This window comes from Xyrauchen texanus, chromosome 16 (genome assembly GCF_025860055.1).
Source record: "Xyrauchen texanus isolate HMW12.3.18 chromosome 16, RBS_HiC_50CHRs, whole genome shotgun sequence".
Taxonomy (NCBI): domain Eukaryota; kingdom Metazoa; phylum Chordata; class Actinopteri; order Cypriniformes; family Catostomidae; genus Xyrauchen; species Xyrauchen texanus.
The window spans coordinates 41,064,802-41,348,734 of record NC_068291.1 but is presented as its reverse complement, the minus strand read 5'-3'; the positions used below and the strand labels follow the sequence as shown (position 1 = coordinate 41,348,734).

General features: G+C 38.0%; 8 protein-coding genes across 18 annotated transcripts; 4 read left to right on the top strand and 4 right to left on the bottom strand.

Moving 5' to 3' along the window:
• Nucleotides 1–15,696: 15,696 nt before the first annotated feature.
• On the bottom strand, nucleotides 15,697–19,831 carry LOC127657248 (syntaxin-11-like). 2 transcript variants are annotated; one of them, XM_052145964.1, is made up of 2 exons: nucleotides 19,584–19,831; nucleotides 15,697–17,281 (listed from the first exon to the last, which is right to left on the bottom strand). In XM_052145964.1, exon 2 carries the CDS (start codon nucleotides 17,274–17,276, stop codon nucleotides 16,395–16,397), a length of 882 nt encoding a protein of 293 aa, XP_052001924.1. In that variant the 5' UTR covers nucleotides 17,277–17,281; nucleotides 19,584–19,831; the 3' UTR covers nucleotides 15,697–16,394. The 2 variants fall into 2 exon arrangements, with proteins under 2 accessions (XP_052001924.1, XP_052001923.1); XM_052145963.1 differs by having other exon boundaries at nucleotides 19,757–19,831.
• Nucleotides 19,832–38,520: 18,689 nt separating this feature from the next.
• LOC127656781 (sericin 1-like) lies at nucleotides 38,521–42,088 on the bottom strand (the record flags this gene model as incomplete). The annotated part of the gene is made up of 3 exons (XM_052145243.1): nucleotides 38,521–38,967; nucleotides 39,910–39,967; nucleotides 41,588–42,088. Coding segments are annotated over 3 exons (891 nt in total), but the record flags the coding sequence as incomplete, so codon positions are not given.
• A 1,511-nt stretch (nucleotides 42,089–43,599) lies between these two features.
• On the bottom strand, nucleotides 43,600–48,064 carry LOC127657246 (zinc finger and BTB domain-containing protein 2-like). Of its 6 annotated transcripts, none has more exons than XM_052145956.1 (4): nucleotides 47,430–48,064; nucleotides 46,671–46,757; nucleotides 45,188–45,368; nucleotides 43,600–45,034 (listed from the first exon to the last, which is right to left on the bottom strand). In XM_052145956.1, the coding sequence occupies exons 3-4, from the start codon at nucleotides 45,358–45,360 to the stop codon at nucleotides 43,894–43,896; spliced, it is 1,314 nt and encodes a 437-aa protein (XP_052001916.1). In that variant the 5' UTR covers nucleotides 45,361–45,368; nucleotides 46,671–46,757; nucleotides 47,430–48,064; the 3' UTR covers nucleotides 43,600–43,893. The 6 variants fall into 6 exon arrangements, with proteins under 6 accessions (XP_052001916.1, XP_052001918.1, XP_052001914.1 ...); XM_052145958.1 differs by having other exon boundaries at nucleotides 47,891–48,064; XM_052145954.1 differs by lacking the exon at nucleotides 47,430–48,064 and adding an exon at nucleotides 46,982–47,414.
• A 1,913-nt stretch (nucleotides 48,065–49,977) lies between these two features.
• Nucleotides 49,978–62,378, top strand: ccdc170 (coiled-coil domain containing 170). The gene is made up of 10 exons (XM_052145952.1): nucleotides 49,978–50,316; nucleotides 50,393–50,649; nucleotides 50,764–50,908; nucleotides 50,987–51,172; nucleotides 54,870–55,181; nucleotides 56,188–56,367; nucleotides 56,448–56,621; nucleotides 57,832–58,074; nucleotides 58,710–58,925; nucleotides 62,070–62,378. Exons 1-10 carry the CDS (start codon nucleotides 50,206–50,208, stop codon nucleotides 62,349–62,351), a joined length of 2,106 nt encoding a protein of 701 aa, XP_052001912.1. The 5' UTR covers nucleotides 49,978–50,205; the 3' UTR covers nucleotides 62,352–62,378.
• An 810-nt stretch (nucleotides 62,379–63,188) lies between these two features.
• Nucleotides 63,189–236,308, bottom strand: LOC127657239 (nesprin-1-like). Its single transcript, XM_052145940.1, is given in 148 exon segments — nucleotides 63,189–63,452; nucleotides 68,225–68,283; nucleotides 70,274–70,366; nucleotides 71,821–72,033; nucleotides 72,504–72,632; nucleotides 72,808–73,008; nucleotides 73,874–74,085; nucleotides 74,576–74,702; nucleotides 77,616–77,758; nucleotides 79,476–79,544; nucleotides 79,745–80,069; nucleotides 81,507–81,698; nucleotides 81,784–81,921; nucleotides 84,017–84,199; nucleotides 84,895–85,045; nucleotides 85,350–85,537; nucleotides 85,852–86,014; nucleotides 86,303–86,469; nucleotides 87,771–87,929; nucleotides 88,714–88,869; nucleotides 89,217–89,342; nucleotides 90,775–90,969; nucleotides 91,908–92,142; nucleotides 92,308–92,402; nucleotides 95,295–95,442; nucleotides 95,606–95,760; nucleotides 96,038–96,184; nucleotides 96,264–96,446; nucleotides 96,563–96,767; nucleotides 97,918–98,051; nucleotides 98,160–98,330; nucleotides 98,865–99,020; nucleotides 99,130–99,285; nucleotides 100,811–100,987; nucleotides 101,087–101,236; nucleotides 101,514–101,696; nucleotides 103,036–103,168; nucleotides 103,256–103,452; nucleotides 103,568–103,699; nucleotides 103,806–103,979; nucleotides 104,060–104,260; nucleotides 104,445–104,564; nucleotides 104,956–105,057; nucleotides 105,141–105,196; nucleotides 105,199–105,349; nucleotides 105,480–105,629; nucleotides 105,977–106,108; nucleotides 107,139–107,292; nucleotides 107,409–107,509; nucleotides 107,791–107,925; nucleotides 109,091–109,282; nucleotides 110,029–110,190; nucleotides 110,298–110,486; nucleotides 111,736–111,897; nucleotides 111,986–112,105; nucleotides 112,324–112,464; nucleotides 112,732–112,923; nucleotides 114,612–114,755; nucleotides 115,182–115,364; nucleotides 115,570–115,692; nucleotides 115,811–115,996; nucleotides 116,688–116,825; nucleotides 116,985–117,167; nucleotides 117,334–117,486; nucleotides 118,912–119,067; nucleotides 119,391–119,556; nucleotides 119,879–120,147; nucleotides 120,516–120,734; nucleotides 121,026–121,170; nucleotides 121,565–121,902; nucleotides 123,295–125,455; nucleotides 127,170–127,435; nucleotides 127,750–127,926; nucleotides 128,070–128,195; nucleotides 128,448–128,594; nucleotides 128,679–128,855; nucleotides 129,286–129,453; nucleotides 129,538–129,690; nucleotides 132,264–132,590; nucleotides 132,724–132,897; nucleotides 133,345–133,500; nucleotides 135,009–135,326; nucleotides 136,700–136,864; nucleotides 136,959–137,102; nucleotides 137,192–137,345; nucleotides 138,709–138,881; nucleotides 139,618–139,782; nucleotides 142,427–142,582; nucleotides 143,530–143,673; nucleotides 145,080–145,262; nucleotides 145,370–145,547; nucleotides 146,771–146,907; nucleotides 149,082–149,438; nucleotides 149,528–149,692; nucleotides 150,737–151,046; nucleotides 151,298–151,470; nucleotides 153,075–153,366; nucleotides 155,726–155,875; nucleotides 156,072–156,277; nucleotides 158,685–158,797; nucleotides 158,917–159,124; nucleotides 160,321–160,524; nucleotides 160,644–160,745; nucleotides 164,436–164,618; nucleotides 164,719–164,877; nucleotides 165,082–165,232; nucleotides 165,426–165,605; nucleotides 166,509–167,134; nucleotides 167,350–167,503; nucleotides 167,587–167,753; nucleotides 168,082–168,205; nucleotides 168,329–168,516; nucleotides 168,608–168,706; nucleotides 168,905–169,132; nucleotides 169,865–170,015; nucleotides 170,136–170,296; nucleotides 172,275–172,415; nucleotides 172,853–173,029; nucleotides 173,121–173,288; nucleotides 174,971–175,135; nucleotides 175,218–175,326; nucleotides 175,416–175,624; nucleotides 175,713–175,871; nucleotides 179,406–179,540; nucleotides 179,679–179,843; nucleotides 180,040–180,198; nucleotides 183,225–183,392; nucleotides 183,925–184,068; nucleotides 185,097–185,249; nucleotides 186,411–186,575; nucleotides 186,853–187,055; nucleotides 187,300–187,320; nucleotides 189,685–189,785; nucleotides 189,897–190,061; nucleotides 190,285–190,397; nucleotides 190,518–190,682; nucleotides 192,008–192,145; nucleotides 192,552–192,659; nucleotides 192,843–192,875; nucleotides 194,259–194,368; nucleotides 197,399–197,595; nucleotides 197,876–198,051; nucleotides 198,159–198,251; nucleotides 202,497–202,517; nucleotides 202,721–202,804; nucleotides 203,339–203,434; nucleotides 219,537–219,598; nucleotides 236,224–236,308. Coding segments are annotated over 148 exon segments (26,400 nt in total). The 5' UTR covers nucleotides 236,291–236,308; the 3' UTR covers nucleotides 63,189–63,205.
• A 2,271-nt stretch (nucleotides 236,309–238,579) lies between these two features.
• On the top strand, nucleotides 238,580–240,440 carry LOC127657253 (myc target protein 1 homolog). 2 transcript variants are annotated; one of them, XR_007972258.1, is made up of 2 exons: nucleotides 238,580–239,139; nucleotides 239,692–239,828. XR_007972258.1 is itself a non-coding variant. In XM_052145968.1 (2 exons), the coding sequence occupies exons 1-2, from the start codon at nucleotides 238,975–238,977 to the stop codon at nucleotides 240,198–240,200; spliced, it is 591 nt and encodes a 196-aa protein (XP_052001928.1). In that variant the 5' UTR covers nucleotides 238,616–238,974; the 3' UTR covers nucleotides 240,201–240,440. The 2 variants fall into 2 exon arrangements, 1 of the variants encoding a protein (XP_052001928.1); XM_052145968.1 differs by having other exon boundaries at nucleotides 238,616–239,056; nucleotides 239,692–240,440.
• A 2,228-nt stretch (nucleotides 240,441–242,668) lies between these two features.
• tulp4b (TUB like protein 4b) lies at nucleotides 242,669–267,025 on the top strand. Of its 3 annotated transcripts, none has more exons than XM_052144986.1 (16): nucleotides 242,669–242,706; nucleotides 243,511–243,796; nucleotides 254,560–254,829; nucleotides 254,950–255,078; nucleotides 256,692–256,853; nucleotides 257,001–257,181; nucleotides 257,494–257,601; nucleotides 258,779–258,945; nucleotides 260,080–260,304; nucleotides 260,386–260,620; nucleotides 260,837–260,981; nucleotides 261,166–261,307; nucleotides 261,488–261,581; nucleotides 261,701–261,844; nucleotides 261,929–265,293; nucleotides 265,417–267,025. In XM_052144986.1, the coding sequence occupies exons 2-16, from the start codon at nucleotides 243,776–243,778 to the stop codon at nucleotides 265,531–265,533; spliced, it is 5,505 nt and encodes a 1,834-aa protein (XP_052000946.1). In that variant the 5' UTR covers nucleotides 242,669–242,706; nucleotides 243,511–243,775; the 3' UTR covers nucleotides 265,534–267,025. The 3 variants fall into 3 exon arrangements, with proteins under 3 accessions (XP_052000946.1, XP_052000944.1, XP_052000945.1); XM_052144984.1 differs by having other exon boundaries at nucleotides 260,837–260,999; XM_052144985.1 differs by lacking the exon at nucleotides 242,669–242,706 and having other exon boundaries at nucleotides 242,752–243,796; nucleotides 260,837–260,999.
• Nucleotides 267,026–268,923: 1,898 nt separating this feature from the next.
• Nucleotides 268,924–279,728, top strand: slc18b1 (solute carrier family 18 member B1). Of its 2 annotated transcripts, XM_052146031.1 has the most exons (14): nucleotides 268,924–268,994; nucleotides 269,154–269,287; nucleotides 269,458–269,553; nucleotides 269,654–269,727; nucleotides 269,874–270,021; nucleotides 271,882–272,038; nucleotides 272,218–272,354; nucleotides 275,201–275,302; nucleotides 276,443–276,534; nucleotides 276,617–276,712; nucleotides 276,966–277,040; nucleotides 277,147–277,240; nucleotides 277,383–277,432; nucleotides 279,002–279,728. In XM_052146031.1, the coding sequence occupies exons 1-14, from the start codon at nucleotides 268,973–268,975 to the stop codon at nucleotides 279,084–279,086; spliced, it is 1,362 nt and encodes a 453-aa protein (XP_052001991.1). In that variant the 5' UTR covers nucleotides 268,924–268,972; the 3' UTR covers nucleotides 279,087–279,728. The 2 variants fall into 2 exon arrangements, with proteins under 2 accessions (XP_052001991.1, XP_052001992.1); XM_052146032.1 differs by lacking the exon at nucleotides 269,154–269,287 and having other exon boundaries at nucleotides 268,934–268,994.
• The last annotated feature ends 4,205 nt before the right edge of the window (nucleotides 279,729–283,933 follow it).

The window sequence follows — 283,933 nt, the reverse complement described above, 5'->3', positions numbered from 1 at the left end:
GATTGGGTGGATTACTGCGTTGCATTTAGATATAATCCCAGAAAAAAGAAACGGATCTATGCACTGTCAAATAAAGTAAATTGTTAAAACTCAAACTTGAGCTTTTACTGTGGCACAGCAGATTTATACTGGGGCACGTGCCCCAGTAAAAGGGGTCTAGTGACATGCCTGAATGTAATCAACAAAACAAAAATTATTCATTTTAGTGAATCGGTTTGTTTGGACAGTATGGATGTAGTTTGATTCTTATAATTCTCCACTTATAAGTCTCTCCGCATAATTGCAGCTCTTCTTATTTGTTGCTGAATATTTAGTTTAAGGCTTTCTGTTCATTATTTTATTAACTTAAGAGTATATAAATAATGGTGTTTTTCAGGATGTGTAGATAAAGATAGATTTTTGTGTGAATGAGCCTTAATATTAGCCATTTTACTGTAGCCTAATGCTTTGATGTTTATTTTATAATGAGAGCTTATTTGATTTCCTTCCTTTTCACTGTAAGGTCACATGCAGGGCTGGACTGGCAATATGGCATACCGGGCATTTTCCCGGTGGGCCGACACACTTTGTGGCCGATCAGGGGCGGACTGGCCAGCGGGAGAACCGAGCGGGCTGATGGGTCGGCCGCGAAATGTGCCGAATGGACCGCGATAAGCAAAAATGAGCCATCGCGTTATGCAGAACGGACCACAAAACGGCACCGCAATATGCAGAAAAGGACAGCGAACCAAACCCCAGCTCAACAACTTTTGGGCCAGTTGCCATGTAAAATCCAGGGCCGATTTCTCTTCCCAGTCCAGCCCTGGTCACATGGAGTTGGCCCAATGTTTATGTAAATGTATTTGAGATCTTTTGTTTAATAAATGTGAATATTAATGCATTTAAACCTTTATGCGAATAACTTTAAAACATTGAAAACTTTCTACAATACTGCTCGCATAGAATGCAAAACATCTTAAATGTTCCGTTCACTTGTTAATCAGTAAAATGTGAACTGGGTTTTCACAGATTTTAGTTGTTCTTAAGGCTGAGGTACAAAGAACCTCAGTGTTCATATATTATTGTGGCCCAATACTTACCTCTTTACTCAGCTGTTATAAACCAGCTCAGATTTACATCCCTCCAATTCAACACTCTCTCCCTTTTCAATTCGTGTCCTAAAAGGTTTATGTTCTACACTGAGCCATTACTGAGTAACATGAATCAAGCAAAACTGATACTGTAGACTAAAACTTTGACCTCCAGAAATGAAAAGTGTAATAAAAAATGTATGGATTTTCATAACAAAGTTTGGGAGGAGCATATTCTTTTAATCCGACCAATCACATCACCAGAGTAAGCATATATAAACAGGTGCTTACATTCATGCTGCAACGATTCCTCCAGCATTTAGCTCTGCCCACTTACCCACGACAGATCCATGCGACAATTTTGGATGACACACTACTCCGCTCAAAGCATTTGCCCTCATCAGATAAGCTCTTCCATCACAATTGTTACGTTATTCACCAAGCTGCCGCAGCAGCCACTATTCATATTCCATGGCAGCCCTGGCTGCCAATTTAACCATTGTTTTTGCACCGGGTCTTTCTTTTATTCTCATCTTTCCTCACCGAAGCAGACCTGGTGTTGAAGCTGCCTCCACACAGGCCACTGCTTCGCTGTAAACCTGTTGTACAGCCCCCTATGGATGTACACCGGTCCTATTTATCCACCCGAAGCGGTCCATAGCATGAGGATGCCTCCGCGAATGGGCGCTGCTCCAGCTTCATGCCACTTGAGCTCTTTTACAGCTTTAATTTAACATGAGGGAATCAAAAGATTAACAATTTAAATCAAACATTATTCCAACGCACTCCAGCGTTTAAATCCGGTACTCCCGCACAGGTGATTCCTGTCAGCCTGATTACCTCACCGTACAGCTTGTTTAGGGCGTGTTCCGTTCAGTGATCATTCCCATGCCCTGTTCCCTTTGAAGACATTACCATCAACCGGGAGATATTTGGAGGACTAAGAAGTGGGGGGGGGCTCAAAAAATGTGGAACTCACTTTTGTGGGAGGACCCCCAATCGAATGCAGGCTGGGGTTACCCATTCGAATCGCCATGAAAACCTTATGTCAGTAGGATGCAGGATACGCAGTAGAGTAAATCATTTTCGTGAATCTGATCAACAAAAGAGGACATTCAATTTACATTTTCAACCTGCCAAATTCCATCCAGCTCTCCCAAGTTAAATCCCCACAAGGCCTGCTCTTTGCAGATGTGGGGGGACTCGCTCCAAACAGCCTTGTCCCTACACATGGAGGGCCCTCCCGTTTGGATGCAGTGAGGGCACCTAACTCGGCAGGTGGGAGGTTTACCCCCCTTCCTCCAGAGGAGCTTTGGGGGTGGCCTTCCAGCCACGGGCATTGTGGAGTCCTCCAGTTCAACAGTAGCTCCCGTGAGAGCTCATTTCCATGCGGTGGCAACCGCCAGTGTTTCTGCCTATTTTCACTCTACTCATTCTCTACCTATTCTGTAGCTCTCAGTTTCCTATACCCAAAGCAGACCCTAGCGTGAGGCGGTCACCACAAGCATCAATTGCTTGTTCCATCATCTGTGGCACTTCTTCCTTTCTCACACACAGGCTCAGCAGACCCTCCCGCCCCCACCGAAAGCCATCTTGCACTTTTCCCTTTGTGTGCCAGCAAGGAAGGGGTTGTCCCATGCCTTGCATATCTTGCCTGAGATTAGATAAACAAGCAGAAACCGCAGAGTCCTTAAGGCTCTTGGCTGAACCCACACATTCCACACACATACCCTAGATATGTCACAATCCTGCCATTCTGTCAGTCTGACTTTTTGTGTGACAGGGTCGTGACATCATTGTTCTGTATCTATCTTGTGTTTTGTCTTCTGTCTTTTTCTGAGCGCATGGCTTCGGTGTTGGTTTCCCTGCCATGTGGTCTTCGGTCGGTTTGGTGTCTCATGTCTGGAGCATGTTGTCTGGATCCTGACTTCCCTGTCTGGTTCGGTTTTGGTTTCGGGATCTGGACACTCATGTTCCATGTCTTGTCTTGAATTTGCGTGAGTGCATTGCGCTTATGTCACCTTGGCGGGATGCACTCAATAATCTTTATCTATCTCTCATGACCATGGACGCACTTTGCACTGTGCGCCTGGGTCACGAGCTGTTTTCACATGTGTTGAGTTTCGGTCACTTCGTTCTGAGGTGTTGGGTTTGTATGTGGCCGAACTCTCGCACAAGTGTCCTGTCTCATTTTGTTGCCTGTTGCCTGCATCGCGTGGGGTGAGAATGCATGGCATTGCTTTGTTAGCGTTGCCATGCAGTCTCTTGTCTTATCTGTCAGTTGGCATGAGCACATGTTGCCTATTGCCTTGGCAATATGCACTTGTGCCTTTCAGGTGTCTGCGTTTTTCTGAGAGCATGTGGCTTTGTTTTGTTTCTGTTTTGCCTCATGTCTCTGTCTTGTGTCATACCTGCCTCCTTGTTTGCTTATTATTAGTTCATTAGTCACACCTGCTCTGGCCATTAACCTGTTGATTTCTCTCCCTAATTTAGTCTCCTCGTGTGTGCTGTCCAGTGCCAGTTCGGTCTTGTTCTCTGTCCTGTCGGTTCTGTGTGTTTTAACCCTTTTTGCTCCAGCCCAGCCCATATTTGTAATCATCATCTGAATCTTGTTTTTCCCCTTTGGGGTAGTTCATATTATTAAACAAATAAAAACAAATACTTTTTCCTTACATCTTAAACACCGTATACAACAGTAATGTGATTAATGAATGAAAAAATAAAAAAGATGATAAATTGAGCAATCAAATCTCCTGCTTCTCCAATGTTTTATCCTGAAAAAAGGACCTCTATATTCTAACATGAATTTAAGAAGAGTACATTTCAATAAGAACTCAAACGTTTCTCAGAAAATTATTTCTTGTTTCTCAAAAACATTTTAGGGAAACATGTAAAACTCCTGAGCTATGAACAAGCAACCTCCAACCAACCTTAGTAATAAAATCACATACTGTGAGGATTCATACAGACAAAAATAGACAGACATATAGACATCCACACATCTCTCACCTGGAGCTGTCTCTATACTGTTCTGGACCTCAACTGTCATGGGTTGAACAGGCATAGTTGGGCACACCGGATATCGAGTGCTGTCTACATCCAGTTTTCGACCAATCAACTCACTGCGCAAGGCCTGTGTCAAACAAAATATTATACACAGAGAAGTGTGACATTTCTACAAACCTAATAACACAGATACATTTAGAAATTCATTACATCGTATTCCAGACAAATTAGTAGTGTTGAAACTGGAGAGATAATTACTCGAAAAGCAATCAGAAAACACTATATAAATCTTAACATTAGCTGAACTGAGAGTGACAAATTGAGGAACAACACCATTGAACCAGAGTGAAGACCTTATGTGGCCAATATAAGAAGCTAGAACGTCTAATGATGTTCTTGTGTGGTTTTCAGATAAAGCAAAATGGCTGATAATATCGCAAACTTTTGTTACATCTTACCAAATTACTTGTAATAATGTCTTTTAAACTCAATAATCCATTCACCATTAAAATATGTTGTACTACTGTTTCAGTAGTTCACAAGTTAATGTAATTCTGCTCAGAGAATAGTGTAAATGTGTGTTGCTTGCTGTCCTGAGCGAATGGCTTGAGGCTTGACTCGAATACCCCCCTGATAACTAATCTAGTTATTAATAAATAGATAGGAGGAGAAAGGGAGGTGGAGTTTATATACGCTAACTTGCTCCTCCCGAATCTACATTACAAAACTCCATTTCAGTAGTTAATGTAATCCTGCTTAGAAGATAGTGTAAATGTATGCAGCTTGCTGTCCTGGGCAAAGGGCTCAAGGCTTGACCTGACCTTGAATACCCCCCAAAATATGCCAGGGGGGGTTGCTGGTATCACATGCTTATCTTGTGTGATATGGGCAGATGTTACAATTACCCATTCACACACACTCATACTCATACACCAATGGCAGCAGAGCTGCCATGCAAGGTGCTAGCCTGCCATTGGGAGCAACTTGGGGTTCAGTGACTTGCCCAAGGATACAATATGCAGTGTCGTCTGGGCCGGGAATTGAACTGCGATTGGCAGCCGACCTGCTCTACCACCTGAGCCACAGCCACCCCAATTATCAGCTGCAGCATAATCTGCCTCGATGAATAAATATTGGGAAGAAAGACATAGTAAAAATAACACTTAAAGTGGTAGCCGTCAATGCTGTAAAACAAATGAGCTGCTGCAGCAGCTTCAGTTGAAAAACGAGATGATTTAGACAGAGGAGATGTTCTGATGAAGGCAAATGCTTTGCAGCTAAGTTGCATTGGATGATCCGAGTCACTTGCATGGGTCTGATCATGGGCAATGAACGGGACCGACGCCATGTAGAGGTAACCGTCTGTTTACATATGCTTACTCTGGCAATGTGATTGGTCGGATTAAATTACCTTGCTGCTCCCGAACCTAGTTTATAAAACTGCATTATATAAACTGTTGTAATAATTTAAGGTCTGTTAATGATTACAGCATTTCTTATTTAAACAAAATAGTGTTGTCTTTATTGTTTAACATCCTTTGATCTTTAAATAATTCAACAGAGCTAAAGTATAAAAAATAAACAAAGTTATGTCAAAGATTAGAACCACTGTTTTATATTGTTATCTTAATGTTGCAATGATTTGAGGTCTGTTCATGAAAACACAGCCTGCTGTGCATCTTTAGTACATTAATAATTCAGAAGTGTTCTAACAAACAAACAAAATCATATAAAAGTAATCTGCTTAGCAAACTGTAATCAGGGGATTATATTTTGCTGTCTTTTTTAATTAAACTAGCGACTTCAATATTATTTAGGCACTCAAATCATTGTGCAGGCGTAAGAAGGATAATTAAAAATATTACATTATAATGCATAATGAATAAAAACTGTTTCAATATCATCATTCAAAATGCAAAACAACATTTATAGTGTTCAGTTCTCTTTTTCTTGTTTGCGACTTGTATTTAGGTAATATACCCACTTCAGCTTTGCTCATAGAAAGGCCTTTTAACATAGTGAAATCTGTTTCTTAAATGTACCTTGACCTATTAACATATAGTGTGACTAACCGTACAGTAGCCTTGTTGTTGCCGTAAAGTATGAACCTCTTCTCCAGCGGGCCTCTGATGTGTCAGATTCTCATCCTTCAGCTTTATCCAGAAACAAAGCTCCTCAAGGACAGCTATGAGTCTGGTCCATTTTTCAGCTCCGGCCTCCAAACACTCCCTGAGTCAAAGAGAAGTTCAGTACAGACTGTTCTGTGTATATCTGTGTGTCTATATTACTGGCTGTATTGCACTGACAAAATACCTTCTTGAGGCTATATGAATATTGTCCATATCTCCAACCTTATCAAGATCTTGTGCCTTGGCATTCTGTGTCTGACCACCCAGAGCCCTTCTAGAAAGTTCATTTTGGGTGTCAACATCTGTCTGAATGTCCTGAGGAGAGACATTTAAAGTAAATAACTGCATAACCAATTCAATCAAATCTCAATGGTTTCTGATTAAATGATCTTCCCCTGTTATGTGTCGTCTCGAAATAGTATTAAAGTGAAAATACCACTGCTTGAATATGTGTTAATGAAGCTTGCTGGCAGACTAAAAACACAAGGCTGCACTGCAAAATCATTTTCTAACTCTGTATTTTTGTCAATTTCCAGTAAAGATATCTAAGCGAGAGAGAGCAAGAGCAGATCAGGCGGATGGCCAGGAAACCAAGGGGTCAGGAGGTCTGGGAGGCGGCCGCAGGGCCAAGGCAAGGAGGCCAGGGAGTCGTCCGTAGGGTCGAGGCAGGGTCAGGAGGCCTGGGAGGTCGGCCGTAGGGAATATACAGTGTACATATTGAATTTGATTTTTCATACCACTTAAAACATTGCATAAAAATTACAAAATTGTGTTAAATTTATATAATTTGTATTATTATATTAATGTATTATATTATACATTCTCTCAGAACAAGCCTAACCTTTACAATTCTGCTTGTCAAGTCAATGTATCTTGTTTTAAGGATGTTTAGATATTTTTTAACAGAAAAAAGACTAAAGTGCGGTTTAAAAAAATATTTTGATAGTTCATAAAACTACACTATACGAAGACAGACATTTTACAGGCACAATATGACTTGCATGAGGAGATATAGCTCTCACGCTTGGGGCAGAGATTAAGATTCACAATCTTTAGGAACAGTCTTCTGGCTCAAATTAGTTTCTTTAAGAGAGAAACTTGTTTTGACATACAGAGTTCAACAGAGACAGACTAGAGACTCTGCTTATTAAGCAGGAATCCATTAAAGTGCCAATACCATTATCTACTCTAATAAGTGGACAGTGCACTTAAAGCAAGGAAAGACTAATTGAAATAACATCTGGTATCATTATTACAGTTAAAACTGTGAGGGAGAGAGCATGACCATATCTATCCTTTTCCCATCTTAGATCCTTGTTGACCTTCATCATTGTGACGAGGAAGGAGGATCTAAATGCATCTTTATTAAACAGCAATATAAACAAGCCAACTCAGAATATAAAGAAAAATCAAAACACAGGGAACCAAGCACAGAGGATAAACAATACATGCAAAGACTGAGAAACTAACCAAGGGCTTAAATACACAAAGGAAAACAAGGAACACCTGGAAACAATCAGGGAGAACAAATCATGAAATAAAACAAAACAAACAGGAAAGTGAGAACTAAAGAATTAACATTAAAGCACAAAAACAGGAATACACGACAGATCAGGCGGAGTGCCAGGAGACCAAAGCAGGTCACACAGAAGGCAGGAGACCAAGGGGACCAGAGCAGATCCAGGGGACAGCCAGGAGGCCTGGGAGTCATCCATAGGGTCGAGGGCACTGGTAAGTCAGGCAAAATGGAGGAATGGTCTCTGGGGGAGCATTCATTGTGCAGAGTACAGGTACAGAACCAATGCAGTTGTTTTCACATTTCCCAATTAAGCTGGGGTCAGAGCACAGGGTCAGCCACGAAACAGCACCCCTGGAGCAGATAGGGTCAAGGGCCCAACAGTGGTATCTTGGCAGTGCTGGGGCTTGAACCCCCAACCTTTAGGTCAGTTACCCAGAGCCTTAACCGCTGAGCCACCACTGGCCTTTAGTGCACTTCTGATGTGATCCTCAATTGGACGGTCCCCTTGCTCGAGGAGGAGAATTCTGACAGTCGCTAGATCCATCTTAGGTCAGTCTTTCTGTGACGAGGCAGGTGAGGAAGGAGGATCTAAATGCTGTATATATACAGTATATATATATTCACTCTACAAAGGGTACCACAACAGTGCTTTCTGTATTATAGTACTATACCGTAGTTTCTGGTTGCCAAGCTTTGAACGATGCTCATCCAAACCGATTTTAATGCTGGAGCAATGTGTTTTAGAAAATATGGTTTATGATGGCATGGCTCCTACCCAGACAATCATTAACGGTCCAGAGAGTTTGACTGTATTTATTTGCACCCTCACAAAACAGCAAAATAAGGATTTGCACACATGCACAAGAGTTCTGTTTGTTCCACTGCATGGTTTTGCATCTGCCTTCCTGATTAAGATATAAATGTCTCCAGCTTGTTTGTCAATGAATCTACAAGCAGAACAGCTATTTTGTTTTTATCAGAGAAACCCAGAGGAAGATTTTGGAAATGTTTAATGCCTAAAGGGTAATAAGATGATGTTATCGTCAGACATTGTACAGTTTAAAAGTATCTGTAAATGTGCTTATTGACAAAAAACAAATATTTTTCTTAAGGTGGTGCTTATGTACCCTGCTAAGGAGCAAAGGGTGTAAAAAAAAGAGTGACCAGGAAGCCTGAGTGGTTAAAGTGTCGGCCTTGAGATCCAATGGATACATGTCCTCGTGTGTTCGAACCCCACTACTCGTAGATTCACACTAGTTTGTAAATGGATTACAATTACAGTACTTTTCAGTAACAATGGTAAATGTGGTTATTATCAAAACACTAACTGATCTCTTAAAGTGCTACTAAGGAACCCTGTTAAGGTACAAAAGGTCTAACCTACTCTTAAGTGACCAGGACGGCCGAGTGGTTAAGGCATTGGACTTAAGATCTAATAGATGTATGTCCTTGTGGCTTTGACCCCCACTCCTGGTAGAATAACACCAATTTTAAATGGATTGCAATTACACAACTTCTCAGGAAATTAGGTTATCAACAAAAAACAAACAACTCAAATTGGTTCAAAGGTACCCTGTTAAGAAAAAATGGATCTAACATATAAGTGACCAGGATGGCTGAGTGTTTAAGACATGGGACGTAAGATCCAATGGTCAGATGTCATTGTGGGTTCAAATCCCACTCCTGATTGTGTGCCACCAGTTTTAAGTAAGAACATAGAACTGTGGCTGCATTATCAAAGAATTGGGTTCATGAAGTGGTTCTGGGGTACCCTGTTAAAATCAAAGGGGTATGAAGTTGTTGTTTTTTTCCAATGGCTGAGTGGTTAAGGTGTTGTACTTAAGATCCAGTGGACACATGTCCTCCTGGACCTCACTTCTAGTGGTTATAGGTTACCCTGTTAAAGCTTACCAGTAAAATGTACCAGTAAAGGCAACCCAATGATTTTCCTGTAAATGACCTGGTTGCATGTGTGAAAGGAGCTATTGTCAGAGGCAAAGCTAGGTGAATGTACTTTATTTTCTTTTTAGGTACTGAACAAAAAACCCTAAAACAACAATGAAAAACTGTGACCCCACACAGATACTTTGAAAACAGATCTAACCAAAAATGTTTACGTGAAGAAAATCGTTTTTTGTTTTTACCTTGCACAGTTTCTGGTATCGTGATGATGTTACAGCCATTTGTTGGACGTGCTGTAGAAAAAGCATCACTTTCTGTAATGAAGATCTCACCATGGCCATTATCTTCAGACTTCTGGGCTTGTTTAAGATTCCCATCCTAACGAAATGTCACTCCAAGTGTTTGCACAGTTAAAACATTGTCTAGGCTTTGAAAGTGCATTCAAATACTCCTCTACAGTCTATCATTAAAAGGTCATTTGTAAGTGAGAAGAAGAGGACACAGCCATCCAAAGCAGTGAACAAAGCCAGAACAGAGATCCAACTGAAGAGATGTCCTGTTTTCTGGTTTGTTTTTGCTCATTTTAAACAATAAGGAAAGGTATAAATCAGAACCATGCAAATCTCAAAACTTTAGCTGTGGAACAACCGCCTGTTTCCTTGTCAGCAATACTGCCTGTGTGGAGGAGATGAGCGAGAGAAGGAGAGTCTGAATGGGTGACAGAGAGAGAGAGAGAGAGGGAGAAAGAGATTGGGGAGAGTACACAGTGTGCAGACTGCCTTTAAAAATTAAAGAGCGGAGTCTGAAACCAGTAGTGAAAATGCTTATATTTTGCTTTTTAAAATGTAATGATAAAATGTATCATTACAAATTACATCATCAGCATAAAAATGAGTGAAAAGTTGAATTACAAAATGTACAAGCATTTTAGAATGTCATAGTAGTTGGTATGTCCCATGCACTCAAGCTCACCGAGTTTGTGCAGAACCCGATGTGCATGTTATCTAGCATGTTTTGAGAACATTCAGAAGTGCTTCAAAGAAAGCAAGTTAACATGGTTAATTTGAATGGTGACCAATAGAAATGCTAAATCTCAGACTTTTGCAAATGGAATGCAATCAAGCTCAATAACTGGAGAGAACACATCAAACAGTTACATTAAAGGAATGTTCCGTGTTCCATTAAGGAGGAGGTTAAGCTCAATCAAATGCATTTGTGGCATAATGATGATTTGATTTAAAAAGCACTTACAATGGAAGTAAAAGAGGCCAGTCCATAAACTTTCAAATACACAGTTTCAAAAGTATAGCCACAAGACATAAACATTATACGTGTACACATGATTTTAGCTTTACACATAAATGGTTAATAAACAATCTTGTCATACTGAAATCATGTTAAGACATAATATTTAAGTCTTATGCCTGTGTCATTATTAAAATATGGTGATAAACATGTCCCTTCAGTCCCTTTTTTAGTCATGAAAAAGATTTCAAATATTCAAGAAACCCACTTTAAAAGTCACCTTTCTATAACCTAACCTTTTATTAAATAATATGAAATGGATTGACATTATATTGTTATGCATATTTTTTCTTAAATACAGTGAAGAAAATAAGTATTTGAACACCCTGCTATTTTGCAAGTTCTCCCACTTAGAAATCATGGAGGGGTCTGAAATTGTCATCGTAGGTGCATGTCCACTGTGAGAGACATAATCTAAAAAAAAAAATCCAGAAATCACAATGTATGATTTTTTAACTATTTATTTGTATGATACAGCTGCAAATAAGTATTTGAACACCTGAGAAAATCAATGTTAATATTTGGTACAGTAGCCTTTGTTTGCAATTACAGAGGTCAAACGTTTCCTGTAGTTTTTCACCAGGTTTGCACACACTGCAGGAGGGATTTTGGCCCACTCCTCCACACAGATCTTCTCTAGATCAGTCAGGTTTCTGGGCTGTCGCTGAGAAACACGGAGTTTGAGCTCCCTCCAAAGATTCTCTATTGGGTTTAGGTCTGGAGACTGGCTAGGCCACGCCAGAACCTTGATATGCTTCTTACAGAGCCACTCCTTGGTTATGCTGGCTGTGTGCTTCGGGTCATTGTCATGTTGGAAGCCCCAGCCTCGACCCATCTTCAATGCTCTAACTGAGGGAAGGAGGTTGTTCCCCAAAATCTCGCAATACATGGCCCCGGTCATCCTCTCCTTAATGCAGTGCAGTCGCCCTGTCCCATGTGCAGAAAAACACCCCCAAAGCATGATGCTACCACCCCCATGCTTCACAGTAGGGATGGTGTTCTTGGGATGTACTCATCATTCTTCTTCCTCCAAACACGGTTAGTGGAATTATGACCAAAAAGTTCTATTTTGGTCTCATCTGACCACATGACTTTCTCCCATGACTCCTCTGGATCATCCAAATGGTCATTGGCAAACTTAAGACGGGCCTTGACATGTGCTGGTTTAAGCAGGGGAACCTTCCGTGCCATGCATGATTTCAAACCATGACGTCTTAGTGTATTACCAACAGTAACCTTGGAAACGGTGGTCCCAGCTCTTTTCAGGTCATTGACCAGCTCCTCCCGTGTAGTTCTGGGCTGATTTCTCACCTTTCTTAGGATCATTGAGACCCCACGAGGTGAGATCTTGCATGGAGCCCCAGTCCGAGGGAGATTGACAGTCATGTTTAGCTTCTTCCATTTTCTAATGATTGCTCCAACAGTGGACCTTTTTTCACCAAGCTGCTTGGCAATTTCCCGTAGCCCTTTCCAGCCTTGTGGAGATGTACAATTTTGTCTCTAGTGTCTTTGGACAGCTCTTTGGTCTTGGCCATGTTAGTAGTTAGATTCTTACTGATTGTATGGGGTGGACAGGTGTCTTTATGCAGCTAATCGACCTCAAACAGGTGCATCTAATTTAGGATAATAAATGGAGTGGAGGTGGACATTTTAAAGGCAGACTAACAGGTCTTTGAGGGTCAGAATTCTAGCTGATAGACAGGTGTTCAAATACTTATTTGCAGCTGTATCATACAAATAAATAGTTAAAAAATCATACATTGTGATTTCTGGATTTTTTTTTTTAGATTATGTCTCTCACAGTGGACATGCACCTACGATGACAATTTCAGACCCCTCCATGATTTCTAAGTGGGAGAACTAGCAGGGTGTTCAAATACTTATTTTCCTCACTGTATATATTTGAATGTGTCCCCTTCTTCTTGTACACCACTTCTATGACATTTCAAGTTATTTATGGAATCATTTTTTTTTTTTTTAACTTATTTTGTTATCTCAGGTCAAGCATTACTGCACTACAGTTACAATGTGGCTCAGGTGGTAGAGCGGGTCGGCTGCTAATTGCAGTGTTGGTGGTTCGATTTCTGGCCCACATGACTCCACATGCCGAAGTGTCCTTGGGTAAGACTCTGAACCCTGAGTTGCTCCCAATGGCAGCCTAGCGCCTTGAGTGTGAATGGGTGAATGGGACACAGTGTAAAGCGCTTTGGTAACCTCTAAGTTTAAAAAAGGCGCTATATAAGTGCTGACCATTTACTTTGCTTTTTTTTTGGTAATTTGTTTCATTTAATATGTAGGCTATTCAGTATGAAAACACTTATCCATATAGGAGGAGCTTTAGAACAGCAGTGTATCACTGTTTCATTCATATGAGCTTAATAGAGTAGCTAGATCTTTCTACAGCTTATCAAAATACAGTTAGAAACACTTTGACAGATGAAACATAAATCCAATAAATACACGATTACATGCCTCGTCAATGTTTTTAATGCAATTAGGGTATTTGTACAAGAAATGCTAACCAATGTAGCCTTTATTATCATATAGAAATAATATATTAATATACAAATAATATATTTTCTGCCTCATTCTATGAACAGAATCCACATACGATCAGAGAAAGATGTGGTTATGACGTTTGAAGTTAACCTTCTGTAAATTATCATGTGAACATTTAACTTTATGCTAAGCTAAAATGCTATGTCTTGCATTTACATGCATCTGTTATCAGGTGCGATTATATTTTATAATTAATTCTATGATGAAAATGCACATTGGAGCACAACTGTTTTTCTCTAGTAAGACCTTTGATATTACAGAAAAGATTAACTGCAAAAATCATATTGTTTTCTGTAAAAATATACATTTACAAAACAAGATACATTTACTTAAGATATTTAGGCTTTTTCAGAGAATGTATTTTTACAGTGAAAAAAGTTCTCTTACTTTATTTACTTGTAAAATCTGCTGAAGAAGTAATCCAACATATTTAGATTACATTACTGACCTTGAGTAATCCAACGGAATATGTTACAAATTACATTTTACTGCATGTAATCTGTAATCTGTAGCGGAAATGTTTTTAAAAGTAACCTTCCCAACCCTGTGTATGTTTTGTGATGCTATTGACGCCATATTAGGAAATGAATCTTTTAAGAGAATTTGTCACTGTTACAACCTTTGCTTGATGAAACAAATAAAATAATAAAATAAAGAACAACAGACAAATTGTCCTTTATGAATAGAAATAAAGACAAGATGTTAATACATGTTTACCCTTAGGTTCTATGGGCAAAAATGGAACTGAACTGAATTGGAAATTGTAATATTTTGTAAGTCGGAAAGTCCAATGACCCGGCTATATATACTATTGAAAAAGTGCATGTTGATGTTTGAAGTCAGGCCCCATTCACTTCCATTGTAAATACACGATTTTGAAATTATTATTATTATTATTGTTTTGGTGGAAATCAAAGGTTGTATTCATTTACATTAGTTTACTAGTATTAGTTAACATGAACAATACATTTTAAGCAGTTATTAATCTGGGTTAATTTCAACATCCACTAATATGTTTTTAAAATGACAAGTTGTATATGTTAATATTACTTAATGCATTATGATCTAACATGAATTAACAATGAACATTTTTACATTCATAAATGAATGCCAAGTCCACAAGGTAAAGATTAAGCCACAACATGTTTACCTACAAATCCACAAATACCTTATACCATATCTCACACTAAATGTACTTAATTTAATCACATCTGAGCAATGTATAGTTTAATAATTTACTTCAGTTCCCTAACCTTGATGCAACATCCACCTGTCTTATAAAAAGCACAATACTGACATCTACAGGTAAACAATGGCAACACATTTTCAGTGTCAGTTACAAATCCCTCAAACATGACGACAAAAAATACATTTCTCTTATGAAAACTAAATATGAATTTGTATTATACATTATTGAAGCCAGTGCACTTTCCAGGGTGCATTTCGTGTAAACTGTGATATTTTGTATAATTACAACTTTAATGCAATTTACTGCGATTGTCACTCCAACACATCAGACCAAGTGCAAATTCATCAAGTCAAACCAGCTAGAATACAATAATGTAAACATAGCCTTGTGTGTGAGTAATAAATGTACATATCAGAATTTAAGTGTCCCACATTACTGGAGGTCCCTGAAAACCCTAATTCACCACATGCTGTGTCAGATGAAATGAATGGCATTATAGGGCTTTATTTTCCAACCACCACTTCAAGCTAAAGGCTAACTTTTACACAACACCTTGTGCAAGTCACATTGCAGAAGAAACTAACTTTCAGTCTTTTGAAACCTACATTGTTTCATTAGGACGTATTGCATAAACGATCTAATGATAGAATCAGAAGAGGAATGCTTAAACGGACAGTTCACCTAAAAATGAAAATTATGTAAATATATACTCACCCTCATGTTGTTTAAAACCCATATGACTTTCTTTTTCTGTGAAACATAAATGGAGATGTCAGGGAGAGCCTCAGTCACCTTTTACTTTCATTGCATTTTTTTTTTTCAGACAGCGAAAGTGAATGGTGACTGAAAGTCATACAGGTTTAGAAAAAGCACGAGAGCAAGATTATTTTTGAGTATTCACTTAACCCAGAAACAAAATGGATAAAACAAGACCGTAAAATGATCAAACAAGCATAGCAATGCAACACTGTAAGATAAAAATATTTATTAAATTAATACAACAAACCATACATAAGATCCTTCTCAAATCGTAATTTAAATTAGTCAGTAAAACATAATTCTGTATTACTTATGCTTGTGCACTGTACATGAGTGTAAAAACACTTTTCGCTTATGGTTTCCGGTTTAATATCTTTTAATCACATCAAGTAAATGTCCCGTGACACACGCAGTAAAAAAAAAAAACAGTTGCACGATTGCAGTATGACTGACTCATTGGCATTGCAGCTTCTGTGGTTAAGACACAAAACTTTTCAGTGACACCCAATGAGGGCAGGGCACTAGGCCATGGGTTATGAATGACCTCTTAATATTAAATGGGAGTACAGGTTAATATAGGCCACTGTAAAACACATGACGTTTAGTTAAAAGTTACAGTTTGCCCCAAAATTGTAATTCTATCATCATGTTATTCTGAAAAAAAAAAGAGGTGTTCACCATTCACTTGCATTGTACTGCATATGAAGCAATGCAATACAAGTAAGTGGTGACTGAGGCTAACTTTGTGACCAAGATAGCCTGTGGTGCTCCACAGAAGGGGACCATTGTTTGAATGACATGATGGAGTGTAAATGATGACAGAATTTACATTTTGGATGAATTATTCCTTTAACACTAGCATGAGTAGCACATGGACACAAGACTGTTGTTCGTTTAATATGCTACGGCTTATGTAAACGCATGTCAAATGGAAAAGCACGGCATGAACACTGAAATCACTTATTGCAACATGGAAAACAGCAACAGAAGAACCGTCGACAAGGGTTTTTCTTCTGGTATTTCACAGCCTTCACTATCTGAGTTGTCGCTTTGGCCACAAAGTCCTCGGTGGCACACACATTAGCCTCAATGTTGTCCACCATGGGCCCCTGTTCCTCCACCAGCAAGGCCAACTGGAAAAACAGATCATGGATGTCTCTGATGCGACTCTCCAACTCCAGAAGCTCCTTGTGGCGATTCTCGATCTCATTGAGCGCTGAGCGAGTGGTTTGCCCGTCCGTGAGCAAGTCGTCCGAGAAGACATTCCACTTGCCTGTCTCGATCATGTCTTCAACTTGGTCTCCGGTCACCTCTTTACCCATGATTTCCGCTTGCCTTTGGATGCGAGTCTTGCAGTTGTCCCTCTGCGCCATTTCAGCCTTGTTGTATTCGCTCATAGCCTCGTGAAATGAGGCCGTTATTGAGACGAACTGGTGGCGTATCATGCGGACCAAAGCCGATTGGGGTCCATGTTTCTCCTCAAACTCTTTACAATGTGCAGCCATCTGCTGTATGCGAGCATACAGGTTCTCCCCTTTTGTTTTGATGCTCTTTGCAATCGTGTTAGAGTCGCGTTTGATGACGCTGATGCGTCTGACTGAGGTGAGAAAGCGAGTGTTTTGTTTGCCCAGATTCTTTACCTCCATCCTGAGCTGGGCGATTTCTTTCTGGATGGATTGGGCTTCTCTGAAGGTGTGCTCAATGATGTCATCACCCTCAAACACCACTGCTTGCTGTTCAAGTTCACCATTGTCCACGTCTTCGCTGTTATCTACTCGGTCGTCCTCTTGGACGTCTTTGGCGGTAACACCTGCCAGTTCAACCAGCCTGTCCTTCATTTCTCCTGGGGAATGAAGATTAAAAGGTAAATTCACTTAAAAAGAAAGATTCTGTCTTTATTCACTCACTATTTTGATCCATATTTTTTTTAATTAAGAGGGTGTGCAAAAACTACAACTTAACTCACTTATTTGAGTGAATGCAAATATAAAAGCATACTGAATTATTATGGGACCCTGTCAAGTTTATTATAATAAAACACTGAATTATTTTATTTTGAGGATTATTTGTTATACACAAAAGTCATATTTTCTTCAGCTGAAGCCTTTATTTTGGTGAAAAAACTGAACAGTGTGTATTTGACAGTTTACAAAGTTCCACATTTCAAATCTGATCAAACGCTGCCATCTATATTTCTGTTATACGTGTTTTAATAATCACATATTAACATATACTGATCAGCCACAACATTATAACCACTGACAGGTGAAGTGAATAACATTTATTATCTCATTACAATGGCACCTGTCTAGGGGTGGGATATATATTTACGGGCGGCTGTGGCTCAGGTGGTAGAGTGGGTCGGCCACTAATCGCAGGGCTGGCGGTTCGATTGCCAGCACACACGACTCCACATGCCGAAGTGTCCTTGGGCAAGACACTGAACCCGAGTTGCTCCCAATGGCAGGCTAGCGCCTTGCATGTGTGAATAGCATTCACACACCAATGGGTGTGAATGGGTGAATGAGTCACAATGTAAAGCGCTTTGAATACCGTTAAGGTTAAAAAGGTGCTATATATTAGGCTGCAAGTGAACAGTCAGAAGCAGGACAAATAGGCAAGCGTAAGGATCTGAGCGACTTTGACAAGGACCAAATTGTGATGGCTAGACGACAGGGTTAGAGCATCTCCAAAACGGCAGGTCTTGTGGGGTGTTCCCGGTATGGTCCGATCACACAAAAGAGCAACTGTAGCACAAATTGCTGAAAAAACGTAATGCTGGCCATGATAGAAAGGTGTCAGAACACAGAGTGCATCGCAGTTTGCTGTGTAGCCGCAGACCGGTCAGAGTGCTCATGCTGACCCCTGTCCACTGCCGAAAGCGCCTACAATGGGAACATAAGGGACAGAACTGGACCATGGAGCAATGGAAGAAGGTGGCCTGGTATTAGGGGTGGGCAATATGACCAAAACCTTATCTCACGATATGAGTAATTTTATATCACGATAACTATATATATCACAATGTAGTAAAAGTTCTGGAAAATTAATTCTGTATAGTATATACACTATATACATATAATATACTATAATGTTCAGCCCTATTTTGTCTTTCACTTTCATTATTCAAAAAAGAGGGGCACGTACATTATGCAACACTTCAAATTTTGAGTTCCTTGGAAGAAAGTTATACAGGTTTGTGACAACATAACTATGGCAGCATTAAAAAATTTTGGGTAAACGTTCTACCAAAAAAGTTTTATTAGTGAGTTTTGACCATTTAGACCTAACTTGTGGCACAAATAAAAGATTTCTCAACAAATATATTACATGATGAACAATTAAAGGGAAGAAATCTCAAATCAAACATACTCTTCACATTGTAAACATAATTTATTGCATTTTAGGAGTAAATTTGGGCTTCTTGCAGGGGGTTCAGCAGCAAAAGCTATCCATGAAGCAAACCTATATGACAGAGCTGAGGTTTGCTATATAAATTAGTCAATGCAATGGCAACTTTGATGGTGCACATTTCCCATCAGAATCAGATTAAGTCACCATAGAGAATAACAAGGGTGCGGAACTTCCCTTTACTCTACTGTTAAGCACTGTGAGGCACCACTAAGAGCAAATACATGACTTAAATAAGTGCTCATATCTAAAATCCTGGGGTAAACACCATGTTGTATAATTAGGGAAATACAACCCTCAAGCAATGGATACACAATTGAATAGAACAATAGGTCTATGCCGGATGTAATTGTGCACCAAATAAATATTTAAATGTAAACATTAAACTTTATTAGAAAGTACAAGTGACTAAGATTTTAATGCCCTTCTGAAAGTTGATATTATAGTGGTGAATAACCAAACACGTCTTGATTAACTTCCTCAACACATCAATTAGAACCCATAAGCCTAAAACCTTTAAGACTGAGAAGTCTATCAATCACGACCCGATTAAAAGGCAACACTTTAAGAGGCTTTGTAGTCATAAAGTTGAGTCCTTGGTTTTACACCGAGTTTTGATTTCACTTTCCACTAAACGCCAACCGCCTCCACACTTTCCAACACACTTGTAGTAAATCGGGTGTAACAGAATTGTAAAATAAATAATATAAATAGTAAATAAACTGTTAGATTACCTTATTTCATGCCCCTTCGTTCAACTCAATGGCTAAACACACACCATCTCATTTCACCTCTCAGCGTCGTTGCAGGAAATAACGTTGCAAACAAATGACTGGTGGGAGTTTCCGACAAGACATTGCACGAAAGTTAACTAATTAAAAGAAAGAGCTCTCTTTCAATGGTTTACCTCTGTGAACTTCAGCCAAAATCAATATGGGATATTCAGGCTGCAACGCCTTCAGAATCGTTTTTGTCATTACTGTAGTTGGCTATCTACGCAAACGATATTTTCTACGGAAGCCCAGAACCGCAAAGTGGATAAAAAAAATAACGGTAAAATTTTTTATAAAATAGTGTCTCAGTTCCTTCCTGAGTCTGTCTTTTTTTATTTTTATTTTTTTTATCTATTCCTAAAAAATAAAAATAAAATGTCTTCAAAAAACTTTTTTTCCCACTTCAATTTTTTTTCTCTCTTCAAAAAATATTTTCTCAAATTTTGCAAACCCTTAAATAAATAATATATGTATTATTCAATATAAAGCAGCAGAGAAAGCATTAAAAGCATAATATTATAGGTTTACTGATAGTGGTACCTGGTGGCCAAGGTTGGTACCGCATGCATTTTGAAGAGAGAAAAAAAGAAATTTGAAGAGAGAAAACTATTTTTTGAAGAGAGAAAAAATATATATTTTTAAAGAGAGAAAAACAAATGTAGGAAGAGAGAAAAAAAAGACTTAGGCTCAGGAAGGAGCTGAGAGAATATTTATTTTAAATTTTTTCACTGTTATTTTTTTTTCACCTTGCGTTTCAGGGCTTCCGTAATTTTCGACGCTTTATTTTAATACCTTGACTTTTTCCTGATCCTCGAGGTCATCCTTTGCAATGTCTAAAGGTTGAATTTAAGGTAGCTAATTAAGGAAATCCCAGATAGCAATATTATCTTGGATCTGGATGCATTCCGCCAGCGAGTTTGACCAAAAATGGGCCCAAAAGCCACTTACCAAATATAAACTGTATCCAGGGTTGGGAGGATTACTTTAAAATGTAATTTGTAACGTATTCCGTTAGATTACTCAAGGTCAGTAACGTAATCTAAATACTTTGGATTACTTTTTCAGCATTGGTGGATTTTTTTCACTTGTTTTGACTATAAAAACTCTGTCAGTACAGTAAGACAAAATACACATGTTAAAAATACTTTCTCTGAAAAACCTAAATATCTTACACAGTGTTGTTTCTAAAACAAGATAAAGCAAACTGATCATGTTTTCAGGATTCTCATCAAGAATACAAATTTTGTCCTAATGTGAAAGGTCTTACTAGAGAGAAACAATATATAATCTAACGTTTATTTTCTTGATAAAAAAATATGACCGTGCTTGGTAACAAGTGCATGTAAAATGGGTAGAAAGAGCATTTTAGCTTAGCATAAAGATACATGTTCACATGACAATACACACAAGGTTTATTTCTATTTCTTCTGCTCCAAACGTACTTCTCTGTCTGCTCGTATGAATGTAACACATCATAAGAAAGTGTTTTACCCACTGATCTATATATATAACATATATATATATATGTTATATATATATAGATCAGTGGTTTCACCGCTGTTCAAATGCACTTTGGACTAAATACTCCATTAAACAAATTATAATAAAAATGCAAAGTCTCTACAGTATTTATAATACTTTTTGAATATAACTGTATTCTGATTGCCAACTATTTAAATTGTAACTGTAGTGGAATACAGTTACTAATATTTTGTAGTTTAAATATGTAATCCTGTTACATGTATTCCATTACTCCCCAAACCTGGCTGTATCCACCCCAGAGAGAGGCCAAAACTCAGCCACACTTATCTTGTCCCCCAGCATGCAGCAGTAGTTATAACCTATAATATGTGTCAAAATGTCAAATTGATTGATTTATGACATGTGATTTATGACTCCCCTGTTATCTCTGATTGACAGGTATGTGTGACATGTCCTTCCATGCTGATGGGGTAGAAGATAGTCCATGATAGTAGACATGATCTTGCTGGGATGTATTAGTCATCGGATTTCGATGATTGTTTATGGTGTGTTTATGTTAATGATGTCATACATCTCACCATTGTTCCTTCCTGGTATGCTTTTCACTCCTACATCACTACCTAAATCCTAAATTTGTTGTTTAAAAAATGGCTTAACATGCCATATTAAAACACAGAAGACACTCTGCAACTTTCTGTTACAATGGCCGCTCCGAGAAGAGTGATGTGTATTTCACCAACAAGAGGGCCTGTTGAAATGAGAGAGGAACTGACTTTGGCGTCAAAGAAAAAACATAATGTTAGCTTGACAAAGTTTCTTCTTGAAGATGTGGATTTTGTAAAACGTGATTTCTCATCGTCTGGTTATCGTTTGTACAAAGCGGTGTGTCTGCATTCCCATGGGAAAATGTTTCGGCCAAATGCTTTGCTGTGTTTAGGAATTTTGTGTTTTAAAATCTTTGATCTGATCCTCTATGAAGTGACATCCTGGATACTTGAACAACAAAAAACGAAAACAAACGGCATGGTATGGCTGACATAGATGTATGGCTCAAACATAGATTATACTATCAAATCTACCAAAATCGTTTTCAGTTCTAAAAGAGTTTTTAACAAAATATACATCCAATAATTATTTTACTCAATGAATCTTTTGTACCGTATATCGAGGTTAATGTTGTACATTTCATGTCTGTGTTCTTTCTGACTATCGGTTATCACCTTATCACTCTAAGAGTGGAAGTTAACTGTCTTCCTTGGAAATAATTCATAGTGATGTCTGGGGTTATAATTTCTGAACAGGACACACCAACGCTGGATCTAGATGTGAGGACAAGATTTCTAACTGGCATGCTCATGTCCGTGATCACCGGTGATCGGCTCTATGCAGAACTTGCTCCTCTCAGACGAGCCTAATGATATGCATGTTTGTTTTTCAATCATTGGATTGGATCATAAGCAGAGAACATGAAACTTTAGTAGTCTACTGTCGCTCACATGTCGCATATTTTAAAAATGCACTCTTTTAGTATTTTGTATATTTTTCACTGCAATGTTGAAAGAAGATGCACCAAGTATGTGAACATTTATAAAGTCTTTGATATAAAACAAAGCATTTGTTTTTTAGCCACACTCAAACGGCCCACCTGTTGGCCAGTGACAGTTAACAGGTTTAAAATGGGCATGTAAGATGGCCTCTGTGGCACCACCATTTTCCCCTACAGTCACCAAAATTAGTACATACAGTATATAGTTCTCATCAAGCCGGACAACTTTCATAATTATAGTCATTAGGTCCGCCCAACAGGAAGTCTGTCATTTTGGTCATTTTGGATTTTATTTTATATTGCAGTCTCTGAACTTTTAAATACTTCTCCTAGGGGATTCATGAGACTATCACCACATTTATACAACATTATGCCAAGACATTGAAGATGCTAATCTGTGAACAGATTTTTTAAATATCGAACGGTGTTGCCATAGTGAGGCATTCAATTAATGTGAAAATGGGAAACAGGAAGTGTCACATATCTTCTGTGTGCAATGTGTGATTTAGATCAAAATTGAGATGTATGTTTAGTCTTGGGGACTTATCACATGGATGTAACTATTTTGTGACATGGTCATAGTGCCACCACCTGGCAGCAGGAAGTGTGGCTCTTCCAATAGACTTTAAAGTAGTCCTTTTATATTTACCCAAATAGCTTCAAAATTGTTTAGAATAATGTTAAATGCCAAATGCATGTGTCCACCTTGCATTGTTTTCTGAAAGCACCGGGCCCATGGTGTTTTGGCCCAGCATCACTCCTTACAGCTATATTTTCATCTGTTTTTGTGTATCTCAAATTACATTGTTTCAAAAATTCAAACATAATCTACCAAAACAAAGGCAATCTGAGTAAACACAAAAAACTGTTTTTAAATGATAATGTTATTTATTGAAGCAAAAAGGTTATCCAATGCCAACTGGGCATGTGTGAAAAAGTATCTGCCCCTTAGTTACTAAATTCCTAAATCTTTGCAACTTCATTCATAATGGGGTTCCTCTGGACTGGACAAACCCAGGCCTGATTACTGCCAGCACTGTTTAATCAAATCAACACCTAAATAGAAATTTGTCAGCAGCATGAAGTTGGCTAAAAGGTCTCACCCAGTAGCACACTATGCCAAGGTCGAAAGAAATTCCAGAAATGAGGTGATTGAAATACATCAGTCTGCGAAGGGTTACAAAGCTGTTTCAAAGGTGCTGAGTCTCCAAAGAACCACAGTGAGAGTCATTATTTCCAAATGGAGAAAACTTGGCACAGTAGGGAACCTTCCCAGAAGTGGCCTAAACTTCCAAAATTCCTCCAAGAGCACAGCGACGGCTCATCCAGGAAGTCAAAAAAGGCCAAGTATAACACCCAAGGAACTGCAGGCCTCTCTCGCATCAATAATGGTCACTGTTCATGACTCCACTATCAGAAAGACACTGGCCAAAAATGCCATCCATGGAAGAGTGGCGAGGCAAAAACCAGTGCTAACCCAGAAGAACATTTAGGGCTCGTCTGAATTTTGCCAAAACACACCTTGATGATCCTCAAACTTTTGGGAGAATGTTCTGTAGACTGATAAGTCGAAAATGGAACTGTTTGGAAGACCAGGGTCCCGTTACATCTGGTGTAAATCAAACACAGAATTCCACTAAAAGAACATCATACATACGATCAAGCATGGTGGTGGTAGTGTGATGTGTGGGGATACTTTGCTGCTTCAGGGCGACTTGCAATAATTTAGGAAAACATCTGCTCTCTACCAGAAAATCCTAAAGGAGAATGTCCCGTCATCAGTCGTGAGTTGAAGCTCAAGCACAACTGGATTATCCAGCAAGACAATGATCCATAGCATAGGAGTAAGTCCACCTCTGAATGTCTCAAAAGAAGTAAAAATAAAGTTTGGAGTGGCCTAGTCAAAATCCTGACTTGAACTCAATTGAGATACTGTGGTAAGACCTTAAAAGGGCAGTTCATGCTCGAAAACGCTACAATGTGGCTGAACTAAAGCAGATCTGCAAAGAGAGAAATTACACCACAGCGTTGTGAAAGACGGATCTCCACTTATCGGAAGGGTTTGGTTGCAGTTGTTGCTGCTAAAGGTGGCACAACCAGCTATTATGTTTAAGGGGGCAGTTCGTTTTTCACATGGGTGAAATAGGTGTTGGACAACTTTTTTGCTCAATACATTTTTTTTAAATATAAATATATATATATATATAGACTTTACTAATTTAATGGGCCAAAGAGGACAATTATAAGAGGACAAAGACCCCCCAAAATGGTTTGGACCCCCTCAGTGTTCAAGATGTGGTTATGGCCTTATTTAAATTTCCTCTATTTTATTTCATTTTCAACTCCATTCCAGTCTGATTTTATAATGTAGATCAAAGCAACCTTAACATTGCCAAAGCACTTATCAATAACAATAAAGGCTGAGGACAAGGATTACTTTGTTATGTAGCCTGCATCACTGTCAGTCAACCAGTAAGACAAATATAGGCCCACTGTAATATAGGCCCACTGTTGATGTCTAAAGGAGCTAAACTTACCCTTAAAAATGTCTTTTGTTGTTGTAAACGACTATAATGTGGTTGATTTAGCCAAATTAAATAATATTTTTGAATAAAACCAACATTTTGTTTCCACATTAATTTGATTCCCAGCCCAGTTGGAAAATTATTCTATCAAGGTTTATTAGACAAATTAAACTGTAATACCACAAATTATCTTACAAATAAATAAATAAAGTACATAAAGGTACTTCTCATCCTTGTGCTGAATCCAGCGGTCAGCATTACATTACCCCAAATTAGATACCAGAAATTCACTTACCATTATAGGGAAAGACACCACAACACAATTATGTAATCAAACATCCTGCAAGATAGGAACATTCGTTTCATTTCCCAGGTCCCAAGTTAGCTTTAGAAATGCAAAAAGAAGAGACCGGGGCTAGTTGTCATGCAGCTCCTGTATATGTCGGTTACTTTAAAGTCAGAAAGTTTAGAGTCGAATGTACCAATACCCAAATGTGTGTTGTCTCTAGCATTATGTTGGTTCCAGACACCTAGATTGTAATTTGGTGAGTTATATCCTCCAAACACAAATTTCAATATCATCATTTACAGTAAACAATAAAACCAAACAAATATGTATTACATTTAGGCAAGAGTCAGCAATGTAATTAAGATATATTTTAACCAAAAGGACAACGGCATTATTTTAAGTTGGCAAGTTGTCACATGTGTTTAAAATTTGATAAATGTATTAATTAATTAACTACTAGTTTTTGGATTCCATTTGTGATGTTTCATGATTTTGTGTGTGTGTGTGTGTGTGTGTGTGTGTGTGTGTGTATGTGTGTGTGTATGTGTGTATGTGTTTGTGTGTGTGTGTGTGTGTGTATTTATGTGTGTGTTTATGTATGTGTGTGTGTGCGCGTGTGTGTGTGTGTGTGTGTATGTGTGTGTATGTATGTGTATGTGTGTGTGTGTGTATGTCAATGTGTATGTATGTGTGTGTGTGTGTGTATGTATGTGTGTATGTGTGTGTGTGTGTGTGTGTGTGTGTGTGTGTGTGTGTGTGTGTGTGTGTGTGTGTGTGTGTGTGTGTGTGTGTGTGTTCAACAATAGTTTTACTGTTTACCCTTTACTAAAAAGCTTGTAGTAGGCTGTTTAAGACAGATTCAATTGTGAATTACTTCATATCTTGACAACATGCCCCGCTATTTTTCAAAGTTTGTTCAATGAACTGTATCTTTTGTCCTGGGCAATAATGGTGGAAATGTTCAAGCTTTTGTCTTCTTTTTTTTTGTCTTGAACAAATCCTACATCCTGTATGTAACATGTGCAGAATTTTAATCTCAGTCACCATTTACTTTCATTTTGCATCTTTAGTTTTTCCATACAATAAAAGATCATGTTGACTGAGGTTGTCATTTCGTCTAACATCTCCTTTTGTATTCCACGGAAAAAATAAAGTTATATGGGTTTGAACAACATGAGGGTGAGTAAATGATGACAGAATATTAATTTTGGGGTGAATTACTCTTTAAAAAGTAAGTGATTGACAACATAATGATAAATTCAGGGACAAATAGGTCGATAAAAAACACGATTTAAAGGACAGACAGACTCTCACAGTCACATAATTTCTTCCTGATTCCAGGGAATTTAAAACTGTATAATGTCTGAAGAAAACATCAGCTGGTTTTGGTTAGCCAAGGTGTGAGTTGTGACTTAAATTAACTGATCCTATTAACTTAGTATGAATGTCCCCACACCCGCTCCTGTGTTTCAGGGCCTTTTATTGCACTAATGTTCGTGTTAGTCAATTATTTGCAGATCTCTTTTAGCTCAACGATTTACTTTTGATATGACTGTGCTTTTTGCTTGATAAAGGAATAAAAACAAAGATGATTTGTTATTTCACTCCTTAAACCTCATGTAGAAATGTCCCACCAAAAGCAAAGGTTTTTAAAGTTTTTGAAGGAAATGTAAGCGCAGTGTAGTTTTAGCGGGAAGACTAGCAGCTGTACATCATCGCACCATTAGCTGGGTAACTCCTAGCCAATCACATGTAAGCCATTGCTTTATAAGTCTGCTCACAATCTATCACATTGTTGTTTCAGTGTGCTAACACGGCAACCTCCACCACCCCACCACCACCAGTTGAGTCCCGTCCGGCACGGGGGTAGGCTCCTCGCCCCTGCCTCCTATCTCCAGCAGGATATGACGGTTCCTTGTACAACTTCTTCGGACAACCAGACTGGGTCTACGCCAAAGAGAGACATTACATTTCTGTTTTATATTAATCAAATAAATGTCATCTTAAATCTCACTCAAGTCTGCGAGTCTTCCTGATAGAAATGTAATCAGGGCAAAACTTCCTAACCCTAAGAACAGCTTGTAGAAGTGTCACTTTCTGTCATCTGAGAATAAACACATTCCACTCTTCAACATTTTGTGTGTATGTTGGCAGGGGGGATGCACATGTAATGTGGAAAAATATACAAGTTTCCTGTGAGATTTGAGTTCAACAACAGCTCAATTTCTGTCTCAACAAGATGCCTTTTGACCTTGACCCAACATTGATCCATAGCATCAATGCACCAGTAAATGGGTTTGCAGGAACACATCATTCCAGCAATCATGCATTTGTTTCCTGTTTTATGCAATATCCTGGTTCATTCATAGCCATTGTGCTTATGTTTTTTCCACAATATAAAATTGTCAGACTGAACGGTTAAAGCTGAAGAGTATCATTTTCTGACATTATTTGTCAAACAGGTTGTCCCATTCCAAACTCATGCCATTGATTGAGCCAGTGCTATGTCCGGTAAAACCGATAGCGGTTTTGTTTGGTTCTGTTCGTGGTGTAGACATTTATCCTATTTTGTTTCCCATAGGTTTTTTTAGGATGTCCAAGCTTAAAATGACATTGGTTTTTCAAATGTCAAGTGTAAATGAGATTGGAGAGCTACGGTGGAGGGAACGATTTTTTTTGTGAATAAAGTCTTAAATTTCAGTCAAAGCTATCATGTGTAACCTCATAGAATTACGTTACTAAACCTACAGTTTTTATTTTTGAGAATGATGTATTGTGGCAGGTTTCTGGTTAAATGAACACTAGATGCATTAACATTTGCATTACATAACCAGCTGCATTTACAAGCTTGTTCGAGTATGAATCTCAGTTGCTTTTGTGTCTGAGACGTCAGTCCGTGCATCTTATCGCGTGGCTTGTTGAGCGCGTTTTGAGTGTGGGACCTAGCCCATGTGGAGGTTCACGCTATTCTCAGCGGCAACGACGCACAACTCACCTCGTGCCCCACCGAGAGTGAGAATCACACTATAGTGACCACGAGGAGGTTACCCCAACGTGACTCTACCCACCCTAGCAACCGCATAATTGGTTGCTTAGGAAGCCTGACTGGAGTCACTCAGATATTTCAGCACTCCCTGGATTCGAACTTGCGACCCCAGGTGTGGTAGTCAGCGTCTTTGCTTGCTGTTTGGCTGAACATTTAACTCTCTTTTCATGGCATTAAGTGGATATTTCACCCGGGAGCTGCCGCGATACATACATGTCGCCATAGTCATGTAATTTTCATGTAATTGTTTTTTTTTTTTTTTGGCCTTTTCTGGAGCTTAATAACGTTTGGTCACTGTAATTATTTTTACAAAAAAAAAAGAACAGCTTGGGCATTCTGGAAAATATCTCCCTTTGCATACCCCGGAATCGGGTTTGGAGCAACATGAGGCTGAGAAAATAACAGGATTTTCAATTGTGTGTGAACTAGCCCTTTAAAAGTTTTAATATTTCATGCAAATATTTTTGTGCAGAGTTCACATGGCCTCGTTTAATCTAAAATCTCAATAAGAAAAAGGCTGTTCCTCCTCAGAAGAACATTTGACCTGTCAGTTGATTTTAATTAATCCTTTAACCATGCTTTAGTCTTGTCCACCTTGTAAAGTTGCTGGAACATGCCCAAAATTCCAATCTTCATTATTGTCTTATTGCCATTAAATAACCTAAGGCTTTAAATATTCCTCATCACTCCTAAATGTTAGAATGACATTAGCCACTCCCACTGCACCCAAATGAACAGGTTTCTCTCTTATTTTATGTTTATCGCGGCTGTAAAACGTACATTGGGGGGGGAAGGTATGCAATGAAAGTGAATGGTGACTGAGGCTAACATTCTGCCTAATATCTGCCTGTGTGTTCCACAGAAGAAAAAGAGTCATTAGGATTTGAAACAACATTAGGGTGAGTAAATGATAACAGAGTTTTAATTTTTGGGTGAAAAATCCCTTTTGTTATTTATATCACTCTCATTTTTTAATATAATTTTTATCTTCTCTAGGAGAAATAAAAAGAGTAATTTGAGGTCACATGACAATATGAATTCTTTCCAGACCAATGTTAATTTCACAGGTGTAAGAATCACCTGATGCTCAATTTAGCATGTAGGTATTAATAACTTCTGCCTCCACGAAGAGCATTTTGTTTATGACACCGTCGACACAGCTGGGGTCAGAGTGCAGGGTCGGCCATGATACAGTGCCCCTGGAACAGATAGGGTCAAGGGCCTTGCTCAAGGGCACAACAGTGGCATCTTTGGTTGGGCTTGAAACCCAACCTTCTGGTCAGTATCCCAGAGCCTTAACCACTGAGCCACCACTGCCACTACCACTGCAAATGTGATGAGGCCCATTAAAGGGGTGAGAAAATGAATCATTTACTGTCATCCTTTACTCGCCCTCATGTTGTTCCAAACCCACATTACTTTCTTTCATGTATAACAAATGAGGCTATTACACATAATGTTAAGGACTGACAAACTCATTCACCATTCACTTTCATTGCATCATTTTTTTTCTCACTATACTATGAAAGTGAAAAGAGACAAAGGCTTTCTTTTTACATGGAAGAAAGAAAGTCACATGTTTGGAACACAAGGGAGAGTTAATGATGACAGAGTATCCATACAGTATTTTGGTTAGTTGAAGCAGTGCACCACTAATAGACTGAAGGTATGTTGTACTTTGAGGTGTGTGTAGTATCAGATTTGCACCACATATATTTGCAAAAATCCATGTAGGAACTTGGCTGCTTTTTTTACATACAGTATAATACAGACATGCTTTTACATGGTTCTGCTTGAGATCTTTAGAGTTCAGATGGTAGTTTGGACCACCCTCCTCATTATTATGCAGCATTATGCAAATAATTGGTGTACTCATTCAAAGTTACTGTCGCTCATTCAAAGGAAGCTCCTTGGTCTATATGTGACTTCACTTAATAGTTTCAGATCAGATAGAGATGACTATACTTAAGCAATGTCTAGGTGGTTGGAACAGATCCACACTTTTGAATGTTTTTTTTTTATAGTCCAGTTATATAGTATAGTTGTAGTTATGATGATTTACAGTTAGGGGGCAATTGCAAGACTATTTGGTCCTTGTTGGGGCAACTATTAGAGCTTTTGAAACATATATAGTAACATTTTTGCTCAAATTCTACTGTAAAGAGCAACTAAATTTTTTTTTTGTTAAAGATATTGTGTAAAATTAAAAACTTTAGAACTATTCCCATTGAAACCGATGTACTGAAACCTCAGAACTTGCAGATTTAAGTGTACTGTATATCGAACTACATGTGAATTGTATTTTTGGTTTATTGGGATATTTCATCCAAAAATGAAGTCTGTCATCAATTACCCTCATTTTGTTCCAAGCCCGTTTGACTTTCTTCATTCTCTGGAACACAAAAGGAGATGTCAGGCAGAATGACAGTCTCAGTCACCATTCACCTTCATTGTAAATTTAATAAACAAAATGCAATGAAAGTAAATGGCGACTGGGGTTAACATTTTGCATAACAACTCTTTTTGCTTTCAACAGAACAAAGAAAGTCATACGTTTAAATTTTAGGTAAACTAACCTTTTATAATCTTTTTTCGTTTTGGGTCTTTTTTTTAAATAGCAGAAAAATAAATGTCTATGTAAGATTTGTATTGCAGAACAATAAAGTAATTCTCCAGATTAGTCAATTAATTTTCCAATGGTCCCACCATAAGAACATTTGATATGTCTTTCATAACATACATTTCAAATTAATTCAAAATTCTTTAATAAAGCAGTTTAAGTAGTTCCCACATACTTTGAGTTATTTTGAGTTATTATTACTTCTTTAATGAGCCTATAAATTCGTCAGTAATAAACAAGTCCATGATCCCTGTCCTCTCTTCCATTGATCCATCAAGGCGTGCCAGAGTGTTCATGTGAAGCTTAAGGAGGATGTGTCCTAAAAAGAGTTTGCATCGAGCCAACTGCATCACTTGTGAGTCTGTCGGACCACCGCTCGACACTCATCTGTGAAAATACCCTTTCGGGGTTTACATGCATAGAGTGAAAGCGAGGACAGCAGCACGTAAAGAGTGCATGTTTCTGAAATGGGAGCTGCATCTTCATCATCCGCGCAACGGGACAGCAAATGTGAGGGAGACGCAGCAGCGGAGGAGCAGACTGCAGGGGCTTGTGATGCTCGGGACGACGCCAGTGCTGAAGACAAGGTAGAATATATTGACATTGCCTACTGGTACATGTACAAGATGCTTTTCTAAGTTTCAAAGGCGCGATCTCTGAATTGTGAAGCCATTGACTGTGTATTAAACCTGGTTAGCTGCATAGCTACACAGAATTCTCGAATCTTTTTACGCGTTCTGTTTCAGGACGTCATAAATGCTGATTCGGAACTGTCACGGGAGGTAACTCATTAGGTTTTGAGACACATATAACGGAGTCATATGGCCACATTATCGAGCTCTTTGAAAGTTAGAGAAATTGTGTTTATGTGCGGGCAATTAATGAGACATTAATGTTTAGACATTATTCGAAAATAGATAACCAGTAGACTGCTGTTTCTCTGTGGCGATGTGCTGCTGTTTAACTGCAGTAATCATATTTCAAAGACACAAGAGAGTCTGTCCTATATCATAGGCCTAAAATGTCCATTTAGTGAACAATTGAATTTGGTGCAGGTGGTTCAAACAGCCTTTTAGTTTTGTGAGAAAATAAATGATTATTCATCATTGACAGCAATAAAAAAATATATATATATATATATATATATATATAAGTTCTTATCGCTCATCATGTGGCATGAGAACTGTAGGAGTAATACACACACACACACACACACACACACACACACACACACACACACACACACACACACACACGTTGGGTTTCCATGTTTTGTGGGGACTTTCCAGAGACATAATGGTTTTTATACTGTACAAACTATAGATTATATCCCCTAACCCTCACAGAAAACATTCTGCATTTTTACATTTTCAAAAAACATAATTTAGTATGATTTATAAGCTGTTTTCCTCATGGGGACCGACAAAATGTCCCCACAAGGTCAAACATTTTAGGTTTTACTATCCATATGGGGACATTTGGTCCCAAAGTGATAAATACACACACACACACACACACTCACACACAGAGACACACACACACACACACACACATGTTGGTGCAGCTATCATTAAGAGGACTCTCCATAGACATAATTATTTTTATACTGTACGAACTATAGATTATATCCCCTCTCCCTACCCCTAAACCTAACCCTCACAGGAAACTTTCTGCATTTTTACATTTTCAATAAAACATAGTTTATTATGTTTTTTAAGCGATTTAAATTATGGGGATACTAGAAATGTCCTCATAAACCACATTTATAGCATAATACCCTTGTAATTACCAGTTTGTAACCTAAAAACAATTAATCGGAAACCACTTAAACCTGCCCACACACACACTCACTCACTCACTCACTCACTCACTCACTCACTCACTCACTCACTCACTCACTCACACACACACACACACACACACACACACACACACACACAGACACACACACACACACACACACACACACATGTTGGTGCAGCTATCATTAAGAGGACTCTCCATAGACATAATTATTTTTATACATGCACGACACTATAGATTATATCCCTCTCCCACACCCTAAACACTACACCCTCACAGGAAACTTTCTGCACTTTTACATTTTCAATAAAACATAGTTTATTATGTTTTTAAGCGATTCAAATTATGGGGATACTAGAAATGTCCTCATAAACCACATTTATAGCATACATACCCTTGTAATTACCAGTTTGTAACCTAAAAACAATTAATCGGAAACCACTTAAACCTGCCCACACACACACTCACTCACTCACTCACTCACACACACACACACACACACACACACACACACACACACACACACACACACACACACACACACACACACACACACACACACATGTTGTGTTTCCATGTTTTATGGGGACTTTCCATAGACATAATGGTTTTTATACTGTACAAACTTTATATTCTATCCCTAAACCTAACCCTACCCCTAAACCTAACCCTCACAGAAAACTTTCTGCATTTTTACATTTTCAAAAAACATAATTTAGTATGATTTATAAGCTGTTTTCCTCATGGGGACCGACAAAATGTCCCCACAAGGTCAAAAATTTCGGGTTTTACTATCCTTATGGGGACATTTGGTCCCCACAAAGTGATAAATACACGCACACACACACACACACACACACACACACACACACACACACACACAAACATAGATTTGTTCAGACATTTTTTAAAAGTGGGCTTACATTGACTGATCCAATCAGAGAGATTAATTTGTTTATAAAATACTTTTGATGTTTTAAAATGGCAAATGTGTATGAAATTTCCAGGAAATAATGCACCCTTTTCTGAAGTATTATCTTAATTTGTTACTCAAAAAGCATCTGGCTGTCTCAAAATTATTTGCATTTGTTGACAAATTGTGCACTATATCTATTGCCCCTCTATTTACAGGATACACAATATCACAAACAGAATAATTAAATAATGCCTGATAACTGATAAATCTACAATTGTTGCTTTTAATCCGTTATCTTTACTAAACTGGAAAATCAAGCCATCTTGTACCAATTCTCATGATAAGAAACAGTATCTAATTTTCTTTCCCTTACTGCATTCTGGTGCGCATCGATTTTCCATGTAAAACATGATGAGGTCAGCCATGGTTTAACAGGAAGTCTGATTGCTTTTAGTCAAAGGAGAGATAACTGATACTCACATTCCCTAAATGTATTCATTAATTTGGTTTCCTAAGTTATTTCAAGGGCTGTCTTTATAACATTGTGGTTAGAAACTTTTCACTTTACAAAAAGTAGTGAGTCTGATATGACAAATTTTGTTAAATGTTGGAAGAATTACACTTGAACCTCACTCCATTTACATGAATTGTTTGTTAGCTTGAGTGAACAGTGCTATATGTAACCGGAAGTGAAAAATAATTTATTATAATGTTTTCCACATGCAACCATTTTTTCTGCATTTTAACCTTGAGCCTTTGAGTATGTTGTTGTTGTTGTTATCTTTCTATATACTGTAGTATGACATAGATCCCCTATTTTCAATAGACTTTCATTCAAAATATTTAATATAGATTTTGAGCAAAAAATGAATTGCCATAAAACATGATGAGTTTACTAATGCTTAACATATTTATTGGGGACGTAATATAATTATTATATTATTAATATTTTATTATGTTATATTATTAATAAAATAAGCATGAGAAAATACTAGAAGATTCATGAGAAAATGTTTGGGCCTAAAATATCAGCTGTGCCTAGATGGCACAGAGATTGGTGCAAGATTCATGAGCAAACATTTCTTTGTTCAATGCAGGAGTATCCCAGTACAGTATACTGTTTGCAAGAACAGTTTCCCTGGAGCCAAAGTGATGCACTTTTACTGCATAAAGTATTTTTTACTTCTAAAGTGTTTACAATGCAAAATCATTTATTATTTCTAGTTCCTTGATGAGTTATAAGCTGAGTCATAAATACTGATATGTAAATGTATTGTTTACCCTGTATGTCGCTCTCTAATCAAAATTTATTTTGCTCACAGTTGTTACAAAAAAATGGACCATTCTCCAGTTTGAATATAAAGACAAAGAACCATTCAGATGAATTAAATGAACACTTTGAGGAGAGGTTACTTGCAGATGGTGGGTGAAACTATATTGTTACTACTAATGTCATTCTCTCTCATCCGCTCAAAGTTCCTTGTTTGTCATTGTTTCAAATGAGAACTACACATTTACACATTAGTAAATATCTATGTGCAAATATTTAATGTATATAAGTACACAAACTAACCTTGACACCCTTCATTCTTGTTCATTTTTGTCAATTGGTTCAGGGTTTGTTAATATAAAAGAAGATGGCACAGAGACAGCTGAAGACCTTCAGGATGTGGACACCCTTCAACCAAACAATCCGAACGAGGGCCGTGAGATGGTTGATGCAGATGGTATAAATGTGAAGGAGGGAACAGAGGAGGATGGCCAAGAAAATGATATCAATGAAGTTGGCTTCAAAAAAATCTTCAGATTTGTTGGATTTAAGTTCACCCTGAAAAAAGACACATGTGATAAGACTGAAGGAGAAGGGTTACAAGCAAAGGAGCAAGTAGAGAAAGTGGCAAGTATCTCTAAGGACATCAACGAATCCAAAGAGAAGATCACTGAGGCAGCAAATGAAAACAGCTCATATGAGAACACTGAACCATTGAACAGGGCAGTGTCTGCCCAGCCTAAGGCAGCGCATCCCTCTCAAAAAACAGAAAGTGAAGCCAAGGTGGATCGGGATGCAGAAATAGTGGAACATAATGTGGAGTTCACACCTGATAAAAATCAGGCAAAAGCGGTTGATGCAAGTCCTGAGCCAGAGGAGCCAGAGGAGCCAATGTCACCGATCAAACTATTCCTTACACAAGGAATCTTTGCCAGTTTTAAAAAGAAAAAGAAAGAAGAGGAAATACAAAAAGAGAGTAAGGAAGAGGAATTAAAAATAATTGATCAAATATATTCTGCAAAGTCAGAGGAGGCTGAAAAAGAGTATAGTAAATGCATATGCCTTGGTTTCCCTCATCATGTCTGAGGAAGAAAAGGTTTCACTGGAGAAAGGAGACAGCACGTTATTACCTGAAGAACTTCGGAATTCTCCAGAGAAAGATAAAGTACAAGGAAGCACACTCAAAAGACTTTTCGGGAAATTTTCCACAAGAAGGCAGAGAGAATGTAAAGCTGCAGAAAAGGTGATTGAGGCTGAGAAAAACGTCTCTGGACAGCCTGAGACATTATTGGATTTGACAGAGGTCCAGAAAGAGGAGGGACTAGTGGTTGAAGAACCAAAATCAGCTGAAGAGGAGCAGTTGGCTGATGTTAGCCCCCAAGAGTCCAAAAAGAAATCGGAGTCCACCGTTTCCTGGGAGACACTAATTTGTGGTGGTTCTGATAAAAAAAGGGCTAGAAAAATAAATGAGGATGAGACACCAGACAAAAGAGAGGAATATGAGAAAACATCTGAATTTCCCTTTGGAAGTTCCATTGAGGGTGATTATGATCAACTAACATTGTCAGGTGAACAAGCTGGAAGTTCTGGAGAGGGAGAGGCTGGATCCACATGGAAAACATTTAAAAAAATGGTCACCCCAAAGAGGAAGGTCAGAACTGGAGGAAGTAGTTCACCTGAACAGATACCTTCAGACAGTGAGATGAACAAAGATGACTCATTTTCTATGAAGAAACCTATTCCAGAGCATAAAAACATAAATTCTGATGCAAGACAAGAACAGACATCCTCTGATGAGGCTGGAAAGGATGGTGAAACTAGTGATGAAGAAAACGAAACACCTGCTATTATTCCTTTCTATGAGTATGAAATATTTGTGCCTGAAAGTCTTGAAAGACTTGAGATGAATTTTACAATAGATTCTCTTGTTACAATAGAACATGGGATGACAGATGTGACTTCACAAGTGTTAGACCAGGAAAAACTAAATGACTCAGAGCCCAAGCTTGCCGCTAAACTTTCAAATAATGCAAGACCATTAATCATACATGCTCTATCAGAGGACTTTGAAGAACTAACAGATTTCATAAGCAAATATCAACAGCTGAGTGACATACCAGAGGAAGGGATCATTGAGGAAAGTATAGAAACACCAATATCATCTGCTGAGTGGATAACACAGGATGACACCTTATCTGAGGAATTTGTAGAGTTGACGTCTGATGCCGTCACTGCCCCAGAGCCTGCAAGTGAAGATGGGGATGACACAACTGAAATGGTCTCAGCAATGTCCCAGCTAACAGAATCACCCAAGACATCTGGGCATGTTACACCAGTGCTATCTGAATATAGCATTCAAAGGTCAGATGTGATCCTACAAGAAGCTGTTCAATCCATCTGTATGACTCCAAGTCTTCAGTTAGTAACCACAAATGATGAAAGCCAAGCGTCCCTGGCTGTGTCATTTTCACCTTATATTGTACATTCATCCACACCAGAAGAAACAAAAGTTTTAGTTGCACATAAGAAAACAGATGCAACAGCAATATGTACAGGCTTAGTATCTCAGGAAATAGAGTCTTTGGAAGAACCTCTCCCTGCACCCCTAGTGGTTCCTGAAGTAAGTGATGCTGTCCTGACTGTATTAGTCTCTGATAACCTGAAAGATGAACTCGAAATAGCAGGACTTGGGAAAGATGAGGTCTTCGAAGCTGAAATAGTGGAAGTTAAGACAATGTATCAGAAACGAGTTATAACAAATGCCGTTAAAACGGAACTTAATATAGAGCAAGTTAATGAATTGATGGCAGAGCAGAACAAAGAGAAATTTCCAATAGAACCAGTGACGTGTATTGAACCTGTTCATGTGGCAGAGATTGATACAATACAAAGTGAAGCTGTGCTGGATCAGGTAATTACAGAAAACATACATGGTCTTGAGAAAGAACGTCCATTACACTCAGTGTTAGAAAAACCTGTGTATGGACAACCAGTACATTGCACTAATGTAACTGCTGAAGTTGAAAAAGAAATCAAGCTTCCAGATGTTGAACTGTCAGCTGCTGAGTTTGAGCAGTCTTTGACACATTATGTTGTAGCCAATGTTTCTGACACTACTACAAGTGAAGCTTCAGACATCCATGAGGAAGGAATTGAAATTGTTCCCTCTACTGTGGAATGTCTTGAAACCAAAGAGACTATTAGTTTTTTAAGTCCAATTTCAGATTCCAGAAAAGCAGAGGCATTGGAGGTAGAAGACATTATACAAATAGAATTTGTTAAATCAATACATGTTGATGTTCATGAAATGCAAGTGGACATAAAAGATACAGTCTTAAAAACAGGAGGGGCAGAAGTAGAGACAGTTCTTCAAGTTGTCTCCGCAGGTGATTCATCAGGGATTGTGGAGGACATCTGTGAGAAAATACAAGAAACTGAAGAGGGCAAAATGTCACAGAAGGGAATTGAGAACATACAAGCAGAGAAGAGTATTGATGTTGTAGATTCAGAAGCTGTTCAAAATATTGAGGCTGAAAACATTTCAGAAACTGCAGCTGAATTATTTGTCAGAGAAGAGTTGGAGGAAAAACTATTGAACATACCAGCCGAGGAGGTGTCACTTCCAGGAACAGTATTAGTTGAAAAGTCTGAAGAGATGGATGAAGTTACACCAGAGCTTGAAGAAATGCCCAAAGAAATAGATATTCGAATAGATGATAACAAAGTGGAAGAAGGTGCAAGTGACAAAGCAGACAGGATAGGTCTGAATGATGAAATGGAACTTGCAGTAAAGGAAGAGCAAACATTAACAAATGTTAAAGTCGATGAATCAAAGAATCTAGAGGTTTCTGCTCATACACATATTACCGAGGCATCTCCTGAAATTATTGAACAAAATGTTGAAACAGGAAATGCAGAGATAGTTAAAGGATTAAGAGAGGATTTAGATATTTCTGAGATGTCAAAGGAAGTATTGGAACACAAAGAAACAACAGCTGAGCCTGAAGCTAATTCTGAAGAAATGCTAACGCATCTAGAGACTGCTCTTCCCCAAGTTGAAACAAGATCTGTACAGACAGAAATCATGGCCTCTCAAACAGAGTTGAGTCTGGGCACAGAACAATGTCCAGAAACGTCCAAGGAGGATGAACAAACTATAACAACTGAGAATATTAAGACTGGTAATGTTTTAAAGATAGTTGCTATAATTGAGAATGCAAAAAAACAATCAGAGACAGAGAAACCAGTACCAGTAGCACAGGCACTTGCAGAATCTGAGCTACCAGAGGTAACAGAACAAGATCATTATAAATCAGTAATAACTGATTTAAGTGCTGAAGCAACAGTTGGTGACCAAGTAGACCAGGCTCAAGTAATAGTAGCAACAGAAATGACAAAAACAGCAGTTCCAGAAGAAAAGACAAAACCCCTGTTGTCACCGAACCAGAAAGATCAGGACCAGCTTTAATTAAAGGGCCTGTAACAACAGCAAGTGAGTCTTTAGGAGTGGCACAAAATGATACTGCTACACTAAATGAGGTTAATAGTGTGAATAAACTAAATGATGAAACGACAGAAGACACCATGCTAAAATGTGAACCTGCTGAACAGGAGGTAGAGAAACCACTGGCAATCAAGTTGTAGATAGACAACTCAGAATAAAAGATGAAATACCAGCAGTAATGGATTTGAAAGAGGAGCCATCAACTGTTACAAAACCTGAAGTAGCGCTCATGTCACAGACACTACCACTGAGCCCTGAAATAGAAACGGTGATCAATACAAGTTACTGTTCCTGAGATGCAAACACAAGTAGAGTCTGAACTCAGGGCCATTGAAATGACAGAACTAAAAGTAGAAACACAAGTGGTAACAGAATTAAAATTAGAGACAGCAGTTGTAACTAAACTTGAAATGGAGACCCCATTTGTGACATCAGTGGTTACAGAACTTGAAATAGATACACCAGTAGTTACATCTATGACAACATATATTGACACACACAGCTCCGTTGTAACATCAGTGAATCAAAACACAGACACTGTGGAAGTGACATCATCTAAAGCACTAGATGTATTTACAATAGTTGTGACTCTAGGCAACAGATCAAGGTCTGTAGCTCCAGTGAAAGACATACCAGATGTGACTCTACTGGTAGGAATACCAGCTGTTGATCCAGTGGCTGTGGCCCCAGAAGTACAAATGCAAAATGTGACTCAAGTAGTCAAGACATCAGCTTTCATTTCAGGCATAGTAACAGATGCTGCACCTCCTGACGTAGTTAGACCAACAGTGAATGCACTAGCAAAAACCTCAGTTGTGAGTGCAGTAGTTGAAACTCCAGTTGTGACCCCAAAGATAAACACTGTGGCCCTAGCAGTAGAAATCCCAAATGGGACTCCAGTGATAAAGATACCAACGTTAGGACCAGTTGCAGTTACGCTAGCTGTAACCTCTGTGGTGGAGACACCAGCTGTTTTAGTGACAGAGGTTGAACCTCCAATAGTAATGTGACGAGGAGGATGGCGGGGCCGGCCAGTGAGGAAACACACCTGGCCCTGAATCGGGCTAATCAGCCAGGAGGGGAATAAAGATGAGCCGGAGGTACTAGTTCGAGAGAGAGAGAGAAAGAGAGAGAGACACATGCAGCCACTGTTTGTGTGTCTATGTGTTTGTGTTTAAGTTGATTTGAGTTAATTTATGTTATTAAAACTTACATTGACTGTTCAGCTGGCTCCCGCCTCTTCCTTGCCCACACTACCCTGTTACATTGGTGCCGAAACCTGGGGAGGTGGAGGGATTCATTGTCGCAGGGTCCTCGCCACTGCCATCTGCCAGGGGAGAAGCTACGGCCGTCTGCCTGGGGACGGAGGAGTCGTTGCCGGCTGCTGAGAGTCAGAGGAACTGCTGTCATCCGCCGATAAAAAGTCGGAGGAACTGGTGTTATCCGCCAATTATCAGCGGATGACAGCTGTTCCTCTGACTCTCAGTGGCCGGCAGCGACTCCTCTGTCCCCAGGCAGTTCTGTCCACCAGGGGTCGGAGGACTCAATGCAGTCTGCCAGGGGAGGAGCGAGCTGTCGTCCGCCAGAAATCATAGGAGTGGCTGAGGACCAGGAAGCCAGTTTTCTCTCTTCTCTCTCTTTCACTGCGCCTCACTCTTTCCTTCTCCCCTTTCCCTCCCCTCGTCTCTCCCAGGGCTCCAGAAAGGCGGGGAAGACCTGCTGGAAGGGAAACACCCCACCTCCTGGAAGGGAGGGGGATGAAGGGAGTACGTCATGCCAGGGGTTTCCCCGGCCTGAGTCAGGTGATGGAGGAGTGTGACGAGAAGTAGGGCGGGGCTGGGCCGTGAGGACACACGCCTGGCCCTGAATTGGGCTAATCAGCACGCTCTGTGTGTGTCTATGTGTTTGTGTTACAGTTATGTTGACTGTTCAGCCAGTTCTCACCTCCTCCTTACCCACTATACCCAGTTACAAGTAGCTATACCAGCAGTGACCCCAGTAGCAGAAACTTTTGTTGTGAGTCCAGTAGTCGAAACTACAGTTGTTTCCATCACATCAGAAATAGCATCAAAACCAATGTTAGTTGCAGTGGAAGAGACATTAGTTGTGACCCCAGTGAATAAGACACCAGATGTGGTTTCAGTGAAAATAACAGAGGCTGTAGCTCCAGTAATAATTACACCAGCTGTGACCCCAGTAGTGGATACACCAGTTGTGACTCCAGTAGCAGAAACATCAGTTGTGACACCAGTAGTATAAACCACAGCAGTAAAACCAGTTGCAGTGAAAGAGGCACCAGCTGTGACCCCAGTGGTCGATACACCAGTTGTGACTCTAGTAGCTGAAACATTAGTTGTGACCACAGTACTGTAGAAGTAAATCCAGCAGTAAAGCCAGTTGCTGTGAAATAGGCACCAGTCGTGATTCCAGAGGTAATGACACTTGTAGATCAGGTGACTGTGACACCAGTGACATCAACTCTGCTCTCAGTATTAGAGACACCAGTTATAAATGAAGTGGTGGAGACACCTACTGTGACCTCAACAGTAGAAACACCTGCTAAAGGCCCTATGGTGGTGACACCAGCTATTGCTCCAATGCTTGTGACACCAGTGGTAAGCAAAGGCAGACCCTTCAGTTGTGGCTGATGATGTTAAACCACCACTTGTGACTGAGAAAGAGGTGAATACATCTGTTTTAACTGAAGAGGATATTTCAGATGTAGAAAATGCAAATGCCTCCTTGCAGCATGAGCCCATGTCCACTTCAACCGAACTTCAATCAGAGGTGGAAGATGATGTGTGGGAGGATGCTGTATATGTTGGAGATGCCATAATGAAACAATCAGCCGGTGCACAAAATTTTTACATTAACAGAATTAATTTTAAATTGTGATACCCTGGCAATGCAACTATTCTACATAAATTGTTGTCATATGTATAAGTGTATTTGTTTCTGTATGTATTAATCTCATCCTGATTCTTACATCAGATCCAGATCATTCTTATTTCACACTTTATCATGTTTTATTCCATATCATTTCATTTATTTGTTTATTCATGCATTACAGCCTATACATTGATACTTGTGGTATTCTGGAAAACTAACAGTGATTTTCAGTGGTGTAGTCAGGTGAAGTACCTAGTATTTTAATATACTAATTAAATGAGTAAAGAGTTTAATGGCAAGTCTATTTTGAACGGTTATATACCTCCAGATTTACCTTTAGGCAGAATCGTGAAAATGCATAACTAGATTGCTTTTATACTCTAAATATGTTGTACAGTATTCTGGTGCACTTTACCAAAGCTATAATGAGCATAAAACGTTTTAGACACTGGATTACAGGTTAGTCTCTAACAGGTTTTAGGTTAGGTTTAACATTTCAGTAAAAATCCTATGAGAGTTATTTGGTACTATTTTGCATTCATTTTATTTTGTTCAAATAGAATTACTGTGGTCACATGTGACATGTTTAATTGAAAGAAAAACACTTTATGAAAACAATGTGACTATATATTTTTCAGTATAAGAATCTATTGAGCATGCAAACCAATTTGCAATTACTGGGCTGTTAACATGTATTTTTTTTTAAATATCTATATTAAAAAAGCATATACATATATATATTGTTAATGTAATGTTGTACAAGCTGCCTTGCTTGTATTAAAGGGGTTTGAAAAGCATATGTCTTGACAGAATAAGCCATTACAGAATCAAACTTATTCGAATGTATTGCCTTAAAGCTGAAGCATTTGAAACCACCTTACAGACTTGTTTGACTATGCATCTTTAAAGAAGTTGTAATATTAACAATGATCTAAATATATAAGTAGCATCTAGACTTTTGTTAAATTTCAAACTGTATTGTTTAATACAAAGTATATTTCAAGTATTTCAATAAAGTCAAATTTACACATCTTTGAGCTATGATCCGTGTGAAGTGGATGTACAACACACCTGAATAATACCATTAATTTTATTTCAATTATTGTTTGTTAGCTCTGCAATGCATGACACGTTAATGAGGCAAAGGTATGTTTCTGACAGTATAAAGTAAATGTTTTACTATTTTATTAGTTCCAAACAAATAGATGCATGAACTTTGTAAAACTGAGAAAAAATAAATAAAAACAAATGGAGTACACTTAAAATACTTCTCTCAAACCAACTTTACAATACAAAAACTGACTTTAATTAAATAAAATGGAAAAAGAAAAGAGTCAAACATTGGCACTGAAACTGGCTAATGCTGGGTCAGCAAGATATACTAGGAAGTATTGATTACCAGAGGAGTACTAGCTGTCATTAAACCCCCATTTTCATTTCCTACTAATGGTGTACCCTCATCGTTAACCAAACACTGATGTTTGGGAACCTCAGATGGGCTGCCGAAAGGTACTGCACACATGCTGCATTTGTAGGGTCTTTCTGAAGACAGGAAGAGAGCATCCACCTGACTGTTGTCTTCTCCACCACAAAGAACCAAACTTTGCTTGTTCACCATAATGTAGGAGTCCTCGTCCTGACTCAAACAAGCATGTCGAGCAGCTTGGTTAGCTCTGCAGAAGCTTTTCCCACAAGTACTACACTTGTACGGCTTTCCTGTGTGAATATACATGTGTTCACGCCAGTGGCTCCTCTGTAGGAACTTGCGGCCACAGGTCAGACATTCAAATTTTCGCCGCTTCATTTCACGATCCATGTCGGTGCCCTCCAGGTTGTCTATATCAGCAATGTCAGAGGATGGTGGGGTGTCTTCCATCCATGTTTGTTGATCGGTATCACTTATAACATCACTGTCAGCATGCAAATGGTCCTCTTCCATTTCCTGACCTTCAACCTCAAAAGTGTAACCATTTCGTATAGACGACACCATAGGCTCTGTTGCTTGGTTGATGTGGACAAGTAGATGCTCCTTTAATTTGCACCTATGGTTAAAACGGCTTCCACAATAATTGCAGTTGTAATGCTTTCTAGTGGAAGTGTTTCTCCTCATTATGCCATAGGTGAGATGTTGGATCATGGTGGCAGCAACGTTTTGGGTAGGTGACGCTATGCCAACAGGTTGTGGAGATGTATACCCCACATCAGACATCTCTGAAAATTTTTGGCTCCTGATTTCACAGTTGTTAGCATCTTCATTGCAAGTTGTTTTATTGTTGGGTGGGCTGAATGTCTGATCAGATATCTGTATGCCATAAAGGGAGTTTGTCAAAGGTACGTTCTGGGACTCAGGGTTTACAAGGCTTGCCTCTTGTAATAAGGGGTAGGCATGCAGGAATTTTACACCCTGCTCAAGGCAAAGAGGGTCAATGAGCTGTGTGGTAAATTTGCCAGTATACATTAGGTTAAGCAAGTAGCTGAAAATGTCTGGTTGTATATCTGAAGGCTTCAGTCGAACACAGTCACTGCAAAAGAGAAGCAGAATGAATTATATTATTTCAGAGCATTGCTAAAACACCTCTGCTGCAAATGTGAATTAAGAACTTGTCACAAAAACGTCATGTACAAATGCAATATTTTATGGAGAAAAAAATTATTGGCATTCAATTTCACGTTACCTGTCTTGGTGAATAAACAGCATACGGAAGTAGTTTGAGAAAGCTGCAAGAACAGCTTTATGGGCTTTGAAAAGAACGTCCCCAATGGTCACAGTACAGTCACAGAGGAAACCAAACTCCCTCTGAGCATTGAGACTTTTCAGAAGAACAAGACCATGGTGGGCCAAGTCCATTTTTCCACCTAAACAAACATACACAAATGAAAAGAAAACAAACATTAGGTTTTCTAAGCCTCTGATTGGTCAATTCAAAGTTATTCAAAAATACACTAAAAATGTAATTCACACAAAACAATTACTCTACAAATACACCTCTACTGTGATGGACATGCTTTCAATTTCTGAATTCAAAGTCATTTTGATATTTTTTTCTGGGGATTAAAGAGCCACCTCTTTATAGTCAAAAATGTCTAAAAGTGGTATAACGTCTGGAGATAGTAAATAAAAATTCTTACTAGAAGCTGAAATGCTCGAAAAGAAAACAAAATAATAAAAAGCATACGCACTTTGGAAAAATCTTTTTGCATTTCATAAAAAATATGCTGTGAAACTATTTTGTTTATTTGAAAAACCTTAGTCCACCAATTCAAAGTCAGTACAAGTAGCCAGTCTGTTGTCAAGTGACCAAAAAAAGACCACTTTATACCTTCATGACTGTGTGTAAAGTATAGAAAATATCTGATATTTTGGCATTTTTATGAAAAGGCACATTTTATTCAGGTCAAACGAAGTAACCCTAATAAAACATATTGATGTTTGTGACTCAAAAACATTTATTTAAGCTTGAATAAATATGTTTGAAATGGGTTTTTTTTAACTTAATGATTAAGTTGTGTACCTCACATGTGTTCAAGGCGCAAGGAAAATAATACCTTTTACTTGATGGTTACACCATCAAGTAACCTATAAATAAAGTCATTAAATATATGTTTTGGTAAAAAAAATATATTTTTCAAATTGTAGAAAAAACAAACATGGATACAAATAATATATTTCAAACTTGACATGTGTTTTAACTAGATTTTGAAATTATTTCTCATTTTTATTATCTTGGGCATCCTTATTTTACAGTCACCCATATACATGTTTGTATTTTTGTATGTGAACTTCTCTATAAAAGCCACTTTCAAAGACTGCCCTAATTAGTAAAAAGGCCACGCAGAATACAGGGACTAAATGTTTTATTTTACATGTAATAAAAATGGGAAAACTTCACGGGTTGGGTAACTCTATAGTAATCATACAGAGCGTTTAGTAAAGTGTAAGTCGATGAGCGGTAATCGCAAGTAAATTGAAACAAACCTCAGTAAATGTTTGTGTAAAAATTTAAATATTTGAAATATTTGTGTAAATATTAATGTAGGCAGAAGATCACATACAAACAAATGTTTCAAAACATTTCACAACTCACAAAATAATTTTGGGGGTCTGTGTACGAGCGTGCGTGTATACGTAAGAGCGTGCGTGCGTGCGTGTATACGTACGTGCGTGCTGAAACTCCGCCCAATGCTGGTGAACTAATTCCTAATACGAAAGTTTCCGCGAAGGAAATCCGTGGCCAAACGGTAAACCTGACAAAATAACGTTACCCTTATTAATGTGCAAGAAAATGTTACAAAATCAACATGATATTGTAAAATGTACATCCTCTAAAAAATAAGAAGAAAACAACATATTTATCATTATCTTCCAAGATAAGTGAGAAACCGACAGTGCTGTCACGAACACAAAACGACTACCGGTTTGCTACACATTCGTTTTCTATTAGTAAAACGACCCTGAAAACGTCACTTACACTCTTTTCTTTCTCCACAGAGCGCTTATAAATATCTTAAACTGAACTCGTTGTTAGAGAAACCAAGAAAACCTCTCCATCGAGCTGCATGAGTTCAGTCAGTGATCAGCTGCTGTTTTCCGGAGTGTTTGAATCATCACATGACACGAGCGCGCGCCGGACTGCTGTCATTCACTGGAGACTGATCGAACAATCAATCATCTCAACTGTAGCACATGAGCATGGCGTCACAACGGGTTTGTTTGTATGTATATATATTGCAAATATTTAAATATATTATATATCCATTGCAAATATTTAAAATTGCAATGGAATCGGCATTTTAGAAATAAACCTATTTTGTCTTTGTAACTCTCCCCTTTGCAGTCCTGTGGAGCATGTAAATCTAACATGGTGTAAACTAATGTGACAGTTTGTCTGGTCTTTGTGTAAAAGCCCTGCATATGACCTGGTGACACTGTCTAATCCATTCAATGTTCTGTGAGCAAATCCACAGGCTTGTGTCCTCCTCAAGGGTTGGTACAGTCTCTGTAGAGCCTTGAGAGACATACCAATATGAATCACACCGTTTCAGCGTTAAAATAAGTGTTAAATATTGTATATACATTATCAGGCAATCATTCATGTAGCATTATATGAACTGTGTGACTATAGCCTACATGTAGCCACCAACTATGAACAGCATGTCAACACTCACACTCAGTTTGCATAGGTCATATCTTAAATATAATGTCAAATTAATGCAACTGCAAAGAAGCAAATACGTCATTCTGATCACCTTCAATACAGTCAATTGTTTTCTTGATACTGCTATCAATATGAACAGCTCTCTAACTTACCATCGGATTCAAATAATTCACACAAAACAACAAAAACAACTTTAAAACGCTTTCATCTATCTCAGCGTACCTGCTACGTGGCTTCCCGCGAAATATTAGAGCGTCAGCGTTCTCAAACTGCTACATTGTAACAAAAAAAGTTGCAACATTCTCACAGATTCACATAAAGTTTCTTTGACAGTTCAAACCACACTAGTGGTGCTTGTCACTACTCGATCCGTACCGACAGTGCTTCTATACTCTTTGCTAGTGGTTGGTCCGGTGCACTTCCTCTATTTTGAGTTGACGTCATGACTGTAAAATTGCCCCGCCCCCTCATTTGTCTTAAAGCTGCAGTAAGTGGTATTTCTTTTATAGAAAAATATGTGGTTGATACATTCTCCTTTGAAGTTATAAAATATTACGTTTTCTGATTAATAATGTTATCATATTGGAGAAATATGTTATCCATAAATGCAGATATTCAAATCGCCCTACTGTTTGTAGTATTTAAAGGGATAGTTCACCCCAAAATGACAATTCTGTCATTTACTCGCCCTAACGCCATCCCAGATGTGTATGACTTTCTTTCTTCTGATTTTTAGAAGAATATCTCAGCTCTGTAGATCCACACAATGCAAATGAATTGGGTCCAAAACTTTGAAGCTCAAAAAAGCACATAAAGGCAGCATAAAAATAATCCATACAACTTCAGTGGTTAAATCTATATCTTCTGAAGTGAAATAAAAGGTGTGTGTGAGAAACAGAACAATATTGAAATCCTTTTTTACTGTAAATCTCCACTTTCAAACAGCCTTCCTAAGCTCTCTGTCCTCCTAAAGGGCTAAAGCACATGCTTTAGCACGGTGCAATTCCACAGGCAAAGCCGGTTTGGAGCCATGAGCAAAAAAATAACTGCAAAGTTGCCTCTTTTTAATGCTGCACTTTTTACTCTAGAAGAGTAAAGTTAAAAAGAAAAATGCCACTAAAATGTTCCTTGTCCATTGTGAATATATACACTATGTGTAGGTGTGTATGAAGGACCACGCACACAGAGGTCACCCTCAAACCAAGCAACTTCCTATTGGTCAATGCAGCAAAATTTTGGGCAAAGTTCAACAAACTTGAAATCGAGGCGAAATCAGAGCGAGGAAATTCTTCTCCACCGGAAGTCCATCGCGTGAAATTCACATTTGTATGGATTCCCATTGAGATGAATATATTTCATCGTGCAAAGGCACGTGTGATTTTGATTTTGCATTGTATGGACCTACAGAGTTGAAATATCCTTCTAAAAATCTTTGTTTGTGTTCAGCAGAAGAAATAAAGTCATACACATCTGGGATGCATGAGGGTGAGTAAATAATGAGAGACTTTTAATTTTGGGGTGAACTGTCCCTTTAAGAATGAAATCCAGAAGCCTTGATAAGAATGAAAAGTTATGAAGTTATTTAAATTATTTGATTTATTTTTAAAGTATAATTTGTTGTAAAAGCTTGATGCCCTTTGTTATACACTTTATTCATTTATTTATTTTGAATAGAGTTTCTTCAACAGGCAATATGAAAAACAAGACATCTAAACCTACAATGTTAAAGGCCATGCTTAAGAGTTTAATCTAATTACATGTTAGGATCTGGAAGTGTTGTCTTATTTTCTTTCATTAAGCTTTTTAATTAATTAGTAGGCTATATTTTAAACAGTAATCCCTATACATCTTCATGTACCTTAATATGGATCATATGGATGCTCTTTCTTAGAAATAAGTGGCATTAATAAAGTGTAATTCTACTGTATGACATCTTGCGCCCCCTACTGGTGCAAACGTTAAATGTTATTGTGTTGCCTGGATACCCAATAAACTAGCGATACATTGTGACACAGTCATCAGTAAATTATATCACATTCTGTAAATACGTTTTATATTGACTTGCACCAAGGACAGCGACAAAGGTTAAGTAATATGCATGTATTTTGCCATATTTTGGAGTTATACATTTATATGATTGTAATGAAGAAAGAAAAATTACTACTGTATCTCATTTACTTTGTGTTAGGATTTGTAACAATTTTAGATTAACACACTCATATGATCAATTATGTTATTGGTATGATAATTATTATTGTTATTATTATAATTCTATTATTGTATATATTTGTGTATTGTGGATATAGCTTGTCTTCCAAGACCATCCAGTAATAAATATGCTTTAATTGTTTATTCTAAGATCATTTCCCCCTTAGGGGTTATTAAAGTTGTAATGCGTTGCATTGTTTTGTCTTTTGGTATGGTGCTTTCATTGCCATTTTAAAATGTTATGAAGATTCTTTGTGAATGTTTCTATTGCTATGGACACAAAAGTTTCTATCCATTAATACACAGGTTGATTGACAGATTTTTTTGCAATGGAGGACTCTGTAATCCAACAACACCTAGCACACTATAAACAGGCCACAGAGACGGCTCGTGAGGAACTCGCCGCCCTGCAAGCCAAATATCAGAGTCTGCAATCACAGGTTCATATATTATCTTCTCATAACATATAGTAATATGGATTAGTGGCATATCTCACAAATGTTTTTTCATAAACAGTTTTCAGACGCCCAATCAAAGGTTGCGTATCAGGAGGAGACTATAAAGAATTTAAGGGATGCTATTGAGAGACATAAAGAGAAGGAGGCGAGACAGGAGTCTCTCGTGAGCTCTCTCAGGGAACGCAGCTACAACACAGAGCAAGAAATGGTGTCCATCACCTCCTCCAAAAGCATCATGGACATGAGAATACAGACACTCACAAAGGAGAACGAGGAGATGAAGGCGAGAGTCATGGAACTTGACATGAAGTCAAAGTGAGCATTTACTGTTTTTACAATAACACCTTTAGGTCAACAGGTTTTTGAGATCATGAGAAATATACATTCAGTGATGAGTGCAATGTTTTAAACACCTTCACATATTTGCAGACAGCTTTTAGGTGAATGCAACAAGGCAAAACAGGAATTTACTGAGATCCAGAGGAGATCTGATGACTTTATATCAACATTGGCATGCAAAGTCTCTGTAAATTTAGCAGGAAAGACAAATCCTATGGATTGCATTGTGTCCACGGTGAGTGTTTTTACATGTGCTTTTTAAAAATGATGAAAGATTCTCCTGTCTCTAACATATTTCTCTATCATAAATAAGGTGGATTCATGCTGTAAGGACAGAGAACGTCTGAAGAGCTGCATTTGTGTTCTAGAAGAACGTGTGAAATCATATGAAGTGGAGTGTAAAGCCAGTAGAGAAACAGTAAAGCGATTGGCAACTGATGTTGACCATCAGCAAGCAATCTCAATCTCACGAGCAAATGAGCAGAACTCAATCAGAAAGGTATCTTTCTGCCTCAATTAACATTACAACATACAGGTCCTTCTCAAAAAATTAGCATATTGTGATAAAGTTCATTATTTTCCATAATGTAATGATACAAATTAAACTTTCATATATTTTAGATTCATTGCACACCAACTGAAATATTTCAGGTCTTTTATTGTTTTAATACTGATGATTTTGGCATACAGCTCATGAAAACCCAAAATTCCTATATCAAAAAATTAGCATATTTCATCCGACCAATAAAAGAAGTGTTTTTAATACAAAAAAAGTCAACCTTCAAATAATTATGTTCAGTTATGCACTCAATACTTGGTCGGGAATCCTTTTGCAGAAATGACTGCTTCAATGCGGCGTGGCATGGAGGCAATCAGCCTGTGGCACTGCTGAGGTGTTATGGAGGCCCAGGATGATTCGATAGCGGCCTTAAGCTCATCCAGAGTGTTGGGTCTTGCGTCTCTCAACTTGCTCTTCACAATATCCCACAGATTCTCTATGGGGTTCAGGTCAGGAGAGTTGGCAGGCCAATTGAGCACAGTAATACCATGGTCAGTAAACCATTTACCAGTGGTTTTGGCACTGTGAGCAGGTGCCAGGTCGTGCTGAAAAATGAAATCTTCATCTCCATAAAGCTTTTCAGCAGATGGAAGCATGAAGTGCTCCAAAATCTCCTGATAGCTAGCGGCATTGACCCTGCCCTTGATAAAACACAGTGGACCAACACCAGCAGCTGACATGGCACCCCAGACCATCACTGACTGTGGGTACTTGACACTGGACTTAAGGCATTTTGGCATTTCCTTCTCCCCAGTCTTCCTCCAGACTCTGGCACCTTGATTTCCGAATGACATGCAAAATTTGCTTTCATCCGAAAAAGTACTTTGGACCACTGAGCAACAGTCCAGTGCTGCTTCTCTGTAGCCCAGGTCAGGCGCTTCTGCCACTGTTTCTGGTGCCTGTGCACAGTGGCTCTGGATGTTTCTACTCCAGACTCAGTCCACTGCTTCCGCAGGTCCCCCAAGGTCTGGAATCGGTCCTTCTCCACAATCTTCCTCAGGTTCCGGTCACCTCTTCTCGTTGTGCAGCGTTTTTGCCACACTTTTTCCTTCCCACAGACTTCCCACTGAGGTGCCTTGATACAGCACTCTGGGAACAGCCTATTTGTTCAGAAATTTCTTTCTGTGTCTTACCCTCTTGCTTGAGGGTGTCAATGATGGCCTTCTGGACAGCAGTCAGGTCGGCAGTCTTACCCATGATTGCGGTTTTGAGAAATGAAACAGGCTGGGAGTTTTTAAAAGCCTCAGGAATCTTTTGCAGGTGTTTAGAGTTAATTAGTTGATTCAGATGATTAGGTTAATAGCTCGTTTAGAGACCCTTTTCATGATATGCTAATTTTTTGTAGGATTTTGGGTTTTCATGAGCTGTATGCCAAAATCATCAGTATTAAAACAATAAAAGACCTGAAATATTTCAGTTGGTGTGCAATGAATCTAAAATATATGAAAGTTAAATTTTTATCATTACATTATGGAAAATAATGAACTTTATCACAATATGCAAATATTTTGAGAAGGACCTGTATACTGACATTTCAACTAATGGTTTCGATTATATTTTGTAATGATTTGTATAAAGGAATTAAACAATCTTGTCATCTAAACAACTCAAAGTAAATTAAACAACAACAACAAAAATCTCGCTCAAGGGGGACCCAATGGTGATACAAAAGAACGTTTAAGGGAGAATGTCATGAAACATGTCAAGAACACGTTTGGGTCATATTTCACCCCAAAATTGAAAGAACGGAATTATAAATTATATTTTGCTTAAAGAAAATTAAGCCTATTTTTTGGAACATTAATATTTTTTGCATTGTCTCACTGTCAGTAATGTAATGTGAAATAGGCCTATGATTTGCTATTGAATTGTAAACCTGCTAGCAACACACTAAAACATGCTATAAATGTCTAGCTAAATGCTAACAACATGCTAAAACATGCTAGAAACACCTAGCTACATGCTAACAACACATTACACAATGCCACGCTAAATTAGAAACACCTAGCTTCATTCTAGCAGCATGTTAACACTTGCGAGAAATGCCTAGCTACATGTTAACAACCGGTTAAAGCATAACAAAAACACCTGGCTAACTTAGTTACAAGATAGCATCATACTGAAACATGATAGAAAAGCATAGCTACATGCTAGCAAAATGATAAAACATAATAGAAACACCTAGCTACATGCTAGCGAAATGATAAAACATAATAGATACACCTAGCTATATGTTAACAACATGTTAAAACATAATAGAAATTCTTAGCTACATTCTAGCAACATTCTTAAACAAAGCTACTTGGTAGCAAAATGTTAAAACATGTTTAAAACACCTAACTACATGTTAGCAACACAATAAAACATGCAATAAATGCCTAGCTACATGCTAGTAACACACTAAAACACATAATCGCATGCTATCAACAGGCTAAACATGCTAGAAACACCTAGTTAAATGAAAAAAACATGCTTAAACAATGTAATCAATGCCTAGCTTCATGTTAGCAATGCCTAGCTTCATGCTAAAACAATATCAACACCTAACAACATATTAGGAACACCTATAAACATGTTAACAATGCCTATACATGATAAAATATGCTAAAAATTATTAGCAACATGCTAGCAACATCAAGCTACATGTTAAAATTAGCTAACAACATGTTAACAATGTCTAGCAATATGCTAATACATGCTAAAAATGCTCAGAAAATGCTAACATAGGCTAGCAATTCCTAGCTACATGCTAAATAATGCTAGCTTGATGCTAGAGACTTGGAGCTTCGTGCTTAAACATGCTAGCAAAGCCTAGCTACATGCTAGCAATGATTTGCTACATTCTAAATCATGCTAGCTTGATGCTAGCAATGCCTGGCAACATGTCAACATCAAAGTTGGTCTACAAACTTTTCAATCTTGTTTTTAATATAAAGTAGTAATGCAAATGACTGTATTAAAAAAATTAGACTAATCTAATGAGATTCACAATTGAGTTCAAACTAAAACATTTTAAAATAAAAAATTATTGTATTACAGTTTTATAAAGTAATCTAGTAAAAAAATACTGTATTAAGGAGTTTTATCTAATGGTAATCACCACTGAGAATTAATAAAATACGGGTATTTGTTTAGAGTTTAGCTAAAATCATTGTATCACTGTTGTTTTTCCAATCTAATCTCGTAAATAATGACTGTATTGCAGTAATGAGTCTTATCTATCAGAATCACCATTAAGAATAATTATAATTACAAAAATCATGGCAGTATTTGATGTATTGTGTTTAAGGTAAAAAATGCACGCACGCACATTACCGTAATGCAAATTAGGGAGGAAAATGTGCTTAATTGTCATGAAAATGTCACAATGCAGAAAATCTTCATGATCCTAAATCTGTCATGATCCTGTCACTTTGTCAGTCATGTTTATTGTGGTGACAGGATCCTGACACCTTTGTCCTGTGTTGTGAGTGCACATGGCTGTGTTTGATTCATTGCATATGCATTTGTGTCTGTTTGGTCTTGTATGGGTTAAATGTGACCTGGATGTGTTTTCATGATATTCTCCCTCTAGCTGAAAGCTCTGATTTTGAAACTAAGTCACCATCCTAAACTTACAAATCTCATTTCTTGTCAGGATTTGGATATTATCTCTCTGAAGAAACTCAGTTTGGAGAGGGAGAACCAGGCTCTTCAAACCTCCCTGCAGGAGACTGAACTGTCCCTCACATCAGCACAGCAGCGGTGCAGTCACTATGAGAATCTCTGTCAGGATCTTGAAAATAAACTCCACACATACCAGAACGAAGCTCAGGTGTCTCACAGTCACCATGACTCCTTCATGAAAGAGGTGGAAGCTCTGTTTGATGATCTACCTTCTCAACCCACAGAGGAGCACATACTGAAGGCAATCGCTGCCATTTGTAGCCGTGAAAAAAGTATAAGAGAGGTAATTGTTGCATTCTGTACTACTTTATTATGGATAGTAATGGCTCTAAAATGTGATTGGATGAGCTAAGACACATACCTGTGACGGCTTATTAAGTGGAATTCTTCATTGAAGGAGTTGCTTCATTTTCTGTTAACCTTATTTAGACTGTATGGTTGCAAGCAATGTCTTTGCTCAACTTATTATCATTAGTTTATATATATATACAATTTGTTCAAAGATATGTAATCTAATAAAACTAATGTATTTATTTTTTCCCCTAAATTTATGGATTATTATATATTTAAAAATCAAATAACCATTGAATGTATATACTTTTTAAAAATATCTTCAAAATGTAATTTCTATTTAAAAAATATTTTATAAATTATAATAATAAAAATATATAAATATTATTAGTTTATTATTATTAACTAAAATGTTATTTCTAAAAAAATATATTTTAAAATATTATTATTATTATTGTTATTATTATTGTAATAAACAATTATTAAAAATATTTTTCTTGAAAATTTTAGCATATTGTCATTGCTGCTTGTCGTTTTTACATTTATGGTTAATTAAATATTTGTAAATATTACGGCAAAAGTTATTTAATCACGGTTAAGCATTTTCTCATGTTATGCCAACTTACCATATTCAAATCACTGTAAATCACAACCTCAAGAATTAAAAAAATAAATAATTATAAATATAGATAGATAGATGGATAGATAAGATATTGTTGCACTCTAATGTTGCATTGGTTAGTACTTATTCTAATGTAATTGACACTTTGTAACTCAGTACATTTCTTGTTATTGTCTACTTAAGATGAATCGCTTATGATGTATCCTTCAAGTCACTTTGGATAAAATGATCTGCTAAATGAATAAATGTAAATGTAGCTGAACACCAAACTGGCTCTCTTTATGCTTTAAACTAAAATGTCTAAAACCTGCTCACGAATAATCTGTATGTCTACTTCTCTGTGCATTGTGCCAAATGTGCCATCTTTATGCTGTAGTCACAGTTAGAGATGGAAGGCAGGCTGGTAGAGCTGACAGAGACGTTGTCCAGACACAAAGAGCATCAGAGCTGCTCAGAACAGAGAGAACAGAAACTCCTGGAGAGAATACAGAGTCTGGAGAATGAACTGCTCACCGCAGCAGTCTGCAAAGATGGAATGAGTCAGGACAAACAGCAAGTGAGAGTTCTCTTTCTAACCTTAATTACTGCATAAAAATGTTCGGCATTGTCAATACACAATTATCAATTTCTGTGCAGTATATGCGGTTACTAGAGCAGCTCACGGAGAAGTTAAAAGTGGATCACATTGCTGCAGATCTGGGCTTTGATATGAGACTTGAGGCCATTCTTACACGAGCACAGCAGCTGACACGGCAAGAAGGAACTGCTTTACTGGAGACAAAAACTCAAGTTCACAGCCTTCAGAGAAAGGTTTGGATATTCTGAAATGCAATGTCAAAAAGGACAGTCATTGTTAGTGAATCAAATAACTGTTTAAATTACATTTTAAGCGTTGATGTCATAAATATGTACAATAATGGGGGCATGGGCAGCTCAGCGAGTAAATACACTGACTACCACCCCTGGAGTCGCGAGTTCGAATGCAGGACGTGCCGAGTGACTCCAGCCGGGTCTCCTAAGCAACCAAATTAGCCCGGTTGCTAGGGAGGCTAGAGTCACATGGGGTAACCTCCTCGTGGTCGCTATAAAGTGGTTCTTGCTCTCGGTGGGGTGTGTGGTGAGTTGTGCGTGGATGCCGCAGAGAATAGCGTGAAGCCTCCACACACGCTACTTCTCCGTAGTAACGTGGCTCAACAAGCCACGTGATAAGATGCAGAAGCGGAGGCAACTGAGATTCATCCCCCGCCACCCGGATTGAGGCAAGTCACCATGCCACCATGAGGTCACTGGGAACTGGGCATTCCAAATTGGGGAGGAAAAATGTAAATAAATAAATGTGTACAATATATTATATTATAAAAATGCTCATACAACCCCAGAAATACCAGTTATAGCTTTTTTATGCTGAAATATTTTATAAATAAACACTTAAATTATAAATAATTCTAAGTGTTTAATCAACATGCAAGTTTTGAATAAAAATCTAATAATTAAATTGGTATTTTAGCATTATTATATAGGAGAGACAGGGGCTAGCAGTCACAGTTTTTACTCCAGTGAAGATTTCTCAATGGAGGTTAATTTATTGAAGTCAAATACCTCATATACATTTTCACTGTTATTGTTCAGGAAAAAAAGATACAGTTATTTTAACACACGTTAAGCTCTTGGGGCAAGTTGTCACATTTGAAGTTGTAAACATGCATTTAAATGTCTATTAAAGGCTTTTAAGTAAAATACAAAAGTAAAAAAATTGTGAAACAACAAAAATGGAAAAGATATCAATATACCAACAAATATTGTTAGGAATAAATTGCATAAATGTAATTAAAAAAATACATGACAACATGCCCCGACTTGGCTTTAATCAGAAATACCTTTAGGTAAAAATATGCCTTCATAAAATAGTTGACCCTTGCCTTAATGCATGCCTGTGTGACGTGATTATATTATTTGTTATTATAATATGTTGTTATACTGTATGAGCGTGATAAGTGATTCAAACTGTCTGTGGCTTCAGCTTAAAGATCATAAGGAGCGCTCAGAAAGTAAAGAGCTCCACCTGGAGCTACTGAGGAGGAAGGTGGTCCAGCTGGAAGAGGAGAAGAGGAGCCGGTCAGCTCTGGCGATGGAGAAGGACGATGCATCTCTGGCCTGTAAGAAGCTCCAGAAGCGCTTTGATCGGCTGCAGGCCGAGCTCAGCACCTTACGCTTCTCCAACACCGAGCTGAAGGCCCAGCTGTCCCACACCAATGAGCTCAAGGTAGAGGGACGAGGCTTGGCCCACAGACCAGCACGAGCCAGAGTCATTTCAGCATAACAATCCCAAATATAAAGATCCATTTTTATTTTAAAACCAGATAAATATATGAAATATAACTAACTGTAAATATACTATAACAAGATTCTGATGGTGTGACATTTCATGAACAGCTAGGCTGTATATTTCACTCACACTTAAAAATCTGTGTCTCTTTACATTATTGTATTACAAAGTATATGGTTGTGGAGTGCATATTCGAAAGTCTCTGTTTTTGGTAGAGTAAGACACACAGTTCCAGTGTGAATGAGAGGCGTAAACATAGCCAAGTCCTATTGGTTTGGACATGGCCCAAAAAACTAGAGAAGAAAAAGTTATTTTTGGGATTTAAAAAGATTTTACTATGGCATCATGCGGTAAAACCTTCTTTGGATCCAATAGCTCCAGTGATAGAGAGTGGAGTTTGCAACGTCAAGGTACTGGATTCGATTTCCATCCACATAGTGATAATTGCTGAATAATCGTGTCTGGTAAATGCATGAATTCAATAGTTCTAATTGGGAACCTTTATTTTTAAGATTGTTATGCTATGCAAGTCATTATAAATGCTTAGTTTTTGCTGTCTTTGATGCAATAAGATCAAAGTGATGGAACAAAACCAAACCATAGAGGAGCAGTGTAAGAATATGGGCAAATTTGAGAAGAACAAGGCAAAGACTGAGAAGAAACTGACCACCATGAAGTCAGAGCTGCAGAACCAGGAACTCAAGGCCAGAGATGAGATCAATCAAGCACAGAAAGTCCTGGAAACACAGTCAAGTGCCATCGCAGAGCTCGCCCACACTGAGAAACAGGTACAGTTTGTGATTGCATTCCCACTCAATAGTATACAAATACATGCACACAGACTTTACCATTGTTTTACAGTTTGTGCATATTACTTGAAAATACTATTAAATCAATGACATTCAAAAAGTAATATAGTAAAGCAATACAGTTAGTCAAAAAATACATAAAAACATGTACCATGTAAATCTATTATGTACATGCGTACACTCACTGAGCACTTTATTAGGAACACTATGGTCCTAATAAAGTTCCTGACGTGGTCTTCTGCTGTTGTAGTCCATTCGTCTCAAGGTTCGACATGTTGTTCATTCTGAGATGCTGTTCTGCTCACTACAATTGTACAGAGTGGTTATCTGAGTTACCACAGGCTTTCTGTTAGCTCGAACCAGTCTGGCCATTCTCTGAGAACGGCCAGACTGACAGAAAGTCTACAGTAACTCAAATAACCCCTCTGTACAATTGTAGTGAGCAAGGCATTTCCATCTACAGAACTGCCACTCACTGGATGTTTTTTGTTTTTGGCACCTAACATTAACTGGTTAACTTAGAGAGTGCATGAAAATCCAAGGAGATCATCAGTTACAGAAATACTCACACCAGCCCCTCTGGCACCAACAATCATGCCACGGTCCAAATTCTGATGGTTGATGTGAACAGGTCATGTTCTCAATTGGTTTAAATCATATTTGGAGAAAATAACTTTTTCAGTTTGTATTGATGGTTTCTCATCATCTAAATCTACTTCGGCCTGTGGGGTCCCTCAAGGCTGCATTATTGCCCCAATTTAGTTTTTATTATATGTGCTTCCTTTAGGATCAATCCTAAACAAACATGAAGTGTCGTTTCATTGTTATGTAGACGACAATCAAATTTATTTGCCCTTGAAGCAAAATGACAATAATGGCTTAATGTCCTTGGCTGCTTATCTGTCGGGTATTAAATCATGGATGTCCTTAAACTTTTAAAATCTAAATAAGAGTAAAACTGAGGTTGTGTTTGGGCACTTCAGAAATCTTGATTATTGCGATTAGGTTTTGTATTTGACTCTGCACTGAAATTTGATCAACCGAAAAATGCAGTAGTCAAATCCAGATTTTTTCAATTAAGATAGCTTAGCTAAGGTTAAATGTTTTTAATCATTTGTAGAGTTTGAGAGAGATATACATGCTTTTGTTTCATCTCGACTCACAATTAATTTTATATAGGAATAAGCCAATCTTACATAAATCCTTTACATCAGTTCAAAATGCAGCTGCTAGACTTTTGGCCAGTACTCTTAAATATGAACACATTACCCTTGTTGTAATCTCTCTGCATTGGTTGCCAGTCCATTATAGAATTTATTTAAAAATTGTACTTTTTGTTTTTAAGGCTTTAAGTGGACTGGTACCTTATCTTTCTCACCTGTGTATAAATACACTGGCTAAATGTCTAAGGTCATCTTATCAGAGACTATTGATGGTCCCTAGGTCTAAACTGAAGTCGAGGGGCGACCGTGCTTTTGTTATAACCAGCCCAAAACTGTGGAACAGTTTACCTGTGTCCCTCAGAATAATTTCGATAGAAGCGATCTTTTTGATCAGGCTTACAATCAATCTTAGAGTCTCTCATAGGAGGTGAAAGCTTAAATGTGCTTGTGATGTCCTTTCATAGTGGTTGTACAGCACAGTGGTCAACTATGTTTGTTTTTGTGCATTTCAACTTATTGCGGCACATTCGGCCCCATTTTGCTGCCAGCCCACCGGGAAAATTCCCGAACTTCCCAATGGCCAGTCCACGCATGGTGCTCAGTGAGCGCAGATACAAATAAAAGCACTGTTAGTAGTAATATGTACAATTAGTCAGTGAAGACGATGGCTTACAAAAAGATTCATTTTGATAGGACATAGCATTAGGAATGGGTACTGATACAGATTTCTAGAATCAATTTGATTCTGAATCAAAAGCTCTTGATTCGTTTAGATTCTGATTCATATGGGTATTTTTGAGTTCAAATGTCAATTTTGCTTACATATGAAAAATACTTTCTCTCAGCTAATGCAGTTAATTACACAGGGGACCATCTTAGTAGGTACACTGCAAAATATTGATTTCACCAATTTTATATTTTCATCAGCTTTTTATCAATTTGGACACACTTAAGCATTTAAAAAAATGTGTTAATGTATTCCATCAATAAATATAATGTCTTGATATAATGTCATTGCATGTTTATTGTATACATGCATAATTTGTACTATTTACAAGTATTCATATTGATATGTAGAACATGGGCTAAAACGGTACTGTCACTTTAAGACCACTGACAGCAGTTTAACAAACGATTGGAGTCGCATGCGTTTAGTTCTTTTTGATCAATAACTGACTGTAAAGCACAGAAAGGGTGTTGAAAGAGACATTATTTAATGATAAATGGATTGCGTGGATCTTATCTTTGGACACACATTATAAGGATAGTCAAACCATACTTTTATCCTCAACACGCAGTGTAGGATCTCTGTGCTGATCTTCTTCGCCACTATACTACTCAATCATGATGCGTGAAATCTGATAGTTTACCAACCAGTGGCTAATTACAGATGTTTTTAATCAGGTGCAATTTGGTCACATATGCGCGTGATTTCCTGTCATTGTAGACTAGAGGGTTGCCGCATATATTGAGATCGATCTTGGGATCTTGGGAATCCATATCAAGATTGTTTAAATGAATATTGTGATGCATCGGAAAATCTATATTTTTACCCCGCCCTGCAATGTATTGCTGAGATATAGCCTGACTTCCTGTTTTATTTTATGGATGACTTTGTCAAGTCTGTTAACACTTTATTCTGTAACTGTTGTGAAAATCAAAAATTACTTTGGTGTGGCTGTCTTAAGATCATCCAAGACAAATTTGGTGACAATTGGACGCGATTTGTAGGAGATGTGGAAATACGGTTAATGATCAATAACTGAAAATACCAGTTTCGATCACCTTGGTGCAAGGTGTGAACCAACTTTGAGCTGATGGTGGTGCTATAGAGTTTGACTGGGAGACCCCAACTTTGGCCAGATGATGGGTTAGCCCTTAAATATTCCTTTAAGCACCTTCATGATGACAAACCAAATCCAAAACACCCCCTTCCACATTATGAATCTTTCCATTGCAGTTGCTGGACTTCCACGCTGTGGTGTCTCAGATGTTGGGGGTTGATGGCACATCCTGTGTTCCAAACTATGAAGTTCTCAGAAGGCTGGAGGTTCTGATCCATTCACATCGCTGTCACTGTACTGCTTCTCCACACCAACATCACAAACCTAAAATCTGGGGAGCGCCAGTTTCCTTTCTAAATGCCACACATCCTCGCAAGTTCAAACCTGAGGCTCTGCCACGACCTTCCACTGCAAACTCTGAGATCCAGGAAGCCCACTGTGGCAGTAATGCTCTGTGATGCTAGTGTTGGGATGTTGAAGCACTGTTCATTTTAAACATGATGGCAAGACTGCAAGATATGCTTTTGGATGATATATTTAATGTTTAAGCAGTTTGTTCCACGTAGGAAGATAATTATGATTCACATCAAAACATTATAATTATAGTCTTTTGATCTTTAATTGAAATAAAAAATACTAATCAGCAGGTTTTGTGTATATCATATGTGTATTTTTATTGCAAAGGTTTCTTAGGCCTCAGCAAACTGTACATACATAAATATCCTTTTCTTTGATATCAGTAGTTTACATACAATAAAGCATTTTCATCACACAGTTAACTTGATTACAGCAGGTTAGTCAAGATCAAAAATTAAAAATCAACAATGACAATTTCCGATAAAATTAATGATCATTTTAAAACCAAAAAGATGACCACATGCCAAAAATACATATAAAAAATAATTGCAATATTGAGTTCATAAATTGTTCTTTTCTCTTTTTTTTAACAAGTACTTTGTTTGTTACAAGCAATTCTGCATAATTCTCTCCAATAAACGCAAACGTTTCCATGATATAAAAAGGCCCTTAGTCTCTTTTCCTTGTTTTGTTTTATTTATTTTTTTCACATTTGGAAGAACATCTATAGTACTAAAGACTGTCTTACGGCGGAACAAAGTTTTCAGTGCAATTGGCTTTTTTCTAACATACAAATGATGTACAGTAAAATTAGCAGCTGTATTTTGCTATACAAGGACATGATAATTATTCACTTTGGCTGCCAAATCACTCATTATGGCAGCTGTTAATGACCTAGTAACATGTATTGAGGGGAATCTGTTGCCGAAGTGTCGTTTTTACTTCAAAATCAGGCTCATATTGGTGGAGGCCCATTGGTGTAGCTGAGCATGGGGTGAAAGGAGCGGGCAAAGTTGTTGAGTTGGGCACAGCTGTAGTCTTCCTCAGATGTAGGCACGAGGCAGGCCACGACCACCAGCAACAGCAGGAGGAGCTGCAGGGGCAGTGCGGCCCAGAGGACGCGTTTTAAGAATGTTTTGCACCAGGATGATGGTTCTTCCTCTTCAGAATGGGAGGAAACGTATCCAGCGGCGTTGCGAGACCTGCTCACACATACAACATGAGAGGGGCAAGTGTTCAGATGCTAAATTTGGTCAAAAAAAAAAGATTTAGCTATTTTTCTATTTCTAAAACTGTGCCTAAGAAATAGGGTTTTTTGTAGGCCTTGATTCAAATATGTATGTAGGTTTTGAGAATGTAGATTAACAAACTCCACAAGACATCTACAGCTAACTACTAGCTATTTTAACTGTTTTTATAAAACAAATCGTAACACACTGTGTAATGAAAGAAATGTGTAAATGTCATTGCATTAGATAACAACAATATAAAATATAAAAACAAGTGTAATCTGCCAACAAATGATGCTAGAGCTATTCTCAAAACTAAATAAAGTATATTAACTTTCTTTACAATTCCTATGATAGTATGAATGACAGATGTCATTGTCTAGTCAATTTAAAACAATAATAAAAATGGCTATATGCACATCCAAATGCGCGATGCTCCAATCCCATGGGATGAATTTGGAAGGGAAGAACTACTGCGAATAAGGTTAAAAAGGACCCAATTTATATTAGGGGTCTTTAACAACTATGTATATAAGCATTTGCTACAGTGTAGTTGTTATGTACATACATTGCATTGTACTTGCATATAAAGTACCTGCATTTAATTACATCTGTAGTTATCCTGTTAACTTTACCCCTAACTAAACATAACCATTCCTCAACAGCATCAAATATGAATCTTGTGAGAATTTTGAAGAACAATATGTAGTTACACAACAATTACCTGGTATTGTATGTATTTTAATGTTAGAACATGGTAGTTAAAGACACCTAATATAAAGTGGGACCTTTAATAGCACTTATTTTCGCCTCCAGTGAAATTATCTGTTACCGCTCACCATTTTGTTTTGCATAAGAGTATTTTTATTATTATGTAATTTCCACTATTTTTGTACAATATATAATATGTACAAAATGTTTTTTTTATTTTGAGCCAGTATGCACTGGTACGCCATTTTAGCATGTGTTTTTAACAATGCAAAAAAAAACAACAGTCACGACTCTTTGTCCTATGTACTGTAGGTTGCACTAGCCATGCTTAAGTTACAACTTTAATTAGTTACAGCTTACAATTTACACACTACAAATTTGTTTTGAGCAGCACCTTTAAACTTAACCCATAATATAATAAACCAAATATTTTCGGAAGTCTCTTTCAGGAGTAACCGTTGGAATAAAAAAGCAAACTGACTGAATAACATCAATGAGCTCATTCAAACATGTGAAACGGTGCACTTCCTGTCGCCTGGTATCACTGGTATGTAAAGTTACGAAATATACAACACATGCAAAATATATAGGATATTAAAACTATCAAATGTACATTTTTCCAATCTGTAGTAGTAGTATTTATTAATTGCACATTATTAATTTGAGATACAGTTCCTAAAATTATTTTATTATTTAAATTACTATTTACTTGTAATTGTAATGTATTAACACTAAAAGTTACATGAGACAAAAAAGGTTTGAACATTAACCGTAAAAGATAAAACAAAAAATGTGTAGGTTACTTAATGGATCAATAAAGATTAACTTTTGTTTTTAAATTTATTTATTTTTTTATGCTAGAAAGGTGTGCCATCTTTATTTAAAATGAATCCCACTTGGTTTGTTATATTGTTATATAATGCAATGACATTCATACATTTTAAAGTGTGGCTTTTGTGTCCAAATACTTTTTTAGGCCACTGCATGTGTTCATATATTTCTATACTGAATAATTTCTCCATGCACCTGTATCATTATCATCTTGTTGTAAATCTTTATTTCTGTCTAACACTGTTATATAACATCTGGGAACACATTAGCTGTCCAAAGCTTGACACTGATAGAGTTAGTTTAAAAGTCGTCAGCAGCACTGTAAAGCAACACGGCCATTTCAAAAGAGTTTGTCTTATTATATGCAGTTCAATTCTTTTAGTTTAAGAGTTGTTAAATAGAGTGCATGCCAACAGGAAAAAGCATAGCTTGACAAAGTTTTCAGTTTTAAGTGCCGATTGTAGGGTAATTGGTTTTCCTTAACATCTGGGTTTGGCTGGTGTAGCCTAGTGGTTGAAGCTCTCGGCTGGAAACCAAAAGGTTGTAGGTTTGAATCCCAGATTCACAACAGAAAACCTTGAAATCAATATATTGACGTCACAAACATGACCATCCTATGTCGATTCAGTCTTCAGCAACTTGGCGTGGGGTGTTGCAACATTTGGCATATGTAGAAGTAGCCAATTAATACGGTGGTCATTTACATTCAGTATAGAATTCTTAAAGGTACAGTAGCCTGTTTATTATAAGTGTTCAGGGAAAATATAGAATATCACTACTTGAAAAGTATTCTGCGGCCAAAGTCAAGAGTTTCGCATTAGTCATAATGCACATTAAGTTGGTTTATTCGCATGGCAATGATGTGTTTTGGCCATTTATGCACATAAAGCACAATGGCAATCCACTCTTAGGTTGGCATTGGTGTGCGAGAGCCAAACAAAAGCTCCGATATCTGCACACAATTCTTTGAACAGCCCGTGACATTCAGAAGTGTTTAACCCACAACTGTTCCTAACAATCAGCCAGAACAGTTTTGTGCATGGGCGTTACCAAGTACACAGAGGCTGGCGGCGTAACAGCCATTTCAGCCCTCATTATATTAGATATTACACTCATTCCACGGCGTCTCCCGGCAGCATTTAATAAAACAATTTATACTTGCTCCTTTTCCGCATATAATTCTCCCTACATGACAACGCAGACTCCTTTAAAATAATGTGCATGACGTAGTAAATGGAAATGCGCATTTTTAAAAATGTGCTTAAAAATGCAAAACATTTTGTTAATGATGGATGTTCAACACTCATGTTTTACTATGTCATCAAACTGCACGAATGGCAGATTGGAAGGGGGGATGATTGATTAGTCAAAAGAGCAGATGTGACACACGAAAGAGAAGAAGCGAAAGAGACACTGTTGCCAAGATTGTTCATTGCAGACGCTTGCTGGATAAAAGGACAAGAAAAATGAATTGCTCAGCAGCAAGCAGCCTAGCAGAAATATTTCCAGCTGAGAAAGAAAGCATTTTTAAAAAGTGGTGTGAAGCAGCCATTCTGAAACCATACACTTCTGCCTGGTGCATGGGCTTCCGTTTGTAGTGTCTATCTCAGCTCCCTAACCTGAGCAGTGTCTAGAATCACAGAAGATGATGGAAGTCATCAACATGAGCCTTTACATTTTTTCTGTCAGCAGGATTTCATTGGATTTCACATTGTTTCATGCATGTATGGCATGCTGTGCTAATACTGGGCTACTGCAATGGTGGTCTGTCAGGTTTATACATACACTGCAAAAAATTATGTTTTTAATCAGTATTTAGTCTTGTTTTCCAGTGAAAATATGTCAACATCCTTTAAACAAGATACAATTACTTGAGAAACAAAATTGCATAAGATATTAAGACTTGCACTGAGAGAATAGATATTGAATTAAAAAAACATTTTTATTAACCAAGCTTTTTCTTGTTTTAAGCATAAATTAAAAGAAAATGTAGTGAGGTTTATGCTTAAAAAAGAAAAACAAATTCCAATAAGATATTAAAAATGTATTTGAAGGGATAGTTCACCCAAAAAAATTTAATTCTGCAATCATTCACTCATTTTCCGTGGAAAACAAAAGATGTGTGAATGTTGACCATTTACTTTCATTATAAGGAAAAGGATGCAATGAGGCCAACATTCTGGCAAGTCACATGACTGCAATTTTGCTTCTCAAGCAAATGTATCTTGCTGTAACATCCTGAGAACCTGCGTCCACCTGCGTGGACACTACGTTTTGGCTTCGCTATATGCAACGCATAATTTCATTTAATTTAAACCGACTGATCTCAGTTCAGAAGACTCTGGGCTGTCGGTAAAGGGTTAAAGTTTCAACTCACTGAGTCATGTGATCAAACAATATGGCGTCGATCTCAGAGGAGTTTGTATTTGGGAGAAAAACCAACAAAACTACATCTGGTAAGAAACCTAATTAAGTTTTTATATTGAAACCTGTTTGAATCAAAATAGTCATTGAGTCTCTATTTTCATACAATATGTAATTTAAAATTTGAGAGATATATCATGAAACTGCACGCTGTTAAACAGAATGACCACATACGCCCATCTGGCACCAACAATCATGCCACGGTCCAAATCACTGAGATCACATTTTTTTCTCCAATTCTGATGGTTGATGTGAAGATTAACTGAAGCTCCTGACCCGTATCTGCATGATTTTATGCACTGCACTGCTGCCACATGATTGGTTAAATAGATAATCGCATGGATGTTTGTTGGTGCCAGATGGGCTGGTTTGAGTATTTCTGGGAGCTACACAATATTAGGCAGGTGGTTTTAATATTGTGGCTGATCGGTGTATGTGGACATACATTTTTAGGAAAACGATTTGGTCTAAAAACATTTTTTTTTTTTTTGGCATGTTTCTTAGGGGCTACTATTTACAAATCAAAAAGGGGAATGGAAAAAGCACACAGCAGTCACGCAGGGGTCTCAGGAGGTTAATGGAGGTTTAGATATTTTCACTAGAAAACAAAACAAAAACACTGATTAAAACAGTTATTTTTGCAGTGCAAGTCACTCTCCACTTCAACAAGGGCGAAATTTGGGGGTCAACCCAGACTCATGGGTGCTTTGTGCCTGCGGTCAGGTCATGGGCTGAGTTCCATTATCTTCCAAGTGTTCTAGAAACCAGGAGAGAGGTACCTGTGAAGTGGACTGCTCACAGACGCTCCGGGCTGTGACAGACTACTTTTGCCCCGTTTCTGTTTGCAATGAACAGGGGGTAAAAAGAAAGAAAGAATGTTTCAGTCCAGGCAAATAAAGACAAAGCTACTGATGAAAGAAACCCAACAAAATCAAAATGAGGGGGATGAGAGCATCTCTGTGGAGACAAAGAAACTGGTTCTTCATGGCACATTTCCCATAAAAATAACTTCTATTTTGCAGCAGTTAAACAGGTTGTCACTATTCTTTTGAGAGTTCTGTACATGCAGATGAGTTCCTGAAACATTCAGGTAGTAACAACTGAATATACATAAAATCTGCATAGTGTGCAGAACCATAGTCCCATAAAGGGATTTATTAATATTCAAATAATGTTACACTTTTCAATAGTAAAATGGTCTATGCTCATTCCTTGGAAAAATTATGGAGTTTCAATTCAATGTAGTTTCTATGTTTCTACAACCTGTCCAGAACATGTCCGGGTCATTTCTTTTTTACCCCAAAATCAAAATGATATATATACATATATATTAGGGCTGGGGAAATGTAGCCTGTACATTTCTATGATTAATAGTTGACTGTTTAACATGTTAAATAATAATATTATAATAATGTATAGTGTCTAATAATGCAATTGTACACTTAAGTTTCTGTAGCCAATTAAGTTTGGTATAAACTGAATCTGCCCATTTGATCCTATTATTAAAAAAGTCCACTGGAAAATGCCAGAAGATTATGCCCAACTTTTAATTACACCATGTCCACTGATGTTATTGTATGTAAACATATATTTTTACTTTTTAAGTACCTGGAAAAATTTGTCTAATTAAATGTATTGACATAAAACTGAATATTTTAACATGTACTTATTTATCCATTCATCCATCTTCAACCGCTTATCCGAAGTCGGGTCGCAGGGGCAGCTGCTCCAGCAGGGGGCCCCAAACTTCCCTATCCCGAGCCACATTAACCAGCTCTGACTGGGGGACCCCGAGGCGTTCCCAGGCCAGTGTGGAGATGTAATCTCTCCACCTAATCCTGGGTCTACCCCGAGGCCTCCTCCCAGCTGGACGTGCCTGAAACACCTCCCTAGGGAGGCGGCTAGGGGGCATCTTACATTCTTTGAGACAAAATAGATAAAGTAAATAGATTTATGAATATATTTTAATGTTTGTTTTTATGCACCGTAATTTTAAACCGTGTGATTAATTAGTTAAAAAATGTATCGATTCAAATATTTAGACAATGAAGCCTGTTTGTGTACCACACATATATTTTTTGCATTGTGACATTATTTTCATGACAATTAAACAAATGTTAACCCCAATTGTCATTACTGTAATGCAAAATAAATTAAAAACAATAAATTATATACATTGTGAAGTATTTGTACATCATGGTAGTACTTTATCCAGTTAAAAAAAAGTATTGTATTACAGTAATGGGAATCTAAGAAAACATAAATAAAAAATAATACAAATAATGTCAATATGAAAAAAATCTTAATAGGTAAAAAAAACAGGCTTCATTTTCAAAAAGCTAAATATAATCTATTCTCTGATTTTTGGGGTGAAATGTGACCTGGACATGTTTTCATGAGTATTCCTTTCACAGAACCAGTTTTCCTTGAAGACTACATTGTGGGGATCTAGAATAAGTATGAATGGAAGGAGAAATGAGTAGAGGAACCAACCAAGCCAGAATTTAAGGGTGTGATAAAGGTGTAACAAGATTGTTTTTAAAGGATGTAAAAATGAATTTGCATTAATCAATGCAAAAACAGGGATAAATCACATCTCCAGAACTGATTGGACTCCTATGTCTAAGAAGAGCATGCTGGGAAGAGGTCCTGAGTTTTGGAGGAACTCTGGGCAAAAATGCTAAAGGTGTCAAGTGTGTTTTTTTGGGGGGGGGGGGGGCCAAGCTCCAGGGACATTCAGGGCACACGTGTCAAACTATCGCCTCAACGTGACAAGCAAACAATTCCATCTTTGAAGGACCCCACAGAACATGAGTATAACATGTTACCGATCGCTGGCGACTGGGAGTGCTGCGTCCAGACACAGGGCTCAGGGAACCAGATGTATCCAACTCATCAGCAGATGACCAAGATGACAGATCCTGAATAGATTGTGTTGGAGTTGGAGAAAGAGAGAGTATGAGGGAGAGAAACATAAAATGGACAAACCAAGATGTAGGCCAGAAGCATACCTTACAGAAGTACGTGTACGCAGACTCGAGTGCTTGGCCAATGCATAATGCGTTCTTGTATTACTGTGGCAGATACAAACCTCCGTACTCAAGGGGGCGCCCTTTAAGTTATATTTATAAGTTTGTGCCACAAAGGTAGATGCATTATTATTAAGGTCAGTAGCTACAAATACATCAACTTTAATTTTCTTGCTTCAAAATGTTGCTCCGCCATGACAGCAGACGACTTGAAAGAAAAAACGTCCCATACATTTACATTTACATTTATGCATTTGGCAGATGCTTTTAATACAAAGCAACTTACAGTGCACTTATTACAGGGACAATCCCCCCCCGGAGCAACCTGGAGTTAAGTGCCTTGCTCAAGGACACAATGATGGTGACTGTGGGGATCGAACCAGCAACCTTCTGATTAACAGTTTAGTGTTTTAGCCCACTATGCCACCACCACTTCCATAGAAGTGGACAGTTCCGACAATGTTGATGTTGATACCGTCACTTTTGGCAATGTTAAGAGTGCAACGTGTACTTGCGTTGTGCTATGAATTGCAGGCTGACACATTGATGTTGCATAGCTAGAAGTGTCTGCGTTCACGTACTTATGTAGCCCAAGTTTAGGACTACAAAATATTCCTTTAGAAACTTCTGGATGCATTGCATGAATTGCAATGATTTTATTCAGTTTTAATTAGTGTTCTTTTGGGATGTAAATACAGGATGCATTTTTCTTGAATTATTGGTCAATGTACACATGCAACAGACGGACATCATTGGCTTCACATGAACAAATAGTTCAAATTTGTATTTATATTTGTGTCTCAAATTTTTTTTCATTGTTGTGTACACTCACATGCATTCAAGGTGCAAGTAAAGTATTTTAATACTTTTTACTTGATGGTTACACCACTTGACATTTTAAAGCCTTTTGGGGCTATTTATCAATAAATTAATTTTGATTCAATTTTATTTAATAAAAATTGAATCAACATGGACACAAATATTACATTTCTATGAACTTGATACTTATTTTAAACTTGACTTAAAAAATTTGTTTTTATTTTGATCACCAGACAACCTTGTCAATACTGTACGTTTTGAAACAATGCACCAATCAGAACAAGATGTGGGCAGGACAAGCATCTTGACTGTATTAAGGAGGCTCTTATTGTCCTGAATTGTGTGACATTTCAACATTTTAGAGAGAAATATTGCTGTTATTGAGAATCTCAGGTCATTCTGTGCTACATCTGGCTGTTTTTGAACACAACCTTTTCTCAGTTGATCACAGAACTAATAACCCGTTCATGAAGTGAACGTGAACAGTCCAGACTGTTTTGCTGTGTAGTTAGTGGTTAGTAACTAACCTGTTGACTGCTGGTGATGTCCAGGGTCTTCTGCAGCTCTCTAATGTCTCGAGTCACCTCCTTTAGCAACAGCTTGAGACGGTTCCCGATGACATGTACCTTCTCTTTGGCTTCCAGACAGTCACTGCCCTGTGAGTGGACCAGCAGCTGTAGGGACATGTCCTGCAGGGACGCCACCTTCATCTGGGTGTCCAGCAACTCCCGGCGGATTTGCTGTTGAGATGGAATAGACAAACATGAAGAACAAACAGTGTATGAACATTGAAAATTGTCATAATTTACTCACCCTCATGTTGTTTCAAACGCGTATCACTTCCTTTTGTGTTCACACAAGAGCTTGCATTGTTTAGCACCAAAAACAATGAAAGTTCTCACATAAACAGGAATAAACAAGCATTTCTCAAAGTGCTCACGAACAGCAACGGTTGTTAAAATTGTCACTTGTGTTCTCAACAAATCCTACTGTATGTCTTCAGACTTGGAATGTAACACACGCGGCATGGACAACTTTTTTTAACTTTAAGTCAGTCACTATCAATTGCCCTTCTATTGAAATGATAAATAAATTCAATAAAGAAAGAAAGTCTTTGGGATTGGAATGAAATGAGAGTGAGTAAACAAGACATGTACAAAACAAGATATAAAGCAAATGCTGTACAAACAGAATAAAAGAAGTGGTTTACCAAAAGTGTTTTGTGATGCTCCTGTAAGCTATCGCTGTCCTGTGTGTGGTCAATAGGGACAATCTCATTTCTTCTACGGTCAATATTCTCCAGCCACAGAAGGAGACCATGACTCATCTCATGGAAGTCCTGACATTAAAAAGAATGCCCTCAAATGCCAACTTCACAAACACTGTGACATCATAAATAATTAACAGAAAGCCAAAAAGTAGATACAAGAGTTTTTAGGTTTTGTTTACAAGATGTAATCGATTAACTTAACAATTACGACAATTAAGAAAGTAAAATCGAAACACTTCCTTGCCTGGCACTGCATCAGAGCGTCCTGTAGAGCGTTTCTCCACTCATCCAGAGAGCTGCTCAGATGTTCCCAGCGATTGTTCATCTCCTTCAGTCGGCGCTGCAGGTCTCGTGCCTCCTCGCTGTCCGACTGCACAAACTCGCCGCTGCACAGGTTTATGGACAGCACAATGGCCTTACGCTTGTCTAGAGCCTTCTGCAGCTCCTAAACAGAGATCCATGAGCACAGAGAAGAGAGAGTCAATGGCAAAATACAACATTGGGTTCAGTGAACAACTAAACCGCTTAAACAAATGTAAATACAGTTAGTGACGATTAAACTGTGATCTCTGTCCATGCACGGAAAGAAATTTGCATCCTTAATTTACTTGAACCACTCATGCAATGTGTCAATGGAATGAACCATTTCAGGGGTGGCTGAAATTACAACTTAAAATCAAGCAGAGGTGTATAAATATATGAGCACCTATGCTACGGTCATTTGGTGCACGCGCACATATGCAGATGATCAAATTGGACGCAGCATCAAGCCAAGTGCTACTATGAAAATGTTTTCTCTTCTTTATTCAACCTTTGTTGGATTGACAACATATCTAACTATAGCATTTGCTAATATTTTAATGCCAAACCTCGATTTACATTTTTTGTGTGTGTCAAAACGTAAATTAGAATTAATCTGAAAAAAAAAAAAAAATTCTTGAACAAGTCCTTCATAAATCATATATATATGATTTATTTATAGTTATTTAAATACAACTATTTCAAATTATTGAATCATTATATATTGAAATATTGATATTTGAGGGGCTTTCTCAGCAAATATTTATGTATGCAATTAATTGCGATTAATTAATTGGCATCCCATGTAATTAATTTTATTATAATTTTTAATTGATTGACAACCATAATATTTTTTCATAACATATTTTTTGGTTAAATACTGCAGTTTAACAACATTTTTTAGATTAGGCTACACAGATCAAATGTTTTTGTTATTTATACACTCACACCAACAGTTCTCTCAAGCATTTAAAAGAATGATTGGACATCATCCGTTCTCATTTTCTGACCTTGAGCTTCTTGATGCGTAGCTCGATGGTTTGTATGTCGGTGCTGAGGTCCAGTCCTCGCAGCTGCTCCAGTTCTTCTTCAGTCTGATTCAGCCAGCTGCAGATGCTGTTCAGATCTGAGTTAAACTGCTGCCACTGCTGGAGGTTCTGCTTCATGCGCAGCTCTTTACTGAGAGCCTGAGCCTGCAACAGCTCCCAGCGCTCAATCACACCTGCACGACACAAATTACAACATTCACACATTTCATATTTATGCATTTTGACAGATGCATTTATCCAAAGCGACTTACAGTGCATTTATTACAGGGACAATCCCCCCGGAGCAACCTGGAGTTAAGTGCCTTACTCAAGGACACAATGGTGGTGGCTGTGGGGATCGAACCAGTGACCTTCTGATTAACAGTTATGTGCTTTAGCCCACTAAGCCACCACCACTCCATTCAGTGATGCATGATACATGTGCCATCTGCATTTTTCTCTATGGCCCAGTGTTTGAAATGTGGGGGTACTGGAGGGGTCCTGAACCCCCATAAGAGTTAAGGGACCAACACAATTTAACTTGGGGATCCCGCAAAAGCTCTGACTCAATTCGAACTCTGCTTTGGCCGATACACCTCCACTGGTCTCAATGCGAACATTAGAGGTTAGCAAGAAGTATTTATTTGGGTGACACTGTGTAGTTACCGTCATAAGATTTCGTACCTGACGTCTGGAACTCTGAGCTGTTGGGATCAACGAGGCCAGATATCTTGTCGTCTTCGTCCTTCAGCTCAAATCCCACTCGCTTTACTGCGTCTATACTGCCACGACATTCTTCGAGCAGACGCATCTGAGAGAATAAAAATAAATAAATTAAACTAATTAATTAGTATTATTTTTCAGATACTAAAGGCGGATCTGAAGGGACAACCTGAAAATGGTGGAATACACATTATGGGCCTCATTCATGAAACATATTTATCAGATTCATCAAAGGTTTCATATTTTCAAAACGTTAGTTGGTACAAACTTTATTTACACCTGCTCCCGACCACGTGTAAATCATGCATAAGACATCTGAATGCGTTGCGTTCATTCAGGCAAACTGTCATGACTATGTTTTGATAGTAGTGAAAATAAATATGTATTAAAAAAAGAACTAATAATTAAATGAGTGAAATTAACCTTAAAAAGCTTTATACCATAGCCTATATTTATTTAGAAACATGTATTTGCTGCTTTAATTAATTTTATCAAAGTATAATTTTTTTCCCAACTCCGCTTATCGTTTTTCCAGCAGAAGTGCTTGATTTTTCTGGAAGAAATGAACGCTGTCTAACGTGACTGGTTGGACAGTTTTTTTTATTTGATATGAGCTTTATAATTTAGGTTTTATAATTGAGTATAGGCATCGGTAAATCGTGTTCAGTTGATAACGTATGTTCAATGCTAATGCTGTTAAATCTATAAATAAACATCACAGACATGTGTGTTCACAAAACAACAGGGAAAAATAGTAAAAGCATACACATTGATGTATAGCTTGCAAATCTGCAATATCTTACAGCGTTTCAGTCAAAGATCTTCTTCGGGCGTTAAATTATTTTCTCTGAAGATTCTTCCAGTTGTGAGTATTTCACTGTTACATCATGATTTACCCCGAGAAGTTGCACAAGTGATGCTGGCGCTGCGCTGCGAACTGAACCGGAGAAGGTTAATGGTGATGGACATCCTCCTCCCGGCGTGAACTGAACATTATCTACACTCATGTCAAACTATTTTTATTGACTTCTTGAACATTTTGATTCACAAGAGTGTCATATGACAGCAAAAACATGCGATGACAGGAAGTTCTTCACTTTCTTTAATGTGCTATTGTGCTTGCTAAATCTAAATATTAGGATCATATACACATTTTACTAACAAATCTGGGGAGAACAAAGTGTTTGTGAATCCGGCAGAAAGTTTTTGGGAGGGTGAATTTTAGCTGCAAATTACTCCATATGTACGAAAGTTTCATGAATGAGACCCAATGTGTTTTAAAAAGAAATGTGGCAAATTTGGAAACTTCTAAAAGGACAATATAAATTATATACTGTACAGCCGTGTCCAAAAGTATTGGCAGTGACATACATTTTGCTGCTTCAGTATTTGTAGATTATATTTTCACATGTTTCTATGGTATACTGGAAAACAATGACAAGCATTTCACAAGTTTTAAAGGCTTTTATTGGCAAAAACATTCAATATATGCAACGAGTCAATATTTACAGTGTTGACTCTTGTTCTTCATAACCTCTGCAATTCACTATGGCATGCTGGATATCAGCTTCTGGGCCAAATCCTGACTGATGGCGATCCATTCTTGCCTTATTAGTGCTCGGAGTTGATCACAATTTGTGGGCTTCTGCCTGTCCATTCGCCTTTTGAGGATTGACCACAGGTTCTCTATGGGATTAAGATCCGGGGAGTTGCCTGGCCACGGATTCAAAATTTCAATGTAATGATCTCCGAGCCACTTCATTATCACTCTTGCCTTGTGACATGGTGCCCCATCATGCTGGAAAATGCACGGATCATCAGCAAATTGTTCCTGGATCGTTGGGAGAAGTTGCTCTTGCAGGACGTTTAATACCATACTTTATTCATGGCAGTGTTTTTGGGCAGAATTGTGAGAGAGCCCACTCCCTGTGATGAAAAGCAACCCCACACGGATGGTCTCAGGATGCTTCACTTTTGGCACGACACAGGAGTCATGGTATCGTTCACCTTTTCTTCTCCGGACTGTCGATTATCCATATGTCCCAAACAACCGGAAGGATTTTCCAGATGTCCAATCCTTGTACTTCCTGCAGAATTTCAGCCTGTCCTTGAAGTTTTTCATAGAGAGAAGTGGCTTCTTTGCTGCCCTTCTTGACACCAGTCCATTGACCAAAAGTCTTCGCCTCACTGTGCGTGCAGATGCACTCACACCAACCTGCTGCCAATATTGAGCAAGCTCTGCACTGGTGATGGACATGAGTCACAGTGTAAAGTACTTTGAATACAGTTAAGGTTAAAAAGGTGCTATATAAGTGCAGACCATTTACTTGCTGGACATCCTGAAGCCTTCTTCACTGCAGTTGAACCTGTCTGCTTGAAGTTCTTGATGATGCGGTAAATGGTTCTTTCAGGTGCAATATTCTTTGGAGCAATTTCCTTGCATGTGAGGCCATTTTGATGCAAAGCAATGATGGCTGCACGTCTTTCTTTAGAGGTAACCATTGCAAACAAGAACACAATGATTGGAAGCATTTCTTCCCTCCCTTTATAGCAATCAGTCTGCTCTTATCATCCAATCAGAATGATCTAATGATTTCACCTGACTAGCACTCATTCACACTTTCCCAGGTGCTGCTGATATGATTAGTGAAATTATGTTAGCTGGTCATTTGGTGCCAGGGCCAAAAAACTGTGAAATTTGAGTTTTTGTGATGAAGTTAATTTTTTTGGCCAATGAAGCTTTTTGCAATGATTTAAAATGCATCTGATCACTCTGCACAATATTCTAGAAACAATGTGAATCAACACCACAACAACAGAAACAGAAAACTTTGGGAAATACAACATTGATGTCACTGCCAATACTTTTGGCCACGGTTGTATATAGTTTTTAAACACTTCCTTCAAACTTAAAAATGTCTATACTGTATATCGTCATCAGCCATTGAAGTACCCATTTTGGTTGACCACTAATATACAGTACTGAATGATTATCACTCACATATCCCATGTATGTGGCATCCAGTTCAGGGCCGGTGGGGGTTCGGCTGCGTATGATGTTCTCTGTCTGTTGCAGATGGAAGCAGCTGGTGTTCAGAGCTTTATCCAGCTGTCTGATATGAGTCTCCAGTGAGCCAGCATCACCTGTACACAAACACCACAGCAGTTATCAAGGGAAGATGCTCTGATATGCAGCTGTGCATGGAACATCACAGTGGAACCAGTGGCTCTTCCCAGGCCTGATGTCAATATCACTGTGCTGTAACTCATGCAGTGCATGATGAAGAAAGGCTCTTCACAAGAGCATCACTTCACAAACCAACCGTACTAGGTGCTGCTAGTTGAATGTATCATTAGTCGTAGCAGTTCACAATCAGAGTAAACATATGCAATGCTAATGGCATTATTAGATTATTTGGCTTGAAAACGTATATAATGGATATTTGACAGTGTATGTGTAGATATACGTATATCAGCCAGGCCAAAAAATTTGCCATTTCGAGATTAACACCATTGGCCAATAAAAATTCAAGGAATATTCCAGGTTCAATACAAGTTAAGATCAACTGACAGCATTTGTGGCATAATACTGATTACCAAAACAAATCATGTCACTCCTTTTCTTTAAAAAAAGCAACAGTGAGACACTTACAATGGAAGTGAATGGGGGGCATATTTGGAGGGTTTAAAGGCAGAAATGAGAAGCTGATAATTTTATAAAAGCACATCATTTTTTCTGTTAAAACTGATGTATTATTTGAGCTGTAAAGTTGTTTAAATTGACTTTTTTACAGTAATTTTAAGGTTTGGCAACAAAGTTTTAAAATAGGCTTATTGGCTATAAACTTACACAGAAAATGTAAGTAATCAATTGTATCACTAAAATCATGTTAACACACATTTTCGGTCTTGTGGCTATAATTTTGAAACAGTGAGTATTTTAACATTTACAGATTGGCCCCCATTCACTTCCATCGTAAGTGCCTCACTGGAACCCAGATTATTGGAAGAAAAGGTGGAACAAGTCAAAATAAGTTTTGTCCGAAATGTGTTGATCTTGTTAACGGATATAAAGTAATAAGTGATATTTTGTATTATCAAAATGAGGAATTTTTGCAATGTGGCAAAATTAAACGAGGAGCACACTTCCCCACATATTCTCATTACTGTAATGAAAAAAATATATACACAGTATGTTTTCTTTATATTTTGCTGTTATTATTTAATATTGATTTAAATTAAAAAAAATGCATGACTGTATTTTTTCTATTACAATAATAAGAATCTAATGAGAATAATTAATAAGAATAACAGGCATTTTTAAAAATGACAGAAATGACAATTTGGTGATTTAATTGTAATGAAAATAAGTCACAATGCAAAAAAAAATTGCGATAGTCCTAAAAATGCTATATTGTCTTTGTGTATATTCAATTCTCTTTTGATATTGGCACTGGCCATTGAAAAAATATATCAGCCAACCACTAATATTTAATTGATGAAGAACTGGATTTTAATGCAGTGAACTTTTCCAGTAATTGCAGTACAATATTACATATTTACAATTCATTTTGCCCTGATTGTAAAATACTGTGAGTAATTCAATTAAAAAAAAAAAAGAAAAAAGACAAACTCCAGAGTAAACACAGTAATCATCAACCTGTGACACTACATGCAAACACTACTGTAGAAAAGTGATTGTTAAAGTGATTATAGTGTGTGAGGCAACACAAATCAAAAGAGAAGGGTGAGAAAAGACAGACGATGGTCGCGCTGTGCTTTGATTCGGTTTGTAAGTAAAAACTGAAAATATCAGGACACAGACTAGAGAGCTGAGTCTGAGATTTCTGCTGTTGCCTACCAGCGCTGGACTTCAGCGTTTGCTCTGTAAGTTTAAGATACGCTTCAGGACTCTCTGGAATCACTACATCTGCAAAGACACATATACATACATCCACATATTCAGCTGTAAACCTATAATAACGTTGCTGGCTATGGCTTCAGGGTCAAACATTTTTTCTAGCATGATTTGTACAGGTTTAACCTTCAAGTGATGTACAGGTGTCCTCCTTGGTTTGGCTTGTACTGATTCTTTACATAATTCCATGTAACTAAAGAGTACTGACTAACCTGAGAGAGCTGATGCAGTTCCTTGCAGGTATCCATCTTCTCCTGGTTCAGAAGACAGGGCTCTGCTGGCACTCTCCAGACCTCGGCTCAGGTCGTAGTCATGGTCCCACTCCAGAGGGATAGAGTCCACGCTGGCTGGGGTGTCTCGGCCCGAGCGCTCAGTCCGTAGAGGAGCGGCGAGCGATGCAGACCGACTGGAGGAGGGAAGAGGGGACAGCAGACCGTCACCCAGGCGCTCGCTCCATGGAAAATTGGACACGTCAGCGGTTTCATCCAGATCAAACTCACGGTCCGAGTACGAGACATCATTTTCATCATCTGGGAGCTGGAAAAGAGAGTATTCTGTATTTTAGTTCATTCGTAAAGAGACATGTCCACAACAGTCCAGAAGAACTAACCAGTAAAAAATACCTAAATGTTCACTTGAATTGTTCTAACATGCCACTAGGTACCAGTAAACAACTGATAAATGCAGCAGAACTCTACAGTTAGGATGTGCTAACAAAACTTGAAATTGAGGGTTGTCTAAATGACTGTTGACTAATCGCTCTTGGGAGGCCTGAATAATTAGACTGGTAAAGACTCATGTTCACCAGATACAAATCCCACATGCTGTGAGTTTCTTGGTGTTAATTGGATGTTAAGTGCTGCCATTTGATAAAGATGGTTAATTAACAAATAGACAAAATAAAAAAAAATCATTTTACAAAATTATATATTTTTTTATACAACTGCTCACAGCCGCTGATCTGAAGTCTGACAGTATGAATTTCTTATAAAAGTGTGGCTTTGATGGCTGTAGTGTTGGTGCTCAGGGAAGGTTTAATTGTGCTGCAAATGTATGGAGTGGTGGTGGCGTAGTGGCTAAAGCAGAAGGTCGCTGGTTCAAACCCCACAGCCACCACCATTGTGTCCTTGAGCAAGGCACTTAACTCCAGGTTGTTTCGGGGGGATTGTCCCTGTAATAAGGGCTCTGTAAGTCGCTTTGTATAAAAGCGTCTGCCAAATGCATAAATGTAAATGTAAAATGTAAATGTGTTAGTGGCATTGATTTGTTTAGAACTAGTGAGATCTAGTTCAGATTTTTGGTTCCTAACTAATATTTGTAACAGTCTATCGGCATACAAAATGTCTCTAAATTGATCCCCTTTAAAAGCACCAAAAACTAAAAAAACTAAAAAAAAAAAAACTACGAATAAAATCTAGATAATCTAGTTTACCAAAAACCGTCACAAAAAATTATATACATATAAAAACTAATAAAAAATCGAGATTAACTAGTTTAGTTAAAATCATCCCTAAAATAACAAAGCCATTAAAACAAAAACAAACAAAAAAACTAGATAAAAAAATTTACTAAAAAACATCACTGAAATTAATAAAGCTATAAAAAAATCCAGATAAACTAGTTTACAAAAAGCATCATTAAAAATAATAAAATTATTCAAACGAATAAAAAAGCAAGATAAAGTAGTTTACTAAAAAAACCATCATGACAAAAATAAAGAATAACTAAAAAAAATAATCCCAGATAAATTAGTCTACTCTAAACTATCACTAAAAAAGCTATAAAACAAATCTAGATCAACTAGTTTACTGAAATCCAAAAACAAATATAGGTTTTTTTTTTTTTTAAATAAAAACCTATAAACCTAAAACTAAGAAAACAATCTAGAAGACTAGTTCACAAAAAGTCACTAAAAATAATGCACCTAAAAAACAAAAAAAAAGCAGAGAAGGAATGTGATGTCTTTAATTGTACCGGTAATCGGATGAGCTTCTTGTAGTATCGTTCCACCCGTCCGAACACTTCCTGACAGTACCGCTGTAGTTCTTCCAGCTCTTCCTCAATCACAGCTGCATCTATCGGCTCACTCTTCTCTACCAGAGCTTCACCCTGCTGGAAGATGTGGTCAATCTTTGCGGTGTTCAGAGTGATTTCCTGCTGAAATGCCTGCGTGGAGCACAGCAATGTCATTAGAGAATGACACATGAGACATGTAGAACACTTTTAGGTCAGTGAAGGATCAGAGACGCACCCTCAGCTGTTTGATCTTGGCCTGAACGTCACATTCAGAGAAATGCTCGATGTTTGTTAGCTGCAGGTCCATCTCAGTCAACCACACCAGAATACAGTCCCGAGCTGTCTCAAACTCCTCACGCTGACTTATAAAGTGCTGCAGAGGAAATATCAATTATTCCACTAACCAGTGTTGGGTGTAATCCAATTACAAAGTAATTAATTACTGTAATCTAATTACTTTAAAAAAAGGTATTGTAAAGTACATTTAATTACATTTTAAGTACATTATAGGGTTATGCTTTTTTCTAATATATTATTTTATGTAGAATACATGAATTATGTAATGAGTCATTGTGAAGGAAATATAGACATTATTTTGAATTTGTTGAGTGGAAAAGTGTTTTAGAAAGAAACTTAAAAGTAATTTGATGACTTTTTCAATTAACTAATTAATAAAGCAATCTTATTTAAATGTTCAATTCTTGTTGTGGATTAATATTTTTAAGTAACTTAGCAAAACACTGCAACTAACTAATAACTGAATCAAAATAAAAGCTAAAACTGAAAGATTAATTTGCATGATTAAAAAACATTTAATTCAGCTTATATTTATTCAATGTATTAATTATATAAAAATGTACAAAACACTCCATCATTATTATATACATGTTTTAATAAAACAATAAAATATTATATTGTACAAATTATTATATTAATAACAAATAATGTACAGATTTTGCTCTTATGGAAAGAAATTGGTACTTTTATTCACCGAAGTGGCATTTAACGGATCACAATTTATAGTCAGGACATTAATAACATGAAAAATTACTATTACAATTAAACTACTTCAAAGAGTTCTCATCAAAAAATCCTCCACATGCAGCAATGACAGCTTTGCAGATCCTTGACATTCTAGCTGTCAGTTTGTCCAGATACTCCGGTGACCTTTCACCCCACACTTCCTGTAGCACTTATCATAGATGTGTCTGTCTTGTCGAGCACTTCTCACACACCTCACAGTCTAGCTGATCCCACAAAAGCTCAATGGGGTTTAGATCCATAACACTCTTTTCCAATTATCTGTTGTCCAATGTCTGTGTTTCTTTGCCCACTCGGACCCTTTTCTTTTTGTTTTTCTGTTTCAAAAGTGGCTTTTTCTTTGCAGTTCTTCCCATAAGGCTGCACCCCTGAGTCTTCTCTTTACAGTTGTACATGAAACTGGCTTTTAGCAGGTAGAATTCAATGAAGCTGTCAGCGGAGGACATGTGAGGTGTCTATTTCTCAAACTAGAGACTCTGATGTACTTATCCTCTTGTTTAGTTGTACATCTGGTCTTCCACATCTCTTTCTGTCCTTGTTAGAGACAGTTGTCCTCTGTCTTTGAAGACTGTAGTTAAACTTTTGTATGAAATCTTCAGTTTTTTGGCAATTTCAAGCATTGTATCACCTTCATTCCTCAAAACAATGATTGACCGACGAGTTTTTAGAGAAAGTTTCTTTTTTTCCATTTCTGACCTAATATTGACCTTAAGACTTGCCAGTCTATTGCATACTGTGGCAACTCAAAAGCAAACACAATCACAATGTTAAGCTTCGTTTAATGAGCCAAATACCTTTCAACTGTGTTTGATATAATGGCAAGAGATTTTCTAGTGCCAAATTAGCAGTTGGAGTGATGCTGCTATCTAGATTTGATAAAAAAAATAAAAAAATCAAATCGTGATGTTGCTGTTTTTTTACATCAGTAATGTCCCGACTATACTTTGTGATCAGTTGAATGCCACTTTGGTGAATAAAAGCACCAATTTCCTTCTGAAACAGCAAAATCTGTACATTATTCCAAACTTTTGGCTGCCAGTGAAAAACAATATTTAGAAAAGTTTAGCAGTAATCTAGCTTCCATGACCCTTGTTTTAGCTTCCATTCCAGCATGATTTATACATTTTTATTTATAAATATTTATTCATATTATATTTAGTAGATTATATTAACATTTTTATTATTTAAAAGATTAAAATCTCTTTTTTAAAACTTTCAATTTGGTGATTTCTTCATTTTGAGCTAAACAAAATAATATTCTTGTTTCTAGGAATTAGCGTTGGATGCTGTATTGTTGTGCATTTGATAACTTTTCATTTTTATTTTGATGTATAGTTAACAGTCAAAGTCCAAAGTCAAAGAAGTACAGCATAAACAAAAGTGAACTTCTTGTTGTATAATACTTTACACAGATAAATGCTCTGTACCTTGAGTCTGCGGAGAACTGATGCCACTCGTCTCTGTAGATTATCCCAGCGCTGGTTGGCGTTGTGTGCCATCTCTCGCAGACTACAGGCCGCGTCAGTGCGATTCTCACGTGCCAACCGTTGATACTGTTTATTGATCAACTCCAGCTGTGTCAAACTTTCATGCACCTGACGCTGGAAAGTCTATAAATGCACAGTACACTGTGTTAATAACATAAATAGGAACATTCTCTAACAGAAATCCATAAAAGAAGCATTCTTAGTATATGTAAAAATTAACATCCAAGATCAATAAATGCTGTGAAAGTATTGTACATTTTTTACTCTTGCTCATGTTAACTATTACGTTAACTTCTGGTAATGAATGCAACACTATTGTAAAGTGTTACCAAAATCCAATACATATCCTCTCAATAATATCACACACAGGGGGTCTGTGTGGCTCAGCGAGTATTGACGATGACTATCACCCCTGGAGTCACGAGTTCGAATCCAGGGTGTGCTGAGTGACTCCAGCCAGCTCTCCAAAGCAACCAAATATGCCCAGTTGCTAAAGTCACATAGGGTAACGATTAGTGGTTCTCGCTCTCAATGGGGTGCGGGGTAGGTTGTGCATGGATTGCGGAGAGTAGCATGAGCCTCCACATGCTGTGAGTCTCTGCGGTGTCATACACAGTGAGCCATGTGATAAGATGTGCGGACTGGTAGTCTCAGAAGCGGAGGCAACTAAGACTTGTCCTCCGCCACCCGGATTGAGGCAAGTAACCGTGCCACCACGAGGACCTAGTAAGTAGTGGGAATTGCGCATACCAAATTGGGAGAAAAGGGGATAAAATAAAATACAAATTATAAAAAAAATAATATCACACACATCTCACCTCAAATTTCTTGAGTTCCTCTTTGGCGACAGTATAAAGGACACCAGATGAGTTTGGCAGTGCGGCGGTCTTCTCCGACACCATTAGCCAATCCTCAAAGTGTGAGAAATCATCGAGAAACTTCTGCCAAAGCCGCCACGTCTCCTCAATCCTGTTATTTTTGCAAAATTTTAAAAAACAGCCAGTTTGAAAATTTCCTGAAGGCATTTTAAAAACTATTAGAATATAAACTTTTAAAAGAAACTAGATTGCCATTTAACAAAAGCTTTCTTCCAAATCATCTTATTACAGTTCACTTGTTACAAGTTTAGCCCCCCTTAAAAGTCCAGACTGTTAACCATTATACCACCAACCCCAATTGGAGCTAAAGAATTGTGAACACAAATGGCATTCAGCCATACTACTCATTCTACTTTTTGCAGTATGCACAAAAAGTATATATACAAGCATCATACTTGAGTCTCCTCTCCATGGACATGGCACAGATGGTCCTCCAGCGGCGGTCCAGATTTCGTGTGGCCTGCTGGATGGAGTCGCACTCAGCGTCTGTCGCACAGGCGTCGCAGTCATGCAGGAGAACTTCACACAGGTTCAGCACGGACGCCACACCTGTGCTGTGCTTCTCGATGTCTCTCTGCAGCTCCTGAACACAAAGCAAAACTCATCATTTAACTAAATAGACTTGATGTGAATTTTTATGTGTTAAAATTATTTCTCAATATTTATCTGTAGTTGTATTATATTAAATACAAAGTGATAAATGTTAAATAATAATTTAACTTATAATATAATAATAAAACTTATAATTAAGAAAGTTTAGCAACAGCTGCTAGGGTGGAAATTGATATGTATAGCTAACAATCAAAGATGGAATTTTGAGCTATTTTTGAATGCCTGTGTAAGTGTGTGTGTGTGTGTGTGTGTGTGTGTGTGTGTGTGTGTGTGTGTGTTGTGTACCTGCTGCAGGTCCAGCTTTCTCTGGATCTCCTGGAAGTCGCAGGTGTCATAGACGATGGGGCGAGACAGTTCGGTCTCGATGTGTGCGAGCCAAGAGCGCAGACTGCTCATGTTTTTATCCAGCTGCTGCACGGCCACCAGTGTCTCTCGAAGCTTCTTCACCCTGATTTTAGTAGTTAATAAATAGTGATTCATCAGTAGTCATTTAGCAGTACTTAACTTGAATATTTCTTTAAGCATCAATAATCAAGAGCACAATGGTGACCGCTCACGTATCATCCTCTGCAGAGTTTGAACCTACAATCTTATAATTACCAGCCTAGATGTTTAACCATTATGCTACACCACCACAGAATACCAGAACCCTTACTTCAGAGACACTATCCCAACTGCACCCATTGACCAGAGCATTTCTTAACTGAGCCTTGAAGCATACTAAACCCACAGCTACCTGGCTCCTATGAGGTCAAGCAGGTGCTGCCAGCGTTCATTGATCTTGTCCAGTTTGTGTTCTATGTCAGAAGCTTTGCTCTCGTGACTGGCCAGAGCTAAACGCTTCCCCAAATCGTGAAGCTCATGTTTATTCTCCTGCACCATTGTCACCTCCTCCTGATAGTCCTGATAGCAGCCAGACAGAGAGAGAAAGGGCTTTGGTTAAACAGGAACCTAGACTGTTATTTACCATGAGCAAGATTAAAGGGATAAAACACCAAAAATTGTAAATCTCTCATCATTTATTCACCCTCATTCCATCATAGATGTGTATGACTTTATTTCTTCTGCAGAACACAAATGAAGATATCTAGAAGAATATCTCAGCTCTGTAGTTCCATACAACACAAGTGAATGGGTCCAAAACTTTGAAGCTCCAAAAAGCACATAAAGGCAGCAAAAAGTAATCAGTACGACTACAGTGGATTAAAATCCATGTCTACTGAATGAATCCAATCGGTTTTGGGTGAGAACAGACCAAAATATAACTTGTTTTTCACTATTAATCAGCAGTCTCCTTCGTGATCATGGTTTCAAGCTCAATTACACTTCCTAGTGCTTGACGGATTCGCAGATGGTGCTAGGAAGGTAATTAAGCTTGAAATCATGATTGTGCGTAAAGACCGCAATGGCAAGATGTTTCTCACCCAAAACCGATTGGATCACTTCAGAAGACATGGATTAAACCACTGGAGTCGTACTGATTACTTTTTGCTGCCTTTATGTGCTTTTTGGAGCTTCAAAGTTTTGATCGCCATTCACTCATGTTGTTTGGACCTATAGAGCTGAGATATTCTTCTTAAAATCTTAGTTTGTGCTCCTCAGAAGAAAGAAAGCCAGACATGTCAGGGATGCATGAGGGTGAATAAATTATAAGAGAATTTTCATTTTTTTGGGATAAATATTGCTTTAAGCTAAATCCTGAATATAACAAGGTTCCCATTTCTATTGACCAGTGAAATACATGACTTCTCCATTAATGTGTGAGCAATTTCTAGCCAATTAAATATTTTAGAGCTGAGTAAAACTAAAAAAAATTACACTCACAATAAAAAATGTCCATGACTTTATTCAAGATGGGAAACAGTTTCCCAGTTTTCCATGATTGTAGAACCCCTAACAAAAATGACCATGCCAACCATAGTTTCTACCAAACTACCACAGTTTCACAGGTTACTACAATAAAACTATGATAATTAGCCATGAAAAACAGAAATTAGGATTGATGTAAATATTTTATGATTTCACAGCAATAACAATAACTGTAGTAAATGTATATAATTTAATCAAAAACAATAATTATCAAAACAAAAACATGGAGTGTAATATAAAGTCTTAACCAGCAGATGCATTTTGCAGTGCTAAAATCTAAGAAATACAAAATCTACAGTAGATGAAGGTTATTGGCAAAGGATCTGATTTGTTACCTTTCGTAGTTTCTCAATCATCTCTTCAATACTGATGTCTCCATTCTGAGATACTTTGCTTTCCATATGAGTCAACCATTCACAGAGCTCTTTATATTTGTCGTTGAAGATCGCCCATTCATTCAGCTTCTCACTCACCTGCTGCCTGCGCAGACACAACTGCACAAACACACACAAAGACATTGGCATTTAGAGTTTTACAATGTCATTTTGCATAAGAACAACCGCTTAAACTATATCTGAATTACATTTCTAAATATAGAGTGAAAAAATAGGTGCACATACATTTCAATAGCAGAATGTAGAGTTAGCAAATGGCATTTTTCATACTTACAAGTCTATCTTTTGACATACATGCTGTGAGAGAGGAGTTCTCTGATGGCCTGTACCTGCTGTTTAATTTATCTACAGCAAATGAACGCTCACATCCTGTGGCATCTCAGCGCACACACCGGATGCCACAGTCTACTAACCCCTTCCTTTGCATCCAAGTTTCAGTTTTAGCTAAATACATCATGCTATGCAAAACTGTCTACTTGAAAACACCAAAAAGTAATATATTCAACAAAACAGTGTTCATGTTTAAAAGCAGCAATTTAATCAAATTTACACTCAGTTTCCCTATATTTAATTCCCCAAAAATGTATTGCTATATTTAAAAATCCATTGAGCTACTTAGACCACTTTTCTGGCCATTATTTGAAAGCTCAAACACACATATGATGCTCAGAAATGCTGGTTTGGTTTCAAAACACAGCCAATGCCTGCACCAAAAATCCAGGTATATTTGGTAAAACAGCGTCACCTACTGGCAACACGAACTCAACAGATGTCTCCCGAATAAGGACATTTTGGTCTTGTCATATGGGATTTGTGATACAGAACTCTACTAGCTAAATGTCAGTTCTTGTGTCCCATACATGACAGGTGTTTTTCTCTGTACCTGGTGACAGATCTCCTCCCATTGGCGGTGTAGAAGTTCAATGCGCTCTTGTAACACACACAGATCTTCAGGACTGATGTAGCTGGACAGAGATTCTCTCAACACCGTCAGGTGAGTCAGATCCTCCTTCCAGCCATCAAACATGCTCTCCAGATCCTGCATGGAACAGACATTTAGAAGCTTTCTTTTTTTCATAATCCACGATAATGCCAGCAAATGCAATATATATAAGATACATTTAATACACGTCTTATTTTGCCTGATTGATACGTGAACACATGCTGATTTAACTACAGCTTTTCACACTCCATTCAAATCCAGAAAGACAAAACTACACCACATCACTGAATATAAATGCATTGGAAATCCCAGAGAAATGGTTAGTCTGAAACAACAGACAACACACTGAAATGCATTCAAAAGATTTATAGTTTTTCATTTTTAATTTCTGTTCAGTTTCAGGGAAAGCAAACAGTATAATGCATCTATTAATAAACAAATACCTTGCAGCGCATTTGTTCAGACTGCAGCTCCTCGTGACGATCTGGAAGGGGCTGGGAAAGTTGTCGTTTAAACGCTCTCAGTTTCTCCAGAGATCCCCCAATGCCTTTCTCACATCTCTCCCAATCCTGAACACACAGTTTGAATCCATTAATGTATGCTCTGTTTACATACAACATATTCTGGCAATGAACGATGGCAATTTCATGCAAAGTTCTAGTTATTTAGTTGACCTGTAAAGCATTTGTATATCTGGACTGTAAGAGAGGGAGAATTGTATGGCAATAAATATATAAATCGAGTGCTATGTTGAAACCTATATATGCCATGTTATATTTGACATAATATTTTCTTCAAACGGGCCTTTAAAAGAATATTCTGTGTTCAAAAGTTAAGCTCAATCCACATTATTTGTAGCATAATATTGATTACCACAAAAATTTTCTTTAAAAAAGCAAAAGTCTGAGGGTCTGTGTAGCTCAGTGAGTATTGACGCTGACTAACAACACTTCAGTTTGAATCCAGGGCGTGTTGAGGGTCTCCTAAGCAACCAAATTGGCCCGGTTGCTAGGGAGGGTAGAGTCACATGGGGTAACCTGTTCGTGGTAGCTATAATGTGGTTCTCACTCGGCGGGGCACGTGGTGAGTTGTGCGTGGATGCCGCAGAGAATAGCGTGAAGCCTCCACACACGCTATGTCTCCGCGGTAATGCGCTCAACAAGCCACGTGATAAGATGCACGGATTGATGGTCTCAGACGCGGAGGCAACTGAGATTCCTCCTCCGGCACCCGGATTGTGGCGGGTCTCTATGCCACCACGAGGACTTAGTGCGCATTTGGAATTGGGCATTCTAACTTGGGGAGAAAAAAAGTGAGGCAGTTACATTGGAAATCAATGGGGCCAATCCATAAACATGAAAATACTCCCAGTTTCAAAAGTATAATTTGTAAACATGATTTTGATGAGATAAAATAACTTACTAACCTTTTCTGTGTAAAGTTATAGTAAATCTTACAACCTCATTGCCATGAGGTAATGTCACTAAACCCTAAAACGACTGTAAAAAATTATGCACAACTTTACAGCTCAAATAATACATGTTGAGTTTTAACAGAAGAATTAATGTAAGTGCTTTTATAAAATTATCAGCTTCACATTTCTGCCTTTAAACACTCTTAAAATTGGCCCCATTCACTTCTATTGTAAGTGCCTCACTGTAACCTCGATTTTTGCTTTTTTTAAAGAAAAGGAGGGATGAGTCTAAATAATTTTTTGTGTTAATCAACATTATGCCACAAATGCTGTCGATTGAGCTTAACTTGTATTGAACCCAGAATATTTCTTTAAAAAAAAATATATATATTTAAATGGAAGAATCTTTTGTGATCATAATTAGGGTGACAGTATTTAAACTACATACTTCAGCTAAAAACAACCCCATTGATATAAATTAATCTAAATTTCTAACCGCTAAAATGATTCGACCTTCCCAACTCTACGCATGTAATACAGAATACACATGATATCAGCAGGTGGCGCTGTGGAATACAGGACTGTACCCTGAGCAGCACGGCCAGCTCTTTCTTCTGCTCCTCAAGTCGAATATTAGCGTGTCTCCAGCGCTCCTGTATGTTCAGCAGCTCCTCCTGTAGCGCTGATTCAGCTCGTGAGTCTGCAGACAGAAGCAGCTGTCTCCCGGCCTCCACTGTCAGGATGTAACTGCCCTGCTGCCTCTGCAGCACCTTCTCTCGCAGCTGCAGGAACAACAGAGAGTCAGCAGGAGGCGCTAATTACAATCATGAAATATTACCACTAGGCAAAAAATTATTGTCGTCATTAAACCCATCATTTACTCACCCTCATGCCATCCCAGATGTGTAGGACTTTCTTTCTTCAGCTGAACACAAATGAAGATTTTTGAAGAATATTTCAGCTCTGTAGGTCCATACAATGCAAGTGAATGGTGGCCACTTGCATAGTATGGACCTACAGAGCTGAGATATTCTACTAAAAATCTTCATTTGTGTTATGCAGAAGAAAGAATGATGAATGTTAACAATTTGGTAGCTCAGCGGTTAAGGCTCCGAGTTACTGACCAGAAGGTCGGGGGTTCAATATGCCACTGATGTGCCCTTGACCCTACTTGCTCCTGTATCATTGCTGACCCTGTGCTCTGACCCCAGCTTAGCTTTCAAAGAACAGTACAGACAGAAATTTTGCATGCTGCAAAACTAGTAAGAGTAGTATGTTATGACATCATTTTAAATATATGTGTCATTTAAATAAGCATAAACGATTGCCCCCAAGTAACATACATACATGCTTTTGCTACATTTTTGTTTATAGCCTCATGAAACAAACGGCATGACGTTATTTGCAGCAGATGACTAAAACTAGCTCCAAAATAACGTTACAAGGTGCAGCGATGCTAAAATAACCCTCACAGAATGGCATGAGTTTGGCTCTCACTCACACATACACGTTGTGTGTGTGTGCACGCGCACAGTCTATGAGGCTGCCCGAGCCCCTGCCTGAAGAAAAGATGCAGCAGGCAGTCAGAAATTCTAAGCCACAAGTAAATAAACTAACATAATATCTGCAAAAATATCGGCGGTAATTCCATCATCCATTTTCTCAGTTATCAGCCAATAATATATTGGCAGCTAATATATCGTGCATCCCTACTCATTACCTGAACAGCATCCAGCATGGCCCGTGCCTGCTGCAGGGGTACAGGTGCGCCTGCCTGCCGGGTCTCGGCCTGATGGGACACTTCCACCAACCACTTCCGGAGCTTCTCCTCCATCTCCCTGTAGCGCTGCCACTGACGGAGGAGACTGTCGATGATTCCCCTCCGCTGCTGAGCGCGTCTCACCACCCCCTGCCACTGGTTACTGAGAAGAGCCAACTTCAGCTTAAACTCATCTCTGGAATTAGAGAAGAGAATAATGTTTATGGAACAGCACAAGTTTTAAGGCAAGTGTTGGCCATTTCTTCACTTTGAGAGAAAAACTTCTAAATCTGTGCAATAATCATGGTTATGCGTTTTAAATTATGCTAATCACATTCTTCCCGATGGCCATATCACTCACCTGTCGTCCACCTGTCCTTGCTCCAGCATGCGCTGTCCATCACTGATGATAGAGTGAAGAATCTGCTGTCTGCTGAACATCTCTGCCTGAAACAACTACAACAGAGCAGAGCAGACACTTAACTTTAAACTCACAAACTCACACAGCCACACTTTTGACTATCTGGTCCATTTTGCAGCCTATTCTGGCCAGGAACCGCCCACTTAGACAGGAAGCGGATGTGACATGCAAAGTGGCCAATAGAGGTGTGAATCTTTGGGCTTTGGGTTGAAAGCAAATTGATTCGATTCACGATTCATAGGCTAACATTCACACCGCAGTGACTGTGGCTCAAATCAGATTTTTTTTAAGGTTGCTCACACATTTTAAATGTAGTCCACATCAGACACGAATCTGAACAGCCGACGCCCATTAACTGACCCGCATGCGTAAAACACTCCATGAACATGCGCATAACAAACCCAGACATGTTCCTTATTTTAATATGTATAGTAACTTAAATTAATAAAATTGTTTTAGTTTTTTAACCCGAATAGGACACGTAATGACTATCTAATAAAATATCAGCAAGTGATGGAAGACCGGATGGATGAAGTAATTTTATATAAAGTCATTTGCAGTCATATGGTGGAATTTAATTAGCATTGAAGCTCAAGAATGTAAAATCATGAGCGAGACATCATTAAATCGAAGGACAGCAGGAAAAGCGGCATTATATTTCTGTAAGTTTAGTGCTGTTATCTGTAATTATTTCAGATTTCCATTGACTTGCATTCAAGTTTTGATACAGTTTGAGAAATATAGAAACTGTTACGAGCCATGTTAATTCTGCATCTTTTCATGCACATTTTTTACTATGTGAAATTCAAACAAACCACTGAACCTTACTGTTGAAGCCTATCATTTTCTTAGCCATAGGTTTTCAATTCAATTGAAAACTCAGAAATTCAGAACGATTCGATTTGAATCGATACAATTCGATACGATTAACTATTTGTTTGTTTTTTTGGCATTTATAGGATTCTTTAAATACTTCCCCTAATGTGTCTTAGCCAAGAAAAATAAAGACAAACACATTAAATACAGTATATGTTCATACAGGCTACTTGGAAAACAACAAAAAGTGCAATGTGCTGATAAAATATTTTACAGCCAAGCATAACCAGGAAAGTATTCCATATTCCATAAATCGCACTATAGAAATTCCATAATTTTTTAAGATTGTATTAATTTGCATGATTTGTCCTGGCCTGGAAAACACAGTTTTGCATGACCGTGGGAACCCTGAATCGGTAAACTAATCCAAATATTACAACATTAAAGTAACATCATCTGACTACATTCATTTTCCTCAATGCATCATATGCAAATAAAGAAAAGAGCAACATCAACTAGATGACTTCAACTTAAGTACTTTGTGCAGGCCAAGTCCCCAACAAAACAATAATAGCAGTTAAATAGCACCATTTTATCTCATAGAGAATAATGGCTAATTTTCCCTGCAACAAAAGCATTTTAGTTCAGTAGTGGCCACGCAACGGCTGTACAATGTTTTGAGCGCATTTGACTCAAGACAAGAGCACTGAGAGGGTGCATGCTCGCATGTAACTAATTTAATATTTATCCATTTCAAAATATTGTGTACTGTTTAGCCTAATTGCAATCCATTAAATTTTTAGTAATCGATGCTTTTTCAGAATACGCATGCGATTAATTAAAGCTTAACCAGTTAATTTTTCTTAATCGCAATTTATACATTTACCGTTAATACAGCAGCATAAACCAGCATAAACACTTGTTGGAAGAGTGGAATCTTTGTAATGTGTCATTACACTGACGCACACTTCACAACACACACACAACAGCGCTACCATGTCAGGGATAAAATGATGGAGAAAGGATGTCTTAACGCTAATGTACAAAACAAGACCAGATGATACTTGTGATAGAAATCAAGTATTTTTCAGTCTATTTAAGGCGCATTTTAATTACCACAGAAGCACGTCAAGTCTTAACTATCACCAAAACTCAGAATAAGACATTTTTGTCTGCAAGCGCTTTTCATGTGGAGTTCAAAGTGCCGCTTGACTCTGGTGTTGACACATGAGAAATAATGAACATGGCTAATACTAGGAAAGTATTCCATGATGAAGGAGAGTGGATAGCAACTGTCTACTGGCAGATTAATATTGTGGAGGAAGAGAGTTTAAGAGATATAATGCCCATTGCAATGAAAATGCAACCTATGAGGAGACTAGTTCTTTCAATAAGTCAACCTCCCCCTTAGTCTTTGGGAAACGTTTAATGTTACTTGAATTGATGCATTGATCTTTAGATATTGTGCATTTCTATCTCTACATATTGTTTTGTTTTCTTTCCTTAGATGGAAATAAATGCATTTTGACTGGAAAATAAGTATATTTAGTCAAATTTCAACACTTTTCAAACACTTAAGTACGAAAAATTATGCGATTAATCGCTATTAAAAGTTGTATGGATTGACAGCGCTAATTTTTAGTAATCGATGCACCGAGAAAACTAGTGGATCGTTACACCCCTAATAAACAACCACGGTTTGTGACATTTAGGGGTGGTTAATTCTAAGCAAAGTGGATATAGAAGTGTATATATACATGTGCTCAATGATACGCTTCTCAAACTAAATTAATCAAATCTTTTGACTCTTCCATTTTCCAACAAACTCAAATCCTACCTCATAAGTGTTCACTTTAGAAGCCCCATCTACATCACTTTATTTCTCGACAGACTGATTAAATCTATTATCTGATTGGAGTTTGCAATAGATTTTGAGAGGGACAGTTTGTGTGTAATATGCACTGGATGGTCTTTGAACTTTCCATGGGCATGCTGTCTGAAGCTGAGACTATTTACTCACTAATCATATATTGGTTGCTGGACTAATTTCTCAACTCTTGATTGATACCTGTTTCACTCTTGTACGGTACGTCTCAGTACACACAGCTCACCTCATGAGCTCTCTGCTGCTCCATCAAACTCTGAAAGTTTCCGGATATCTCAACGGTCAGTTTCTCCTCCGTCTGCTCCAGGAACTCCATCCACGTCTCACACTTCTCCAGAAATGTCTGCTGCTGGAGTAGAAGGGCCTGGAGTTTACTGAGGAGAGAATTTTCACATTGTTAGGAAGGCAAACTGATACAAAGAACGTCTAATTTCAGATTAAAACAAAGACTGCAAAGAACCAACCAGTGTTGAGAGTAAACCGGATAATTACAATGAAGTATTCAGTGATCGTGTATTCTCTCTTCATTCAGCGTACCTGAATCTCTCTGTGGTTTGAGCTGAGGTGTTGGACCAGCATCTGTTGAGGTTCTGCATACGTTTGATCTCAGAGTCATTAAGAGGAAGTCTGTAACCCAGCTCATTCAGTCTCTCCAGATCAGGAGCCATACTGCTAAACTTCAGCATCTGTTTCTGCAAAAATAAAGAGAAACTAAATTGAAATGCCTTAAATTGGTCTCAAAATATTTGAATCTTTATGAAGATCACAGCAAATGACTTAACATATTTAATATAAAATATGTTATCTTTGTAATTATTTTAATTATTATATACAAAATGATCATATATATATATATATAAAGCAATTGTTTATAGGAATAACAGATATGGTACTTTTAGCTTTAAAATAGTTTATCTGGCAATTTTATGGCAATCTAGCAGGTTTCATGTGTAAAAGTGGCCCGTATACCTTGAGTTCCTCCATACGGTCTTGGATTAGTGACTGGTCAGAGGAACTGTTTGGATCTTGGCTTCTGAGGACCTCCTCAGCTTCCACAATCCAGCGGAACCGAGAGTCCAACTGCTCGTTAAAGGTCTCATAGTCCCGAACGCCAGCCTGGGTGAAGAAAAAACCTCAGTACCTGACACTAAAATGATCTTAAATGGTGCAGAAATGACAGATCATCTTTCCTCACCTGCAGCGCCACCTGCTGTCTGCTCAGGCTCTGCTTGACAGTGCTGAGGCGTTGGGTGAGTGACAGGTGGTCAGATTGGATGGAGGCCACAGCTGATGTGTCAACCTGCTGTTTGAGCTGCTCTCCCAACTCCAGTAAGACCTGTAGAGATGCTTGGACTGGACCCTGAGACCGCAACAACTCCTGATAAAACAAAGGACAAGAATTAATAATTATAAACTATACATTAATATGTTAACACAAACAAACATATTCACACACATGCATTTAAGCAAACAGACTAAATCAGTTTCACTCACAGCACAGTCTTGGATCCATGTGGACACCTCTTCCTCTGTAATGTCTTTGTGACTAGCTGTCTTCAGAAGCTGGTTTGCTCTCTCCTCTGAGCTCTGTACGCTGGACTCACTTTGTCCATAAAGATCTTTATAACCCTGCCAGAGTTGAAGGAGAGCCTTACTGCTCTTTAGACGCTCCACAATCTCCTCCTGCAGACTGTTCCACCTAAAGACCATAAAAAAGACATAATTACAGCTTTAAAGGAATAGTTCACCCAAAAATTTCATTTATTCACCCTCATGCCATCCCAGATGTGTATAACGTTCTTTCTTCCGCAGAACACAAATGAAGATTTTTAGAAGAATATCTCAGCTCTGTAGGTCCATACAATGCAAGTGAATGGTGGGCAAAACTTTGAAGCTCCAAAAAGCACAAAAAAGCAGCATAAAAGCAATCCAAAAGACTCCAGTTGTTAAATCCATGTCTTCTTAAGCGATCCAGACCAGTCTCTAGGCAAGATCATGACATAAAGCTTAATTACACTTCCTAGTACTTGATGCACACGCAGAGCGCTAGATGGTTCTAGGAATTGTAATCAAGCTTCAAATCATGATCGCCAAGGAGACTGCTGTCTCTTCAGAAGACATGGATTACATCACTTGAGTGTTATTGATTACATTTATGTGCTTTTGTGGAGGCTTAAAGTTTTGGTTTACCAATCACTTGCATTGTATGGACCTGCAGAGCTGATATATACTTTTAAAAATCTTCATTTGTGTTCTGCAGAAGACAGAAAGTCAGACACATCTGGGATAACATGAGGGTGAGTAAATGATGAGAGAATTTTCACTTTTCCTTTAAGTATCTTCTCACCAATAACCAGAACAACTATACAGTATACTATAGTACATTTTCCCTTAAAAAATGTATTCTGGTGGTAATATGGTACAGTTATGGTAATAGCATGGTACTTTGATACATAACAATGTACTGAATGAATAGCATATTCAAATAACATGGTTTATACAAATTACTCTTTGGTCATTGTAAGAATACAATGGGACTGCCATGGAACATGTCCAAAAACATGGTATTACCATGGTGCATTTTGGTACTTTTTCTTCATTAGTTTTACAAATGGAGAAGGTTCGTGTCATAAACTTTCTTTTGTCTGTTCAACGCAAAAGGAGATGTTTTGCAAAGGAGATGAATAGTGAACTGAATAGTGACTAAAGCTAAGATTCTGCCTAACATCTTTTCTTGTGTTCCATGGAAGAAAGAAAGTCATATGGGTTTGGAACAACATGAGGGAGAATAAACGATGACTGAATTTTCATTTTGGGTGAACTATTCCTTTAAGCAGTGTCACACTCACCTGGCGTTGATATCTTTGAGTGTGTTATTGAGTGAGTCAGACACAGAAGGTTGGCATTCCTCCAGGAGCTGATGTGTAACGGCACCAAACTTCCTCAAACTGCTCTCCTGCTTTTCAAGCTCCTCTTGCAGTTTCTACAGATTGTCAGAAGACAAACACAGACCATTTACTGGATTTCTACAGCAGCTGCATCATTTCCAGCATGATTGATCAACAGGCACAGAAGTTTTTCCTGTTTTTACCTGTAGACTCTCCACCTGTAATCGTGCTGCCTCCAGAGATCCCGTGAGCAGACGATAGCGGGACACAGAGTATCGTCCCTCTGTTAGGTGGCTGTTGATCTCTTCAGACGCTTGTTTATACTGACTCCATTTGTCCTGCACTGACTTCAGACTGATCTTCAGCTGCCCGATCTAATGACAACACAAACATGTACACATTTTACACACTCAGAGGTAAACACATAAACCATATAGTGTGGGTCATTAACAAATAAGGTTGTATAAGATGATAAAAAGGAAACATCTTTTTTTTAACTAGTCAAAAACAAACATGTCAAGTCTGTGGAAATGTAATTTTTGTGTCCATGTTGGTTTCACAAATTTTTGAAAAACATTTATAGCATAAAAATGGGTTGGGGGGGGGGGGGCACATGGTTATGATGTCACAACCATGAGCTCATTAAGATATGACCGCCCACATTTAAATATTAAAGCCTATTCAGTATTCAGTAGCTTGGCCTTATGAATGACAGTGTGAACACCATCCGTACCCGTTTAATTCTAAGGGTCAGAGAGAGGGTGGAAAATGGGCAAGTAAAACAACAATTTGACCTACTTGATGCAACGAACCTTGAATAACATTATAAGTGGACTTCAGGGAAGAGAAAATGCTTTAAAAGTGTATAATATAGCCTCATTATATGGTCAAATTAAACAAGTAAATACCAGGTGGTCCAGGTTGGCCCATGTGTTATTGAGGGCTCGGAGAGTTTCCATGACAACAGCACAGGCCTCGTCTGTCTTGTTTTGAACGAGAGCACAGGCTTGTTCCTCCACTCTCTCCAACTCCCTCTCCTTCTCCTTTATCATCTCCTCCATGTCCTGACGTTTTATATGAGATAAAGATAGGAAGACAGAATATATGTATTATAAAGGTAGAGGCCACCTCATGGAGGTCATATTAAATAAGTATTGGAGAGGACCATCAGACCTGGCAGTCTTTGAGGGCATTCTGCACTGAAGATAAGTTCTCAATCCTGTGTTTCCTCTTGAGCCTGTCCTCCTGAGCACTCAGCCATGCCTGAAGACTCTGAACTTTACCCTCATATTCCACCCAAGACGTCAGCAAGCCCTCCAGATATTGCACCTGAATCATCAAAAATGTAAGCGGTTGGAAGGGAAATAAATTAATCAAAGTGTGTAGAAAATGTATGATGGATTTCAAAACAAGAACTTTAAAATGTAAGACTAACAATGAGTAAGGGGCCGTTCCGACTGAACTGTTAAACTCTGCTAAAAAATCTAAAAGCAGTGAAATGAACAGAGCAGAGCGCAGGTGAGGCAAGCAGAGTTGGGTGTATTCTGATTACTGTAATCGGTAATCTAATTAATTTGAGTCAAAAAGTAATGTAACTAATTACATTTGAAATGAACATTACAGTAACTGACTTTAAATAAAGTTAATTACTAAGTATATTACTTGGGTTGCACACATATCTGAACGATTATTATTTATGTAGAAAACATTTAAAACATGAATTATGTTCATATGTGCGTCTATGTGCATTTCTATGAGAGCTGAAGGGCGTGCACCCCTTGTGTGGAAAACAAAAAGTCATTTTAAAGTAGGGCTGGCTTTTGATACAGATTTCACGATTCGATTCTGATTCACTAGCTTTCGATTCAATTCCGGCTTGATTTGATTTTGATTCATATGGGTATATTTCGTGTTACAATTTCCATTTGCCTACATATGAAAATAAATTCTCTCTTAGCTAATGCTCTTAATTATAAAGGGACCTTCGAAAATCTTAAATTAACAAATTATAATTTATCCCTATAATTCATCATACTGGAAAATCAACATTTTGAAAAATGAAAAATTATAAAATTCAGTCTATTTCATAATTTTTTTGCATTGAAATTGCATATATTATATTGCATATATAATTTTTGTTACATGTTTATTGTTTACTAGCAAAATGTTCACTAATTACAAGTATTTATATTGATATGTAGAACATGTGCTACAACGTTACTGTCTCTTTAAGAATACCGGCAACAGCAAATGAGCGCATATTAACAAGAGAGGATGTGAATGCTTTCTTTAGCGCCTCCATGTGTGATTAGAATTATATTTTGCTTTATTTTTGTTGTATTTACTCAACAACTGACTGTAAAGAACAAAAGAGTATTAAAAGAGACATTATTCAGTGACAAATGGATTGTGTGAATATAGTCTTTAGATACACAGAATGAGTTAAAACAAACTTTTACTCTTAACACACAGCAAAATAATCTCAGTGCAATAAACAAATAGTAGATGGTCTGCACTTATATAGCACTTTTTTTAACCTTAGTGGTTTTCAAAGCGCTTTACACAGTGACTTATTCACCCATTCACACACACACACTCATACACCAATGAGGACAGAGCTGCCATGCAAGGTGCTAGCTTGCCATTGGGAGCAACTTGGGGTTCAGTGTCTGAACCCTAATTTGTAGTGGATTACTTTATGGAGTAACACTCAAAATTGGCCTCGAGATGCGTTTTACCCTATATTTATTTTTAGCTTGACACCGCATCTAAAAAACACGCCGCTCGTGCAGAGCGCAATAGTCAAAGATGGATGCAAAAACGTTTTCAGTGTGAACCACCCCCTGAGTCTCACCCTCTCTATGACGTGTGTCTGCAGTATCTGCCAGCGGCAGTTCATGGCCCCTAGTTTCTCTGCGAAATCCGTCTTGTCATTGCGCTTGCTCTCCACATCATGGCCACTGATCTGCAGCACTGACTGATTCACAAAGTCCACGGTGAGCTGCTTACAGTTCACGTCCACTCTGAAGCCCTGCACGGGAAGAAGAGGAAGTCATGCAAAAGAGAGAAAAACTGTCAGCACAATTAGTCACATGAAGCCAGACTTTTACCAATAAGATTACATTTTCACCTTGTACCGCTGCAGGTACTCTTGGATGACCTTTGACCCAACAGCACCTTTGAGATTTTCTTCATCCTCCTCTATGACTCTCTCCATCAGTGAAATCCAGTTCACAAGCTCAGCGATAGCATGACGAGATGCCAGCTTATCCATCTGAGACTAAAGCACAATAAAACAATGCATAAAAAATATATATTCCTTTAAAAACAATGTGCATCACATTTAACTCCAAAATATAATGTATTTCAGAGGGAAATAAAGTAGGAGACACAATAAGACTGGGGACAATTATTAAGAAAGTAAATAGTGTCAGTTTAGTTTTTTTGATAATCTTTAAAAGACAGTAGACTTAGAAGGGCCAGACAGAAAGTAAGAACCTCATAAAAAAAATAAACGAATCCTATTATCTTAGAGCAGGCAGCATGCTGGACAGTACCTGGTGGAGTTTCTCATGTACCACAGGAATGTGGGCGAGCAGTTCGGCCCACTGTGAGTCCAAGCGGGCGAGTTCAGACCTCAGAGACGCAGTGTCCATCTTTTTCAGTCTGAGCAGCTGGTTACCTTCATTTAGCACTGAGGTCTTCAGACTAGAGCGAGTTTCCACCTCCTTACTGAACTCCTGTAGAATAGAGACAACAACACAATCCATACATTGCATACAAATGGGAATGGTGGTCTAGCCACTAGTTAAAGGCTGGACATCAAAAAGTTGTAGGTTCAAACCTAGATATTTCTAGGTTTTCCATGTCCATGGGAACACTTCTAGATTAATACAGATGTTATAATTGTACTGTCACTTTGAAATTAGTAATTAAAACAACATGAAACAGCATTTGTAATTGGATTGGATTCATTGGATTGTGAAAATCGGGCTACTACGCTAGCAGGTTAATCCTTTTTCTCACTCGATAGAAGCATAATTCTCGCAGTGTAAACATTTTGTGAATGAATGAATCGTAAGATAATACCAAGAGTGTGCGTTAAGAAAGCGGGGGTGATGCTACATTCACTAATGAGCTCTGCCACTCTCCTAAACTGTCCTTTTTCTCATTTGTAGCTTTTTGGAAGCCCAAATGATTTTAGTGAATCAGATGTTTCATGTAAATTAATGGATTCAAATAAATGATTCAGCGATTCACTTATAGCATTGGGGGGTCAAATAAAATTTAATAAAAATGTCTTTATATTCCTTCAGACTCAAGTTGTACAATGCAAGTATCTCCAGACCTCCTCACAAATGCGCTCTTGACTTGCACATCCACTGTTGTTGTTTTTAACCTTCATCTCCTGATGTTTTTCTTGCGCTTCATTGTAGAGGTCTTCACGGGTCTACCTGAAACCGAGAATACGTGTTCGGGTCCAATTTGTAAACGGTCAGCCGGGTCCGGGTCGGGTCCCATACTTGTACTTCGGGACCCAGGTCTGTTTAACATCTGCAGTGACGCGATGACTTTACCAATTGACGATTGGCTCTTTTATTTAGAAGGCGGGACTTATTATAGATCAAAAGGGCAAACAGTGGAAATTATCGTATTATGCGAGATACAAAAAAACTGCAAAGCTGCAAAGTCGCGTTTGTCATCCACCACTGTGAACACAATTGGACTTTTGAAGCTGAAATAATGGACCCGTGAAGACCTCTATTTTATTGTGACAGCAACGGCTCAAAATGTAAGCGTCGCCAACTTGTGGATCCACTAATTCGTGGAAATAACTCATTTGCATTCAAAGACGCGTGGTTAGAAAAATCGGGCCGCGTGCATTCAGTGCTCGCACACTCTGTAGATGACCAGATTACAGAGTCACGTCTTGTATGCGGATGCTCAGCATTCGCGTCTGACCAAAGTATACTTTGGGCTGTACATTGTGAAAGGGATTTATATTAGCAAGTTGTAGAAACCACATTGAATTTACTAGTCTTATCTTGGATTCCTCAAAGTTAAATAAACCTGACTAACCAGAAAAGCTGATAGCTGGTCTTTAATGGTCTGCAATTCCTGAGGACCAGCAACAGACTGTGTGTCCCAGAACTCCAAGCGCTCCAGAGCTTCTTGAAGCCAGCAGCTCAGTTCAACAGACTCAAGCTTATACCTAACACAAACAGCCAGCATCATTACACAGAAAGTAGAATCTCATCAACAAATCATTGGGCTTGAATTTTAATGCAAGCAGCCTGACCTGGTCCAGTGTTTCAGGATGGAGTCCAGGAGCTGTAGCTCCTTGTTGACTTTGGTGGTGTTTTTCAGCCAGTGTTCACCCAAAAGTGTGAGCTGGTTCTCCAGGGTGGGGCAGGTCACATATGACAGCAGCTGCTTGCCCTCCTCCAGCACCTGATATAGTTTGTTTTGGTGCTCTGTCAGACTGGCCTTCAGGGCCTTTGGTGGAGATAATGGAAGATCAGATTATTCAACCTTACATGGGAATTATATCCATGTTGGCAAGTTACTTTGAAGTAATGGACTAGGCCAGTAGAGGAAAAACCTGACATACCTGATAGAGCTCAATTCTCTCAGTCAACTTCTCCTCAGTTTCTTCCACCAGGCCTACACTTGGCAGACTGCCCTCAACTGCCTCCAGCAACCGGAACAAAGTCTGGTAGTCCAAAACTAGGCGACTCCATGTCTTTTAAAGGTGCACACAAAAGCACAAACAGATCCAGAAGGATGTAAGAGGTGGTTTCAATCTATGAAATATTAATTCTCTGTTTGCAAATACAGTCATTTGTTACCTCTGACATGCACTCTAGCTCAACTCCTCTCTTGTGCGCTTGCTTAAGTATGTCCTGAGCATGAGCGAGTGTCTCCTCCAGAGTCTGACGCTCACGTGGCAAAACAAAGGCACAAATCTTCTTGTAGAATGTTTCGGTGAGGACCATATGCCACTCCAAGCCTTGGAAAAACTCCTGGAATGGAAATATTTAGAGTCGCATAAAGTATTTTTTTCAAATAAGGCTGCAAACAGTTTTCTGAATTAATGATCTACCTTGTGTTTGTCCAGAAGGTTTTGCACGTCCTCAACTGAGCTGGCAATCATCTTCTGGTCAGTGGTAATCTTGTCTTGCGCAGTGTCCACCAGATCAATTAGATCCTGCAGAACTCGCTCATACTGGTTCTTCAGGGCCATATTCTGGTTCAGGCCACTCCGCCGAGAGCCCACCATCATCACCATCTCTTCGTAAGCATCCTATCGAGTACACACATACTTTTAGAAGACTCAAAGAAATTAAATACATACTGTCCTCTGTTTCTGTGCATTAATGAACCACAGATTGGGCCAAGATACTTTGCAAGATTCTTAATCCTACGTTGCACAAATGTAAAAGTAGGAACTAAATATGCAGTGTCCATGGGAACGATTGGTTGTGTACCTGTAGCTTCAGTAGCTCATTGGTGGAGAACTGGTCTGGTTGAAGCTCCGCCGCTCTGGCTTTCAGCTCTGTTATTTTGTGCTCAAAGTCTTTCAGTGTTTCCTCTGCCTCGGCAATAGTCTGTCAGAAAAAATTACAATTAATAAGCGATAAGTAACCGTATCGAAGTTATTGAATATTACCATATTCATAATCTTTAAGAAAATGTTCCAGTTTCAACATTTACAATAAGTCACTTATAATGGATGTGAATGTGGCCAACCCATTAACGCTAAAATCGTATCAAAAGTATAGACAAAGGATGTAAACATTATACATGTTAGCATGGTATTAGTGTAATAAAATCGCTGTGTAAAATTATATGCAACACCGGGATTAAATTGCCGGGATTACAGGCTTTTGTTACAACTGTGATTTTTGTGGAGATCAATATTATGCCACTAATAATGTTAATTGAGCTTAACTTGTACTGAACCTGGAACATTCCTTTCATTAATGTACTTTTTCTTACTTCAAGCTGTTTGGGTGCTGTATAATCAATAATTCCTGACAATTTCTGGACAATCTGGAATTTGCTTTCACCAAGCGCAGTAAACAGATGCTGCAACTCGGTCTGGAAAGACAAACAGGCACTGAGATGATTTTGCAGTGGTGCATTAATAATTGAACGAATGATGCCATAAGTCTGATTCCCACCTGGAAAGCAGTAAGTTCCCGCATTCTGTTCCGCATGGTGTCACAGCGCGCTCCAGTGCCGAGTCCAGTGCTCCCAGACGCCGGGTCATACAGTCGAGAGTGTCCTTCATCAGGGCCTGCTCCTCTTCAGATAGACCCAGAGCACCCCCTAGCAGCCCCTGACTGTGACTGACCTCTTTGGTCACCTCCATCACTTCTTTTCCTAATGTCTGTGAGGCAAGCAAATATTTGACCAGTTTAACTTCACAAGAAAACATATTTTCAATAACCATATCCTTAATTTAGTTGTACTTTGACTATATTTTTTAGCTATAAACAATTACTCCCCAATGTTCAGACCTCATGGTTGGAGAGTTGTGTGTCAGCGTTCTCCGTCAGTAACGCAGGGCCAGAAAACAGTGTGTTCTCCACATCATCCACCCAAGAGGAAGTGACTGTGACTGCTGTATAAAGCTGCTGTTCCATTTGAAAGACTTCTCTCTCTGTGGACTATAAGCACAATCAGGAATTATACACTGTTTTTATACACACATTTTGAAACATCCACTGACACACACATCAGTATTGACACACAGTATTAATTACGTTTATACAGCCCCTCACAGCACAATACAAAATACAAGATTTAATTTATTTTTGTCAAATAAAATTCGGTACAGAAAAGCATCACAGATGTAAGAAGATATTGCTAAAAAAAAATCATATTTATTTCTCTATTTTTATTATAAGTAGTAGTAGTAGTATTATTACTACAGTGAATATTACATAACTATACAGTAGTGATTCAAATATCGGTATTGGGACATCCCTAGTGTGAAAAGAGGTGTAAAACATACCTGAGTGTTCATGTCCTTTACAGTCTGACTGAATCCATTATGCAGGGACATCAGAGTGGACTTTTCCTGGACATGAGTTTCTCTTTTATAAACTGGTCCTGCTGTCTTCACACATGCAGTTCTGGAGTAAACCTGCCATTAAAAAACTTTATATATATTATATAATATGTATAATAATATATATATATATATATATATATATATATATATATATATATATATAAATATAAATGCATTCCACCAATAAACAGCAATTTATGTTTTTTAGTTAAAAGAAAATAACTAAGAGGTTTTTTTTTATAATTACCGGCATATGCATGACATAAGAGAAATAAATCAACTAATTTATATCAATAATTTTTTACTAAATATAAAAATAGGAACAGAAGAAAAAAGTTATAAGCCTAAATACAGATTTGGAGAAAATATAATTTATCATAATTCCACTTATTGTGCTATAAGCGGCACAGAAACTATACACTGCACCTTTAAAATGCATAAAAACAAGTGCTGTCAGTCAATTAAAACGTTTAATCGCGATTGATCATATCATTTTTTGTAGTCAATCATGATCAATTGCAGATTTTGAAATTGCTGAAATTTTACTCTAAATACACTTTTCCTGTCAAAATGTATTTATTTCCTTCAACACAAATGAAACAAAACAAAACAACATGCAACAATATAATACTTTATTAACATCTTCCAATTAAGCCTTCCACAGTATAAAGATAGAAATGCACTAAAATAGCACCAATTCAAGTAACACTAAATGTTTCCCGAAGTCTAATTGGGAGTTTGATTAATTGAAAGAACTAGTCTCATCATAGGTTGCATAAATTGCAATAGGCATTACATCTTTTAATCTCTCATCCTCCACAATATTAGTCAGCCGACAGACTGTGGCTATCAACTTTGTTACAGCAATCGTGAAGCAGCATTCATGATTCACATCAGGGCATTAATGCCAGTGTCAAACGTCGTCTCTTTATGCTGGTTTATGCTGTATTAATGGTAAATGCATAAATCATGATTTATGCATTTTTTAATTACCGCATTAAACGTTTTTAATTAATCGCATGCGTTAACGTGTTAATTTTGACAGCTCTAATTAAAACCAATACATTTCTGCCTTGCAGTCCCAGTAACGAAAACACTGTACCGGCTGCTTGCTGTCTTGCTCAATTGTTTTCATCAGGAGCTGTAGTTTGGTGGCCATGTCTTTTTTCAGACTCTCCCATCTCTTCCTCCTCTGCTTCTTTATGGTCTGACTGTCTCCTTCCAGCTCGAGATCAGGTGAGAGAGTGTCCGTCGCACTGCAGAGGTTTAGATGGATGATAAGGACAAACAAAATTATTAAAATGGGCTAATAAATAAAAGGATGGGCTAATATTATAAGAAACTGATTTTGATGGTGCATTGCTCATGATACCTGGAACTGATGGGTGATGCCTGCTGGGTAAGGATCTCCTCTCCACGACTGGCTACAGATTTTAACAGATTCTTCTGCTCTGCAAGTTGCTCTTCAAGTTCCTGATTTGGCCAAAAAAACATATTATTATTAATTCTGCTGATTCTTTCTTATCCAAAGTGACTTACATTGCATTTTCTGCTAAACAAACATCCAATCTACAGCAATGTAGGGTGAAACATCTTGCTCCCCTAAGGTGAGGGCAATGGAGGCATGTCCCAACCACTTATTTGTCATGGCCAATTTTGTCCCCACTACTTTAAGAAACATTTTGTGGCAGTGATGTATCTAATTTATAGAAAGGGTCTCCAAATTCATGATGTAAACTTGTTGATTTGTCTACCTTCTGTTTCTGGAGGGTATCCTGGTGTTGTAGGCTGCGAGTTGTGCGTGCCTGAGCCAGCCAATCTTGCATGTTTGGACTCTGAGAGAGACTGGAGTCTGATTCACTGGAGTCTAAAGGCTCTTGAAGGGAATCCTGCAGTCGAGACAACCAACATGAGCAATTACAGACTGAGAGTTTCACCAAATGATCAGTGCATAAGCAGATTAACAGCCTTGAATAATTAAAATAATTCCAATATCATTAAAACTGTATCAATTGTCATAAAACCATATCTGATCATAAATCAAATCATAAAACATCATCCCTGTTTTTTGCAACATCCTTGTGAATTACAAGCATAAAAAGGAAAAAGCCATGCATTAAACTGCCATATTGTTTGCCCATGTACACCAGAGAAATCGGAGTGCTGCCGAATTATAAAAATGCGTGTTGAGTGTCAAGCAAAAAAACAAAACAAAAATTTTATTTAATTAAATACAGTGTAGATATCATTACTCTGGGTCTCAAAGAGCCTTTCAAATCCTCCCACATTAAAGCTGCCTGCAGGACAAACAAAAGACAAAACTTTCAGAAACCAGGTGTCTTACAGCATGAATCTTACAAAAACATGTCTCCCCAACCACATATTGTCATTTATTTAATACGTCCGATAATTCTGTATATACTTTTACACACACACACACACACACACACACACACACACACACACACACACACACACACACACACACACACACACATTCCATGTATAGACAAACATTCCTTTTGCAAATAGATTTGAATGAAATAGAAGAAAAAATATGGCATGGCCCCCACAGTGCCCACCACTGAACTTCGAGTCAGTCTGGGATTACATGAAGAGACAGAATTAATTGACACTAAATAGATAGAAGAACTGTGGCATATTGTCCAAGAAGCTTGGAACATCCTATCTGCCAAAAAACAAGAAAAACTGTCCAGGTGTACATAGGATAATTTTGATGAATTTTGAATGCAAAGGTGGTCAAACCAAATATTATGTTTACTGGACTTTGTATGACATTAATTGATCAATGAAAACTATTTATTGTATTATTTTTGAAGAAATCCACACTATTCAACATTTTTCACAAGTGCTTATAACCTTTACACAGTACTTCATATAAATCGTGCTTTTCAGATAAACATAGTGACCCTTTTTTTTTGGGCCACCCTGTATACATGCAAGTAATGCCAAAAATGGTGGCAAAATAATTGTTGCCTCAACCAGATGACAAGCAACAAACCTTCCAACCTTGTTTTAGGGTTAAAGTCTCACCTGGATGTTGATCCGTTTGTCTTGCAGCATCCTCTGCAGCTCGAGCAGACTGCCCTTCAGCGTACGCAGTTTCCTGGCCAGCTGCTCGGCATCCTCTCTGTTCTCCTGTCGGCCATCCAGCAGCAGGGTTTCACTGTGTCTGGAGAGCTCAGATAGAGCCAGAACTTTCTCTTCGATTTCCAACAGCATGTTCTGCAGAAGTAGCAGAAGAGAGGCCAGCTCAAACATAGTTCTGCTCCGGGGCCTTCACACGGCCCGCTCTCATCCCAAGCCCTTACCGGCACCTACAGCGCTGTACATTATCCATAATCCCTAAAGTACCATGCTCCCAGTAAACATGCATTCCTCGGGATAACAACATGAATATATAAAAGTGCTGTTTCCTGAACCCTTCTTATGAAAATAATAGATAAATATATAAATATATATCCAATATCCACTTCGAGTGTCAAGATAAGCCATCTGATAAAGAATCCAAGGTGTTTTGCAAAGGGACATATGTCAGTTTGTAACCTTCCCCTGAAGGGAAACCAAACCCCACCCCTTTCTTCACAATCTTATGATATGCTGCAGCCACCCTAATGTATATGTAATAAGGGGAGGTGTAGCTTTCCAACGAGCACCAATCCTCTTACAGGAAGCCACAAATATCCTCAAAGCTACTGTTACCGTAGACAGTTACACTGAGATATTTGCATAATCTGATTACAGCTCATGCCACAGACGGTTAGGAATCAATCCATCTGAACCCTTAGAGACTTTTAATACTGCTGTTTACATATGACTAATTTCCCTGTTCTATGAGAGAAAATAACCAAAATATCCTCAATTTAAAGGAACAAAAATGAGGATATTATTATGAGGAAACACATAAAATAACTTGTCTTTTGTAGATAATTATGTAAATGATAATGTTTGATGATGTGGGAGGCTATAACCTGGCAGTCTGTGAGTTGCTCTTCCGTATTTGAGTCCTTTGAACAGGAAGTGATGTCATCACGAGTGCTCTGCAGCCATTGGTCCAGCTGGTCAGCCTGGTTCAGGTAACGTTGTAAAGCCTGTGTCTGTTGCTGCTTTTCCACTCGCTCACTCAGTTGCTCCTATGCATAACACCACAAATGAAAGGGATGAGACTGGAAAAAAACCTTTTTGCAATTAAAGATGCTCTTAAATGGTGTATTATTATCCTAGAGAAGTGTTAGTGTACCTCCAGAAGCTGTCGTTTTCCAGAAGCTTTCATGTGGATGGTGGCCATCCTCTCCGTCAGCACAGTGAGGGTGGACTGCATGGCTAGATGATCCGTGGAGTCCACAGCATCTGAGAGCAGTTCTTCTGTAAAGCTGGACTGGAGCTCATCAATATCATCCTGCAGCATTACAACTTCTCCCATCTGATTCTGGAAGAGCACCAGTTTAATATTACCATGATTGTGTTGAATGCAATGTACAGTAGGATTAAAGCACTAAACCATGTAAGGCGCATTTTAATCACTACAGAAGCATGGCAAGTCTTAACTATAAACAAAAAGCAGAATGCAACGTGTTTTTGTCTGCAAGCGCTTATCGTGTGGAGTTCAAAGGGCGCTTGATGCTGGCGGTGACGTCCTGATGCGAATCATGTATGTGGCTTCACGATTGCTGTAGCAAATCGGATAGGATAGCCACAGATATACCAGCAGATTAATATTATGTAGGACAGGGCTCGTCAACTACTTTCTTACTGGGACCAGATTATCCAGATGAAAACATTTCTTTTCTGTATTCATCATGACTTTCATCGCAATTAACATGTTACTTAAAAAAAACAGCTTTAATACTGTGCATTTATTCATATTAAAATAGTCACAGGTTATACTGTATATGTCTGGCCATAAATTCAATCACAAGATCTGGCTAAAAAATTTACGTGACTTTTTCAATTAGTCAAACTCCCACTTCGACTTCGGGAAACGTTTAATGTTACTTGAATTGGTGCTATTTTAGTGCATTTCTATCTTTATACTGTGGAAGGCTTTGTTTGGAAAATGTTAATAAAGCCTTATATTGTTACATATCTTAAATGTCAGCATTTTCATAATCTGTGATTAATCATAATTAACTACAATGTGAATAATCGTGATTACAAATGTCTTCATTTCGAGACAATATATTTATCGATGGAATACATGGAATTTGTACATTTTTAAAACGATACAATTTCAAATGTCATTTTTTTTTCTTCAATTTAATATTTAGTAATATACCAAATTAAAAAGTCCCCTTTAAAAGCATTTGCTAAGAGACTATTTCTTTCATATGTAAATAAAATGGACAATCTAATGCAAATATACCTGAAATATAATTGATTATTATCATTAATAATCATCAATATTAATGATAATGTTAAATGATTTAATCTTTAGGAAAACATCTTTGCTTTTGTGTCGATAAAGGGGTACTTCAGCCTTTCTGATGGTGCTGTGGGGGTACTTATGGCAAAAACAGTTGGGAAACACAGCTTTCATTCATGCTTGCACAGTAACATTTATTCAGTGTTCATTCAAATATGTCTACATAAAAAGCTGAAACTTTTATGATGTACCAAAATGTTCGGATGCTTCTGAGCAAATCTGTATAACATTTGTCAAGGCAGTTGAGATGACTTACCTGATAGAGGACCATTTGTCTATCAGGACTCAGATCATGCATTGGGGGCTCGTTCAATCTGGTCTCGATGGACTCCATTTTGACAGAGATGGACTGTAGAGAGCCCTGATAACGCTGTTGTTTCTCCAGGGCCTCGTAGAGAGTCTTTTGCTTTTCACTTATCTGTTAAACACAAGGACAATATAAATTCAAAGATTAATGATTAAAATACTGGTGGCATTTCAGTGTTGAACAAAAAAGTCACAATTACCACATTTTTCAGGGTTTCCCATGAGCGCTGAAGGTCATCTAAACTGGCCACAGACTCCAGGGTGGGATTGTACAGCTCCTGGATGGGCGCTCTGGTGAGAGTGGCCCGTCCCATGGACATCTGGATTTAAGAGAATTTAACAAACCGATGATTAAACAGAGACACTAATGCAATATCAATGTAATAACACATATTAATAAATGTAACACTTTATTTTGCATTATAATAATTGCACCAAGTTTGAATCAAGTAAAAAAAAAGAAGAAGAAGAAGAAGAGAACGAATAAACTGAAAAAGAAAGCTTTGCTTAGCTAATGCTTTAACATGACTGATTATACCTTGCTAATGGATGCTTCTGTGTTAGTGATAGGTGAAGGAGATCGACAGAAAGCAGGAGAACAGATTTCACTGTTGGTGCCCTCCTCACCAGACTCCTCAGTCACAGGAGACAGGAGAGAGAGAGAGCGACCAGACGACATCTGACACAATCACAATCACAAGAGAAGCGGAAAATATTAGTCAATTAGGTCAGTCAGAAATCTGTAGAGCTTTCAAAAGGCACAGATTCAGTATGGCTCTGGTTATCACATGAAAAGATGGCAAAGAGGTCAGAGGGTCAGTTTTAAATCAATGCAGAGTTATTTACTGTAAAATAGAAAACATTTTAAAGTTATTTAATTCAGCAGTCTGTTTCCTTTTCCTAAATTTATACGGCTCACATTCCTAGTAATGCCAGCCTTACGTACCGAGGCATGAGATTGAGTCTGTTTTCTTTTAGTAGCATCACCATCCAGTTCCTCCAGGCTCTCGGTAAAACCGTCGGCATCAGTCACAGTCAGGAGTGCGGTGGCATGTTTGGCTTTCACAGTCAGCATCTTACACTTGGAGTTCAGTGATGCAATCTGCTCCTGATATCCCTTGATCTTCTGGGCCAACTCCTGTTAAGATAAATAAATCCAACATTGGTCTATATATATATATATATATATATACATATTTCAGTTAATTAGACACATTTTTATAGGTAAGCTGTAAATCTTTGATACAAGTATATGTTTAAATGCCATTAAATCAGAGGACATGCTATAATTAAAAGTTGTGCAAACCTTTCCAGTGGACTTTTTTAAATAATAGTATTGGGCAGATTAAATTAATAGCATGCTTTACTGTTAAAGGGGCAATATGTAACATTGACATCAAGCATTTAAAATGGGTACAGCAGTCCAAATTCTAAATATTGGAGAGAGTTGTCTCCCCGCCGCCTCCTCCCCAGACTGGAAGCTCATGCAGGTTGCTAGGTTGAGGACACGCAACAGGAACGAGCAAACTGACGGTGCAAGCGATGCACCTTACACTGTAAGTTGCTCAGCTAATGCATATATTTGCAATGTTTTTATTGTTTGCAAATTATAAACCAGCTCATGTGGATAATTATAACTCTGTCAATGTTAGCTAAATGTATTGCTGGCTTCCATGGCTGAAGCGTGCTCTGTTTGCCAGCTAATTTGTTTCAAATTTGGCAACCCGGGGTGTTGAAATACTATTCGGAAATGGGCAGTGGGCGGGATCACACAGGCCATAACACAAACAGAAATTCCGGCCCGGAACGGACATTTCAAAGTAGAATCATACTGGCTGTAGCGTTGTTTTCAAAGAAGCCAGTATTTCAACATAGCATTTTTCCTAAATCTCTGATAACATATTAATTATAGATGAACATAGATAATTGTATGCCTCATCACAGTACATATTTTACATATTGCACCGTTAAGATAAACTTAAGTGTACATTGCCAATGCATTATTAGACTTTATATAGAGATGCATTATATAGCGATATAAAACAAATTGAATGCAAATGTTTAATATGCTGAAGATAAATATCTAAAAACTATTATCTTTTCTGGCCCAGTTTCGCTTTTGACACTAGTTTAAAAAATGTTAACACATTAAACAGTCAACAATTAATCACAGAAATTAACGGATTCAATTTTCCAGCCCTAATATATATATATATATATATATATATATATATATATATATATATATATATATATATATATATATATATAATTATTTATATATTATTTATTTATTTTGCCGATACTGATATCTAGAGGGCAGAGAGGCTGATGACCAATATGACTAACATACTGTACAGTACATTTAATGTCTATATATCAATATATTTTTTGCAATCTAATGTTAGCAAATGAGATGTACATAAAATTGCTCAAATTAAAAGAAAAAAAATAATTTTATATATAAAAAAGATAATTTGTATTATATTTAAAAATATATTCAATATACACCATATTTGAAAAGAGAATGTTCCATTGGCAAGACTGTAGTACAATTTTGGAATGGGCAGACTTTATTTAGCAGAGCAGGCACGGTTATCGTCCCATGTTGATAATTTTTGAAATGACCAAATATCAGCCAAATAATCGGTCTGGCCAATCTATCAATGTTTAATTAATGTATGCAAACAGAACACTTGAGATGTGTCACTATGTCTCATTGCAGGCTATTGCAAGAACCACAAACACTCAATAGAAAAGAAAGTAGATCAAAACCAAGAGTGTGATGCAAAGTGTGGCATCTCTAGAGCTGAATCTTCATGTCACCTCATGATGGTGAATCTGTGCCTGCAGCTCTTGGATGTTGCTGGTGTTCACAGGCTGATCCTGAATGACCCGGTGAGCATCTTCAATCATGGCCTGCAGATTCTTCACTTCCTGTTCATACTGCTCATACTGTACCACTGCCTCCTAAATGAGGGTAACACACACACACACACACACACACAAACATTTATTTTTTTATTTGGGAGGGAACGTCCTACTTGACTTTTATTGTTCTTCAGTTAAGCTAATTATAATGAATACACCCTAAAACATTTGTTTGGGTTTTACAGTCAATCTGGAGACATTTGTCTCCCACAAATATAGCAAATCATGACACACACATACACATATTACTTATGCAAAATGGTTCTTCATAATTTATTGTAAAAACACACATTTGCATACATCTCTATATATTATAAATCACATTTTACAGATTGTAAAACAAGCACAGAACTTGATAAAAGCCTAATAAAGCCATAAGCATAGAACCCTTGATACAGGATTTTCAAACAAGTATTTGGTAAAGGTTAGCAGTCTCTTAGGGAGTGTTACAACAGCTCCCTCTACCTGCAGGATGTTGCACTGCTGTATGGCGGTGTGCTGCAGTTGGCTGGCTTCCTGCTGTAGACACAGAGCAGTGCGACAGATGGACAGACTGTTGACCACCTCCTCAGGAACTCTCAGAGCGCTCTGACACTCCTGTACTGCTTCTACCTGCTGCTTGAAGTTCTCCATGTCAGTTAGCAAACGCTGAAAAAGAGCAAAGTGTGCCCTCAGTCATGTTCCCATCTTGGTCAATTCTCTCTCCACCTTTGATTTCCTGTCTCTCTACTACTGTCGATTAATAACAAATGGCAAATGCCCTACATAAAAATTGTATGTAGTGCATAGTAAGTAGAAGAGAAAAAGGGTAACTGGAAACGGACCAGGAACCTCCAGAGGCATACGGTGTTACCTGTCTTTGAGTCAGTTGTTCTTTAAGACTCAGTCGGGCCAGTTCTGAAGACGTGAGAGTGGCTTGGGCCTGTTCCAAAGAAACATGCAGGGTCTTCACTTCACCCTCAAACCTCTCCATGTCCTACGGTGCAAAACGCAAATGACAGTCAGGATAAGCTAGTGAAAATTTTACAGTCTATTGTCAAATTAATTGAATAAAATATCAAATATTCAGAGTTGGAAGTCTGATGCATCCTGACCTTTGCTGCATCCTGTAGACTTTGCAGTCGTGATCTGATGCTCTGCTCCAGTTCTTCAGTGTGCCGGCTCAGTTCTGACACCTGCTGACCCATGGCCTCCACCTGCAGCGTCTCAGCGAGGATCTCCACCTTCTCCTGCATCGCCTCCAGGTCCCCATGAAGCTCACGTGACTCACGCAGAACAGACTGCAGTGACAAAAGGGCACACGTCAAAAATATTCCTTTAGTTACACTAGAATTGCATAAAAAAATGACACAAAAGGCAATTTGTTTTTCTTTTTTTACTTTAACCTTTGAATGCGCGCACACACACACACACACACACACACACACACACAGACACAGACACACACTCAAACATGAATTGTCACATTATCATTAGCTCAGTATAAAAACAAATGGAAACAAATGTGTGTGTGTGTGGTTCGAGCAAGACCTGACCCACATCAACACACACCCACCCAAAAACACACATGCTCGCTTACACGCACTCTCTCGTCTTATCTCTCTTAGCTGTCCATCACACTTCACACACACACACACACACACACACACACACACACACACACACACACACACACACACACACAAATATATACTGTACATACATACTGTATATATTGCAATGTAAACTTGGAGCATTTACTTTATGTAAATTTAGTACATTCAACATTTGTAAATTAGTTATAGGTTGGTTATAGATACTAAAACAATTGTTGGGTGGAAAATGTGCAAATTGTGATTGCTGAACTGCGATTTAATGAGCCGGGTCAATTTGACCCGCTAAGTGCTACAGTGTTACTTGATTGCCAACTGCAGAGAAGAGTATCTATCTTTATATTAAACAAAAAGGATAGTTCTGTGATATGTAGTTCACCTGATATATTCTGATCTGCTCCTGCAGGTGCGATGAAGAGTTCCAGATGATGTTGGCTTTCACTAGACTCTTAGCTTTCTCTGTCCACTTCACTATGAATTCAAACATCTCATTGTATTCATCTAGATGGGCATCAGCCTTGAGGGAAGTCAACACAGACACATCACATACAATCCCTTAGATATGTTTATATGTTTTTCAATTAGCAGTTTCCACATCAAACCCAAGTTTATGTTATTGTAAGAGAGTATCTGTCTTGAATATACTTCACAAATTAAACATTATATGTCCTTTTACCTTTTTCAGCCATATGGTCTTATACTCTGCCAGTCGAAGAGTGTGATGATGGATTTCTCGTAATTTAGTGACGGCATCACCCAGCTGTCTGGCTATAATGGGGTTACGGTGACCAAAGTCTTGGACCGCAGCGTCAAGCTCAGCTAGAGTTCTTTCACAAATGCCAAGCTCATCACAAATACGCTAGAAGATAGTGAATTCAAAGTACTCTGTCATTCCAGACAGTCAAGAAGTATATATATATATATATATATTTTTTTTTTTTAATCCCTTGAAAATATAAAAATGTACAAAGCAAAATTTGTTCACAAAGTTATCCTAGCAAACATAATTAGTATGCAACACATACTCTGGCTTCATCTTTTGCCTGATCAATATCAGTGGCTTTTTCCTTCAGAGTCGTAGAGATGGCTTTCATTTTTTCAGATACGTCATGGATTCTGGAATTGAACTCTTCTTTGATAACTCTGGTCTTCTGGATGTCTCTCTCTTTGGCTTGAACCTAATGGTATGAATTCATTAATTTCATGCCTTAGTTGACATATTATTTAAAATGAATACATTGTTAAAAACAATTGGCTCCATTGGTTATAGAAATTAGCAAGAAGGAAATTACTTTCAATTAGGGATGCACCGATGCCTCGGCTGCTGATATTTATTGGAAAATTATAGACCAAATTAAAACCATCGGCATATCGGTTATAAGCATGAAGACACTGATATGAAAAACAATGGTTTATTTATAATTAATAAAGAACACATGTTGGGGGGATGGATAGCTCAGTGGTAAAGATGCTGGCTATCACCCCTGGAGTTCTCTAGTTCGAATCCAAGGGTGTGCTGAGTGACTCAAGCCAGGTCTCCTAAGCAACCAAATTGGCCCCATTGCTAAGGAGGGTAGAGTCACATGGGGTAACCTCCTCATGAACACTATAATGTGGTTCGCTCCCGGTGGGGCACATGGTGAGTTGTGCGTGGATGGCATGAAGCCTCAACACGTGCTATGTCTACAAGGTAACGCGCTCATGATAAGATGCGCGGGTTGCCAGTCTCAGACGCGGAGGCAGCTGAGATTCGCCCTCCGCCACCCGGATTGAGGCAAGTCACTACGCCACCATGAGGACTTAGAGCGCATTGGGAATTGGACATTCCAAATTGAATAATAGCCACAATGTGTAGAAGACTTTTGAGACATAGGTATGATATCCATTAATGTTGCATGATTGATTGAATTAAGATTGAAATCGCAATATGGCCTAGCGCTATTACTAAACTCTAAAAGGCTGCGTTTTAAAATATAGTCTGCATTCAGCGCTCCTTTCAGCGCTGTGTGAGCAAACGGCACCCTCTAGCGTTCTGGATGGCATTATCCTTTATTTATTTTACCGCTATAATACAGAATTTAAAAGGAGGTTTTTTTACCTTAAAAAAAAAACTTTTTATGTTTTCATGATGTTGTTGACATTTCCATAGAATTGCCAAATATGTGCATAAAAGGAATTTGTTATTTTCTATTTCTTTTGTAATGTTCTGTTGTATTAAAGTCTAAAAATGTTTTAGAAGTACAAACAATTTTTTGCATCTTTAATATGACCTTTTTATATTCTATTTATCTTTCACTGTGGTTCTCTTTAAAATGTATTCTATACTTGTCATGTATTCAACAGATTCAATCCATATTCAATAGAAATTATTTATTGTTAGGACAGTAAAACAGCTTTTGGAACTCTTTGTATATTTGTAAAGCATAATTCCAAAGTAAACTCTAAAGACAAAATAAGGTAAGTGGCAAAAAATCTGTATCGGCCTATAGTTTTGTGTTAAAATCAGAATTGCCTAAAAATGTTCAGCTCGTTGCATCCCTACTTTTAATTCAGTTTGAATTCAATAATATTGGGGAAAATGCAGACTAAGGTATATTATGTACCTGATCCTCAATGGATCCCAGAGCCAGGGACACTTCAGCCAGTTGCATGGAGATCTCTGATGGAAGAATGGTGTACAGGTCTAAGTATTTACTCTGTTGCTTTTCTGCAATCTTGTCTACATTCTGACGGTGAGTGATCAGCTCTCCATGCATCACCTGCACACAGAAAATAATATTAAGAATAAGTAGGCACAGATATCTTTATAAATATACCATAGCTTATCATAACCGCACATTCGTTAAGACAATAGGTAAGTTTGGAATTGCACACTACTCCATACTACCATACTACTATTATGAACCAGAAGCGGAAACATTTCTAGTTGCATACTGCATACTTTTATACCTTTGTTTAAAAATAGTAAGCAGTATACATGAAATGCTGCAGAGTATGCAATAAGCAGCACACCAATATTCCATTTTAAACAAAGCCATTGTTCAAATTAGTGAAAAACGGTAAGAGGAAAAGGACAAGATACCTCCAGTTCTTGTGTCAGAATGTCCAGATCAGATGTGGGATTTAGCAAAAGCTCTCTAGAGTCCTGGATCCAGCTCTTGACCAGACTGAGTCCTCTCTCCACACCCTCTCTGTCTGACAGTTCCTGCAGAACTCGACTCTTTCCTGTCCTGGCTTTCTGCAGTAGACTACAAGAAACAAGGGTTAAACTGGTCAACATTTAACCAGTACGATTTGGATATCATGGCTTATTTTTTCCATCACAGACCATATATCCATCTTCTATGGCAGGTTTCAAAAGTACTAAAGAGTAATCCATATTTTCAATTGTACAATATAATGTTTTGAGGACTGATTCCAATTCTAGACTGGATCTTAAGTGCAAAACCAGTTTAAAACACAAAAAAACAGGCAAAACAGTATACTAATTATTATTTCAGCCATTGTATTGGCCAAAATGTCAAAATCTGTCCATGTCCAAATGCACTGGCTGGGAGAAACGTTTCTCACCTATCAAGCTGATCTTGAACAGCTTTCATTTCCTTCACACTGAGCAACTTTTCATGATCAGCTGTTTGCACAGACACCTCCACATCATGTAGCAAGCTTAGAGCATACTGACGTAAGAGAGTTAGTGAAGACAGCTCCCTCTCCAGATCCTGAGAGACCAGCTCATACTGGTCCATATGTGACTGTAGTGTGGCTTTGGAGGCTTTTTCAGCGGTGCAATCAGGGACACGAGCCTTCAGTTCTTCTGTTACAGCTCTCACCTTCATCATCTGAATAACACATGCCCAAAAGGTTAACAGATGTCACAGATTTCTTAATTGAAAAAAGGAGAGAAGCGTGTTTGCTTACAATTAATGTTTGTTTTTACTGTCAAATATTAATGTTGAGCACCAACAAAACATTAGAAATACAAGATTCAACATCTGAAATCTGGTATATAGCAATAATATTTCCTTAAGTTGTCTTCTAATCAGCTGACAGCTACCTCAAATCCTTCTAAAACCATCAAAACAGACCAGCCTAACCAGCTTGGTCAGGCTGGAAAACCACCAAACCACCTTAGACACCTCAAAGCATGCAACATAAAAATGGGGAGTTTGGTTATGGGCATCGCAAGAAATTTAGAGTGAAACTTCACCTTTTCTCTGAATGTCCTCCATTCATGAGCCGTGTCCTCCAGCACCCTCTCCTGGCCTCGTGCTACACTGCGTAACCTGGTCCAGCGCTGCCACACCGTGGTCATGGAGCGACTGATGGTGGCTTTACTAGCGTCACATCCAATCAGCTCTAACTGGGATGCTTGTTCCTCCAAACCAGTCAGCTTTTCCTGGAAACTGTTCACCATGGAGACCAACGACTGCATGCCAAAGATAAAGACAGTTTTGAAATGCTTTATCATATAAATTCTAATGTATGACATTCTTTCTTCCATGGAAAGCCAAATACATTTCCGAAGGCATCAATCACCATTCTCTTTCATTGCATTTTTTTGTTCATTCCATGAAAGTGAATGGTGACTGAGGCTGTCAATGTGTTCAACAGAATAAAAAGTCATGCAGGTTTTGAAAACAACATTAGGGTGATGACAGAATTTGCCTTTAAGCAGTTGACTACTAGAGAGAGAATCCATTTTGCATGCTTAGCTCACCTTATGACTCTTGAGTTTCTCCTCGGCTTCTTGGCTCGTTGCAGCCTTGGCCGTGGAGAACTCTGTTAGTTTTTTCTCTGCTTCATTCATCAGCTCGATGACTGTCTGTCTGGCCTCCTGATAAGCATTCCATTGGGCAACACAGCTGAACAGGCAAATTATAATTGTAATTATAATTCAGGCCAAGAACAAACTAAAACAACAGGGCTAAAAAGAACAGAACATATATATTTTCATGTTGTTGTATATCCTGGTTTGGTGCTGGTCTACCTGGAACTTTTAAAACTTGGTTGATGAAATTGGTTCAGTGCAAAAATTATCTCTAAATAAGCTTTTTTAGTATTTTTGTTTTACTCAATTTTCAGTAAAAATAAATAAAATACAACCTAAAAACTAGATACATTTACTTGAGAATCATCACAATAAAATCCTATTCTTAATGAGTATTTTTGTCTTGTTAACCGGCAGGAGACTCAAAGACAAAGACAAAACCTGGAATTCAGATGTTCTGGAAAACTGCACACTGTACTGAACATTACCTGTGTAAGATATCCTGGTGAGACTGTAGCTGGTCTCTGACCTCCACTCCTCTCTCCTGAGCAGACTTTACGCTGAGTCGAAGCTGTTCTTTGGCTGTAGGGTTGACCAGGTTCTCCAGTTGAGGAGGTAGAGATTCCAGCTCCTCAAGAACGCCTAGGAACTCCTGCTCAGTGGCCATAATATCTTCCTGTTGCCTCAGGCATTCCTCATAGTTCTCCACATCAACTCCGAGACTGGCCTGCTGCAAAAAGCCCACAGCGTCCTCCAGCCACTCACATGCAATTTGCATTCTGGAGTGATACTTCTGACACAAGGCAAGTGCTTGATCAAGTGTAATCTAAAAGAGAATTTTTTTTGGGTTATACCAAGTGCACGCTGTACAGTTTTCTAGGTATTGTTATAAGTGCACACTGTACGGTTTTCTCAGATTGTTGCTTGTCAGACTGTACGATATGATCCCACTGAGATCTTAGGAAAAATACATGGCACACTGTGCGGCAATGAATGTGTTTACATGCACAACAATATGCTGATAACTACTGAAAATCTGCTTATTCCAAAAATCTGACAAGGCAAGAAAACAGCATTTACATTAGCATTGAAAGCATCAGATTATTCTCTACTTTTGATGTAAAAATGTAAAAAGTCATGCGCACAACACTTGTTAAGAATATTTAGTATAAGTAGTTTGAGGGTGTAGGGAGACTTGGTTGCGTCATGGGAGTGGGCAGTCGCTACAGAGTTCTTTTGTGGTTTGTTTGCAGTGATTCTCTAATTGATGTATTTTACCCCACAGGATCATGGGTAGTATGGTTCTTTATCAGGATTTCAGCTATTACAAAAAACATCCTGCCGTCTGGCAAGAGGTACCGAAGCATTCGGGCCCTCACGGCCAGACTGTGTAACAGCTTCTTCCCCCAAGCCATCAGACTCCTCAATACTCAGAGACTGGTTTGACACACACGTGTCCTGAGTTGCACTTTAATTACTGTCACTTTATAACTGTCTGCTACCTCAATAAATGCTATGTGCATAGAACACTATCTCATAGTACGTTGTTTATGTTTTTAGAAACTGTCATCTTTTTGCACTACTGAGTACTGGTCGGCGCTGCACTGTCTATTGTCCTGTACACTGTCAGAAATTTGTTGTACTGTCCCGTACTTTGCACATGTTTGCACCTGCACTTTATATAGGTATTTTATATAGGTATTTGATTACGTTGTGTTGTCTCATGTGGTCCTGTGTTGGTCCTTTGTTGTTTTTATGTAGCACCATGGTCCTGGAGGAACGTTGTCTCGTTTCGCTGTGTACTGTACTAACTGTATATGGTTGAAACGACAATAAAAACCACTTGACTTGACATTTTATTACGTTTAAATAATGTGGACTGATGGCTTAAGTAGGAGCAAATACAATGTATTAACAGCCTCAGAGCTCAAGGTAGATCTGTCTTTAAATGTTTATATTGTTCATAACAAATTCTCCTATAGAAACAATTAATGGGATTTTTACTTCTGGAACCAGAGTGTTGCACTTTAGGGTCACATGGTGAATGATCATGAATCCACCAACAATCTTGGGTTTGAATCTACAACCTTCTGATTACCAGCCCAACTCTTGAGCCACTGCACCACACCAACCCATTATAGTCTTGGTTCCACTGATAGCTTTGAGTGCATCATAGTGTCATTCTTTGAATTTCAGACATACTGTATAATTAACTTGCCTGTTTAGAGCTGAGGGCATGTTGAACATCAGCCTCCAGCTTGGCCATCTCTTGTAAACTTGAGTCCACATGAGCAGGGACAAGTTCATTGGCACTTGTGTACTTCTGTTTCTCTCTCGTGCTCAAAGCTGCTACTATCCTCAACCTCGAATGGACTTCCTCTTGCATGATCTGTTGCTTCCTGATTTCCTCCTGGACCTTCTCAATCTTAACGTCAACAACCACTGCAGAGCCAAGTTCATCTCTGACTTGCTGCAGCCAACTTAAGGTTTGATTGACTTCAGTCTCAAAGTCTTTACTCTGCACAAACCTGTTCTCGCACTCAACAATCAGTTCCCCAACAGCTGACTGCAGGGACTGAAGCTCGTCCTGCCAAGAGGTTACCCGCTGTTTTGAGGCCTCATGGGCAGCTTGATCTATGTGAGATGCCAGATTATCCATCTGCTCCATGAGTCGGGTAAGGTGAGAGCTGGCACCTTGAAGACTAGCAGCTAAGGCATGATAGTTCTTCAATCGCTCCTCAGCTGACTGCGTCTCAGCATTGACCTTGACTAGTTGCTCTTTGGTGGCCTTCAGCTCCGAGTCAACCTGCGTTGCCATGGCTTGATGGTCTTCAAACGATTCCAGAGTATCGTCAAGATGTTCCACCTTCTGTTCGATCAATCTCTTGAGTCCGTTGTAAAGGCTGACCAGTTGGGTCATGTCTTCGGGCCTCCAAGGTTGACCACTGCTTCGAAAACCCTCTTTTTTCTGGCTAAGCTCACTGACTGCTTGACCGAGATTGGTCAACTCCTCCAGGAGCGCTTTGTAATCTGCTTGTAGAAGGACAACTTCTTCTGTCTTAAGGCCGACAGACTGCATTCCCAAGTTATGGAACTGCTCCTCAAGTTCTTTCAGTGCTTTATGAGTCATGTCAATAAAGGAGGCATACTCTTGTCGGGCAAGAATGGCTTGCTGTATTTTCTCTTGTTTCTCTTTGGCTAGTGCCAGTATATTATTGAACTGTTGAGGAAGGGCAATCAATTTCTCATCCAAGTAACAATGGTCCACTTCATTCAGAGTGGGAAGTATTTCTTGACCTGTTCTTTGCACGGTCAGAAGAAGATTCTCATATTCCATGGCTTGATCCAATATTTGTTGGTATTTTGTAAGCTGTGAGCTTAATTCTGTGTCTCCATTCATGAGGTTTATCTCCGGGAATGTCACAATGTCTGCTTGCTTCAACCACTGGCATATCTTCTCTAGATCTGCTTTGAAGTATTTCCTCGTTACCAAAACTTTTTCCAGTTCCTGAAGCCTTTGGCTACACTTCTGAAGGGCGACCTCAAAGATATTCTGCAGTTCTTGGAGTTTATTTAGCATCTCTGTTTTCTCTTCCTCAGTGGCGTCTTTCATTAGATCCCATCCTTGGGACCATAGGGATGTCAGCTCACTCTGGTAGGCTCTCAAGCTGCTTTGGATGTTCCTGCAAGTTCTTACTTGCTTAGATAGGTCATCAGGAAGTAGGGCTATGTACTCCTCAGCCTGTGCTTTCTTCTCATTCTGTTGCACCCAGGTGATTGCTTGGTTCACAGCCAATAAGAACTGGGTCCTTTCGGTGAAGGCTTTGCTTAGATGTTTTCTACGTTGAGCCACTTTGATGCTTAGTAACTCAACCTCTGCTTGACTTTCTGAGATCAACTGCTGCAGTCTTTGCCTTTCATTAAGACCCAAATGTGTTAAAACTCTATCTGCATCACTCATAGCTTGGGCCAATAGAAGCTGCTTGGCTTCCAGCTCACTGCATATGGTGAGATGGTCGAAGAGAAAACTCTGTGCCAACTCAGGTGGAGGGCTCATCTTCATGGCTTTAGACAGTGCAGGCTGCTGCTCCTCGGCCCATTCTCGAGCTTCCTTCAAGCGGGCCTCGATTTGGGCCATGTCTTCAAGAGTCACAATGGAATCTTGGATCTTCCTCTCAATGAGGCTCTCCAGATGGGCCCATCGCTGCTCAAAGTGGCTGATCTGCTCCTTCACCAGCTCTTTGTCATCCAGGTTTAGATGGTACATCACCTTTTGCTTCTGGTCTTTGAGGTCATCGAGAGTGCTTTTCTTCTCTTTGAGGACAATGGAAAGGTTTCGAAGAGCCTCCAAATGTTCTGATGAGCTCTCAGCATCAGTTCTACAAGATTATGAACAAAAAAATTACTAAAGGAAATACAAATGTGTGATAAAGATCATTCATAATTCAGTATGCAAAAATTACAATAGTTTTGTTCCCAGTGACCCAGTGAGCTACCTTGCTCTTTAATGCATAAATAGAAAGCTACCTTATAAGGCAGCATCCTAACCTAAATGTAACCTAATTAGTAACTTATTTGGTAGACTCTACATATGTAGTAACTCCTCGCACCACAAAAATTTATTTCTATAATGTTGTGACAGATCTCTTGCTATTTTCTTTAAAGGAGGAAGCGGGAGATGGATAAACGATCCAACGTGAGTCTTTATTTTTCCACTTTGGTGTAATACCAGGATTTTTTGTTTTCAGCATAACATAAATAATGGCACACACGATCACTGCTGCATGCGTCTCTCTCTCTCTCATTTTATCCCCCTCCAGCTCTCACTGCAACACAAAACAGTTGTTAGATGTGATTTCCCACAGGTGTCAATCCTTAACGTTCTTCCTCTCCTGGCCTTGCTCTCTATAGACGTCGCTCGGCCATGCCCACATCACCACAGATGTTTAGGTAGGAAGCTCAAAAGAGCATAACAGTGTCGGCCTACTTTTTCAGCCATCTAATTTTTTTTATGAAGTTGTAATAACATGGGCTGATGCCTTCAGCAGAACATATACCATAGATCAACAACCTCAGAGCCTGCAGTAGGTCTGTCTTCAAAGGTTTATAAGTTATCATTCAAAATCAATGACAAGACAAGAAAATAAATAGGATGCACTATATACTCAGGGCTCCAGATTGCGACTAAATGGTTGCATATTGCTACCTTTCCCCCGCTGGTGAGACTAAGCTTTGTTACAGGTCGCACTGGTGCGACATTGGCCAGCTCTCCCTTTTTCTCTCTATATTTTAGGCAGAAATATATTTAAAAATATTATAATATTACTGCTATTTAATTTATAATAGGCTACATTAGGGAATATCATAAAATCAATTCACAACTATGGATGTTTCTATATGTTTATGTATTTTTAGTTTTACATTTGTATTAGAAATCATTTTACATCTAACCATGGTGGTTAACCAGTGTTAAAACTATTTAAACAAAATATGGTACATTTTCATTAGGGCAAATGCAAAATAGAACCAAGGGCTTTAAAGTCTGGACTTTTGTGAACAATGGACAAAGCTAGTTTTCCTTCTGTTAACATTCTGTTATCGTCTAATGCTCTCTGATTGAAGACTGGCTTTGATTGCCTTCACATTTCCAAGAGATGACCGAACATGAATCAACAATAACCTCAGTAAAGGAGTCCCAATTCAGATGCAATGTCAGAATAATTTATCCCTTTAAAAATAAGTTGTTAACTTTTAAATTGTATAGATGTTGTAGATAACCTTCCTGTTGTTAATACCAGAAAATGTACATATGCATACCAACTCAAAACAACACCTTACTGTTGAATGAGCATTTCAGTGGGGCAAAATATTCAATATGACTGGTAATTGGACGTATTTTTGTAATTTAATAATAATATCACTTTTATTATTAGTATCTGCCTTTAAGTTTTTTCATTTTATAGGCTCAGAAACCAACCCCCCATGGCCCCACCAGTGCTACCAAATGTGGTGCTGGTGCCACCAAATGTAGAACTTGATGGCACCGGTGCGACCTCCACAAAAAAAAGCCCTGATCCTGAATAATGGTTGTACCTGGCCAGGTTGTCCCATTCTTTGGACATGTGTTCAAACAGGGCTTCCATGGCACTGATGCATTCATGGTACTCTTTAGTTCTCTGCAGATCTTCGCATCTCTGTTCCTGCAGTTTGTTGGCCTGATGGCACAGTTCCAGCCATGCATGACTCAGTCGACCAATCTCTGAATGATCAGGAGACTCTTTCCCTTCTGTCAGCTTACTCACAAGCTCTGTCATCTTAGTCAGAGTGCTCTGTCTGCTTTGAAGCTGCTGGACAAACTCCTAAAGGCAACATGCAAAAATACTTTGTAAATTGGCATTTTTTTTATAAATCTCTGTGGTTTATCAGTGAACATTATTCTGAAGAAAGAATACAGTCAGTTGTCACAATCTTTCATCAAAATGTAATAATGTTCTCCACATCAGAAACTATTTTTTTTTCTGCTGACACAACCAAAGTCATATTTGCATGGAAAATAATTACCAATATTTCCCACTGAGCATTCTGCTTCATGAAATGAATAGCAGAACTTTAACTAAATATGAGATTTGTAACATATTTGTCACATTCATTAACATCAGATGGAGATTTTTACTTCTGCTTGATCCAGCATGTTCTGAGCAATCTTGGGCTCAAGCTCAGAGGGTCTCCTGAAAAGACTTTGCAATTGCTGTTCCATGTCCTGAAAAAGTGTTAACAGTTCCTGCTTCTGTTCCTTAATTTCCCTCCAACTGTCTGACAGCTCTTGAGACGTGGACATCCTCCCCTCAATCTGTAAAATGGAAGATCATTTTAGTATAACAATAATCATATTATCAATAATTTATCAAAGACTTCTGGCATTGAATGAATGAATGAAATGTTATATTGAAGCAAAGCAAAAGGCTGTAGTTGAATCTCAGGAAATCATCTCACCATTGTTTTAGTTTGTTGTATTCTGGCAGCAGTTCCTCTCACAGTTTCATCAGATAAATCACATACTGAACAAACCAGGTCCAAGTAAGTGCTCGCCTGTTCCTGTAGGGCCCTAAAGTGTTTCACCTGTGCAGTAAATAGTCCAAATGTTTATAGCATAATACTTTCTCATTCCCGAAAATACAACATGACTAAAATGTAAAACAGATCATTCCACAATATGTGTGTTACTACTATGTGATATATAATGATGTCCTACTATTCTACATTTCATTAAAAATAAAATTTTTTTAAAGTGGAATAATTTAAAACATAATTATGAAGTATGTGCTATTATAAAGAAGAACACACCAATACCATGCACTCTGTGCTGGTTACCTGTTTCAGAGCCTCTTGAAGGCCATAGGGAGTCTGTGTCTGCTGTTGGATCTCCTCTTGAACAGTGGACAGCCACGTTTGACACTGTTGTAGGGTGTCCTGATGGCTGACATGCTTCTGTAGCTCACAGTCCAGACTCTGATACACCTGATGAACCAAAGTTAAACATTAGCGTACACAATTAAACCATGTTTTATGATAACGAGATGTAGTATTGCCAGTGGTACGCACACGCTGAGCTGTGCTGCAGATGGCTGAATAACTGTCTCTGGTTCCCTGTTGGTGAGCCTGGATCTGTTGACTGATCTTTGCCTGGACTTGCTCTGAGCAACTGCTGGTGAGACGATCACCTTTCTCTTTCAGACTGGTCAAACGCTCCTCAAAGCCGGCTATCTCCTCCATTATTCCCTGAGTAGATAAAGGGTAAAGTTGATCCAAAATTCATTTATTAAAATGCCCAACACTGCAGCAAGCAACAGTAGTTACTGGCAATTAAATGTTGTTTCTGCAAGCAGCAAGAAAATAATGAGAGCAAATAAAGAAAACTATACATAGGTTTTTATTAAATAATATAAAATGTGTTATATTTTAAATAAAATAAAATTAATGTATTTATATAATATATATTAATACAATGTACAACATATAATTTACAATATATAAAAGCACTAATAGTGCAATATAAATATAGCATGTGCCCTACAAAGAAAAAAGGCAATAAAAATGTTTCAGTTACTGCGACTTGAAATTTTTGCAGTCTAACTTCTTCCAGGAAGATCATGTGTATTGTATATCTGGAGACTGAAAATTGTGTGCAATTTTGTGTGCAATTGTGCACCTTGTGTCTGGCTAACTGTTGTGTTGCGGTCTCTAGATTGTCACTTTGCATGGAATCAGAAGTGACCAATCTGCTGGACATCTGTAGCAGCCACTTCTCCACTTCCTGTAGCTCACTGTTATAGTCCTCATGTTCTCTGACACCCTCTGTCAAGCTCTGCACACGGACCTACAATCAACAAAACAATATTAGACCAGTACTGACGCATGTAGATGTGTTATCAAAGGGTCTCCATGAAAAACATAGCTGTACCTTAGCATCATTACAAAGATCTTGATAGTTGGTTTTTAGCTTGCCAATGTTCTCACTGATAGACGGGTCCCGGATTGTTTCTAGAAGAGCATCTCCTTTCTCAATAACAGATTTGATGGCTGATTCGTGGGATTGTATGGTATGCTGGATTGTCTAAAAGGGTACAAAGATAGATTTAACTGAAGGGATAGTTCACCCAAAAATGAAAATTCAGTCATTATTTACTCACCCCTGTGTTGTTATAACCCTATATGTCTTTCTTTCTTTTTCTTAACACAAAGAGAGAAATTGGGTGATTGTGCTCAGTGATGTGATACAATTGCAGCTTATGGTGTCCACCTCCTCAAGCTTCAAAAATATAATTCAGAATGCAAAAGTATAATACAGAAGTCTAAAAAATTATTCCACCAGACTCATGATTGTTATGAAAGCATACAATAAGGTTTGGTGAGAAACAAACTGAAATATAATGTATTATTTAGTGAAAATGTTCACTGACCATTGATCTCCTGTGCGCTTTCATGATAGCGCACGAGAGCAACAGTTCATTCAACCCCCTCGTGACATCGGGGTGTATAAGTGAAAACACATTTTGTTTATCTAAAACAGGTCCGCCTCAGCAATAGTGACAAAACAACAACACTGCTGCACAAAAAACAGAGAACAGAATTTCCTAAACATGTCTGAAGAGTTTGTAGTCGAAGAATTGATGCATTTCTATGCCCAGCCTTATTTTTTTTTGAAAGTTTTTGGACCAGTGCCAGTTCACAGTGGACGGATTTACCCGCACGATGCAGAAAAAAGAAAACAAGCGATAGATAGACTGTACCGTCGCTCTTCACAGCGGGTTAGGACAAAAACTCTGAATACCATAGAAAATATACCTTTTATCGTGTGTCGTTTGCTGTCTGGTTAGGACACGGTGTGACTGTGGCTGCCTGTAGCCTCCTCTATGTTTCTATTTGATTTCAGAGCACTTTGTTAAATAAAATAAGGCTGGACATAGAAATGCATAAATTCTTTGACTAAAAATGTTGTCAAAGAATGTTTAGTAAGTTCTGTTCTCTGTTTTGTGTGCAGCTGTGTTGTGTTCTTATGTCACCATTTCTGTGGCAGACCTGTTTTAAGATAAACAAAAGAGTTTACAAAAGAACGCCCCAATGTCGCGAGGGGGCTTTGTGAACTGTTGCTCTCGTGCCCTATCGTGAATTAATTAGTCAACATTTTCACTAAATAATACATTAGAATTCAGATGGTTTCTCACCAAACCTTATCATATGCTTTCATAACAATCACGAGTCTCATGGAATAATTTATTAGACTTCTCAATTATACTTGTATGTTCTTTTGAAGCTTGAAGATGTGGTCACCATAAACTGCCATTGTATGACATCACTGAGCACAGCATTTTCACAATTTCTCCCTTTGTTTTAAGAAAAAGAAAGAAAGTCATATAGGGTTATAACAACACAGGGGTGAGTAAACAATGACTGGATTTTAATTTTTGGGTGGACTAATCCTTTAAGTAAGGGGCTATACATAATTGTTCAAGCTTATATAAAATAAGAAATGATGTTTTTCCTAAACAAAATGTTTAATATTCACACACTGTGATTAGTATTTTTCTCACATGCATTTTATACATTCATGCTTTTCACTGCAATCGTCTTAATTATCCAACACAATAAATGAACACAAAGTTTTTATACAATAATCAGGATATAGGTCTGAGGCAATTTCTAGTCAATTACATTTTTAGAACTGAACATAAATAAAATGTATATAAAACAGTAGTATAAAGATATATATTATCCATCCATCCATTCATCTTCAACCGCTTATCCGAAGTCGGGTCGGGGGGGGGGGGGCAGCAGCTCCAGCAGGGGGCCCCAAACTTCCCTATCCCGAGCCACATTAACCAGCTCTGACTGGGGGACCCCGAGACTTTCCCAGGCCAGTGTGGAGATGTAATCTCTCCACCTAGTCCTGGGTCTTCCCAGAGGCCTCCTCCCAGCTGGACGTGCCTGAAACACTTCCCTAGGGAGATGCCCAGGGGGCATCCTTACCAAATGCCCAAACCACCTCAACTGACTCCTTTCGACGCAAAGGAGCAGCGGCTCTACTCCAAGCTCCTCACGGATGACTGAGCTCCTCACCCTATCTCTAAGGGAGAAGCCCACCACCCTTCTGATGAAACACATTTCGGCCACTTGTACTCGCGACCTAGTTCTTTCGGTCATGACCCAGCCTTCATGACCATAGGTGAGGGTAGGAACGAAAATTGACCGGTAGATCGAGAGCTTTGCCTTCCGGCTCAGCTCTCTTTTCGTGACAACGGTGCGATAGAGCGAGTGCAATACCGCCCCCGCTGCCCCGATTCTCCGGCCAACCTCCCACTCCATTGTCCCCTCACTCGTGAACTTGTGTCTCCTTCACTTGGGGCAATACCTCCTTCCCTACCCGGAGTACGCACTCCATCGGTTTCTTGCTGAGAACCATGGCCTCAGATTTAGAGGTGCTAATCCTCATCCCAATATATATATATATTAGATTTCTCTAGGACTGAAAATCACATTTTCATAACATTTCCCAGTTTTCCAAACCAAGGGAATACTGAAGAACTTTTATAAAAGTAATTTCTCTCCATATATAATGCTTGATATGCTCCTGATTCTAATTCAAATGTACCACAAATAATATTGAAATATCTCCCCAAATTGGCTCACCTTATATTTGGCTAATTGGGCCTTCTTTTGGTAAAGTTCAGCCTTTGGCTCCACAGGAGAAGCCAGCAGTGATTTAGTCTCAGTAAGCCACTGTGTTTGAGCTTTATATTTGTCCAGGAAGTCTTTGGAGAGCTGTATAGATTTCTCTGTGGCACTGAGCTCTGACCGGAGAGCTCTGATTAACATCTCCAATTGGGAAAGTCGGGTGTTGACTTCCTCCCTGAGATGCTCTGCCTCTGGTTCTTCGAGGAACATCATGGCGCAACCCGTCTTTTCACGCATTGTTTTCAGGAAGGTGTGACCTAGTTCCATGTCACCCTGTAGAGCCTATTACATTAAAGACATTACATAAAATAACGTTCTTATCAATACAGGTGGATGTAAATTTACATTTAGCTGCTTAAATTGATCTGAACACATATTTTTATTAGCATACTCTATCATTATTATAATCTGATACCTCTAGTTTTTTCATCTTCTTCTCCAAGGCAACACGATCGACCACATCAATGGTGGTATTGGTCACACTACTGAAGTTATTTTGTGCTGTGTTCAACCAATCAGAGAAGGTGCTGAAGACACTCTGAGCCTCCTCAATGCTAAACACTTCCTCTTCCAGCTGCTTAATAGTGTCCTGCACAATAATAATAATAATAAACCTAAGTATAACATTGTTACACTTCAGATATACATGTGTGTTTTCCAACCCATCCAAAAAAAATGTAAATCATTATTATTAATTTTGTAATCTTCTCCAATAGAAATAAGGTTCTAAGACTAGATATTGAATCTCAGTCTGTCTTGTCTTATTCCATTGTCAGATTTTTTCACTTGTTTAAGGCATAAACCTTTTTGGCCATGCAGCTACACTTTGATTAAATATTGTACTTAAGAGTGATTCATAAATACACCACACAATGTTTTTATTATTTCATATTCTAAATATACCAAAAATTCCTTTTTTGATTTAGGGATAGGGTTTGGGTTAGTTTATATTAATCATAATTATTTAGATTTTTTAAATGAATAAATGTCTATGGTAAGTCCCCTAGTTAGACAACTGGGTAAATGTATACTGTACCAGTAGGTGTAGCAGCAGGGCGTGGTAGCGTGACGTGAGCTGTGTAGCTCTGCTGCTTACTCGACTGCTGATGTGGGTCTCTTCTAAAATCTGTTGAGCTAGAACACTTAGACCCTCAATCTCCTCTTGATACACCAGAACCTCCTCATACCAACCCTGAAAAAAATTAGAGCAACATTAAAGTTTAATGCACTAATCTACTTCATTACATGATTGTTATTGTAAAGTGACAGTTTGTACTAACTTATTAGATATTATAAAATGGATTGTTACAGCTCTAAAATCTGACTGGATGAGCTACATTCGATAAACGCACACCTGCGACCACATATCAGTTGAATTATATGTGGTGCTTAGTAAATGTGCAAAAGCTGCCTAGCAACCATAAACAGACTATTAGTAGACTAGGGGTGTAACGTATGAGATATTCACTGTATGATAACAGTCACAAAAAATACCACGGTATTAATATATGCTTAAGGTGCATTGCTAACATCAGAATTATATTACCTTAAATTTAGACTAAAAAAGACATCATCTCTACTGCAATTGAATTGTATGCCTTACTATCAAATATCATTTTTTATTTATTGAATTTAGCGAAAACAAAAACAGAAATCATTTGTAACGATTACTGCATAGGTTAACAGTTCAGATTACTCTCTATTTTCTGGAACAGTGTCACTGTCCATTTCCAGAATTCCTAAATCACTTTGTATTCATCTATAATGTATCACTTTGTGGGCATCTATCATTTATTATCGTATACACTGATGAGCCAAAACATTATGACCTCATGCCTAATATGCTATTGGCCCTTCGTCTAAATGGGCACTAAGTCACAATTTACGCACTACTAAATATTTGAGCGTTGCACCATTAAACTTAGGTAGAACGTAACTCTACATATAAACTAAATATTTACGGAAGACTCCGACCAGGAGACTCATTTAATGACATCAATGAGCTCATGTTTTGGTGACAGACTTCAATCCTTTCGACATATATGATGATGTTGGCATTTACACTCGTTTACATTTACGAGAGAGAGAAAAAAAATAAAAATAACTTTTAAGTGGTTCTTCAGTATGAAACCGTTGTAACGGTGCAGTTTTCAGGGTGCTTTGCCCAGTGTCAAGTGTCAACATATGAAATATATAAGATATTTAAATGAATAAATATCTATTTTTCCAGCCTGTTGTATTAGTATTTATGTATCACCCCTTGTTTATTTTAGATACTGTTCCTATTTATTGTTATTTACACAGGGTTAATATACTATTTATCAAATGTACTTTTATTTCGTATCGTATTTTAATGTGTAAATATAGCCAATTCTGTCTTAATTGAACTTTGGATTTAGAAAAGTTCATAAAAACCTGACTTTATATTAATACAATACCGTGAATGAGAAGACGTCAATGGTATAAAAACAGTCTGTAACGGTTTTAAACATATCACTATATTCTCCAATTTAACAGAAATTTAAAAGGACATTTTTACTAAATTGACAGTAAAAATCTCCCTGGAATAACCTGAAGCTAAGAGTCTAGCTCAAGGGTACAATGGAGACAATAGTTCATGAATCAACCAGTCTGGTTTAAACCTTCAACCTTTCAGTTTCCCATCCAGATCTTTCACCTCTGGACTGTTCTACTACTAACCTTCAAGAGCAGCAGCTGAGCCTCTTTTGTAGCTCTATCAGAGCGACGGTCAGAGCGTAACTGCCCTTTACTCTCCATTCCCTTCAGCCAGTTATCGAGCCGCTGGAACTTCTGCTCAATCTGACGCAGTTTAGCCATAGCGCTGTTGAGTTGAGATCGGGTCTCACCCAGCTGGTCCTGATACGATGCCCAGTCCTGCTGCACTGTCTCCAGACATCTGTCTTCTAATTGTGGAACTCCCCAGGGAATCACCTGCTCTCGGGTCACCAGCAGGGTGTTGAGCAGAGCTTGACCCTCTGTGCAGTGCACCTGCAACACCTGCAGACAGATCAATGAATCAGTCAACTGATTGTGATTCACCCTATCAGAGTATAAAGTGGCATTAAAAAGAGGCTACTTGGCCGTTCGTTTTTTTCTGGTTTCACGCGTGCTCAACATCTGCTCACGCCTTCTTCGCCCGTGGAATTTCGCCATGCAGAGGTGAATGTGACCATGCTTTAAGGATGTAGATACATGTTTCATTTTGCTTTCAATCAAAGTATAAGTAGTATTTGGTCAGGTATATTTTACATTCGGTACATTTACTGCTTATAATAACAACTCATTGACCTTTTGCATTGAATAGATCGGCAAAATCCACTATCGTTCAACCTCTAGAATAAACGTTAGTAGAAGCCAAGACAAGGAAACCCTATACATATATATACACACTCACTGAGCACTTTATTAGGAACACATGTACATCTACTAATTCATGCGATTATCTAATCATCCAATCATGTGGCAGCAGTGCAATTCATAAAATCAGCAGATACGGGTCAGGAGCTTCAGTTAATATTCACATCAACCATTGGAATTGGAGAAAAAAATTGTCTCTGTGATTTTGTCCATGGCATGATTGTTGGTGTCAGATGGGCTGGTTTGAATATTTCTGTAACTGCTGATTTCCTGTGATTTTCACACACAAATGTCTCTAGAGTTACTCAGAATGGTGCCAAAAACAAAAAAACATCCAGTGATCAGCAGTTCTGTGGACAGAAATGCCTTGTTGATGAAAAAGGTCAACGGACAATTGCCAGACTGGTTCGAGCTGACAAAAAGGCTACGGTAACTCAGATAACAGCTCTGTACAATTGTAGAGAGCAGAACAGCATCTCTAAATTCAAAACATGTCAAACCATGAGGCTGATGGTCTATATTCTATAAGAGCAGAAGACCACATATTGCACTTTATTAGAACCATAGTGTTCCTAATAAAGTGCTCTATGAGTGTATGTAAAAAATGAAACTATTCCCAAAACTTTTTCTACAGTATTTATTTAACAAACACTTTAAATAAAAGCAACAAAGCAACAGTGTACTTACTACTAAGGATAGGTATCGACAGCTATAATGCAATATGATAAACATTGCGATCTACATCTCATGATTCAATATGCGATTCATCGCAATGCATCATGATACGATAATTGAATCGCAACTCACGTGCCAGTGAGAGAAAGAGTGAAAATGCAGGTTTAGATTTAATCTCTCTAGTGCCAAATTCCCCATAAACCCCATTCTCCAACTAACAAACCATTAGTTCATTTTAGAAAAAGAAACATTCTTAGCTATTTTTGCATCCACATCACTCAGTATATAGTATCCGTTCAACACAATAACTAGTATATAACTTCTGAATGTCTTCAGACCTGTAGTTTGTGAAGTGTGTCCTCCAGAGTGTCAATATCTCCCTCCAGCTGTGTGTAGCTGCTTAATCTCTCCTGCTGCCGTTCAAGCCAGTCTTTAAACTCATGTAGACCGCGCTGGTACTCCTGATGAGCAGACACAAGCTCCTCTGCTTTAGCAACCGCGCACTAAAAGAGAAAAATAGACTTGTTGCATTAACATAGCAGCACATGGTACATATTTAGCATTACACAGTGATCAAATGAGGATGGTGGGATATACCTGGGCTTTATCTTTGACAATGTTGTAGCGCTCTTGCAAGTCCTGAATCTCTAGTTGGGTGACATAATGCTCTGCCATATTGGATCCTTTCGAGGATATGACATCCAGGACGCTGCTGTGACTTGATACGTCCTCATAGAGCAACTGAAACAAGGGTAATATGGTTTAAAACACAAAATACACTAACCAATAACAAGACCGATCTCAGTTTTGACCCAAACACAGTTGCCTACCTTGGCTTTGCCCAGGTTGGTGGTTTTATCCCTCATCTCAGAGTATTGCTTATCCGCAGCATTTAAAGTCTCTTCCACCATCTCCATCCAGCTCACAAACTGACGCACGTCCTCTTGATAACTGGTCCACTGTGAGAGAGCGCCCTCCAGTTGACTGCACAAACCCAAACACGATACTTGTTAACATAGTGAAAGAAAGAGCTTGTTAAATTTCTCTAAACAGCGTCACGGTCACATAGGAGGGAATCCTACATTCTTAAGAATAAAAAATGGTTCAATGGTTATTTGCAGCACAATAGGTGAAGAACCAGCTTCTTTCCAATAACTGGTATTGGGTTTTTAGGTATTTAGATTTGGTTATATGGTTCTCATGTTCTTTCAATCGTGTATTTGTTCCTAGGTTCTTTAAAATCAAGAAGAAAAACTTTTCACAACCTAGTTTTCATGCATTATGTGACATATTTCTGACTGAAACAGCCAATGTGATGTCAGCCAAAAAAGGAGTCATTTCATAGGCGGAGCAAGTTTTTATGAAAATTACAAAGAAAACCCTTTTTTTGTTGTTGTTGTTGTTGGATTAACATGCACCAATGAATGTTTCACATTAAGGCCACGCATATATATATTAAAAGAATAGTTCACCCAAAAATGAAAATTCTCTCATCGTTTACTCACCCTCATGCCATCCCAGATGTGTATGACTTTCATTCTACTGTAGAATATAAACAAAGGTTTTTAGTTTAATATTTCAGCTCTGTTGGTCCATGCAATGCAAGTGAATGGTGACCAAAACTTTGGAGCTCAAAAAGCACATAAAGGCAGCATAAAAGTGATCCAGTGGTTTAATCCATGTCTTCTGAAGCAACATGATAGGTTTTGGTGAGAAACAGATCAATATTTAAGTCCTTTTTTACTATAATTCTCCACTTTCACAGACTTTTGCATTTTGAAAGTGAAAGTGGAGATTTATGGTTAAAAAAAAGGACCTAAATATTGATCTGTTTCTCACCAACACCTATCATGTTGCTTCAGAAGACATTGATTTAACCACTGGAGTTCTATGGATTACTCTTATGTGATTTTTGGAGCTTCAAAGTTTTAGTCACCATTCACTTGCATTATAAGGACCAACAGAGCTGAGATATTCTATTAAAGAATTTTGTTTGTGTTCATTAGAAGAAAGTCATAAACATCTGGAATGGCATGAGGGTAAGTAAATGATGAGAGAATTTTCATTTTATAGTGTACTATCCCTTTAACTTCACCCTACCAGAGTATAAAGTGCAGCATTAAAAAGAGGCTACTTGGCAGTTAATTTTTTTTCTGGTTTCACGCGTGCTCAACATCTGCTCATGCCTGCTTCGCCCGTGGAATTTCTCCATGCAGAGGTGAATGTGACCATGCTTTAAGGATGTAGATACATGTTTCATTTTGCATTCAATCAAAGTATAAGTAGTATTTGGTCAGGTATATATTACATTCGGTCCATTTACCGCTTATAATAACAACTCATTGACCTTTTGCATTGAATAGATGCAGACAGCAGTCCATCCCAGGCATATTTGAGGTCTTCCATTTGTTTGCGCACCAGCGGTACACCCTCAGCTGAAGTGTTTCTCTGCACAGACTCTCCTCTCGTCAGCAGCATTTTCATCTGGATCTCCTTCTCTTGACGTGCTGTCAGCAAAGCCTGGGGAACAAAAAGAGCAACCAGGTCTGACCACTTGTTACAGGTAAACTGCATGCTAAGGGTCATGAACCCTGATATAAGTCAAATATAGTAGCTGTGTTTGGCATGGATGTCACGTTTATGTGTTTTGTTCTTATGTTCATGACTTTTATTTTTAAGTTTAGTTCCTGTTTCTGTTCCTGTTCAGATCATGTGGTTTCATGTCATGTGATTTCCTGTTTCCTCATGTGTCCCTGGTCATGTGATAACCTGTTCCCCTCCATGTTCATGTGTCTTGTTTTCATTGGTTCCTTGTCTTGTTATCTCATTATCAGTCTTATGTCATTGGTTCATTGTCTTCTTATTAGTTCAGTCTTGTGATTGGTTGTTTTGTTTACTTGTTACCCATGTCAGTGTATTTAAGTCATGTCATGTCATGTCAAGTCTAGTTTAGTTTAGTTAATGTATATGTTTTCTGGATTTCATGTTGATGTAAATAAACACTGCACTTGGGTTCTTCACATTATCATGCTCTGCCTGACATTTCCAGCATCATTACAATGAAATACTAGCATAGTGCTTACTGCATACTTCACAGCATGTAATGTATACTGCATAATATTTTTTTCAAACAAAACTGTTGCATGCTACACTGATGCCAAATGACCAAATTGCTTGTGTAATTCAACAAGTGTGCCCTGATTTAATGGCCTTACAAAATAATTAGAGTATTAATATAGTCAGCAATATTCCTCACCTCGAGTTTGATCATTCTGCTGTCCAGAATGTTCTTGTCAGCGGTTGGTGTGCAGTAGGTTTGCAGCATATGACTCGTATCAGCGACCCAATTCTGCAGCTCCTTCAGGCCCTGAGAGAACAGCTGATGTTCGGACACGATACGGTCGATACGAGATGCTTTTTCCTATTGGATAATACAACATATTCAAATACTGTAAATAACCACTTGATAAAGTGACTCAATAACAGACATTTCCTTACATGATTATCACATACAGTTTAGTAATTAATTATTCAGTAGGGGAAGTAGGGGAAGCATCTTAACCCTTTAATGCATACCTCAGGTCTTTAGTAACCCGGGACCCAGGAATCTAAGTTTATTATCACAGGATCTATTCATTTGTTTTATGTTACAAGAAAAATAAGAACTATATTCATACAAATGGCAATTATATCATGTTGAATTTGAATTTATATCATGTGAGAATGGCGAATTATCAGTATTCCATTTGCGTGTACACATACATATTATACATGCTATTTATTACTATTGCTATTTGATGAAGCAACGTGGAAGTAAATTAAACAAGTGTAACACATTAACAACGAGTTTGGCTATTGTCATTTGGGTGTACTACTGAAATCATATTAGTTGTGCATCTATTTAGATTAAAAACTGACTGAATTAATACAGCCGTGTCCAAAAGTATTGGCAGTGACATCAATTTTGTGTTTTGCAAAGTTTGCTGCTTCAGTATTTGTAGATTATATTTTCACATGTTTCTATGGTATACTGGAAAACAATGACAAGCATTTCACGTTTTAAAGGCTTTTATTGGCAAAAACATTCAATATATGCAACGAGTCAATATTTACAGTGTTGACTCTTGTTCTTCATAACCTCTGCAATTCATTCTGACATGCTGGATATCAGCTTCTGGGCCAAATCCTGACTGATGGCGATCCATTCTTGCCTTATTAGTGCTCGGAGTTGATCACAATTTGTGGGCTTCTGCCTGTCCATTTGCCTTTTGAGGATTGACCACAGGTTCTCTATGGGATTAAGATCCGGGGAGTTGCCTGGCCACGGATTCAAAATTTCAATGTAATGATCTCCGAGCCACTTCATTATCACTCTTGCCTTGTGACATGGTGCTCCATCATGCTGGAAAATGCACGGATCATCACCAAATTGTTCCTGGATCGTTGGGAGAAGTTGCTCTTGCAGGACGTTTAATACCATACTTTATTCATAGAAGTGTTTTTGGGCAGAATTGTGAGAGAGCCCACTCCCTGTGATGGAAAGCAACCTCACACATGGATGGTCTCAGGATGCTTCACTGTTGGCACGACACAGGAGTCATGGTATCGCTTCACCTTTTCTACTATCGATTTTCCAGATGTCCCAAACAGTCGTAAGGGGGCTTCATCAGAGAAAATAACTTTGCACCAGTCTTCTGCTGTCCAATCCTTGTACTTCCTGCAGAATTTCAGTCTGTCCTTGATGTTTTTCTTAGAGAGAAGTGGCTTCTTTGCTGCCCTTCTTGACACCAGGCCATTGTCCAAAAGTCTTCGCCTCACTGTGCGTGCAGATGCACTCACACCAACCTGCTGCCAATATTGAGCAAGCTCTGCACTGGTGGTGACACGATTCCGTTGCTGACTCCTCAGGAGGAGACGGTCCTGGTGCTTGCTGGACACTCTGGGACATCCTGAAGCCTTCTTCACTGCAGTTGAACCTCTCTCCTTGAAGTTCTTGATGATCCGGTAAATGGTTCTTTCAGGTGCAATATTCTTTGGAGCAATTTCCTTGCATGTGAGGCCATTTTGATGCAAAGCAATGATGGCTGCACGTCTTTCTTTAGAGGTAACCATTGCAAACAAGAACACAATGATTGGAAGCACTTCTTCCCTGACCAAAAACTGGGGAAATTTGGGTTTTGTGATGAAGATAATTCTTTTTGGCCAATGAAGCTTTTTGCAATTATTTAAAATGCATCTGATCACTCAATAATCTAGAAACAATGTGAATCAACACCACAACAACTGAAGCAGAAAACGTTGTGAAACACAACATTTATGTCACTGCCAATACTTTTAGCCATGGCTGTAGATCTGTGAAGCTTATGTGTTATGTGTAGCTCAATATGTGTTTGAGCCGGTTGCGTCTCATGAAATTTCAGTGTGGAAGTAACGAAACCTGTTTCAGATTTGTTGCATCATCTCTTTGATATACAAAACATAAAACAAAAAAATATATCAGAATATATTCTATTCTATTATTTAATAATTGTCTTGAAAATGTTTGGAAAATTTGATCTGGGCACGTTGTAGATCCATTTGTGATCCATGTTCGTGCCGGGTCACTAAAGACCCAATTATGTAATAATGTTTGGCTAAACACTAATGCATTTAAGGGTTAATTGAAACAGTAAATGTGTTAAAAGGATAGCAATTTAGAGTTTTTTTGTTATATTTATATTTATCAGTTAAGGGTAATTATTCCAAATCATTTTTTTGATTATTATTATTTAGGCTGTAAAAATACCAACTTACATTACAATGACAATTGACTAACTGAAAGAAAAATGTGAAACTTAAATACAATGTGAAAAGAACATCATAAACAATGTATTCTGTAATCGCTCAATTGTGCATAAGCATAATAACTATATACAAAGTTTCAAGATGAAAAATGTTCTTTTAGACCTGGATTCGGACTTGGATACTGCATGATACGACAGCATTCTTAAGGTTTCGAACATAACCCTAGTGTACACCTAGTTTGGCGCACCCTGCAGCACAGGGACAGACAGGCAGGACGTTACCTTGGTCAGGTTGTTTAAAGCTAGGAACTGAGCTGAGAGCTGCGAGACACGGTGCACAAAGCCCTTTCCGGCTGTGTGTCCGTCCCACAGCTGCTGGGCCTTCTCCCTCAACCTGCTCAGCTGAGACTCCTTAGAGGCTAACTCCTCTAGCAGAGACTGTGAAAGCACAAGCACGTTAGCACAGGACAGGCCGCATTGCACAAACACACACAGACACTGTGTTAGTCACTCTAGATGGTTAATAAAGCAGCATGGCAGCAGACAGATGCTATAAAGTCTAGGGACAAGCAATGTGAACATGAGTCTGACAGAGATGCAGATTAAAGATTAAAGCATGACATGATGCAGCCGTCTTGGATTTACTTGATAATGATGTGAACCTCATGCACAGTTTATAGATCATTACAGATCCATTTAGACACCTAATAACACTTCAAAACATTTTTACATTTTTATTTATAATTACTTATAATTCAAATACAAATTTTAACATCTGCAAAATTTGACATTGACATTAAACAATGACAGAACGATACTGAGAGTATCTTATACTGTTATAAGGAGATCCTATATTTTTTTATATAATTATTTGATTTATTTATGATTCATTAATGAATAAAAATGGTTATTTAGGGTTATTTTTCATTTTAGGTTTATTTAAAAAAACAACTGTAGTAACTATTCTTGTGGAAACTATGGCAACCATGGTTGATTTTTAAAAGATAATTCATGCAAAATAATAATTGTATTATATTAAATATAATCATAATAAAAATGTATATGTTTTGATTTCATAAATATCTACATACATAATATGTAGTTTCAAAGAAGCAGACTTTTGACTATCAGCACAATAATTTAAAAAATTATATAAAAAATGACATATAGAGGCAAGTATTTTTTTTAAAAACATAATTTAAATACTTATGTAGAATATTTAGTTTCATCCACAATATCAAAATACAGTGTAAAATAAAGATAAATTCAGAAATAAGCATGAAGCGTACAAACGCTGCTACTCAGATTCGCCGTAATGATGCTTTTGAATGGCTCTCCTAGTAATGGCTGTGAATAAAGGTGGATTTGATTATGCTGTACTACACCTGTAACCTGTGCAGTTCCCGTTTCTTAGCTGTGAGATCATGCAGTCGACTGCTGCTCTCCTGCACAGCTTCCTCGGTTTCATTCAACCAATCCTGGAGCGGCTCCACACTCGTTTCAAAGTCTCTCATCTGAGCCTGAAGATTCTGGAAAAAACAATCAATGACGGTAAATTCAGAGTAAGAAGACACAATACAAACACAAGACAGATTTGCTTAGCTCGACATTCATACAGTTTATGTAAATAATACAATCGCAAGTGACATCAGATAATGACAAATATATATATAATTAAATTTTTTCATACATTTTCTTCTGAACTTGATTGAAAATCATTTTAATATTTGTTTATATTTAATTATGTATACGCTGTATATAAATGCACATAATCATTTTTTGAGCCAATCAAATAAAATATGATTATAATTTATCTATGTGGCAGCGGGGGCGTGGTCAAGCGCCCGTCCGGGAGAGGAAGCGGTAAGGGCACTTGCACCTGAGCTAAATTATGTCTAACACCTGTCTCTAATTTCAGTGAGCACGGGGAGAGCGGCATAAGACAGCAGCCACAGAGCCTCCGAGAGAGAGAGAGACAGACAGATATGTGTGAAGCTGAAGGCTCAGTGCTGTGTTGTATATCGTTGAAGCTGTCTGTGTGACATTGTGAAAAACATTAAAAGTGATTGACCTGAACTGCCTTGTTAGAAGTTCTCTTACAATCTAATAATATTTTTAATTCTTTCTATTATGCATATGTACAGCACATTGATTTTAATATACAAACTATACATTTACCTTCATTCCAAGATTATTACAGGTTTCTTTTATCATCCATTTTCCTCTCATGTCTCATTTTAATACATTTTAATTCACTTCTGAACTGATTTTAATATTTACTACAATTTAATTACAACTTATGCTTGTATACTTATGTATAATAATTACAGTACTTGAGCTATATAAGAATATTAGCATAATACAAATCATACAAATATTATTATGAGCTATAATAGCATTTTATATTATTTCTTCTTAATTAACCTCTGAACTTCAATGATTTTAATACATTTTAATATAGTTTAATTACATTTTTATACTTGTATATAATCATTATTTGAGCTAAACTTAAACACAATTATTATAATTCAAATAATAATATTTAATAAGATTTCTATTATGCTTATGTACAGCACATTAACTTTTAAATACAAACTATACTTGCACCTTCATTCAACTTTGTTCTTTTTATTTAAAAATGATTCTCTTATAATTCTTTTTAAATATTATAATATAATTCAACTACATTTTTATACTTGTATATACAAAACATCTTTATATATTATTATATATATTATATTTTATTATGCTTATGCAATGCACACTGAATTACCACTATGTCTGAAATGTACCATATAAATAAACTTGCTTTGCCCATGTAAAATCATATTATGAAAAGAAAGTCAAAAGTACAACAACACAAACTATATACGACACACAGTTGCTCTACTAGAGATGTGAATGATTTGATTGTGATTAAGTCAGTGGCAGACACCTGTAAGGCGTTCTCTCTTTGGTGCAGGTTTGTCATCAGTGTTTTCCAGTCTTCTCTGGTTGTGTTGATTTTGCCTCTGACAGACTCCACTCTCTCTTTAGCAGTGATGCCCATCAGTAGCTCTCCACTGGCTGCCACGGTGTTCAGTTTGCCATGGCCCTGCTCTCGGTCACTCAGAAACTCCTGCAATAACAAACTCTTCCACTTCAGAAATGCAATGAATTGTGTTTTACTGTAGTTCTAAAATTTTGAATCGAGTGGGAAACTCTATAATTCAATAAAAATGCTACCTGGATCTTCTGCAGGCTAGATGATGCCTCGGCGAGATTCTGAGGAACATCAAAACATTTGGCTGTGTTGATTTTGGCATTAACCAGCCACTGCTGGAAGTCTCGAAAAGCAGCACGGAACCTCTGCTCCAGAAGCTTCTCCTTCCCTTGGCACTCTCGAGATGCCTGGAGACTAAGACTACAGAGAGAGAGACATTCTGAATTACTGCAACTAAACAACAGCGTTGAAGAAGAGTGATTTACAGACTCTGTTTTCTCTGCTGGGATTTGTACAAGACTGACACCATGTCCAACACTGTAACTTTCTGCTAGCTCCTCTGTTGTTGTTTAGTTGCTAATATCATGTAAAAGGTGAGCTGTGGTTGGTGGTTTTAAACAGGGACTATTTTGGTTTGTTCTGAGAAGAACCAGTATTTTTTCATTACGGTTCCGGCGTTCCCGCAGCCTCCTTTCCAAATAGTTACCGGTTAGAACGAAATAAAACAACGGTTATTACATTCTTTTTAAAACGACAGTACGCTGTGCTAAAGGTGGGTGATATACAAGTTGCCATGTTGCCAGATCTAAAACACTTTTCCGCTCAACAAATTCAAAAGAGAGTCTACACTCAGCACCTCACATTTCTCCTTCACAATGACTCATTAAAGGGGCATAATTCATGTATTCTACATAAGTAGTATATCATAAATAAGCATAACCCTATAATGTACTTAAACTTAATTAAATTAATTGAAAGTCAGTAACTGCAATCTGATTACAAGAATTTAAAATGTAATGCACTACACTGCTTTTTTAGACTAATAAGTAAATAGATTATAGAAACAAATGACTTTGTAATGGGATATAAAATATTGAAAATATTAATTTGGCCACCTAAAATCAATGAATAGCCTAAATCTCCCTCTCCTGCATGCATGCGCACACTGCATAGGCACTTTTGGACTGAACGTCACCTTGCGTGGGTTGAATGATTTATTTATTTTTTAAACTAGCGGTTTCCTTCAGAATCAAAGCACATGCGAATATTTTACTAACCAATTTTTTTTTTTTTTTCAAGCAACAGGTAGTGCCGTATTCTGAACATTTTCTGTGATAAATCCTTTCATCTTTGATTTAATGAAAAAAAATAATCGGAACACAATTAACCAGTTATGAACCATTTAAAAAAATGTAAATGGAACAATTGAAAGGGATTTAGTTCCCATTTTTGGTTACTTTTCATCCCTTGAAATGCTTTTAGTCCCTGGTTTTAGAAAAATTCTTGTGTGGTTCATGGCCAGAATGATTTGCAGAATGAACGAGACTTACTGCCGACAGTCAAAGGTCAGTTTCAGTGAGACTATGTACTATGTATTCAGACTTTTTGCCAAATCCAAAACTATATTTAAAAAGCATTATTACCTGTTGTACTCTTTGATGAGGGTGGACACTCTCTCAGATTGAGCTCCCAGATCTCTAGAGAAGCGGCACAGATCATTCAGCTGAGACTTTATATTTTCTGACATGGGCTCCACATTCAGCAGTGCTTCCAGAGTGTCCTGAGTTATAAAAAACAATTTACATCACTTATTAAAAATTAAGAAAAGCAGTATGTTATATATATATATATATATATATATATATATATATATATATATATACACACACACACCATATTACCATCCGTTGGCTGGTAATTACCATTTTTTGTCAGTTAACATATCCTAATGTCTGATAAATTCAAACATTGTCAGACACAATGTCCGGTGAAAATATTAACATGATGCGTCAGAAAACCCTTTTAAGTGTACAGCCACGCATTGATAACAGCGCTTTGCTGCCACGGAGGTTTAAACTTGCAGAGTCCTAATCAGCGACAATCCCCCAGACTAACATAAGCAGCCTGCGTTATTCCTGTCTTGCGTGCCTGCAGTGAAGCTGCTCACTTCAGAATCAATTTAAACCCTTGCATTACAATCTTCTGGAAAGAAGGACACCAGAGTTGTAGAGAAACACTGGACACATCTGACTTCACTTTGACGGAAGATAACAGTTTTAAAAATAAAGAGCTAAGGAAATTAGCCAAGAGAAATGATATGACATAACCAAAAACAATTTATGTTAATATTTATTTATAAACTAAAAGATATGTGGCAAATTGCTGATTAGTTCAGTTTTGTCCCATTGCTGAATGTTTTTTTGAAAAACTGATAATTAAAAGAACAATAGAAGATGCTCACTAAAGGCTAGTTCACACTAGCATTTTTGGTGCGCACCCGGGGGTCGAATAACGAAGTTTGGTTTGTTTGGATAACTTGAACGCTGTTTTCCAAACTCTGGTGCGCACTCAGCAACTGCACCCGAGTCCACTTGAAACGGTGGTCTGGGGTGTAATTCTCAAGTGAATTCCAGAATGGTTCACTGCTTATTTGAACAAAATCATACCAAATCACAGAAGTGAACCACTTGTGATGACATATAATTCACGTCTTAGCAGGCTCGAGGTCCAAATACACCGCCTTCAGAGAGCAGCTTACATTGTTTACATCTCCTCCAATGCATCCGCGTGCTCGCGGTAGACAAACAATATTATTCATCACATCATTGCACATTCAACGCATCCATGGGAGACAAACACAATTGTTGTTCTGTGCATGGCAGGTTTTTGTGGTAAATCCAAAGAGACAAAATTTAATACTTCAATTATCACGGGGGCCTGAGTAGCTCAGCGAGTAATGACGCTGACTACCACCCCTGGAGTTGCGAGTTCGAATCCAGGGTGTGCTGAGTGACTCCAGCCAGGTTTCCTAAGCAACCAAATTGGCCTGGTTGCTAGGGAGGGTAGAGTCACATGGGGTAGCCTCCTCGTGGTAGTGATTAAGGGTTCTCGATCTCAATGGGGCGTGTGGTAAGTTGTGCATGGATCGTGGTGTGTAGCATGAGCCTCCACATGCTGGGAGTCTCCGCGGTGTCATGCACAACGAGCCACGTGATAAGATGCACTCAGAAGTGGAGGCAACTGAGAATTTCCTACGCCATCCGGACTGAGGTGAGTAACCGCACCACCACGAGGACCTAGTAAGTAGTGGGAATTGGGCAATCCAAATTGGGAGAACACAGTGACGTCTTCTTGAGTTGTTACCTAGATACAGTGGTAAACAGCTGCCGCTTGTACTCACGTTGATGACATAATTGCACCGTGGTTCGAACCCAAATAAAATGTGAACAGAGACCAGTGCAGCCAGCGGGAGGGGGAGGAAACGAACTGGGGTTCAGTCCAAGCAATCGAACCAAGTGCGAAAGCACCCTAAGTGTATACTTTCACTGTCAACATGGCAATATAAATGTGTTGTTGGATTGTACTCACATTTAAAGTACCTGAATTTAATTACATCAGTACTACAACTACAGTATTAACCCCTAACCCTATACCCAACCTTAACCCTACCCGCACCTCATGTGAGCAAATGTGAACCTTGTGAGAATTTTGTAGAACAACGTGTAGTTACACAATAAGTACATTGTATTGTATGTATTTTAATGTTAGTACATAGTAGTTAAAAACACCTAAACACCAAAGTGGGATCCAAATTTGTTATTTTCCACTGTTGGCTTTACTTTAGCGTTCATCCAGCTATCCACATAATTCGATAAAAAACAGGCAACTAAAGATGCTCACTAATTTTACTGCCAACATGACAATATATTTGTTGTTTTGTTCCATAGGCATTACCTTTGCTATCTGCCAGCCCTGTACAGCCTCTTCACTGGATGTCATATCCTCCACCTTCTGTAATTTGTCCCGCCACTCATGCAGCTTGCAGCTAAACTCCTGTAGGTCCTGCTCCAGCTGTGTGGCTAAACTGTTGAACTCCTGCTCCGAGTTTGCCATCTGACCCAGAACCCCCTCTAGACCGGAGCACACATTTTTGGCTCCTCGTTCCCACTGTTCCCAGGCCGACAGCAGCCCTGCTTCCTCTCGCTCCAGAACCTCACAGCCCATCGTGGACGTTTGGTCACGCGTGGCAGCACCGCAATGCTGCACACGGGACAGGCGCTCGCGTCCTTGCTTTTTGGAGTCTAACAGCGCCTACAGCAGAACAATTGGAGATTAGATAACTTCCAATATTAAAGAGAAAGGTCACGCATTGTTATGCTGAAAATGGCCGATATACTTACCCTGACTTTGGAGAGTTTCCTCTGAACGGAAGCAGCATCTCCACACATGTCTGACCAGCGCTGAAGCTCTTCTTTAGCCGAGGTGAGCCAGTCGTTGAGTTCACGCACTGACTCCACGTACTGCTCGTGCTCTTTGACGATCTCTTTCATCTGTTGTACTTTACTCTATAAAAAGGCATAGAACATGTCATTGATATTGACACACTCTGGTCCATATTGAGTATATTTGGCAGGTAAGCGCTACACTATGGTCCTGTCCCAAATGGGGCCATCAGACCACACTTTGATGCCGTAGTGTTGTGAGGACTGTTGGGCACAAGTACAGACTTTGCAAAAGTACAGACTTCGCATTGCAAGGGGTGCTTGTGAGCACCCTTTTGAATCATAAAATGACAAATGATTATCTTTTTTTTTTTTTTTTTACATATATTTACATAAATTATAAGATTATTCCACGTTCAATACAAGTTGAGCTCAATCGACAGCATTTGTGGCATAAAGTTGATTATCACAAAAATAAATTTCGAGCTATGGAAGAAACTTACAATGGAAGTGAATGTGGCCAGTCAGTAAACATTAAAATACTTGCTGTTTCAAAAGTATATCCACAAGATGCAAACAATATTTGTGTATACATGATTTTGGTGTGATAAAATCACTTACTAACCTTATCTCTGGAAAGTTATATCCAATATTAAAACTTTGTTGCCATGACGACATACTGTCATAACACTTTAATCCCGTAAACAACTATTTAAAAACTTTACAACTAAAATAATACACAAGGTTTAACAGAATAATTAATGTAAGTGCTTTTATACAATTTTAAACTTCACATTTCTGACTTTAAACCCTCCAAAAAAGTAAATGGCTCATTGAAAACACAATTTTTGCTTTTTTTTAAAGAAAAGGAGGGACGATTCAAAATTATTTTATGCGGTAATCAGCATTTTAATGTCAAACACTTTACTTTATCTGAATAGTTAGATTGAGAATATTAGATTTATGCAATAATGCATAATGTACAATTAAACTTATAATTAAAAGCATATTAAGAATTTTAACAGATGACATTTTCTTATGCCGTATCTGCTATTAACTGTAACACTTATGTTTATCTACTGCACTCAATCTCAAATGTATGCCATATTAAGTTATACCAAGAAAACAAAATGACATTTAGATTTAAATTCTCTATATATTTTGTACCTTAATGACTGTTGTGATGTTGGTAAACTGGGAATTAAACTCTGCTTTTGGTCCCTCTGCAAAAGTCTGATCTCCTGTTTTCTCATACAGCTCTGTGGCTTTCTCATTTAGAAGGGTCAGTGCTGATGAATGGACCTCCACATCTGCCTGAATGGCCTTCAGACGCTCCAGCAGTGAGGCCTTCTCCTTCAGTCCGGGCTGTTGAGGCAGAGCCACGCCCACTTCCTGTTCAACCATCTCCATCCACTGCTGTAGCTGAGCTTTACTCTCCAGAAAACTGTCCCACTGAGTTACAGTCCACTCTAAACGACTGCATCACACAGAAAAACAACAGTATTACGTTATTCTGTCATATTCATCTACAACACATTTTAGTCAAGCAACAGGAAAAACTGTGGTAACAAGTCAATATTTGAATTCTTATATGACCAAAAGTCCAGATAACATTTATAAAACATTCTGTGTTACAACATAACCTTTATATTTCACTTCTCCTCATTAGTAACCAGTCCCTTTTCTTCAGGTTGCAAGCTGAACAGTAGGTTATGTATATAAGCCTACCTGTGACAGCTCATGGCGGTCATGAGGATGTTTGCCCAGGAATCCTTCAGACTCTTGAGCTGAGAGCGAATGACTTCCTGTTTATCTCGACTGCAGTTCTTCAGTACCTGCTCTCCTTTCCCTACTGACATATTGAGCTTTACCTCTCCCTCTCCCTTCATCAGCAAGATGTCCTGAAAAATCACACACACAACAAATGCATTAATACAGCATAAGACTAAAGGAAATACCTGGGTTTGCAAGGCAAATAAAAAGTTACAGGTCAATTATAGAGGAGGCACACAAGACCTCTGAAGGTGTCCTGTGGTATCTGGCACCAAGACATTAGCAGCAGATCCTTTAAGTCCTGTAATTTGCGAGGTGGGGCTTCCATGGATCGGACTTGTTGGTCCAGCACATCCCACAGATGCTCAATCGGATTGAGATCTGGGGAATTTGTAGGCCAAGTCAACACCTTGAACTCTTTGTCATGTTCCTCAAACCATTCCTGAACAATGTGTGCAGTGTGGCAGGAGCATTATCCTGCTGAAAGAGGCCACTGCCATCAGGGAATACCATTGCCATGAAGGGCTGTACCTGGTCTGCAACAATCTTTAGTTAGGTGGTACACAGTAACATCCACATGAATGCCAGGACCCAAGGTTTCCCAGCAGAACATTGCCCAGAGCCTTTGCTGGCCTGCCTTCTTACCATGGTCCATCTTGTTGCCAACCCTTCCACAGGTAAACAATGCACACGCACCCAGCTGTCCACATGATCTAAAATAAATATGATTCATCAGACTAGGCAACCTTCTTCCATTGCTCCATAGTCCAGTTCTGAAGCTCACGTGCCCATTGTAGGTGCTTTCGGCAGTGGACAGGGTCAGCATGGGCATACTGACCTGTCTGCGGCTACGCAGCCCCATACGCAGCAAGCTGCAATTCACTGTGTGTTCTGACACCTTTTTATCATGGCCAGCCAGGGGCAAAAATGTCATCAAAATGTTGGGGGGGACAATAAACATAACAATTCTCAAGAGCAATTTTTGAAGGGTTTTTTTTGTTGTTGCCCCGTTTGCATTTGTATTATTTTATTTCTTAAACAATTATTTTAAGAATATATCATTATATTATTTACAATACACATATTTTAATGATATTTTAGGGGGGGACAACCCTCAGATGGGGGGGTCCTGATCTAGCCTTCGATCCCCGCATGCATCAATGAGCCTTGGGGGCCCATGACCCTGTCGCCGGTTCACCGGTTGTCCTTCCTTGGATGACTTTTGATAGGTACTAACCACTGCATACTGGGATTACCCCAGAAGACCTGCCGTTATGGAGATGCTCTGACCCAGTCATCTAGCCATCACAATTTGGCCCTTGTTAAAGTCGCTCAGATCCTTACAAATAGATGCCTATTTGTCCTGCTTCCAGCACATAATATTCATGAACTGACTGTTTATTTGCTGCCTAATATATCCCACCCCTAGACAGGTGCCACTGTAACAAGATAATAAATGTTATTCACTTTACCTGTCAGTGGTTATAATGTTGTGGCTGATCAGTGTATTTACAGTTGAGATATATATATTACTATTGATGGTAATATGCTAAATAGATTAATACAATATATGTAAAAAAAAAAGAGAGATCATTTCAATATTTAAGATTGAAATGATCTAAAAAGATGGTTAGATTGCAAGCACTGCATCAATGAATATTACTCAAAGCCTAACGTAATAAAAGTCATATTTATAAAAGTTTATATTGGGGGTATGGCTGTGTTTACCAACCTGCACCAGTCCCAGTCTCTTCTCCAGAGTCTCTTTATTCCCACTGGTGCTGTTGAGAGCAGTGAGTCGTTCCTGTACCCCACTGAGCCAGACCCATGTGTTTTGCAACGTCTCCTCAAAGTTTTTCTGCTCCTGCAGGCTCAGTTGACATATGCGCAGTCTCTCTCTCACTGCTTTGAGTAGTGCCTGATGCTGCAACTGCAACTGCGCAGACGCCTGCACCTCTGCCCCACTGCCGTGACCTTCTTCACTCAGTGCTTGAGCCTCCTGACACAAACTCTCAAATGAGTCTCTGCAGGATAGGAAGAGAAAAATCTTTGATCATCTAAAACACAATATTTTGCATAAAGAAAATGAAGCCTAATTTAAAACGTTTTTTATTTTTTTTTGCAATGTGACATTATTTGCATTACAATTAAGCACTTTATTCCTTTGAAATTCTCATCACCGTACATGGAAGAAATTACTATTCTTATTAATTGGGATAAATTACTCTAATAAAATGATTTTTTATTTAGACCAGCAATAATTGAAAGGGAGTGTAATTTAATAAAATGTAAATAAAATTTGTATTATTATTTAAAATAATAACAAAAAAGCTAACTCTACTCCTGACTTGAGTAAGCTTGTGGAGAAGTCATAAGCTCACGTAGGGAAAATCTAGGGTTCACATACTTTTTACTTTTTACTATACTGTCTGTATAAAAAAAGAGGCAAATTGCAACAAATTATTATTATAATATAAAAAATTATTAATTGTGATTACAGAAAACTCTTGACAGCCATATAAACTAATCTAACCTGCAGTCTCACCATCAACAATAAAGGGCGAACTCGTTAAAAGAGCTGTTTATTCGCAAACGCTTTTTGCAGATTAGGCAACAACCATACAGAATCTGTGCTGAACGCAGTTTTCACATGCAATTCTAATCTCACGGGTCAGTTCAGAGCGCTATATAGCAGAGCATGCAGCAGACCACCGCAATTTGATTTCACTAGGTGAAATTTTTTTTTTAGGTGCGCTCCTGAGCCTACATTGTCCGACAAATATTTCTGTCTACATTGTTTTTTCCTCTCTCAAATTTTTTTTTCTCAAGAGGCAACACATGAGAGAGAAAAAAAACATTCTGTCTAAATAAATAGTTTTGGGAAGAGTGGAAAAAGAGTGGAAGGGAATCACTACAGTACATCATGGAGAGAAGCAAAGCAGGTAAAAAACTAGGGTGACCAGAAGTCAGTCACGGTTGTACGTTTAGCGCTGTTAGACTCCAGCGGTTGTACGGTTTATAATGTCCCGGTTTCCCTGTTAGACTCACTGATTTTTTTCTTTTAAAGTAAATATCCTCAACGTCCTTCTTGGTATCGTGTCTGATATCGATTGGAGGGAAGGGAAGATATTTTATTGCACTGCACAATGATTTTACAACACTTTCATTCTAGTTTTGCAGTAATTCGCTGAGAATCTATCTGGTTACCATGACAACGACTCACGCGCTTAGCGCTCTCTGCCGCACTCTATCATCCAACGCAAATTAGAAATGCCCAAATTAACATGTTCAACAAAACGGAATTGAAATGTTTGGCTGTTGCTGTAAATGTTCATTTTCCCATGGCCACAGTGTTAAATAAGAGATTGCAGGTCATATGCCTACAGCTTTATTTATTAATTTTTTTAAATAGTACAAGCACTTCAATGTAGAAATGTGGAATTGTATTTTAACTTTTAAGTTCCAATGTTGCAAATTGTGTGTAAAAATGTGTAGCTGACAAGAAATGTCAAGCACTGACAAGTCATATTATTATTACACATGCAGTATGACATCATATGGATAGAATAGGCTATATGGAATTTGTGCATTTTACAAATATCAATAATGTGGTTAAAATCGTATAAAACAATATATAATAAAATAAAATAACATTTCACATACTAAAAGATGTTATATTGAATTTACCAACAATCATGGCACGGTCCCAATCACTGAGATAAAATATTTTCCCCATTCTGATGGTTGATGTGAACATTTACTGAAGCTCCTGACCCGTATCTGAATGATTTTATGCACTGCACTGCTGCCGCACAATTGGCTGATTAGATAATCGCATGGATGTTTGTTGATGCCAGACGGGCTGGTTTGAGTATTTCTGGGATTTTCACACACAACAGTCTCTAGAATTTACTCTGAATGGTGCCAAAAACAACAAATATCCAGTGAGCATCAGTTCTGTGGCTGGAAACGCCTTGTTGATGTGAGACGTCAACAGAGAATGGCCAGACTGGTTCAAACTGGCAAAGTCTACGGTAACTCAGATAACCGCTCTGTACAATTGTACACGAAAAGACTATTCTGAGAAGCGGTTTGGCGCTGTTTTGCCGGCATGAAGGGGACCTACACAATATTAGGCAGGTGGTTTTAATGTTGTGGCTGATTAGTGTATATATATTTATATGCAGGTATTGCATATTTTATTTTTAGAAATAAAAACTAAATAACATTTTTTTATTATTCTAACCTTGGTGCAAAAGAGGTGCGACTGTTTAGAGAATTTGCACATACTGTAGTTTTAGCTAAATAGCAGAGTGTTAATCTACCCATTCAGTGGTTTCTTAGATGTTCTGACACAAGGTGACTTAAATAACAAATTCTGACCTCTCTTTAAGCACTTCATGTTGGAACTCCTCCACGCGCTCCAGCAAAGCTCTCTCCTGGTCGCTGTGTCTCCCCTCAGGCAGCTCTGTGCTCAGCCTCACATCCATCCTCTCCAACCACCGGGTCAGCCTCTGCAGACAGTTCTCAAAGCTACAGAGACACAGCCCAATTTAATTTAGAGCATTTTGGGCCAAATCATATTTGATTGATCATTCTTTTGAAGAACAGAGTGTGCATTCTCTCCCCCACCACAAAGCTGTTTATCCCCAGGAGCTGTTTCAAACAATCTGCCACTCTAATATTTAACCCAGCATGCAGCGCGGTGAATAGGGTGTTAAGTTCTCACCTGCTGAGCAGACTGGCGCTCTCCTCCAGGTTTTGCTGATTCTGTTTACACTGCTCCACGTATCTGTCCCAGTCCTGCTGGATAGATGAGAGGTTCTGCTGCACCTGTCCTGCACTGGCTTTGGGAAGATGTAGAAGAAGCTTTTCTCCCTCCGTACACACTTGAGTTAGGCGGCTGTCTCCATCATCCACCCGCTCCAGAGCTCCCTGATGTAGAAATGACTCCACAATTAAAGGGACAGTTCACCCAAAAATTAAAATTCTGTCATTATTTACTCACCCTAATGTTGTTCAAAACCCCAATGGGGCCATTCAAACCAAACTAAAAAGTTAGCTGCAGCGAAACAAATATAACAGAATTCAGGATTATAAGATGCATTTTTAAAAGCTTAAGTTCTTTTAAATTTCACACAATGTCCAAACAATGTGGCGCTACACATGTGAAAGATGCTGAAAAACAGCAAAATGCAGTGCATCGGTCAAAAACGTCCACCTAACACATGTTTGCATAGAAAAACAACTGAAAAAAGCTCAAATGGAAACAAAAACACATTCAAGTTTTTTCTTCAAAAACACTGCCCATTTGACTTTTTGGAAAATGACACAGCCTCAGTCACCATTCACTTTCACTGAACAAATGAAATATGCAATGAAAGTGAAAGGTGAATGAAACTAACTATAGAGTCATACGGGTTTTCAATGACATGAGGGTGAGTAAATGATGACAGAATTTTTATTTTTGCGTGAAATTTTCCTTTAAAGGTGCACTTTAAAGAACTTTTACTTCCAAAGAAATTTGTAGTAAATTTGAAACATATTTATTAAATCATGAGCACTACTGAAATGAAGACTCCAGTCATATCATGAACCTTATAAAAGCTGTTTTATTCTACATGGAGAGTGTCTGCTAAGCACAATAAAAAAAATTATCTCCCGATCCAATTCCTGAACTCTCTGTATCGTCTGATCCGATCCCAATCCGATACTAGTATTGTGCAGTATTTTCCTTAATCAGTGTAGAATATTTATACCTCACTTTGTGAGAGTGAACAAGCCTCTAACTATACATTATAAAAATAATACTTAAGCTGGATGCGACTTAATAACTCTCAAGCTTTTATTTTGGCAGAACACTCCAGGAAGGCTTTTGAGTGTTTGTTTGTAGGCTAGTTCAAAGTATTGTATTCACTTTTCATTCAAATTCTGGTGAAATGCTCCTCTGGTGCCATTCTCAATGGATGTTTGAAGCAAACCGAACTATCGAGCATCTATCCACAGTTTTCCTGAGCAAACACTGGGTGGCGCCATGATGATTCTAACTGCTTGTTTTCTGTTTCTGGTCTTGAGACGCAATGTAAAACTAACCAAAATGATCCAGATGGAGAACAACAACCATTTAAGTGTTATTTGGGGGAAAAGTAAATTTCACGCTCAATTTGTGCCGTTTTTGGCTGTCATAGCGACTAAAGTAGTTAATGATATCAACGTAACGAGCCTCAGACAATCGCTTCATGTCATCTACATACTCAGGTGGGTAACTGTCAAAGAAAAAAACGGTCATCTCGGCTCTGTGAAGTTTCGGCGCTTTAGAGCCACGTTTTTTTACCATTTCTACAAACGTAATACTTTACCTGCTAAGAATAGTGTGAAGGTGAAAACACTGGAGACCGGAAATTGAAAACAGGCAAATCGTGTAACACTTCTTCGTTCAGGAAAAAGGTGGATATCTGAGATGTTGTTCGGGTGGAGCGGTCACATATTGCGCGCTGCTCTGAAAGCTAAAAATAGCAGCATATCACGAGCATAGCACATGCTATGTGTGATCCAACAGAACAGCACTCGTTCAGTTTTAAGAGAATTTTGAATTAAATGCACAAGTCATATGGATTACTGTAAAGCTGCTTTTAAAGTTCCTTTATGTCAATACAAAATGTAGTTTAACAATGAGTTTGACATTGACGGTAATGACTACATTTGAATGATGCTGCATCCAGCGGTCCAAGATGACATAAACAAAAAAAAATTACTACGTGCACCTTTAAGTGAACTCAAATAAGCACTAAAAACCTACGGTTACATGTGGTGGACGATTCTTTTATTGCAGTTTTTATTTTTATTTTTAATTGCTCCCATTTTCTCCCCAATTTGGAATGCCCAATTCCCAATGTGCTCTAAGTCCTCGTGGTGGTGTAGTGACTTGCCTCAATCTGGGTGGCGGAGGACGAATCTCATTTGCCTCCATGACTGAGACAGTCAATTCACGCATCTTATCACGTGGCTTGTTGAGCATGTTACCGCGGAGACCTAGCATGTGTATAGGCTCATGCTATTCTCTGTGGCATCCACGCACAACTCACCACGCACCCCACCGAGAGCGAGAACCACATCATAGTGACCACGAGGAGGTTAACCCAAGGTGACTCTACCCACCCTAGCAACCGGGCCAATTTGGTTGCTTAGGAAGCCTGACTGGATTCACTCAGCACACCCTGGATTCAAACTAGCGACTTCAGGGATGGTAGTCTGTGTCTTTACTTGCTGAGCTACCCAGGCCCCCCTTTTTATTGCAGTTTTAATATAACTTAAAACTATGATGTTATGAAAGACGATATACCTTTAGTTTTTGTAATTTGCGTTCTACTACACTCATGTCACCAGAATGATTAGAGCATTCTCTCACGATATCTTTCTGTCCAGAGAGCCATGTATGAAACTCCTTTACAAGATCTGAAAGACATGAAGACAAAGATGGTGAAACGTACGTGTCAATTGTCACGCAATATGTTGTGCATAAATCAAAGTAAAGTGTAAGTTCTATAAAGAAATGTGTGATACTGAGCTCTGACCATTGAAGTGTTGCTGGAGGCCGTGCTGCATGGATGCAAGCTTTTTAACACAGAGCTGATTGACTGTTTCATATTTCTTGATGAGATCAGTCAGAGATGTTCCCAAACCAGCAAGTTCCTCTGATGGGTATTTTCTGCAGAGTGTGTTCAGACTCTCCCGGGCTGAGTCAATACTTGTCTGCTGGTTCTGGAGTTCTTTCTGGATCTCCTAAAAACATAAGAGAAAAACAGAGATTAGATGGGGTGGTAGGATTAGGAAATTACCCTGATATGATGTCGGGTTGCTTACACAAAAGTGGCACCACGCAATGCCAGCCCACATATCACACATTTTTGGAAATATTTATTTATTTGTATCCCCTTTTCTCCACAATTTGGCATGCCCAATTCCCACTGCTTACTAGGTCCTCGTGGTGGCGCGGTTACTCAACTCAATTCGGGTGGCTGTTCTGAGATAGTCAGCCCATGCATCATATCACCTGGCTCACTGTGCATTAAATCGCAGAGGCTAATACTATTCTCCGCGACACACAACTTACCACGTGCCACATTGAGAGCGAGAACCCCTAATCACGACCACGAGGAGGTTACCCAATGTGACTCTACCCTCCAAGGCAACCAGGCCAATTTGGTTGCTTAGGAGACCTGACTGGAGTCACTCAGCAGACCCTGGATTGTACCTTTCAGGCTACTATATGTAAATGAGCTCTGTTATGATTATCTAACCTCTGTGTACCAGTGTAGTTCACATTGTTATTCATAATGCAAGCCAAGTTGCTGAATACTGAATAATTATTATTATTGAAAATGATACATATCTTTGATATGTAAATGTGAGCGGTCACATGTTAATGAACTCGTGGTTGTGAAGTCCTATCCATGACGATTTCTGACCATTTGGAGCTTATTTTCCATGAAGGTTCTGGATGGTCTGGGTAGGGAGCTTTGCCAAAGACTGTTTAGCCCAAGACAGAGCACTTGTATTAAAATGAATGGGAGAAATTGGAACACCCAATATGGATGATGTATAAAAAGGTCCTGCCTTACAGGTAAAAGAACAAATCACCTTTTAGTATCAACTTGAGAATGCGCATGCCCATTAGCGGGCCAGCCTGAAAAATAAATCTGAGCTAAAGAAGCACATTTTATAATACCATTTTTGTCAGACTTTACTGCTGATTTGAAATATGTTCTATGGTCATAATCTTGACTAAGCGTAAACGTCTTTTCCCATTCAAGTACATAGAAGCTGTACATTTATGACACTTATATCCATAGAAAATAGCTGCCCGGGAGCGTTCCAAAGATGGCCATGAGTAGACTGACTTGCCTTAAAAAAGACTTTGGCTTTGCATTGTGAACAGTAAAGTACTGTATGTAAACATAGCACAGATCTATCTATACCTTCACTCTACAGATTTCTTCTGGAGCTGTTCCACAGGGTGAATCCAGCAAAGATCTCTCCACGTTCTTAAACCACTCAGACATTTGAGAGAGAAAGTCCTCAAGCTGTTTCTTCTGAGAGCAGAAATCTTGAAGGTTGCTCTTGGCTTGATCACATAACTCTTCAATGTTACCAATCTTCCTTCTGAGGTCCGTCTCAACGACCTGTAACCATTTCAAAAGTTTGCAGATGGCATCCAGATTAATGGATCAAATCAAAGAGCTAAACAAGACATGGAAGATCATCTTTGGTTTTAAGAAAATCTGAAAAAGCTCAGCCTTACCTGTAGTTTAGCAGGGGTGTCCTGGCCACCACCAAGTTGTTTCAGCTCTGATACTTTCTCTTGTAGAGCATCTATCCTCTTTTCTTTCAGCCTGACATCCACCTACACAGAAAAAGAAGAAACATCTACATTAGACATCTAGGTACTCTGTTTTGATAACATTAAATTACTAAAGTGAAAGGTTTAATGCACGGGTACATTTCACCCCAAAATGAAAATAAATTATTTTCATGACATTTAAGCACATTTCCCCCCTAATTCTTTTCACCGTAAGGCATCCAGCTATTTAAATTGTTTTAAGTATGTTTGTACTTCCTGTTATTCTCTGGGATTATTCTCATTGCAGTTATACAGTAATGTTTACTGTATTACAGAAATTTATATTGTAATGCTTTTTATTGAAATCAGCAATAGATAAAAGCAGAACAACAAATATTCTAAAATGTAAATAATGTATCCTTTTTTTGTTGTTGCATTGCGGTAAGGAGAATTGGGGGTAAAATATGCTTAACTGTCATGAACATAATGTCAAAAAATGGCAATAAAAAAATTTAATGGTCCGAAAACTAGGCTTTCTTTATGTAAAAAAAATTCTTTCTTTCTTTTGATTTTGGGATGAAATATGACCCAACAGATTTCATTAGATTCACCCATTAACCTCTTCAATTCTAGAGCATTTTTGGACTCCCGCTTACAATTTTTCACATTCAGATTTAAAAGCTCATCATTTACTGTGGACTAATTGCCAAAAAATTGTCTAATTGTTTTCAGAATCCCCCCCAAATAAAATAAAGAGACTCCAATTGTTCATAAATAATGTTGAAAAATCTCAACATTAAATTTACATTCTTATGATGAATATAATTTGTTTATATTGTCCTAAAAACAATAAATGGTTCTGTTCATTCTATGTCCATCCAAAAAGTCTTATTTTATTCCACTAGATAGCAGCAAGTACTAGAAAAAATATCTATCTTCTTCCGTCACAAAATGCCGATCTTATATGTAGGTGGCGTTCTAGTGTATTTTAGCCCTCACAGATGTGCTCGTCCATAGACATTCAGTCTTATTTTCAGTTCATGCACCACCCTTATTGTTTCATCGAATATCTCGGCCTCTGAGTGGACTAGAAGCTCAATCTAGGTGTCATTAAAAACTGAGATCCTCCCCTGATGTATAACATTTTATATATTTTTACAGCATTTTTTTTCTGGACATCATTTACATTCTTATGATGAATATAATTTGTTTATATTGTCCTAAAAACAATAAATGGTTCTGTTCATTCTATGTCCATCCAAAAAGTCTTATTTTATTCCACTAGATAGCAGCAAGTACTAGAAAAAATATCTATCTTCTTCCGTCACAAAATGCCGATCTTATATGTAGGTGGCGTTCTAGTGTATTTTAGCCCTCACAGATGTGCTCGTCCATAGACATTCAGTCTTATTTTCAGTTCATGCACCACCCTTATTGTTTCATCGAATATCTCGGCCTCTGAGTGGACTAGAAGCTCAATCTAGGTGTCATTAAAAACTGAGATCCTCCCCTGATGTATAACATTTTATATATTTTTACAGCATTTTTTTTCTGGACATCTAAGATATAACATTAGATTATTCAAACAAGCAAGCTCACAGACATGTACAAAATGGCTCGTTTGTTTATATAACTGCCTAGAGTGAAAGTAGATATAAAGTTTTTAGCTATTTGGGGCTTACAGCTGCAGTTATCGGTGCATAAAAGAGACGCTTGTATTTTATGTCTTAATGAAATTCTTTCAAACTGTGGAAAAAGGGCAACAAAATAATCTGTACCGTTGCATACCTGCGAACTTTCATTTCATACATGATTTGTCTATTTAACTGCTATTTAACCCTTTAAACTCTGTAGGTGTTTTTAAAGATTTATTATAACCCGATTTCTTAAAAAGGCTTATAACTCGACAAAAAAAAATGTTTTTGGTATCATTGTAAAAATAGAACTTTTCCATTTTTTAATGATATGATTATGATACATTCTGGGAATCTCATACTAAGAAACTGCAGAAAAACAAACTTTTTTTTTTATATTTGACATTATATATCTCTGGGTGTAAATAAGGTGGCTCTGAAAAACTGCTTTTGCTTTATTCCCAATCATGTCAACTGTATCTGAAAAAATTTGGTGTTTATATGAAAAAGCAATCAAAAGTTATAGCATTACAAAAATAATTTATCCTGGTGTCCAAAAGCCTCTCGCAAATAAAATATAATAATTGTACATAAGAACTAATTACACACTACAACGACTAAAGGTTTGCATAGCATGAAAACATGATTTTAGTAATGAGATTTCACAAAATGAGTGCCTTTTGACTCAATGATGAATCGAGTTTGTGTCATTTACTTGGCGCCATCTCCTGGTGGCCACATGTAATATTGTGCTTCATGTGGATTATCTAATGATTGATGCGTCTAAGCTTCTAAGCTTTCAAACTATACATCCTTTGTGTTGGTCAAGATCATGGGTACTCAACTTTGGAAAGCTGGGGGGCAGGAAAGCAGGATCCCTTTAACCTCGAAGGCCACATGCTTTTTTTCCTCCTTTTTTTTTATTAATAGATATTTTAATATTTTTTTTTATATTAATAAGGTGAGCAGACTATGCTATATGCTATTTAATATATCATGGACACATGTAATTAACGCAAGTAAAATAAAACATTACATAAAGATTTATAGCAAAATTCTTGTAAAAGTGTGGATCTTTAAACAAATGTAAACTGTGATGTACTATTATAATGATCATATATAGGCCAGTGTTTTTTTGTTTGTTTGATTTAAAAGATTCACATATTTACAAGTATATCACATACTGCAGCAGAATATACCACTCTCAAAAATGACAATGTACAATTAAAATGTAAATTGAGAAATGTCAATTTTTTGCATATATAGAAAGATGGTGATCTGTTCTGTTGTCACTGTCAAAGATTGTCATGTCACACTGGCCACCTAGTAAAAAAACACACACACACCAGAGATACATTCCCTTCAAAATAAGACATTTATATCCAATAATAGCTCCAAAAGTGCTCAACTTTGTTACTGCAGGATTACCGTGTTCGCAACAAGCATATATCTCAGTTGAGTTCATTTATCACCCGACATTCTGTTGATTCGCGCTATGGCAGTAACGAGAAGGTGTGTAAGAGCTACTCAGCGCGTACATGTTTAAAATCACGTGCACAAACTGTTATCGACACGTGCATGCAGACTGACCGCGCACTCATTTTATTTAAAGTGGCTTATAATCAGATTTATATTTACAGACTTTATTCACGTAGTTTATCAATACTGAGAATTACTGTAAAGGCTCTAGAAAATTGACAACTCAGAATTCATACACATTCAATATTTTTATGCGATGACAACATCACACGGGCCACCTGTTGAGTACCATGGGTCAAAACTTTAGTTGTTAATATTATGCCGATTATTTAATTTCTCGAGGGCCTGTGGGTGGTTAAAGGGTTTAAGACTTTTATAGTCATAGTAATATTTTTACCACATAACCACTAGGTGGCGCTGATTTGCGACGCAAATGTTTCAGGCCTTATTTTGTTATTTTATTTAGAAGTAATAGTTATCTATGAAAAGTTCAGATTTTAAGCTTTCAAACGATACCCCATATGCCTGACAAATGTTATCAGAGACTTGAACATTTTAAGCGTAGACTTTTTTCGTGACATAGCACGCCCTTTTATACCCGCCAGCGGGACAGCAGAGTTTAAGACAGTTTGGAACATGCCTTGACTTCAGAGAGTTTGCTTTCTGTTTTTTGGCTGTCGTTGAAGTTATTAAGTCCATCTGTAAGGTCCACAATGGAGCTGTTGGACCAGCTTTCAATCTCGGCGCTGATTTCATAGATGTCTTCCCACAAAGCAGTGCTCCGATTGAGACTTTCCAGATTGCCCTCGATTTTCTCTGACACCTATGTGTTGATAGGAAGCAGACTGGCTGTTAGTTAGTGATGAGACAAGAGTTTGATGTGATGATATGAGACACAATAATAGGCCTTCTGACGAACTCACATCCAGCCATTGGTCCACGGTGGCATCCATTTCTGTTTTCACAATCTGGGTGTCACAATCAGGGATCCTGTTTAATTCACTTAGCAGCTTCTTGCCTTTGCTAGAGAATTGCTCGAGCACATCCTGGTTAGCGGACATCTCGGATTTAACAGCTTCATGCTACAGAAAGGCAGAACATCAGATCTAAATCAGATCTAACCCTAACACTAATTCAATACGAATTATCTGAAAATGTATGAAGAGCTTTTTAGCTAGACTTCCAAAAAGGAGTGACCAAACATATAAAATTTTATCTTAGGTGGCAAGAGTTAACTATTGGTGGGTAGACAATATGTTATCTCCCCATTGACGGTCAGTATTTACCTTTAACAGCGATCTCCGGGTGTCCTCTTGGTCTTTTACGACAGCTTTAATGTCAGCTATAGCATCAGCACTCTCCAATACTGTGTTTACTGAAGACTTCAGACTCTGATAGTCTTTCATGAGTTCTACCAAAGCACTGCTCTGCTCTTGCCTGGAACATAATCATGTAATATCGTCATGTAATATCGTTTAATATTGTTTAGCATTTTACAATTAAAACTTGGGTGCACTACCACCGTTTATGATTCAATGTGCAAGAACAATTTCTTCACTCTTTACTATTTAATTTACTTTGGATTCTTCTCTATTATTATATTGCCAACAGCCTGCTCCTGGCGACCCACCTTTCAGTGATGAGTCTTTTTGTGTCTTCCCAGGTGGTTTGAAGCAGGTTTATCTCTCTCAATACTTCACCACCCAGCTCTGCATCTCTCTGTGCCAGCTGTTGACCTTTATCTCTGAGCCACTGTTCTTCGTGCTGGTGGGACTGAAGCTCATCCTCCAACTGATTGAAAAACCGAAGTCTACAAACATCAAAAAGAGGGCATATGATATAGTATGACACTGAAACTTTTGGAATGATTATGGATTGTATTATCATAGTGTTGGTTTTCAGGTATAATTACTAAAGTTTCGCTAGGAATATAATTTTTAAAATATGGTTAATGTAGTAAAACCATACTGCTTCAGAAGACATTGATTTAACCACTGAGTTGTATGGATTACGTTTATGCTGCCTTAATGTGCATTTTTGAGCTTAAACATTTTGGACCCTGTTGACTTGCATTGTATGGACTTACAGAACTGAGATATTCGTCTAAAACTCTTTGTTTGTGTTCAGCAGAAGAAAGTCACACATCTGGCATGGCATGAGGGTGAGTAAATAATGAGAACTTAAATTTTTGGGTGAACTATTATTTAAAATGTCATAAGGGATGGATCAAGCTATTGTGAGGGAACCCAAAATAATTGCAAGGGAATTACGAGAAAACGCAAATATCGAAATTAACACTTTAGCAAAACTAAAATGGTAAATGGTCTGAACTTGTATAGCGCCTTTTTAACCTTAGCGGTTACCAAAGTGCTTTACACTGTGACTCATTCACCCAATCACACACACAAATACACCAATGACGGCAGAGCTGCTATGTAAGGTGCTAGCCTGCCATTGGGAGCAACCTGGGGTTCAGTGTCTTGCCCAAGGACACTTCGGCATGTGGAGTCATGTGGGCCGGGAATCAAACCACCAACCCTGCGATTAGTGGCAGACCCGCTCTACCACCTGAGCCACAGCCGCCCCTAAAACATCAGTGCATTTCGTTATACTTTCTGAGTGAGCTAAAAGACGGTTCGCCTAGTAAGTATGAATTAGCTTTAAGTTGGTCTTTTCAGCAGGGAACATATTGAAATACCAGTGCAATCTATACCTCTGCTGTAGAGTAAGAACATTGGGCTCTTTTAGGCCCTGTTGATCAGCCTTCTCCTCAATGTCCTCCACCGTTTTGAGCAGCTGCTCTTTACGTTGTCTGAACGAACTCCAAAGAGCACCCAAAGCTTCCGCCTCACTCTGCTTCGAGCCCAGAAAGTTCCTCACGGCATCGAGTTCCACACTCAACGAATCAGCCATCGAGCGGCACGAGGCACGAGCTTCTTTCCCATTGATCAGGTGGAGGTGAGCTTTACAGAGGCTGCCGTCCAGGTTCACGGCGAGCATCTCAAGGCGACTGATGTCAGGAACGATGGCTTCCAGATCTCGCTGCAGCTCATCCACCCGGCTCTTGTCCCAGCTTCCAGCGCTCTCCACGGTCTGTCTGAGGCCTCGAAGAACATCAGCCGCCACCCTGTGGGTGTGTAAGAAGGCCTCAAGCTTTTCCAGGCTCTCACCACGTAGTTCAACCAGCTGATGGGCTTCCAGGTACGGCTGCAAGGAGCTCTCCCACCTTCCCTGAAACTGCTGGACCTCAGCGGGCTCACAAACGTCACATAAGGCCTTAGTTTGCTGCTGAAGACTCTGTCTTTCAACGCTTTGTTTTTGCAGAGCCTCTCTCCTCTCCTGCCATGAATGAAAAGGGACTGATTGTAAAACAGGACTGATTTATGCCACAAAAACTCTTAAAATAAAGATTCTTCAATGGTTCTTTGCAGTTCTGGAGAACAATTTTAAGAATTTTCTTTGGCTGTATAGGGTTCTTGAGTTGAGTTATATTATTCATTTGAGATTTAACTTCTTTATTTTTATGTAGTGTCTAAAAGTGGTCAACAATTCACCTTTACATCATTGGAGGAAGGCTGAAGATCAGTGACATCAACATGAGAAAATGAGTGTAAAGAGGAAAGGAGAGATTCTGCCCATTTGAAGAACTTCTGTAGGGCCTGATCAAATTCTTCCACTTGAGTTAGATGATCCTGAAGCACTTGGATTCTGTGACAATGAGAGGTATATTCATTTAAGTGATATGTGCTTAATTTAAGACTTGCTGTGTATTACAGGATTAGAGATGTAACCTGTGAGGTATAGCTGTGGTCTGACAGCTCCATTTTTTCTTGAGCAGTTCAAGGTCTTCTTTGAGGGTTTTCACATGTTCATCTGATGCCGTGGGGTAAAGAGTTGGCGTTTGGGCAACCAGCTTGTTGTAAACTGACTCCAGTGACTGAAGTTCACTCTGTAGATGCTACAAAAGGATTTTATAAAAATCATTCAAATGCAGTAGATTCATTTATGAAGCATTTAGATACATTTGTGAACCGGTTCCACTGATTCATTGAAAAAAGATGATTCAAAAAGAATAATTTGCTCACAAATCACACATTTCTTTGGCTAGCAAGCAAGTTTTACTTTACCAAAGAACAATATTTAATCTATGAAATATTCTAAGATGTCCATGAACGTACAGTATATTTCATGACTTTAAAGAATGTATTAATTTCCATTCTATTTCTATGCCTGGAAAACATCATTTTAAACACAATGTCCATGACCACGGGAACCCTGTTAATTACTTTCAGTTCCAGCAGTTCTCCATCCAGCTTTAGTTTGTCAACAGGGAGGAACGGAGTATCAGAGCTGGATACAGATTCACACCGCTCCAGGCAAGACTTCAGGGAAGACCGATCCTTTTCATATCTTAAAAAAAAAGATTTGAGCAAGAGATTTGAATAAAAATCTACTTTTAAACAGCATTAAGGTCTAATGGAAGGACTTGAAAGATGAATGCCTCAGGTGCACCAACAGTGCTAATCAACATACTTTTGCCAAAGTGACAGAAGGCTCTCCATTTGGCTTTGTTTCTCTTTGGCCTGCTTTATACTCTGCTCGTGAGTTTGCTGTAGGGCCGCTACGCCTCTCTCTGCATTCTCTCTATCATTGAGCCGGCGGGATCCAGCATACAGAGACAGCAGGGTGGCCTTCAGCTTCTCCAGGGATTGGAAAACATCCTGGAAACCAATCATATTGTCAGACTGAATTCATGGAAATAAATGGCTAATGTTGTCACTGCAAATTGCGCTGTAATTGCAGGTATCATACCATGTGATCCTGTAGAGTTTTGTAGGTCTCAGATGAAGACACACAGGAAGTGACAGGGCTGTCTAGTTTCCTCTGGATGTTTTCAACCTCTGATTGGACCTAGATAGAAAGAGAAAAGTCACTGGACACAACGCAACATATAAAAATGTAGTTTGCACACAGTTTCTTAAAGCTGCAGAGTACATTTTCTGCACCACCAGTATCACCAAATGGAAATGCAAAAGAAGAAAACATCTGGGGGCGAAATTCACCTTTAACACCCCTTTAAACTGCAATACAGCCCAACTGAAAGCATACCTGTTGAAGACTGGCATTAAACTTCATCTGGTGGGAGGAGCTTTCTTCCAACTGTCCATTCAAGTGTTCCACACTCTCCTTAAGCTCCTCCCAGTACCTGCCAATCTGAGTCAGGCGAGCTTTGATTCGTGCAGACTCGCCAGAGGACATGAACTGGACCAGTCCTTGAGACTTCTCCTCCAGTTTGGAAAGGACCTCTGCCCTCTCCTGAAGACCATCACTGATAATCTGAACATGAATGCAGAATATAAGGGATGAAAACACTGCAGTGTCTATGTCAGTCTATAGGAATTTAAATACTATTCAAATAACTTATCTTATAAATTAAATAAAAAAGTTAATTTTAACTTTTTAATATGGACAACAAATAAATAAATAAATAAATAAGCTAATAAATAACAGCATAATTTACCACATTTAACAAATAAATTAATACATAAATAAATTAATTAGAGATATAAAATATATCATTTTTGTTATTATAAATATAAAAGATATTAATAATTTAAAATACAATATTTAGATAAATATAAAATATTGATATTCTTATAATGAAATATAAATGCATTTACAGATACAGAAATAAATGCAGTCATTAATATAAGACAATAATAAAATAATAATGTTGGTGAACATAATTTATATATATATATATATATATATATATATATATATATATATATATATATATATATATATTTCATATTAATCATTTAAATAAATATAAAACAATCTTATTTTAAAAATAATTATTATAAATAAATGCAGGCATTACAAAAAAGTTAATATAGTCTAATAAATAACAAAATTATTGTAAATATATTTATACGTATATATAAAAATAAAAAAAATTAGTACTTAGCAGATTGGAGAGCACATTTCCAAAGACACCTTATTAATTTTTTTAATTATTCATGTGTTTTTTTTATTTACAGTTTATCAATAAAGACGAAACGGCACCTTTACAGTACAGATCTGCTGGTCCAGAGGTGTGCTGGAGCTTTTCAGAGCATCAAGTTCTCTTTCTCTCTCTGTTATCCATGCAGAAAATGCTTCAAACTCACTCCCGAACGAGTCCCACTGATGTTTCATCCCCTCTAATGTCTTCACACTGAAAAATCGGGCAATAATCAAAACATGGCCTTGCGGTTTCATGACAGTATTCATTCAGATTACTCTCAATGCATCAGTCTTAATACTCTAAAATCTATAATATAGCGTTGTGCATTACTCTCTCTCGAGGCCAGCTTCAACTTTGTCCACTTGTTCACTCAGAGCTCGGGCTTGATCCAGTAGGAGACACTGATTTTTGGGGCCCAGCTGGATCTCTGCAGCTCTCTTCAGAAGAGTGTTTACCTGTTTGGACTCTGATTTACACTGTTTCACCAGTTCCTATAGGATTAGAAGCAGCATATGAAGCAGAAAACATGTAGAAAATAAAAATATATTGACAATGCAAATAGCCCACTAATGAGAGTGGGTTACAGTAGAAATTTGTATCACAGTTAAGAGGTGTTGGTAGGCACCCCCTTAACCATAGTAAAATCACTGAAATACATATACTCAAATGGATAGTAAAATAGTGCAAAAGTAATATGAGAAAGACATTAAAATATGTTTTAATCCCATAAACTCTTTGGACCCAAAGGGGCTGCTATATCGAGAAAAAAAGCTTATGCTTTAAAGTCATATGAAAGCTAAGAACCAGAACTTTTCAGAGAATACCATCACTTTTGCATTTATGATACAGAAAAATAACAAATTAAGACATTCATATTTTTGGCACAAATTAGCTCCCCCTAGAGGTAATGGGACGTACCTCTACGTACCTACGTACCTCTCATTAATACATCAATGCTCAATCTCACTCTCAGGATTGCAACTATACAATTATATTTTGAAGCCCTTATACTACAATCACCGATAACTGCTGCTGTAAGCCCCAAATATCTAAAAAGGGTTATATCTGCTCTTACCTTAGGCAGTTTTCTAAATAAACGAGCCATTTTTTACAATAGTGAAATAAATGTGACATAAAAAAGCACCTTGAGCTGACCGCCGCAATTCCACAGAATTCATCCGGCAATGCCGTACAACGATGCAATGATGCACAATTCCAGGCACAGAACTGAACACTATTCTTGCACACCACAACGTGATGAGGGGGGAGTTTTCAAGTTATGCAGTTATATCATATCTAGAAATCCCATCTCAGTCGATAAGCCATTTATTCAGCATGTATATGATTAATATAAAAAGTACAAAACATGTAAAAATATAACATGTTTAATATAAGGGAGTTGTATTACAAAGAAAATTGTGTTAAATATGCATATTTTCAAATTGTGAATTTTTTCTATGCGTTAGAGAGGGGGTACACGAAAGGATGTTGAATGTTTGAAGGGGTACGCCACTATAAAAATTTTGGGAACCACTCTCTTAGATGTCCAGAACAAAATATGTCATCCAGCAGGAAAAGCATGCAAAAAAAATCATCAGGAAAACACATTTTCGACTATTGATGATAAAAATGAAATGATAAAATATTATACATCATTGCAAAGGGGATCTCAGCTTTCTAATGACACCTAGATTGAGCTTCTAGTCCACTCAGAGGCCGGGATATTCAATGAAACAATGGGGGTGTTGCATGAACTGAAAATTCGACTGAATGTCTATGGACAAGCACGTCTGAGAGGCTAAAATGCGTTAGAGCGCCACCTACATTTCAGATCTCTATATTGTGATGAAATGTGATAGAGAGAAGGTTATTTGTCTAGTGCTTGCTGCCATCTAGTGGAACGAAATAAGACTTTTCAAAGTGAGGTAGAGTGAATATAACCAGAATTACATGCTTACAAATTTAAAACAAATAAACGTATAATAAAATATTATTTATGAATTTTCTTTTGTTTTTTATTTGGAGGGGGTTATGAAAAAAAAATATTTGCAATAAGTCCACAGTATTTTTAAATGGTGAGCTTTTAAAATTTGAGTGTGAAAAATTGCAGGCTGCAGCCCAAAAAGTTTAAGCAGTCAATATACAGTATATTATATAGACAATTAAATATATTCTGGAATGTAATACCATCCTTTAGCCTAACTGTAGGGTGCTTATGGTTGCCTAGCAAAAGTAGCAACTTGGCACATTAATATGGAATTCAATTGGTGTAGTTATTTAACCACAGCTTCAAAAAATCCAATTGATGGCTCAGCCAATCAGATTTCAAACACAGAGCAATCCTTTTATAATAGTGATTTTGGTTGTAAAAGCTCTTAGCGTATCTTCAGTTTTAGAATGAAGAGACTCATATTTAATTAAAAGGTGATTCATTTAATTCAGCTCCTAGAGATAAAGTGTTGATCTCACCTTGGTCTGTTCCAGCTCTGTGGTTAGACTCTCTGGACTGCTGAAATTCATCTCTTTCTCTGTGACCGATCGCACTTTACCCACAAACTCCCTCACTGCTGCCTGCTGACCGTCAAACTCCTGCCAAGCAGCTAAAGTCACCTGACAACACATGGAGCCATTTACAACAAAGATGAGAACAACTCACTCTAACATACCTTTATTACTATATATTCATCTTCATCACAAATTACACACAAACACAATTTCCAAGCATGACATTTACCTAAAAGAAGTGTTTTTGTTAGGTTTTAAATGATGAAACAACACGAAAGATACTGATCAAAATGACAAAAGTATTTGGACACTTTCCATAGTTCATGTGCTGAATTACACCTGTGGTTACTCACCTCGGACACCCGTGTGAACTTGTCGACTAAAAGGCATTGCAAAATGGCTAAGAAAAACTCTATTTGTTTACAGATGCCACTTAATTTGGTATTTGTTATCTAATCGATGTCTTTCATACATTTAAGTTTGACTTAAACACTCGGGGCCACTTTATTGTACATAAGCTATATCATATTTTCCTTCTTTACCTCCAGGTTCTGTTCCTGTGATGCAATACTTTGATCCATTTTGTTCAGGGTGGTCTCCATTTTCACCAGATCTTCCTGTAAGCTCTCCTCCAGACCCTCCTCTATCTGTAGCTGCTGTCCTCGGATTATCTGCTCTTGCATTTCCTTCCTCTTCAGCTGGAGACGCTTCAGTTGTTGCTGTACAGGACAGCACATTGAATTGCATTGAGCAATTAAAAAATAATTGATAGATTAAAATATGATATTTGCCTTTGAATAATAATGCAACCTGATGTAGCAGCAGCAGTTGTTGTGCTTCTCTAACAGAATCAGAGTCCAGCATCTTGTTGATGTCTGTCTGCAACTCCTGTTGACCCTGAGTCAACTCCTCCAGAGTGGTTTTAACCTCCTCTCTGAACTGAACACAGTCACCCACAGCCAGCACCACTTTCTCTGACTACATCATCACAACACACACACAAAAACACACAATTGCTGAATAATTAACACTTTAATCACAGAAAACACTTGTTCATGTCCACACTATTCTGTTTGTTTGTACGTTAGTTACCTAATGTCATAGTTTACCAGAAAGCAGATGCAGTCGTTCAAAAGTCTCAAAAGTTTTTAGTGGATAAAAAATATAAAAGTAGCTAAATTACAGGAAACCAGCTAACGTATTTTTATAGTGATTTAACATAATAGTACTACAGTTTTAAAATTAAATGACAGATACATTTTTGGACTTTCAAAAATTGATATTTGAACATTAGTGTTTTATTTATACGAATCTCTAGTTTTAACATTATTTGTATTTCAGACATTTGTTTTGTTGGACAAATCTTCATTCTATGTGGCCTACATTTGCCTTTTAACCATTAAAAATGTGTAAAGTATAAAAATCTTCAGATGGAGTCACACTGAGAGCCCCATATCTCTGGCATTTAAGCATTTATCCCTTAAAGGGATAGTTCACACAAAAATGTAAATTCTCTGATCATTTACTCACCTTAATGCCAACCCAGATGTGTATGTCTTTCTTTCTTCTGATGAACAAAAACGATGATTTTTAGAAGAATATCCCAGCTCTGTTGGTCCATACAATGCAAGTGAATGCTGGCCAGAACTTTGAAGATCCAAAAAGCATATAAAAGCAGCACCGAAATAATCCATATGACTCCAATGGTTAAATCCATGCCTTCAGAAGCGATATGATACGTTTAAGTAAGAAACAGATACATTTGTATGTCCTTTTTTAATGTAAATTCTCCTCCATGCCAGTAGGTGGCGATATGTATGAAAAATGTGAATCGCAAAAAAAAAAAAAAAAAAGAATGTGGAAATGAAAGTGAAAGTGGACATTTACAGTAAAAAAGGACTTAAATATTGACCTGTTTCTCACCCAAACCTACCATATCGCTTCTGAAGACATGGATTAAAGAGTCAAATGGATTACTTTTATGTTGCCTTTATGTGTTTGTCCACCATTCACTTGCATTGTATAGACCTACAGTACAGAGCTGAGATATTCTTCTAAAAATCTATTTTTGTGATCAGCAGGAGAAAGAAAGTCATACACATCTGGGATGGCATGAAGGTGAGTAAATGATGAGAGAATTTTAATTTTTGGGTGAACTATTCCTTTAAGTGTAAAGACACCAGATGGGACATTTGCTCTGAACCTGAAGCTAAAAGGATATTAATATATCTTTAATACATCTATTAATACTTTAATAGTTATATGCACTTCAAATATGGAAAATCAATACAAAAAAGTGTTTTACACATTTCAGGACTCACACCATTGGCATAAAATGCAGTCAACTGATTTTATTAATTGAATAATCTATCTCTGTTTAAAAATAAAATAATGAAGTTACTTTTAAAAATTCACCATTATAAAGTAATTTTTTTTGTATTAGTTTTGCTCCAAAATCATAGGCAGAGATTGCGCCCCCCCCCCTTATTTATATATATATTTTACAGTGCCAAAAACCAGAGACGGTTAATTTAAGATGGATTTTGTGATGGTAAAATGTACAAAACTACAGTAATCCATATTTATAAGATCTACTGAGGGACTAACATACTTCAAATATTAGCTTTTCATCTAAAGTTTACACAATCATCATGTCTCACCTCAGAAAGAGACACGAGGAGGCCCTTAAAGTCATTGGAGAGTTTGCTGAGCGCGGCTCCCTGTCGCTGGGCGTCACTCTCTGTGCAAACCTCTATCAGAGCAGCCAAACGAGTCTTCAACCAGCTTAGATTCCCTTCCTGAAGTTCGGAATCGTTCCTCAGACTCTGTCATTCATGAAAGGGCGATCAATCAACATATCACACATCTGTCAAATTCAGCTTCTTCTTTTCTGTCTTTATTTCTCACCTCAATGGTCGATTTGACGTGGCCAAACTTGCTGGGGTCACCGGCTCTGTTTCGTAGAAGTCTGAGTTGACTTTCCTTTGATGTTACCCAGGCAGAGAGGTCAGAAAATCTGAAACACAGAGACAAAAGGAATTTGATATTGTTCTGCAGTAATTTAACCTAATAAAGACGGTACCACGGAGAAGACTAAAGGTTCACCTGGTGTTAAACTCCTTCCATTTGTCAGGGTGCTGCATGAGTTTGTAATGTGTGCTCTCAATCTCCTCTTTGACATCAGAAAACGCTGTTTTGGAGTTTTCCAAAGTCTGGCAAGCCTGTTCGCTCTCTGGAAGCTTCAAACAAAGTTCCTCCATATGCTGCAATCGCTTCTCACAGAGAGCCTGTGGACCCTTTTCCTTAAAAAACATCTGCATAAAGATGGCCATTATTAGGAGATGATTGTAATGTCACAGGGTTTACAATATATTATGGAAGGTTTAGGGCTGTCAGTCTCACCCTGTGCTCTTTGATTAATCTCTCACTGCCCATGCTGGGCAGACTGCGGTTCTCTCGAGCCAGTTCAGACTGGCACTCCTGCAGTGAAGTCATCAGCCGACTCTTCTCCTGTTCCACCTTCAGATGAAGCAGGTGATACGGAATCTCTGTCTGCACATCCTGTAGAAAACAGGGAGTTTAGCATTATTTGGGCAGTTCTATGCACTGATATGATGTTTCTTCAACATGTAACAAGGTCCAACAGTGTATGTACATGCATCACAGGAGACTTATTTATTCATTTTTGTCATTTTTCCTGAAAGTCACGAAAATTCCAATTACAGTGTCATTTTCAGGATATCTCAAATTCTGTTTTGTGTTTAATGGAATTCTGTGATGGAAATGAAATAATTTTTTATGTTTTTAAAATGAAATAGCTGACTCCATAATCTTGTTTGTATCACAATTAAATAATATTTTCACACTTTTTGCCAAAAAAAAATTCAGAATAAAAATGTTTTGATTTCACTTTGTATTGTATTGAAAGTGACGTCTCAACAGTGGGATAGTCGTAGTTTTTGAAAAATGGAAAGAAATAATTTTAACAATAAATATAGAATTGTTTTTATGTCTATTTCACCCTTTGTTCAGATTATCATAATTAGACAAAATTCAATAATTGTTACGTGGATTTTGATGAAAAGTTTGGGTCTGGGACGAAGCTTAAACAATAAAAATCTACACATGAAAGGCATTTGAAAAGTACCATACATAAAAAGTTTCAAACTTAGTTTAAACGAGACCTTCGAATAACAAAAATAAATATAAAAACACCCATATATGAAATTGATTGGCCCAATTGAAATTTTTAAAGAGCTAAATATCACGTGATATGCCTTGATCCTTTAATATAAAGAAGATCATACTATGAAAACAAACTGTAACTTTAATAAGTCGAAACATCCTCCCCAGTCCAAATTCAATTTTACTTTTTTTTATTTATTAATATCAAGCTGCAAAAATGGCTCGTTTTGTAATTTCTTGGATTTCTGATGACGTTTTTATACTTCAATGATGCCTGTTTGCAATTCAGAAATTTTTTTGACATTTGTTTATAAAGTGTTTTAATTCTACAATATATGGTGTAAAAACGTCTGAGTGCTGCCCTCTTCAGGTTGAACGGTGGCTACTGCAGTTGAATTTTCCTATTGGCTGTTGCGGTACTTCGTGACGTAAGCGGTGACAGCTGACGTAAGCAGGTTCCAGCTCACAACGCCAGATTCATGTACATGTCGTCTTGCGACCGTGTGAGGAATAATAATAACATAGAGTCTGACAGCAGCTGTCAATTAATCCGTCACTACGAGTCTCAGGTGCATCAAGATGGCAGCCCGTGTTATAGCGGCGCTGTTGTGCCTGATACTCACTTTGATATAGGGTTGTGCCGATGGACGATATCATCGTCCATCGTGATGGCTGACCAACATCACGATGTAGAGCCACCATCGTGACGCCACGCCCCCTTTTGCGAGTCTTGCTAGTGTGACTCACTAATCCTAGTCTCTTCTATAGTTAACCTAAAAACTTTGCAGGGATTGCTCTGTAAATTAAATTGAGAATATAACTAATGCATATATGCTATTTTAAATACTGTAGTATATGCCAGAGACGTGACGTGTTAGTCTGTGAAAATACCGTGTCAGGCAGGCTACACAAATATTGATTGTTAGCTTCTTGTCTTTTTTTTACATGTCTTACACTGTACATTTAGATTAAAATATTTTATGTTGTAGGCTACAAGAAAATAGCCTTTATTAATTAATTATTAGTAGTTGTAGTGTCTCAGAAAATCTTGCTCATTGTCACATAGCTCTTATACACTGAAGCGGCAGTTTAAGATAAACCCAGACCAGCGAACGTCAAATAACTTTTATCTGGTTACTTTTAAAGAACAATTTCCTTGGCCATAAATCCATAATGTCAAATCAAATGAAAGAAACAAGGTGAATATGAATAACACACATTTATTAAAACAGAAGAACAACAAATAAAACAAGAAAACGGAACAACACTCAGACCGAAACTCGGCATTAACATTTCACTTATAATTAGCAGCACAATTAACTTCAGCACAGGCTACAAAATAAATTATGTTATTGAAATATTGTAAAGTGGTCATATGAACTACACAAATGAACGTTTAAAAAATAATATGCAAAATCGAATAGCTCCATAGCGGATGGCGAAAAATGCGTAAAGAAGTCTAATATCTTTCACCATAGACCATGTTTAAATTTCGATGTTTCTGGCCAGAAATACCAACATATTCACTTTATCTGGTTTTAATAAGCTGCGGATTGGAGTAACTACACTACCCGCTGTGCTGAAGACCCGCTCTGATGGAGTACTGGTAGCACATATGCACAGATATTTCCGTGCTAATCTTGCCATGAACGGAAACCTTTTGTCGTTCGTTTTCCACCAAGTCAGCGGGTCCTCTTCCCCATCAGTGGCCAATTCCTGCAGGTACATGGTCATTTCTGCCTCGACCTTTTGCTCATCAGTGAGCGTGGCTGTGGCTGCTCTCTTCGCAAGAAGGCTGCCCAAAGACGACTTTTTTTCTTAGGCGCAATATATTAAAAAGCCTGGATGAGTAGGCTACTAATTAGTTGGGCTAGTAAAATAACGAAATTATAGTTTTTCAGTAGAAAAAAATATCTATGTAAAGAGATATATTAAAATAAAAAGTGCTTAAAAGTGCACAACTCTTCTTAAGTGGAAGAAATATTTTTCCCCCTTACGTGCAACCTATTGGAAAGCGCGGATGAGTCAGTTGGGATAGTAAAATAACGAAATTATAGTTTTTAAGTGGAAAATTGTATTTATGTAAAGAGATATATTAAAATAAAAAGTGCACAACTCTTCTTAAGTGAAAGCTAAAAAAAAATGCTTCACGTGTCGTGCAACCTACTGATAAAGCGCCGACGAGTCATTAGTTGGGTTAGTAAAATAACGAAATTATAATTTGTCATATAATTTTTGAAAATGATATGAAATTATATAACCCGCCCCCCCACCGACGATATTATCGTCCATCGCGATGTTTTACTGTCAACATCGTCAACTGCCAATTTAGGGGACATCGCCCAACCCTACTTTGATAGCGTTGTTAAAAAATAAATGTCACATTGCGTTCCTTCAAAGGCAAAGGGAAATTTACTCGGAATTGGTGTCCGGAGACGGAACACGAGGACAATTGCTTTTCAGACCGTACATGCAACGGGGATTTTCCGCATGTGCAGTGACACGATTTAAGCATTTTCATACGTTTCAGTGTGGACGAGCAACTTTTGGAAAACGCTTCAAAACGTTAGTGTGGACGGAGAGCGTTTAGAAACGAAAACGCCATTTTCAAATGTATCCGGATTAATGTAGATGTAGCCTAAGACATTATAGATATTACAGTTTTATTTTCTGTTAATGCCTGATCTTCTGTAAAGCTGCTTTGAAATGATGTGTGATGTGAAAGGTGCTAAACAAATAAAAATTACTTGACTTGCATGACTCCAAGTGCACGTTATTCTACCTCTAAACTATAATATATTAAATGTAACCTCATATTTAAATATAAGATTATATCATCATCCACCAATAGTAACACAATTTTTTGAAATGCTAGAGAAAATGCTGGGAATAATGGAAGAGCTCTCTAACCTTCCACTGTTTGTGTAGTTTCCTGACTGTTTCCTGTAGATTCTGCTGTTCTTGTTCTGGTAGAATATCTGTGAGTTCATCACAGGCTTTGAGGAACGCGTTGAGAACTCTCTGATCCAGCTGCCCGAAGAACTCCTGCAAGAGCGTCAATAAACACTTTAGCACTTTCTCAACCATCAGAACTTATTTCCTTCTGGAAATTGAATGTGTTATAAACTCTGCTGTTAGCCTATTTGAGCTGTGCTAAAAAAGCCTGTTGGGTTAATTTCGCACCGTGTGCTTTTTCAGAAGCTCCTCTGGGTTTCCTCTCTCGGCCATGGAGCTACGAGCTACTTTCAGAACCTTCTCAAGCTCCACGCGAGACTCCTCAAACCTCTTCATCAGGCTGCTGTTCGCCTCTACATGTCTCTTCCACTCCGTGGTCTCCTTTACCATGGCCTTTTCCAGATAAAACATACAACAGTGCACATGTAGTGTGAAAAATAACTAATGAGGTCTCAGCTGTTTCTCCTACACAACAGTGACATTGAACAAAATTGAGACTTTTATGTCTCCTGCTTCTCAGATATTTCTCACATGTGTCTTCTCTAGAGTTCCAGAAAGATCTCAAGAATGTCTCAAATACAGTTCTTACCTGCGAAGAAGCCTGAAGCTCAGTGATTCTCCTCTCTAGCAATGATGTGTCCAGATGTTTGAGGGTCTTGCTGGTGTCCAAAGATGTCAAAATGGCCTGCTGGGTTTTATCAATCACTGACAGACACTTCTTACAGCTCTGCTGATATGTCACCAGCTCCTGTTAATTGTATAAATAAAGAGAGGAACATACAAAAAGACAGAATGAATGGCAATTACCTACTAAAAACATTCAGTGCTCACAGTCTTAAAGTTCACATCTTGTTGAAAGTGACTAAACGAAAAAAGGTACGAAATATTCCAAATGTTTGCACCAAAAACTGTTCACACCAAGTTTGATGGCAAATTTGCATCACTCTCAGAAAAAGTTCAGATCCCTGAATGTTTTGTTTGGCATCCAGTTAATTATATATATATATATACTGTATATAAAACCATCTTCCAATAGAACGGTTGTCCACATAGTGTCCACTCCATTTTTCAACCGTATTTGGAATTCCTTTGGAGTTATTAAGAACTTGCTCACTATGTTCTACTACTCCTACATTGAAAGTGTCATTACATTTTCCATCGTCTGCTGGTTTCATTCTATAAGCCTCCAAAATAGAAATAGTCTGGAGCGCACAGTTAAAGTCTGCTCAAAAATTATTGGACTCCCTATTAGGGCTCTTTCTATTATAAGTGAACAGCAAACGCTGAGGTTGGCTGGAAGGATCTTGCGAGACACATCACATGTAATGTTCTCTGTTTTTGAGTGGCTTCCTTCACGGCGACGGCTTCGTTGTCCATGTTGTAGGACACAAAGGAGGAAGGCAACCTTTGTTCCCAAATCGGTGCAGCTTTTAAATTCTCAACCGTCTCAAGCCCTCTTGTTTATTATGTCTTGATTTAATTATTTTTTAATATATCCATCCATCCATCCATCTTCAACCGCTTATCCGAAGTCGGGTCGCGGGGGCAGCTGCTCCAGCAGGGGGCCCCAAACTTCCCTATCCCGAGCCACATTAACCAGCTCTGACTGGGCTGACCCCGAGGCGCTCTCGGGCCAGTGTGGAGATGTAATCTCTCCACCTAGTCCTGGGTCTTCCCCGAGGCCTCCTCCCAGCTGGACGTGCCTGAAACACCTCCCTAGGGAGGCGGCCAGGGGCATCCTTACCAGATGCCCAAACCACCTCAACTGACTCCTTTCAACGCAAAGGAGCAGCGGCTCTACTCCGAGCTCCTCACGGATGACTGAGCTCCTCACCCTATCTCTAAGGGAGAAGCCCGCCACCCTTCTGAGGAAGCCCATTTCGGCCGCTTGTACTCGCTGACCTAGTTCTTTCGGTCATGACCCAACCTTCATGACCATAGGTGAGGGTAGGAACGAAAATTGACCGGTAGATCGAGAGCTTTGCCTTCGGCTCAGCTCTCTTTCGCGTGACAACGGTGCGATAGAGCTGAGTGCATACCGCCCCTGCTGCCCCGATTCTCCGGCCAACCTCCCGCTCCATTGTCCCCTCACTCGTGAACAAGACCCCGAGGTACTTGAACTCCTTCACTTGGGGCAAAACCTCATTCCCTACCTGGAGTACGCACTCCATCGGTTTCCTGCTGAGAACCATGGCCTCAGATTTAGAGGTGCTAATCCTCATCCCAGCTGCTTCACACTCGACTGCCAAGCGATCCAGTGAGAGCTGAAGGCTTTTTAATATATGTATATTAGGTATTCATTAATATGTATTTCATGTACACTGTGTTATTTATTTAATGTAGGATGTTATAATGTATAATGGTTACGTTACTCTGTGGCCTTATTAATTGCCCCTTGGGGACAAATAAAGTGTTTTGAAATTGAAAAAAAAAATTGAAATTGTATTGGTTCTGGAAGAATTTTTTTCTATTCATTTTTTCCATAGGGAACATATATATATAAACCTTCATAAAAGAGTTCTAAGCTATGAACCATCTCAAAGGTGAATCACAAAATTATAAACTTTGTATTGAAGCAGTATTTGAAAATCGGACAAAGGTGCAAGATGCTGTACTTAACGTCTTTAATGAGGGAATGAACTACAATCCCATGAAGCATTAACACAATCAAATTAAAAGTTGTAAAGGTGTTGATTAAAAGTATAAATTTATATATATTTTAAGCTTATTGCAAAATATAATATATAATTAGTTTGAGAGTGTTAGGAGAATGAATCGATTGTGTGTAACTGGAATGGGCTGTCACTGCAAAGCTCTTTTGCCGCACTTTGTTGGACACAATTCTCTGATTGGTGGAACATTTCCCTTCAGGATCATGGGTAGTGTTTTCTTCACCAGAAATTCCCCAATTTAACATGTTTTTTTTATGCAATTGAAATAACGTGGACTGATGGCTTCGACAGAAGCATAGAGATTAGGTCTGTCTTTAAAGGTTTAACAGCAGGGCTGTCGATTTACACGTTAATTCAGAGCGATTAATTGATGTGTTCAAAAAATATATTATTAATCCCCAGGTCATAGTAAGGTATATTCCTACAATCGGAGCAATTCAAGCTTTAAGTACCACCTGTTTTCTCCAGGGGGCAGTAAGCGAAACTCGCTGTATAGGCAACACGCAGCTTATACAGAGAACAAACCACATTTACCAACAGCAGACAGCACAAGATGAGAACACGTTCTTGCATTCAAACACAGCTTGATGAAGAGGAAATCCAAATGCAGGGATGTCAAGACTTGTTTTTCTAAGTTTCGAACTACGTTTTACTTGACAAGGAACCCTAAAAATGGTATGTTTATGATGTGTGAAGCAACCAAAGTGCGACTCTCCTTGTCTGCCATAATTTTTATTTTTCATTTTTTGGAATCTATATATTTTATTTCTAATTATTTAAATATAACTATCTATAATGATGATTTAATCATTATATATTGAATTATTGTCATAAGAGGGGTTTTCTCAGCAAATATTTTTATATGCGATTAATTGCGGTTACCATGTAATTAATTCAATAAAAAAAGTATAAATTTGCCTATAGAAAAAATTCACATTTTTAAGTATTTTATTCCTGGAATCATACTGTTGCGTGTGCTCTATTAAAAAATACAACGGATCTTCACATAACAAGTTTCTTTTTAAAAAGTTGTCATGCATGTTTTTGCTACCAAAAATTTGGACTCATCACCCTTGAATGATACCCATTTTCCTTCAGTCACCTGACACTTCTGCTTGAAGTCTCCTGGAGCCTCGGAGTCCCGAGAGGAAGTGATGCGGCTCGCCTTCTCCAGTGACTGGTAGAACCCAGTGATATGTTTCTCCATCTCCTCTAGAGGAGGCAGCATGGCCTGAGAATCCCTCAGCAGGGGTAGAGCTCTTTCTCTTATCTGAAAGAGACAGCAGACGTTGAGGTCAAGGAATGAAGGGGAGAAAATACATATTATCTTCATTTAAATGGATAGTTCACCCACAAATGAAAATTCTGTTTTCCTCTTGTCGTTCCACACACATATGCTGTTAAGTTTTTCAGTGGAATCCAAAAGTAGGAATCTGTGAAAAATTGTCTAACATACCACTTTTCCATACAACTACATTTTTATATTGACCACAGAAAAAGTTGTAAAAGTAGTCCATACCACTTGTGCACTATATTCCAAGTCTTCTTAAGTCATACAACAGCTTTGTGTGACACACAGAAGACAAGAATTAAACCACTCAGGTCATATGGATTACTGTTATGCTGCCTTAATGCCCTTTTAGGAGCTTACTTACATTGTATAGACAAAAACACTTTCTTTCTGTTCCACAGAACAATGTTTGGGACTGCATGAGGGTGAGTAAATGATAAGAGAATTTTTATTTTTGGGGAACTGTCCCTTTAATGTGGCAGCTCATGGAAGAAAACACAAAGTCAGGTACCTTGCTGAGCTCATCTTTGATGGTTGCCATGGTAGCCAGCATCTGTGCGATCTCCTCCTCTGGGAAGTCCTTGGTCAGCTGCTGTGCGTTACGTGTCGCTGTCTTAAATGCAGCCTCCATGGATGGCACTTTGTGCTTGATGTCCTGTGAGAATTGAGTTGACATTTATATCATACTTTGCAAACTAGCTCCACTGCTTAAACATCATCGTTAATCCTCTTGAAATAAACTGAGTGGATAATTGTGTGAGTTCTTATATTATGTACATAGTTTGCAAATGATTTATAAGTTAAGGGTACTGTGTTACCATAAATCAAAGCGTTCATACATTATCTAACTTAATACATGGCTACTTTATAAATAAATGGACATGAAATATTGATTCGAGTTAAATTATTTCATAATGCGAGAAGAAAGAGGCTGCAGACTGATTTGAAAGACTTGCAACAAATCAATTATACAATTTAGCAAAAATATTTGATCGCAGAAAGTCATTGTGACCGGGTTGAGGGCGGGCCGGGTCTTGATTTTACACACCGGGCCACTTATCAGGCTAATCAAGCCTCCGAGAGGGATAACATTTACATTTATGCATTTGGCAGACGCTTTTATCCAAAGTGACTTACAGTGCCCTTATTACAGGGACAATCCCCCTGGAGCAACCTGGAGTTAAGTGCCTTGCTCAAGGTGGCTGTGGGGATTGAACCAGTGACCTTCTGATTAACAGTTATGTGCTTTAGCCCACCAAGCCACCACCACTCTTAAGGATAAAAGCCAACTGCAGATGGTGGTGCGACAGAGAGAGAACATTTACGGGCAGCTGTCTGTCCTATGTGTGTGTTTGTGTCTTTTGGTTTATTTCTTCATTAAACTATTATTTATATTGTCAAGCCGGTTCTCGCCTCCTCTTCTCCATTGAACTCCCTTTACACTCGTACCAAAAGACACAAACACACACACAGGACGGACAGCTGCCCGTAAACTTTCTCTCTCTGTCGCACCACTGTCCGCAGTCGGCCTTTATCCCTCTCTGAGGCTTGATTAGCCTGATAAGGGCCCAGGTGTGTAAAATCACAGCCCGGCCCCGCCCTCCGCCCGGTCAGTCATGATAAAACCAATCAGAATCAAATATTTCAGAGAGACATGTGATAAGCTTTGTGAACTCTGATTACCTCAACATCTTGCAGATATGTCCTTATGTTTAGGAAAGACACTTGAACTGGAGTGTTCATTCTCTCATTGGACATGTCAATAAATCCTTTTAAAGCTTCAATCCCGTCTTCGTAATCTTTCCTCAGCTTGTCCACTTCATCTGCTCTTGCATACTAAGAAAAAGATTATTTGACAAAAACTTTTTATCTCTCTACCTGATGCAAAAGTTGAGGTATGTGTTATAAATCTCCCTCATGCCATTCCAGATCTGTATGACTTTCTTCTGCCCAACATAAAAATAAGACTTTTTTGAAGAATATCTCAGCTCTGTAGGTCTGTAAGTCAACAGGGTCCAAAACTTTGAAGCTCAATAAGCAAATAAAGGCAGCATAAAAGTAATCCATACAACTCCAGTGGTTTAATCCATGTCTTCAGAAGTAATATGATAGGTGATAAGAGCAACAGATCAATATTTAAGTCATTTGTTATTTTAAGTCTACCACATACAAACAGGAAGATTTCTTCTACTTATGTTTTTAGTGATTCACATTCTTTGTGCATATCGCCACCTACTGGGCAGGAGGAGAATTTATAGTAAAAAAGTACTTAAATATTTATCTGTTTCTCACCCTATACCTATCATATCTCTTCTAAAGACATGGATTTAACCACTGGAGTCAAATTGACTCTTCCTATGTACTTTTTGGAAAGTTCAAAGTTTTGGACCTTATTGACTTCTATTTTATGGACCTACAGAGCTGAGATATTCTTCTAAAAATCTTTGTTTGTGTTCAGCAGAAGAAAGATAGTCAAGCACATCTGGGATGGCATGAAGGTGAGTAAATAATTTTTGGGTGAACTATCCCTTTAACACAACATTTAGAGGGGCGTTGTTATGGAAAATACTTCAATGTCCTATCAACATATACTCTAACATTCACAATGCAAAGTTCTTCCACTGTCCACCCAGACCATTTATGAAAACTAAACTGCAAAAATGGGTCATACAGAAATTGGTGCAGTATTAATGTTATAACCATGAGCACTTTGACATATGACCACCCACATTTAAAATACAATGATTACTCAGTATTCATGCACACTCTGGTGTGCACTATGTGGAAGTTAACCTATTATAACAGAGGATATTTACATAGAAGTCTTAAAGGTACAGTAGCAAAAACAGCCTTAAACAGTTTAATTCCAAGGGTGAAAACTAGTTGTGCAAAACTAAATTATGACTACTTTGGTGCAGACCATGGTTTGGTATAAGTGAGAGTGATTATATTATTTTTATATTATTTTTAAAAAATTAAGCGTTAATCATCTCTTACATGTTTGACTCTGACGAACAGTTCTCTCCATCTGCCGTTGAGAAGGAGAAGCTGTTGTTTCAGTTCTCTGGAAACCGTTTCATCACATGTTTCTATCAGGAAGTTTCCAGCATCGTTCATGTCCATGTGCTGCTGGATCCAGTGTGGAAGATTCCGGAAAAATTCCTGCAGAACATTTTACACTGTTATACAACCAGTCTTTGAATATGAACAGAGTTAGCGAGTAGTTTGGCTGTTGGTAGTTTTAAACCATTTTAAAGTGGTTAGCTGGTCTCCCATCTTGCCCAAACTGGTGAGGCTGGTCTGTTTTTATGGTCTTCAGATGGACATGCTGGTAATCCAGCTAGAACAGTTTAAACCAGCTAAGACCAGCAAACCACCTGAGACTGGTTTAAGCTGTTTTGCTCAATAGCGTTCAAAGTCATGAACTTCACAAACACACCCGTTTGTCGCTCTCTGATTGGTTGAGCATCTTCTCTGCATCCTCCAGCCAGGCCTGCAGGCTGGCCACCATGCTGCTGTACTTCTCCCAGTTACAGATGACTTCTTCCAACATGCTGCGAACACTGCGCACCTCCACCGACAGGTTCTTCCACTGCGCCGTTGCATCGCTCAGAAACTTATGCACTCCTTCACCCTCTTCAGCTGCAATCACATTGTGAATAAAGCTCTTTTGACTGGTGATAAAGTCTTGCACAGGCATGCAAATCAATCTTCTACAGTCAGGTAGATTTATATTAGTGACGATTAGTAAATTGACAATAATAAGCATTAGTAAAGGTGAAATGATTGTATTGTGACGTTAAAAATGTGTGCACTGTAAACTGTACTGTCCAAACTGCCACTACATTAAAGTGAATTCTTGGCACTCTATTTACTCTAAACTCACCTTTCCTGTTGATTTTACTGCCTAGAATAATAAATGAATAGTTATATACTACACCCTACATGCATCTGTGTATTTGAATGAATCTCAAGAAAACTGTCAAGAAAATTCCAGGATATTTTTCCCCCCTAAAATCCAAGAGGAAGGCTTGAGAAATTATTTTGTGCAAAGAGAAATGTAACCAATTCTTAGGACCAATAAGACAATTGTCTCTATTTCATGAGCTCGTAAAGTGCTACGTGTAAAACCATGCGCTATATCTTGTCCAATTTTCATGAGTGTGCTAATCCGAAGTGCAATTTTCGTACATTCGTAATTTTCAGTGTTTGCGCTATCTGTGGGTGCATGCGCTCAAACTGTGGATGTATTGTATGTTAATGAAGTGGCGCAAAGTGCAATTTGCTATTTTCCTAAGAAATAGGTCACTGCAATAAGATGTTTCAATATCACATCTGTTTTCAGAGCAAAGTCTAAATTCAGTTCCTACATTTGCAGTTTGGAGATTCCACCAGCAGCTGGTAATAAAGTTCATGTCTATACGTGCAAAATAATGTCGAACATCAAATGATGTCAATTACATTAACTGTTGTAGTTGTTTTATGCAACAAATATTTACGAGATTTGTGTTAAACTATCACTAGATTTGGTCATGGTATATATTTCAATTATTATTATTGTTATGTTTATATTTACAATAGTACTTATGATATCATTTGTATTGATATTTTTCCACCTGTTGTCATAGATTGATTTTTAAGTCACTGCAAAAGGGGCAGAAGTTGGAGAGTAAAATGTTTGGATTTGGTATGATCTTTTTGACCACTGTTATTTTGATTATATTTTCATTTTGTTTGAAGTCTCATTTGAATTTAGAAATATTTTTGGTTGAATTTTTTAATGTTTTAATAAATTAATTCAAGATAAAAATCAAACGGTAACCGGTCTGCACTTATATAGCTCCTTTTTAACCTTAATAGCGGTATTCAAAGTGCTTTACTGTAACCCGCACAAGAAGAGACAGTCACAATGTAAGTCAAAACTGCGTTTTATTGCAGGCAGGTAAAAGTACAGCAAGGAAAATCCAGATGAAGAATGGTCAGGGTGAGCGATAGGTCAAAAGCCGGGGAATCAAGATATAAACAAGGGGGGCAAATCCAAAGAGAGGTCGAGGAAGGCGTTGGGTCAAAGCCGGGGTAATCAGAATCAAAATAACGAGTAACACTAAACAGGGGAGCTAGGGGAACACTAGAGTTGGCAAGCTAAGGGGTAAACAAGAGGAGTTCAAAAGTAGACGAGACTAGCGGGGGGCAAAGACACGGGAAACTAACCACAATAACCAACAGGAGTGAGACGAATGTGCTGTGGTATTTATAGAGGCGAGTGCAGGTGTAACCAATGATAGGTGATGAGACGAGTACAGGTGAAACTAATGATCTAGTGATTGGGACGAGTGCGGGTGAAACTAATACTGGCGATAGGAGAGCGGGCATGCGAGCCCGAGGAGGGAGACCTGCTAACGAGCATGAGAGCTCGTAGGAGCAAAACGAGCGTGGAAGCTCGAGGGAGCAAAACGAGCGTGCGAGCTCGAGGGAGCAAAATGAGCGTGCGAGCGGGGTTCGTGACATTTACACTGCATCTCATTCACCCATTCACACACCAATGATGGCAGAGCTGCCATGCAAGGCGCTAGCCTGCCATTGGGAGCAACTTGGGGTTCAGTGTCTTGCCCAAGGACACTTCAGCATGTGGAGTCATGTGGGCCGGGAATTGAACCACCAACCCTGCGATTAAGGGCCGACCTGCTCTACCACCTGAGCCACAGCCGCCCCAAAGAAGAGAATTTAAGTTTGTGTGTGTAGATGAAAGTGATTAATAATATTTACATTCTCCATCATTTAACAGAGCATACAACCATCGCCTGAACCACATTTTCCATGTTTTTAAAAGGAGAATGTCACATTCAACAAGGGCACAGATAACGTAAAAAATAATGTAAGACCATACTTCTATTCTTCGAATTCATTGCATACAATCCATTTACCCTACCAACTTCTTATGAATGTGCTGTCTTTGTTTATATCACTGGTGATTGAGGGAATGGACTATATAATAGGATGCAGACTCTGCAATAACCGAACAAGAACCTCCAAATTAAATTGCACTTGACCCCCCCTCATTATCACTTTGCGTGCATGTTTTCACCAAGCCCACTTGTGCCTAGACTTAGCAAATTATTGCACGAAAATACCAAATGGTCATGTCAATTTGTGCTTATGATTTATGGCATAGCGCTGTGCAGACAAAACTGCATCCAGGAAGTGATTATAAAAAGCCACATGATTCTCAAGCATCCTGGAGAAGATGGATGACAGTGAGATGTGTTCTTACCTGAAGCTCCAGATTTCATATAGGTGTCTGCAGCTTGTTTCAGACTCTGAAACGTGGTTTCATATTGCTCAAAGAACTTATGACCTTCAATAAATACCTGTGTTAAAAAGAGTATAATAATGGTAGGATGTTTTATTATATGTTAGCTGAATAAGTTGTTCATGAAGCAGATATAAAATGGTTGAAAAGGTAAACTTGCAGACGTACAATATAATTTTTGCAGGAGAAGCTCCACTGAGTCACGTCTGCCGTATTTAATGATCCAAGATTTGAGCTTCGACTCCGCCAGGATGAGAAATGCCATCAGGCGATACTTCATCTCCCAGAATTCAAGTTTAATCACATGTACATGAGATGATGTGGACACAAAATTAAATCTGTGGAAATATGAAATATTTGTGAATATAGCTTAATCTATGAAAGTTCCCTCTCCTCCAACCAACCACTTGTCATAATCCAAACAAATCCTGAAGGATAAAATCAAGTCTGTTTCACTCTGAAATACATCACATTCTGGAAGTTCAATGCATGGCAAATTCAATTTTATGCCGTCTTAGAAAAACAGTTCCCAAAATGAATCCAAATGTCATTAAAGTTGACCTTTCTGCCATGTCCTGCAGCTGCTCGGGAGGAACGGGGACGCCGTTTACGGATCTGTCTCTGTGAATCTGTTGGAATGTCTGTCTGTGTCCTTCCAAATTGTTCAACACCTCCTGTATAATTAGCACAAACATCATCTTTCAGCTTAGAATCGTTTGGATTGGAGATAATCCATTAAGAATACAAATAAAAGATTTCAAAGTGCAAAAGCAGACATAGGGTCTCGAGCGTACCATGTGCTGTTCCAGTTTTCTGTGGATGATGTTGGCGGTCTCTTCATGGGCCTGTTGAATGGGTACGTCTTCTCTCAGGGCAAGTTCTGCCCGATGCAGCCATGCTCCAATCACTCCCAGAGGGCCAGGCAAAGACTTATCCAGATGAATGTGCCAGTCTAAGAGCTACACAAACCACACAGCAATGTCGCAAATATCAAAAGGAGGAATCTGTTTTTAATGCCGCTCACAGTCTAAGAGAACCTGTTCAAGCTGTCAAATGTCTTGCCAGATTGCTGTGTCTGCTCTGCGAGTCCTCTGTTCCCTTGAACAAAACCGGCTCTGTGTTTTGCCCTCTGTTCTCAGTAATGAACTTTAAATCAATGGCCTACGCTCCAGTTCAACAATTCAGAGTTATACTATGAAGTAAAAACAAAACAGTGTACCAAAAGGTGACTGCAATATACAAGCTTATATGCAGTTGGTTATCTTCCATAATAAATAAGCTATGAGTTCTAGACAGAGGCAGTCATAATTTAAAGACATTTATTTATTTAATAATTTTTTTATTTAATTATTATCTATTTGAGGGTAAAATCAGCTGAATTCTGCATTATGGATTTAAACATTGCAAAACATGTTAAACTTAGCTGAGAGTACATCACTGTTAATAGTACATGTAAGCGTAATCCACATTGCCAAAATATTAAATAAATAAGCCAACGTGCAAGGGGCGGGATGTGTATAACTTTGCCTCTTCTCTAATTCTGTGGAACATTCTGCAGAGCTGGTACCATGCTCCAAGCTGGGGTGGTGGTATGTGTGTGTGTGTGTGGGGGGGGGTTATCATGGTAATACCATGTTTTTTGGTTGTTGTATTTTTGGGAATGTTACCATGGTACCACATTTTGTTGTGTTGGTTTTTTTGGGGGGGCGGCTGTTACCATGGTAATACCATGTTTTTTGGAAATAGATCTATGGTAATACCATGTTTTTGTATGCACTATGGTAATACCACATTTTGTTTTGTTGGGGGAGGGGTTTGGGGGCTGTTACCATGGTAATACCATGTTTTTTGGGAATGGATCTATGGTAATACCATGTTTTTGCATGTACTATGGTAATACCACATTTTGGTTTTTTTGGGGGGTTTCCATGGTAATACCAAGTTTTTTGGTTGTTGTATTTTTGGCAATGGTACTATGGTAATACCATGATTTGTTTTTTCTGCTTTTTTATTTGGGAATGGTACCATGGTATTGCCATATTTAGTTTTTTCTGCTTTTTTATTTGGGAATGGTTCTATGGTAATACAATGTTTTTGCATATACTGAGGTAATACCATGGCTTTGGTGCATGGTACCATAGAAAAAACGTGATTTTTTATTTAACATGTACAATGGTAATACCATGTTTTTTAGTTAATATAATACCCTGTGTTTTGGGCAAGGTACCATGTAAATACCATGGTATATGAATATCAATGTAATTCTATTTGTTAAAGCACATACCCTGACAGACACGTGATCCCAGGACTGTTTGAGGACAGCCTGATCTACTGACAGTTTTCCGTCTCTGTGTACCGGCTGCAGAAGTGACTCAATCTGTTTCTTCCTCATTTCATACTGCACTCGGAAGCTCTTGAAGGCCTGCAGCATGGGGAATATATTATTTACTGATATGCACATTTGGTCAATAATTAAATTGGACAGGATAAGAATACTGTTACAATGTAATGCTGGCTTGTCAAAGAGGGTGTTATTAAATAAAGGGGCAGCAGCAAATACATTTGATCTAACAGCAAACCCAAACAGTTTAGCCAATCCTAATAGAGCTCATTTAAAACTTAAAGATCCTGTAAAGCAGGAAAAACAGCCTTTTTAATTCTAAGGGCCAGTGAGAAGGTGGAAAATTGTCAAGTAAAACTAGCAAGACTTTTTTGGGTGCAATTAGCCTTGACAAAATTTGTAATATGGCCCCTTAAAGCATTTTTAGTGTAAAGGAGTCATTGTGGATTCCTTCTTCGAGTCCTTATATCTGTTAAGTTCTTGTTACCTGATATTTGTCAGTGAGACTCTCTTCAGAGCCTTGTGCACACAATATATCTCTCTCCAGCTGATCCAGCCAGACCTTCACCTCTCTCAGCACCTTCCGTTCCTCTCTCTGTGCACAGCAGACAGAAAGAAACAACAGTTTATCCCTCATTTAGAGAGCATTCAGGGAGACAATCTATAACAACCCACAGCAAGTAACCGAACAGTGAAACAAGTCAAAATAAGAGAGAGTCCCACACAATAGTGAGCTTTTAGTCCTTTATTATGACCCTATTTATGAATAAACACATACCTCAAGCATTAGTTCAATATCTTGTGGATCATACTGTCCAGGAAAGCAAGGCACACCAAGAGATGCAAACACAACACAGTCAAGATGTTAGCAAGAAAAAAACGCCAGAGAAAGAGAGGAGAAACCAGAGAGCATCCACTGCAGATCGGGCATTCTCAGGAAATGGTTATATTTGTGCTCGGTTTGTGTCCATAAGACTTACCACTGATACAATTAACCAAATTCTGATCTTAGTTTAATTATTTGATAGATTTAACTCTATGTAGTGTTTAATGCACAATATACTGTATTTTCAATTGTTAGATGCTTGTTTTTCCTTTGAATACCAGCCAATTTACAAGTCCTCGTTCATCATCATGATACTTTACTGGGTAAATATAATTTAGCTTTTATTGAAATCAAAATAGCATCCTTTATTCATGCCTTTCTATTACATTTCTAAAATGCTTTTTTTCCTGCACTAAGGATGCAACTACGTAACATTAAACCACAAACATTTTGAATGAAATATAGTTCTAACAAAATGTATTAAAAGAAAAAAGTAATGGGCTACTCTTTTAATTTTTCAATGATAATCTTGTATATAAATTCCTGTAACCAAATAACAGGGGTGAATTAACAAAATGGTTCTTTGAAAGGCTGTAACCAAATAATTACGATTTATTTTAAATTAAACATTTAAATTTTTCTCCCCAATTTGGAATGCCCAATCCCCAATGCGCTCTAAGTCCTCGTGGTGGCGTAGTGACTCGCCTCAATCTGGGTGTCAGAGGATAAATCTCATTTGCCTCCATGTCTGAGTCCGTCAATCCGCGCATCTTATCACGTGGCTTGTTGAACGCGTTACCACAGAGACGTAGCACATGTGGAGGCTTGACGCTATACTCCGCAGGCATCCATGCACAACTCACCACGAGCAACAACATTTGTTGATGACTAATCTGAATATTCAACATCCCTCTATGGTGGTGCCAAAATGTCGATTACAGCCTTTGAACGTTGAGCTTAAACTGGGAAATTCATTGTAAATAAGATTTCTTAAAAGTTCTGCAGTCATTTTTAAACCTAATTGCACCATTTCCTGAGAATGACCAACACACTAAATGAATCTCATGCCGGCAGAGAGGTAATCAGCTCTTACCTGTAGAGTTGGGATAGAGAGAGCAAATGTAGGAATGGAACGAACCAGCTACGAATGCGTATGGCAAATGACACAGATAGAGAGACAGAGTGAACACAGAGCAATGCATTATGGGTGTGATTGTAAAGTAAAATGAATGGATTCCACTGTGATGGACTAAACTAAATGATTAGTGACAAATGAACAAGCACAACAAGCAGTGGCTGCATAAAATAACAACAGTGAGTGATCAGTGTATCTTTAGCTGGTACATGCACGTAAACAGTAAGGCGTACCTCCTCTTGCTGTCCATCTGTCTCGGATTGGTGGGCATCTGGGTAGTGCTTCAGGAACTGAGCTACGTATGTCATTATTGATTTCTCATCAGGCTTGTCCACATCCACATCTGCAGACAAAAAACAACAAACAAAAAAAAAACATGGAGAACTCAAAGATCAGAGCTGATCACCACAAACTGCAGGATTAAACACCTCAGGGGACGATCTATGGATATTGTGCCCTTGAGCAAGGCACTTTCTCTGTCTCTCTCCCTCTGTCTGTATGTCATATCACTCATCCATCCATCTACTCTTCGATCCATCCATCCATCCATCCATCTATCTATCTATCTATCTATCTATCTATTAGTCCGGCAATCTAGATAGATCTATCCATCCAACTATCTAGCAACACCCTAGCAACCACCTTGCAATACATTACCATCATCCATCCATATATCTATCTGTCTGTCTGTCTGTCTGTCCGTCCCTCCGTCCATCTGTGTCTGTCTGTCTGTCTGTCAGTCATATCTACTCATCCATCCATCTATCTATCTATCTATCTATCTACTCATCCATCTATCTATCTATCTATCTACTCATCCATCTATCTATCTATCTATCTATCTATCTATCTATTAGTCCATCCAGACAGATCTATCCATCCAACTATCAAGGAACACCCCAGCAAGCACCTTGCAATACATTACAATCACTAGCAATGCCCTCGCAAGCATTCAGAATTGCAATGGCTTATTAATGCAAGTACACAAGGCATACAGTCTACAACTTTCAAATCTCAAACTTCACATTTCTCTTTAAATTGCTTAAGTATTTAAACTACATAAGGCATAAATAACCATTGAACTTCAAGACATTTTAAAACGGTTTTAATCTTTCAGGCTAAGCTCAAATTCAAAGTTAGCATTGACAAACATTCTTTTTCTAGTTAAAAAATGGTGCTGTTCTTTTGTGGCATTGCATAATTTTACCAGCTGTGGTTTAGTGCTGTGAAAAAAAGACTCTATAGAGCTGGTCAGGTGGCAGATTGTACAATATGCCAACACAGAAGGCTAACTGGATGCTTGTTCCCCCCAAAATAAGGATTCTGGTTAAGATTACTTGGAAGTGACTGTCATGTTTTGGTCTACAATATAAATGACACAAAGTCATACCTCAAACATGAATTTTGAATTTGGTGGTTTTTTTAAACATAAGTTGCTAACAACTACATCAGTTGTTGTACACTCACCTAAAGGATTATTAGGAACACCATACTAATACTGTGTTTGACCCCCTTTCGCCTTCAGAACTGCCTTAATTCTACGTGGCATTGATTCAACAAGGTGCTGAAAGCATTCTTTAGAAATGTTGGCCCATATTGATAGGATAGCATCTTGCAGTTGATGGAGATTTGTGGGATGCACATCCAGGGCATGAAGCTCCCGTTCCACCACATCCCAAAGATGCTCTATTGGGTTGAGATCTGGTGACTGTGGGGGCCATTTTAGTACAGCGAACTCATTGTCATGTTCAAGAAACCAATTTGAAATGATTCGAGCTTTGTGACATGGTGCATTATCCTGCTGGAAGTAGCCATCAGAGGATGGGTACATGGTGGCCATAAAGGGATGGACATGGTCAGAAACAATGCTCAGGTAGGCCGTGGCATTTAAACGATGCCCAAATGGCACTAAGGGGCCTAAAGTGTGCCAAGAAAACATCCCCACACCATTACACCACCACCACCAGCCTGCACAGTGGTAACAAGGCATGATGGATCCATGTTCTCATTCTGTTTACGCCAAATTCTGACTCTACCATCTGAATGTCTCAACAGAAATCGAGACTCATCAGACCAGGCAACATTTTTCCAGTCTTCAACTGTCCAATTTTGGTGAGCTCTTGCAAATTGTAGCCTCTTTTTCCTATTTGTAGTGGAGATGAGTGGTACCCGGTGGGGTCTTCTGCTGTTGTAGCCCATCCACCTCAAGGTTGTGCGTGTTGTGGCTTCACAAATGCTTTGCTGCATACCTCGGTTGTAATCAGTGGTTATTTCAGGCAAAGTTGCTCTTCTATCAGCTTGAATCAGTCGACCCATTCTCCTCTGACCTCTAGCATCAACAAGGCATTTTCAGCCCACAGGACTGCCGCATACTGGATATTTTTCCTTTTCACACCATTCTTTGTAAACCCTAGAAATGGTTGTGCGTGAAAATCCCAGTAACTGAGCAGATTGTGAAATACTCAGACCGGCCCGTCTGGCACCAACAACCATGCCATGCTCAAAATTGCTTAAATCACCTTTCTTTCCCATTCTGACATTCAGTTTGGAGTTCAGGAGATTGTCTTGACCAGGACCACACCCCTAAATGCATTGAAGCAACTGCCATGTGATTGGTTGATTAGATAATTGCATTAATGAGAAATTGAACAGGTGTTCCTAATAATCCTTTAGGTGAGTGTATATTCTTATCTGGGTTTAAGGACTACAAACTGAAGTGCTCAATACTTGAACATTGCTAGTCTTTGCATCAAATACTAAGGCAAGGCATTGGTTAAACACTGAAGATGAATCATCAGGTGCTACAAAGACTTCATTCCACATTAGATGTTGCAATGACTTTAGTCCCAAACAAGTCTTTTTATGGACTCTTCAAAGGGCTTATGCCAGCTCACATAATGATGCCATGCCTGCCTGTATCTGATCTCTACATGTCATGCTTGAATAGCAGCATGACCTACCAAAATAACTATAATATTGTCTGTCTTTAATGAAGCCTGATGATGGAGAATTCCAGCTTGATTATGCAATGCCTACTTACATTAAACTCAAAACAAATGAGTGGCTCTTGAAAAGCACAATAGGCCATTTACCAAACTAAATCTGTTCTACAATATTAGCCACAACATCAAAAGAGACCCTTACAATTAATTACTGTGGTTGTACCATGGTACAGTGATCGCATCAAATGGTAATACTATGATACTTTGATATACTGTATAGTGTACCATGGTACTAAATTATTACAATACACCATTGTTTTTAAACGGTACTCCAAGGTAGTTTTACCATGTACACATTAAAACATGGCGTTACAATGGAACATTTCCAAAAATGCATGGCATTAAAGCGAGTCTTGAAGCAGCATTGGTACCTTCAGGATCTAGTAAACGTGGTATTCCAAGCTCATTCTCTGCCACGCTGAATGCTTCTTCCAGGTTCTCGCGGTTACTTCTTCTTCTTACAAGGTCCATGTCAACGAGTTCTGGCCGTATGGCATGTATAACGGAGTGAAAAGCCACGCCACTGCGCCAACTACGACCAAAGTCTTTAACTTCAATCCCCAGACACCTTGTGATGAGAGATAATTAGAAAATCATTAAAATTATTAAATTAAATATTACATTTTGCTTAATTAATATAATTATATATAACCTTTACAGTATATTAATACATTTATATTACAATAATTCAATTGAAATAATAAAAAATGATGATTATTCATACACAATTCTTGTTGTTTGATGAAATATAGTCAATCGTTCAGCTTAGAATTTACTATGACTTCCAATGTAAGCACCAACATGTCAAGTTAAAATTATTTTCTTATTATTTAAATATTCTTTCGTACTTGGTTGCTGTGCTTTGGACCCATCTGAGCAGGGCTCGTTTGGCATTGCCCTGAAACTTGACCACCTTGCGTTTCATGGGTGGGCTGCCTGTCTCTGAGCTGGCCATGCTATCCACGGAAGAGGCACTGCTGGATAAAGCCTGAAGGGCTTGCAGATTACTGGTCAACTCCTCAATCTGCAAAACGATTGTAAGAACAGACCATTAACATTAAAATATAGTGCATAACGTAGACTTGTATGAAACAAAATCCAAATCCTACAACCATAAATGGCACACTTTACCTGGAAATAGAGGATAATGGTCCACATCAGCCCCAAGACAATGGATGGGCGTCCATCAGCGATGTCAGTTGCATTAATATTGACTAGTTTGATCTGCAAATCAAATATTAAAGTTGTTTATGATCGAGACCCTTAATTTACTAAATAAAGCAAAGACAGCCGTGCAACATAGATGCCTCTGGTTCCCCATTTAAAACAGTATATAAAGGGTCAGGTGTGACAGCACAAATAAGCCAGGCAAAACCTAGCATCTGTTGTGTGCATCACTAAATCACAAATACTAAACTGTCCAACTTGCAAGCATTTTAAGTAGATCTTTCTCAACTTCCTTCAGGTGCAAAATTACAACAGAAAGAGAATAAAAAAATAATAATAATAATAATATGGGTGAATTAATTAATTAATTAATTAAGTGCTTATTTAAATATTGCAAAATTTGTCATGCTTTAAAGGTGCATTCAGTTATTACCTGGCAGTGTCAGAAGTTCTCAGTTACCAATATCATTGGAAACATTTTCTATTCTATTTTTGTACGTTTTTTTATTCCGTGAGTGAAAGCATCTAATAGAGCGCAATAATGCCCACACACTTTGTCAGCCATCTTGGTTCTGGAAGTATTTTCCCATAACTTTCATGAACACCTTCATAAATGAGTTCTAAAGCAAGAACCAAATCAATGAACTCTTAGTTGAATCGCAACATTACAAACTTTCTTGTAAAACAAAAAAGTATTTGAAACTCAATCAACAAAGGTACAAGACAGTATGCTTAATATTACTTAATGCAATTCATGAGGAAATTAACAATCACATGAAGCAATAATTAAAAAAAAAATTACAAATATAAAACTAACGATTTAAAGTTGCTGATTACAAAATATGGGCACATTCAATGTTAAGTTTATTGCAAAATATTCAGATATATACAAATACATTAGTATTTTCAGAGAGGGATGTCCAGATAGCATTTTTCTGAGAACAAGTCCGATACATGTTGGTTTGTTTGTTTAGTTTTTTTTCTGAATTCCAAGTCAACAATTTATTCTTAATTTTATCATCAAAATGGTGATTAAATAAATGAATTCCTTAAACTTAGAAAGTATAACAATTAGTTATCAACATAATATTGTAATATTATGTGGTGGCGGCGTAGTGGGCTAAAGCACTGAACTGTTAATCAGAAGGTTGCTGGTTCGATCCCCACAGCCACCACCATTGTGTCCTTGAGCAAGGCACTTAACTCCAGGTTGCTCCGGGGGGATTGTCCCTGTAATAAGTGCACTGTAAGTCACTTTGGATAAAAGCCTCTGCCAAATGCATAAATGTAAATGTAATATTTTTATCAAATTATGTGATTTTATACAGAACTTCACTGCACAACCCAAAATCTATCTATCTCTCAACTAATTAAATTGAGCTTTTATTTTGGCGGAGCTTTTATTTTGTAGTGTTTCTTTGTTGTTATGACCAAGGAGCTCTGAAATTATAACGGTAGCTTCCCACTCTGGAAAAGCTATGTGACTCAAAGTGATTATTAAACAGTAAAAGTCTGCTAATTAATTAAATATGTAGTTTGTATGTGCCTAAAAAGTGAATTAGCGCTCTGCCTTCTGTCATCTGCAACAAGCGCAGATGAGCGTGCAATGCTCAAGATGGTGTTTTCCGTGTATCAGTCAAGGATTTCTAAATGGTATGAGCACTTTGTGTCTTTATGTCTGCACAACACCGACTCCACACATTTACAAGCACTCATATTTAAAGGACCGCATAAGCAAACTATATACACTATATATATATATCTCATTAAATCACAGCTTTTGCTGTAAAATAATCTCACTAGGACATAACATGATTTTAATTTGTGTGCTGAATGTTTACGAAAGGAAATACATTTGTCAGATGGTATGGGTTTTTGGTATCGAAGCATTTTTACGAGCACGAGTACAAGTACATGAGCATAGTATCGGCCCCGATTCCAAGTTTCAGAGTGTAGAGAGACTGACTTGATTGTGTCATTCGCAGATCACAGTAGTGGGCGGTCACTGCAGAGCTCTTTTGGTGCACTTTGTTTGCCGCGACTGTCTGACTGGTGGATGATTCTCTGTTGGATCATGGGTAGTGTAGTTCTTCGTCAGAAATTACACAAATTTTAGTTAACTAAAGTTAAAATACTGCAGACTGATGGCTTCAGCAGAGGCAAATACCATAGCAGTAGGTCTGTCTTTAAAGGTTTGTGAGAAAATGAATGGGATTTGTACTTCCTGTATAAACTGATATTGAGATAAAGTCAGTAATATTTGGCTGGTCATGTGATCTAAACACAGCACTACTTATGAATGTGTGCCCAGCTTTATACTATTTGTAGGATATAGCAGCTTTTTCTCTAAAACCGATATGACAAGTGTATTCATTTCATGTGAGTGTACAAATTTACATATTTTTCTAAATCTACAATTACCATTTTTTTTCCTTCTGTTTAACAGTTTAGCAATTAGCTAAATAATCACTGAGTGCACCTCAAATAATATTAGGTAGCCAAACATTTTCGCATCTAATGAAAAATAAGCAAATATGAACACACAAAGCATTTGTGAAATAAGTGATTTTATAGATAATAATTAGGGCTGTCAATCTATTCAAATGTTTAATTTAATTAATTTCATAACATTCCGATTAATTAATTGAATGAATCTCAGTTATTTGCATATATTATAAAATTATTATATTATGTAATTATATCAGTGGTGTCGGAATTCGTTAACACGTTAACGCTTGCAATTTATTAAAAACATTTAACGAGTTAATTTTTCGTAATCATGATTAACACATTTACCGTTAATACAGCATTAACAAGTACAAACACTTCTTGGGAAGACGGAATGTATACATTACTTTGTAATGTGTACGTCTGGATGTATGAACGCAGCTTCACGATTGCTGTAGCAAATAGGATATAGCCACAGTCTCTTAATATTATTATTAACTGACTATGTAATATTATTACACAGTCAGATTAATATTGTGGAGTATGAGTACTCAAGACATAAGATATTTTACAGCATTTCTATCTTTATTCTGTGGAAGATTTTGTAGAGAAGATGTAAATAAACCATTCAATTGTTGCATACTGTTTTTTTTTTCTTTCCTAATATGGAAATAAATGCATTTTGACTGAAAAAGAGATATATATGGGGTCAACTATATAGTGTCATATTTCAGCATTTTCAAAATCTGTGATTAATCAATATACTAAAAAAATTGAATCGCGATTAATCTCATAATTGTTTGTAGTTAATTGCAATTAAATATTGTATCTACTGACAGCACTTAAGTATATATATTCATTCTTGTTGCACTCTAATCTGTCTTGGATAGTATTATTCTGATGCAATTGAAATTTGTAATGCAGCATTTTTGGTACTACTACCTCCTTACGATGAATCGCTTACGTTTTTTTATCCCTCTTTTGTATGTTGCTTTGGATAAAAGCATCTGCCAAATGAATAAATGTAAATGTAAATATATGAGAAGGCTCCCAAATAAAAATAATTCAATATAACTTATACATTATAATGCAATAATATAGAAAATATATACATGTAAAAAATAAATCAGATTTCAGATTTTTCAGAATGTATTGCATTATTGTGGCAGACGATTAAAGCATTGATTAGACAATACAAAAAGTATTTTTAGAAGTCAATATATTGTATGTTTTATTCCCATTTCATTGAACAAGCCTTGACAGCAGTCCATTTAGCAATTGATTTGCATTGGTTTATGTGTACGTGTGTCAGATAGAAGCTTTTGGAGCATTTCACTGGTGTTCTGCATCATACATGCTGCGTTTTAAGGATGCTGTGGTTGAAATCGCATCTTAAACCCTTGCATTCCCTTTTGTGTGTCCTTTGTCCAATGTGACCAGCTCCTTCTGTGGCTGCACTGCTTGTGAGGTTTGATGCTGACAAGGCTCAGAAAAACAAGACGTCACATGTACTTCAAGCTTCAACTGGTCCGATGGTAGAAAAATACATACTTTTAATATGGAATTAACATAGCGGCATAATTAATTGAGCTACTTTTTTTATTACAAATGTTTTCTTCATAATTAATCGCACTGCATTAATGCATTTAATCGACAGCCCTAATAATAATTACTCATGGTCAGCATTCAAGAAGATCATAAGAGATGCTCTCAAACTCACAAAAGAAAAATGTCTCTAAAAAATTTTTATAATCTTTCAGCCAGTAGCAACTGAGTACAGTACGCATCATCAAATGCAGATATGAATAACAAAAGCAGATGTTTGTGAGATCTGCAACTAGGAAAAGTACTGACCGGACATCCTTTGTATACAGACTACGATAAGGCATGGTAAAAGAGAGGACACAGTTACAAACACAGAATGAATGTTTGCTGGACTGGGACATTTCATATAGGCTGGTCATCTTTGAAAAGTATGTGTACCCTTCCAATCATCACACAAGATTGCAGATATGGATGGGAGTGTTTTACGATTGAATATCACCATAAAAACAAGACAACTGGGTAAATGCACCTACCCTCCTGCCCTCCAGGAACTTCAATGCAGTGCCGATGTTGGACACCCAGTGGATCCTTTTCAGCTGGCGGCCCTGCTCACATGGCTAATTGAAAACACAAGCAGTTTATGGATCCTATTCACAAACTTGGATGATGTATTTCCACCTTAATTTAGCAGGTTATATCTAGCAAACTTTTTTATCTTACATTTTTAATGATATAACATTAATATACTTTGTCTAATATTACCCTGGCATTAATTACAAAGTAAAAAAATAAATCTGCTGAGGGAGTGACAGTAAATTTGGCACGTTTCTCACTCTCTCTACTATTTTCCTCTATTGGAAATTCTTGGAAAGATGGATTTTTTCTTTTACTGTTGGAGCAAAGGGAACACATAAATAAGATTTGCCCCTGTATCTCAATAGACGTTTACCCCGCTACAGTTTACTTCCACGTTCTGAACGTGGAAATGTGAGCAAACTCCATTTGGGGTTGAAATTAAAGGCTTCTGTTCAAGCAGACCAGTTATTGATCACTGTGATTACTGATACATGTCTGAAGACACATTGAATGTCATGCAGATCTGTATACTGTTTTGGTGTGAAATCAGGACATTGTATCATAGAAACACTTACTAATCTCTGTCCAGACAGCACCTCTAACAGAGCCAGCAGTTTTACCCCATCCTTGATGTCCTCAAAGAGGTCGTTGACTTCAAAGGGAGGTTTGTGCTGGAAAAGAACAGAAAGAATAGAACATTTTCAATTGTTAGAAAGTAATTAACTACATGAACCTTTATAAAAACAAACTTCCCCTTTTCATTGGTCAAAACATACAGGCCTTTTAATAGTGCTTGCCAAGGCTTGCGCGGAAGTAAGAGTTTATTAGTGGTAGGCTATGTATGGTTTGATTATTATCAATGCACACTCTTCACCTAACTTCTCCTCTGTCTCACAACTCACTTCAATTTGAATTGTCATTAACATACAGCAAGACTGACTGTCTGCATACAAACTTGTGAGCACACAGAGAAACTTTAACTAAAACTTGCAGATTATTGGTGGTTTTGATGATGCAAATTTGATGCTGTGACTAATGCTTTGACATCTCATCTAACATATCTATTCTCCAAAATATGACACTACATTTCTTAGGCTACTGAAAATATTATCAATGCATAGTCCCATATAGAAGTGTTTGTGGATCTGTGTTATGAGTTTGAGGCTTTTGCATGCATAAGTACTCACCAACAAAAAAGTACTATGGTATTTTACCATGTTATTAGGGATGTAACGATTTATCGGCCAAAGATCGGTATCGGCCGATATTCACCTTGTTGACTATCGGCAAATACGATGTCATTCACTGATGGCAGTGGCCGATGTTTATCTGTTTATATGCGTTGGTTTTTTGCGGTCGACTTGGACAATAGTTGCCTACCCAGCTGCATATTCTGAGAAGATCCAACAGGTGTTACTATAATACCATCACCAAAGCGGTCAATTCTGGTGACTTTGAGAAGCATTTATTTATTTTCTCGAGTATGAGTAGCATTCATGTAACCATTGGCTAAAGCATTTCTTCCAGTAACCGTTCAGTCAGATGCGTTTTCACACTAAAAAATCAAAACACACCACAACGAATAGAGCAGAACGCATGAGTTTTATCAGTTGAAGAAGTTTTTTTTTACTTGAAATGGTGACTAAAATTGATGTGCTCCCGTGAGAGATGTTAAAAACCCAGTGAAACGTGACGCAGTTGTCAAAAGATATCCATCTAGCAAATGTTTACATGGAAGACGACTGAAAAACAGTGCGAGCGGATGCAAAAACACGTTCAGTTTGAACAGCCCCTTGTTCACATGGCACAGCACTAGCTGAAGTTTCTCAAAGTTACCTCTCAAAAACATTTAGACAACCTTTTGTTTCAGTTGACAGTAGGTACATTTACAGTGTATCCAGCGCTGTATTCATAAATATCCAGATGCTGTTTTACTGTGTGAAAACCGCTCCAAATGATTCAGTGAGAGAGCTATGAACGAATTGAACCGAATCACGAATCAATTCAGACCATTTTGTAAGCCCGTTTTGGCCAATTCACTGAAAAGAACCAACTCAAAAGAATTATCCATTCGCAAATTGAGCATTGCTAGTTCTTTTAAAGAGCCATCAGAGTTACGGGGCACATTTCATGACTGGTGAATTATTCGGAGAGAAAATATTTCTCAGGTCAGTCGGAGCGCTCATGTTACACACCTCACTTGCAAAAGTATGGGAAGTTTGTGCTTAATGGAAACACAAGAACTTTGCATTCTGTATGAAAAACACAAGAGCTGAAAGATGTATTTATGTTTGTATTTATTAATAATTTATCTTTTATATTTTATTGCTTTTATAATCACTTTAACTTGAATTACAAATATATATTTTTTGGGCTATGTAATGAAAAATTATTCTCATTGAGTAGGCTAAAAAGGCTCTTGAAATAGTTATTTTTCACAAACCAAAATAATCTTTGTCATGAGAAAGAAGGTTATATTAAATGTTGTTTCATAAATATGTATGGGGGCAGTGGTGGCTCAGTGGTTGAGGCTCAGGGTTACTGACCAGAAGGTTGGGGGTTCAAGCCCCAGCACCACCAAGATGCCACTGTTGGGCCCTTGAGCAAGGCACTTAACTCCAAGTTGCTCCGGGGGGATTGTCCCTGTAATAAGTGCACTGTAAGTCGCTTTGGATAAAAGCGTCTGCCAAAATGCATAAATGTAAAAATGTAAATGTATGATTGAATTTGTGCTCATTCAAAGACAGTGTGATGAAGGGCTGAAAGACTTAATAACAGCTCATTTATTTTTTATAATGAAGATTTCTTTGCTTCACTGGCACAAAAGGGGGATTAAATAACAAAAACAAAATAAACAAAAACTAAAAAATCTGTATCGTATCAGCCATCGGCCAAATTGATATTTTAAACATCGGTATCGCCCCAGAATTTCACAATCAGTGCATCTCAAATATTTTTGTTTTTTATCTCTCTATTTTAATATTATGCCAAAATCATGTTTCTTTGGGCCATGTGCTATGGTAGTAGTGCTATGGTATTGTTTGAAGTACCTTTGATTATCAGGTCTATAACTTGGTACATTAATATGGTAATCCTTTAGTGTTTTTGGACATGGTACCATGGTATTACCATTATGTTTGGACATGTACAGTACATGGTAATACCATGTTTTTGGATATATACCTTGGTAATACCATAATATTCTTTGAAGTTCCTTGAGAATCATATCCATATACCATGGTATATGAATATTGCAGTCCTTCAGTACCATGCTATACTGTACACTATACTATAGCATGGTACTGTCACAGTACAGCAGCACATATACATATGCACAGCAAAAAACTCAGGACAGCTGCCCCTGTACAAACATGATAAAAAAAGTGCAAATGTGCTTTAAAACGTTAAAGGAAATGGAGACAATAGGAAAAGATAACAGATGTGTTAGAGGTCATACAAACAGAGTCAGAACTTTCCATCATGATAATAGCTACATCAGTGATGTACAAACACATTTGCTTCAATTGTGCTGACTATTGAGAAAAACAAAAAACAAAGGAAGTATGAAATGTATATTTAGATAATAATAATTAATATGGGACCACTGTCACATTTCACTGTTGTACAGATTATTTGACTGATTATAATAACTGGTTATCATTTTTAATCTATGCACAAGTATTCACATTTGATTACAAAACAAAACAAAACATGCAAAACATTTTATTTTATTTAACTAGTAGATGTTTTATGAATCTATGCAAAAATATTAACATTTGAACTGCAAAAACATGTGAAACTTTTTTTATTTAACCAGTACATTTTTGACGAATCTATACATTAATGTTCACATCAAAAACATTTGAAACATTTTATCTCTTCGTTTTTGTTTAATTTATGCAAAGATATTCACATCTGAACCACAAAAACATTTGACATTTTATTTTATCTCTTCATATTTTGTTGAAGCTTTGCACAAATATTAACATCTGAACTACAAAAAAAAACATGTGAAACATTGTATTTAAGTTTACCTGTTAATTTTTGATGAATTATAGGAAAACATTCACATTTGAACTACAAAAACATTTGAGTTTTAATTTTATCTTTTCATTTTTTGTTGAATCTTTGCACAAATATTCACATTTGAACTACAAAAAAAAAAAAAAGTGAAACATTGTGGTCCCAATTTTAGGAGCGCAAACGATAAGTGCAAGGCAATGCCTTAACTCATAAGTGCAAAGTCAATGGGCATGAATGAAGTATTGGTATTTTCATGCAAGTCTAGGCGCAAGTGGGTTTGGCGAAATCACGCATGCAAGGGGCTAATTGGTTCAAGGGAGGTCCTATTCCCTGTCCAGAACCAGCGATATAAACAAAGAGCACATTCATAAGAAGTTGGTAGTATAAATGGACTGTATGAAATAAATGAGAAGAATAGAAATATGGATTTACATTATTTTGCACATTAACAGCGTCCTTGTTAAATGGGATATGCTCCTTTTATACGCACAGAAAATTTGGCTCATGTGAATTTAGGCTCTGTTAAATTACAGAGAATGTAAATATTATAACTAATTTTCATCTACTGATACACAAACCACAGCTAGTATTAACAGTGATTGTATCGGCACTTCACTTCTATTGGTCGACATTGATTTAAACAAATTTTATTAATGTATTTAAACAAAAAAATTAAACTAAAACTAAAAACTATAATAAAAAAATTATATTATATATATATATATATATATATATATATATATATATATATATATATATATATATATATATATAAAATCAAACATTTTACTCTCCACAACATCTTCCACCAGCCCCTTTTGCAGTGACTTAAAAATCACTCTATGACAACGGGTGGAAAATTACTAGGCAAAATTAAATAATATATACAATTATAAATATACAACAATAATATTACACATAAAAATTATAATAATAATTGAAAAAATAAATCATGACCTCTAGAAAGTTTAACATAAATCTCGTAATTTTTTGGTTTCAACAAACGGCTTCAACAGCGATCGTCAAGGACATAATTTGATGGTCTTTACTTTCAGAATTTGGATATGAACTTTATTAGCACCTGCTGGTGAAATCTCCAAACTGTAAATGCAGGAACTGAATTTAGACTTTGCGCTAAGATAAGACCTGCTTTTGAAACGTCTTAGCGCAACAACCAAATTCTGAGGAAATAGCTAATTGTGCTTTGTGCCACTTCATTTACATACAATAAACCCACAGTTTGTGCACCTACACAAACAGTAGCGCAAACACTCCCACCCATGCTTTGCACTGGCACAAAAATTGCACATAAAATATCACTCATGAAAACTGGATAAGCCGAAGCGCATGGTCGTTGCGTTTAGCACTTTAAGCACACACGAAAACTGTATTTTATTGTACCTGTTAATTTGTGAAAAATCAGCAAAATATTCACATTTGAACTACAAAAACATTAGACATTTTATTTTCTATCTTAATTTTTTGTTGAATCTGCACACATACATTTACATTTGAACTACAAAAAATATTGAAACTTTTGATTTTATTTTATCTCTGCAATTTATGCCAAGAAAGAGTATACACGTTTAAACTACACAAACAAAACAAAAACCATGTGAGACATGTTTTGATAAACAACAAAATCATATGACTTAACTTTTAGGAATCTGTGCACAAATATTCATACTTGAAAAACAAAAATCAATTTAAAATACTGAACTGAAACTAATATCTATATCTAAAAACATTCAGACAGACAGCAAATCCGCCAGGCCAACAAGCAGACAGAAAGCAATGTAATCTGTAAGTACTGCAGGTGGCTGCAGGCTTGCTGATGGGGGTAAAGCATTACTTTGCATATTCTGCAGCTCAGTTAGTATGCACTGAGCGTGTGCTATCTGTACAGCATGAATGCTGGCTCGCTGCATTGACCCTCTGCCTGCACACATTACTCGGACTCTTGAAACTTTTCATTCTCGTGCATTGAACAGATTCTGTTAAACAAAAGACAACTCAGTGCAATCTGTGCTGACTGGAATCCTTAAACCCTCCATTTGTGTCAGATTATCCTTTCTTTGTGCCTTCCAAAGTGGCCCGTCACCAAAGCAACTAATCATGCATAATGAGGCGAGAGGGAGGGGCAACAACACTTCTCAGCACAATATCTCACAACACTTCCACTTTAGTTTCTATAGACAGCATATGGGTCATTGTATAAAACCATGTATCTCTCATTAACATAGGCTACATGTATGTGCAAATAATGACTTTAACAATGACTAGATGATGTCAACTTTAACTTTGTGTTAATACAGGCATTTTTTAAACACGTCAACCAAATATCCAACAACCTTTGGATTTCTTTCATTATCTCCCAGTCCTGTGTTTCCAATTTCTTCTTTCGAAATTAGCAAATAAACATATTTTGATTAAAAACCAATTTAAAGAAATAAAAGATAGTATGTCTTTATTTTCTATGTATTTAATTTTAGATTTAGTTTGCCAATTTATCTCTGACAAAACATAAATGTTGTGTCTGTAGGTTATGTGTCAACCCTGTTACCACCATAACTATCCCTTATTAAAATAATGTACTATTCCATAATCAAACCTTTTCAAGATAAATCAAAATCTGCAAGGACATGTACACTGTATGTCTCCTTTGGTAGATCAGTTTGTCTAATGTTTTGTTACCTTTGTCAGTAGAGGATGATCTTAAAATATCAACCCTTTTATCATGACTGGATAAAGTAAACAATGATTATTGAAAAGTGGATTTAAAAATAATGATGATCTTTTAATGAGAATTCTGTAGTTTAATAACCTTGTCCATAAGGCTAGTGTGTCAACCCTGTTTCCTTTCTAATAATCTTTGCATTGATCTTGAGATTCAGAATTGACTTCATCAACACTTAAAGACATTCTTTGTCTGATAGATTGTTAAAACATTTTTAAATGGAAAAGTGACGCTAACCAAAGCCTACTTTTGATTTTAAAGTATCACAGGGCTAGTTTGCTATTGTTGATTCTTAATCACACCATGTAAACTTGCTGCGCACAAATGTCAAAGATGTCTTCCCACTGAGAATTGTTCCACCCTCTCACTACGACCATCTGCACAATCCTACAGTGTCCAAGACTTCCAAAAAAAAAAATGTGAAAGAGTTTAAAGGGATAGATCAACCAAAAATGAAAATTCTGTAAACATTTACTCACCTTCATGTTGTTCCAACCCCAAAACACACTGAAAGTCATAAAGCCGTAGCTCTCAAAACTCAATCACATTTACACACAATTCAAGCTTGACACATCACGAGCAACATGAAACACATGAGAACCCAAGCCGTCTGGCGTCAACATTGTCAAGCCTGTCTTGATGCGATAATTGAAAGCTACTCCATGGCTTTGGAAGACTTGGAAAACAGCTAATTTTATAGTGCTTTTATGTCAATTTTAGATGTCAATATTCCCATAACGTTTTTGTTATCCGGTAAGAAGCAGCATGAACATTCTATAACATTTCTCCTTTTTTATTGCACACACAAAAAAGTCAAACATATGGGTTTAGAATGACATGAGAGAGAGTAAATGATGACACAATTTTCATTTTGATGTAAACAGAATTTTAAGGGAATCATGCTTTTAGCAAAACAGCAGCGAATGTAATACAGTATGACAGACAGACATCGCAAACAAAGGCCACATCCACAATATCCACTGTTTTCATTTGAAAACTCTGTTTTCTGCTCCCTAATGTCACCGTTTTACAAAATATGTGGTATTGGAGAATGTTTTCGATAGTCTTAATGTTTGGCAGACTGATCTCATATACATTACGTGACAGTGGAAACATTTTTACATAACAAAATTGCGTGCTTTATTACGTGTTTCGCTGCAGTTTCCCAGTGAAATATCCAGCAGGGGGGCGCCAAAAGCGTGTGAACTGATGTCGGCATCAGTCAAGGTTTTAAGGTGGATGTTAGAAGGAGGTTTTGGTAAATCTACCCAATAGTGTCCTAAAAACTAATGCGAGATGAAAATAAATTTTCTGAAGCAACCGCGTCACTTTGGCTACGTTCATACTGCAGCTGAATGTAACCCAAATCTGATTTTCTGCTCAAATAAAATAATTTGTAAGGTTGGTGGCACTAATCAACTAGAAAACGCCGGCATTGGCCGTGCAGCTTATACACACCCACGAAATGTATATGCTTAAAAAATACATTGTTGCAGTTCATGAACCCTTTGTACTGTAAGCATAAACCCAACTGTTTTTGAAAGTCTGTTTATGGTTTTTTGTCTTAAATGTACATTATTTAATATGTATATCACTGTGTCTGTTATGGCATTAATAGAGCAGTGAGGTTCGCCAATTAGTTTGCACTAAGCTCGTAATAAAATATCCAATAAAACGTTTAATTACATGCAATGTTTTAGACAATGAATTGCAGAATCACACTGTGAAATATTTTTACTGCAAGGACTTGCAATTATTACAATTATTTAAATAAAGAAAAGACTGTGAGCAGTATTTTCTTTTATATTATTTTTAATATATGCATCATATTTTATACTATATATGTAATTCTCAATGTACATTATTTCAAGTGTTTTATATCACTGTACCTTGTGTTATTTATCCAGGCATTACTCCAGGTGTTAAAAAAAGAGAAGTTGAGTTCTGGAGTCTGGAATAAAGACCTACTTGCAACAAAATACATGTGCAAATAAATATCCAACAGAGCTTTCTACTCATCTTTCTCACATAAAAACTACAGATTATATACTCCTCAAAATGCATCAACAGCTTGGAAAGAACATACTTAATTAGTTATGCCAAAATAGGAAAATAAATGCTTTAACAGCGTTCAATATATTAATCTCAAACAGCTAAAGGGTGTTAATCACTTTAAGGTTAGGACTCCATGCTGAGAAAATGGCATCAAGTTCAAGCACTGAAAAGACAGATGTTTTGTTTGAAAAAATAACTCTGTCACTGAGAAGATCTGACAAAATGACAAGCTGATTGGAAATTTTTTACAGTTTTAGTGCATTTTTAAATATAACCTTGTTAAAGTCAACCAAACCATGAAGAAAATGCAACATTGTAACTATTTTAGCCCCTGTTTTCGGAACAATCAAGCAAGCTCTAGGTCTGAAAACGCCCCAAATCACTATATTGCAATTGCCACTCATGTTGTTGTTTTGTCAGAGAGAGATAGTTGCGGTGAGTCGTTATACATATGTATCACCCCTCCACCATTTTTAATCAGCAAGTGTGTCATACCTCTGACTGAAGAGAGCGAGATCTCAGCAAAACAGTCTGCATGTGTGACACCCTCGGCCAAAACAAGTTGTTTTGAGTCTGCTAATGTAGAGCCAGCTTAACACTTCCTGAGCATGCATAGAACAAACCCAGACATGTTCATTATTTTAATATGTATAATGAATTAACTTATTAAAATTGTTATCAGCATGTTTTTTGTTTGTTTTGTTTTTTTTTACCAAAAAAGGACACTTATTGATGATCTAATAAAATATCCACAAGTGATGGAAGACCAGATTAATAAAGTAATGTTAAATAAAGTCATTTGCAGTCATATGGTGGAATTTAATTACCATTAAAGTTCAAGAATGTAATATTAAGAGCAAAATAACCTAAAATCGAAGGACAGCAGGAAAAACGGCATTGTACTGTATAAATGTAAGGTAAGAGTTTATGCAATTATTTTAGATTTTCATTGACTTCCTTGTGTTTGCATTTTGATACAGTTATAAATAGAGAAATATAGAAACAGTTTTTGCATAAGTGACATGGGCAAACATCTGTGTAACATAGGCTAAATCTACCGCTGCTGTTATGATTGTGGGATGCAGGAGAAGGCAGACGGGAGGTTTGGATCCAAACGCGGGTTTTTATTAACAAGTTTAAACAAACAAAATAAACAAACACAGGAACAAACGAAAAGTCCACGATGGGAAAAAGTCAAATTCAAACACAAAATAACATCAGAAGAACTCAGATTGAAAAACATCCACGAAGGGCAAAAGAACATCAGGGTGAACATTAACAGCGAACATGAAACGATAACGATTGACAAAACAGCGGGGTTTAAATAACCAGACACGATGATGACAAAATAACAATCAGGTGTGGACAATAACGCAGTGCTGGCAGTGAGGGCCGGGAATGATGGGAAATGTAGTTTTTACAAGGACAGTGAAACACAAGGAGGACAACAAGGAAAACGTGACATGGAACGTGGTCAGTGACGAGTGAAATGGAAAACACGGGGCAGACAACACGGGATCATAACAGCTGCATGTTTTCATGCGCATTTTTTTAATTCAAACGAACCTGTTGAGGCCTTTCATTTTATTTTATTTTATCAAAATTAATTAAAGGTTATAAACCATAACTTGCAAGTGCTGAATGTTGATTAAAAAAATAAATCACACTAAATCTGACCTGGACGTTCACACTGAAGGCACATCGGAAAAAATCTGAAACCACAGTCTTCCGACTCCAAAGTTCAAGACTCTACCAGGTGAGCTACCGCACAAGCTAATCACACTGGAATAAGTGTGTGAATTTAGGTGGGTCTGTAATACAAGTGTTAAAATATATTGTTTTCCAAATTATGCATTTGAGGAAAAGTGTTTCGATATCATAACATAGCAGTGTGTGTGCAACAGAGCGAATATTAAGTGTTTATAAAGTCACAATCAGCCATTGTACTCAGTTGTTTCATCACTGATTTGTGTGAAAGTGAATATAACGCACAGTTGTTGTAGTTCCTCTAGTGTTAATTTCACCAAGAAACTGTGGCGAAACAGAACGTGGCACGTCAAAGCAAAGATTTAGTTAAAGAAATGTTCAGTCTATGAGACTAAGGTTGTAAATGTTCTACCAAACAGATGAAAAGCTTTAAGGTTAATGTGTTGTAATATAGTAATTTGCCAATAGGTGTCACTGTTGTATTGTGCCATCTAGTGTGCTGCTACAGTTCTGTTCTTTTTCTTCGTTGCTTTTACCTCTCGTTGTTTTTCTTCCGTAATAAAAAGCATGTGAAACTTCAATAGGTTATGGGCCCAGATCTTCGCTAAAAGCAAAGAAGAGGTACTTTTACACAGTTTTTTTGTGTGTGAAATAGACAGTGTTCTGGAACTCACAATGGAGGATAAACTGTTTATTGAAAAGCTGAGTGGGCCAGAGAACTGGGCAACATGGAAATTTCAAATGGAACATTTGATGAAAGCTAAAGGACTATGGGGCATGGTGATGGAGACTGACAACGTGGCAGAAGGAGCAAATGCACAGGCAAGAGCAGATTTTGAAAAACGGAAGGAAAAAACGTTTTCTGTGTTGGTGCTGAATGTGAGTACGCCTCAGTTGTACCTGATAACAAGCTGTAAGACCCCTAAGGAAGTGTGGAACACACTAAAAGGACATTTTGAGAGAGACACTCTTGCTAACAAGCTGTTTCTGAAAAAAAAATACTTCAGATGTGAAATGAAGGAAGGAGAAAACATAACTGAACATTTGAAACGAATGAAGGAGTTAACTGACCAGCTAGGGGCAATAGGTGCAGTGATTGAAGAGGAGGACCAGATTGTAACACTCCTGGGCAGCTTGCCTCCAAGCTATGCTACAATTGTCACTGCACTGGAAATTAAGTTGAACAGTTTAACGCTGCAGTTTGTTCAGCAAGCATTAATAAATGAAGAACAAAAACGAATGTCTGCTGATGGTAACTATAGCGGTGCTATGTCCAGTGGTGCTTTGTCCGGTGGCGCGTCAGCAATGTCAACACAAGTTCGTAGTGATATGCAGGCTAACTCCAAGGCAGTGAGAGCAGACAGACCTGGCTCGTGGAGATGTTACAAGTGTGGGAAAGAAGTACATATCAAGCGTGACTGTCCAAGTAAGAAAAAACAGACTAAAACTCACAAAGCTAAAAATGTAACATGTGACCATGATGAAGATTTGTCTGAAAGTGCCTTCATCGCCAGAGAGGCAAATCAGGATAAGATGACACAACAGGTCGAGTGGTTGATCGACTCTGGAGCCTCAACGCACATGACGTGTCATGAAGAAATTCTCCAAGACTACCAGCAATTTCCAAAAGCACAGTCTGTGAAACTTGGTGATGGCAGAGTGGTTGACGCTCTAGGAATTGGTAATGTTAAACTGAGAATGACATTAAAAATCAGTGATGTAAAAAATGTCACAATGTTTGATGTGCTTTATGTTCCCAAGTTATCCGGGAATCTCTTCTCAGTGGGAGCTGCTGTCAAAATAGGAAATACGGTGCAGTTTAAGAAGTCTCACTGTTACATCCGTAATAAAAATGGAAATCTCAGAGGAATGGGAACACAAAGATCTGATGGATTGTATCAGCTGGATGTAGAGTGAAGTTTGCCCGCCTGTCACTGTGCATCAAGTGCATTGATAGCAACCAGCTTGTGGCATCAGCGACTGGGTCACACCACTAAGTTGAAGGAACTAAAAAAACTGGTGAATGGAGTGGACTTTCCTGAAGAGAAAGAAGTTCCTTTCTGTGAAGCATGTGTGGAAGGCAAGCTGTCTAGGAAGCCACATAAGCTAGTAGGAGAAATCCGTTCCAAAAGTAAACTACAGTTGGTTCATAGTGATGTCTGTGGTCCCATGCAGACTGAATCTATAAGTGGATCAAAGTACTTTGTGACTTTTATTGATGATTATTCTAGATGTTGCAAGGTATACTTCATGAAACAGAAGAGTGAAGTTCTTTCCAAATTCAAGGAATTTGAGAAAATATTATCCAATGAGTGCGGACAGAAAATAGCAAGACTAAGAACGGATAATGGTGGGGAATACACATCCAAAGAATTTCAAGAATACTTGAAGGCTCAAGGTATCCACCATGAGACAACTGTACCTCACACACCTCAGCAAAATGGTGTTGCAGAAATAAAAAATAGGACATTAATTGAAGCAGCGAGAACCATGCTCTCTCACGCTAAATTAACAAAGTCGTACTGGGCAGAGGCTGTAGCAACTGCAGCTTACATACAGAACAGACTCCCCACATCTGTTCTGAAACAAGTAACGCCCTACCAGAGATGGTGCGACAAACAGCCAAATGTGAGTCACATGAAAGTGTTTGGTTGCGTAGCTTATGCACATGTCCCAGACACAGAAAGAAGTAAACTGGATAAGAAGGCTGTGAAGCTTCAGCTTCGTGGGATATGCCAACAATGCCAAAGGCTATCGCTTGTACGACGAAGAAAAAAGAAGGATTCTTATTCGTCGGGATGTGATCTTCAATGAGTCAGACTTTGATTTGAAGCAAGAAGTGGACATTTCTTGTTCGGAGAACGAAGTTGTCATGAAAACTGACGAGAGAACACCAATCGATGCTACTGTCGATGAAACTGCTAGAGAAGGTGGCAGAATCAGAAAACCACCTAAGAGATATGGTTATGATGAGTTTGCCGACCTGGTAACGGTTGATCATTATGCTAGTGTTTGTTGTGTTGCAGAACCAAGCACACTGAAAGAGGCAATGCTGAGTCCTAATGCAAAGGAATGGCAGAAGGCGGCTGACTTGGAATATGAATCACTGCTGGAAAATAAGACGTGGGATTTAGTGAAATTACCAAAGGATCGGAAGGCCATAGGATCAAGATGGGTGTTTAAAGTGAAGCATCATAGTGACGGACAAGTGGAGAGATACAAGTGCAGACTTGTCGCTAAGGGTTACTCACAGAAGTATGGTGCCGACTACGATGAAACTTTTTCACCCGTGGTACGTTTTAGCTCAATTCGTACATTGTTGTCCTTCGCTGTCCAGAATAATATGCATGTGCATCAGATGGATGTGGTAACCGCATTTCTAAATGGACACCTGGATGAGGAGATCTATATGGAGCAACCAGAGGGATACATCAGACCAGGGGAGGAAAATTTGGTGTGCAAGCTGAAGAAGTCAATATATGGACTGAAGCAGTCCCCTCGCTGCTGGAGCAAAACTTTCACAGAGTTCATGAAAAACATTGGTTTCAAACAGAGTACATCAGACCCGTGTGTGTTTGTGAGATCTCGACAGGAGCTGGAGATATGAGCTGTGTATGTTGATGATCTAATTCTGATCACAGAGTCGATGGAAAGCATGAAAGAGCTGAAACTCGCACTTAACAAGCGCTACAAGATGAAGGACATGAGAGAACTGTCCTATATCTTGGGAATCTCTGTCATCCAAGACAAAGAAAAAAACTGTGTGTTCCTTCATCAGAAGCATTACATTGAAGCCATTCTTCAAAAGTATGGTATGCATGATGCAAATCCCGTTGCAACTCCAGCAGATGCAAATGTAAAGCTAAAGGGGAATGATGGTGTCAGCAAGCCTGTGAACCCAAGTGCTTACCAGTCTATAGTAGGTAGTCTACTGTATGCTGCGATGGCCACACGACCTGACATAGCACAAGCAGTGAGCGTTGTATCAAAGTTCAATGCAAATCCAAGTGTTTCACATCTGACTGCGGTGAAGAGAATTCTACGGTACTTGAAGGGAACAATGAATCTCGCACTCAGGTATGAGCGGTCAGAGTCTGGAGCTTTGGTCGGTTTCTCAGATGCTGACTGGGCTGGAGACCAGGACGATCGTCGCTCTACAACCGGTAATGTGTTCTTACTGGGTGGAGGAGCGGTGAGTTGGCTCAGCAAGAAACAGTCAACTGTTGCTCTTTCAACAGCGGAGGCTGAGTATGTTGCACTTAGTCAAGCAGCTCAGGAATGTGTCTGGCTTAGACGACTTCTGAGTGATCTTGGAATGGATGCTACTCCTGTGGTGATCCTGGAGGACAACCAAGGATCCATTGCAATCGCAAAGAATCCAGTTGATCATTCAAGAACCAAGCACATTGACATTCGCTACCATTACATTCGTGAATGTGTGCAGAGTGGACAAATACAACTGCAATACTGTCCCACAGATGACATGAAGGCAGATATCTTTACCAAGCCATTGGTGAGACAGAAGTTTGAGTGTTTCAGGAGTGAGATTGGACTTTGTTTCATTTAATCCTGTTTTTTAGTCTGATCTTAAATAGGCTACACTCTTAACTATGTTACAGTGTAAAACTATTAACATGGAAAAAGGACTACAGGAAAAAATATATTTTTTTTTGTTTGTTTTTGGTAATATAATTTACTAAGAAATGGCTTAGAATTTACCCATTGTAAAATTAAGTGGGAGTGTTGTAATATAGTAATTTGCCAATAGGTGTCACTGTTGTATTGTGCCATCTAGTGTGCTGCTACAGTTCTGTTCTTTTTCTTCGTTGCTTTTACCTCTCGTTGTTTTTCTTCCGTAATAAAAAGCATGTGAAACTTCAATATAATGTTCTATCATGTTTTAAATCGATAAAATCTACTCTAAACCTTAAACCTAAACCTAACCGATAGTGTCAGAAAAGCAAATGTGAGATGAAAGATGCAATTGTTGAAGCAAACACGTCATTTTATGTTGCTTCTATGACACTTTTGACTCACATGTTGACTCGCACGCTCTTCACGACTCGTATCCGTCCTTTGCATTGCAAGTCAGTTGAGCTTCTGCGCAATATGATTGCATTCGAACAAGCTTGTAAATGTAGTTGCTTATGTGATGCAAACGTTAAAATGTATCGTCTTGCACGTCATGCACTATAGCGAAAGTGCTTATAATTCATAAGATAGCATTGTGTGAAGAAAAGGGCAAAAAATAAGAGTTTATGAACTGATAATCTGCCGTTTTGTTTTATGCGAAAGGGATTCAATTAAATGTTCTTGTAGTGCCTCTAGTGTTCATTTCGCCAGAAAACATCTGCAATACGTACAACAACCCAGCTAAATCAATGAGACCACGTTGGTTCTTGGTGGTGGAAAATGCCATTCCACAGTTGTTGTTTTTTCAAACCAAAACGTATTAGTGCGTACATAGCCAGAGAGTCTCTGTCCAGTCAAACCAGCTTTCACTTATCAAATACAAGCGTCCATCTTATCAACTGAGCAAGTGACACATGTCAACACAGTCTATCCTCTGCAAAAAGGAAATTTTAGTAGATTATAAAGACATCTACAAAAGAGACAGGTCATACTGAAAAGCCTTCAGCCTTGATTACAAAAGTCACCATTTCATATATGCAATGCATTTCAGTGTAGGTGTTCAGAGTTTTTTATCTTGTCGATTACTGATACAGAATGCTGAAACAGAACAAAACACAAAGTCAAGCTTCTCAGCCTACTAATGCAAGATCACCCACTCCTTTTGGCCATGGCAGAGGGAAGCCATCAAAACACAGCATTCATTCTCAAAGCACATAGTATAAGCATAGCCCTTCATGCTTTTTATTACAATATTACAGCGTTACGCCCCCTCACTCACTGTTTACTGTCCTGCACAACGAACAGCCTTTAATCATGGGAGCTTTACTCAGTTACAAAGCCATTTGCCCTTTAAAGTCATTATGACTTTAGGACATAAAGCAAATCACATGGACCATTCCCTGGTCACGGATGAAGGGTCAGAGAGAGAGAGAGAGAGAGGGCGACAACGCAGACATCACTACTTTAGACTCATGAACATCAGAGTAACATCTTAAGCCTCATTCAACCAATTTGTCTCAGTTACAATTCACTTTCATTGTATGGAAAAGATGCAATGAAAGTGAAGAGTGACTAAGGGTAACATTCTGTCTATCATCTGAAATTAAAACCAGTCTTACCTTTGCCAAGTGAGAATTAATCCACTTTGTGAAAGTTCTTTTCTGTACCAACTCCTGTTCATCTGAAAAAAGAAAAAACAGGCAAGAGCCACATTAGTGATCAGATCTTTTCTACAGTAGAGATACGTATTATCGTAACACTTATCTTTTTTCTTGGTTCCAACCATTATGACTCATCTAGATATGTTTTAATATTCTCAAGAAATAAATGCATTCAGGATGATTTCATATTTCATATTTCATATTTCTTACTTTTCCATTACTGTAACCCTGCCTTCAAAGCTAGAGAGGAGATATTTACCAGCAGAGTACAGCTGAACATCCTCATGTGGCATGGGCAAAAACATTTACATTATATCAGAAACATGAGGCAATATTTGTATTATTAAATATATATTCAACAACATAAAGTATTGCAAGTAATGCATATTGATGCAGGCCAAAGTGTTTATTGTAAAAAGAAAAACAACATTGTTCTCAGAATTCCCATTTTTACAGTATGGAAAACACAAGCTCTCAAAACTATACAATTTCTGAAGAAAATATGAGTGGCGCTTGGCCGTACAAAACTCACTATTATGATACCAGAGTGTTGTAGGTTGTTGCCAGAGAATTGCTATCCATTTGATAAGGTTTTCTAAGTGTTTCCCAGGGTGTTCTCATAACCTTGCATATTAAGAGTGGTCGTCATGGTGTTGCCATGCGTCTACATTGTAAACCCTAATTTTGTCATTACTGGAGATATCAAGTCTTCATTAAACATTACCATTCCTTAGTCAAAGGAAACATATTAAATAGTTGTTATTAAGAATTCATAGAGGTCTTAGCTCTTTTGTTGTATTATTTATGTTGTTTGTTGCAAATATTCTTCCAAATAGCCTTTTGCTGTCACCATTAGGCTGATCTTTGTCCCCTTTGGTCAAGTTGGACCCTGTTAATATTATCTCAGTTTTGTGCATGTGCAAATGAAGTACAGGTGTCCATGCACTTGTGAAGAAATATGTTTATTTAATGACTAACCTAAAATAAGTTAATGGGCTCTATTTTTGTGAGCATGCAACGCGCAACGGCCGTGCAGCATCGTATCCAATTTTCATAAGATTGCTAATTCTGAGCGCAATTGTTGTGCCAGCGCAAAGCGCAAGTGGACGTGGGTGGGAGTGTTTGCGCTATCTGTGGGTGTATGCGTGCAAACTATGGGTGTTTAGTATGTTAATGAAGTGGTGCAAAGTGCAATTTGTTAATTTCCAGAGAAATAGATCATTGCGCTTTTCAGACGTTTCAGAACCAATTCTGTCTTCAACTTCGTTGTTTTTATTATATTTATGTTTAGATTGAAGTGCAATTTGAATGTAGAAATATTTTTGGTTCTATATTTTTTTGGTTTCAATAAAATAAAACTTGACCCAGTCCATTTGGCTTTGCACGTGCAGTTTTGCCAAACCCACTTGCACCTAGACATAGCGTATGCTTGTACGAAAAAACCAAAACTTCATGGTCATGCATGTGTAATGGTGGCCAGCTGGTAGATAGCTGTGCAATGTGTATAGCCTCCTTGTTAGCGCACCCGCCTCCCATGCTGGAGACACTGGTTTGATTCCCGTACGGAGCAGGTAGAACAGGAGTGTCACACACAGACACACACACACACACACATATGACTTATAGCATATCATATTCTTAAAATAGGGCCCATAATCTTCATTATATAAGCTGTGCTATTGTATGACCAAATGTGAGTTATTAAGTTGAAACAACAATATTTTAATAGCAAGTCTGAGTGAAGTCTACTCGCATCTAGTTACCTTAAATTAAATAGGTAAGTTTATTGAACACCTAGTAAAGTTAATCTAATTACAAAATTTTTGGAGACACCATTACTCAATTCAATTGAGGGCATGTGTTTACACAATCAATTGAGTAGAGTCATCTTGTTAGGGTTTTCAGTGTATGACCTTGCAAAGGTGTTTAGAGTGGTTGCCATGGAGTTGCTATGCTGTTGCTAGGGAGTTCTAGGGGTGTTACTAGGTGGTTCTTTACTATCCCAAGGTTAAAAAGCCCATCCCCAAATCTCTATTATATTTTGGTCCCTAGATATGGCTCAGGTCACTCCTTTAATACGTGTCTATGGAAGATTTTCACACGATTTATTGTCCGCCGGGTGAAAATTGTAAATCCAATCACTTAGTAAAGTAATAGCACAACTCTCTGAGCTATGAGCAAATAAATTCTTAACCTAATTTTTAGGATTAGGAGTTTGTTCAAATCCATAACCCTAAGTATGAGCCACTGTAAAGGCCAAAACATACTCTACGCAGATGCTTGTAGCTACGCAATGTTGCTATAGCAGATATTAGTTTACAAAATATCCGCTTCTAAGGTGAGTTTTTTTCAAGTCAACTACTGTAATGGCAGCGGAAATACAATATAGCAATATTATTACTTTAATTGAAACTTACCTGAATACTAACACCTCCAGTTGAATTGCCCAGACTTTTGAAGGTATCTATCGCCCCTTTGAGTATTGAGGTTTGTTACCGCCACAGTAACACAAGAATGCACTTTTATTTTTACATTGTTTTTGCATTTGGTAGACACTTTTATCCAAAGCAACTTACAGTGCATTCAAGGTACAGATTTAATCCATTTGTGTGTTTCCTGGGAATCAAACCCATGATGTTGGCATTGCTAGCGGCATACTCTCCCAGCTGAGCAACCAGACCACACGTTGGCAAAGTGCTTGCATCTGCGTATGCGCACTTGTGTAAAGTATGTTTCTGGCCTAATAGTGATGCTTGCCTTAACAAGCACCACTAATTAAACTCTGTGGCATCTATTAACACAATGTGCAGATCTTGCAGAGCATTTAAACACACATATAATGCCATTCGGGTCAGCAACAGACACCCACTGGACATATTTATGCATGACGGGCTAAAGACATCCATCAATATTCACAACAAACAGCTTGCATGCACGTAATGCAATGCACAGGGCATCTTTAAAAAGCATTTAGGCCTGTGTAGCATACAGTTCTGATAGCACACATGATATGCCAGCGCAGCGCTAAAGGGACAGTTTATCCTGTCATCATCTCCTCACCATCATTTTGCTCAAACTCAAGGAATACTGTACAAAAGAAGAAGTTAGGAAGAATGCCTTAAACACTGCATTGCATCAGTCACTTTCATTGCATCTTACAAATGGAAGTGAATGGTGACATTACTGGTTAAACTGAAAAAAGGGTTTGTAACAACATGAGGGTGAGTAAATAATGACAGAATTTCCATTTTTGGGTGCACTATCCCTTTAAGCACACCACAGCCTTTATAATCCAACATGCGCAGCCAAAAAGAGTTAAACATCAGCACTCGTGTGCAGTGGTAATCCGTGCTAACAAGGTAATTACCTCTCCCAAGGAGGAAGAAGACCTCAGCTGGCCAATAATATCTAGTGAGCCAACATGACCTAGAGATGTGTCACTGCATATCTGGATCATGCATCTGTTTCACCTTTATCCAGCAGAGCACAGACTGTGTTTAAATCTGAGCTACTGCCTCCTGTACTCCTCAAATATCCATTCGGATGAGACGACATCAATGTCCCACTTACCACGGAGATACTGAAAGAATCCTGTCACCAGATTGAGAGAAGTGGTCTTTCTGACGGCTACATCCTTAAAGTGAGCCATTGTGTGCCCCACATTCCCTCCGTTTGTTTGTGTCCTTCATGTGTGAGCGTGTGCGCTTATAATCCAGGGAGGAAAAGGGGACCAGCTATCCTTTATTTCCTTCGTGAAACAGAATAGAGCAGACGGTACAGCTTTGCGTGTGAAAACACAGTGCGACTGAGCGTTAGAGGATGGAACCTCCCCTCCTCCCTCTCTCCTCCTTCCCTGCTGCCTCCCTTATTCTCCCTCTCCCTCCCTTTCTCTCCTCCACTGTGGGTACGCTGCTATTACAGGGCAGTTTCTATAGGCAACATCCTGCTACACTGCAAAAAAACTATTCTAAATCAGTATTTTGTGTTGTTTTCCAGTAAAATATCTAAACATCCTTAAATAAAGATTTATTTACATGAGCAAAATTGTGTAAGATAATAAGACTTGTTTTTATAGAATCGCCTATATTGTGAATTAAGTGGTAACCCTATATAATAAGGTTGCATTTGTTAACATTATTTAGCTAAATTAGTAAACACGAGCTTATAATGAACAATACTTTTTTTACATCTTACTTAATGCTATTTTTAACATATACTAACACATTTTTTTAAATTTAAAATTGTATATGTTAACTTTAGCTAATGCATTATCAGTGTAGGGTAAGTTACTCTAAAAAAGTAATTAACAACAAACTACTAATTACTTCTACAGTGTAATTAGATTACTTTACTAATTACTCTGTCAGAAAAGTAATTGCATTAGACAGGATAGACATGAAACTGAAACAAATCCTATAAAATCAAATAAACTATTCATGAACTGGCCAAAGAATTTAAGGGGGCTGCGTTAAATGGGAAAACATACATTTTAACATTAGACGTTAGATTTAGATTTTAAATTCACTATTGTTTTATATAGAATTGTTCTACAGTCTATACACTACAGCAGTGTTTCCCAAACTGGGATACGCGTACCCCTGGGTGTCCGTGAGGTGACAATGACATTCTGAGATTTACCGTTCTTTCAATTTCATCACAGTCTAAAAATAACATTCAAACCCAGTTCATGTATTTCTCACTGGCAAAAATTATTTTGTGTGCCCTCTAGTGTAGAAACACCAATATGATTGTGTCATAAAGGTCAGAAAAATATGCAATGAAATAAACCGATATTTTGCGGTTTAAAAATGCATTTACTCGTGTCGTGCGTCACACAAGTATCTTTTGTCGTCAGCCCAGCGCTAGGTGACGTAGCTTTGTGATAGCAAGTAAAATACTTCAATGTTTTACAAGACTCGCACATGTCAGTTGTCCACGATTTTAGTTTTCTTTTTCTTTTTTCCCGCAGTTTAAAACGTAATTTATATTTAAGGTTAGATGCATAGGGAGTTTTGATTCTGATGGTATAAGTTTAAAAGCTTTGATGACAGGTGTCAGACATCCGGTGCGGCCAAATCATTTTCCACATTCACACGCAGTAATTTTCACTCACATTTGATCGCAAGGTAGAGACCTGTTTTTACATTGTTGCATGATGTTTTTTCAGCAAATGAGCTCAACCTTGCTAACAGTGTCAAATGTGACACAAAAAGCACCTTGAGTTGACTGCCACATTGCACAGATACTTAATGCTCGAATTCATCCAGCAATGCCGTACAATGATGCAGTGATGCACAATTTCAGGCACAGAACCGAACACTATTCTTGCGTACCGTGATGCGATGAGGGGGGAGTTTTCAAGTTATGCAGTTATATCATATCTAGCATTCCCATCTCAATTGGTAAGCCATTTATTCAGTATATATGATTAATATAACATGTACAAAACACGTACAAATATAACATGTTTAAAATAAGGGAGTTGTTTTACAAAGAAAATTGTGTTAAACAGACATATTTCCAAATGACCTTGTGTGAATTTTAAGTTTGGGAACCACTGCACTACTGTATTGAACACAATTACATCAGAAGTAACTGTAAATTAGCGAAAAATTAAGACAAATCCCTTACTTTATATTTTCAATGAAAAAGTAATTTAATTACAGTAATTAATTGCTTAGTTATGCATTACACCCAACAATGTGCATTATGAACATACATAAACTAACAATCAACAAATTAATTTAATAAATTAACATCAACCAGGATTAATAAATTCTTAATGTATTGTTTGAACAATATGCTTGTTGTTGTTTTCTCAGTGATGATGATAATCTTTACTTTTATATATTTAAATGTATATATTTTGTATTTTAAATTATATATATATATATATATATATATATATATATATATATATATATATATATATATATATATATATATATATACATCACCTTCCTAAAATAATTGCCTAAGTCATTTTTTGACAAAAATGATTTTTTTGCATAAGTCATCTCCTCATGATGCTGGCCACCTTTGGTAAAATCGCCCACATCCTCAGTTGAACAGATCATGCAATTCTACCCCTATAGTATAATGGCCTATGTCAAGTGTGTGACTTAGGCCGTTTTATTTTGCCTAAGTCAAAAGGCAATGAGACAATTTTACAAGTTTTTTACCCCTACTGGTAAGTGATGAGGTTTACTATAATATAGACTATAAATATTGCATAAAAATATTGTGTTTTTGTCTTTTTATTTAGTCTTTTTAGTCAGCATTTTAGTCAAGAAAAATAGCTAAGTCAAGCTAGCATTAGGCTTTCTGTTAACTCTTTTCTGTATTTTTAAACAATATTTCATCTAGTTTTTGTCTAATTTTTTCCACATTACATGATCTAATTAAGAAAGATTTGAATAGGCTTACATATTGTAATCAAACATCTAGAAACGATTTATTTATCAATAAATATCATATATTCAATTATTGGTTCAGTTTTTTGTGTTTTCTGAGAAAAGTGAAAAAATGACTTAGGCAATTATTTTAGGAAGGTGACGATATACCACAGTTAGTTCCGGCCCTCGAATCTGATTGGACGAGCGATGTTCCATGAGCACTGATGGTGTGACATCATCAGCACGCGGACGCTTGTTCTAAACTAAAGTGTATCTGTTAGGAGTTTCTGGCTTTATTTTTGACATTACATATGTTAGCCAGCAGGTGGTGACAAAAGATCATTTTTGTGTGTAATAAGAGCCAGTTGGTGACGTAAAGTGAATCCGTTAGTCATTGTTTACATAGAAATGTGACATGTTCATGTGGAGTGTAGTTCTAGCAGCATCCCACTGCTGCAGCCATGCTAACATGCTATGGTACTGATCCTCCAATCAGCATGTGGAGGTGCTGTGATGTCACCAAGCAGCTGGTGTGATTCTGATTTATATGTGTGGGTGGGGGTCAGTACTCCTGCTACACAGCTTGAACTCCATCAGGCCACAGATACAAGCACTGCAGACACTCTAATGCAGGAATGGCTTAACAAATAATCAGATCTGCATTTTTCATTCATGTTCAGACAGCTCATCAAGAGACGTATGGGTGCATGACACAATTACTGTGGGGGTGTGAGTTTAAAAACAAACTGTACCCTATGTACTGTCTATTTACTGTTCCTGGTCTTAATGTGTATGATTAATCAGTGCACATTTTTATAAAAAAAAAATCTCTGCCTCTAAAACCACCTCTCTTTTCTGCTGATGTAATGGAGATCATAAATGAAGGGGTAAATAATATATTTTCTGTTTCATAATTTGATCAAAGCCAGATCGATAATCGAGTCTTGACCTATAATATTTCCCTCTGGATATTCTGTGTCACTCAAAAATATGTGGCATTAAAGTTAAATATGTTCATTTGTTTCATATTGTGAATTTACTCACGGAATAATACACGCCTAACTGCATTAATTGCAAATGGCTAAAAAAACTGGGAACCAGCTGCACTCAAAAGAATTGAATCATTAATGTCACAGCTACTGAAATGCATCTGCCACCTGCTACGGTGGAGTCAGTGACATCACTCTATTATTCCTGAGCATCAGCCACAATATGGCGTCTATACAACCCAAGCCATTCGACACATATTTGACAGCTCTTCAACTGTGCAATAATAGGAATGATTATGATTATGAACATCCAGGCATGCATTTTGTTTGGTCTTTTTAAACACATTTGATTCAATTACACTAAATTCAATCTTGTGTTTTGTTCCTCTGAATTGTTAGTGCATTTACAAAGTATGATTGCTCCTTCACAAATCCACTTAGAGGAAAAATCCATTCTCCACTCACTCACTGTGGCATAGTTTAGGTATTTATATCTCAAAAAGTCTTTTGTACGAAAGAACATGGAATGTTCCTTAATCGGTTTCACTCAGAAAAGTTCACGAAAACAGTGCTATTTATAGCACATGCTCATCTAATGATTTAGAAATAGTTTTAAAATAGACTCAAGTGTCTTGACAGAGTGTGGATATTTATAAAGAAATGAAGAAATGGTAGATGGGCATCTAGCAGAGATTTCCTAAACGAGCAGACTGATTGCTTGTCAGCTTTTGCTGTCCATCACATCATAAAATAAGAGTCGGCAAAGCCATCAACATGTGATTTTCTCTTAACATAAACATAAAGCAAAAAATATAGAATATTAATATAATTGTTTATATTATATCAATGTAATATAAAATATTATTATTATTATTAATAACAATAGTAATAGATCTGTATATACTAATACAAATTTATTCAATTTATATCTAATTTAACCAATTTAACTTTGCCAAAAGGGGGCGCTATGTCACGGAAAACATTTACGCTTAAAATGTTCAAGTCTCCGAATACAAAAATCAGGCATATCGTTTGATGACTTAGAATATGAACTTTTCCTAGATAATCAGCACTTGTGCATTTCTGTTACATAAAATACAAAAATAAGGCGTCACAAATCAGCGGCACCTAGAGGTCATGTGGTAGAAATATTTATATGAATATAAAAGTCTTTCAAATAGCACATGAATAGACAAATCTTATATCAAATGAAAGCTCTTATTCTCATGAAATGTGACTGTACAGTTTATTTTGTTGCCCTAATACAGTACACAGTTTGAAAGATTTTCAAAAGAATGAAAAAATGAAAATTGATATTTCTAAGACATTGGGCACTATTTTAAGCGTGCAAGCGCTAAGCGCTACGCCTTAACTCATAAGCGCAAAGTCATTGGGCATGGCTATATAGTGTTGGTATTTTCATGTAAGCATGCACTAAATCTAGGCGCAAGTGGTTTGGGCAAAATCGCCTGCGCATAGTGGTAATCAGATCAATGAAGGTTTATCTCCAGCACCGTCTCCATCCTATAATACAATCCATTCCCTGTCAAGTTCCAGAAATATAGATTAAGACAGAACATTCATAAGAATTTGGTAGTGTAAATTGACTGTATGCAATGAACTGGAAGAATAAAAACATGGATGCAGGCTCTGTTAAATTATTGAAAATGTAAGTATGGACACGACACACAAATCATGACTAGTATTAACAGTGATTGTATCGGCACGCACTTCACTTCTACCTATAAACAATGATTACATTTTTTTTTAATTAATTTATTAAAACACAAATAAAGTAAACCAAAACTATTTCTAAACTCACTTACGCTTCAAACAAAACAAAAATGTAATAAAAATAAGGAAGTGGTCAAAGAAATCATAGCAAATCTAAACATTTTTCTCTCTCATCTTCCACCGGCCCCTTTCACAGCGACTTAAAAATAACAATTATAATATTAATAATTGAAAAAGTAAACCATGACCTCTAGAAAGTTTAACACAAATCTCATAATGTTTTGTTTCAACTAACTGCTTCAACAGCGATCGTCAAGGACATTATTTAATGTTCTTTACTTTCTGAATTTGGACATTAACTTTATTACCACCTGCTGGTGAAATCTACAAACTGCAAATGGCGGAACTGAATTAAAGTTATGAGGTGTTACTGAAACATCTTAGCGCAACAATCAAATTCAAAGGAAAATAGCAAAATAGCGTTTGGTGCACTCATGAAAATAGAGCCCATCAAATACAAATGTCTCTTTTATGCACTGATCACTGCTGCTGTAAGCCCAAAATAGCTAAAAACTTTATATCTACTTTCACCCTAGGCGGTTTTTCTAAAACATTTGCCATGTTTTACTTGTCTGTGAGCTTGCTTGTGTGAATTATCCAATGTTATATATTAGATGTCCAGAACAAAATATTTGGCCCAGCAGGAAAAGCATGCTAAACAAATAATCAGAAATATATGTTATAAACTTATTGACTATTGATGTAAAATGTTATACATCAAAGGAGGATCTCAGCTTTCTAATGTCACCTAGATTGAGCTTCTAGTCCACTCAGAGGCCGAGATATTTAATGAAACAATGGGGGTGGTGCATGAACTGAAAATAAGACTGAATGTCTATGGACGAGCACATCTGTGAGGGCTAAAATGCATAAGAGCGCCACCTACATATCAGATTGGCATTTTGTTACAGAAGGAGATAGAGGGGAAAAATGATAATACTTGTTGCCATCCAGTGGAAAATAAGACTTTTTGGAGGGAGCTGGAGGGAATGGAACAAGAATTACATGCTTACAAATTTAGGACAAAAAAAGGATTTAAATATAATTTATATAATTAATACAATATAATTTCTTTTTTTTATTATTTGGGAGGGATTCTGAAAAAAATTAGACACATTTTTGGCAATTAGTCCACAGTAAATGGTGAGCTTTTAAATTTAAGTGGGGAAAATTGCAGGTGGCAGCCAATCAATGCTCCAGAGTTGAAGAGGTTATCTATACAGACTTATGGTCAATCTAAGGGTACGTTTACACGACTGCGATGTACTAAAAATGTTAAAGTTTTTCCTTTGCATTTTTTTTAAGTTTCGCGTATAGACGGCAACGTTGTTAAAACGATCCCCGTTCACACGGATCCACGAAAACTACTAAGAATGCTGTATTATGCATGCTAAGCCAGTAGTTGGTGATGTCACTTTGTATAGAAACACTACGCGGCTGTGCCCACAAGCATTCTTCCACAGAGCGATGAATGCAAACATTGAAGATGACGAAAGCATCAAGCAATTTTGTCTGGACGGACGATGATGTTGCTTTATAACTACAAGTGACCCTGGGCCTATAGACTGAACATGTGGTGGTGGTGTAGTGGTCTAAAGCACATAACTGGTAATCTGGTAATCAGAAGGTCGCTGGTTCGATCCCCACAGCCACCACCATTGTGTCCTTGAGCAAGGCACTTAACTCCAGGTTGCTCCGGGGGGGATTGTCCCTGTAATAAGGGCTCTGTAAGTCGTTTTGGATAAAAGCGTCTGCCAAATGCATAAATGTAAATGTAATGCGCATGACGTCATCATTTTCACAAATTAGCGTTTTTGTATGTTTACACGGAGACGATAATGGCATCGTTTTCAAAAACGTGCACTTTGAAACCCGTTTTCAAAAGTTTGTGTTTTTAGGCCCCAAAACGCAGTTGTCGTGTAAATTAACAGCCAAAACGCATAAAAAGTTGACGTGTAAATGGCCCCTAATACTCAGCACTTCCTTGCCAGTAAAAACACTCTTCCCATTATCTGGATACTATATTTTATGGAGCTGTCCAGTCCTAAAACATGACTGCAAAATAATGCATTTTGTTTTTCCTGGATGCTTAAAGGTGAAGTGTGTCTTTTCTGCAACATGTACAGTCACTTTCAGTCTAGGGAGAGAAATAAGATGCCTCACTAAAGAGAAACTAAAGACTAAACGCAAGTGTGTGGATCATGTGAAATTTAAATGAGAGCATTCAACACAAAATCGGGACAGCTGATATCATGAGCAGCAGGTCAGATGTTGCTGTCATCTGTTGAATGGAGAGAGAGAGAGAGAGAGAGAGAGAGAGAGAGAGAGAGAGAGAGAGAGATGTCTTTAATGCTGTACACATCACTCCTGTGGTTTCAAATGACCACCAGGGACGAACGTTAAAGCTGATGCTCAAAGATACTGATGTGTTTAGCGCTGGAAGTTCCTCCTAAGTGGTATCTCTGGATATGACCATCATCGTCATCATAACCAGCAGTTTAACTCTGGCAAACAGCCATCATAGACTTAAACTACTCGGCTTTGAGAACGAACCACCCTACTTTGACTATTAGGAGAGTTGTAGTGTATTCACAATGCAAAGGATATGATTTTCATTTATAAACAAATACTTAGGAAATGTACTGAACAGCACATAAAGTCATTTCAACACTGCCATCTAGTGCTTTTGAGATCAACACAAAATGTAAAGGCTTTTTTAAATTAAAAAATGTAAAATAATAAGATCAGTACCAGATTTTAGGCAACTTCTCTTGAAGCTAAGAAAAACGTTACAACATACCACATTTTCTCATTAAACACTACATTTAAAGTCTTCACGAAAAGGCATTTGCAACCCATTGTATTTTATCAATGTGAAGTATTTCTAAGTAAAACAGTATTCTGTGAGCAAATAAATGGAGCAGGAATGTTTCATCCTGCAGGGTTTGTTTAAATCATGAATGTTAGATTATTATATTGTTGGTTAATATTATTTTCAATGACAGCCAAAAAGGAAAATCATTTCAGAGACAGAGTAAGTCATTACATATTGATGAGTAGAGGTTTTTATCTCGGGAATAACGTGCACTGATGAATTGTGCACAATAATTACAAATTTAAAGTAAAAAATTTCAATTGAGTCAGATACCTTCTTATGCAAACTTTAATAAGACAACATTAAAACAATAAGATCTTTGTTTTCATTGGAGGGTTTGTCATTAGACATAAGGAAATGGTTGACCGTAAAAACAAAAATCAGTTGTGCCAGGGCACACGATTTAAACACACACTCTAAACAGGCATGCGCCAGTCACCACGGAGGGGGAAACCAAAAGCAGTTCCTCTGAAAACAGTAACCACAGGTGTTCTGTCACATAAACCACACATGGCCTTATTTATTGCTGATGTGCCATGGCAATGAGCACACACCTTTCTGATAGGACTTTCAATGCAAAGTACATGTGCATACATGCACACACTTCTAATGAATTCACCATTTATGGTGCAACTGCTGTGCCAACATTGAATGCCAAATCTACTGCATTCTGTGTATACACATAAGAAAATGTACAGGCTACACCACAAGTGCACATTTCAGAAGCTTTATATGTCCAATGAATCACCAACCTAGATTTTAACATTTTCTGAAGAAAATGTGAGTGATGCTAGGATGTCCTTGGAGGTTGCTAGGGTACTGCTAAGCAGTTGCTATGGTGTTCTGAGTGATTTTTTGTGTGTTGTTATGCAGTCATCCGAATGTTCTAGATGGTTACCAGGGAATTGCTATGAGGTTGCTAAGATGATCTATATGGTTGTTAGTATGTTGTTCTGCAGTTGCTAAGGTGTTCAGAGTTGTTTTTAGTGTGTTGTTATGCAGTTGCCAGGGTGTGGTGGATGGTTACCAGGGCATTGCAATGTGGTTGCTAAGGTGTTCTGAGTGACTGTTAGTTTGTTGTTTTGCAGTCATCCAGTTGTTCTGGGTGGTTACCAGGGCATTGCTATGAGGTTGCTAAGGTGTTCAATATGGTTGTTCGTATGTTGTTGTGTGGCTGGTTGCCAGGGTATTGCTAGGCAGTTGCTAAGGTGTTCTATATGGTTGTTAGTAATTTGTTATGCCAAGGTTGTTAAGGTGTTCTAGGTGGTTTGCAGGCCATTGCTACGTGGTTGCTAAGGTGTTCTGAGTGGTTGTTAGTGTTATTTCGCAGTTGCTAGAGTGTTCTGGGTAGTTGCTTAGTGGTTTCTACTAGGGTGTACTTTGTTGGATGGTTACCAGGGCATTGCTATGCGATTCATAAGGTGTTCTCTGTGGTTGTTAATATGTTGTTATGCAGTTGATAGTATGTACTGGGTTTTTGCTATGTGGTTGCTAAGGTGTTCTGAGTGGTTGTTAGTGTGTTGTTATGCAGTTTCTAGGGCATTCTGGGAAGTTGCTAAGTGGTTTCTAGTATGGTGTTCTGTGTGGTGGAATGGTTACCAGGGTGTTGCTATGCAAACCATAAGGTGTACTGAGTGGTTGGTAATATGTTTTCCAGTTGCTAGTGTGTTCTGTGTTGTTGCTAAATGGTTTCTAGGGTGTTTTTAGTGGTTGTTAGTGTGTTCTTATGTAGTTGCCAGGGTGTTCTGGGTTGCTGCTAAGTGGTTTCTACTAGAGTGTTCTGTGTGGTGGACGGTTGCCAGGGTATTGCTATGCGATCCATAAGGTGTTCTGAGTGGTTGTTAGTGTGTTGTTATGCAGTTGCTAAGGTGTTCTGGGTTGTTGCTAGGCAGTTTCTTTGGTGTTCTTAGTGGTTGCTAAGTCACTACTTATTGGCCCAAGTCAGAAGATCTCACCCTCAAGTTACTAGATTTTGTTCACTTTTCACCATTTTATCATTCACCAGGCAAAAATCATTAGTCTGATTGTTTAGAACATTAATTGCACACCTCTCTGTGATAAGTCAAATGATTATGGGTACCATTCATGTTCAAATTGTATAGTATAAAAATTATGCTTCCTTTAGCAAACAGCACTAATAATTCATTTTGTCCATCTGAGACAGACATCATTCATTCTCAACTCAGATTTCTTATCTACAGCTGCAAAATCATTTCAGTGGTCACGACAGAACTGCAAGTTTTCAAGCATACGCAACTTTCTTCCTGTTGTGTTTGAAAGTTCCTCTCTGCATCTCGATTCCCACTTCTTGTTTCACCTGAACACTATGAGCATGTGGCCATTAAGATGATGATCGTACTGCACTCTCTTCCACCAGGTTCCACAGGAAATGCATTAGGAACTTTGAATATAGGTACATCTGCCATAAACTTGGGCATAATTAACTATTTATGGAGTGTTTTTCATCAACTTCATGAGAATTTCAGGACATGCATGGTCACTTACCAGTGAGTTTTGGTATTGTGAAAATAAAACACCCAAAATTGGCTGGATGGCAAAACGACCAATCCCCCCTACATTGGTCAGACGGTGAAACGAGAAAACATTTTGCCCACCTTAAAGGTCAAAATGGCGACCAAAAGATCTCATCCTAGTACCGGCCCGACAGGGACTCCAAATATCAATCTGTTTGTACTCCAAGGACAAGAAAGGTGTCAGGTTCTACCTTTACCCACAAATACCACCTAATCTTCTGGAGTCCCTGTCCAGCTCTTAGACAAAAACACTGAAACTAATATGAGCACTACGCTAGTCAGTTTTTTTAGGTGTTGCCTATTAAAATGTGAATTTGCTTAAGGATAATATTCAAGTTCCTAAAAAACAGGTCGATTACGGAAATATTTTCCTACCAGCAGGAGTCATAGCTGAATCCTGGAACAACAATCATTGCTTCTTTATTTTGCTTTTGGGTGGAGTTGTATTTTTCTCATCTTCTAAAAACGGTTAGAAAACCATTTAAACCTTTCTGCAAGCTAAGAGCATTGCACATAATATTAAATGTATGGATGGCCATTTGTAGTTTGGATAATATTATGTCTCTGTGCGACCATTCTAACACTGAAATGACAGAACGAGTACTAGTAAACTAAAACAACTTTATCATAAAAGATATAAATGCCAATCTATTGGGGAAGGTCAAACAAAGCTTCTCTCCATGGCATCACAAGTGTTAGAAAAGAACCTTTATCTGTGACTACTTCCTGTAAGAAAAAACAATGATGTCCTTCACAACAAAGTGCTAAAAGTACTGTATGTTAAATATGAAGAAACAAATCCCCAATGCAATGGATAACCCACCGTTAATTTCTGTTACTTATAAATCAACCAGGCCGATTAATCGGACAATATTTGGTTGTTTTAAGCACAGGTCAACCAATATATCGGTTGCTTATGATGAATCGAACACCTGAATGACAACACAGATAGTTGCGTTTTTGTTTAATTACTATTCTTCCGTCTCTCTCTAGGGCCAAAAACCTTTATTTGGTGAATATATAGGCTACAAAAAGCTTAATTTGGTACTTAAAGAGCATTGTAAGGATGGCCATCACTGTTTATGGACTAATTTATGAGTATTAATGCAAAATGTTATAAAAAGACACATATTACAATTGACAAGTGATCGTTGATGATCTACTTTTGATGAATGATGATCTACTGTGTTATTTACTGCTTATACTGTGTTTATTAGCCCATTTGACCATGTTTACTCTATAGTGATCCTATTGTAATATGTTATAGATGATAGAAAGAGTGCATGTTTTGTTTCCGTTGTGTTTGTGTGAGCTGGAAGCACAGACACTTCAAAATAAGAGTCACCGGTCTATTTCAGGCATGTTTATAATTAAAAGTCCCACGTTATGCACCAAATATGACCTTAATAACCTTTTTCTGGTTATTATTGGGATTTTGGTTGCACAACAAACACGCATATGGGATATTACTCATTTGGACTCTTGCAGTCCTCTATGTCTTTACCTGTCAGAGTAAGGAAAGATTAAGAAAAAATTGTAACATTCAATACATTTTTAAAAACTATCGGCCGATTAATCAGTTATTGGCCTTTTCCCCCAACTTAGGTATCAGTATCGGCATGCACTGCAGTGCAAAACCAGTCAATTTTGTCCCCTTAAGCTAATAAATCAACAGGAGCTAATGCAGTTAACAAAGGGTAAAGTGTTAAAATGAAGGTGCATTTTCTTAGGAGAGTTCAAATGCACAAACATTTCTGTGCCTGAATATAAAATGAGCCATATATGATGGCAACATTAGTAAACACATCAATGAATGGATGTGCACACACACACACACACACACATGAACATTATGCACACCATTAATATTGATGTCTCAGTTGGGCTTGTAAGTTCGTGTGCCATCACCTATGGTGCATCTCTGTTCTTATTTATGCAACAAGAAGCATCTGGCAAACTCCTGAATTTAAGGAACTGAATCAGCAAAATTCTCTTCCTGACTCACCGTGCCAGAGGACGGTCACGAGAGGTAAAGAGCAGAAATCCAGCATCACTTACCTTGCAGCTTCTGCATCACATTCATAATATCCTTGCTGGACCGTCCGAATGGACTAAGGGAAGCCATGGTCCCTTTCTAGTGTCCTCTACACCTCTGATAGAACACTGGAACACTCACACAGTCAGTACTGCAGATAATGCACTACTTTCTTAAGGGGACATCCCATCTGCCCCTCCTACACTTCTCTTTCCTCCTCTAGCTGCCTCTGATGCAGGAACTACAGTAACTAGATTTAATCCAATAGAAGAGAAGGTCTTATTTAGTTGCCAGTCTGTGAGATGGACCAGTCAGAAGTCCTCTTATATGCAGGGTAAGTGAGCTGAGAAGAAAAAGTAACACGTTTTGAACAAAATAAACAAAATCAAATTGTTTGCATTGTGTTTCTATGCACACTTTAGTCATGTTGTGTACGTTTACACATTAAGCAAGTCTCTTGTCTTCAAACAGAAAGGTTGCAAATATTATTTTTCACTCTCGCGATAAAAGTAAATGATGGACTTTTTCCACTCTTTTTTCAAACGTTGACTGATCACTGTTACATACAGACTTTATATGTTTTAGTTATATGAGGTATATAATGCATGCATAATTAAACAAGAAACTCAACAACACAACATAAATATCTGCGCAGACAGTTTGACTTAAGTCTAAACGCATGTTTAAATAATACACAGGAAACTTATAAATACATCAACTGCATTCATTTTCTGAAAAACGAGCGCTAATTCATTGAACTTGATTAGTATGTTAGTTAAAGTGCATGTGTATTACCGTGAGCAGATCGCGCCTACATAACCGCAGTGTTCCTGTCTAGTGTGATGATGGTGAAACTCTGTTAGAGAGGTTGTTATGGAAACCTTTAAACAATGTTGCAAGGCAGCGTTCATGTAATTAAACCCTTACTGCCATCTATTGCTGCTAAACGGAACGGTACGGGGACATTTGCACTGGTGAGGGAGAAACGAATCTTTCTGAAGCTTCGAATTTATTGAACAGAAGCTTCATCCATCCATCCATCCATCCATCCATCCATCCATCCATCCATCCATCTATCTATCCTCTATTTTTATCTATTTTCTCTCTATCAATCTATACATCCATCCATCCATCCTCTATTTATTTTTAATCTATTTTTACTCTATCATCTTTCCTCTATCAATCTTTCTATCATCTTTTCTTCCATCCATCTATCCATCCATCCATCCTCTTTCAATCTATCTATCCATCCGTCCTTCCATCCATCCTTCCATTCAAAATCAATCTATCCATCTATCTATCTATCTATCTATCTATCTATCTATCTATCTATCTATCTATCTATCTATCTATCTATCTATCTATCTATCCTATCCTTCCTTCCTTCCTTCCTTCCATCTATCTATCTATTTTTATTTATTTTTACTCTATCAATCTATCATCTTTCCTTCATCCATCCATCCATCCATCCATCCATCTATACATCTATCTATCTATCTATCTATCTATCTATCTATCTATCTATCTATCTATCTATCTATCTATCTATCTATCTATCTATCTATCTATCTATCTATCTATCCTCTATTTTTATCTATTTTCTCTCTATCATCCATCCATCCATCCTCTATTTATTTTTAATCTATTTTTACTCTATCATCTTTCCTCTATCAATCTTTCTATCATCTTTTCTTCCATCCATCCATCCTCTTTCAATCTATCTATCCATCCGTCCTTCCAGCCATCCTTCCATTCAAAATCTTTCTATCTATCCATCCATCCATCCATCCATCCATCTATCTATCATCTATCCTCTATTTTTATCTATTTTCTCTCTATCATCCATCCATCCTCTATTTATTTTTAATCTATTTTTACTCTATCATCTTTCCTCTATCAATCTTTCTATCATCTTTTCTTCCATCCGTCTATCCATCCATCCATCCATCCTCTTTCAATCTATCTATCCATCCGTCCTTCCATCCATCCTTTCATTTAAAATCTATCTATCTATCTATCTATCTATCTATCTATCTATCTATCTATCTATCTATCTATCTATCTATCTATCTTATATCTAACCATCTTAACATCCAAAGTATCTATTGGGCAGTACTGGCATCTGCTGGTCATTCCTTGTTTTCCTCAAACTCATAAAATACAGTTGAATTTAATCAATAGGTTGATGTATGAGGTCGACATTTTTGATGAACTTTTAAAACTTGTATGAGGTGGGTATTTGTAAGATGATTATTATCAGTAGTATTTTACCCTAATCGGTTGTGTTCACAAAAGCAGAGGAATTCCCCTCTGACATCAACTTGGGTGTTTGCATTTTCTTATGGGAAATGTGTTGTTTCAAACTAAATTATAAAGAAAGAAAGTACTGTTTTTTGTTTTGTTTTTATAACATAAGAGTTTTCCTTTCATCCTCACTATCTTAAAACAAATCTACTGCGAAAGAAGAAAATTTAAGGGTGGTGAAAGACATAAAAAAGGTGTAAGCTGGTTGATTATAATATAATGGGGTTAAAAAGCCATTGTATTGTATCCACTGAAACAGAGGATATGATGCAATAGGAAACAGCCCTGTTCTCCCGGATTTCTGTCCCAAACAGATAAGCCGAGCACTAGCTAAATATACAAGTAAAGAGGCAGGAAGAATGACAAGTTTCCCTTTATGCAAACAAAAAAAAGTGCCAGATTCCCAGAGAAATACAGTGAACAGATTCTGTGTGCTTGAATAGAGAGTTTGACTGCATGTCTATTGCTTTATGGTGTATATGCTTATGTTCACAGCTATGGCTTCAAATGAAACACATGAGATTTGGGAAATACTAAAACCTATTGATTTTGGTAAGAACTGACATGCATTTGGTTATTATAATTTTTGCCATGCGTGAGTTGGCTCGTATTGATTATTAAGGTGGAAAAGTAAGGTACGTTATATACTAATCTATATATTATTATTAATCTGTTCAACATTTGTGCAGTTATTAAAAAATAACAATGTTTTTTAGTTTTAATTTCAGAATAGTTTGTAAAAAAATAAAATAACATTGTGCTAATCACAATTTTCTGTTATTTTTCGTTTTTATTTGACAAAGCTTTGTTCATTTGACACTAAATGTCATATTTTATAGAAGTTTTCAACACTTTAATAACAGCATCAACATAATAATAATAATTATAATTTGAGAATGTTCCAAAGAGCATCTTGAAGCAAGCAAATCTGACCTTTTGTAAGGAAAGAAAATGTTAAATATTTGCTTATTTGATTGACCTGGAAATAAAGCATAATAACAATTATTTCTTATTCATTTTTCATCATAATGTTTGTTTGCTTACATATGTTTTATCCTAAAACTTCCAGGTTTAAATCAGACTCTAAATGAGCAATCTGACTTTTGAACCCCACTGTACTTCTGAACCTAAGTATATATTTTATTACTAAAAACAATTATTTGCAATTCATTACCCTTTTCATCCAGAGGAGCTCATCCTGGCATTTTCCTTGTCGATAATGATGGGTCTGCTCATCGGGATCTTGATTTTCCTCCTCCTAACATGGATGTCGCGCCGCAGAGCTTCAGTCAGGATTACCAGATGTCAAAACCAGCAGTCCGATTCTAAAAACTCTCGTAATCAGAACTGCCAGCTCAGCCACTACAAAAGTCATTGTGAAGGTGTGGGTAGGGCCGTTTTAAACCTCCACAGACAGACGTCTGTAGACCCCAACGAACTACTGGGTCGAAGCCCCAGTTTCCAAAACTCCACTTTTCGGCCACCAATGAAAAAGACTAATAAGACCAGCGATGAAGCAGAAGATGATAACCAGGCTGCATTGATTCCTAACATCTCAGATCCGTTTAGTACGGCACCAGCAGAGTCCTTTTGGCTGGGAAAGGGCAGTCTAAGAGGTTTTTTACCCAGACAGACTCCACCACCTGCATATGACAGCGTCATCCACATCTTTCAAGAGAATGACAACAGAGACTAAGGCCTTGCAAAGGATTGTACATACAGTAAATCACTAAACATGAGTTTAATGTTAAAGACTGGAGTATAAGGGGAAAATATGACTGGAATCTTCACACTACTCTGCTTTATCTTGTTCCGGCTATTATTTGAGAATTGGCATGCAATGGTGTAAGAAGTAGGAAATGGCAAAACTGAACATAATTGTATATAACCTTGTGAAATAAATGTGTGTGTACCTTATAATAAATAACAGATACTTTATCCATCTCAAGCTTTACATTCTTTGGCCAGTGTTGGCTTGGGAAGTTTGATTACTGAAGCAGAAATCCTAAAATAAAGGACAAACAATATATGTTATCCATTCAATAGCACTAAGTGTTACTAAATAGAGGCTTGGTCAACATGACATCTATCCAGACATACCTGTTTAGAGCAATGCCTTCCAACATTTTTAAGCTTTCCTGGATACTTCCACATCAAAGAGGTGTTACAGCATTCTGCATACTATTTTCTTTTGGACTGTTCAAAAACATGTGTTGACTTTAAGGTAAAATGCACACGTTTACTATCTTTGTGTGACAGCTCAGGTGGAAAGGAAAAAACTTTCACAGTACCATAGTAGTACAGCAATGGGACCTAATGGTAATACCATCCTACTTTATAAATATCATGGTACCGAAAGATCCATATTCACATTACATGGATTGTAGTACTCCAAGGCCAAACACCATATTTTTTTATACTTAGTCAAAGACATTCAATAGCTCTGCAATATATGGTCATAACTGATTTGTTAGCATCACTTTTAGAAGAAAAGCACTTTAAAACCGTCGTTGTCCCGTCTCTCAGCAAAAGCCTGCTCTCCAGAGACACGTCAGCCAATCCGATGATAGCATTCCAGAGCTTACAAAATGATTGACAGACAAAGGGCGTCTCTAATTGGCTAGTAGTTTTCTTGGTTACAAAAGCGCGGGCCGCTCGGGTTTGTCTTGTTTGGCTTTCTGTAACAGACACAAAAGTGATTTTTATTTAAAAATATTTTAGTGAAAGTGTTTGTGAGCGCTTTTCAATAGATTGTCAATGGAACATGTGCACGACTAGACCGTTGTTGCTCAGCCCGCTGTTTTTACAGCGCACTAAAGTACTTCAACCAGAGAACTTCTTTCTTATGTCTCAACCTTTGCGTTTTCACCATAGTAGAGAGCGTAAAGGTCACCTATCGTGTTACGACAGTATGTCACCGTTTGCGGATACCATACAAATTAATGGAGAGAGCCGTAAACTGACACCTTCCTGTCGCACAATCGTCCATGTCATCCCTGATAAAACAGCAATTTTATCGTAGTGAACTCCCCACATTAATTCACTACAAAATGATTGTTTAGTGTAAAACATGTTTATCATTAGCAGACATGTGGTCAATTAATTAAGTGATGAACTGTTTCCTCACAAAAGTAGTTTATTCAGCGTCGGGAAGCATCTCATCTATAGACATCCATTCTAAAAGACCTGGCACTAATCTCCTCCTCCTGGTGTAACGCCCTCTATGGGACCGCTACGTTATGCTATTTTATGCTAACCTTGTAGGCTCAACTTTCAGATGGGCTCTGCTTCAACCGTTAAAAACACATCTCGATGCGTTCTGTTCTATTTATTGCGTCTTGCTTTTTTAAAACAAGAACGCTTTCGGTCTGAACGGCCCCTTCAAACTTTTTAATGGAACGTTTTTTAAATCCACTGACAAGGCGAGGATTCAGAGTTCAAGAACTAGAAATGACCAGAGATTATTTAGGGGAGAAGGGCCACGTGTGTTCAAATAAATGGGAGAAATTGCAACGGTTAGCGGATGTAGCAAGGAAGTCCCGCCTTACATGTAAAAGCGCCAATCACCTTTTAGATACATATATCGCCTGTCAATCAACTCGAGAACGCGCATGCGCATCAGCTATACAAGCCTGGGAAATTACTTTTTTAAGTGTAATATGAGGCAGAGAAGCACAATTTACAAGACCAGTTTTGTCAGATTTTACTTATGATTTAAAATATGTTCTTTGATCGTAATACTGACCAGCTGTGTTTGAGATTACGGCATTCCCCCATTCAAGTAGATAGGAGCTGCACTGGCATGACTGGAAATAGCCTCCGACTGCGTTCCCAAGATGGCCTACAGTGGACCGACTCACTAGTAACCCTTGAATAACTGTAAATATCCACGGTTTTTGGTGAACATGGAAATATATTACATAAATTATTGCCTCTTTATATGTTTATTACAAGTAAAAAGAGGATTGAGGTGATTATCTGCATGATTTATACACCATCTGGATGGGGTTGCCTGTCATGTGATCTGAAGCTCCATTCCGTCAGCGCGTGGGTTGCCTCCGCGCGCCAAAATATCCCTCATTCTGGAGTTATTTTGCGCCAAAGCACTGCATCCCACTGTGTGAGTTTAATACTCCCATGTTCTAAAATTCACCATGTTGATCTGGCAACCATTTAGACGCATTGTGAGCGAGTAAGTAGAGGTGAGTTTGCCTGTAAAATTAATGCAGAATTTTTATGATGAATCCTGAATGAATTATTCTCTTGCTAGCTTATATTATTTCCATTTGATTTCTTTGAAATGTTTATTTTTGAAACTGTAAATGTCGTTTCTTAGATGGTTGTATAATCTCGAGTGTAGGTGGTGATCACAATTGATGGATTTATTCTAAACTGCACCCATCTTAATTACCTGTCACAATGCACATATAACCAGATGTTTGAAAATGAGCCATTCGTGTTCTGGCAAACCTGTTATAGCTGTTTTTATGTCGATTGCATTGTAGTTTAACAGCACGATTATCTTTAGAACGAACTATCTTATAGATCTTATAGAACTTGCATGGGGAAAATGTAATGTTTATATTGGAAATGAGAATAAATGCAGTTATATAGGATTGGACTGTATGTCATTAAAATTCAGCCATCATCACATCCCTGTTGCCATGACGCCTGCGAGCTGCCTTATCCCTCATTTGCTTCAGTTCTGCACAATGTTCTGTTAATGCTCGTTTGCATGCTCTTTTAATAGATGCTTCGATGTATATGCATTTTATTGGGTTTAGTGTATATAAGAGCGAATTGTTGGGGATTTAAACGTCGTGTGACGTAATGGGGACTATTGTCAACTCAAGTGTGGGTGCAGACATGTACATTTAGTGTATTTAAATGATTCTAGCTTGTACTTGCTCGTCAATCTGCTAATGATATATGTCTGTTTCAGTGGTATTGTGTTAAGATTTATCCCTATCTCACTTGTGAGTGTATTTGTGTTTTACTCTGCACAGAAATCCTGGACTCCAGAAGGCTGAAAGCTGGTTTTGTATAATGAGGATAAAGTCCATATAGTCTTCTATTTTCATCCAGATATAATTCAAATATAGACGTTTTCTGAATATAGACTGAATAAACTATATTATTTAGATTATAATGGCCTGATTTTAGTCACATTCATTCTTTAGACACATCTGCACATCAATTTTTTTTCTTCTTTTTTATTTTAATAAGCAAGCAAAATGGAGCACTCCTGCAAAGACGGAATTTGGACTAAAAATGTCCAGCGACTATGAAGAGGTGGGAATTTTCTTATTTTACATGCCAAGATGATCTTAATTTTTTGCATTGAAAAAACTTTTGTTAGTGACAACTAGCATTATAGATAATGCAAGTGGTCAGTTGATGTGTGGCATGTCATACTCCACACAGTAAACCTTAATGTTGCCATTACTGGAAAAATCAAGTTGTCATAATTAAAGGGATATTTCACCCAAACATGAAAATTATCTTAGCACTGACTCACCGTCATGCCACCCTCAAGATTTTTAGCAGAATATTTCAGCTCTGTAAGTCCTCGCAATGCAAGTGAATGGTGATCGGACCGTTGTAGCTCCAAAAATCACATAAAGGAAACATAAAAGTAATCTGTATGTCTCCAGTGGTTTAATCCATGTCTTCATAAGACCTATGATTGATGTGGGTGAGAAACAGATACAAATTTAATTCCTTTATACTCGGTGGTTGGCGGCTGTGGCCCTAGAGCGGGTCGGCCACTAATCGCAGGGTTGGTGGTTCGAATCCCGGCCCACACGACTCCACATGCCGAAGTGTCCTTGGGCAAGACACTGAACCCCAAGTTGCTCCCAATGGCAGGCTAGCACCTTGCATGGCAGCTCTGCCGCCATTGGTGTATGAGTGTGTGTGAGAATGAGTCACAGTGTAAAGCTTTGAAAAACGTCAAGGTTAAAAAGGCGCTATATAAGTGCAGACCATTTACCATTACTCTAAATCTCCACTTTCACTTTCTCATCTGAAAGCCACATGTGGTGCCTGTTTAATTTCACTTTCACATTATAAGTAAAAAGAGAACTAAAATATTGATCTGTTTCTCACCCACATCTATCATTTCGCTTCTGAAGATATGGATTTAACCACTGGAGTCAAATGGATTACTTTTATGTTTCCATTATGTGATTTTTGGAGCTACAGAAGTCTAATTACCATTCCCTTGGATTGTCAGGACCTAAAGAGCTGAAATATTCTTCTAAGTATCTTTGTGTTCTAAAGAATAAAGTCATATACATCTTGGTATGAGGGTGCACTCTTAAAAAAAAAAAAAAAAATGCTGGGTTATTTTTTCTACCCAAACACTGGGTTGAGACTTTTGGGTGAAGAAGTTGGGTTGATCTGATGCAAACTGGGTTGGTAAAGGTTTTATACCTGTAACCCAGCACTGGGTTGGGAAAGCGGACGTGAAAGAAACCATATATGTCGTACGTCATTACCTACGCCCAGTTTCAAATCTTTGTGAAGGCTGCAGAATGAGAGAAAGAGCACCAACGCTGGAAACTAGAAGATGTAAGCTGTAAGTCATTAATTTATACATTTATTTAGTCATCTTTGAACATATGAAGGAATATTTAGAGACTGACAGTTGAATTATTGAAAATTAATGCGCAATTACTGAGCAACCGTTACGCATCAGATGTGCATTAACTCTCAAAACTTTAACTGTTTGGATTCAGTTATTCTGCTGATACCACAGTTATCACGCATATAATACATAACAACCACATATGCATTACATTTGTTTGTCTCAACACATATTCAGGTTTTCAGCTTGGGTTTATAACTATTCACTGAATAACCTGTAACCGAGTGATGCTGTATTGTGGATGCCGCATGAAATTTTAAACCTCCGTGAAAATTGAAGAGCCCGAGAGATGACACTAGAGACATGTAAGTAATGTTTAATCTTTTTGTTTTTTTGTTTTTTTTCAATAAGCAATATTTGATGACAGACCACCGTGAATGATCATTAAACAGTCTGGAATCAGTTATTCGGGAGCGCATCTATGTTCCAAGGGTCCTAAGTTCCCCAGTTCAAAATTCTGTTAACACGCATTAACCCTCCTATTGTGTTTGGGTCAAATTTGACCCATTTCCAAGATAAAATATTTCTCTAACCCTAACAAGTTAAAATATAACCTAACCCTAAGCCCATGTCATATTAAGTGAATACAGAGCTGGGGAACATGTTTTTCAGGTTCGCATTATCTGCTAAATAGAGCTGGAGAACACTGGACCCTGGGAACATGGGACCCTTTGTCATGTTTTCACTTCTCCCTCCACTGCCCCTCCCCGAGAGCCCCCCAAAAATGCCAAATAGCTGCCCCATTTCCCATCAAACGAATCCCAATTCACCAGCCTTCTACATGACGCTTCCTTGAAAGCCACCACCTTCCCCATCTCCGTGCACCATTCTTGAAATGAGGGCACTCCAGCCGACTTCCATCCCTTTAAAAAAAATGTGTCTGCCAATCATAACACTGGTTGCGACCCAATTTTTTATTTGTTTATTCCCTATATTGATGACCGCCCTATTGCCTAAAATACAGAGTCTGGGGCAAAATTGAGCTTTATGTGTGCCCAATACATCACACATAAAACTCTGAACCTTCAACCAAAACATGGGTTGTGTCTCCATTTTTTATTGGCATCGCCAGCAGGTGTGTCTTTTAACACCAACCCTATACAATCTAGAGGGGGTCCAGTAGAATCGATGTAAAATCTTGAATTGCATAAGGTGCACCCTTGCATCTCTAGATACAGACTTGAATTTTTTAGAAACCTAGCCCTCTACACTCCCTCCTCAAGTTTAAATCTTTCTCCCATAATCTCTTGATGGAGTTTAAAGCATCGTCCCCCAGACTCTAAATTAGCAGGGAGTAATACACTGATGCCTCATGACCTTTTCCAAAAGCAGTAATCATCACTCCCAGAGTATCTACCGCTTTAGGGGGGTGTATCTACTACCGAAAATACTACAGGGCAGGTGGCGCAGCTGTAAATACCTAAAGAACTGGGATCTGGGAATCCCAAAATGTTGAACCAAATTTTCAAAACATCTCAACACCCCACTCTCATATAGGTCACTGAGTGTATTAACCTGCCTCACAATCCACTCTAACCAGCAGAAAGGAGACTTATTAATACATAATATAGGGTTCAGCCATATGATTGAGGCAACATTTAAATAAATGCCCGAATTAAACACTCTGGACACTTTTGTCCATACCGAGTGCAAATGTGAGATAACGTGGTGTAACTTCTCCGATTAGTTTGATAGAAGGCTTTGCAATGGCAAAATAGGGGCAAGAACTTCCTGTTCAATACAAAACCAGGGAGGGGCTCTTTCAGGTGGAAGCGACCAATGAGCCAATGTCTGAGTCCAAATGCACAATAATAAAACAGAATCTTGGGTAGGCTTAGCCCATCTTTGACAATCGGCCTATGTAATTTAATGAAATGTAATCAGGGACGTTTCCTTTCAAAATGAAGGACTTTGCTATGCTATCAAATTGCTTGAAATAAGAGAGGGGGCATATACAGGGAGAGATTGTAGCAAGTCGTTTAATTTTTTAATACAATTCATTTTGATAACATTAACCTTCACAATCATAGATAAATGTAATGAAGCACACCTGCCCACATCGCTCAAACCTTATATATTAAAAGGTCAAAATTAACTAACTAAATCACACAAATTTGTTGGGAATAAAATACCCAAATACTTAATGCCCTGTTTGGGCCACTGGAAGGTGCCCGGCTGACAAGCTTTTACTAGGCGGTACGCTGTCAGAGCCAAAGCTTCAGGTTTAGGCCAATTAACTCTATATCCCGAGAACTTGGAAAAGGAATTATAATTCTGTGAAGGCTAGGCTTTGATCTAGTAGGTTTGGAGACGAATAATAAAATATAATCTGCTTAAAGCAAAAGCTTATGTGCCACACCTCCCGCCACCACCCCTGGAAAATCATCCTCCTTATCGTGGCTTCTAATGGTTCCAGGGTGTGGCAGGGCAGAGGGTGGGGCCGGGTCGTGATTATACACACCTGGTCCCTTATCAGGCTAATTAAGCCTCGGAGAGGGATAAAGGCCGATGGCAGACGGTGGTGCGACGAGCAAGAGACTGTTTACGGACATGTCCGTCATGTGTGTGTTTGTGTCTTTTAAGTTTCTCATTAAAATATTATTTACATCATCAAGCCGGTTCTCGCCGGTTCTCCGATACACCGTCGCATAATCCTCGATCACTACTCCAACCTCTCAGGTGGACAACAGCCACTTCTCCCCATGCAGACCTGAGTCAGACTCACAACCCCCGGTGGAAAGAACGCCCCTCCGTGTTCTCGGCGACTCGTGGGGACACTCCTCCACCTCTGGTAGCGGCCCTACCGCTCCAGGCGTTCGGGGAGACACTTCCCTCCTCCCCTCGTGGACGGCGATCTTCCATCGACCCCTCTGCGTTTCTGGGGGATGGCAGGGCTCTCCTCCACCCCTGGCAGCGGCTCCATTGCTCCAGGTGGTCGGGCAGTCCAGTCCCCACTCGCCTCGCGGACGGAGGCCGTTCACCGCGTCCAGGCGGTCGGTCTACTTTCTCCCCCGGTGGATGGCAGCGGCGCTCTCCTGGGCTAAGGGCAGTGTCGAGGACTTCTTGACGGGCATCCCTCCTCCTTCCCGGGCTTCGGCACCAGTGTAACGTATTCAATGGAAAGGAGGAGGCGAGAACCGGCTTGATGATATAAATAATATTTTAATGAGAAACTTAAAAGACACAAACACACACATGACGGACATGTCCGTAAACGATCTCTCGCTCGTCGCACCACCGTCTGCCATCGGCCTTTATCCCTCTCGGAGGCTTAATTAGCCTGATAATGGAACGGGTGTGTATAATCACGACCCGGCCCCGCCCTCTGCCCTGCCACACAGGGCAAGACAGAACAATAATGTGGAAAGAGGGCAACCCTGCCGGGAGCCCCTATCCAGATGGGGTCTCCCCCGCCCCTGGCAGCAGTTCTCCTGTTCCAGGCAGTCGGCCGGGAGCCCCTCGCGGTCGGCGATCATCATGACCCTATAAGGGTCACCCCCACCCCTGGCAGCATCCTTGACTGCTCCAGGTGGTTGGCTAGGAGCCCCTTCTCCCTTCACGGTCGGCGGCGCCTCTAAACTCCCTAAACTCAAACAGTCCACGTATGTTTACGAGAACCCCCGCACAACTTCGCCATCGGATTGCTCAAGTCCGGTCTTTCTATAAAAATTTTGTGAGAGAGAATTACACAACAAAACATAATCTATAAAACAAACTCCAGCCGCTAGGCGGAACCAGAAAAAAAAAAAGAAAGAAAAAGCTACTCGGTTCCCTCAGACAGTCAAACGAATGTCCGTGAGCCAGCCCATTTGGCTACTACATGAGTGCAATCACCGCTGTCTTTCATATCAGGTTGAGAATTCCGCCCCCGCTACTCTGCCAAAGACAGCAGCTTTACAGAAGATCAGCATTAACAGACGATAAAACTGTCGATGAATCATCATTGTGTAATTAGATAAAATACGATTGTTAATCATGTTTAAAAATAAGTAATTAAATAATAATTGTATTAATAACCCCAGAGAGCAAGCTGAAAGCGACCGTGGCAATGAACACAAAACTCCATAAGAAGTTGATTAATGGAGAAAAATAACCTTGGGAGAAACCAGACTCACTGTGGGGGCCAGTTCCCCTCTGGCTAACATCATGAATATAATGACATTATTACTTATGTATAGATAAAGTTTAAAATGATTAAACTAAGTGTTAAGGGTCAGTGTTTAAACATCGATTTTGTATGAACTGTAAGATTAATGACCAAAATCTTTGAAGTTCATCCTGGATTAACTGCAGAAGTTCACAGATGCAATTGTCCATGTTAATTGGCTGATGAAGGCTTTTGTTGGCAATAGTTAGTCTATGTATTCCATTTCAAGATCGTAGTCCATCAATAGACCGAGGTGATGCAGGCAGAGATCAGGGATGTGAAACGCAGTACACAATCAAACTACACAATGATCACTCTAAGACTATTTTTTTGTTAATGCATGATTTTCTGTAAAGCAGCTTTGAAACGATGTGTGTTGTGAAAAGCGCTATACAAATAAAAATGGCTTGACTTGCATGTCTGTTTTTTCTGTGTGATGATTTTCACATAAACAATCTCACACAATAGAGTATTGTGTTCACATAAACCATTTTCATAAAAATCTGAAACGTGCTTGTCACAAATATTGAGACGCACACATTCATATGCTGGTCATTCCCTGCAGTAGGTCGCTGTGATGATACACAAATGTGTTTCTGTGTGTGGTGTTCACATAAGAATGTTCTCACATAAGAGAAGGCATTTGCTGTATGAGACGCACACACATCACACACTATTCACTCCTTGCCGGAGTTCGTTGTGACTGGGATATTACTCAGACAGTTGCTTCTGTGTGTTGTATAAATAAAGGATGTTCTCATAAAAGAAAAGGGGTCATTGCACTGCAAGAAGCGCACACTCGAAGGCCGACACACTTCTTTCACACACACACTCCGTTCACAACCACTTCCCAGTGGCGAGCGGTGATCTATCACCTCTAGCGAGCGAGCTGGCGCACCCGCTAACTTGCTTATGGCGTTCGGTCTCTGTAGCGATTGTTCTGAACTGCGGTTCACACAGATGTTCTACAGCTGATGTCATCTGTTCCAGAGTGAGATGGCAGGTTTTGGCCCATTTTAGATCTTAGACGCTTGAATCACGTGCTTGCAAAGCGCCCGTTCAGAACATTATCTCAGAAACCGGTCTTACCGGGCGATCTGCCCTTGGACTGATTTGCGTCAGTGGATCTAAAGGACACACATAATTTCATGTTTGAGTTGCACCTCATCTTGAGATTCCCATTCGAAGGAAAATCTTAACCTATTTAGTCTTTTGCTTGGCTCTCCACACTCTCAAAGTGTATTGATGTAGCGCTCGCTCCATTGAAGCTGAGCGGAGTGTGCATTTTTAACTACCTCTATGGTGAGCTATTATTAGCCCAATCAGAGGCTCTGTTGTGCGAGCACAGGAATTTACTACTCTGAGGCCCAGGCTATATAAATGGCAATGTCAAACTGGGTGAAGAGCATTGCCATCACACTGTTAGGTCTTTTACATGAGACCTCTCCAACGCTGGCGGCACGCCTGGTGCCAGGGGCGCATGTGCATTGGCATAACTCGCCGCTGTCTGGCTGCTCTAGCACCTTGGACAGCTACAACCTTTTAACAGCATCATGCTGGGTCAGGTCTTCTGGCAGAAGGTAGTAATCACGGATGTGTTCAGTGCAGGCTGAGGCCCACTGTGTGGTGGGTGCCCAGCCTTTGGCACCTAGCACTTCAGTTGTCTGGAAATACTAGCTGTCTCTTAGCGTTGAAGGCTTTGCGTTCCGAGGTAGCGAATCACCACGTTCAGATTCGATCAGACAACATGACAGTGGTAGCTTACATAAATGCCATGCCCCACTGGGGTGAATATCATTCTGCATTCTGCTGCCATCAACAGCCAAACTTTAAACAATTGTATAGCAGTAGTGGTAGTGGTGCATGGTATTGGCGCATCATCCTGTTCTTAACACGGGCATGAAAAAGGGGCCTTAGATTTGCCATAGGCTGATGTCATGGGGGTGTTTGGTCAGGGTTGCCTTCAGATTCAGAAAATTACAATGCGGTTCAAGGACTATTTGTTAACTTTATTAAATGCATTCCTTGTGCTTGACCCATGTCCAGAGCACTGTACACGCTCTACTCATGTACAGTACATACACTGATAAATGATAAGAAAATTATCATTTTTGGGGTGAACGATTTAAACAACATTATCTAACAATTACCAATTTTCATAAATTAACATTAACTCAAAATATTGTTCATCGCTACTTTAACTAATGATAACAAATACAATCTTATTGTAAAGTGTTACTAAAAATACCATATACTTTAGCAGATGCACTAATAAGTCATGAGTACTGCATTAGACGCATAATAATTTTACTAAAAGTCATTTCTGTTTTCCCAGGTTCTGATCGTCTCAGAGGCTGATTACAGTACCTGCATCGTGCAAAAAATACCATCAAATTTCCATACACACAAGCTTTTGTTGTCATTCACAGAGAAATGCTTCATCAAAATACATTGCAGGGGACAGTGGACATTTACTTCAACGCTTTCTACCTCTTAAATATTAATCATCCCAAGAAGTGTTCCCCAGTGTGTGAATTTATACACACTGGTAACTTGTTTATTGAAACAGACAATAAATTTCTACCTTTTGATTGTTATCATTATCTGCCTCCCTTATTGTGCATGTGTGTGTGTCTCTGTCTGTCTGGGCGGTAGGAGAGGGGGGTAAAGTGATTTTGATGACCATGAATTCTAATTAATTTTAAAACCAATTTGGGAATATTTTGACCCAGCAGTATAGTAATTTTTAACTAATAGTTGGGTAAAAAAAAAAAAAAATGGCATGCTAGGTCAAACTTTTACCCAAACCCGTTGGGTCAAAACAACCCGAGTTTGTCCGTATTGGACCCAGTGCTGTGTTGCAAAAATGACCCAAATTGGATCATGTTTAACTCTTATTTTTTTTATAGTGTGAGTAAATAATGAGAGAATTTTCATTTTTGGGTCATTAATTAATCATTACTTGTAATGTCAAGGTTTAGGCTCTATGTTCATAGAACTTATTTTTCTTATAAATCCATAAACTTAAGATGAGTGTTTATTGAGGCTATGGGAAATACCCATAATGCCTTGTGCCTGAATTATTTAATTATGTTTCCTTGGTCGAAGGAGACATGTCGGGGCTTTTAAATTTGTTATTAAGAATTCATAGAGGTCTTAGCTCTTTTGTAGTATTATGATGTTTTGTTGCAAATTGTGGTTTCATGTGATGTCACCATTACGCTGTCAAATTGAATTCGTTGACTTTTGATTTTTCAAGACGTTTGCATGCTTTTTCTAAGTAAACCTACTTATTTGGCTCATTGAAAATGTACTTTGTTTTTTAAGTAACATTACCTAGTTATAAGTAAACTTAACTCATCTTTGATTAAAGTATCATTGTTTTTATGTTATTATTTATATGTAGTTATAGGACTTGTACTGTTCAACTGTAAATTGAGTTCGAATCCAGGGTGTGCTGAGTGACTCCAGCCAGGTCTCCTAAGCAACCAAATTGGCCCGGTTGCCAGGGAGGGTAGAGTCACATGGGGTAACCTCCTCGTGGTCGCTATAATGTGTGGTTCTTGCTCTCGTTGGGGTGCGTGGTGAGTTGTGCGTGGATGCCGCAGAGAAACAGCATGGGCCTCCACACGCGATATGTCTTTGCGGTAACATGCTCAACATGCCACGTGATAAGATGCGTGTATTGACGGTCTCAGACGCGGAGCCATCTGAGATTCGTCCTCCACCACCCGGATTGAGGCGAGTCACTATGCCACCACGAGGACTTGTGCAATTGTGGCAATTGGGCATTCTAAATTGGGGAGAAAATCAACTATTTTTGTTTTTGTTTTTTAACAATTTGAGATAACTATTAGTATTAAGAGTGATAGGGTGATCTGTGTTCCCTTTGGTCAAGTTGGACCCTGGACATCTCAGTTCTCCTTATGCATGTGCAACTGAAGTACAGATGTCTATGAATGTCTGTGGAGAAATAAGTTTTTTTATGTATTTATAGTTGACCTAGAATCAGTTATAATCTTTATTTAAGCTGTTATTTTTTGACCTAAATTTGATTCCATTCAATGATTTATAAAGTACATTGACATTACATAACATTTAGCGACACTTTTATCCAGAGTAGAAACAACTACATTTAAATGGCAAATCTGAGTTTAGACTACTTGCATCTAGTGATCTTAACTTAAACAGTTAAGTTCATTCTATATGATCACCAAGTTAAATTAACTTAATTACACAATTTTTTTGAGATGACATTTACTGAATTCAATTGAGGGAACAAGTTTAACCAGTCAATTGAGAAGAGTCAACTTATTAGGGTTTCAGTGAATCTAAAACATTTTAAAAGGATGTTCAAAACAAGTTAAGCTCAATCAACAGCATCTGCGGCATAATATTGATTACCGCAAAAAATCATTTAGACTTTCCCATCGTTTATTTAAAAAAAAAAAGGTGTTGCAGTGAGGCACTAACAATGTAAGTGAATGGGGACAGTCCATAATAAACATTAAAATACATGCTGTTTCAAAAGTGTAGTCGCAAGACATAAACATTATACATGTAAGCATGATTCTAGTGTGATAAAATCGCTCCCTAACTTTCTATGTAAAATGATATCCAATACTGAGATTAAAGGGTTTAGTTGTTTTGAAAACAAAGTTGTGATTTTGAATTTCTTAAACTTTACAAAGATATGGTTAGTAATCGATTTGATCACACTAAAATCATGCTAATTTGTGTAATGTTTACTTATTGTGGCTATACTTTTAAAACAGTGAGTATTTTGCAATTTATTATGAACTGGCCCAGTTCACTTCCACTGTAATTGCAATTGTATTTTGTATTTTTTTAAACGTGACAAAGAAACGCGTTTTCACGAGTCAAAATGTTATTTTATAGAAATCAGCATTATGTTGATTTTCCAAATGTTGAAAGAAAAAGTCCACACCCATATTATTTGTTGAGCCTTTTCTCAAACACAGATGCTTTTCATTATAGTGGCACTGAAATGCTACTAACTGAACTTAATTTAGTTTTATTAGTATTTGAATTAATTTGCACCTTAGACCTAGTGAACAACATTTCGTTTCACTGTATATTTATATATGCAGCCATATATGTGTACTGTTTATGACTGGAATGACAATAAAAACAAACATAAAGAAATGTTATCCAATCAAACAATAGTTATATTACAGATCATTAAAGTGTTTAAAATCATGGTGTTGTTGATATTAACTTCCTCCTCTACACCCGTAGCCTGGTCAGTCAGTAGGGATGTTGGCTGCGGTGGAACATGGTCCGGTCCTCTGCAGTGACTCCAACATCCTCTGCCTCTCATGGAAAGGGAGAGTTCCCAAGAGTGAGAAAGAGAAGCCGGTGTGCAGGAGGCGCTACTATGAGGAGGGCTGGCTGGCCACGGGGAACGCACGGGGTGTTGTGGGTGTGACGTTTACCTCCAGTCACTGCAGGAGAGACAGAAATACCCCACAAAGAATTAACTTCAATTTACGGGGTCATAACAGTGAGGTCAGAGTTTCGTCTTAAAATTATTAAATGAACGTTTTAAGCTTTAACATTTTTTAAATCAAAAGAAGTGTTTTTTGGATTATCGGATGGAATTAAATTCCCATGATGTGATCTGTACAGGTTGTCCTTGTCAGGTGGAATGAGCCATTTCAGAAGCTTGCTACATGTGACATGGAGGGTGGGATATTTGTGTGGATCCAGTATGAAGGAAGATGGTCTGTAGAACTGGTGAATGATAGAGGTGCTCAGGTATGTTCATATTTACTTCTGTTTTCAATTTAGAAGTGTATAAAATATGTCTGTCCAGATTGAAAATCCTATTTATATGCTTTGACAAACATACAATGGGAAAAGTTTATATACATTTATATATACAGTATATACAGTGGTGAGTGGTGGTGGCGGCGTAGTGGCTAAAAAGCACAGGGCTGTTAATCAGAAGGTCGCTGGTTCGAACCCCACGGCCACCACCATTGTGTCCTTGAGCAAGGCACTTAACTCCAGGTTGTTCCGGGGGGATTGTCCCTGTAATAATTGCACTGTAAGTCGCTTTGGATAAAAGCGTCTGTCAAATGCATAAATGTAAATGTAAATGTAATGGTGTACAAAAGTCTGAGACCACACTGAAAATATGAGATTCAAAATCGAATCAAAGTTTTTGAATTTTGAAAATAAATAAATAAATAAAACCAAGAAGCTTTATGTAAGAGTAATATTCTGCACTATTTTTAGGCCATTAATCACATTTAACATGCACTTTTAACTCATTGTTATGCTAATAATATAATTTGTAATATATATTTTTTCAGAAAAATGTAAAATAAAAGCATTTTCACTAGTTGTCTCAGACTTTACGAAATCACTGTATATCTTTCTGGTATGGCACAGTTAATTGCCATTTTCAGGGGCATCGCTTTGTTGTAAAAAGTGGTGGGGACAGTTTGGGGGAAAGGAGTGACATCACAAACTGGCAAAACTGATGAATATTAATTAGGTTACGTGCAGATAGTTAAATAATCTTTTACTCTTTTGATAAAAAGTTATTGGTCTTGATGACCAATTCAAGCGCTCCAATAAACATTATGCATAATTTGTTAACTCGATCCATACTTACTGTCAGTACTGGGATTTTGTCAGTCAATAGATAAATACATGGATCAGTAGGCCTAACTTTAGCCAAAAAGACTGGTCTTATTGTAAAAGTTTCGCCTCTGATAAAGGAGTTCCGGGTTCTGATCCACCCTGATATGAATGAAAATTGCATCTGTACGTCAGTGGATGTATGTCATGAGCGGGGACACATTTGTTTGCATTTTTCTTTGCGATTTAACTGGAAACGAGCGCAAGCTGCGCAACAGCAGAGTGAGTAGAGCTCATCTGGATGCATGAGAGAACATCACTGCACAATGTCACTTAACACCAATGATAACTGCCTCAAAGATTGACACTACTGCTCACCTGAGATGTTCCTTCTGCATAGACACTGATGACGAAAGCTATTTCAAAAAGTAGTGGGGACAAAATTGGCAAAAGCAAAAAGTGGTTGGGACACGTCCCACCTGTAAATGATGCCTATGGCCATTATTATGCTTTCATGTGTTTCCTAAAGTCAGCCACCTCTGAACATGAGAGTTACAGTTGTAAAGCACAAAACAACTAGTTCATCAGTTAATAATACGTTTTTAGTTGTTCTACCTGTTTTTATATTTTAATCTGGATTTCGCCATTAGAAAACAGCCATAGAAGCTGCAATGGTGCTGAAAACAAGCAAATACATTTTTTAAATTCAAATGATTTGGAATCAAAATAATGGAATGAAACTTGTTTTCACACACACAAATAGTTATTGGTTTGTCATCTAGGTGAGCGACTTCACCTGGTCACATGATGGTACACAGGCCTTAATCGCCTACAGAGATGGTTTCGTCCTGGTGGGCTCAGTGAGTGGTCAGAGACACTGGTCTTCTGAGATCAATCTGGAAAGCCAGATCACCTGTGGAATCTGGACCCCCGATGACCAACAGGTAACCTTTTGGTGTGAACTCATTAAATTGAGGCAAACTATTAAAACAAATATGATCATATTACACAACAGTTCTTGCCATCAAGTACTGCTCTTGGATTTCTGCCTATTTCCCTAATTTGGAGTTTTCACTCATTTAACCCCCCAGGTGCTGTTTGGAACTGCAGACGGGCAAGTCATAGTGATGGATTGCCATGGCCGTATGCTTGCCCATGTTCTGCTGCATGAATCAGATGGGATCGTCAGCATGTCCTGGAACTGCCCAAACTTTCTGGTGGAGGACAGCACTGAGAGCGATACAGACTCTGATGACACTGCCCCAGCTCAAGGTAGGCTACATTACACTGTTAAAATTAAAGGTTATTCAATGGTTCTATGCAGCACCAGAACTCTCTTCTTTTCAAGAACCATTTTTTACTGTATAGGGTTCTTGAGTTATTTGTCAAAAGTGCAACAACACAGCAGCAACAAAACTTGACCATGAAATTGATTTTTTTTAAATCCTAAAAATGTATATATTATAGATTTAGACATGATATATATAGAATAGGAATTATTACTTTTTTAAGGATGATTGCATTGGCAGTGATGTGTATTTGATTTTTTTTGTTGTTGACTATAAAACTGTCTTTTCTTTCAAGTGCAAAACCTCAAACCACTGCTCACAGTCAGCTTCATATCGGGAGATATTAGTTTAATGAACAGCTATGATGACCTTTCACCTAACATTATACGCTCAGGGCTGAAAGGTAAAATACAGATCTTTTATAGTAATAATATAAGTCCATTATTCTGAGACCTCTTGTGAAAATGCTTTCAATTTCAGATTTGTTTGGTACAGTATTTGATATGTCCTCCTTATGCTTTAATGACAGCATGCACGTGAGCTGGCGTGGACTCCACAATTTTGTGCAGAACCTGATGACTTTTAATGTGGTCTCAGACTTTTGGATCCTATATGTATTGCATACACTCACTGAGAACTTTATTAGGAACACTATGGTCCTAATAAAGTTCCCGATGTGGTCTTCTGCTGTTTTAGCCCATTCACCTCAAGGGTCGACGTGTTGTGCATTCTGATATGCTGTTCTGCTCACTACAATTGTACAGAGTGGTTATCTGAGTTACCGTAGCCTTTCTGTCAGCTCGAACCAGTCTGGCCATTCTCTGTTGACCTCTCTAGTCAACAAGGCATTTTTGTCCTCAGAAATGCCACTCACTGGATGTTTTTTGTTTTTGGTATCATTCTGAGTAAATTCTAGAGACGGTTTTGCATGAAAATACCAGGAGATCAGCAGTTATAGAAATACTCAAAACAGCCCGTCTGGCACCAATAATCATGCCACTGTCTAAATCACTGAGATCACATTTTTTTTACCCCATTCTGATGGATGATGTGAAAATTAACTGAAGCTCTTGACCCTTATCTGCATTATTTTATGCACTGCACTGCTTCCTCACAATTGGCTAATTTAGATAATCTCATGAATATGTAGGTGCTCAGTGAGTGTAAATCTACATATATCATGTAAATGCATTTATCTACAAACATCTACATGTTGCGTTTCTGTATCAGGATCATTGTATATGGAATATTCCTGGTTATTTTCAACCACAATGTCTGTGTACTGCATCCGTGACATGCTGTTGATAACCATCAACAATAATTCTGCTTTTGGTTTAAAATACTTAGATGAATTCTTCAATAAACATTTAGTTTAATCCTTGAGCTGCACAGTGTCTAAATTGTCCTTTTGAAATGGTACAACTTTTTGTGAGGGAGGAACTTCTGGTTATACAGTGTACTCCGTGAAAATAACCCTGAGTATTCCTTCAGACCATTTGATATCACATCATGATTGTTGATTCTTTGTGACAGAGATATACTAGATTGTTATCTGAGTGGACAGAGTTGTGTTGTTTCAGATGTGGAGGTACAGTGGTGTTCTCAGGGAGACCTTCTGGCAGTGGCAGGGATGGAAAGTCACGGCCTGCCCGCTGACTCAGCCTGCATCTCCATAATGAGGAATGCCCTTGTCAAGTTTTACAATGTCCAAGGGGAACATATATACACTTTAGAAACTCCAGCCCAAGTGAGCTGTCTACACCAATTATCATTTAACCACATGGGTTCTAAATTGACCCGGTTTACACCTGGTATTAAGATGCATTTTGGGGAATCCGATCACATGTTGTCTGCCCTAAACGGGGTCTTAAACGTTTTGTGATTGGATCACAAAAACCACATACGAGGACTGTGGACAAAAATGCATGTGACCACAACGCATTTGAAGTGTAAACTCAAATCCATTCTGTATGCGCCCCGGCAGCAGTGAAGCACCACCCCTCACCTCACTCCAATCAACCACTGCGTTAAAACAAGAGTTGAAACTTTGCCAGTTATGGGTGGCTTTAAAAGGAAATAACCATCCGGTCAAGACATACACAATCACGAGAGCTTCACGGATCTTCATCATTATGTCTGATATCAACACAAATTAGAAGCTCAAACACCTGAAGCTCCTTTAATGCAAGTTATCCAATAAAATAACAGATAATTCTGCTTGACATGTTGTGTTTGTGCTTAGATTAAATTTGTGCATATCGCTGCCCCCTTCGGCATATCTTGTCACCGATTTGTGGCCCGTTCTGCATAATGCGGTGGCTCATTTCATTTTATCTCGGCCTGTTTTGCGGCCGGCCCCAAAGTGCGTCGACCCACCAGAAAAATGCCCGGTATGCCAGATTACCAATCCAGCCATGGATGAATCTCACCTGATCACATACGATTGGATCACCCGAGATGCATCTTGACAAGAGGTGTAAACTGGATCATTATGCACTGAATTATGCATTTGAAATTATCTGGACACTCAAGAATACACTTCAAAATAAAAGCCATTGCATTAGACAACAAATGATCAAACCAATTGGCATTAGCAAACAAATGATTTTAGAGCTTTTCTCAAAACTTGCTTCCCTTTTCTTAGACATATTCCAATTACTTTTAACCAACTAAACTCAAGGTAGTTTAGAGTGTGTATGAAAACTGTTCCCTTCAAGCTCACACAGATGTCCTTGTCAAATATTGCAATAACATTCATACATTTTCAAGTGTCCAAATACGGTTTTTGGGCCACTGTATAAAACAGTAGATTAGTGTGTACAAAATATGCATACATCAACTAATTAATATATTACACTGTATATAAATCTTTTACTTGTAGAGGCCCATCACTACTATCTGCTGGGGTCACAGGGACTCCCGGCTGTTTTTAGCCTGCGGACCAGCACTATATATTGTGCGTGTAGAGCACCGTGTGGCCAGTCTGCAGCTACTGTGCCAGCAGGGCATTGCCAGTGCTCTTAAAGAGGAGAGAGATGTGGGAAAACTGAATATGCCCTCCCTACTCTGTTCCTATGTTACCACAGCATTCATTCCAACTCTCAAGGTAAACAGACAAAACAAGTGAAGTAACATGTGTGCTAATATAATGCATTAAACTCAATGTTGCTCTCGTTTGTCTTGCCAGCCACCCATCCCTGATCCAAACAACATCCGGGACTTTGTGAGCTATCCCACAGCAGGCAATGAAAGGCTGCACTGCACTATGAAACGCTCAGAGGAGAACCAAGAGGCAGGAGGGCCCTGTTACACACTCTACCTGGAACACCTAGGTGGCCTGGTGCCTATTCTCAAGGGCCGTCGCATCAGCAAACTGCGACCAGAGTTTGTCATTATGGACCCCAAAATGGATGGTAAAACAGGTATAGTGTATAAGCTCATTTGTTGAGTTTAAACTATTCATATTTGAAATGGATGTACAATATCTGTTAACACACTTGTCATTTAAGATCTAAAGCACCTAAAAAAGGATTACACCAAGCAATCGCATACATTTCATGTTAAAACTCCTCATTAAGGTAAATGTATGAATGCACTGAGGAGTCTTGAAGTTAACTTGATATAATTTTGCCTTTCAGATGAGGTCTGTGTAAATGGGATGATCTCCTATTTGACTGACAGTTGTAACTGCTCCGACTCTAGTGATATTGAGTTAAGTGATGAGTGGGTTGGACGAAAGTCACCAAAACTTTCCAGAGGAAACAGGTCTCCTAAGCTTCCTAGGTACTCTAAACATTTAAGGTACTGTCCATTGATTACAGGATGGTAGAAATGTTTGTTCCATCAAAACCTTGGCAAAACACAAGATAAATACCAATAGAGTAATCTTCTGAAACTTTTGAAGAACATAACAATTCCATCATTTTAATTGTGTTTCTCTTGTGTTTCATATTGTATCTTTGCCCAGAGTTAATATGGAATCAAGAAAGTCTCCAAAACTTGCCCAAACATCTCAAGAAATGTCTAGGTCTCCTAGATTACCAAAGAAGCCACCAGTTCGGTCACCAAGTCTAACTCGAAGAGAATTTCCTGTTGATGGCTTTAGTGAGGTAATTATCTTAATATAATATTAATCTGCATGCCTACAATCAATATGGAAGTATTTGTATTCATTGGCTGCCTCTACTGGACACTTTGCTAAGCATTTGTCACATATATTTAGCTGGATAAAAAGGACTGTAAACCAACTTTGTCTACTTTCTAAAACTATCACCTGATTTGCTTTGCAGCATAATTATTTGGCCCAGGTCACCTCTAACATCTGGGGAACAAAGTTTAAGATTGTGGGCCTTGCATCCTTTTTGCCAGCTAACTTGGGAGCAGGTACGTCTGTTAAAATTAACAGTTTCACATAATTGCTTTTGTGATAATCAATGTGTCATCTAATATGCTTTGATTAATAGGATTATTTATTCATTAATTACAAATTTGTTTTCTTGAAGTTATTTATAAAACTAGTTTGCTGCACCTGCAACCCCGTCAGATGACAATCTATTTACCTGAGGTGCGTAAAATTTCCCTGGATTTCATGAGTCTCCCAGTCTTCAATCCTAATGTGTTCAGTGAGGATGAAGATGATTTACCAGGTAAGAATCTGTAAATATTTTTTGTATAGATTCTTTGTTTAGCTTAAATACAATGACAAATAATATTCATGCCTCTTTTTCTAGTGATGGGACCCTCTGGAGTGTCAGCCGACAATCCTCCTTGCACGGTTAATATTCCAATCGCTCCAATTCACAGTCCTGCTCAAGCCATGTCTCCTACGCAGAGTATAGGCCTTGTTCAGTCTCTCCTAGCAAATCAGAACATTCAACTTGATGTCCTCACAAATCCAACGGCCACTGCAGCGGCGGCTGCTGCAGCTGCAGCAGCAACAGCAGCAGCAGCTAATGCAACAGCTTCAGAAAATAGTCAGGACACTGTTACAGCACAGTACACAGTTCCAACAAGATACTCCAACCCTGGACAGGTGATATTTAGTGGCCTTGAAATTAGTAACATTCTAAGTGGAACCCTTCCTCCTCCCCCACATCATCTTCCGCAACAATCCCACCAACAACGACAACAGCAACAGCAACAACAAGACCATCAACAATCAAAGCATCAGCAGCAATTACAACCACAGCAGCATCATCTGAAATTGCAACATCAGTCACAGCAGCTGCATCCACAGTCGCTGCAGCAGCAGCACATGCAACATCAATTGCAAACACAGCAGCATCAACAACAGCTGCAACAGCAGCATCAACAGCTCCAGCAGCAGCATCAACAGCTCCAGCAACAGCATCAACAGCAGCTGCAACAACATCAAATTCATCAGCAGCAACTGCAACAGCAGCAACAACACATTCAGCAGCAAGTGCAGCAGCATCAACAGCAAATTCATCAACATCATCAACAACAATTCCAACATCAGCAGCATCAACTGCAGCTACAGCATGAGCAAATGCAGCAGCAGCAGCAACAGATGCAGCAGCAGCAGCAACAAATTAGACAACAAATTCAAGAGATGAGGCAGCAGCAACAACAGCTTCAACAGCAGCATCAACAAATACAGCTGCAGCATCAACAGATGCAAAGGCAGCATCAGCAAATGCAGCAGCAGCTCAAAATGCAAATTACCTTACAGCCTCCTCCTTCAGGATATACTACTCTATCCTTGCATCAGTTACAGCTGATGCCTCAAATTCCACATCCAGGCCAGCCATCGATCAGAGGAGAACAAGTCCTCACTCTGAAGGTTCCCTCACGACCACAGTCTTTCATTGAAATGGACAATCTTGAGGTTCAGATGCGCAAGGTAAACCCTCCGCCACCTTATCCAGGTACAGTGGTTTCTGCTGCAGCAGCCATACCCACCACTGCCCCTCCCGTTCTTCTTGTTAGCAATGAGAATGGCAATACGCTGTCAACGGACCAATGCTTAACTAAGGATGAATTCTCTCTTCATCCGGTGGGCCTTCAATACCCAACTCCACTAGGCTATGAAAGGATCACAACTTTTGACAGCAGTGGGAATGTGGAGGAGGTGTGTCGCCCAAGGAGACGCCTGTTAAGGAACCAAAATGCCTATGGGGTGCAAGGGATGGGCAGCTCTGCTACACTGAAAGTAACCTCTTCTGAGAACAAGAAGGTCCAACTGCCATATAGCTCAGCAACTCTCAGTCGCCTCTCTGTGCCTCGATATTCCATACCAAGTGGAGACCCACCACCTTATCCCGAAACGTCCAGCCAGATCAACACAATCAGAAGTTCCACACAGAGGATTGACAGCAGTCTGATTCATGCCACTTTGCGTCGTGATCGAAGGGAACCCTCCCTAAAGGTTTCTCAAATGGTGGACACAGTGAGAACTTTACCAACAAAATCAAAAATGAATGGCTCCCTCACGTTGTCCTATCAACCTAGGATCCCCACAGCTTTGTATACGTGCACTCAGTGTAGCAGTAATAGCAGCAGCACAAGTGTCAGTGTCACTGGTGGTGGTACCAACAGCAGTGGAATTGCTGGAGGAACTGTGGTGAGGCAAGAGTTTCCAGCAGGCAAAGAGGCCCAACACAGCACTATAATCGTGCACTCCAAAAGTGCGTCACCATTGGCTTCCCAGTCCTCATATAACCTCCTGAGTCCCATTGAAAACAGTAGAGACAGAACCGTTTATGTAAATTCTGCCTTCACTGAAGATGAGACAGTAAGTCAACAGTGCCATCTTGAAAAATCAGTGCGACATTTGACGCTAGGAGATGTTAATTTGACTGTCAAACGGCCTCCACCTTACCAATGGGACTCTCCTGCAACAGATCAACTATGGATACCTCAAGAGCAAAACATACTGCCTGCACCTCCTTCACATAAGCCACCACCATTCATTCTTAGCCCACCACAGCACTTGGACATGACCCGACTGCCTTACGTCCTTTCAACGAAGCCTTCCCCCAGTCCAAGTTCTATGACCCTACCTTCAGCTTATCAGTTGTCTCTTTCACACTTTCCATCAGTGGTTGGACATGGTGGACCTCAGTTGCAGCCTTTGCAGAGTCCTGCGCAGCCATGTGGTCCCAATGACATGGTAACATCTAGTCCTTTCAGCCAGCCCGACCCAACATTAGTCCTTCCCCCTGGTTATTCCGCTAATCTGACCAATCTAGGATGCTGTACTCTGCCTCCCATGTACCCAGGGGCTAGCTCCTGCAGCAACATTCAGCTCCATCCAATGAGTTTGCATCCTTGGACCACTTACAGCAACTGCCCTCCCTTGCCAGACCATTCAGCCACACTCCCCGGTAAGACCCATAAGGCCTTGGAAAAGCCCATTCTTTCTCCTCCTCCACCACTTGCACCTCCCCCACCACCTCCTCCCCCACATCCTCTCCCTCCTCCTCCTCCTCCACCTGTTGAACTCTTGAACCATCAAATCACCTCAGAGGTGACTGCTGAATCTGGAGAGAACTTTCAGGAGCAGTCCTCACTAAATGAGAGTCCAATTCCACAGGGAGCTGAGAGGTTCAACAAAAAGGGTCGTAAGAGGCTTGACAGTAGGGCAGAAGAGGCAAACATGTCCAGTGTCTCTGAAGGAAAATCAAAGAAGGAGAGTCGTACACTCTCAGACTTCAATTCCCTGATCTCTAGCCCAAGACTCGGCAGCAGGGAGAAGAAGAAACCTAAAGGGCAGAAAGAGCCATTGAACAAGGCCAAGAAACTGAGCAGGACCTCCAATGAGTTTCAGGACAGCTCAGAGAGTGAGCCTGAACTCTTCATTAGTAGTGACGAGTTGATGAACCAAAGCCAGAGCAGCAAGAAAGGACGGAAGAGCAAGCGCAATCTACGTACTGCAAGCGAACTTGAGGAGATCAAGTGCCGCAAAGCTAATGAGAGAGAGGATCGTAGTCTTGGCAGCCAAGGTTTCGTCTATGTCATGGCCAACAAGCAGCCATTGTGGAATGAAGCTACCCAGGTTTATCAGCTTGACTTTGGAGGACGGGTGACACAAGAGTCAGCCAAAAACTTTCAGATTGAGCTTGATGGACGACAAGTAAGCATTTTTATTATTATAATTTCATAATGTTGATTCACATCAATATCAATCAATAGCCTCTAGTAACAAAGTTGCCCTTTTCAATTATTCCTCTGCATCTAACACATAATTCTGTTACAGGTAATGCAGTTTGGCAGAATTGATGGCAATGCATACATCCTGGATTTTCAGTATCCATTCTCAGCGGTACAGGCATTTGCTGTGGCCTTGGCCAATGTAACTCAGAGACTTAAATAGAAAACCTCTCTAGCAATTTTGGCCTTGAGAACAATTGAGAAACATTTTATTGAAAAATTATGTTCTGTCTCTCTGCTGCCATAACATGCTGCTGTCTGTGTAAAACCAGTTAGTAGCTGAGGGATCTGGTCTCTCTCAGGCAGAGTGTACACAAGACGTACACAGGTGATCCAACAATAGATTTTTGGCTTTGCTGTACCTTTTTCTTAATAGAGGTTCAAGCTGATTTACCTTAATGATGGTACACATTTGAAAAGAAAGTTTAATTGCTTGTGTTTTGATGGAATATATTTTTATTTTAAGATTCAACCTTGATTAATTTTCCTGTATTTCAATATGTACTGTATAATGGTGTGATGAAATGTAAAGCTAATTACTAAAGTCTGACATAGATGTTAGACTATGGACCATCCAATTTCCTTTTTTGCTTTCTCGCTTCTTTTTTTATTTGTTCTTTCCAGAGGTTTTTTTTTTAAACCTTAAACAAATTTAGGTTTCCTACAATAATTTTTAAGTGACTGATTTTTGACTGTTGTTTGTTGTCAGCAATTTTTAAAAAATGTGGCATTGGCCAAATGCTTAAATTTGAATGTTCCAAACATCTTCCAAGAAGTGAAATCAGAGAAAATATATTTCAGTTATAATGATGTTTTCCCCTTTTTTTTCTTTTTGAAAATATCCTACATTTAAATGTCTTAAACAATTATATTGCTTTATTTGCACAATTAAATATAATTAATGTATTACTTTTTAATGTTAAATATAACACATCAGAGCTGGAGCCTTTTTTATTTAATGTCAAATATATTATATAATAGTTTCTTTATCATGTAATAACATGACAGAAAAGTGCTGTAGTTTAATGTACCTAAACAAATTTACATTACAGTGTTCAGTGTACTTGAAAATGACAACTTTAGAAGGAACTATATAGTATGCATTTATTTAGCCAAAAATGTCTTATCTCACAATATAAATTGCATTTAACAGACTATATATTATGCAATGAGTGGAATAAAATGGAATAAAAAGTCAGTATGTTGGACAGGAGTTTTCCCCATTCCTGAGGAATCTTGAATAATCTGATTTGTTATTTGTTTCATCACAGTTTAAGGGACATCCTTTTATTAAATTCAGTCTATTTGTTTTACTGTTTATTAATTGTGTATTAATATTTTACATTTCTTACAGCAAAACAGCTAAAACAAGGTATTGATTTTATTGTCATTTTTTGATGTAAGCCAGACAGTGATTCAGAGTGGGTTAGCTGTTGATATCGTCAATTTTAAGCACTTATTCTAATGATAAATGTTGTATTCTTTGATGATTTGCAGTTGCTGTTATTTCTAACCAATTTGTACTGGGCTATTCAAGTTTAAATCATGTGGATTGTGAGGCTTCAACTGTGCTTTATTGCTTAATAATGTAAATTAAAAAAATGTAATTCAAGGATCTATTGGAAGCATTAGAATGTGTGCACAGTAGACTTAAAGTCAACAAAATAAAATCAAACTAGTTTGATGAAATCTGTGAAGATTATTGATACTTTTGTATAAAGTTATCTGTATTAACAGTATTTACAGTGCAAGTTTGATTTTTATTGGCTATTTCTGAACCGACCATGGTAAACTTGAATTCTGTTCACAGCATGCTATCCGCAGAAGTGTACCACAATTCATGACCGATGCATGTTTTACATTTCCTGTCCGGTGTATTCACGGATTGGCGTATGTTCTTGGCGGATAATTATGGAGTTATGGAGTGCCACAAATCTGAATGCACAAAATAATACTTTGAGCGCACAAAAATATTCTGCGCATGGAAGATTACATTTTGAGCACAAAAATTCATTCTGCATATGCAAAATGATATTTTGAGCACAAAAAGTTATTTTGGATGCGCTTGAACTTCTTCCAAAGATAAATTCATTTTGAGCAAACAAAAATTTTGCACTTGGATAAAATTTATTTGAATGTGAATTTGCTCATAATTCTTACATTTTGCTTTCTCCTCCTACACTCTGCTTACAAAATAACTTTTTGCTTTCTCAAAATATCATCTTGCACATGCAGAAATGTATTAGTGCATTCAAAATATAATTTTGTACATGCAGAATTGTGGCACAAGTATAACTCCATAGATAATGTGATGTTTAGAGTATTACATATGTAAAAAATTGTGAAGCATGTGGCGTGTGCCGATACTTAAGTGTCGTGATGACTGTTTTTTGACAGTGCCTCACATGAGTGAGTAGATGATATGAAGCCATTGTCTGAGGTTAGTTATGTTGATAACTACTTTGACTTGTTTTGACAACCAACAACTGCACAAGTTGAGCCTAACATTTATTTTTACTCCAACTAACACTTAAATGGTGGTTGTTCTCCGTCTGGGTCGCTCCGACTCGATTGTAGTTTTTATATTTCTTACTCTGAGACCAGAATAAGAGACTGTGAAAAGTTCTGCGTTGTAGCCGGTGTTGGGTGCAATGCATTAGGCCTACTAAGTAATGAATTACTGTAATTAAATTACTTTTCATTGAAAATTAAAGTAAGGGATTAATCTTAATTTCAGCAATTTAATAACAGTTACTTCTGATGTAATTGTGTTAAATACTGTATAAACTATAGAACAATTCTATATAAACAATAGTGAATTTAAAATTGAAATGTAATGTCTAATGTTAAAATGTATGTTTTCTAATTTAACGCAGCCCCCTTAAATTCTTTGGCCAGTTCATGAATTATATATTTGATTTCATATGATTTATTTGAAAGAATTAAAAGAACAATTTCATATCTATCCTGTCTAATGCATTTACTTTTCAGACAGAGTAATTAGAATATGTAATTAGTAGTTAATAATTAATTAAATAAACCTTTTAGAGTAATTTACCAACTCTGGTTGTAGCCTTTGGAGGTCCGATGCATTTTATAGAATCGTTTCGTTCGGACGGTTCATTTAAATGAACAAGTTGAACCGATTCACAACCGAGTCGTCTCTCAAACGTGTTTTATTTTGTTGTATAATAATATAATTATTTTGTTGTATAATAATAATAATAATATATTAAAATATGTCATGAGGATATATGCTACTTGTGATATGTCGTCAAAAAGATACCATGTCTGGATGTTTTGTGGCCCCTTTAAATATAGTTCACAAAACCAAGCATTCAATACGAACGTTGCCGCCTATTTCAAATACGTCAGAGCGTCCACGAATTTTCGATAGCGTTGTTGGCAGGGCAGCCAACTCTGAGCCAATTTTGATGCTCTCGCAGAAAGTCGCTTTAAGCTTTATGAATCAGTTCGTCTGAGTCATCAAATAGAATCGGTTCAAAAGAACGATTCTTTCGGGGGTTGGGCAGAACTATATTGGCTTTCCTTGCTGACAGGTTGCGCATGCCGAATAGTTACCAAATCTAAGCGACCTGACCATGGAAATCGATCAAATTAGAGGTATGTAAATACATTTATGATTACGCTATTGCTTCTCGCTGGATTAGCAGCTTTAGACCTGTTAGAATCTTTGAATCTTGAACTCTTTAAGTGCGTTTGCCATTGACCATATAAACAAAGTTTCTTTACTCATCGGTGAATTCATGTTTACTTCTGTAGATGAGTCTTCACCACCAGAGGCTCCAGCCACTAAAATGACCAGAAAACAAATATTAACACTTATTGCTATGGCCTCTATAAACTTCAGTTCAATGATCTGCTATTCCATTCTGGGTCCCTTTTTCCCAAATGAGGTACATGTAATCTGTATATAACATTGCTTGCATAACAACTAACATTGCTCGCATAATAACTAAGTTGTCCTAAATGCATTGCATATAGTATTTGAACATAAGCTGCTGTTACTAAAGTTCAGAATGTTTACATCAAGCATGTTAAGGTTGCTTTCACTGTGTTTCCCTAGGCAAAGAAGAAAGGTGTCAGTCAAGCTATGATTGGTTTAATATTCGGAATCTATGCATTATTCACTTTGGTTGGGTCTTTGTTACTTGGTAAATATGTAAGTTAATCATTTTTCCATTAGATAAAAATGTAAGTCTTGCATGATTTATTGCATACTACTCCATGCAATACATCCATGTGTTTGACCTCTGTTTCAGATTGTCCAGATAGGAGCCAAGTTTATGATTGTGGCAGGTTTGTTCGTATCAAGTGTATGTACTGTACTCTTCGGGTGAGTATATCAGTGACGACTTGCTGTGAGTTAAAGGTTATGCCTATTTGTATTGTCAAATAAAGTGTCATTATGAATATATATTCTAGTTGAAATATAATGTGAACACTCATTATTGTTTTTGATGTTTCTCATTTGTATTGCAGGTTTCTTGACCAAGTGTCTGATGGGACTGTATTCATAGTGCTGTGTTTTATAACACGGTGTATAAATGCAGTGGGCTTTTCTGCCGCCGTTACGTCATCTTTTGCTGTTTCAGCAAAAGTATTTCCTGACAACATAGCAACCGTTTTGGTGAGTTGTAGTGGATCCATGTTTTTCAGTGCAGTTATGGTGTTTTGGAGTAAAAGGACAATGGACGCCGTTATGTTCATGTTACAAAGACGTGTTGTTGCTCGAGAGGATCTTTAGATTAGGTTATTCAGTGTCTGCCTGATTGTTTAGTTTCTCACAGTCAAGGCATATAATACAACGGCTGATGGATCCATTGTAGATTTACAATTTTAAGTGAAAAGTAATAGCTGGGTCATTGACAAAGTTGTCAGAGGTGATAAAAATGGGAAAAATTAAAAAATCTGGTTTAAAACACGTTTCAAGATCATATGTAATCTTTGTGTCCATGTTGATTTTGTAAATTTTTATACATTTGTAGCATTTTCTACTAAAATAAAATAACATTAACATATTAGATTTTCTTTCAACTTTACACACAGCCATGAGGGTCTAAAGGGGTCTTCTCTGTTTATTTTTATCACATGACAACAGAACGGCTACCTAAATGTGTTCTTACACGACATTGCTTTGATTTTGGTGGCGATTTTAGCCGTTTTACTTCCATGAGACTGAGCTGTTGAATTAGCCACGCCCCTCTTTCCAAAACCCTGCACTCCAAAGACACCAAATTAGCTTTATTGAGGCCGACATCGTGCAGAAACGATTGTTAAAAGCAACCGCAGCAAAATATCGCCCTCAACTGACAATTGTTATGAGCAACACGGCATAAACATGGCATTAAGCCTCAATTATTCGCTTAAACTACACTACTATGAGAATGCGCAAAATGATTGACGGGCAGAAAGTGCCAGATACTGTGGCCCGCAGACACATTTTTGTTTGCTCACACACTCTAGTGCTGTCACAGAGACAGGTGAAATATCTCAGGACAATAACAATCATTATTATCTTTCAGGGAATAGGACATTTGTTTGCATACCTTTCCATGAAAAAATCACTTACAGCACTTTTAATCCTGTTTTAAAACAAAATATTAATTATGAGAAATAATAATATTTTACATTTACATTTTATGAATTTGGTAGATGTGTTTATCTTAACCGTGTGTTTCCTGGGAATCAAACCCATGATCTTGGCTTTGTTAGTGCCACGCTCTGCCAGTTCAGCTACAGGAAGAGGAATAAAAAATAATATTCCGCACTACTCGTATCAACATAATTTTTTCATAAATGTAAGCTTTTAATGAGGCTTTTGATCTCTGGACAGTTACACCACATGATTTTTCTTTAAAGGGGCACTCAGTCATTTTTTTCCTCACTAAAAATGTTTTACTATTAAAGAAATGAAATGTAGTTTTGAAATCATGACCACTCGCATTAAATATCAGTAATACAGTCATATTATATTCCTTATAAATGGTGTTTTATTCTACATGGAGAGGGTCCGCACATGGGGGCTGCCATGTTAGAATCACATGACTAGTCGAATAATACTCGCTTAATCTCAGTAACCGTCCTGTTATTTGACACTTTCACTTTAGGACTAAATTAATCATGACCGCAAGTGAATATTACATTTCTAAAATTGCATCTGAAATTGAAAACTATTGATTTTAATTGATGCAAGCCACTAGGTGTCAGTGTAAGTCCAAGATGACACAAAGACAAAAGTTACTGAATGCTCCTTTAAGCACCAGAAGAATTATCAAAATGACTTTGAACACAGAAACTGAAAATCTGTTCATCATAGAAGAGGTGTGTTTAATTGATTGTTTATGTATTTATGAATAATTTAACTGATTTGGACCAAAGAAATGAGTGACATGCCATTGACCCAAGTACTAAATTCTTTAGGTCTGCCCCTATACTTATTACTTAATGATTAAATTAAAAACAGTAATGCCAATGTCTTATTTTACAGGGGTTTATGGAGATTTTCACTGGGCTTGGCCTAATATTGGGACCTCCATTGGGCGGTTGGTTGTATCAGGCGTTCGGATATGAAATCCCATTTGTTTTCACGGGATGTCTTCTGTTTGCGACAGTTCCCCTCAATATGTGGATTTTACCAAGCTTTGGTGGGTATCAAATTCATACTTTTATTAATCGTGGTACATCTCTTCCTAAAGATGATTTATTAAATGCTTTTGCTGATTAGGATGATTTATGGACAACGATGCATAGTGCTCATTCTTTCTAAACAGACAAAGACTGTGCCACAGAGGTAAACATGTCTGTTTATCTCATTTTCATATAGATGCGGTTCCTTCCCAGAATTCTTTCCTCAGGCTGTGTACCAGAGTAAAGATCCTGCTTATCTGTTTTGTGGTGTTCACACTGAGTTCAGGAATCGGCTTCCTGGATGCAACATTGTCCATCTTTGCCATCGAGAAAGTAAGATCTTTATGTTTATTGATATTTACACAGCAGTTTCAGTAAGTTGTTTTTTTACCTGAATTCTGTGTGATTTTTAAATATATATATATACTCACCTTTAAGCCATCCCAGATGTGTATGTCTTCAAATGTATAAGCAAATTTCAGCTCTGTTTGTCCATACAATGCAAGTGAATGGGTGCCATGAGTCTGCAGGCTATTTTATGGTCCAAAAGGCATATTTAGGCAGCATAAAAGTAATCCACAGGACTCCATTCGATCAATGAATGTCTTCTGAAGCAAATCGATAATTAAAATGTTTTACCTTTAAATCTTCACTTCCAGCCAGCGCTGGGATGCTGTTTGTAATGACCCAACACTCGCCTGGCGTTCGTTCCTCTGTTGTGTACGAAGCGCGTATCTTACTTTTCGTGTGAGTGTGCCATCACAATTACGTCAGGCAGCAGCTCCGAGATGGGACGACTGGTAGCAGAAAGCGCTTTTTAAAAGATAATAAAGTTTAAATTATCGATTTATTATTTACACAATCCTATTGATTTGCTTCAGAAGACATTCATTGATCAACTGGAGTCATGTGGATTACTTTTATGCTGACTGAAAATGCCTTTTGGACCGTCAAACAGCCTGCAGACTCATGGCACCCATTCACTTGCATTGTATGGACAAACAGACTTGAAATGTGCTTATAAAAATCTTCACTTTGGTTCTGCTGAAGAGGGAAAGTCACACACATCTGGGATGGCTTAAAGGTGAGGCAATCATGATAAAATGTTCATTTTTAGTGAACTATTCCATTAAAGTAATATTCCAGGTTCAATGTAAATTAACGCTCAATTGACAGAATTTGTAGCATAATGTTGATTACCAAAAAAAAAGAAATTAAACTCATCCCTCCTTTTCTTAAAATAAAAAGCAAAAATCAAGGTTACAGTGAGGCATTTACAATGGGCTAATGTGGCAGATTTCTTTAGGTTTTAAGGCAAAAATGTGCAGCTTATAATTTTATAAAAGCGCTTACATGTGTATTATTTCAGTTTAAAGTTGTTTAAATCATTGTTTTGCGGGATTACAGGGTTTACAGTGTTACGTTGTCATAGCAACAAAGTTGCACAGAAAAGGTTACTTAGCGTTTTTATGTGATTACACACATATTGTTTGTGTCTTGTGTCTATACTATTGAGTTTTAAAAGAATAATTATTCTTTTTTGTTTTGCTTTTAATATTTACGGCCATTGTAAGTGCCTCACTATAAAACTGATTTCTGTTTTTTTTTTTTTTTTTTTAAACAATAAGCAATAAGTCTAAATAATTTTTTGGGGTAATCAACATTTTGCAAGTGCTGTCGATTAAGCTTAACTTGTATTGAAAGCTGTATATTCCTTTAATCCAATTGAATTCCACTTAAAGCTGAAGTTTGTCATTTCTGCGCCACCAAACAGAATTGCAAAAATAAACATTGTTTTCAAAACATCTTTCTGAATATGCCCTCTTCTGCCGGTGATAACAAAAAGACCCCTAAGTGGGGTCACTGAAATAAATGTGACAACGCTTATCAGTTTTTGAAGTATGATTTTGAACATCAACTACTTTCTTGGGGGGACCAGATTATCCAGATGAAAACTTGGTGGGGGCCAAACATTTTCCATATTTATCTTAGCTAACACTTTCATAGCAAGTAACATGTTACATTAAAAAAAGTAAAACAGTGCATTTATTTGTATTAAAATAGTCACCGGGTATTCTGTATATTGAGTTATAATTTAAGGTCTGGCAATAAATTCCATCATAAGATCTGGCTGAAGAACAAACATGAATTTTACTCTTATCTACCAAATCATTTTCTATCAACTCTACTTTAAAAACAAAACACTAAAACATAATAATCATTTTAACATTTTAGGGCTATTGTTTACAAATTATTAAAACTGATGAGAAACATTTAAATCTGCTAAAGCCCTCTCACAATATCAACCCACATATGAAAACAATGGTCATAAAGAAATGTCATGTTTACTTAAGAATGCATTTAAATTACATTTTTCTTTTTGGAAAAAAATAGATAAAATGTCTGTTCTTCCATTTTCTCTATAAAGTATCATCCTATTCAGTGAATAAATAAATGAGTCCTGCAAATATTGTGAATTTGAACACAATAGCCAGTGCGGGAGCCAGATATTTGTGCAGATATTCATTGGCAAAAGAAGAACAAACTGAGTTGATTCTGTTCGTGATTGAGAGGGATGATTCACAGCTGTATAGAACCAAGTATAATCAGGATATTTGCAGGTTTAGTTTCACGTATCAGTGTTTTTATGAGCACTACCGACCCTGAACTGATGAGACATGCCCGTTTGACACGTCAAGAATTGTGAATAAAAGCAAACCTTTCAGCACATTTTCATTGAAAGTGTTGCTTTTGTTGCCTAATGTGCATATTCACTGACCACATTTCTATCACAACTGCGGTGATCAATTTTTACATCTGTAGATTTGAATGCACTCCACACAACTAAGCATCAAAAAGACGCGATCAAAAGATCACCAGGAAAAATCTGCACAACTGATGATGGCCGAATGCTGTTGAATGCACCATTGAGCGTTGTTAAACTCACTGCTGACTGCCGAGGCTCAGCAGTTTTGCACAGAGAGCACTCTGGTATTTCAGATGGCAAGACAATTTGATCAAAAATCAGTTGGAGTGCCAAACCACCAGTTGACTAGCCCTGGTATAGGTGGTCAAATCTGACCAATTAGAGAAGATGTCTAGTGAAGGATATAGTGTTGTGTTTCTTTAACCATTCTACCATGATAATATAAAATATCTTTGTGCATCCTGTTGAACAGCTTAACCTCAGTGCTGGTTCAGTGGGACTTCTCATGATTGGACTGTCATTGCCATATGGAGCGGCGTCACCCATCTTTGGTGTGATCAGTGATAGATATCCTGTAAGTGAACCATTATCATCATTTTACAGAGATTATATTTTTTACGTTAGTAATTTGTCTTTGGAAGATATTTTCTGTATAAACAATATCAATTACTTCAATAATTCAGGGTTCAGGGGGGCCTGGGTAGCTCAGTGGTTAAGACGCTGCCTACCACCCCTGGAGTTTGCTAGTTCGAATACCAGGGTGTGCTGAGTGACTAAGAAACTAAATTGGTCCCGGTTGCTAGGGAGGGTAGAGTCACATGGGGTAACCTCCTCGTGTTCGCTATAATATGGTTCTCGCTCTCGGTGGGACGCGTGGTGAGTTGAGTGTGGATGCGCAGTGGATGGCGTGAAGCCTCCACACATGCTATGTCTCTGTAGCAACGCGCTCAACAAGCCACGGAATAAGATGCACGGGTTGATGGTCTCAGATGTGGATGCAACTGGGATTCGCCCTCTGCCACCCGGATTGAGGCGAATCACTATGCCACCACGAGCACTTTAAAAAAAAAGCATTGTTACGATTGTTTTAGGGTTTACGGCGTTACGTCATCATGGCAACAAAGTTCTAAAATTGGATATAAATTTGATCACACTAAAATCATGTTAACACTCATATTGTTTACATCTTGTGGCTATACTTTTGAAACAGTGAGTTTTTTAACGTTTACGTATTGACCCCCATTCACTTCCATTATGGGTGCCTCACTGTAACCCAGATATTTGCGGCTGTGACTCGGGTGGTAGAGCAGGTGGTCCACTAATCACAGTGTTGGTGGTTCGATTCCCGGCTCACATGACTCCACATGCCGAAGTGTCCTTGGGCAAGACACTGAACCCTGAGTTGCTCCCAATGGCAGGCTAGCACCTTGCATGGCAGCTCTGCCATCATTGGTTTGTGAATGTGTGAACGGGACACAGTGTAAAGCGCTTTGAATACCGTTAAGATTAAAAAGGCGCTATATACAGTAAGTGCAGACCATTAGACAATTTTTCTGGTAATCAATATTATGCCACAAATGCTATCGATTGAGCTTAACTCGTATTGAACCCAGAATATTCCTTTAACAAATGTTTAATATCTACATTTTTTTTTGTAACATTTTGTTTTCAAACTTTTGGCATAGATTGTGTTGGTAATTGATTCTGTGTGCAGTCAATCAGGAAATGGATGATGGTGATTGGTGGAATGGCCACAGCGGTTAGCTTCTGTTTCCTCGGCCCACTTCCTGTTTTCCACATTAAGAAGTAAAGTATTGCTTTCTTGTCTTTTAAAGTTACAAGTTACTTTTTAACCCATTGCTAAGCAGTTCAGTGTTTGTGTTTTTAGTCAGCTCTGGCTCACGGTTCTCATGCTGGTTGTGGTGGGCTTCTCTCTGTGTATGACCTGCATCCCAACCTTCGCTGAGATGATTAGTTGTGCACAGTGAGGCAAATGCACTATCATAACAACAATACATTCACACCGTGAAATGCACAACCACACACATAAGGCTGAGTCTGTGTTATTATCTTTATGAAAAGCCATTCTTGTCACTTATTTACCAAGTTGTGTCACTCAAAATTCCTGAAATTGTTTCAAAGGAGTTAAACTTGAAGCTAATAAATAAAAAAAACAACTATAACAATACAAACCAATAGTGTATTAAATATATAAAAATGTGCTCTTGTTATTGCAGTGAATATGGTTTTGAGGAAGGATTGAGTACGCTGGGTTTGGTATCAGGATTGTTCTCAGCTATTTGGTCTGCTGGGTGTGTATTGAACAGAAGTTTTGTTGAAGATACTTGTGCTATTTGCTATTCAAGAATACTGTATTTTTTCCCTAAAACCTGAATTATATTTTTCATTTCACTGCAGGATGTTCTTTGGCCCGACTATTGGTGGATACCTCACACAAGCACTAAACTTTGAATGGAGTGCAGGGATTCAAGGAGGACTCGCCTTTCTCGCTGTAAGAACAAAATATTCATATGCAACTGTGCATATCTCTCAACAAGAGGATAACTGATCAATTTAGGTTGTCTTTTGACATGTGAACTCAGAGAGCAAGTATTTATTTACTGGCTAAACTTATATTTTGTTGCTTTCTTTAGGCCCTCTTACAATTAACATATTTTACCTTTGAAGAAATTCAAAAGAAGAAGTAAGTATATTTGGTAACACTTTGTAATGAGGTTCCACATTAGTTAAAAACTTTAATTAACATGAACTAAAATAAACAACACTGATACAGACTTTTTAAATCTTTGTTAATGTTAATTTCAACATATACAGTTTACTAAAGTTTTTTTAAATCAAAAGTTGTATTTGTTAAAGTGATAGTTCACCAAATTAAAATTCAGTCATTGTTTACTCACCCCTGTGTTGTTATAACCCTATATGACTTTCTTTCTTTTTCTTAACACAAAGGGAGAAATTGTGAACAAAAATTGTGCTCAGTGATGTCATACAATGGCAGTTTATGGTGACCACATCTTCAAGCTTAAAAGAATGCAAAAGTATAATTGAGAAGTCGAATTAATTATTCCATGAGACTCGTGATTGATATGAAGGCATACGATACGGTTTGGTGAGAAACAAACTGAAATCGAATGTATTATTTAGTGAAAATGTTCACTGACCGTTGATCTCCTGTTCGCGTTTATGATAGGGCATAAGAGCAACAGTTCATGCAGCCCCCTCACGACATTGGGACATTGTCTATCTAAAAACAGGTCCTCCACAGTGATAGTGACAACAGAACACAACACAGCTGCACACAAAACAGAACTTACTAAACACGTCTGAAGAGTTTGTAGTTGAAGAATTGATGCATTTCTATGCCCAGCCTTATTTTATTTTAGGACCAGTGGCAGTTCAAAGCCAACGGAGATACCTGCACAATGCTGAAAATAGAAAACATGTGATCAATAGAATGTACCGTTATTCATCACTGTTGGTTAGGACAAAATCCCTGAAAATATACCTTAAATCGTGTGTCGTTTGCCGTCAGGGTGTGACTGTGGCTGCCTGTAGCTTCCTTAATGTTTCTGTTTGATTTCCAGTTACTCCTTTAAAAAAAGTAAGGCTGGGCAAAGAAATGCATCAACTCTTCAGACATGTTTAGTAAGTTCTGTTCTCTGTGTTTTGTGCAGCTGTGTTGTGTTCTGTTGTCGCTATCACTGTGGCGGACCTGCTTTTAGATAAACAAAACTAGTTTTCACTTGAACGTCTCATGTCGCAAGGAATCTTTGTTAACTGTTGCTCTCGTGCCCTATCGTACGATTTCATAAAAATCATTGAATAATTTATTAAACTTCTGAATTTTATTTTTGCATTCTTTTGAAGCTTCAAGAGGTAGTCTTTATAAACTGCCATTGTAAGACTTCACTGAGCATAAAATATTTTCACAATTTCTCCATAGAAAGTCAAATGAGTAAACAGTGACTGATTTTTCATTTTTGGTATTTTCAAGTATTGTAAAGTTACAATTAACAATTGTATTTTTATTAACTAACATTGACAAAGATTATCAAATGCTGTAAAAAAAAAAAAATAATATATATATATATATATTATTTTTTTTATTCTACCCAATGCATTAACTAATGTTAACAAATAGTACCAAAATTGGTTTGGCAAGTCATCAGTTAGTGTTTGGGGTCAAGATTGCCAAGATATTTTGCCCAGTAGGAAAGAATTGATCATGCATAATCCTTTATTTTCATTTCAGGTCACAAAAGGTCAACAATACTGAAACGACAGAAAAATCTCCTCTTCTTCCTGAGAACGATCATATCAGAGCTGACGTCAGCTGAGATGCTGTATGCTTTTCAAAGGAAGAAGACATTTTATCATATTGCTGGTTAATAAATGATACTGATGGAATATGACAAAACTAACAGATCCAAAACCTGAAAAGGATCTATGTTACAATGTTTAAGTTATACTGGTGGTCTGTTGTCAACACAGAAATATTAATTTATAAGGACCTGCCATTAAACCAAGAATATATTATATATCATTTCAACATTATCAGTAAATGTAACATCAAGTTACACATTAAATGTTCTGTAAACAGATTAAATCAATAAGAGAGGAGACTAATAATAGGAGTAAAATAATCCTCTGCGGTTGCATAAATTTAACACGGTTACATATGTTAAAAGTTATAGATCTCTGTGTATGTATATGTGTGTGTGTGTGTGTGTGTTTTGAGTAGAGTAGGAAGTATTATTTCTCTGAAAGACTTCAAATATCTTTTGGAGCTTTGCAAGAATGCAGGATTTTTGTGTTACTTAACATAGATTAGTCACACTGGCTCGAGTTTGTGAGTGACCCCATTCCTATTGACTCGAAAGATTTATGCTATTGTTGCCATATTACTCAGAGGAGAATAAAAATGTAAAACTGAAAACACAATATTTGTACAGACATGTTAAAATATAGTATAAGATATAAATACAGAACAAAACAATCCTGTAAATGACATTACAAATATCAGTTCCAAAAAAAAATAAAACAACTTTTTTGTCTTCAGTTCCTCTGTAACAGAGGTATATCTCTAAAATCAGACCAGGTCATATCAGATTGGTCCTTCATCCTCAAACAATTTGTTTTCTCTGCCTGGTCTGGGGAGAGGTCTCCTCCTTCTGGAAGATGTTGAAGGCATCTCAGGATTTGATGAGAGAGCATGATGAAGATTAAACATCAAATCATAACATTAACACATCCAGCAGAGGTGGGAGCAAGTCTCAAGTCTTAACCATGAAGTCAAGTCTCAAGTGCAGTCAAGTCAGTAGTCGAGTCCTGATGAGTTTCAAATAGAGTCAAGCCACAGTACTAAAATAAATAGAGGGTAATTTTTGAAATAAATATTTATATTTGCTCTGAAATTATGAACTTATATACATATCTTTACATATTTTTTTATATGAATTGTATAACAGTAATGTGTTATACTATATATATATATATATATATATATATATATATATATGTATATATATATATATTAGTAAATCGTTCATGAACATGCACTGTATTTTTATTATGAGCACTTAAAAATATTGTGAATACTTCTAGATACCTTATTATCTGAATTGTAAAATTTTTTAGAATTAACCGGTTAAAATGTATAACACTGCGTGTATGCTGTGTAAAAATGCGGTCAGATTTTCACATTGATCTAACAAAAACGGCAGACGGGCTGAATGAAAATGCAAATTCAGCTCTCTGACAGTAGGTGGCGCTCATGCAGCAGAAATATAGCTGTTACCCTGGTAACACCTGTACACAACGCAGCCCTGCCCTTATAAACACTACTTTATTAGGCATTAAACCAGGGGTCGGGAACCTATGACTCGCGATCAAGTGGCTCGCAGGGTGTCTCACCATTCACCAACACATGAACCTTTAAAACTTTCGAGAGATCATTTTCCAACAGAAAGTGTGGGTGCGATTGCAAAGCACGATTGCATTATTGAAGTCAATGACACTGTTTTGGTTTCCTTCTGAATTTGTCATACAGCCTACTCCTGATGAACAAGGTTTGAAATGAACACCCGCCAAATGCAGATTTTTCATGCAGAGTATTTTGCTGATGTACCAGCCACTGTGGAAGGCGACCTGTAAGACTTTACGGAGTGATCTATTACAAGAAATTAGACACAAACATGCGCGTTTGAAAAATATTTATTATATTTTGAAGAACAGATGAAAGAAAAGCCAATGCACGTCTGATTTGATATGTGCGCAGTGAGCTCCGCTGTTCACGAGAGCAATGAAAGCGATTCTAGACACGCACATGCATAGAGTTCTGAGCCTCGTTTCCCAATAACTATTGATCTTAGCTTTTATGAGCATTTTCTATGAGCGATTTTATGAAAGTTCGTTATTTTTTATGTGCACCCAGGGTGTGATATAGCACCCGTCACCCGCAAAATGCAACGAGGCTCAATCCAGTTCACGGGCTCCTCGTCCAAATGTATTTAATGTATTAAATGTAATTTTGCTCATCTACCCACAATGGGTGGGTGACCTGTAAGACATCTCGGAGTGACACATGACAAGAAATGCTGTTAGTCAAAAAGACGTGTTTGAAGAAACACACTTTATTATATTTTTATGATCAGGCAAAAAAAAGCCACCAGTGCTCGTGTCTGATTCGCTGTTTTTTCATGAGCATGCAGCGGGATGCAAGACCCTGTCTTGAGAAACAAGCGAATGTAAAGAGTTATCACACCTTTTTCTCTATTTCATTTAAGTCAAGCAAGTCCTTACATTTGTGACTTGAATCAGACTCGAGTGAAGTCATGTAACTCGAGTCCCCCACCTTTGCTCCATTGTGTCCAATGACAGCCTTTCCTCTTTTACTCTTCCCTTTTCTAGCTTTTCTGTTCCCCATTTATTTCAGGTCTCCTGTCATTGTCTTCTTCATCTTGAGGAGGAGGTGGTAATGGTGGTAGTATCCTTTTGCTTTTTCCCCTCGGCCAACATGGGCTCCTCCTCATTGGCAGAATTGTTTATGTTGGTCTTCTCTGAGGGCCTCCCTCTCTCTGTGCCTGTTTTTGGTGAATCTGGGGCTGCCCTGAGCCAGATCGTACGTGTTAAGGAGGATAGTTTCATCATCTTCAGGGGCTTTACTCAAATATAGGTTTTTCTTCACTGTCTGAAGCTAGAAAAAATGCATGACAACGTTTATTTAATGGAAGTGGTGAGGATAACTGGCCACACACTAGTGAATTATATATAACTCAACATACCACAATAATGTCCTGGGACTGGTCAATGCTCTGCCTGGTTTCTTTTTTTTAGAAAGAGGGTTTGTGTATCTCTTTAACACCTCGTCAAAACAAGCTTTTGTCTTCGCTCTCGCATCACTTTGACCTATCGTCAATGTCATACAGGATTGGAACAACAAATGACAACATTTTATTTTGGGATGAGCTATTCCTTCAAGACAGGTTAATGTCACAAATGTGCTTGCATTTAATTAGTGACCTTGAATTAGAACAGAACCTTAATTGTTGTGTATCATAACATAAGTTAATTAGTTTTTTTAAATAATAGTAAATGTGTAGTATTTAGATTGTAATGTGTATCTAAATAAACAGCTTAAAGATGAAGTATGAGAGATGTATCCCATTCTCACCTGCTGACATTCAGACAAATTAATTCTGAAAGTTAAAACATCACAACTGTTAACAAAAACTTATTACAGAGATCCTCTAAAAATCATATAGCTTTACTTCGCTACACAAACAAAACTACCTACCTAAAAGTTAACAAAAACACTCCTGATCATTTGATTATTATGCGGATTCTGCTAGTAAAAGAAAGACTAAATGAGTGTTTACATCAGTGACTGTTGATATTGTGGCTTTGCTAATGTCACATGCTAGCAGGATACAACTCAAATAAATCACTGCTCGCGCACTGTTAATTGATACTCCACGTTAAAATTCAGCCTATCGCTGTCATTTTTCGTCTGAAAATACTAGCGGTGAAGTTTTCGTAAAAGAAACGTAGAGTACATTAAATCATGTCTGCTGTAAGAGATCCATGGTTGATGTCAGAAAGCAGCCATTGCTGGCGCGACCGTTTCCAAGAGCAACAACAACAACAAGATTAGCATCGCCTCCCTTGGTTACTGTTGCCACGTCAATCAAGAGCCGCTGTATACACTGGCGGCCAAAAGTTTGGAATAACGTACAGATTTTGCTCTTATGAAAAGAAATTGGTTATTTTAGTCTCATTCAACTGATCATAATGTATAGTTAGGACATTAATAATGTAATTTACTATTACATTTTGAAAAAAAAAAAAATTCAAAGAGAGTTCTAATAAAAAATAAAAAACATCCTTCACATGACAGCTTTGCAGATCTGACATTCCAGCTGTCAGTTTGTCCAGATACTCAGGTGACATTTCACCCCACACTTCCTGTAGCACTTGTCATAGATGTGTCTGTCTTGTCGGACACTTCTCACGCACCTTACAGTCTAGCTCATCCCACAAAAGCTCAATGGGGTTAAGATCCATAACACTCTTTTCCAATTATCTGTTGTCCAATGTCTGTGTTTAATGGCCCACTCTAACCTTTTCTTTTTGTTTTTCTGCTTCAAAAGTGGCTTTTTCTGTGCAATTCTTCTGTTAAGCGGGTAGAATTCAATGAAGCTGTCAGCGGAGGACATGTGTTTCTCAAACTAGAGACTCTGATGTACTTATCCTCTTGTTTAGTTGTACATCTGACCTTCCACATCTCATTCTGTCCTTGTTAGAGCCAGTTGTCTTTTGTCTTTGAAGACTAGTGTTCACTTTTGTATTACTGATGGGTCGTTTGCGAGCCTCTAAGAGCCGGCTCTTGTAGGTGAACGTTTGGATAAAGTACTGTATATATACAGTACTGTGCAAAAGTTTTAGGCACTTAAGATGTTTCACAAAAACATTTGTCTTAGTATGGTTATTTATATCTTCAGCTTAGTGTGTCAATAGGAAAAATACATTTTAGACTCCCAAACAATTATTTTACAAATAGAAAAGATTAGAATAGTAGAACCGAATACTCTGCAATAGATGGCATCGAGTAAGTCTGAGATTACATAAAGACAGAAGCAATTGAGACAGCCGAAATAGATATAAGAACTGTGGGGAATTATCCAAG

What these genes read in the sequence shown, in the direction of transcription:
- ccdc170 (XM_052145952.1), top strand. Translation starts at nt 50,206, where the DNA reads ATGGAGGACTCTGTAATCCAACAACACCTAGCACACTATAAACAGGCC. An exon ending in TTCACAGCCTTCAGAGAAAG is followed by an intron (nt 56,622 to 57,831) that starts GTTTGGATATTC and finishes CTGTGGCTTCAG; the next exon opens with CTTAAAGATCATAAGGAGCG. An exon ending in TCGCCCACACTGAGAAACAG is followed by an intron (nt 58,926 to 62,069) that starts GTACAGTTTGTG and finishes TTTCCATTGCAG; the next exon opens with TTGCTGGACTTCCACGCTGT.
- tulp4b (XM_052144984.1), top strand. Translation starts at nt 243,776, where the DNA reads ATGTCCAGCGACTATGAAGAG. An exon ending in TGTCCAGCGACTATGAAGAG is followed by an intron (nt 243,797 to 254,559) that starts GTGGGAATTTTC and finishes CTACACCCGTAG; the next exon opens with CCTGGTCAGTCAGTAGGGAT. An exon ending in CAAAATGGATGGTAAAACAG is followed by an intron (nt 260,621 to 260,836) that starts GTATAGTGTATA and finishes TTTGCCTTTCAG; the next exon opens with ATGAGGTCTGTGTAAATGGG.
- LOC127657248 (XM_052145963.1), bottom strand. Translation starts at nt 19,826, where the DNA reads ATGACAAAAACGATTCTGAAGGCGTTGCAGCCTGAATATCCCATATTG. An exon ending in TTTGGCTGAAGTTCACAGAG is followed by an intron (nt 17,282 to 19,756) that starts GTAAACCATTGA and finishes TTCATTCCCCAG; the next exon opens with GAGAAATGAAGGACAGGCTG.
- slc18b1 (XM_052146031.1), top strand. Translation starts at nt 268,973, where the DNA reads ATGGAAATCGATCAAATTAGAG. An exon ending in GGAAATCGATCAAATTAGAG is followed by an intron (nt 268,995 to 269,153) that starts GTATGTAAATAC and finishes TTACTTCTGTAG; the next exon opens with ATGAGTCTTCACCACCAGAG. An exon ending in GAAGAAATTCAAAAGAAGAA is followed by an intron (nt 277,433 to 279,001) that starts GTAAGTATATTT and finishes TTTTCATTTCAG; the next exon opens with GTCACAAAAGGTCAACAATA.
- LOC127657253 (XM_052145968.1), top strand. Translation starts at nt 238,975, where the DNA reads ATGGTGTATATGCTTATGTTCACAGCTATGGCTTCAAATGAAACACAT. An exon ending in ACTAAAACCTATTGATTTTG is followed by an intron (nt 239,057 to 239,691) that starts GTAAGAACTGAC and finishes CTTTTCATCCAG; the next exon opens with AGGAGCTCATCCTGGCATTT.
- LOC127657246 (XM_052145956.1), bottom strand. Translation starts at nt 45,360, where the DNA reads ATGGACTTGGCCCACCATGGTCTTGTTCTTCTGAAAAGTCTCAATGCT. An exon ending in CTGTTTATTCACCAAGACAG is followed by an intron (nt 45,035 to 45,187) that starts GTAACGTGAAAT and finishes TCTCTTTTGCAG; the next exon opens with TGACTGTGTTCGACTGAAGC.